Genomic DNA, 288,358 nt, shown 5'->3' on the forward strand with positions numbered 1-288,358 from the left:
GAGTCCCTGTGGCTGAAGCAGAATCCAGTTGGGCTGGATTAAAATTTGTCAGTAGGGTTTTGGTTTTTTGTTTTTTGGGTTTTTTTAATTCATTTTAGCAGGGTGCTATCTCAAGTTTGCAGATCATACTGAGTGGGTAGTTGCTTCCTAGCCCTTGTTCTAACCCTGTGGTAGAGCAGAACACTGCCATATCCAAAGGATTTGGTGAGAGGGGAGCCAATGTTGTCTTTTGAGTAGCAGTGTATTTATTTATTTATGTCTGCATGTGGGGTTTTTGTACTGAGTGAACCCTAGAATGTTTGTTATATAATGCAAGCCATTTTTTTTTTCTTCTGAAGAGGGGAAAAGAGGAGAATAGAAGACATTGCCATCTTTTGTGCGGCTAAGACAAATGTTCTTATTCAGTCTCTTGCAAGCTTCAGTACCTTTAAAAAAAAAATGAGTATCTCATTTCTCCCCTAAACCTATAAATAGGCACCCATATTCATTCTTGAAGAATCCATCAAAAGCCTGAAATTCCAGCCCAACCAAATTAGCCTTTTAATTGATTTATCACTTGTATTAAAAACTGACAAAACTAAAATGTGTCAGCAAGTTGCTGGCCGGCCTGCCTGCCTCATCTCCTGAAAGCACATGCAGCTAACTCCCTTCTGCGTCCTTCATGGTGAGCGTTACCTGTGCCAGGCCTTGGTGTATTGCAGCACCAGACCATCACTGACAGAAACGTTTACTTACGAATGTTCTTAAACCAGTGTGTACTTCAAAAACGTTTCCTTTTGTTTCTGTGTTGTGTTTTTTCCTGTGTACGTGATTTTGCTTAGGCAGGTATATAACTAGCAAAGACTTTTTTTTTAAAGTATTGCACCTTTTGTTTTTTTGTTTTTACTTTTTCTGTACTGTTGCTTTTTAATTTCTGTATTTAAGGAAAGGTTTGGGGGTTTTGTTTTTGATTTTTAGCATCAATGTAGTAGTACTCTGGGCAGGATAGGGATGGCCTATAATCCACAGTGATAGCCAGTGTGTGTGTGCATGTGTGCGCTGGGAACAAAACTTTTAACACTGCTTGTTGTGAAAAGAGTTGTAGCAGACTTGAAGGGACATCCATTTACACAAAGCAGGAAGGTTTTTTTTTTTTTTTTTTTTTTTTTTTTGAGGGGGGCTGGAAGAAGAGTGAAAAGAGATGCCGGTACTTTTTCCCATAAGTGCTAGCACTTCTGTGTAGTGTTGTCTAGCTGTGATACTGTCTAACATAAAGTGCCGACATTCTGTACCAGCAAATACCTATCCATTCCAACCCTCAGTGGGAGCAGTTCTCTGTTTTTATTATCTGTAGGGGAGGGAGGATAGGGGAGTCTCTCTCTTCAGCATCTTCATTGAAGGATACAGTAATGTCTAATACATTTAACTCTAAGCATGGGCTAGGTGGGGAGAAGCGAAGGCAGATTCAATTAATGCAGGGGTGTGCGTGTGTGTGTATGCCTGTGTGTTGGGGTGGGGGGAAGGGCTAGGGAGTTCTGTGGCTTTTTTTAATTCATCTTATCTATGTAAAACCCAATGTCACAAGGAAGACTGACTGAGGGAAATGCTGCATTTACCCATGCCTGTAGATTTGTATGCAAAGTGTTATGTGACAAAAAGTATGAGTAGGTTTGTATTTGTTTAGTAAACTGGAGTGTGCAGCATACTCTGGCTCCTTTTGAATATACTTTTCTATCATGTCTCCCCCTTCATCCCACCATGCACGGTGAAACAAAACGTTCTCTTCCAACTCCTGCTAGTTAGTTCCCCTCCCATGCACACATCCATAAGGCTTTGTTTCCAATAGCCTCTGCTTGAAGACCAGCCAAGCTCCGATATGCAGAGTAGGTTTTAAAAAGTCCTGTGCCAGCAGTACTTCCTAGGGAAGCACCTTTGGCCTGAGTAAGCCAGTATCCGTTCTGTCACATGATTTGCTATACATGCTGGTTCATTGCTGTGTTCCACCCTCACTTCTCTCTCCCAACCTGCCCTAAGGTCCCTTTTCCTGCACTTTGGGTTAGTTGAGTTCATTGCGATACTACGGTGAAAGCCGGGTGCTAGAGCCCCTCTTGTTTACAAGACATAATGAGGGATTTGAAATATTTAAAAAGAAAAGCTAAATTGTTCTTCCATTGTAAGCTTAAAGGGAAAAAAAATTAAAATGTACAAAAAAAAAAAGACCAAAAAGTGCATATATATATTTTAGATGAAGACTAACTCTGGGAGCATTTAACAGTGTTTTTGTTTTAACATTTTATTTTCCTGCTTTAAATTTGCAAGCATTCTCAGGAATTCTAGGGTAGGAAGCCAGTTTTTGAAGATGGTTTATTTAACCTTATCTTATCCTAGATAGATGGCTGTTTCTTGTTGATAAACTTTTACAAGTTCCTGAATCTTCAAAATGTTTGAAAGTTTTTACTTTAAAATAAAAAAGCTAAAAAAATAAATAAAAAGAAAAAAAGAAAAAAATCTCCAAATGTTACTGTCAGACTGGGGATCAAGAATTTTAAAGACTGTATGAATTAAAATACATTAAGAAAACTTCTCAATATCAGTGACAGAAATTCATTGTAATGTTAAACAAGTTGTGGGAGAAGAAGGGTTATCATTTATAGTGCTTTGTTACTTGTGCAGACGTGCAGTTGCATGGAGAAGAGAGAAGTGTGTGAATGGAAATCTATCACTCTGTTCCCTTTCAATTGAAACTAAACTAAAACTTCCAAGCACCTTTTTAAAAGCAAAAGGAAATTGTAAATATAACTAAAATGCAGTTTAGCTGAACTGAATGAGTCCTCAGCTAGGAGGTATAGTGGGAAATACAGGATGGTGCTTTATATGACTTTAAAGTAGTACTAAAGAAAACCAGTGCTAATAGAAAACCCAATAATGAAGTAGTTTTATCCTGTTTTTTTCAGTATAGAAAAAAGAGAATATGGAAAAAACGAAATGTACATTATAAAACAACTTCCATGTTTCCAGCTATTTGGTCAGTTTTATTCCCCACTTGGAGATTTGCTGCTTGCTTTTCTTCATCTTTCACCCCCCACAGGTTTTCCATTTTGTTTTATGAGGGGAATATCTGTTAAGCTCTTATTCTGTTCACCCTGTTGCTGCTGGCTGTCAGGGCTCGTAGCCTTGAACTTCAGAGTTCAGTATTGGGATGGCTAACTTGTCTCCCAGCACTAAGGGATAGGGGCTTACTCTGCCTGAATTTGCTAGGCTAAAACCACAAAAACCGCTTTAGTGCCTTTTTACATGCACCCACATGCCCTACAGTAGGGGGAGGGAGGGAAGATAAGGCAAGGCGAGGCAGTATAGTCACTTGATGGAAATGAATGTACCAATTCTTAAAAAGAGCATGCTGCAAAGGCATGTCATGCAATGAGTTATATAACAGTAGTTGAGATAACTTTTTATTATTTAAAAAACAAAATGCCAAGTTTCTGTCCTTTTTGTATCAGTTGCTCAGTGTTTTCGTGTTGCACTGCATGTATATATGAGCGTATACATGTGTTGAAAACAATGCTAATTTAGGGGGGGGAAAAAATCTTATAATGGGCCAGTAGAGGAGTTTGTTTAGGGAGTTTAGGGTTTGATTTTACATGTTTTAGTTAATTTTAAGATGATTTCTATCAGTGCTTTGCCAGAGGCTGTGTCTTATCAATCAGTAGTGTCCTAAAAAAGAGGAAATAGTACAATTCAGTGAAAAAGAGCCCAAGAACTTTGTAATCACTTGGAAGTTAATTGTGACTGACTGCTGAGAGGTTGGTGGTCTAGAACTTCAGCAGTCTGCTCGGTCCAAACCTGTCTTCATTAAAACACTCTGCTCCTCCTTTCTCTGAGCATGCGGGCCTGTGAATGTAGGGGTTTGTCTCCTCAGTGATAGTTTTCCTAAATTGTTAAAGCAAAGCCACGTTAATCTTACTACTTCCCATTTCAAGTCTGAAAAACAGAATAGTTGATAGTTATCTTGCTCTCCAAAATGTATTTAACTGATCATGGTGTTGCATGGCTGTTGACCTTATTTCATGGTCATGACATTCCTTACCATCGCAAACAATTTCTGAACATTGCACTAACTGTACTCTTATTATCAGGACAACTGTTGCTTGATTTTAATAAATATTCTACTACCGTTTGAGCTCATAACAGCAAAAAGAGAGCAGGAATTCATGTTAGGGTACTTGGGCTTTTAGAAAACTGTTCTTGGGAGGGAATAAGTGGCAGCATCTTGTTTAAACATGATGCCGAAAAGAGACTGGGGAAGACATGTCTTGGAATAGACTATGGACATTTCTTCCCAGATAAAAATCAAACATCACTTCTTTCACTGAAAATTCACTTTTACTTTCTCAAGCCACAAATGCAGGACAGTTTGTCGTAATTCTGTTCTTGATTTTGGTTCTCAAGGTTATGCAGTTTAAATTTATGCATACTTTCCAGTTGTTTTCTGTTTTCCTGTGTTTTTCCTTGATTTTAATCCTTCAATGTTTAATTTGTAACATACTTTTTAACTGTCTTCAGAAGAAATATCCACTTGTTATTGGTCACTTTATCAACCTGCACCCCCACAGTGTGTATCAAGCTGTCTGATTTTTTTTTAATAGGTTTGCTTATTTTTCTGTTCCATTTGAGTAATTAATTTAGCAGTGATAATGAAGAAGTCTGAGAAAAAAATGGGGTCCCCTCCCCTGCAGGACAGAAAACCTATTTTGAGACTTCTGAAATTTACTTTGGAAAGCAGTTTCAGTATCATATACTTTGGAAGACTTGCCATCATTTCACAGTGTTTTTATGCTTGACTGGACACTTGCCCAGCAGTCCCGAAAGGTTTTATTTACAGTCACAAGGTGTCAGGTTTTTCTTACAGGCTTTTTGTATTTTGCTTCATGTTAAGTGGCCTAAAGATTTGTGTAATGAGCAAGAATATTAAGCCAAGCGTGTTTTTCCTCTGCAGTATAAACAGGATGTTTTCAACAAACTTTGGCTGGGATGTTCACCTCAAAGATTAAATGACAATTAAGCCTTCATATAAAGTTGGCTTTTTCTTTTTTTTTTCTTTTCTTTTTTTCTTTTTTTTTCATTTGATTAGTACTCCCATGAATTTTCTAAACATTTTTTCCTTAGAACTCTTGGTCCCCTCCATTCAGGCTGTTTTTTAGTCTTTTTTTTTTTTTTTTTTAATTCAAAACTGGTAAAATTGACTGATACAGTGTTTTCTAAAAGTTAACTTTTCCTTTACTCTTTCCTCCTAAAAATGCTGCCACATCCTCCACTGCTTATGTCTTGGTAATGCATCCAAGCAGTACTGTAGAATATATATTTTTTTCCTTTGCTTCATTCCTTATTACATTTACCTCTTAGATCTCTCACTTTGTTTATGCATATGCATTTCCTGTTGACTTTAATAGGAGTACTGTATGTGTATCTGAGATGGCCAAATTTGGCCAAGTCTGGTCCAAGAAATCAGGAGTAATCCCCACTGACCTTATAAATGAGTGCTGCTCAGGTAAGGGCTCTGTGCAAGGAAACCTTAGCTGGGTTAGGGCCTCAGGTAGTAGCTGAGGAGCTATTGTATTTTCAGTGCAACAAACGGATCTCTGTTGCATATGTCACATTCACTATAAATCATGCAACCTTAGCATCCAGGTTTCTCAAGTGTTCCGAATTGCTGTTTTTGTGGTCGATGGTTAGCATCTCAGGGTACGAGTCCTGATGGAGTAAAAAGTATTTTTTCACCCTCTAAAGAGGTGAGGTTCCCTTACAGCCGAAACAGCTTTCTTAACTGTAAATATGCATGTACATGTGTATGGGCAGGAAAATAATACCAAGAAAACTAAGTTGATGTGAATTCTAAAAAAAACAAATGCTGTTGAAGTGCAGCTTTGGTCCTGAACCCAAAACAAAATATACAGAATCTGTTGCATTGTCTAAATTGATTTTCCACAAAATACCATTTCAGTTCTGTACAGTTTATTTCCTACTATTTTGCAATGCTAGGAACCCTGTTGCCTGATACTGTTAGATCATATGATTCATTCCTGCTGTGATCAAAATACAGAAATCTAAAACCCAAGTTCTCTTTCTCTTCCTTTATCTTCAATACTAGATTTCCCCACGTTGCTGAAAGGTGTTAACAGTAGTGAGGGAAACTTGAAGAGTTTCCCTGATCTAGACAAAGCATGTCTCTGTTGTGCTGAATTTACATCCAAACTTAAAACACAAAGCTTAAGTTATACTGGAGCAGAGTTGCTGGTTGCGCTGAACAGCAGGAGCCTAACTAGAAATTAATTTTTAGCACTCTTTCACTAGGTCATGTCCCTCATGATGTTTTGCATAAGTGTCCCATCACTGTAAATACCAGTGTTGCTGAATTTTTACCAAAGTTTCCCTGCAGTAGATATTAGGAGCCAGTCAGGTCCATTCTGTAGTGATTAGCCAAGCAGAGCTTTGTCTACAGTAGGATTTAAGGGTCTGTCTACACTGCTGTTAAAGCTGAGTCAGGGTCCTGTTTGAAATATAGCTCTATTTTGTGGTATATCTGGGACTTTAAACCATGTGTTGTAATAATTATAGCTTCTAATCCTTATATGAAAGTTGATGGAAGGTTTCACCTGCGCTACAAAAAGTGCCTGCAACTCCTAATGGTTTGGGTTTGAAGCCTATTTTTAAAACTGCAATTCAGGCCAAGATAGATGCAGCTTCATCTGTGGCACACAGCAGACAACATCCCTTTGCATCCATGGTTTGTGTGTATGTTGCTTTTCATCAAGCTATGCAGGAAAGTTTCTCCCCAAAAAATCTCCCAGAATCCTGTGTTATGTAAGCAGGCATCTAGCAAATCAAGTGCCCTCTGCAAAGAGCCATTTTCACCCTGTACGTGTGACAGTTGGGACTGGTGACATTCAGCAGTGTTAGGGCTCCTTTTAACTTTTTGAAGTGAGAAAGGGAATTTTTTGACTTGACTGATAGCCTTTCTGTAAATGAATACAGAGCACTCTGGAAAAAAAGGGAAGAATGCATTGTGCCAGCCAGCATTAAGTATTTTTGCAGCAAACATTCTTGACTGTGGTGGACAGAGGGGAAGAAAAGAGACTGGAGAAGTTTGCATGGATGCACAGTACAAGGAGGCAGTGCTTAGCAAGAAATGTTTCCTTGAGCACCAGGTGCCTCACTTTGGGTATTAGTGTGCATCATTGCATTTGTAGAACTAATTTTCTCACTTTTTTTATGTGTTTTTTAATTGAGACAAAGTGGAAACTTTTCCTTCAGATGAAACACAACCATAAATGAACATATTTCTTCATCATTTACTGTTGAGCAGTAAGAGCAGGTTGCACAGCTTGGTAGCATAGCTATTTTAGTGACATGGTTATGATGATATGTGCTTTCTTTCCCCTCCATCTCCCTGCCAGATTTGGCTAACCCTTTCTATATAAGGCGCTGAGTGTGGGGTTTTTTGCTTTGTTTCGGGGATGTGTTGAGAAGCAAAAATGAAGTGAAAATGCAAGCCAAGGTAGAACAGCCTTATGTTAGGGGGTAGCCTTACAACAGAGCTTTATAGTGAGTGTGCTGTATTCCAAAATATGTAAGCCAAAAACAAAAAAGCATTCATTTATGCAAAAATAATAATAATAAAAATAAAAAGAGGTATTGGAAGACTTCTTTAATATGTACCTTCTAAAGGTATAGAGTAAGGTCTCACCAAGTGATACGTTATTGTGATACTTCTTGCTGGGTCAGTAGGGATGGGTTGGGGTATAAGCGCTTAATGTTTTCCTCCTCCTGTGTTTTTACAAGCAGTAAGTTAAATGTGGTATTTATGAATGTGCCTTTGTGAGTATAGTGACAGTCTACTGGAGGAGACCACTTGGGCTGGAGGGGAGACAATGGTCAATTTATTCTTTCAAGAGGTCAGACATGGAGGTTCCAGCCCACTGGTTCCTTTTGGCAAGCAGCATCTTTGGGCTGGTCTCTACACTGCACAATACGTATTCATATGTGGTAGAGATCAGGGTGGGTGGGTGAGAAGGGATGTCATGTGATGCACAGAAGCTGTTGATAGTTTTAGGGTAGTCTGCAGTTGCAGGTTGAGTTTGTGTACGTATTACGTGGCTTCTCTTTATGTTTGTGTGTGCATGAGTGTGAGTGTGTGTGGCTTTATTTTTTGTAAGCACTGGAGAATTGGAACACAGTGATGTTTGAGACAAATTTATACATGTAGAGAAGATGTTTTGTAGCTTCTGTTATATAGTGGGTGCAGGCACACTTTACCCTCTCTGTCCGTGTCCTGATAAGAGAAACAGGAAAAAAAAATTTTTTCAACCCTTCAACTTCCAGCACACTTAACGTTGCCATTTAAATGAACAGGGTATTACACAAGAAGAAAAAAGTTTTTGAAATGGTGAGGTAGAAGTGTTTAAAAGGAAAAAAAATTCTGAAGTAATCTTTTGTTTCTTCAAAGCTGTTTGTAGCTAAACATGGGAATCTGCAGTGTCTCCTTCCATTTGTTTTTTCTAATAATTCACCTCTTAATTCTACCCAAAACATGAGGTGTACAAGATCAAGAGCTGTTGCTGTAGCCCCTTGTAATTCCCACCCTGAAAAGAAACTCCAAGTGGGATCCCTCAGCTCTATTCAGGAAGACAAAGAGAGGAGAGACTCTGCGGTTTTCTTTGCTTCGCTCTCATTCCTCTCTAATGGCCTTGAAATGTATTATTATGCAAATGTGAATTTTGATACTGAACTTAAGAAGAGGTTGTTTGTTCTTTTTTCAAAAAAAAAAAAAAAAGGTCCCATATGTGGTCAGCATTGCTTCTTTATTTTGTAAGTGAATTGTAAACTATGCATTCTGCAAGGGGGTGTAGGGGATGAAGATAGCTTTGCTAAATTGTTTAGGAGTTTCTGTGTCCATGGTATATCCATTAAGGTCTGGAGAAGTGGAGAGATGATGACTTTGAAGATTCATAGGAACTTCTCTTTTCAGAAGTTTGCCATTTGGTAACTAGGCAGAGTTTTGGAAAACTAAGGTTGACTGCAAAACAAAATCAGCTCTAAAACTTCCACAGGATTGTGAATCCTAAACATGCAGTGTTAACCCAGGGCCCACAGGGTGAATGAGACGCCAATTCTAGCAGGGAAACTGTCTACCACCTCCTGGGTTCAGGCCCCTGTCAAGCTCAGGAAACACAGTGCCATAGGCACTATCTTTTTGGGATTTACTACTCGCTTTCCATTACAGCAGTCTCGCACTCTCTCAGGAGAACTGGAACACAGTAGGTCTTTGATGTCTACAGATTCCTCTCCCTAAAATCTTCAATGCCGCTGTTTCCGACACAGCTCAAATAGTGGCAGCAAAGCTACAGACAAGATGTTGGAGGTGGTACTTACTTTTCTAGTCCTGATCAAAGCATGTCTGTGAGGACTTCAAGTTGTTTCAGCATCAACAACTAACAGTGTTGTGTCCTCTGGTGTTACCACTGATGACTAAGCATTAATGTTGGCAGTGTTTGAAATTTTAGGGAATGAGACTGATGTGTAGACAAGGCTCTCCTTTCAAAAGAAATGGTCCTTATTCGCTATAAAATGGTTGGTACCATAGTGGTCAAGAAAGGATTCATTTCGTCACATCTCCAAAATGCAGTCATTGTGAGTTATGTGTGTTCCTTGGAGCTTGCTGAGCTTCCAGGAGCAGTCTCCTCAAAAATGTAGACTTCAGTGCCCTCTTCATCATCTTAGTAGGGACCCTTTGTTGACTTGACTTTTCCTTTGTCCATGGTGTACCATGGTACCTGCATTATCTTTGGCATTATCTTAGATACAATATCATAAACTGAGATTATCCTGCCTGTATTCAGTGTTTTCATGCAGCAGTTTTATTTTTGTTGATGTTCACAGTACTGTAATAAGTAATAGACTTGATCACTCTCGCATCTGTGCCTGCCTTGCAGATGTGATCTTATCAGGGTTCCACTCTGTCACATTGCCTTTAAAAAAAAAAAAAAGGAAAAAAAAAACTAAAAAAAATCTGAAGTTTAAACTCTCTCACAAAAATACCTCGTGGTACATTTCCCCTTTTGATGTAACCATTTGAATCTTATCTTTTCTTCTAAACTTAATGGGCTTTTGTTTCCATCTACTTTCTTCTTTCTAAAGAGAGGTTTGGACTAGTGATTTCTGAGCACAGGACCAGAAGCCTGGAACTCCTGAGGGTCCCATTGACCCTTGCTCTTCCCTCTCTGGCCTTGGGCAAGTCATTTAACTACTTTGCCTTTGTTTTTTCATCTGTAAAATGGGAGTGATGATAATGCCTACCTCACAGGGGTTTTGTGAGGATCAACTAGTTAATGTTTATAAAGTGCTTTAAAGATGAAAAGCATGATAGAAGTATTATATGAGTTCTTATAGCAAAGTAGCTCATTATTTTTACATTGCTTGCTTGCATGGAGGGAGAGAACCTAGGACTTTTCAGCGATTAAGCCATCATTCAGATCCTAAAGGACATAACAGATGTTGATGGAGACTGTTACTCATACTCATTTCTCTTTATGCCAATTTCCTTCTCTTCCATGTATAGTTATGCCAGTTTTGCTGCAAGTCACGCTTCCCTAGTTACTTTCTGATAAACTTTGAACTTCATTAAGTGGAGTACTTTGAACATGCTGCTTCTTTCACCAGATTGGAATCAGTTTGTACACTTTTCCCTGCTGTTAAATAGATTTTGTTAATGTCATCCTTCAAGTGGACGCATCTTTTCCTGCCATCAGGAAGGAAGGGGAGGTGGTGTTTTGTCATTTCAGGATTGTAATTTGAAGAACCCTGCCACTTTATGCTGCTCCAGGAATGAAGGGCAGTGTAACTTTGTTTCCTTCCCTGAAGTAATTTATGAAAGTGTTTTATCAGTGGCACTTAAGATAAAGTGTCTTTTTGTCCACAGTATACAGAAGCCATCACCTGCCAATAATATGTAGGAACAGAGGGAATGCTAGTAGATGCTGCTTGTGTATATGCCTTACAGCTCTCCCAGAATCTCTGAGAGGGTGGTGGGGGAAGACGTCTTCATTGGGTAAATCCCACAGCTGTCAGGGAACCTCTGCTACATTCTCCTCTCTCCAATCACGTGGTTGCTGTTTCTTCTTTCTTGGATGTGTGTCTCAGGGATGTGCATATGAGCCCATGCCTTTTGGAATTTGGCCTTTGAAATCTTGAGATATGGTTTTCAGTCCTGTATTTGAAACCTCCCTGTCTTGACACGCCCTGGTCCTTTCCGTCCTTCTGTGTTGCTCCCTGTGGCCTTAGGAACATCGCTCCAATATTGCCATATGCCACCCTCTCCACCTCTGTTAGTACCCAAGGTGAAGCATCTACAGTGATTCTGCAGAGAATGAAGCTAAAGTGATGCATGTGCACCTGTAGGATTTGCACACACGTGCACGCACACACAAATATTTCATATACCTTAGATTTCTGCCATACCCTGTCTGAAACATGCAGAATATCTGAGGCACAATGTTGGGTGATTTATTTTTTTTTTCTCATATAGAAAACAGAACAAACAGCAGTATGACTCTGCTGATGTTAACTCTGTAATGTTTACTTTGAATTAAATGTTAGGTATTTTCCCCAAAAGAACCAAAAATTTTCTTTTCTAACAAAAGTAACCAAATGCAATCTTTCTGAGAGGAGGGGAGGAGGAAAAGCAGTGATGGGGAGGGTTCTGATCTATCCTAATCTCCACCAGTTGGCTGGAGATACGAAATGCTGCTTTGAGTTCCACAAACATAAGGGGTTATGTTTACAAAGGTAAATGCCTTCTACCTGTTCAGGAAACTGGCTAATGGTGGGCATCAGACGTTTGGTGAGTTTTTCTTTATTGCTAACAAGTACTGGGAGAAGAGTGTGTCTTGAAGAGGAATGGAGAAATAGGTTAATTTCATCTAATCTTCTTGGTAAAATAATGCCACCTTTCTCCCTTCTTAAAAAAAAAAATAAAGGGAGGAGGTTGCAGAGCAGAAAATCAGTGATGTCCAAAATGGCTGGATTAGAAAAGGCAGCTTTTCTACTTTGCACATAAATAGGTAACAGGAAGGTACAGCTAAAGTCCTCTTGCCTGAAACACTGTCCCCCAGGAGCAGACATTGTAATAATACAAATAGTGGCTGCGTATATTGATGCTATTTGCAAGTTACCTATAAGTGTTTTTTTTCTTATACTTGAAATAGCTTCCTTTACTCAACTTTTATTGTAGTTCTGGTTTCTCCCCTCCTTCTCTAGCGTGCAGTAGAGAAAGCAAATACAGGACAAACGGGAGAATGTAGAGATGATGCAATGTCTTGCATATCCAAGTTTCATCTTAATTTTCATCCCATGCACTCTCAGATGTTTGAACTTACTTCCTTTCCTATGGGTTTTCCATGGACACAGAAACTCGGCACTTTAGAAGGTGCTCTTGTATGGCTGGCTGCCCCCCCTTCTCCTTTTCTATATTTTTATTTTACTTTTAGTATAGTGGTACTTAAAATCACTGGTTCACTTAAAAAGAAAAAAAAAGTTTAAACTCTACTAATGTACAAATAAGCTGAAATGTTGCATTTTATGTGTATTTTTGCCATAGCAGGTACTGTATTTCTCATGCTGGATTTAGAAAAAAAAGAAAAAAAGAAAAAGAAAAAACAAAAGAAAAACAAAAGGGTGATGTTTTATTGGAGTGTGACAAGTTAAGAGTAACAAGGAATTAAGTCGTCGTCATTTCATTGAAACTGAGAGATGGTGTAATACGTATATAAGTTTTCTGAAGGTTTTTTTGGGCTTTTAAACAGCTTTTTGTTTTTTTATTTTTATTTTTTTGAAAGATATGATTGTATTATGTGCAACTCAGTTGCTTACATTATAACTACAAAATATTTTTGGGTTCCTGGAAAAAAGAAAAAGACTAATAAATGTGTTTGGCTGCTAAGCATTTAATACTCTTGGTTTTCGCATGTTTATTCTGCTGCACACAGTCACTGGATCCTCCTAGGGACTAAGTTTTCCATTTTCCACCTCTAGTCCCAGTGCTGCAATCCAACCCTTACTGGTAAGTCCAAGGTCACTTGTATTTGAGAGAAAAAGGACCTCAACTACCTCTTGCTGGTGCTTCTGGAACTGCACTGGGTTTCAGGGTGGCTCTTGGAACAAATCATGGATCTAACCCCTCATCTGACACCATCCGCTCCGCTGCTGGGCTGTCTAGTCATTCGGCAGTGCGTTGCTCTTAAAATACTTTTAAGACCAAAACTCAGTCTCTCTGCTACTGTAATAATCCCATCAACATCAGCAGGAAACTACATGCATTAGAAACAAAACCAGGATTACCCCGTAGCTTAATTTTGCATGTTAAAGATGTAAAACTGAATTTTTTTTTTTCTTTAACCTACTGCATTTTGTGGTGTTCCTGTTCCACAGCTGGGGCTGCGGGGCTGCAGCATTTCGAGGGTGTGCAGGCCTCCCTCCTCTGGGGGTATTAAATACTACCATCCCCCTCCTACATGGAGCTTGCTGCAGGCAATTAAACAACACGTGGGGGGTAGTGAGTCAAAGTGGTGTCAGTGGTGTTCCCCAGTCCCCTGCTCTTGCTCCCCATTGATACAGTGATAGCTGATACTGCGAGCATCCGTGTGTGTATGCACGCACGCGCGTACACACACACACACACACACACACACACACGTATTTAGTCTTGTGCTCTCCTTTTAATTCGGGTCCTTGCACGTGACAAGCTCTTTTCTTCAACGCCGGAGCCGCATTTATTTAGCAGCGTGGGCAGGGCCTTGTCGGAAGAAGGTGGGTTTGTGCCCCAAAGCGGGGGAGAGAGGGGGAAGCTTCTCGTTTAGGGAGGGAACCGCGCTGCCCGCGGCGCAGCCTCCCGCTCGCCAGGGGGCGCGGCGGCGCCGGGCAGACGGGGGCGGGGTCCTGGCAGCAGCGGGGGGGCGGGGCCACCACCGCCCTTTTCCCGGGCTGCCGGCGGCCGCGCGGCCTCTTGGTGGCCGTTACCCGCCGCCGCCATGGCGACCCCCGGCGCGGAAGAGGACATGCTCGCCCGTTACCGCTCGCCGCTCGTGTCGCGCTACGCTAGCGCCGAGATGGCGTTCAACTTCAGCGAGAGGAAGAAGTTCGGCACCTGGCGCCGCCTCTGGCTCTACCTCGCTCAGGCTGAGAAGGTAACGGCCCCGGGGGAGGCCTCGGCGGCGCCGCGGGGGCCCGACCCTGCCTCCCTTCCCCGGCAGAAGGGCGAGGGTGCCTGGCCGGGGGGGGGGGTACGGGAGCTGAACGCGGCCCTCCGCAGGGTGCGGGGTTTGGTACTCGAGCTGTTCGCCGCCCTCACCCCTTGCTCGTTTCGCCTGTGTGATGCTTGCGGGACCGCCTCGCCACGGCCGTCTCTACGCTTTGATGCAACAACCAGCAGCGGTGCTTTCCTGAGGCATCCCAAATTCAAAAGGTTAATTCGAAAAGTTCAAAAATTGGAGGTGAAACAATGGTTTTGGTTTGTCCAGGTTAAGTGGAAGAAAACTAACCTTCAAACCTTAAAAAAAAAAAAAATGGGGGGGGGGATGAAGGCTCAGTTTTACACAATCTTTTGTACGTCACCCTTAATACACCTGTCATCCCCCAGCAAATCAGGTTTTCTTGTTCCATACCCTCCCTCTTGTACTTTTCCCTTCTTTGTGAAATTAGTTTTGTAAAAGCTTTGGTAAGCAACTTTTTGTGGGTGGTAGGGGGGTTTTACCTTCTGAGCAAACACGAATGTCCTTTCTCCAGCAGTGGGCTGTTTACTTTCCAGGAGGTGTGACTGATGTGAAATACTCTATGGTGCAATCAGTTTGCTGTTAATCTGTGCCACACGGACCACCCCAGTCATTCTGCAGCCAATGGTTTCTAGGTAGCCCAAATTTCAGAGATAAGTTTAATCCTGTCCTAAGCGAGCAGAACACTTGTTTGAGAAGTGCTTATCGCATTTCTGAGAGGTAGAGCTGACAGCGCAAAGGATTTGTATCAGTTCGGCCATTAGGAAGGGGAGACTGAGAGTATGTTCGTATTTGCAAGCTGTTGTGTTAGTAGAGTCTATATAGCTAACGTTTTAAGAACATAGTTTAAGTTAAATCATTTTACTTTGAATTTTGTCTTAATTAAAGGTACGTACATGGCAACTATTGCTTCTTAGTTGAGACAGTCACATGTTAAGATGCACTAACTTAATTCCTTGTAATGTTGTTGGCATACCCTGAGAAGGAGAAGATTCATATCAACTTTTGACAGTGAAAACATTGTAATATGTTCCAGGAAGAAAAAACAAAACAAAACAAAAAAAAACAAGCTGCCTTGCCCTCTGACAGGATAACTTTCAAAGATAATCGCTGTCCATTTTTTCTGTGCACAAACCTTCAGTTTCCATTTTCAAAGTGCTTGAATTGATAGGAAGAAATCTAAGCACTAGGTCTAGCTATTATTACCAGAAAGGCAGAGAAGCACCATGCTGGAGAACGAAGGAGCCATTCACGATGTCACTGATGTGTTACTTCTCTGTTTGAGGATTAAACTACTATGGTGGCCTCACCAAACATGATATATTAGAAACTGAGGATGCAAGTATACGGCTGTGTTAAATAGAAGCCTTCTACTAAAATATGAGGTACTGGGTATTGTCACCGTTGAGCTGTTGGAGTGAACAGACTGCAAATCTCTTTTGTGTAGGAAATATTGTATTAAGAATGCATGCATAAGGAGCTTGCATGCTCAAAGCATGGCAATTTACACACTAATTCCCTTGTCACATAATAATTCCAGGAGACAATCATCACCTTTTTCTGTTAGAGAACAAAGTATTTTACATGACGTGCCCAATAGGGAAAAGCAACTTGCTGAAAGAGCCAGTGTGAGATCTCTAGGTTTCCACTCCCAAGCCCTGGACTCAGGGTCCCCTGTGTACCTGTCTCCTGACTCGTTTTCCCTCCCGTTTCCAGTGCCAAAGTTTGGTTACAGAACGTAGCAACAGGTCTTGCAGTTTCTTGAGTGCCACATTTGTAGTGGGAGGAGGGAGGCTACTATTTTTATATGGTGTCCTCGTTCCTGAGGAGTTAGTCTTCTGATGTCAGCTCTGGACTGAATGAGGAGAGCCAGCTACTTTCAGCACCTGTTAGCTCTGTCAGTGGTCAGTTTAAGAGATATGTATAATCACAAGCAGTTTCCTCAGGTTCCTTATGGAAGATGCACAGTAGTTCTCTTTGGGGGCATTGTAAAAAGTAGGTAGTGAGTGAACCATGGGCGATACTTACTCCATTACTTATTCTCACTATCTTTCAAGCCATTTATACGTTGCCTCTCTGATAAGCCTAGAAGCTTCTTTTGCAGTAAATCAGAATAATAGGAACTACAGATTTTCTGAAAGTTGCAGGGAAGAAAAAGAAGGGGCATGAAGGTTAGTGATGAATTTTAGGTGAAGGATGAGGGTCAGGTAAATGGTTTCAATATTGACCATACTTACAGGAGAAATTTAGGAGTAATCCACTTGGAATATGTGAAATGAGAACTGAAAAATTAGTACAGTGGAACCTGGATTAGACAGAAAATCTTTCCAGTTTGTATTTTGTTCCTTATAGCAGGTAATACCAGGAGTTTGACAGAGGAGACTCAGCAAAGCCTGTGATTGCTAAGAGATAGCTTCTTAAACTAATCTTCTCTCAACTCACAGTAGCTAGAGTTTGGATTAAGACCTGAAGTACATAAGTTTATACCCCTTCCAAAACTCTAGTTGTTTTTTTTTTAAACATTAATTCCTTTGTATTATGATATTTAATGCCTCATTCTTTTTTTCTTTTCTTTGAACATTGAGCTCTTGACCTAAATAATACCTTATTCAAAAGATAAACATGCATTTTATGGAGCTCTTCCTTCTGTTAGAATTGGCTTTGACATCCTGCAGCATCACTGAACGTTCTTTTGCTCTTATTTGTAGGAGCCTATAGTAGGTCCCGATTTATTTTTTTGTGCTATTTAAGTTTCAGTATTCTTCTGCAGTATGTTCTTTGTTAGAAGAGCAGGCCAGTGTTCTCATCCTGTTTGTGGGAGATGTCCCATATTATCCATCTGCTTTGCCCTGTCCATTAGGAGTGGGGGTGAATGAACAGTTGTAGCTGTTACAGCATTGCATCAAAGTATTGGGATGACCTCTGAGGAGTGACACCTTAAAAGCAAAAGCCAGAGAGTGCAGTGGGATCACTGCCCTGTAGTACTTTGAAGAAATCCTGTGGTCTCCCTCTAGTAGTTTTTCTACTTAGTTTTCTTAGGTATACAGGTTTGAAGGACATCTGGTTGCTTTCTCCCTGAGGTCCTGTCAGTATTGGTAAAAAGTCATAGGGAAGAGGCTTCGAGTAATGTTTGTGGATGCATGAAAACAGCATTTGCCTTGGCACTGCCCTAGTCGTACATGTATTTCTGTACATGTAAGGTTGACCAGTCATCCCTTTTCTTGGGAATTAATTCTCTCCTCTTTGTGCGGTTGTCAGTGACTACATGCCATGGTCAGCTTTTCAGAATGAATCATGGATGTGTGAACAAGGTAGGAGATTTTAATCCTGGCTCAAGATTGTATTGCCTGCTGAGTGGCCTGAGTTGCTGTTACAACTTTCAGGTAGTTACTATCTGTACCTGTACACCTTGAAGACAGCAATCTGGCACCAGGTGCTTTTCCTCCTTCGTCTGAACAGTCATGATTATGTAACCACCCTTGAAATATGCCATTTTTAAGTTATGTGGGTACTAATTACCTGATGAGGTCCTTGAAGACCCATCTGCTTCCCTTGCTTACTTCTGCAGTTCCAGATTCCACATGTGCAAAACATTTTATTAGTTTTGATTTTATCTTTTGAAGTGCTTTATATCACTAAAGCTTCCTGATTGGTGAATTGCAATTACTAATGTGCAAGATGGTAGCATTTTAATTTAGAAAAGGCAGTAATGTCAAGTTCATTATGAGATTTTTATACTCCTGGTATCACGAAAAAAAACTTGCTCTTGACTTAGTTGACTTGTGCAAGTACAGAACCATGCAAGATTTATACCAGTGCATAATTCTGTAATTTGGTATCTTATTCTGCATTTAAGTTAGCTTGCTGAAAAAGCTTAGCAAGTATCTTTAAACTTGAACTAAGAGCATTTGTCTCCTACATCCACATCAAGCAACTAATTTCCCTAGCTTCCAGTTTTGGACTGAAATGAGGTATTTTAGGAGGACTTTTAAAAAGGTACAGACAACCTTTGGTTTCTGTATGTTCCAAGCCCACTATTTATCCAAAGAGTTCTTCCCAACACAAGCTAGCTCATCATGTGGTAGCTGGATTGTCCTTTACCCAAAGGGTGAATTACATTAAAAGAAGCTGAAACTATATTATTTTTCCATGAGACTAATTTTTAGAGGTGTTGCAAGGATGTTATGTGATTGAGGAAAGTACGAAGCCCAAGAGAAACATCTAAGCATGAACACTATCCTATTGGAAAAGATTGGAGAGCTCTAGAATGAAAACTTTTGCTGTTACAACTCTTGACTGGGGCCTTGCTTGTGCCAAATTGCCATGCTTCCAAGATGTGTCATATGGGAGTAAATTATCTGAACAGCTACTGTCTCAATTTGGATTGTCTCTTAAAGACAAAGGGAAATAGGAAGTTCTTTCTCCTTGCAGTCACTTGGCCTTCCAATCACAGATGAGCAAATACAGGAAATGGAAGCAAATCTGGACAACATAGACTTCAAGATGGCAGCAGAGGAAGAGAAGAAGCTGCGTCATGATGTGATGGCCCATGTTCACACCTTTGCCCACTGCTGTCCAAAAGCTGCAGCCATCATTCACCTTGGAGCCACTTCCTGTTATGTAGGGGATAATACGGTAATATAATATTTTCAGTTTAATGCTTGCAGAGCTGGTTGAAACAAAGCCAGAGCTGCTCACTTGATAGCTTTTTATAAACTTTTCTATTTAAAATAATGCTCAGTAGATTTTTTCAAACATTTTTATTACTTTTGCTGTTGAAGTTAATTTCCCTTTATTCTAGCTACTCTGGGAAAGCAAGCCCCTTTTGCTTGCTTCCTTTTGATATGAAACAAGATTCACCAGCAAACTAACTGTTCCCTAAGCTCTGCTTGCATGTTATATATTCAAGGAGATAAGATATTCATGATCTTGAGAGTTAACAAATGCACACAAAATTTGGCTATGCCAATAGGACAAGAATTCACCAGCTTGCAAAATAAGGCCACCTCTGATATAAGTAGCTCATGAGCTTTCAATTGCTGCTTGGGATCTCTGCATTCATTCAGGATAAATCATTTCAGTAGCCAAGAGAATGGATAAGTTTGTTAAATAAAAAAATACCACCACCATTCTACAGAACTGTAAAGTGTTTGTGAAAAACCTGTATAAAACTGAATACAAACTGAAGCCTAGTTTCCTGTTGTATTGCTGTTTCTGTATGTCAGTCATTGCAACTTCTCATCCTCTTTTGTCCTGCAAGGAGCTGCTGTGTGATTATTTTTACCCTACTCCCTTACAAACATGTTTGGCTTTTAGGTAATATCTACCTTTCTTGTGACACTTGGGACCTAGCTGTACTTGAGTCTCAACAGAACGAGTTAAGAGAACTGCTACCTGAGAGTCTACTTACTATCCTGCTACCTTGAGCATACAGTGCTGGTATTTTCCACCTGGGATGAATGATTTAGTCTCCTGTTCCATGGACATCAGGAGTATCTCAAAACAATAATTTGTTTTGCCCAGTAGTGGAAATGGGTCTTCTACTATCCAATATGATTTTTTTGTGGTTAGTACAGAAGGGACAATGATGGATCCAGCATTTTTGTCATAAGAAGTTCCCTGCCGTATTCTGATTCAAGAAGGGAAACAGAGGCTTCCTTATAAGAGACTTCAGAGCAGGCAGAGCGTTTTAATTATGTGTCCTCTCTATGTTAATAGAGAAGCCATTGTGTCTTGTCCTTCAGATTGAATGAGTGGTGTTGGAGGTGGCCCAAATTTTCTTTCTTCTTCCAGGATTTGATTGTCCTCCGTGATGGGTTTAACCTGCTGCTACCCAAGGTGAGAAGGAGGTTGTGCAGTATTTCAGAAGTGGGCAGCACTGATGGCACGTTAATGGACTGTGTTTAACCTGGATTTTCCTAGGCCCTGCTGGGGAGCTAGGAGGAGCTGCCTGCCTGGGTTATTCTCAAGCAAGTGAACAGTTGTCTTCTCCCCAAGGCATCCTTTTCTTTTTCAAGTCTTTCCCCAAAGCTTTTTTGCTCACCAAGGGAATTATAAGCAACACTTTGCTATTTACTAGCCATTTATCTGTGCCATAGGTACCAGTTTCAGAAAACTGTATTGTTTTCAGGACCAGCTTAGGCATCCCCATACTGTATTTCTAGGAGTGCATAGGCATTCATGAAGCTATATAATACAATTTTCTGAAGTCAAATGTCAGATTGGGGGAGTGTAGTGCAGTATTGCCTAGCTCACCTGAATGTCTTGGCACCCTACTGCCCTGAATTGTAAATGTGTCGATGTTATACCCCAAGCAACTTTATTTCTGATCAGTTCCAGGAAAAAAAGAAAAGGCTTAGGGATAAACCAGCTGCAGGATTGGGTTGGGAATGAGGACTGGGCTGGACTGGGCTAGCCTGAGATGAAGTTCAGCTACTGTATCATTTCCTACTTGAGTTTTGTAGAAAGCAAAAAATTACGTGCATGCCCTCAAAAAATGCAGTGTACCATGTTCTACACTTAGAGGGAGATATTCAAGCATTAAGCACTTGTTTTCCTCCCCCTTTTCTGACAGCATCATTTGTGCTTAAGCATGCCAGCTTCTGCTTTTCCACCCACCCTCATTCTGCCTCTTTTCTATCCTCTCTGCATCCACCAGCTCGCCAGGGTGATCAGCCGGCTGGCCAACTTTGCTGAGAAGTATGCTGACCTGCCTACTTTGGGCTTCACTCACTACCAGTAAGTAGTCAGAAGCTTTTGCTTACATTTTGTTGACTGTGCTTTGGATAAATTGACTGGGTACTGCTCTTTCTTTCTCTCTTCTTTTTCCCATTTATGATCAGTGGCAGCTGGTACTTCTGCACATCATTAAGTCATTGTGTGAAGTTCAGAAAAGGGGCATGTGCCTAACTCCAGTCTTATCTCAGGAAATTGAACTGTTGCTGTGAATAGCTGTCAGCAGTTGTTTTAATACAGTTTCATAAGGAACAACTTACTTGCTAACACAGATGTGTAAATTCTGGGCTGTTTCGGAAGACATGATTGGGAATTGCAGTAAGCCTATCTTCCGGTCACATTTTTGTAATGCTTGTTTTTCTGTCAGTTAAGTCAGCTTCAGCTGCAGCTTAGAAAAACTTGATACTGGCAGGAAAAAACACCTACTCAATCTGTCAATGCAGCTGAAGCTTTCTTCTGAAGCAATGGTTTCAAGAGTTTTCATATATCCATAAATGGATCCCTGGGAAGAATCAGGAAGAATTTCCCCTGTTTGGGGACAACAGTTTTCTGTCTCTTAGGAAACTACACATTTTTTGTGTAGCACAGCTGGCATTGACTGTTTTCAGGCAGACTGCTTTGTCAAGGAACAGCAAGATCTGGATAGGCCTGTTGCTGGGGGAGGTAGGTTAATCTGCTGTTTCAAGGAAGATAGTTGTTTGCTTTTAGAGGCTTTAAACTTTGAGGTAAGCCTGGATTTCCCACTCCTGGTGATGCAGAACATTAGGGCCAGGGCAGTTAAGCACAGATCATGTCAAACTGGATGTTTTACACTTTAGAATGACTCCTGAAGGAGAGAGGGAGCATCAGGTCAGGTCCGGTCCCTGACTGATGATTGAGCTGGCATGGAATATACAGCAACATCAGCTCCAGTCCTATGTCTCTCTTCATCCGCAGGTTGTCAGAGGAGTATTCTCTAGGCTCAATTTTACCTTGACTTTTGGAAGGAGTGCAAAGGAATATTCAAGAAGTGTAGTATTTTTGAAATAGTGTAGCAGTTTTCTTTAGAGTTCATTCTGAAGAATTTGAAATAGTTTAACTTCCAGGCTCATTGTAAGGTCACCATTTTCTCTGCAAAACATTTGCAGTGTGGTTGAAGTTGCAGATATGCATTTCAAGGTGGAAGTCTTACAAAAAATACTGGATAACAAGATTGTTAATTATCACACTTTTGCCCAGAGGCTGAGAAATACATTTTGTAAACAAGGAATAGTCCCTTAGAAGAGCAGTAATCGTTTAAAATCACAATGTGTACATGAATATTTCTGGTTTGAGAAATTCACGTCAGAACTCAGTGAGCTTTACGTTAGCCTGTATGTCCTCTGTCCTTGAATATCAGAATTAGGAGAGCAGGTCTGATATCTTTGCTGTTTCTACCAACCCTCGGGTTTCTGTTGTTTGAGTTTGGTGCCGGTGAGGCGGCGGCACCTGCGGCCGTCGCGGCCGCGGTCCAGCAGGGGGCGCCCTCGGGCCTCAAATAAACCGCGGCTCCTGGGGCCTGAGGCGTGGGGGAAATGTGCGGGACAGAGGGAGATGACGGTTTCCAACAATTCAGTAACTTTTAAAAATAGATCCGATTTTTGGATCAGAGTAATTGTGACTGAAGAGCAGAAATATGGAGACTGGGGAGCAGATCTGTTAAGTCACATTACGTGCACTGACTGAGGCTTTTCCATTTGGCAGAATTCTGGAAAAACACAGTATAACCAGTTTTAGATGCTCTGAGTAATGGGCCTCCAGTCACTTTTTTTTTTAAGAAACTCTAAAAAGCCCAGTATTTAAACAGATGCCTTCAGATATCTATTCTCACTTATTTCTTCCACACATAAACGGAATGGAATTTAATCCCCTTTCTAACATGCACAGAAACTAGAATTACTATTTTCTCTCAGTGTAGCTACATCTAATTCCTGAAAAGAATGATCATATCTTCTAGTATCATTTATTGGAGTTATATATGTGCTGTTACATCTTCTTACTTAAGCCAGGTCTTTTTAATTTCTGCTCTGAGGAGTCTGAGAGAGACAGACCTGCAAGCAAGCTTCAAGAGTAGACTCAGCAGCTAAGAGTAGTCCTTGTGGAGTTGCTGTGCAGATTGTCCATGAGTCGCATTCTGTTCTTGGTTGTTTTTAGACCTGCACAGCTCACCACTGTGGGAAAACGCTGCTGCTTGTGGATTCAGGACTTGTGCATGGATTTGCAGAAACTGGAGCAGGCTCGGGATGACCTGCGCTTTCGGGGTGTAAAAGGCACCACTGGCACTCAAGCCAGTTTCTTGCAGCTCTTTGAGGGAGACCATAGCAAAGTAAGTCAGCCCAACCAAGGGAGTGGACTTCTAGTCTCTCCAGTTCTCCCCCCAGCATGCTGTTGTGGTTAGGGGAATATGGAGATTCTGGCATCAAATTAGCAAGGGCACTGTGATCCCTTGGGGACCCAAACTGTGTGAAAGCAAACAGAATTTGGGGGAGGGGATACTTTCAGGCAAGTATGAGGTTTGTTGGCAGTTAACTGAGAAGAGCAGAGGATCCTTTTTGCTGTTGCTGCCTGTCTTCAGTCATTGCATTTTGAGGTCCCATTTGTTTTGTTTTCTTTCCCCCTGAGGTGGAAGAGCTGGACAGATTAGTGACTGCAAAGGCAGGATTTAAACGGTATGTAACAAGCATGCTTAGTAACCTAAATTTGGTGTTAACAAAGTTTGACTCCTGCTGTCCATCTTGGCCCAGATTCTGCTAACTGCTGAATTGACACCTGTGCTGCTGTTCATTTTATCCTCTTGCAATCTTCCATTCCCAATTGCAGTTTTTTGCAGGACACTCCACTTCCTAAATAGGCCACTTCTACTTGTCTCCCTATCAAAGCGCAGCTGTCCATTTTTCCTCTGCTGCTCTCTTTTCACATGCATGCTGCCCCCAGAAATCAACAGCCTGAATCCAAAGATGTTCCCATCGAGGAAGAATGACAATCTTATCTACTTAAACAGGCATTGTCACTCCTTTCTCAAAGTCTTGCAGTATAGTTGCACGTGCCCAGAGCACTTAATTTATTCTGTGCTTATTTCTAGGGCTTATATAGTCACGGGGCAAACCTATAGTCGCAAGGTGGATATTGAAGTCCTGTCTGTGCTGGCCAGTCTGGGGGCATCTATACACAAGGTGAGCACCATAGTTATATATAGGAGGGAGAAGGGGAGGCATTATGGATCTTGAAGGGAAGGAGCTCATTGTGCAGAATGGTTTCCTCAAAAAACATTAATTGGTGTTTGTTGTTCAGCTGTTCTCTTTGTGATCATGTAAATTCATCGCTAGGTGCGTTCCTACATAGTTACATCGTAGCTACAAGGTCTTAAGACCAGTGGCAGATAAAACAAGTTTACTGAGCAGATGCTAAGATGGGTTAACAAATCCCACACCAGATATTAGTCTAATCTGTGCTAAAATTGATCCAATTAGAGTAAATGTCTTTCCTAGTGGTGTATGAGTTTTTAAAATTCACCATTTGCTTCCAGCTAATTGTTTCTCTGATAATGGTGTTATTCTCTCTGTCCTTGTGGATTCTTTTCATTGATTTATCTCCATTCCCTCCCTCCCCCCTCTTGGGCTAAGTGATCTGTGGTATTTTCTTCTGTCTTAGTTTTGTAGGCTGCCTGGTTCAGTGAACACACATTATCTGTGTTTGTAAATCACTGTGTAATTTTGTTATGCTTTTTCAGTGTTCCCTCCTGGTATCTCTTCCATTCCCTGCAAACATCTGCCCTCTTAGAGTCCTGTTGTATTCTAATATGGTGGGCATCCTTTTTTCCTTATGCTCTCTTTACGTGGGATTTTTAGGCCTAAATTAAGAGAATTTTTAGGCCTAAATTAAGAGTTTCAGTATAATATTCTCTTTTAGAAAATCTGGCCCCTTTTCTTCTACATTGTAAAGCTATGCCAGAAAGCATGATTGCAGTGTCAATTTTTTTGTCAAATTTTTCACTGTCTCCCCAATTTACTTCTTGGACACAGAGGCAAGCAAGTCTTCAAGCACGCTGACAGGAATTCATACTGGCATGTGTTAGTTTGGTTCTGTGTATTAATTTCTTGCTTTTCTTCCTAGATTTGTACTGATATTCGTCTTCTGGCCAACCTGAAGGAAATAGAGGAGCCTTTTGAGAAAGAGCAGATTGGTAAGGGATGGCATTTCTGGCACCAGCTTATGCACTTTTCCACTTATGTTGGTGCAGCCTTTTGAGCAAACTTAGAAATGTCACTGACAGAAATTGCTTTAAGTACACTAGGGTTTGAAGTTACTAATATTTTGAATCCTTTAAAAACAAAAAAAAAGTACTCAAAGATTTCTAGGTATATAATAGGTAATTAAAATCAGACTTCTGTTCTTGCACTTCCTGGATTTTGGGAAAGAGCAGAAGCAGTCAGTACTTCGATCCCATTTGCTACAGAAGGGGGCCTGGGTCTAAGCAGAACTTAGTGTTTTCCACTCTTACTGAAGCTAACTGGAGCTGTAGGTTTTCAGCTTGGCTCAGCATTTTATCTTCATAAACAGACAAATTTGGAATAATAAAATTAGACTGGACCCTTGCTAGAAAAATATCGATGACATGATTCTGATGTGGGTAGAAGGGAAAGAGAAGGTTTTGGATCTGGCTAGAGGAAGTCTCAGGTGCCCTAAATAGCTGCATAGGATTGAGTCAGCAACTTAATCCTTAGCCATATCTGTTACTTCAACCATTCTGCATTTTATGATCAGTTTTGATCTCCATTCACCAGAGCAAAAGGCAGCCAGTATAAGCATCTGACTTTCAAGGGCAGTGTTACTGAGCAGACAGGGTCTCAAACACTGCTGAAGTTGCCATGGGTAGTCTAGAGAGGTGCTGCTAAATACTGCAGACTAAAAATGAAGTCCACTTGTTCTTTTCATGTGGCAGTATTTTATCTGCTTTGCAGAACTGCAGAATGTGTTCAAACTCTTTTTCTCCCCACAGTTGGATGGTCTAATCTGAAGGAGAAGGGTGATGGTATATCATTGTCATTATTCCGTTTTGTCCTTAAAAAAACATCATGTGTTGAGGCTCTAGACAAAAATATGATTCTTGACATAGTTTTCTTCTTGGGGGAAGGGCTTTCATCTTTTTTCCTGAATGCACTTCTTCTATTGCCATTTTCATCACCCTCTCTTCTTACGCAGGTTCAAGCGCTATGCCATACAAGAGAAACCCAATGCGTTCAGAGCGGTGCTGCAGCCTGGCTAGGCACCTGATGACTCTGGTCCTGGATCCTCTCCAAACGGCCTCTGTGCAGTGGTTTGAGCGAACATTGGATGACAGTGCCAACAGGTTTGTTTAAATCATGCAGTGGTTTTAGTTCTTGTGCAAAACGGTGCTTTGATATATTTAGAAAATACTATTTTTAAACTAAAACCATAGTTCTTGAACTTCAAGCTGACAGTTAACCACCTTGGTGAAAAGCAGTGTCAATAGAGACTAGAGACTGTAAACTGATTTCCTCTCTCTTTAAGATCAGATAAAAACTGTTAGTTTTTATACCATCAAGATCTTCTAGAAAGTAAACCAGCAGAAAGAGAGAGTGATGCAGAAGCCATGGGTAATAAACTGCTCTTTTAGTCTTTTCCTGTCTCAACAGCACAATGCTACAGGATATCAGTTCTCACATTTCTCAAATTAGTTTTCCTTCCTGTCTGTTCTGAACCTGGATCTTGTTGGTCCTCCTCACATATTACAGAATAGTTCAGCATTTTATGTACAGTCCCTTCATCCTCCAGTTAGTCTGAAGAAACTTATTTCCATCTCTTTCTAAAATGTTGTTCCTTATTAGAAGTTGTTCAGACCCTAAAGAAAGAGCACAAACCATTATTACTGTAAGTGAAGTTTCATGAGAACCTATGCATGTCTTTTAGATACTACTGAGCAAACCTTGCATTGTTCTGTATTTCTTCGTTATGACTATTTTGAGATGAGCAGTACTTATCTATAATTATTATAAAGTAAATGACAGCAATTAATTTCATTGCTTCCATCTTTGAGTTAGTATTAAATTTGCACAGAGCTCATATTTACCTTTGAAATGTTTTATTATTGAAGTAGTCTTCTGTTACAGAATTTGGTCTCCAAGAATCTTAGAAACCTCAAGATTTCTAAGATGCAGGGCCTGAGGAGCAGTGAATAATAGCAGTTTTGGCTGTAGTCTGGTATTCAGATTACTAATTAGAATGTTATTTCAAAGATGTCTTTGCAAACAAAATTTCTGCATAAAATTTCATGAAAGAATAGAAGATCTTTTCCCCAAAATGGCTTGACTCCACAGCTGCAAATGCTACTTGTTTTCTTAAGAAAAGAGCTGCATGGACAGCAGAAGACAATGCAAAATTTAAGCAATTGGATACTGGATGATCTAGTAGGTTTATTTCCCATAGCTATCAAGTGTTAAGATACGTACTGGAATGTTCAAATTTTATTTCCACCTAACCGAATAAAAAAGTTCATCTGTCCACCTCATAATCCAATTATGAAGTTCTGTGCCTTGGATTTTTCTTGTCAAAGCTAAAGTGTTTTGAAAGGAGAGCAAGTAGGGAAAAAGCAAGCATATAACCTACAAAATAGCAGATAGAGTCCTTCTGAAGACAGTGTGATAGAATTTGGTGCCTTAACTGTAGCACAAGATTCGAACGCTAGTATATTTTAAAATATCCACAGTTTAGAACTGGTGAAGTACTGCTGTCACAGGTGGGTGTTGCTGTAATTGCTGCACAGTGACCCAGAGCCTTTTGACTGTTGCAGCTCGGTCCTACTACTGCTGTCCTTTCCCTCCTTTCTGCTTTGTCAGGAACCTCCTCAGTGACCAGGAGCTGGTCTCTTGGAGGGAGGTGGCAGTCTGCTAGTGACAGAGTGGTCTCTCTTGAGGAAACCAACAAACACGTGGATCACTTTGGAAGCTCCCCACTGAGCACAGCCAGGCACAGCATGAGCATGCAGCAAGCCCTATTTCTGCAGGGTAGGATCAGTAGCCAGGGCAACGTGGAGCGTGGGGGGGAAGAGATTTGCATATGTTTGCTAGTTCTGTAAGTTGCTGCCCTCTTTCCTAGCTGTGTAATCATAGAAATCTCCAACATAATTCATTGTGTGCCTTTACCCTTTCTCTTCCTGTCTTCCCCTCTCTCTACTGACAGAAGGAACAAACACCCCCTCCCTTCTCCCCAGCTCAAGAACTACTGCTATAAGGTGTCCCTTAGCTTTCCTGGTTGTGACCTTTACACAGCAAGAAGCACCTATAGGGAACAGCTTCAGGTTTAGGGCCACAGTAGTGCTATCTAGAGACATCTACAGAAACTTAAGAGCTGGATCTGAGGTAGACTGGATCGTGGCCTTTTATTACTAACTGGGGCCCTGGGTATGTGTGTTTCATAGGCGCGTGTGTCTGGCTGAGGCTTTCCTCACAGCTGACATCATTCTGAGTACACTGCAGAATATCTCCGAGGGACTTGTGGTATATCCAAAGGTAAAGCAGGAGATAACTTGTGCAGTGTTGCATCCTTGTTAATGCTGCAACTATGCCAAAATATGTGAAAATCCTCCCACTCAGAGGATTACATTTTTGTCTACTAGTTCAAAGGGTTTCTGAATTCTGCTCTCCATTCTCACTGTATGCAGTACAGAAATTAAACGGAATTTGTTGAAGCCAAAAGATAGTAAATTCAGAACTTCTCAAAGGGACGTTTTTTCTCTGAACTGCACAAGGGATCTGTAGAACTTACTGCCAAAGTGTACTGTCAAGGCAGATCTCTTGCAGTCCTGTAACTTACCTATACTTAAAGAAAAAAAAAAAAGTACATCTTTTCTGCAGTAACGTTCCTCGTGGGATACAGCTTCTAAGTATCATCAGCTTCAATTCTAGATTTCCAGAGCCAAGTTCAAAAAGAGAAATTATCTTTGCATCATTGAACAGTCTCTAGGATTGAAGGGGAAAGGAAAACTTCACCAAGAGTCTCAGCTTCACCAGTTTTCTGGTTTGTTTGTTTGGGTTTTTTTCAGGTGATTGAGAGGAGGATCCGGCAGGAGCTGCCGTTCATGGCCACAGAGAACATAATCATGGCAATGGTGAAAGCAGGGGGCAATCGTCAGGTACAAAGACAGCTGAGAATACCTGTATTCACTGCCTAGCATTTCACTCTTGAGAAACAAAAGCTATCTGGGCTCTTCTCCTGACTATCCCACCTTTCTGTTCCCAACCTGCTCTCACAGAGTTATTAGTATTACACTGGTGCTGCAAAGCTAGACTGCTCTCTGAGGAGAGAGCAGTTGTGGAGATCCTTATTTACTGTTAGGAACACTGTGTGTGTTGGAGCTAATCTGTCTGGCTATGCTGGAGACAGAGACCTATTTTTATTACAGTAGATACCAGTAGGCTTTTTTTTTTTTTTGGTAATTGTTTGAAGGAACTTGGAACACAGGCTGGACTTCTTTAAATGGAACTTGCTGGTATTTGGATATCTTATAAATTTAAAGAATGAATTGGTGCTGTTAATGACAAAGCAAGTAAGACCGTTCTGAACCATCCATTCTTGTGTTACGTTTCTCTAATTCGGTATAGTGCTTTGTTATTACTAACTTGGTTTATAGGCCTTCAGTCAGTTTTCTGTGTCCAAACCAATTGAAATTAAATGTTTTTCTTAGCAAATAAATCCAGACACAATTAGATTTAGTGCTTTATCCATTAATTTCACAAATCAAATTTTCATCTTAATAAACCAGCTTATTTTCACTTACCTTTTAGATAGTAATTTTTCCTTCTGTGACTGTTTCCACATTAGGGACAGAAGTTAAACTTGCAGTACAGTAACAGTGGATGAGTTTGCTGGAAGCCTTGGGTGGGATATGTGGTTCTAGTTGTCGCAAACACTTCTGACAACTCACCTATGATATTAGTCAAGAAACACTGTTTCTTTTCTGGGTCTCTCTGATGTTCATCACTGGATCAGTCAGTAGGCTTCCTAACTAAACATATTAAGATTCACATCATGTGGATAAGTTTCCATATCTTTTCAGCTGGTTCTCTTTCTGAAGTATCCCTTAATTTTCGAAACAGTCCCCTTTCTCTATTTTGATTCAATTGAAGAGCTAATATTATTTGTTTGTTATTGGCCTACCTTCATTCTGATACTCTTCAATTATAATTCTACACAGTTATAAAACCTATTCTTGTTCCTATTAATATGTTCTGTTATTGTGTGCTGGGAACACAGATACAGCACCTTTTCTAAAGACAAATCTGAGGTTTCCCACCTCGTGGCAGAGAAGGGGAGCTCCTTGCCCTTTCCCACTGCTGAACATCCAAAAGACTGATCTCTTCTTCTGGGGCAGAGAACTGGGCAGGTCAGTGCTGGAGCAAGATGTCCTTTAGATGGAGGAAACAGGGAACAGTAGATCATTTTACCCTGAACTGAAGATTAATCGGGGATAATACGTTTGAGGAGGAGATCCTGACATGGCTATAATTGTGACCACATGGCTGTAGTTTAGGGCCAGCATGGTAGCCTAATCTGATTTTGGAGATGGTTCCTGACTCTGCAGAAAGTCAAATGAGTAGGAAATCTTTTAGGGAAATTATTATAAGGTTTTCACAGTGCTGGTTTCTTGTGAGGATTCCTTGAGAGAGGATGTCTCAGGCCCTCAGGTTTTTGTGCTTTTTTTTTCTTTCCATCCATCTTTATGTAAGCTGTGGTTTACATAGTCTCATTGCTCATTAAGTTGAATAGGTTTTTTTCTTTTTTCTTTTCCAAGCTTGTGCCTGTTTTGCACTGTTATGCTTCAAAGATGTTCCATACAGGGGATGACTAGTGGCGAATAAGTAATTCTTTTACTACAGTTCATAGAATATTTTGGGAACAGTTATTATAGTCTGTCTTTGGAAAAATCATGTAAGCACGGGACAGAACAACTAAAAAAATCCCATAGTGAATCCCAAGAGTATTTAGAGGTTTGAAGAAGTGGAAAGGATTCTACTGTCTTAGTGTTTGGTATAATTGAACAGGGAATGTATTTGTCATTCAGACCTTTAAACTCAAAGGGCAGATGTGGAAGGATGAAGAAAATCTTGTTTTAATATAGTGATATATGACACTGCAGTCCAGGCTGTGTTCCATTTGTATGCTGTCCAGTGCAGTAGGCTTTGATGTTTTCTCCCTCTGACACAAGTTAGCAGGCTGGACATATGCTGTCAGTAACAATGGAATGACTTTTTTCTTTTCTTCTCCCCTCGTCTTTTCTCTGCCCTGCCAGGATTGCCATGAGAAGATTCGTGTTCTTTCCCAGCAAGCAGCTGCTGTTGTGAAACAGGAAGGGGGTGATAATGACCTCATTACCCGTGTCCATGCTGATCCCTACTTCAGCCCCATCCATGGACATCTTGAAAGCCTTTTGGATCCCTCCTCCTTCACTGGACGTGCTCCTCAGCAGGTGAAGTAGTGGAAAGAGGCTAAAAGTGTTACGGGTTGTTATGCGGTGAACTGTCTAATCCTACATCTCCTTGCATGCCAGAGAACATGCATATTTTGTATCTGCCCATACTACCAAGGTGGACACCTTTCTCTTTTCCATTCTCCTTGACTTCCTTGTCTTTCTACTCTGTGGCCTTTGCACTTTTGACCCTGGACATGTTTGACTGCTAGAGGCCTCTATGAGATAGTCTTCAATGAGGCAAGCAAGGTCTGAATGAGGTGGAGAAGGGAATCCTTTCTTTTGCTAATTTTCTCTTTTCCCCTTTTCTTGAACAGGTGGCAAAGTTCCTGAAGGAGGAGGTTCGACCAGCGCTAATGCCATACCAAAGCAAGATGGGTGGGAAAATTGAGCTGGCACTTTAGGCTCATTCTACAAAGGTGTTTGGGTACAGGATGATAATAAAAGCTTTATTGAATGAGGTCTGTTTACTGTGTCATGTTATGTTAGTTGTCTATAGTTCATTTCCTTTTTAACCCCCAGAGCTATAGCCACCTTGATTCCAAATGGGCTTTTCATTCCCTGTCTGCTGTTTAATCAAGCCTCCATGTTTTGTGTGCCGAGTTACTGAGAGACATTTGATTGTGACAAGGTACCTTTATCACGGTACCTTTCATTGGCCCCTTACAGAGCACTGCCAGCTGTTTAAAAGGGCAATGCCAGGTGCTGCCTGGCATTCATATATGACTTGTTGAAGAGCATGGGCTATGGGAACTGAGTCCATTCCTGTTGCCATCTTACTCATCTGTTCTTAAACTTTCTCCACAGATGACTCAAAAGATGATAAAAGGCTGTCCTGGCTTTCAGAGTACTGTGATTTAGGGAGCAAATAGGTCCAAAATATTAGGAATAATGAAGTGGAGAGGCCATGGGACTTAGTGGCTGCATCAAAATGGTGGTCCTCAAGGCTTTATAATGCTCCTTGGCTGTTTTAATACTGTACCTGTGGCTCTGTAGCTTTTGGCAATCATATTTACATATGTAATTTAGGAACCAGCTGTTGCAATTTACTTTTCCAGGTCCTTGGCTGTAGGTGCTTGGTAATGAATGGCAGGTGGACTCTGGCATGTGCAAATCATTCTCTACAGTAAATAAGTTTTGTCTGATAAGGAAAGAGAAAATGAAAGATGGGGGTATTTGTTGGATGCTAGAGAAATTCAAGAAATTCAATTGTTTCTGGCCCTGAATGTTCTTCTATTTATGTCTGTGCTTTACTGGACATTCAGTTCTGGACCAAACTCCTCTGCTTTTGACTTAAACTGGAAAGACTCCCTTACCACTTCTTCCAGTGTCGTTATTGTACAGCCCATTTCTTTTTACTTCAGTGCAATAAAAAGCTCTCTCCTACCTCTGTTATTTATTCAGACTCTCAGAGATGATATGATCAGAATTACTTGATTTTTTTTTTTTTTTTGAAGTGTGATTGCTGGAAGAGAATTAACAAAAGCAGAACTAATTGAAAGAAACTACCTGCTGTCCTTGAGGCCATCATTGTTTAAAGATGATTTCAAAATACAATATCATGTTTTAATGGGACTAGCCTATATTAAGTACTCAAAGAAGTGGGAAGCTTCAGGCCATGAATGCCCCTCACCTCGACTACTCTGTCTACCTTGCCTCTGGACTGTGGCATTCAAAATGTCTCAAACATTTGTGAGTTTGATGGTGTTTAAAATATTTTGCCTGCTTGCCCTATTAAAATTTAATTAGCCATCTGTTTGAAAAGGATAGCTTTAACTGCACACTGGTAATTTTCAGACTGTTGCTCAAATGGATAACCAAGAGAGAAAACAGAGACTTAGAAGTCCTTCTCTTTTTTGGTTTGGTCCTCTTTCCTTCCTCTGGGGAGGGGAGAAAAAGCCCTGTGCAGAGAAAAGGAACAGATGACATATCTTTTCTCATCATCATCTGAAAATGCTTTGTGCTGGATAGAGGCTGCCAGCTGTGAGGCATTGGATTTGTTTTCGTGGAAAGTTTATTAAAAAAAAAAAAGTGACATATGGAAAATGTCACCTTCGTAGGAAATTGCAGCATGATACGTATATGCTTCTGAAGGCCTCACCAAGGTTCTCCCCTCTTACAAAGAGCTTGATTTGAGAACGGGCTTTCTTTTTTCCAATACAATTGGTGGAGGCATATGCCTGTACGGTGTTTGCCGGAGACGTAGTTCCCACCTTCCTCTGTTTGCTGAAGTTGGCCCAAATAAAGTGCTTCATAAGCAGATCTTTTAATAATTTGAAAGGCTAGATCACTCTTCCAATTTATTCTGGTATGTATCCCTTTAGCCCATATCCTTGATAGATGTGACACATAAAGCAGCAGTTTGTTCCCTGTTCAGAATTAAAATTAATCTAGTGCCAAATGATGGAAAAGTACTAAATGGCTCCTGCCGTGTCTTACCAAGCGCAGATTCATTTTCCGGCAACTGGTGGCTTATCCAGTCTAATTACATCTTGAGCAATGGACTTCCGCTGCCTCCTTTGAAGCTGTTACGCAGGCTAATAGCAAGCTGCTGGAGTGTTTGGTCAGATGGCCTGAATTTCAATTCTCGTCACTTCATGCCATCTTTTCCAGTTAAAGGAACTGGAGGATCTGTCAGTATTGGTAAATGCGCGTCATCATCAGTGAGAGAAACTTCTACTTGGTCTCTGTGTTTTCTAAAAAAAATCAATGGAAAGCATGTATATATGTGTATACATGCAAATATATAGTCTATAAGGGTGTGTGTGTATAAAAGCCCTAAACAAACCTTGTTATTCTGGCCAGCTCCCCATTCCAAACTATGCAAACACCTCTTTCCAGTGCAGACTGAATTGGGTGGGGGGAAGGAAGCGAGGCTAGAGCGAAAAGGATTTTTCCAGTGCAAAAGCACCAGCTAATGCCCAAAGTGTAGGTAACATCTTTTGGATGAAAGCTTTTTATTTGAGGCGGAGGAGAAGATGCTGTGCCGTGCCCTCTATCTCCTCCTACTTTTTACAGACATCTGAGTGGAATGGGTACCCAGAACTTTCCGAAGTTTGTTTGGAGGAGGCTGGGTGGGGGACACGGTGCCGCCCCGGCTGCGGGAGGCGGCGGCCCGTGTCGCACCGTGGAAGCGCGGGTGGGAGGGCGGGATGGCCCACCCGCACCGCCCGGGGCGGGCGCGGGCCGCGCCCCCGCCCGCTGCCTACAACCCCCAGCAGGCCCCGCCGCGCCGCCCGGATGCCGCGCATGCGCGCCGCGCCGCGCCTCCGAAGCGGCGTGTGGTGCCGCCGGTCGGGGTCGGGAGGGCGGCTGCGCGGCCGCTGCTGGCCAGGGCAGGTGAGCGCCGGCGGGGACGGCGGGCAGGGCTGCTGGGAAGGTCCTGTCGCTGGGCAGGAGGGGCTCGGCGGGCCGCCTCTCACCGTCCGCGGCTGTCAGCCCTGTTCCCCCCCCCCCCCAGTAGTCTCGCGCTCCCCATAACGGTCTCGCGTCCCCCTCCGCCCCCCCCCCCTCCTTAACGGTCTCGCGCCCCCGTAACGGTCTCTCCCCTCGGGCACCGCTGACGTGTTTCGCCCGCTGAGGGGCCCGTCGGCGGCACCCCCCGGGGTCCCTGCGGAGCGCCTCAGGGTGGGGTGGGTGGCTCCAGCCGCCGGGGCTGTGTCGGGGGTGGGTGTGCGGCCCTGTCGCCGCTGCTCCGACCCCTTCCCGGGGGGGGGCGGGGGGTTTCCTTCCTCCTTCCCCCTTTCCTCCTTCCTCTCGCCAGCTCCTGGGCAGGCTCCAGCTCACCTGCTGCGCTGACGCAGGGTCTGGGCTCTGCTGAGTGACTCATTTTCCGCACAGCTTCATCATTAGACTTGGTTAGGTTTGTTGGGGCATATTCCTTCTGTGGGCGTGCTCTCCCTGCTCCTGTCTTCCATTGCGCTTTGCTCCCCGTCCCCGATCCACCTCTGCTCCCTCCTGCCCCCCAGGGTATACCTCTACTGTAACCTGCCTTTCTGCTTTGCGTGGCTGTGGCTCTCAGGTGGTCTCTTCCATCCCTCCATCCGGCTCTGCAAGCCCTGTTCATCCTCCATGTCTGCCTCTTTTCAGAGGTGTCCCAGAGGAGAGACAGTCTGTCTCCTGTCTGCCTGGGGGGAGGGGGAAAGAGACAGTCATGAAACAGAGATGGAAATATGGCAATGTCCTCTAGGTATTGAGCATAAATAGATATATTGCAGGCCCTCTGATTTTCAGCTCTAATAAATGTGAGAAGGAAGTCAGGAGACAAATGCAATTCCTCGTACCTGATGATGAAAATTCGAGGGAGTGAAGAACCACCATGGTAAGGATTTAAATCTCTTTGCAGGCAGTGACTGTCTGTGGGCTCCAGGACAACTAGTATCTACTTATAGAGCTGGTAAGGCTATGAGAGGAAACATTTCTCCTTTTTATCTGTGTTCCTCCCCTCTGAATTTTTTGGGGGATGTTTGAATTTAAGCAGCTACTTTTCTTTTAAACAGGTAGATTTCAGCAACCATACCTATTTTTTTAAAGGGATGTTATAGCTTTCTACTTCATGATGCCATAGTCTTACTCTGTATGGCTTGCTGTGATGTTTTGGGGGGAAGTCGTGGGAATAAAGTAGTAAAAGTGCCTTGAGGAAATGGAGGATCCTTTAGTGCTAATAGATGAGAGAGAGAAACAAAGTCTTGCTGGATTTAAGAACAGTAGGTGTAAAGTAGTAGCAAGAGATGGGATCTTAAAATCACTCAAGAAAGAACTACTAGCCTAGCCGAAGGAGTGAGGTACTGCTGTGGTTTTGCAGAGGTGTTGATTGGAACACAGCTGCTTGCTGGATAATCAGAATTCTAGGGGAGCTTTTCAGCTGCTACAGTGTCCAGAGGGGTGTGTTGGAAAGAAAGCTTCTGGCAGTAGAAGGAAGATTTATTTCATTATTTATTTCTGGATGCGTACGCTATGTGCAACTTCCCCTATGCTGAAAAGAAGGCCGGATTCCTATGCTGGGGAGTTCACAAAGTAAAAATGGAGGGAGGGAAGGGTGTGAGAAGAGGCATGATACATAACTAAAGACAACTAGTCCTCACCCTGACCTCTTGTTAATATAAAGCTGTGTTAATTATGTATTTAAAAGAATAAAATGCTAGGTGCCAGCTTTCTCCACTGCTGTTTAAGATAATGTTTTGAGAATGTGTCTTGGTAGTCTCAGAGATGTCATTCATACTGACCTTCTCCCCAAAGGAGGGCAAAGGGAATATATGAGGGGCAGGAGACAAAAGGAGCCTGTTGCTGGAGGAAGCTATCTCTGGTAAGGGCATGACAGAGTTAACGGCTAATGAGGAGAGGGAAATAATGCACACATGCTGAGAACTAAACTGCCTCTCCCATTTTGAGGTCTCTGCTAATGTCATTTAGGTTTCTTGTCACTGCTATGTTTTTTACCTGTTGCTTGCTTTGCTGCAAGATAGTGTCTTTTGCACATAACAGTGTTCTAAAGGACAGCGTGATCGTGAAGCTAGACAGTAATCAAAATATTTAGCTTTTTAAATCAGTGTCTCTTATCTGAGGTGGCTTGGTAATAGCAGAGATTGTTAGCTAAGTGATCTGTGTGAAATGAGCTGCTAGTGTCGGTCGCCTTCTTAATGAATTGGTTTGTGTGTTGCAAAACTGCTTACCGCATTTGGTGTTTTTGAGGCTGTTGTAACAAAGAAATCCGGGAGTCTGGCCCTCAAGTGATGTTGCAGTTGAGGTTGTAACTGTTTTGGAAGTGACTGGGATGGTGTTTGTCCTCCTGGCTGTTAATCGGAGACTTCCCACTAAAACATGGGAAGGATAGAAAACTTAAAATCCTAAAGAGTATTGCATCTTCTCTTCAGTGGCAAAGGTATGGCACCCAATATTTTGATGTGTGTGGTCCTACAGCTCTTCTAGCTAAATCACTGGTGATCCTGATCCTGCTCAACTTGATAGGGTACAGAGATTTTGTACCCTGCCTGGAAGCATGTAGAACTGGCAACTGTCAAATAAGGGAAGGAAGACAAGTAGTCCCATTGCATGTAGTGAGTTCTGTGTCCCAAATGCCCAAGAGATGGAGAGGTGTTGGTATTTCAGGTTTGTTTCCTAGCAATACAAGGACTTGTTTTGCTTGTTTTGTTACTCCTTTCTGTGCCACCTTTCATCAGAGCAGCCAGAATTTTAGACTCACATAGCTTATACAGAGCAGGTATCTGGGAACACTGGGGAAAAATGTTAGTTTTTTGTCTCACTTGTGAGACAGCTGTACTGCTGTACTGCTGTTGACTCCAGATAGGGAGAAGGAGGATTTTGTCCTGCCACAGTTGTTTTGTCTCTGAGAAAGTTTTAGCTTTTTCTAAACATGAGTGCAACAAATGATGTTGGAAACAGAGCAATCAGGCTGTTTCTGACTATAAATAAATAAATAAATAAACCCTTAGGGGAGGTGAAAATACAGTTGTCCTATGAGGTAGGAGAACAGAAGACGTGGTATTGGCGTTGTATGACCAAAAGCAGTGTTGTCACTGCCCAGTCAGTGCAGTATTTCTTGTCTGGGTAGTACCTGATGATTAAGAGACAAGGGAAAATGACCATAACTCAGCAGCCCTGTTGTGGGGAAGAAGAATTCTTCCTGATCTCTAGAAAAGTCTTTTTCTTTTTTTTAGTCTTGTTCTGTTACAAATGTTAATGATCATTATATATTTTGCTTTTCTCTCAAGCATGCTCTTGGAGTTACCTGCGCATATAAGTTTCTGCGGGAGCTAGATTTGAGTAGTCTAACATGACATGTATTAGAAAAGAGCTTTGCAAACAGTCTTGAAAGGGTGCTTTGGGTGTTGTTAGCCTCTTCAGAAAGCTGAGTTCTGGACAGACAGAACCCTGAAGGGGAAAGATCTTGAGTGCCATGGGATATACCTCCCTTAAAAAGCCATTTTCTTGAGCCAAATGAAGTGAGATATGCTTAGAGTCCTGCTAGGGGAATCTGACATTGTCATTTGCTCATATTAGTCATGTGTGAATAGCAGAGCTACAGGAGAGTGACCTGAATCTAGCCTTTCTTGTGCATCACCAAGAGAATGACAAACCCCATCAGCTAAAGCTCTGCAGACCCACCAGAGGCCGTGTTAAGGAAGAAGCTCTCCTCAGGCTGTTGATCTTTTATCACTGGTAACAGTAGGATGAGACCAGCTTGAGACTCAAACTTTTTCTTGGGATTACTTGCAGAGATTGCTCTGGATGTGATGAAGAGAGTCTCTGATGACACCACTTGTCACTTCTCAGGATACAAGTGTATTATAAAATATGTAATAATACCGGTCTTTAAGTAACTGTCAATAATAGCTTTCAATCCTTCTTTGATTTGTAGAAGCCTGAAAGAAAGTATTCCTGTTAGAGATGCAAACTTCTGTAAAGCAATGTAACTGACAGCTGCTGTAAGCCCATTACCTTCCACAGACATCTTAGAAGTAGTTTGCAGACTCGCAGGTGTTCATGGACCAGTGGGTGAAAAACATTTCTGGAAAATTTTGGGGAAAGTGAGTTTCTGTAGAGTTCTGCACAAGTGTTTAGGTCCTATATCTATGATTTATTGGCTGAAAGTGTCCTTTTATCATATAGAAATTGACTCTAACAGAAGAGGTGTTTGGGGACACCTTAGACACTAATCAGACACCTTTGGATTATATTTGTGTAGGTGTGTTTAATGCGAGATCACCTTTACAGCCTTTACTCTAGACCTTGAAGGCATAAGCAATTGCAGACCTGCATTTTGGCACATGCCTGGGTTTTCCTCTCTGTGTTTCAAGTGAGGGGAATTTTGCTATGCTGTGAGAGAGAGGAGAGTGGATACCTTGCTAGTTTGTATCCTAGCCTTTTTTCCATCCTTACCCAATGCAGAGTTGTATTTTTTGCTTTTGGGTTTTTTTTTTTTAACTATTGTTCCTGTGCTTGGTCTATTGTAACCCTTGTGTGTGAGATGGAGGGGAGCACTCTATATTCCCATCACAAATCCTCTCACCACCAAAATAATGGGAACACCAGGAAAGGGGAAGCATCTCCTGCTCTGATCACAGGAGTCTTGGCAAACAAGAGGTTCTTCTTCAAAGCAGTGCAGTTCAGCTTAGCAGGAATTAATTGTATATTGTGTGAGGACAGACAATATCTGCTTCCACAGTCAAAAGTATGGCAGCTTGTATTAGCAACCCAGAGAATCAGCAGAACTCTAACTCAGAAGTTTTATTTTTTTTGAGACACATGGCAGAAGCCTCTGCTATCTCCAGATTTAGAAGTAAGTTCTTCAGGCAGACCCTAAAGCCTTTTCAAATTGTGTCCTGCATAAAGGGTCAGCTATCTGCTTTGGAGCCAGATGAAGGAATAAAAGGCAGTTCTCTTCTGAAAAGAAAGTGTGTTGGTATTGTGGGTTTCCATATTTATGATTCTGTAGGAAGTTTGTATTCTGCATAAGTAGGCGTTGCATAGGGGTTTTTTAGAGCCAAGCATGACACGTTGAACTGTGATCAGGAAGTCAAGCTGGGTTCTGTCTGCCTACTGCATAAGCACTAGGAAATGGGATTCTGCTTTTTCACATCCTTATTTTCAAAAGGAGCTGAAAGGTAAATGTCACTTCACCATTGGAAATTATTTGTTCTATCCCTTTTCCACAAACTGGAAATGAATTCAATGCTTTCCGTTCCTGTCAGCTCTCCCTCTCATTACAGCAGACAGACTTGCTGGATACTGATCAGTACGGGGAGCAGATCTGCTACATGGAAATACCTTTTAGGTACATTTCTGCCCACAATTACATTTCCAGTGTGGCCAGGAGTCTACAAGATGCATTACAGTAGGACACACAGAGTTCCAGTTTACTTTTTGTTGGCTCTGTTTCACATCACCCTACTAGTGATACAGCCCTGGTGCAGGTGGGAGGAGGGATTTCTGCCCTGTCACCTGCCTGCCTTCCTGCAGCCAGTATGTGATTGCAGCTGGTGGCTGGGCAGCACTGGAGCCCTGAGTGATTTTCTCTGCAATCGGGGACATAACACTGTCAGCAGCTTGCTGTCCTGAGCTTGCATGCCCACGTGGCTCTGCAAGGGGGTCGTGGCTGTAACCTTTGCTGCTTTCCAGGTCCCTTTCTAGGCCTGCTGTAAACTTTTATTCTCTGACTCAATTCATATGAGAAATGAGGCTGAGGACATTTAAAGTCCCTCAACTTCTTGTCCCAAGTCATGCAGCCACCTGTGACAGAAAGCAAGCATTAGTGCTGCCTCAGCACCTCTGTCTTGCCTTTGTAATGTATCGAGCAGCAGCCAGTGTGAGGCTGGTACTTTGTAAACCTTAAACAGATCGTTCCTGGAAAGATTTCAGTTTACTGATACCATATTGGCTGTTCAACCAGGAGTTGGTATGTACTGTTGTCTATATGGGATTCTGCATCAGTTGTTAAAAAGCCCAGGGTGTCAGGGTGCAAGAGAGAGAAATTATCTGCGTCTTGTCTATGCCTTGATCACACGTATGGCTGTGCTTTGTTCAGCTGCTTACTTATTTGTGGAACCAGAGTTTTCTTCTGACTGTATGAATGCAAAGCAAATATTGACATGTGGAACTAATGGCATTTGCAGTTCCAGGATATGCCTTTACCTAATCTGAAGGAGAAAGCCTTGGGGGAAGGGAAGGCAAAGGGGGATTACTGGATTCCTGCTGAGAGCTCCACTTGTGCATTTCAAAGAGCAAATCAGGATTTTAACTCGGAAAACAAGGCTTTCCGAGGGCAAGAGGACAGAAATGAGCTACCACATTCAGTGCTGCTTTTTTTGGTCTGATTTCTGAAAGAAGGAGAGTGAGTCTAGATGTTAAACTGAATGCAATTGACCTGCAAGTTTAAAAGCTGGACTGAAAGAGGTTTCTAGAACTACACCTAAGTGTGTGGTTTCCTGATGAGTATTGCGGCTTTGCAATCACACTTTCCTTTCTTCTAAAACGTTTTTCTCCTGTCCTATTGCTTTATGAAGGGAGAGTATAGAGAGAAGTGGAAAACAACTGACAGTCCTGAGGAGACAGTGGGATTTACTGCAGGCTGAATGCTGCTTCATGTTTGAATTAAGCTTAATAGAAAGTAGTGTTTTTCCCTGTGCTAACTTACTGTCCGAAGAAGTGATTGTCTACACTGTTTCTATGACAGTGGATGAGAATAATTCTGGAAAGAATTGTTGTGTGTGTTCTGGTCCCTCTGATGATTTCCACTGATCGGTCCCTGCATAGTTACTAGTTGTAATGTTTTCAGCATGCAAAAACATCACTTTGTAAACTGTTCGTCTTCCGTACAGTCCGTCTGCTACAGGTATGCTGCTTTTTTGATGTTTGTTTTTTTGTTTTTTTTTTTTGGGTGCTGGTGATGTTGTCAGGAAACCCTCATCCCAGCTCCCGTGATGCTTTACTGGAGGCAAAGAAGGAGAGGGGAGGAAGCAGGGTAATGAAGAGTTACAGGGCTGCCACAGCAGCCTCAGCGCCATGTCTTGGAGACACATGGCTCCTCGGGCAGTTTCCAGTATGCTGCCTCTTTGCGCTGCAGCGGGAGGCTGCTCTGCTAGCTTGCCTGGGGTGATTCACCCTCCCCACCCTGCCCTTCTGTGCACCCTTGGTGCCAGCAGCTGAGCCTCTGTCTGCCTCTCTGGCCAGGGCCCAGGTGGGTGCTTTCAGGAAGGTTTCCATGGAAACCAGAGGCAGGAAAAACCTGCCCGCCAAGTTCAGCGCTCTAATATCCAACCCTGGTCAGGGAAGGGAGCGCAGGCAGGGCAGTGCTCTCTGGCGAGGTGGAAGCCAGAGGCTGGCATGTGATGATGTGGACAAGAGAAGGTGCTCCCCTCTGCTGCACCTGTGCTTGGCTAAGGTGGGACTTTCAGCCTCAGTTCTCTCCTCCTCTCCTTCCTGAGCACCTGGGTTAGTGCACTAGGTATGGGGGGTTTCTCTTCTACAGCTGTGTCCAGCACACTGGCCTAGCTCCTCCATAACAGGTTGGTTCTGCTGTGATTGTACATAAGATGAAGGTTAATAATGAGGTAGAGGGATTCCTACTCACATGCTCGAGGCACTGAGCACAGATTCAGAGCACAAGTAATGTGAAGCACAGCAGAAGTACGATCTGTTTAAAACACCTTCCTAAAGGAAGACACTGTAAAAAAACCAGCGGTGGAAGCACATTCTGCCTTGCCTTTCCAACTGTGGGCTATATTCTGACCCCTGGTCTACAAATTTTCCACCAGATAACAGCTATGTTCCTTAAAAAAGTCAATGGAAACAGGGAGGACTGGGCTGAGAGAAGTAAGGGGAGGAGGATGTATTCCAGGCCCAAGAATAGAGCAGCTGTGGTAGCAGAACGGACACTTGCTCTTAGCGGTGTGAAAATACATTCAGAATTATTTTGAAAGGGGAATAAGCACTGTCAGCAGACTTACCTGTTTGGTGTGCATGCTCTGTGCACTTACATGTAAAGTGAGTGTGCAAGTGCTCATTTCATAGTTCTTGTTGATGTCTTTAGCTGTTGGGGGAAGACTTGGTGCTGAGCAAGCAAGTGGGACTAGAGCAATAGGCCAGAATTCAGGGCAGGATAGAAGGGCATTTACAGAACTTGTGGGCAGAAACTGGCCACTGTATGGACAAGATAACTTCTCCTCAAAAACAAAAGTTGTGTTGGGGGGGAGGGTTGCTCTAAGAAACTTCAGGGGTATCTGAAGATTGGAGTGTCTGTTGGTCCATACCAGCCTTTCTCATTTAGACAGCTACTTAGATTTGGGAAGAAGAAGCCTTGTTATTTGTGTTCTCAGACACAGATGCTTTTTATGCTTTTGGAGTGTTTCATAGCTACTTACCTTGGAGTGCTGTAGCAAGCCACTCCTAGGATGCCAGTGTTTGCTAGAAAGTTCACTGAGGTGTGAAGGCAGGGAGTGGTAATGTAACCTTGTACTACTAAGCACTGGAAACAGCTCTGAAAAGGCCTGCTGGATGAATCGCTCAGGTTCCTGGTCTCAGTGGTTTGCAGTCTTAGGTAGCTTTACTGAAAAGGGAAAACTGGAAAATCAATCCAAGGCATACAAATGTTAGTTTCTCTCAGGTTCTTTCCCAAGCAGGTATGAGTATCCACTTGGTGGAGGTGGCTCTTGCTATCTCCCAGACACAGAATTATAGTGTTGCTCTTAGAGTCCAAAATATGCATCTCTGATGAGGGAAGGGGAAGAGATCTTTACATTTATTAAAGCCTGAAAAACAAAGAATTGTTATGACTCTTTATTCGATGCAAAATGTTTATTGAACTGCTCCATTGCTGCCCTGGAAACTCCCTATGAAAATCTGCCTCGAAGTGATGGTAGGAAGGTAAGGAGGGGAGCTGTGTGGCCTGTTTCATCACCTCAGCTCAATTATTCAGTTTAGTTCAGAGGAGTTCAGCTCCTAGCTTGTTGCCAAGGTGCTCTACAATATGTTCTCCACTGTCTGGTCCAGTTCATTGCATAAAATCCTCGTCAGAAGCTTCCCCAGTTCCCTCTGGGAGCATACTCCACAGCCTACTACACCTTGTTTCTGCATTTTGTGATGCTACTCCTAAAATGTGTTCTAGGCTATTGCATCTAATGACTTCCTCTTAAATCCTTTTCACTGTTACAGTCCCATCTCCTTGGGCAGCAAATTCAGAGAATCATGCTGTATGGTTATTTTTTAGTGCTCATATTTAAATGAGGGACTTTCAATATGTGATAGAAAAGGTGATGAAAGTTGACTTGATTTTTGACATTCTTTCAATCAGAGATTCTGTTACTGTTGCAAGGTATTTGGTAAATATCATTGTGGTCTTTCTAGCTGATGGTTAGATGCGAAACCTAGAGGGAATTCCAGTCTCTGGAATTTAATTTTCCCCTGGGGAACTTAAATTCTAAGGGATGTAATTTTTCTGTGGGGAATTTGTGTGTGAGGGGGTTATCTCCCACTCTGTTCTCAGGTACTAATTTAATTTTCTCATCATCAGTTCTTATTTTTTTCCTTTCATAACAGGGTAGTGACCCCTCACCTCTGAGAGCAGTGCATCTGGATACCTGCTGACAGCTTCCGCCACTCAGCCTTCAGTAGTGCAATGTCAGGTAAGCAGACAAAAATGGACACAATATCATCTTGGTTGCATGCTCTTTCTTCAGCTGCAGCTTATTAAAAGAAAGTTACTGTTTCAAAGAGCTGCTATTTGCGTTAATGTACTGCTCTGGTCAAATGTGGGGAGAGGAGACTGTCCTGTTTGTGATCCAGCCCTCTTTGTACTCAGGGTGAATTCAGTTCCTTCTTTTAGTCTGCCTCCCACATTTTCCATAAGATTTGCTTGGTTCTGTTTACCTCCCAAGGTGCACCCCAAAGTAGGTCACTTTGCTACAATCAGAGAGAAGGTTTCTTGCTATAAACTGGTAGCTTTAGAGTAGGAAGAAGGCTGAAGAATAACAGGAGTGCAACAGTGAGCAACAGAGACATAGGCTTTCCTGATATTGGGTCTCCTCCAGGATATCTCTCATGCCGTGGCCAGCTCTCCCACCCCATATATTTGTCCAGGCATTCCTTCCTGAGTAAGCTGGTTACTCCAGGGCATACAGCAGCAAGGGAGACCTCAGAGCCAAGCAAACCCTTTTGCTGGTGATGTATGCAGCAGGTGACCTGGGGCGTGCTTATCTTATTTCAAAAGTTTCTGCTTTTATTTCAAGGGAAGCTGTTCAGTGGGACGCTACCTGAGACTTGGAGGGTGCTTACCCTGGATGCAAAAGACAAGATGATAGGCATACTTTCCTTGCTACAGCTCTGCAAGTGGTCTGGCAAGCCTGCAGGGATGATAGCAGTATCCTAGCCCCTCTGTTCTCCTGGAGCTGGCAGCCACTGCAGCAAAGGGAGCAGACAAGCCCTCGCTGAGGGCTCTGATCTCTGTTTGGCATCTGGGTGACAAAGTTTCAGGGAACTGTGGAGTGCTGCTGGTGTTGGGGTCAGTGACTCCGTAGGAGGCATACGCTCCTCCATAATAAATATTCCATAATGGTTCCCTGGCTTGGCACGTTAGAAAGCAGCTTTTCCAAGAAGAGGAAAGATCACACAATGCCATGGAATTATTTTGTTTCCCTGAAAGTCCCTTTCTTCTAGGGAACTCAGTTTGGCCTTTCTGCACCTTTGCTCAGTAATAAGGGACAAAATCTGAAATTATTTGCTTCCTTGATGCAGTGGGAGCTGTCTAAATGTCTAGAGTAGCAGTAATGAGAAACTGCTCAGTGACTGCTTTTCTTGCTGGAACTGTCTGCATTGAGTGTGCATGTGCCAAGGGAGTCCTCATGGCTTTTCACTGTTATATGTCTATCTCTTTGTGTTTAGGGCACCACACTCCCTCTGCTGGGGGTCCCTTCTCAGCGCTCACCCCCAGCATTTGGCCGCAGGAGATCCTCGCAAAGTATACACAGGTACAATGTGGGGTAGGGAGGGTGCATTCTCTGGCTCTGCACATAAATAAAGGGATACTGGTGATTTGTTGGTCTCTGAAAGCTCCAGGCAAAAGAGGAGGATATGCACTCCTCCTCTCCCTATGATTGGATTATGGACGCTTGTTTGCTACTTAAACTTCATATATTTTGTGGCTGCCTTGTGGGTCTTGCAAGAGGATCTTGCAGAGTACAAAGAAACTTGTCTGAGTTATTGCTTTGCTGTTTTGCAACTGTTGCTCCACTGTAAAAGTGTTGACACCCTAGGGGAGTCTCTGTCACCATCAAGCTACTCTGGATGACTTGTGTGTGGCAGGAAATGCTAGCCTCAAGACTTGTCCCCAGGTGGACAGAGCAGGAAGGAAGGAAGCAGCTGTGGAATTTTGTAATCTTACCCACAGTGTTTGCTGAGGACAGCTGAGCCCAATGAAGCAGGTTGAAGCTTGTTTTGGAGCTTTCTAGAAGCATGTTTCTTGGGTACTGCTTGTGTGCAACTCTTGGAGACCCTACAGAAAGGGTGGGTGCAGGGCTTGCAGGAATGGGAGGTATCTGTAGGTTTTCACTCCTGAAATAAACCTCCTGATTGTAATGTGCCCTAGTGCTAGCCACAAGTACAGATGAGGAAAGGTGAGATTTGGGCCATGGAGTTTAATTCCTTTGGCCTGGAATTTGGGCTTGCTATGTAGGTGCAAATCCCAGTTTAGCCTGTTGTCTCCAAAGAAGATCTGAAAGCAACAGGCAAGAAATGGGGCAATGCAGGGAGCTGAATTTACAGTGTGTATGCACTGAGTAACAGAGAGCTAGCCGTGTGTTAGAGAGACAGACAGTAGAGACCATGTTAGCTGGTGTGTTAGGGCTGTGTGCCCCTCTAGGTAGGGACTGTCTGAAGTCCTGGTCTGATGCCACCCTCAACCACGTGTACTAAGCCCTTCTGGAAAAGAAACTGCTGGGAAAATATGTGGATGGGAAAGCAGGGCTTTACGTCTTCCGCAGAGAAGTCAGAATGGGAGTAGTGTGCAATACCTCTCCAACTGGGAAGTGTTGTGGGGAGGCATAGAAAATAAAGGTCTGGAGAGGAGGGAGTCCCCTTGCTCAGAGGGCACAGTGCTGGCAATGGTGGGATTGAATGGGGCAGTGTCCACATGTCTCCGTTCAGTTGTTGAGTTGTTCAGTGCTAGTCTGGTGAAGGTGTGTTCTCCTTCCTCACATCCCCCAGAAAGAAGAATCCATCGAGCAGCAAGAGTTCCACTATGATGAATTTGGCTTCCGAGTTGATAAGGAAGGTAAAGTCAGTCCCATCCCTCTCCCTTCAAATGTAACCCAGTTCCAGCCCTTCCCATGCTCCTGAGTATGGAAAGGTGATTTTGCAACCCTTCTCTGCTAGGTCTTCTCTATTCCCTCATCCATGTTCTTTCCTTGTATTATCATTGTTATCAAGGGCTGTGCATTAGAAGTGTTGGTCCTACAGGCGTCTGGAGCCTAGAATATGTAAGATTCATTTCCATTCTCTGTGCCTGTGCCATGGGTAAGAGAGAGAGGAAAGTATCTCCATTAGCAGCTGTGTGCTGGGGAAAGACAGCCTTCCTAGTTCACAGTGGGGTCCCTGTTGTGGTCAGTAGCACCATAAGCAATGATAGCAGACAGTGACATGTCCTGTCTGTTGAAAAACTTGCATCCACTCATCTTGGCTGCATGTTTTTTCAGTGTGTTTTCTACTCATCCCAGCAGCTTGGGAAAGGATATTTGAGTACCAATATCACACTTTTTCTGCAAGATATATAGGTGGGAGACCAGACAGATAAAGGTCTGGAGAGCTATTGCAACTCGGCCTTGAAATAAAAGAGCTAGCTGCTTTTGCAAAAGAGGAAGAAGAGAAAGGAGTGAGGGGCAGTAGGAAGTCCTTTCTGTGCTCTGAGAGGGGATTGCATTGTATGAGCCCTGGAAAAGTCAGAAGTTGTGTGCATGTGTGCCCTGAGGCACCCTGAGTCATAGAGGAGCCTTCTTGAAGCAGTGACCTAGAGATGAGGACAGGACAGAGAGCAATTTTCCTCAGCCAGAACATTTGATAGACTTGAGCATTATAAAGTCAGCAGAAAGCATTTGGATTGTATTGTTAGGATCTGTTTGTTATACGATGAAGAGGAGAGTGCTTTACGTCAAATCCATGCCTTGTGGTACAATAAAATATATATTTTAGAAAGTCAGCATCAGGTTAAGGCTATCTCTCTTTGTAAATTTACAAGTGTCCCTATTAAAGTTTTTTTTGGTTATTAAATATCCCCGATGTTAACATTTTGTGCCTCATTACTTGCATGAGCGTATAGCTTCTGCTTTCCACCTCTAAGACTTGCTATGCTTTTGTCAGCATGATTTGCAGATCCTTACAAAACCCAGCAGGATGGCTGCTGCCAGAGTGTTGTTTAATTCCAGCCACCTTCTGCTCTGAATCAGCAGACTAGGCCTGCTGACCACATTGAGATTTCAAGGCCCCAGTACCCTTTGCTTATGACCATAACATTTGCTGCATAGAGAAGGCAGTTTGAAACCAAGCTTTGCCTTCCTGTGCTCTGGCTGGAAGATGTGGATGTTCTTATATGCATTCTTTAGATGGCCACCCCCCGCATGCTTTCCTCTGCCTGTTTCCTCTCTCTTTTCTCCATTTCATTCCCTTCCTTTTGCTGATGCAGATGGTGCTGAGCCAAACTCCAGAAAGCTTCTGGGGATCCCACTGACGGAAGAGCCACAGCAGAGGCTCAAGTGGCAAGCTCACCTGGAGTTCACGCACAACCATGACGTGGGTGACCTCACCTGGGACAAAATTGAGGTCACCCTACCACATTCAGACAAGCTGCGCTCGCTGGTGTTAGCTGGCATCCCACACAGCATGAGGCCACAGGTAAGAGTGCTACCTGCTCTGGGCAGACCCTCCTGCCCAGGGTAAGAGATGGTGGAGTGAGAAACCATTTTGAGAAGGTGTCACGTTATGGCTTTCTGCGGCTGTCTTAATGACTCTTCCTATCTCTGTTGACCCTGTCCCATCCCAGCTATGGATGCGTCTGTCTGGGGCCTTGCAGAAGAAGAGAAATTCAGAGATGTCATATCGGGATATTGTGAAAAACAGCTCTAATGATGAAACCATTGCTGCCAAACAGGTGGGAGACACTGCCTACTGCTGGCTGGACGTAGGAGTGTGGGGAGAAGGGCAAGGTTTGCTGCATGAGGAGGAAGGGATGTCTGCCTAATGCCCGCAGTAGGAGCAGTTGAGAGGACAGGTGTGGCTGAATCCTACTGTGTCTTATCCAACTGGGCATAATTCTACTTTGTTTTGTTGGAATGGGAATTGTGGAGCTCCCCTCCATCCTAGGAGGGCAGGGAAGGGTTTTGCTGAATGCTACCTGCAAACTAGAAAACTGTACTGTGGTCACATGCATTCTCTTCTCAGTGGTGAAGCCAGGGACTAAGTTTACGCAAATGTTTCTTGGAAGCCACTAGGTCAATGTCCATGCTGGCCTTCTCCCAGGTGTCAGCGAAGGCTGTTAAGCTGTCTCCAGGTGCTTGGACAGGGCCATCGCCTTTGGTGCTTAAGGACTTAGGAACGGTGTGGGGAAGCAGAGTATGTGGCTAAGGCAGGGGGCCACAGGGAGGTGCAGGGAGCAGAAGGCAACTGTTCAGATGCTGCTAGTTGACCCTTGTGGCTGTCTGACAGATTGAGAAGGACTTGCTCCGCACGATGCCCAGCAACGCCTGCTTCTCCAACATGAACAGTATCGGGGTGCCACGTCTACGCAGGATACTCCGGGGACTTGCCTGGCTCTATCCAGAGATAGGATATTGCCAAGGCACTGGCATGGTAACCTGCTCTCATAGCGTTGTTGCATTAAGGATTGTTCTGTCTGTGATAGCTACATTGAGGCAAGTGATTTGAGGCCAGGCTGCCAGACACTATGTGAACCAAACTACTTGAAGGAAAATCTCTTCCAAATGGAGCTTCTCTCCTAGGGAAGGAAAGGGGGAGTAACACACATGTGCAAAGATGTGGAATGCTTCAGTCTGTCTGGCAGGGAGGGACAGGCATTATGCTGAGGAGAAATTCCTTCGGTGGGAGGCTACAGGAGAGCTGTTGTGGAGGGAGAAGGGTGTTGGCAGCCTAGACTGGAGTGGTCTGGAGGGACAGGGAAGAGTTCTGCTCCTTTTAGAACAGACTTGCTGTGCGATAATTCTTCCTTCAAAATCCCAGGTAGCAGCCTCTCTGCTGCTCTTCTTGGAGGAAGAAGATGCCTTCTGGATGATGTGTGCTATCATTGAGGAACTAGTTCCCGCCTCCTACTTCAGTACTACCCTGATGGGGGTGCAGACAGATCAACGTGTCCTGCGACAGCTCATTGTGCAGTACTTGCCCCGCCTGGACAAGCTGCTCCAGGAGCACGACATCGGTAAAAGTCTGCTTTAGAGACCACAGCTTTTCTGGCCAGGGTGGTTTGCAGGCAAAGATTAATGTTCCTGTTACACAGAGGGAGAACAGCAGGGCCAGGAGCAGACCTCCTGGCCCTGGAGGCCAGTGCAGTGCACAGTCATCTTTAATCTGGGAGGTCAGCACTTAGGAGGGTCCATCTTCACTGGTTGGCTGACTTTTCCTGTTGTGTTTCCTTTCTGTGTCTCCATTCACAGAGCTGTCCCTGATCACCTTGCACTGGTTCCTCACCTCTTTCGCTAGTGTTGTCCACATCAAGCTGCTGCTGCGTATTTGGGACCTGTTCTTCTACCAGGGCTCTCTGGTGCTGTTCCAGCTCACATTAGGCATGCTCAGTATGAAGGTAATTCCTGCCTCCTTAGTGCTCTGGTGTTTAACACTGAGCGCTATGGGTGAGAAAATTTTGCATCCACTTCCTGTGTGTGGTTTGGGAGTGCGCCAGGGAAGAAGACCTGCCTCATGATTAAACCCCCTCAGCTGCCCCCTCTATTCACTCTGGATCCCAACCTGAGGGCCCATCCTACCTGAACCAAGAGAGCTCTTGATTTTGCGTCATCTCGGAGCAGAAATACAAAACCAGGGTTGTGGCCATCTGGGGAGACAGACTTTGTCACCGTTGAATGCTCCAGGAGACTAGCTTCATTGTCTGGACTTTTTTTGATTTGGCTAGTATATATTTGACCAGCCTGGTCTTTTTTCCCTTGTTATGTGAGGAATGATTCTGTGGTTCAGCTTGGCATGTGGAGGGCAAGGGTGGGCCTGCTGGGAGCCAGGGGAAGGTGCAACACTGCGTGGCACGGTAGGTGCTGTATAATGTGTGAGACTGGGCAGCTTTCATTCCCTGTCCCCAGAAAGATCCCTGCTGTGTCCAGTGATGGCGGTGTGTGCAGATTAGCTTCTGTTTTGTCTTTCTTTGGTGATTTGGCTTCATTTCAGTGGTGGATGCTGTGATGTGAAAACATGCCAGATGGTATTTTCGGAGCAGATCTCAGTGCAGTAGAGCAGTGAAAGATGCTGCTTCTCTCCCAAGGGTAGCTTGGACTTTTCCTAACAGTTCTTTATGGAATTGAATACTTGCCCCTGGGTTGTTTCTGGCCCAGGCTGTATGGTGAGCATAAAATTGCATCTAGCAGCCCAAGAGCATAGCTGTCAGGCTCACTGTTCTGTGCGGCATTGTGACTGCATCCCTACAGGAGGATGAGCTAATCCAGTCTGAGAACTCTGCCTCAATCTTCAACACGCTCTCAGACATCCCAAGTCAGATTGAAGATGCCGATGTGCTGCTGCGGGAGGCCATGCGCGTGGCTGGCTCTCTAACAGATGTGGCCGTGGAGACCCAGCGCCGCAAACACTTGGCCTACCTCATTGCCGACCAAGGGCAGCTGCTCAACTCCAGCACCACTGTCAACAGTTTATCCAAGGTAAGTGCACAGTCCAACCTGCCTCACAAGGCAATGGTAGAAACAGAGCAGCTGTGTTCCCTCCCAAATGATGTTTGTGAGCAAGAGGTCCTCCTATCTGAGATGGCTTTGGCTCAAGGATAAATGTGTCATCCCTTGGAGAAAAGGTATTCAGAAGTGAGGGGGAAGGTCTGTACTACAAGAAATGCTGCCAAATGTCTCCTGGCTGCTGAAGCCCCAGGTGAAAGGGATATTGACATTAACTGTTGTCATCATTAGTGAAAATTATGATGGAAAGTGATGCATTTCATTAATGGGAACTAAAAGAAACAATGTATGCTTTTGGCAGAATTTGCTTGGAACTGCTCTGCTCTGTGTGCGCAAGTTAGGAATAGGAATTAATCCATTAGTAAGAAATTGATACACTAAAATAACTCTTCTTGGAAGGCCTATTCAGAAAGCAACAGCAGCCTTTGAGAAGCTCAGTGAAAAATGCAGTTATGTTTAATCTCAGACTACAGTCTACAGTTACAGATGTAACATAAGATTCATTAGTAGCTACTGTTCATCAAGCCTGTTTGGAAGATACGTTCTTGGTGTTTGTCTGCGTGCTAATCACAAGACATTCCTGCTGTTCTAAAACATAATAGGCATCCATTTATCAATTTAAATATAATTACATATGTAGCTGCTTTTGGCAACAGGTGAAAGTAAAATTTATTCACTTGAGTCATGGTTGATTCTTGAATTTCAATTATGCTCTCATCATAATTGAGCTATAAATAACCTGTTGCACATAAACTAGATCAATCAGTAGAGCTGATTCATTGCATTAGAAGTAGAACAACTCTTGTCTAAAATTGCAAAGTCACTTGTCTGCCCCTTGCAGTGGTAGCTGCCAGGACCCCTTGCCCAGAGCTAGCCCACATGGAAGATGCTCTATTTTATTTCTTAAATCTGTCCTCACATGTGCACTTCGTTCTTCTCTTCCCCATCCCTCAGGTTGTGCGGCGCAGGACTCAGCGCAGGAAATCTGGCATCACTTCTCTGCTTTTTGGTGAGGACAAACCTGTGACTTTCACATGCTGTTGACAGAGGTAGTGGCCTGGGAGGGAGGAGGGTAAGGAAAGCAGAGAAAGAGTGGGACAGAGGAAAAGATGAGAAGGGAGCCACAGCTGAAGGATGAGAGGGAAGAAGTGCAGTTTTCCTTGGTCTGAGCTCAGAAAGTAGAATTGAGGTGAGTTGGTGAGCACTTAAAGGCTGACTAGGAGCAGACTGTGGCTCAGCCCAGCTGTAATGCCCTCCGTGCACTGACCGCCAGGTCAAACTCATTTTCTGGCAGGCTGTGTCCAGTCTGTTGTATGTTGTGCTCTGCTGATCTTACTCCTCTCAGTTCAGGAGCATCATCTCCGGAGATTTGAGGCAGGGCAGGATGGTCCAATGTGTCGCCTGTCAAAGCTTATAAATATAAGCATTGCCTGTGCTCCCCCTTACCTACTCTATGAGCTCAGTGTTGTGAACGCTTTTGCATCTTAATTCTCTTTGCTTATGAGCTAAGTCAACTTATGTCCAGAAAGCATGCATCCAGGATAGGTTTTGCATGGGTTTAAAAATAACTTGCTTCTGTAGCTCTGTAATAATAGCCCTTTCTATTGTAAGCCTTGCTGTCATCACCTTCCTTGCGAGTGGTTAGTTTTCTTGAAATTGCCACATCTCACCACAGAAATTGTTTTTCCGGGGGAGGAGAATGTGCTGAATTTATAGGGTTCAAATAATGTTCCTGTTGTGGTTGAAATGGCCTGAATACATCTGGTCTCTCAGAAAAGAGGATTTTTGATGTTCTCCAGGAAGCTGATACATTTGCAAAAGCTTGCTACAAGCTCATACAGCATTGCATATAGAAATGACAGTAGAATACTGATGAAGTTGTAAAGTTAAGCATGCAGAAATGAAGAAATCCAGGAAAGTTGTTTGTGCAACCTAAACTCAGACCTCTTGTACCTAATGTTATCATACAGTCAGTACAGACTGAACGTGCAGGAAACTTAGCTGCAAAAGGCATCTTGCTTGTGTCTCTGATGGAGGTTCCTCTTGGCCAAGTTTGAGTAGCTTTTCTGAGAGTGTTAGTGAGCTATGCTTTGGCATGAAGGCAAATTTTAACTTGAAGCTTCAAAAAATAGCAATGGTAGAACCATATCACTGAGATGTTAATAATGCTTTTTCAAGTTTTTTTTTTTTTTCCCCAGTGACTGGCATGTTTTTACCCTAATGTTATTCTTGATAATTAAAAAGTTGATTAAAATAAAAAAAGTTGTCATCCTGCAGCAGACGACCAGAATGGGAAACTTCAGCCTAAATGAGGGAAGGGAAAGCTTGGTGAGATAAATCCACCATTATATTGGAAAGAGTCAAGCAATCTTAACTGTAAGATCTGCCACCTTTGACGGTTATTTTGTGGAGTTGGTACATAGCCCTCATCTGGGTGAGAAGGAGAATTTACCTAGGATCTAATTCTTCTTCCTTAGAGTGAATGGAGACTTGTATAGTGACTTGGGCGGGAGTGGTAGAATCACAGGAGCACTGTTTGGAAGGGACCTCTGGAGGTCTCTAGCCCAATCTCTCCTCCTCAAAGCTAGACTCTTGCTAGCACTAGATCAGGTCAGCCATGATTTTCTCTAGCTGAGATTCAAGGAGACAGATCAGATTGCTAATGAAGGAATAGAGAGAAGAAACAATAAAAGGTAGTTTGGGGGAGAAAAGATGTACATATTTTCCTTTTTCTGTTGAATGGCCATTGCAACAAGGAAATGTAGGAGAGCTGGCCCTTCTCAGCATGACTGTGCAGCCCGTTGGTCTTTGTAGGTTCAAAACTGAGCCTCCCCACATATGGCTGATCCTGCAATGGTTTCCTGTTTTGGAAACGTGCATGCAGATATGTGGGGTGCGGTGAGATGAATCTGGTGGAATCCCTGGTTGCTTTCCTCTGTAACCTGTGTCTTTTCAGGTGGGAGAGTGCAGAACAGCATCTCTCTTGCTTGTGTCTGGGTGGGATTCAGCTGGATACAGAGGGAGGAGTGCAGTATTTTGGCCAGAAGGGACCAAATTGATGAAAGAAAGAGTCCATGTGCATAAATGAGAGCAGCCCACTGAGCTAGTGTGGCTGCGGTCAAGTAATTTATTCTTTAGTCACATTCTGTTTTTAACACATGAGGTGTCTGAGAACCCCCAACACATGCATGATCAGCTATCAGTTTATAATCTTTGTATCTCTGAATCTGTCATGAGGCTTCTTACATGCTCTATTTCCTACCCCTGGCCATTGAGAAGGTGGTTTTGTTAATTTTCATTGCTTGTACTGGAAGTAAGCATACCTTGCCCTTTTTCTATTGCAGGAGCAAAGTTGGGTTTCCTCTTAAACCTTGGATGACTAAGTCTCATTCATTTATCATTTAATTTAGCAAATAGAAAAAAATTAAAAACATTATTTTAGTCTATTTTTGTGCTTCCAGTTATGTTCTTAAAGTTTTGGTCCTTTTCACTTGTAATTAAAAGTTGTTGTTTCAGTTGTAATTAAAAGATACTGGATGTCACTTTTCATTAAGCAAGATGCTACTCCTCATCCATACATAGCTGTTGCAGTGGCTGTATAGCTCATGCCATACTTTGTTCATATTGATTTCTGCAATGTTGTTAGAAGATAAGCGGTGTACTAATTTGCTAACTGATGTTTTTCTTAGGACATGCTTCAAAGCTGCATTTGTATAAAAACTGGAGTTCAGTGAAAAATGTGGTGTTTTAAGAGTTGACTTTGTCAATCAAGCTACTACCTCTTAAATATATTGTAGATAGAGCAAAAATAAATATATGAAAGTACATCTTGAATTCAAAACAAATCGATTTTTTTAGAAAAGAAGCAAATGGTTCATTGTGTCCAAACATAATTGACCCAGTGATTAAGGCATTCAGATACATTTAACTGCCTAAAGAATCAATCCCACTAGGTGTCATTCTGCGTAGATTAAGAGATGGGCTGTCAAAACTCCTATGGAAATTTATGAAAGCACCTTCCAACTTTCACCACTTTTACTTTGTACTTACAACAGTTTTTATGCACCCAATACCTTTGAATATTGGCTTTTAGAGAGGTTGAGGTCTTAAGAGAGCTGGGCTCTTCTCCCTCATGGCTCTAACTGCTAGACTGATGCAGGAAAGTGGGCTATCTTGGTTTTCACTTTTTTTTTTTTTCCAGGACCCTCAGCCTGTGAGCTATGCAAAAATCAAAAGTAATTCAAACAAAAGCTGTTTCAGTTTCATCAGTTCAAGAGAAGTTTTGAAAGTTTCCTGCTTTTGAGTTGCACCACTCACTCTGTCTCTGCATACTGCATAGACACTTCTCTAATGCAGCTCACAATGCCTTGGTATACTGACTTGCCCAAAAAGATAAAAGATGACATACTCCAGTTCTGTATGTGGTTTGAAATAACTTCCTTAAAGTTTGAGGCAGTCTTGTTGATATATCTTATTTACATTATTAAATAGGTGGCAGTAAATAACTGCCTTAACGTAGGCAGTCTTAATGTCAAGCTTGTTTGATTTCCATAAAAACAGTCATTTCTAATGTCAACAGCAAATAAATACCTTGCACTTATTTTCCTCTCCTCTCCTCTGGCTATGTGGGCTTCCCCAGGGGATGATGACCTGGAGGCACTGAAAGCTAAGAACATCAAGCAGACAGAGCTGGTGGCCGACCTGCGTGAGGCCATTCTCCAGGTGGCACGACACTTCCAGTGTGTGGATCCCAAGAACTGCAGCATTGTGAGTGGGGACAGCTGGATCCATATTGCTGGATGCTCCAGGCATGACTGTTGGGTATCTGCTGCAGGCCAGGGCTGCTCTAATGCTCCTGGAGCTTCTAGGCTGAAGGAAGAACATGCTAGGGGTAATGGGTGGAGGGTGAGGGATGCTCAACCCATGTCTGGTGGAGGAGGACTGTGCTGGGAGGTTGTCTGCCTGCTAGGAGAGGGAGAACAGGTTGAGACAAGGGCATGTCAGCTTTCATAGAGCAGCTCTGAGTCACCTGTTGTTTTCCATTCCTCTTTGCTCTTCATCCGTGTGTGTGCCAGGATCTGACTCCAGATTACAGCATGGAAAGCCACCAGCAGGACCATGAGAACTATGTGGCCTGTTCACGCAACCGCCGGCGTCGAGCAAAGGCACTTCTGGATTTCGAGCGCCATGACGATGACGAGCTGGGCTTCCGCAAGAACGACATCATCACAGTGCGTCAGCCTGTGAAAGAGGGGCCAGGGCAGGACCCTGCAGGCCTGACTTTTTGGGACACTACGCTGCCTTCTCTGCAGGGAAGCAAGGGAGGAGGTTTGGCTCAGAGCCGAGTTAGGAGTCCAGGGGGAGCAGCTGGTGTTTCTGGAGGCTGCATGGGGACAAGACAGTATGTTCCCATGAGTGCTATCTCATGGGTCATCCTCGATGCAGCCACGCAGTCTGTTTTCTGGCTGCCATACAGCTGAGCAAAAGACTGATTTGATCCAACCTAGGTCCAGATTTAACGCTGCGCACGGGGCTGTGGTAAGACTGAAAAGGCATCCATTTGCCTTTTAGCTGTCATCATCCCCTTTGGAATTGCAGAAAATGGGGAATGGCATTGTGTTTGCAGCAGTCTTTTGCCTTTGAAGGCTCTCAGCCGTGTAGGAAGAGGGCGTTGGCATAACAGTTGAGGAAAAAGTAGCTCCTCACTGTACATGCACAGCCAGGCAGCAAAGTGCTCCTGGCACTGTACCCACTCTGCTGTGTAGAATGTGACAATGTGGGAGGTAGAACTAGGCCCTGCCTCCAATCCTCACTGTTCAGAAGTCACTGTCTGACCCTCTCTTCAACCAATGTTTTCCATTCTCTGTTTTTCAGATTGTCTCCCAGAAGGATGAGCACTGTTGGGTGGGGGAGCTGAATGGACTGAGAGGTGAGAACACGAAGGCTCGGACTTGGAGGAGCGGGGCAGGCCCTTCATCCACAGCAACTACTCTAGCACATGTGTTTTATTCATGTCAGCAAAGACTCTGCCAGTCACCCCAGGCATCTGCCAGTGATGAGGGAAATGTTATAGCAGGGCAGGAGAGCACTGGTGCAGCCCCCTGGTTATTTCTTGCAAACACCAAGCCTAGGCTGTGTTCTCCTGGCGCCAGGTGGCTGGATGGGTGCTGTCTCTGCTGCTTGTGGGCAGTGTCATGTAAATGGCTTCCTCTTGCAGCTGCCTTAATTCCTGTAATTTTTTAAGGCTGCTCGCTCCCCTTCTTTAGGGTTGGGCCCTATGAACCCTGTTTCATTCTTGCCCTCCCTGCCACTGGCCTCTGATCTTGTCTGTGTAGGAGTTTATCAGTGTCCATGTCGGGCTCATGTCTTTGTTCACCCTTTGTAGGTTGGTTTCCTGCAAAGTTTGTGGAGATCTTGGATGAGCGGAGCAAAGAGGTAAATTAAAAAAAAAAAAAAAAAGAAAAAAAAAAAGTGAATGCTATGGTTGAAAAACTATAGTTGAAAAGAGCCATGCATTTCTCTCCTTGAGTCTGTTTGCTCTCTCTGGCTCTTTAGTGCTTGGTGGTGCGGTCAGGCAGCTTACGTTCCTGAGCCTGTTTGCTCAACTTCCTGATGCTGGCCATGCACAGAATAGGGGCCGCAAAGGACTCGGGGGAGCTGAGTGCCCTGTCAGGGCTTGCAAGGCCCTCAGAGACCATCTTTGGGAAAGCTGTGAATGAGTTAGGGAGGTACCCAGCAGGATCCAGTGGGCAGTGTTTCTGCCTGCCCCTGGTCCCTGTGCTCATTCACTCTCTCCTTTGGGGCTGTCCCTGTGGGTCCTGCTCATACTTTGTGGTCACCATAGTGGGATTCCCTGAGTAGTGGTGCCTGGGGGACACTCTCTCAGTTCCTTTCACCATCTGCAGTGGTAAGAGAGAGCTAGCTTGCATCCAGCACTTGCCTGGAAATGTTCAGACCTGGCTCTTGCTCCAGTCTTATAGTAGTTGTGGTTTTAGTGCTAAAAGTGAGAGAAGGAAGAGTCCAGCAAACATTTCTGTACATGATACCTCGTTATGGTCCCAAGGCTGGGGTCATGGATAAGGAGACAAAGGTCATCAGCTGTTGGTCTAGGCAGTTTGGAGGGGAAGTGGAGAAGGCCCTGTACTCCCTCTCCTCCCCACCATTCAGAGACTGAGGGAAGACTCAAAGGCTGACCAAGACCTCAAGTGAAGCCCCTAGAGAGATGTTGCTACTGATATTTATCAGTTGCTTTTGTCACTGCCTTCTCGGGGCTGGTTCCTTAGATGCAGGCTGCATACCTCTGGGTGCATAAACACACACCCTGTACTGCTGAACAGTTGTCCTCCCAACTGTGGAAATATGGAGGCTCCCAGTCATCCTAATTTTTGCATGTTACTGTTCAGTCCTTCATGCTAACAGCATGCTGGTGTGATATCTCAGAGTGGTAATCCAGCCAACCTGGGAATTCCCATCTATTCCCATTTGTCTTGACCTTTAGCAGCCGATGGAGTCCCAGAGAGCTGAGAGATCTGGTGTGTATCCCTGTCCTTGCCTTAGCTCAGTCAGCATCACACCAAACCATAGCAGTGCCTACATGCTGAGTGCTGCCAGGATGGTGATGGTGTCACCTGTGTGGTCTCCAGTGCAGCACCCAGGCACAGAGGTCCTGGTGTCCCAGCGAATCCCAGGGACTAAGTGCTGAACATGGTGCCTCATGCAAGAGCCAGTGAGAGCATGAGGAGGTAAGGGAGGGGCTTGATGTGCACCTGAGAGTGGGAAGAGGTGTGTGTGGAAAAGGTTTAGGTGTGTCTTAACACCTCCATGCCCTGCTCCCTCACCAACACACTGAGAGCTGGCTCTTCATGTTCCTCAGTACTCCATCGCTGGAGATGACTCAGTCACAGAAGGGGTGACGGACTTGGTGCGAGGGACACTCTGTCCAGCCTTGAAGTCCATATTTGAACATGGATTGAAGAAGCCGTCTCTGCTGGGGGGGCCCTGCCATCCCTGGCTGTTCATTGAAGAGGTGAGATGTCTCAGTTCCCTTCGTGGGGCAGTGTTGCCAGAGGGCCTGGGTGAGGAGGCTGTGGGGCACTGTGTACTGACTGTCCCTCTGCCCCACTAGGCTGCAAGCCGGGAAGTGGAACGAGACTTTGATTCAGTGTATTCTCGCCTCGTGCTCTGCAAGACTTACAGGTAAAGCCACTTTGTTCACACAAAGCACTTAAGTCTATGCCCTATGCCCTGCTCTTGTGTTCTTGTCAAACTGCTGCTGCCTTCCACCTTGGAAGGGTCATGGCCTGCCTCCACTTCTCATGGGTCTGGTGTCAGTAGACTGCTGTGCCTGTGCTGACTTGGGGCTGGCAGTGGCTCTTGCCCCCTTCCCTGGGCTCCTGTGTTTGCAACTGGGACTGTATCTTGCTCTCTCACAGCTGCAGGATCACAGACAGGCTCAGTGGTAGCAAGGAAGCTGTTGCTGCTGTTGGGATGTGGAGGGGGGAAGGTCTACTTGTGCCTGGGGTGGCTCTGGAGCTAGCTAGCTCTCTGCTGTGATCTTTGCAGGCTCGATGAAGATGGCAAAGTCCTCACTCCAGAGGAGCTGCTTTACCGGGTGAGTGCTGCCCCCAACCCAGCACAGTCCAGCTCTCAGCCTGGGCAAGTTTTCCATGCAGGCTGCTGGAGGGTCACTTGCCCCTCCGGAGAGGTGCTCATGAGCCTCCCAAACCTTCCCACCAGGGAGGAATAAAGATGCCAGGTGCTCAAGGGAAGGCAGAAAGTTGAGCTATCAGGGAGTCTCAGCCCCTTTAGTCCTAGCAGGTGACACCAGGTGAGAGTGGGGGACAGGCAGGGAGCTCTGGGGGGGGACAGCGTTCGGCTGTGTTGCTGAAATACCTGCTCAGCACAGCCTGAGGCTAAGCTGTGTGAGAAGGCAATAACCACATCTTCCCACCCCTCAGGCAGTTCAGGCTGTGAACATGACACATGACGCTGCACACGCACAGATGGATGTGAAGCTTCGTTCCCTCATTTGCGTCGGACTCAAGTGAGTCATCCAGTCCTCAGTGTCACGGGTGCAAGGAGCTTGGGAGGTGGCAGAGCAGGCTCAAGGGCAGCAGTTGTTTCAGTCTCTACCCTAGGCCGTGGGGGTTTTCTTCCCCTCTCACAGCAGCGACCGAGTGGGACCTGCTCCTTTCTTGCTGGGTGTGCTGGCCTGGCTTCTGGCTGGAAGAAGTAGCTCTCATTGCTTAGAGTGGCCTGCACAGGCTTCCTACGGTATCCTGTTTCCATGGGGGACAAGGCTTGGGCTGGAAATAGCCTGACCTAAAGCAATGGGCCCCCTTTCCCTGGTTTTAGCCCTGAAACATGCCTTTGCCCCATCACTGCAGTGAGCAGGTGCTGCATTTGTGGCTGGAGGTGCTGTGCTCGAGCCTGCAGACCGTGGAGAAGTGGTTCCATCCCTGGTCCTTCCTGCGCAGTCCTGGCTGGGTGCAGATCAAGTGTGAGCTGAGGTGAGTTCATCCTTGTGGGCCTCACCGGAGCCTGGGGTGGCTTTTCTTCTCCTGTGAGGGGGTGGGCCTTGCTGCAACTGTTTTTGGACCAGCTCCAGTCAGCAGCGGTGCTTGCTGCCCAGACTTCCCTGCTGCAGAGATTTCTCCCATGTGCTGAGGCAGCAGCAACCGTCTAGACAGTTTAATGGGATGCGCTGTGTCTGCCTGATCAAGAGCAGAGCCTGGCTCCCAGCAAGCTGTGGTGACAAGCAGGCAGTGTCTGCCTGCCAGCAACCTGCTGCTGTGCCCTGAGCCTGCTCTGATGGAAAGACTCTGCCTCTTCCATCCTCCCTGCCCTTGAGGACCTCTGCTTCCATGGCTGGCTAGCATGAGCCCTGCAGGGACTGGGCAGGGAGCTGACAGCACTGCCTGGGAAGGAGTTAGTCACTGGCCAGAGTGTGCGGCTGGTTCAGATGGGGAGAGGTGTCGGGGCTGAAATCTGCTTCTTGTGCCCAAACTTGCACAGAACATGTTGCTGGAAGCCAAGGGCCACATCCCCACCACTTGCCTCTGGCCCTCACGCATTCAGCAAGGCCAGTGCTAGTCCCACGGGGCCACAGAACAAGTCTCTCTCACCACTCCCACCCTGCTGCTGCCACCATCCTGCTGGAACTGGCTTTTGGCTGCAGCACCCAGTTGTTTCCAGCCCCAAAGGCCAGTAGCAGGGAGGGGGCCTGTGTACTTGTATCTGGGGGGGGGTGCCCCATTCTCCTCATGCTGCTGCTGAATGGGAGGAAGGGGTTGCCGTCTACTTCTGAGCTGCGGTGTCCTGGTGACAGCAGCTGCTTTCTTGCAGCACAGAGGCAGCACTCATTCAGCAAAGCTTTGGGATAGTGCCAAGCCAGTGCCAGTGAACCAAGGAGGACTGGTTCTTGGCAGGGCCCAGGCTGGCGGGGAGGAGAACCTAAGGCTTATGCCATATTCCTCCCAGGCTGCTCCCCATGGAGGGCCTTGGCTCTCCCACTGCTGCAGGAGTTTGAGGACCTTCATGCCAACTTTCACCTCGGCCTACAGGGCCACCAAAAACCTGTTGCAAGGCTGAACTCTGCCTCCACATTCTCAGGACAGATGCTGCTCACAGCCTGGGCCGGTGATGGAGCTCCGTGTGCCATCCCAATGGAGCTCTTGTGCACGGAGATCAGGGAGAGAGTTGTGTGCAGAAGCACCAAGGTGCTGCTGGCAGGAGTCTGCTTTTTGGAGAGGAACCTGCAAATCCTCATTGCCAGCTGTGTGCAGTCCTCAGCTGTATGTGTCTGCGGTGTAGCAGAGCAGGGAGGCTGCCTGTGCTTCCCTGCGCTGTTGTGCAAGGCTCTGTAGGGGTTGCACTTGAGTCACATTTTCAAGCTTCTCTTCCCAGCCTGGGTCTGGCAGGATGTGAAGCCCAAAGGGGTGAGGGGAAATGGGGGACAAGTGGCTACTGCTGGCTGCCGCTGCCACTTCAATGCCAAGAAACAAAGATCTCCTTCCTTCTAAGCTCACGGTGTCCATTCCAGGACAAGCTGAGGAGCTGGTGCGTTTGTGTGACTGGGGACAACAGCTGGGCACAGGCTGGGAGTGTGTAGCGTGTGCGCATGAGTAACCATTGTTCTGTTCCACTGCAGAGTCCTCTGCAAATTCGCCTTCAGTCTCTCTCAGGACTGGGAGCTGCCTATAAAGAGGGAGGTGAGTAGTTAGCATCTTATCTTTCCCCTCAGCCAGGGGCTTTGCCTACCCTCCCCCTCTCCTAGACTTTGTGCTCTAGCCCATCCTCTTGAGCCAGTGCCAGAGACCGCAGACCAGGCTGCTTTCCCTGCCGGGACAGGCACGGTGCTGCCTGCGCCTGCCCAGCTGGGGCAGAGGGAAATGTCAGGCGCCTCCCTTCCCCCTCCCTTCGCCGGTGCTCTCCAAACCGCAGGGCCTCTCCCTGGTTCAGCTGTGCTGAGGTGGACGTGCGGGAGGCTGCTCTGTCTGGGCTCCAGGGTCCTCTGCTCCATGTGTTCCAGCTCCGCTCAGGCATGCACCCCTCTTTTCTGGGGGGTGCAGCGACCTGGGTCTCTATGTGTTGTCCTGCAGGAGAAGGAGAAGAAGCCACTGAAGGAAGGGGTGCAGGACATGCTGGTGAAACACCATCTCTTCAGCTGGGACATAGATGGGTGACCCCCAACCCACCCCACCCTGGGGAACCTTCTCAAAGGCGCACGCTCTTTTCCCACCCCCTCCTCCATTTCCCACCCCCCACCTTCCCCCACCCCTCCCACTTGTATCTGTGACAAAATCCCCCTCGGGGGGCGGGGGGCTGCCAGGCCACCTGGGACAAATGGCAGCAGTGCTGAGAGGCCAGGCTGTAGACCCGAAGGAGATGATGGTCAAGGCTGCTGCTGTACAAGGACGAGTGTGCGCTTGCCACAAAAACAAGTGCCCCCTCCCAGCCTTCTCCATCTCTGCCACCCAGATCTGCCTGCTTCTGCCCTGCCTCCCCCTGGTGCCAAGGGAGAGTGGCCTGGCCCACGGCCCCTCCTGCAGTGCCCTGCAGGCCAGCAGCTGTGTGCGTATACAAGTGTTTGAGTGCTGCTGTAGCTGTGGGGAAGAGGCAGCCCTTGTGGGGTGGCTTTGATCTGTGAAAGCTGGTGCTGTGGGCAGGTGACACTGCGGGTGCAAGTGGAATCGGGCAGTACGGAAGCCGGAAGAGCACATCCCCTCCGTGCCAGCCAAGGGCTTGCCCCCATCAGGGAAAGGGAAGGCAAAACCTGAAGCACTTGGACAAGTTCCTCTGTCCTGGGGCTGGGGCAGAGTGGGGGAAACGCCATCAGCCTCATCTCACCTCCCTGGCATGGGTGCGTGGGGTGTTGACAAGAGGTGCCCAAGCGCACCGGCCTGTTACCACTTTAACAGCCTTAGGGGATGGGCCTTGTCAGCTCTTGGAGCAGATAAGAACCAACTCTCCCCTAAACAAGTGTTTCATGTTGTCATTTTAGTCTCTAGATTATTTTTACTGTTAACCAAAAAGCTGTAAATTAACTCTAGGAATATGTGTATATTTTGGCACTGTTGTAGCTCAGGATGGAGTTCAGGTTGGAGCTGGCTCAGGGAGACTAACTCGTCCTCACCCTGCATTGGCAGCAGGGGCACAGGTCAGGAGTGGAGAATTGCTGCTTTGTGGTGGTGGCTCTGGATATGGAGTCTGTGACTTTCTACTGAAAGCGCTTGTCTGTGAGCACAAACTACTCGTGAAATGACACTAGATTCTTACTTTCCTTTATTCCATGGGTTTGTAAATAAACTGCATCTTGGGCGAGTTCTGGATTTTGGCTTTGTTTTTCAATGGGGCCAGGACTAGATTTAATTCATAATTTCTGCCCTATGATAATTAATTATGGCCCTGTTTCTGCCACTGTTCCATGTCCCTGAAGGTGAGCGAGACGGAGCAGCTGCTCTGTGTTGCCCAGTTGCCCCTTGGGCACTGGCAACCGTGGTTGATCCTTGCAGGGGCTGATCATGAGCCTGGACCACAGAGCCAGCAAACAGCAGTGGTGGGTGCAGCTGGGCTGCCAGCAGCAGCAGCCCTGCCTCACCCCTCTGCTGCCAGCCCTCCCCTTTGCAGCAGAGCTCCAGGAAGCCTGGAAAAGCAAGAAATACTCAAAACTAAGGGAGGGCAGGTCCCTGCAGCAGGAGGACCCTTAGCAAAGGGAGAGGGGCTGGTGGAAAGTGGGGCTGAATGGTGGAGAGCCACCACTTAGTAGTGTTTGAGCACTAAGGCATGTGTGGGAGGGCATGTACAGGAGAAAAAGCACAGAAGAAATGGGAGGTGGCACCTCTTCTGCAAACTGGGCCAGTGACTGAACATAAGCCAAGGGAGAACTGTGTTTGGACAGTCCAAGCTCACAGAAGAGTAAAAGTTGCAGTGTATTATTTACTGATGTGAAAATTAGTGGGTTTTCATTCAAAGTAGTTCCAGCAGTGTGGCCTCTAGACAAGGAAGACTACAGCTTCACCTCACCATACAGCTGGTGGCTGGGCTGAACCAGCTTACTAGGCTGTGGGAGGTTTTTAAAAGCTTCTTGCTTCTCTTACCATAAGGCCAACTTCTGGTTGCAGGGTAGGTAATTTCCACACATGCAGGGGATCTCCCTGCAGCTAGGAAGGGATGGGTGACCTCTGGTCAAGCTTCCCCCCCCCCCCCCCCCCACAGGTTTGAAAAAGGCCAAGGGGTCACCCTCACACAGGCCTGGGGCCACTCTGCCTTTTTATCTCCCACCAGCATAGCAGAGAAAACTTTTTAAGCACATGCCTGTTTCAAATTTTTTTAATAAAATGGATTTTTTTCAAATATTTGTAACTGAAAAAATAATTCAATTTAAAGATCCATTCTCTCCCCCCTTAACTTGTCACTCTTGTCCTTTTCCAGTTGAATACTCGTTCTGGATCCATTGCCCCACCGCTGTCCATCTCAGACAGTGCTGATCACCTGTTGCTGTTTGCTGCATAGTGGAAGGGAGAGCGCGTGCTAGTCAAATACACAATACAAACAAGTAGTGGTTACAGCAGAAAGATTCAGGATTACATTCAAGGTAGAGGCAGAACATCAGACTTTTTGTTTTTCCCAATGGGTGCAAAAGTGTATGTCCAGGGGAATACCTCTTCCAACAAAGACCTATTGAACTATTATTCAAACAAATAATAGTAAGAAAGCAGAGAATTGGGCTAGCCTGCTGCTGTGCCAGGATGCTCTGAGCACCTCGGGGGAAGGAGACCATTCTAATTATTCCTGGGCTGAGGCACCACATCCCCCCCTCAGCACATGGCTGTTGCTCTCTCTTAGCAGAAGGCCTTTGTGCAGAGGGGCTCTGGCAGATTAGCTGCTTTCCTAAGGAGATGAGGGTTATGCTTCTGTATTGTCTTGGCTCCCTGAAAGCTCTCAAGCCCATCAGCCAATTTCAGGTGCATTGGGCACATTTAATGTAATCAAATTCCTACAAGTTTAACAAATCAGGATTTTGGGATACAGGAGGGAGGAAGCATCAATGTGATTCTTCATCAGCCCATCTATGGTTGGGGGCGGGGGGGGGGTGCTGCCACAGGGAGGCAAAAAATCTAATTGGCATTTGTGTTTCTCAGCCAACACTGACTCCTGCTCACTGTCGCTGTGTCATGCCAGCGCTCACAGAGCAGCTCCCTTCAGCTAGAGCCAGGCGCTGCAGGATGGGGGTAGAGGAGAGGACTGCACTTGGTGTGCTCCCACCTTCCTGTAGGATATCATTGCACTTGGATGATTTTTATTCTCTATTTACTAGTCGCTACTTTGTAATTATTTATTTGTACAAAAAGGTCACACAGCCATTGTTGTGGGGGGCTGCTGCTCACTCTGGGCTAAAAGAAACTGTTTTTTCTCAAATTTGACAAAAAAAAAAAAAGGTAAAAAAAGGCAGCCTCATTTTTCACACCTCTTCCCGTCATCCCCTTCAGGAGGAAAGGTCCTCCCAACCAAAGGAAGGAAGCTGCCAGCAGGCTCCCCCTGCAAGTGATTAAGAAAGTGGCTCCCCATATAATTAACAACTAACTAGGGCTCAGGAAAGCAGGAGCTGCCAATTTAGTTCCTGATGGAGAGTTAAGTGCAGGGCTGGCAGCTCACCTGCCCCTGCCAGGGAGCAGAGGCCCTGACATGCCTGCAGCACCTCTTCCCTGATGAGGCACACGCTCCAGCCCGGGGGGGGGGGGGGGGGGGGGCATCATCAAGACGACACTAAAAGGATATGGTTGCTCCTTCCATTGCAATCACAGGGCCAGAGCCTTATTCTGCATTAATTCAAAACCCCCTGCTGCCAGCCTTCCCCTTCTGAACTGCCCCCTCCACCCCGCTGTCACCCTGACACCATTCAGGGCCAAAACAGGATAGCTGTGCCAAGAGGAGGCTGCACAGGGCAAAGCTAGGCTATGTCTCACCTGGTAAATATGGAGGTGAGCGACTACCAACAAACACAGAAGGAATTTATAAATGACAGGAGTAACAGCACAAGAGAGGTCCGCAGCCCTGCGTTTACAAAGCAAAAAAACTGCACAGGCAGGAGTATCTTCACATCACTATAGGGGTTTGGGGCACAACCTCCTCCCGCTCAACAGCCAGCAGCTACCCCTGGGCATCAGCTTGGGGAACTTGCATGGCAGCAGCAGCTTATGCAGAGGGTGGCAGCTCAGAGGATGCAGACATTTACTTGCATCTTCTACCGGGGGGAGGGGAGTGCAGAGGTTTCACAGCAGCAAAACCGAGCTTTGCTACCTGTCACTTAGTTTCAGGCTCCAGCAAGGAACCTTCACAGTTCCCTGCTGAGCTAGGCCCTGTGTCATGCCAAACAACGCCCTTCCCCCAATGTGTCTTCCCTTTCCTTGCTCAGGGCAGATTGGGGGTGAGGGGCTCCTTTCCACCAGGACATGTGCTGTACAGGGAGACGCCAGCACAGCTGAAGGCCGGAGACAAATTGCATGTGGCCCCTAATGATATGTTGCTCATTGATAGCTGTGCCCCTCAGCACTCTGCCCAGGGCACGTGGCTGCTTACTTGGCTCTAGCCCTGCAGCAGGCTGGTGGCCTCGCTCAGCCCTGCCCCATGCTGGGCTACTAACAGCCAGGGAGGAGCCTGTCACAAGTGACCTGACTAGGAATGAGCTGGAAACCAAAGGGGAGGATGCCTGAGGCAGCAAAAGACAGATTTAACATATAAGGACCTGGATTTTAGCACCTTAAACTCTGTTCTGCAGCCCAAAGCAAGTGTCACAAGTAGGTGGGCCTCTGCCAAGCTCAGCAATATTTGGGAAAACAGCTCAGAAGTTACCATGGTTGGTGGGGAACCCTGGTTCCCTTTGGCTATGTTGGGACAAGGTGCCTGTTCTTCCTAACGCCTCACTCAGCCCGGCCACAGACCAGACCCTGCCCCTTACAGATGGCACGCGGGGCAGAGAGCAGCCCTTCTGCGCCCTCAGCCCCACAAGCAGCATGCCCTCTTTTACGCACCATTCCGGAGGTAAAATCCCCTTCCACAACCATTAAATCAACTGTCCCAGAACAGCATAATCCCCTTTATTTGCCAATCCCAGCACGGAGCGAGGTACTGCTTCCCGGAGAGGGGGGCACAGGCCCAGTCACACCACGTCATGCTGCGAGGTGTGAGGGAGCTCCGGCCCTCTGGCATCCCACCCCAGGCGCTGGCTCCCTTCTCACCCCAGCTCCCAGCAGGGTCTGGGCTGCAGCGAGAGGGAGGGAGGCCGCCAGCCCCAGAGCTCCTGCAGCCTCTCCCCCCAGCAGCCCTTCTCCCTGCCCAGCCTGCCCGGCTGCCCACTGCCCTGGCAGCAGTGACCCAAGCAGCAGGTTTGCCTTTGCTGCCACTGCTGGCTTCATGCAGGAAGGTCACTGTTGGGGGAGGAGTACAAATACTAGGAGCTCTTTTTTTTTTTTGGTTGACTGGCCTCTTCCCCCCGCCACGTGCCCGTGCCCTCCCACACCCATTCATTCCCTTCAGTCTCTGCTCACAGAGTTACAAGCAAGAATCCCAGTGCAGCTGCAGATCATGTCCATCAAGGAAGTCTGTGGAAAAGAGGCTGGGAGCAGCAGTGCTAAGGGGAGCCAGGCTCATGACAGGCCCCCCCGGCAGCTCCAGCCAGTCCATGCTGTCCAAGTTAGCCTCAGCCAGATCCAGGGCTATGCCCCCGGCCGGCTCGTGAGCAAAGTGCAATTCCGAGGTGTCCATTGGTGAAGGCGGGTGGTCCAGGATGGCCGAGCTGCTCAGCATCTCACTGTGGAGATCGTCAATCAGGGACAAGGGCTCTGGCCCGTCATGGCCTGCCGTCAAGAGGGGGAGGCCGGTGCTGCTCTCCAGGAAGTCCTCCAGCCGGCCCACGGGCACCGGCTGCCCCACGGACACTGGCACCGCCAGCTCTGAGGAATGGTGGCTGCTGGGCGGTGAGGAGGAGGCTGGGGCCACGGGTGGCTCTTTCCCGGCTGGCGACGACTGATCCTTGAAGTCAGCAGAAATCTCTGTACAGGAAACAAGCACACAGGCCAGAGTGAGGAAAAGCTCTGCCAATCACAGTAAAGATCCCTCCTACCCACCATGGCAACGAGGACCCCCCGCACCTGGAGCCATCGCTGACCACAAACTGGCATAAGGAAGGCCTTCAGCATGCTTAGGGGTTTTCAGCTCTCCTCAGTATCACAGAAGAGATGTGCCCAGATCCAGTGCAGCAGAGCCACCAGGAAGCTTTATATTATACTAACGCCTGACTGACATGTCCCTTGATGCCTTAATGACTGCCTATCAATGCCAAAGACACTACAGGAGCAAAGGCCTGGGTCATGATATACATGTTGCACTATCCCCTCAGTGCTCTGCAATCCCCAGTCTCAAAGCCAGACTCATTATGGGTTTTGTCTCCTTACCCCCACTTTCAATGAGAATGTCAAACAGGTCGTCCATCTGCTGGCTGGAACAGCCATTCTCCTGGGAAGAGAGCACAAGATCAGCTTCCTGCTCATCACAGGAACTTCCACCTCCAGCAGCCCCCTTGGCTGCTGGCTCTCCTCCCTCCGCCCAGGGATTGGGCTCTTACCCAGCAAGAATAAACACACAGAGGCATGGCACCAGACTCCTCCATAACCCTCGGCTCTAGGAAGGTATATTTAGCAACTGCTATATTAACACTCATCAGGAAGTGAGTGGTTTGGGATCTCTACCTGTGGTTAGGGATCCTCCCCACACCCTCCAGAAGGAATTCAGATAGGAAGGCTCAGTTAGAAAGGGCCTGTTGGGTTTCCATTTCCTATTACTTGCCCAGACCGGGAGTCTAAGTGGATTTTCAACAGCATCTTTTCACATGCTCTCCAAGGAAGCCAGGGGAAAGAACTGCTCTCACCTCCTGGGCTTTTGGCTGTTGTTTCATTGCCTCTTCATAGCCTGGAGGCTCTTTCATTGGGACCGAGGGAATGGGGAGAGGAGGTGGAGGAGTTCCAAAAAGCGACGGGTGCTGTTGTTGCTCCAGGTCCAGTTGGGATGGGGAAGGGGCAGCAGGAGAGCTGGGCTGTGACGAGGGCTGTTTAGAACAAAGGCAGAAGGAATGAGTGGGGGAAAGCCCACGTCAGCTTCCTGTTTCACAGCTGCTTTGAGAGACCATCGTCCCCTCTCTTGGTGAGTGCTGCTCAGAAGCCTGCACTGCTCTGCTCCCAACAGCCCAGCTTCTTCCATGTATTCTGTGCACTAAGCCCTGGCTGTGGGGCAGCAAGACAGATTTCCCCTCCAAATCACAGCTCGTAATCTTCTGCTGAAACCTTTATTTTTCTAATGCTAAAGCAAACATGCCACAAACCACTGCCAGACTGCTCCTGGATGGGGAGAGCTTTGTCTGTCCAAGTGTGAGATTCCTCTAATACTTTGGAGAGAGAAAGGCATTTCCCACACTGCTTTCAACCTACTCTGCGCAATATAGGCTAGAATCTATCTTTTACCCACCACTCTCTAGTGCCTGCTTTGTGAACAGTCAGGCTTCATTAGCAGCAAATATCACAGCTTAAAGGTGGGCGGGGAGCAGAGCACTCAGAAGCACCAGAGACCTCCAAAGGAAACCCAAAATGTTGCAGGAAGTGGTGCTAGTGACTCAGCTTCACCAGATGAGTCAGCAAGCAACTGCCCATAAGAAATATCAAAACATGGATCAGGCCTTTGCCTCTATAGGGGCTATGAGTGATCCACATTGAAGCTTGCTCCACTGAAGCGATGAATCCTGGAAATTAGCTGAATTCCAGTCCCAACACTTGTACATGTTGCTGCTCCTCCCCGTCCCATTTTCCCTCGAAAACTTTTCATCAGTTCTGTGACCTGAGTGTACAGGAGTGACCCCAGGTCCCTGCAGAGCTGCTCTGGGGTCTGCTCTCTCTACCTAAGAGGGGCTGGAAACTGGCGTTGTGGCACAGGCCACTGGGATTTGCTGGGAGGGTACCTTTTTTGGCACACTGGGTTGGCCGGCTTTGCCAGGAGCACCAGTTTTCAGGGACCCTTTGTGGAAACCGTTGAGGAAGAAGGGCTGCAGATTTGGAGGTGCTGAGAAAGACAATATGGTGTGGGGCAGCTGCCCTGTGACCACCTGCAGGCCTGGCTTCTGACCCTACAGGGAGGCAAAAGGATTAGGAGAGTCACTACAGATGCCTCCACAGCACATGAGCTAAGATCAGGCATGGACTGCCACCAGTCTAAGGAGTCTGAGGGAGAAAGGTGCCATTGTTCACCTTCTGCATTTCATCAGAGGTCTCAAAGTGACCCAAAGCACTGACCCTTTACAAAGTGCCTATCTGACAGGACAAAACATTGTGACTACACTAGAAGTAACTACTGTCTTCACATTTGTTTCAGGATCTGACTCAAAAGTGATCCTCCAAGCTCTAAAAACTCTTCATAATCTTTCTGTGTCTTATCTTGACTACATGTTATAGAGACAGCTATGTCATCCCTGATCTGGGCTAGAATGGGAGAAGAGGCACAAGCAAGATCTCTTTACAGCTGTCATCTGGAAAAGGGGTAAAGCCAGAGGTGCTCTCTTCCTTAAATCTGCATTGCACTTCACAAAGACATAATTAGCAGGTATGCTTGAGGCACAGGAACTGAAATTTCAGCAAGGTTCATCAGGACCGGACATTAAAAGGTCATATCCTTTTGTCCCTCTCAGAGCTCATATTCTACCTTCAATAGCAGACATACTGCCCACGCTATCCTCTGGCAGGCTCTCTCCACACAGTAATCAATCACCTTTAAATTTAAGCAGCAATACTTTAAGAGTAGGGGCACTACTGTGAACCAAGGTTGCCCATTCTGGCCTCTCATCATTTTCAACTGATAGAAAATGCCTGCTTAAAACACCAGCCGGTCTTCTGTCCAGTGTGTGGGACTAAAAGGCAGAAGGCAGTAAATTGCCAGGGTTTAGCCCAGAACTCTTTGCTGTAAAGCCTCCAGATCTCCTTCACAAGTGCCCCTTGGGCAACACCTCATGGATGCTTAGCGCTCCTGAAACCTGAAGACCTGATGGTGAGCGCAGCTAGTTCAGCAGAACACAGAGGAATGGAGATGTTATGCCAGGTACTCCTTCTGCTGCCACATTCAAGCTGAAAACCAAATGCCCCATGCAACTGCAAGCTGTGGCAAAAATGGTTGTGAGATCTCTCTTGCCGTGATGATGGTCTCCGATCTGCATTGTGCATGCATACTCCCTTCCCACCACTACCGCAAACCCTGACAGCAGGCAAAGAAAACAAGGAAGAAATACAGGCAGGTGACAAGCTACCTTTCTGACAGATTGGTTTAGTCCTCTGGGTTGCTGCTGCTGCTGCTGCGTGGGCTGCTGCTGTGTGGGCTGCGGAGGGGTACTTGCAGGTAGCTGACACTGCGGGTGGCTGGAAGTTTTAGAGGGCGATGATTGTACTCTCTGCAAAGAAAAGGATATCAGTGAGAAGCTATTTCCCAGACACGACATGGAGCAAGGCTTAGGTTTCTTAAAGGATTTATGAAATCCTTTTTCCTCACTCTTTATTCTTTAGGAAATTCCATCAGTCATTCTCAGTTTCATCAAGCAGAGAAATCAGACTGGGGTGGGATTCAGTGGCCTAAATGAGGAGGTCGTACCACTCTAAATCCCTAGGCTAACCAAGACAACCCTCTAGGGCTGTCAGATCTGAAACAGGATCTATCATTGACCTGTGCTCTTCGGGAGGAGCAGCTAGAGTTCAGGTAAGATACCCTGGGGTATCAAGGGTGGCACAGGATATCTGTATTTTGACAACTGACTACCATCTCACCTGACACACAGCAAATGCAGCCTGTTCAGTGCCTGATGGTGGACACTGCCAACTGCTTTGCAGAAGGTGCAGGAAATGTGGCAGCAGACAATAAAAATCTCTTCTGATACCACAGAAGATGCTGGGGTTTGACTTATGTGATAAAGTCTGGGCATATTTATCTCTTCCTGGAAGAAACACTCAGAACACTTCTGTTAAGTGCTGAATTCATGCCAGCAGGGAAATAGTAGATCATCTCTTACAAAAGACTCTGCCAACACTTATAGAATGACACACATTAAAATGAAGAGCAGTCAAAAAGCAAAATGGCTGCCCCCATGGTCTGATTTCAGCTCTCAACAGACAAGACAATCTAGCACTCCAACTACAAACTTTCCATTAAAGAACAAGAGGTGAAATACACTTTTGAAAACTAGAGTGAGATGTGGCAGCAAACACTAGTCCACCAAGCACAAGATCCTGCCTGAAAAAAGGCAGAACCATATGTTTGGAAGAATGCTCACAGCCTGTGATGTACAAAGTCAATCATGCATTGCTGTACGGGGTTCACTAGTGTCAAATTCCAGTCTTTTTGCTGAAAATTTGCTTACATTGCTCCGTTTTACAAAGCTACAAAACTATTAGCCACAACAGCAAGCAACCCAGCTTTTTCATTTATTATTTACTGCACTGAATTTCCAAGGTGTGAAGTCATCCTATGGTAACCTGAACCCCTGTATGATGAGTGGGAGGAGGGAGAGAGGAACCCGACTGCCCACAGTGGGGAAATGACCCAACGCTCACCTACCTGCAAGGCTGGGCAGCTACTCCCCGCCTTCCCGTGGGGCGAGAGGCCCTGCCTCTCGGTGCTCTGCTTGGTCACGGTGAGGACGATGTGGGTCCCTGTGGAGTCGGTGATGAGGGTGGGGGGAGGGGTACCCTTGATGAGGTCACTCAGGGCACTCCCTTGCTGGCCAAGGAAAAGCCGCGGGCTGTGGGACTGGCATGGCGGCTCTGCTTCTGCGGCTGGCACCTCCTGCTTCACCATCACAGCTTTCTTTGGCACTGCGCTTGGATCCGAAGTGTCCATTTGGCTAGCGGTTGGTGCAGGGCTGAATTGGTCTGTTTGGCCACTGGATTGCTTTGCAGACTGGCAACTTAAGAAACCGTTTTCGCTCTTGACCTGGATGCCGAATGCCACTGGGTTGGAGGGAAGGGCTGTTCCTTCTCCCGCAGCAGCTGGGGCTGCTAGTGACTGCTGAGAGCGCTTCTCCTGCTCTAGCTGTAGCCTAAGCATCTCAACCAGCTGCTGCTTCTGCTTCAGCATGCGGGTGAGTTCCTCAATCTGCTTGTCCTTCTCCTGCAGCATCTGGTCTTTGTCCCGAACTTCTGCATCTCTGCTGTTACTGGTGCTGCATCGCTCTGACCTGGGTGCTGCATTTACACTGCAGGAGGCAGCCTTGGAGCTTTCTTCCTTCACCACGAACTGCACTGGAGATGCCTGCAAGGTGAGCTGGGTCAGGGGCGAAGTCACCATCTCCCCAAAGGTGTCTCCGGTGGCTGAGTTCTCGTCCCCTGTGCTAATCTGTGAGCGCTCAGAAGGAGTGGGAGAAACAGGGGGAGTTGAGCCTGTGCTGCCAAATTTCATCATGCCACCACTGGTGACTGTGGCCACAACTACTTCTGCTGGTGCGATGCCAGTGGTGACCAGGGCTGGCCCTGTGCTCAGCCTAGCAGCTGGGAAGGCCACCACCACTTCGGCAGCTTTGGGGAGAATGGCTGCTGTGTTGGGTTTGGGATTAGGGGCTGTTTGGCCAGCTGCACCGTTCTGCTCTTGGTAAGCTCGGAGACGCTCAATCAGGTCCGTCTTTGTGCCTGAGACAGGCAAGGCCCTCAGCTTCAACTCTTGCTTCAGCTCTGCCACCTGATCAGGGGAAAAAGAGGCAGTAACATCAAGAGAACACATGCTCTCACCAGTACAACTATTAACAGCTACCAGAATCATGAGGCAAAGGACTAAACTGACCCCTTGCAGGCCAACAGACCAGCATCTCAGGTACGCACTGCAGGATAGCAATGCCAACTGTTATCACAAACTCCTGTCAGTCCACCTCAGCCCTGCTCTGCAGCAGCCACTTCATTCAATCTCCACTGCTCTGCTGACAGTGGCAAAAAGAGGGCTGTGCAGTCCCCCAGTACTGACAGCAGCACCAACATTTACCTTCATCTCATCTAGGTTGGCAGGGAGAGGGCCTGGCTTGCCCACTGCAGCATTACTGTTTTGTCGCATCAGTCCACTGGAACCGGAGGATACTGAAGATGTGGTGCTGATTGTGGCAGAGAGATTGCGTACTGCAGGGGCACTGGTACCACTCTGCTGCTCACCTGGAGGCCTGCAGGGGAAGGAAAAGGACAGGCATCACAACTGAGGTGGAAGGGCATTGGAGGCCTTCAGTGCAGCAGAAGTCGATCAAGGAGATTATATATATATGTCTCCAAGCATGTGCCTGCAGAGAAGCGTGTGTGCCACTGGTGCCACCCCAGACATTAAGACACGCCAATGCCTTTGACTATATCCATTCCCCTTTACTCTGTCAACCAACTCATTTGAGCTGTATTGTTTGATTCACCTGACACCAGTTGTTTTTGAGGCCCACTGTAACCCAACACGATTGAGTGGGTTACACCCAATTCCCACACCTCACGACCAGAACATGATATGTTTGATAACAGGACTGGAGAAGCAAGTCCTTCCTAAGAGTTAGGGCTCTCCCCACTGGCAGAGCTGACATAGTGATGAGGGACCTGCAGCACAACAGGATCCCAAAGCAGAGAGGTGGCATATAGGACCCGTACTTTGGTGGGGCTGGCAGGATGGTCTGATAGTTGTAGTGCTGTTGCTGCTGCTGGTTGAGGATCTGAAGCTGGAGAAAGAGCTGCTGCTGCTGCAGTATTTTGGCATAGGATGAATCCATGGGAGGAGCTCCTTTGTCCTGCTTTTGGTCCGGGGGGATATACTGATGATATTTAAGCTTTTTGACTTTCGGCTTCAATTCCTTGGCTTTTTTACTGCGCTGAGACTTCTCACTAGCAGACTTGGGCTGGCTTTGCTATTCAGAAGAAAAGGAGGAAGCAAATAAGAATGGAAACACTGAAATAACACAGCACTCCATGTAAGCCAGAAAGCAAGCTGGGATTTTTATTTCAAAATTCTCAGGGTCTTTCCATGCTTCTCTAACTTTGGCAATACATCCACAGCAGCTTACATAGCACCAGAATGCAGGTCACAGACAGAAGGCCATTCATCTTTCCCAGTACACCAGACCACTTGTCCATCAAACGTAGACTCATCATCTCTAATTATTGATAATGCTGACTGTTTCAGAAGATTTTGTATTCAGGACCACTTTACAGTAGGTGAATAGATCATGGAACAGAAGAATCTATTAAATACATCACAAATAGTGTCAGAGGAAGACACCAGAGAGTAATAAGCCTGCCTTCCTTAGCATCTGTTAACATAATACTTCCAACCCCAAACCTTCCCTGGAGCACCCATATTAATTTCTTTCAGACTATAGCAATGAAGAAATCAGTCCAAACAGTACCTTAATGAGTGTTGGTGGGGGCCTGGCAGCAGGAAGAGCTGCTCCATTGGTAAGATTAGGAGGCAGAAGAGGAGGAGGTGGCAGAGGTGGGGGTGGCTGTTCAGGTAGGAAAAGCGTTTCATTGGAGTCTGCACTAATCTGCAATTGGGATGTACCCTGCAGGAACAGAAAGGGCATGAGGCATACACTAATGAGGAGAGAAATATTTTAAAAGAGTGGCAAGAAGTGTCCACTTAATGGAAAGCAGCACAGGTTACAAGCCATTAATTAAGATTCCTTCAACCCACTGCTTCAGTTGTCCCTGAGAAGCAGCACAACTACTTAGGACAGAAAACGAATCAAAATTTCACACCTCTGTCTTTCACCTTTGCCTACCAGAATCAGTCACACACTGACACAGGCCATATCACCAGTAACCACTGCCCTCCCCCCTTCCCCACGTCACCACCTCAGGGACTTCTGAACAGAGGGCTTCACCAATACCACACAAAGCTAAGACCCCCTTGTGAAATCTCACAAACTGTTCTCCAGCAGTGACATTTCAAGGATCTCTAGGCCTCACTTTTTAAATCAGCAGTAGTTGCAAAGCTCCAGGGCACCGCAGCAGGCCACTGCATTCTCACCTGAGCTAGTGATGTGCCAGTGGTGTTAGGGAGAGGCTCACAAATCCGGGAGTCCATTGGCGATGGGACAGATCCCTGGGACTCATGGCTGGCTGGCTGTTCTGGGGAGAGGGCATCACTGCTGTCCTCATCAAAAGAGGAATTGTCTGCAACCTTTGGGTAGTTCACTTGTCCAACTGCAAACACAAACACTGGTTGTGGACTTTGAAGTGGAATAAGAAATTATTTCACTTGATGCTAAATGTTTCACGAAGATAATGAAGGCAGGGAGAGAGAAATGTCTGAGTTGTGTTTAAAGCATCAAGTAAAAATGGGAGAACAAAGCCCAGACCGGAGCCATTGTAAATGTTTATATTCATCTCTGCTATCATTGGAATAAAAATAATAAAATGATGCAGACTGGAGTGAAGCATTTCCCTTGCCTCTCAGCAGGAAGGTCAGAAGTACAACACAAGCTATTTAATCCTGCCCAAATTGAGAACTTAAATCTTGCAAGCAACAAGGGCTATGGACTAAGTCAAAAGTGGTGGTCTTGGCTGCTATTAGTATTTCTGTCTATCTACAGGTCCCACAAGCAACAAATTATCTCAAATCCTGGTAAGCAGGAAAATACTATTAAACCCACTTAACACAGGAGTGACAGAAATCCAGAGAGATGTGACGTGCTTTAAGTCAGAAAGATGCCACATCTCTAATGTTCCAGTTCACAAGTTCACTCTTCTTCAACTATTTATTGTGCAATAGTGAAGGCAGGCTCTCCCACATCACTGTCCTCTCCCTTATCCCTGTCCTCTCCCTTTTTCATGAAAAATATGCAGCTTTGCTCACAGTTGTGTCCCATTTGTCTCTAAAGTAGCTGTGTGCATCTGAAGCACAGACTTGCTCAACAAGATGGGAAAGAGCACTGCTCAGGCAGTGGGAAGGCATTCCTTTCAGCCCTTGGAATGGCACTGGCATGAGTTACATCTGTTCTGGTTTATTTTTAAAGGAGTTGAATCCTCTGAAGATTGTTAGTCCACAGACAGCTTTTGTTTCATCACACCTGTTTATATTCTGTCTCCTCCCCCTGCTCTGAGTGTCAGTGGGTTCCCCCGACCAAGGTTGCTGACATGTTATACACAGACAGGGATTTTTAAGGAGAGAATCTAGGGAATGCAATCTACAAGAGTCTTTCAAGTCTTGAGGATCTGGGATTGGTTTCACACTACTCTAGGATGTTCACAGTACTTATAATTTAGTGTCTTTGTACAATTATTTGAGCCAGAAGGAGTTCTGCTTTTCAGATCCTTGGGGCTGAAAGGCTGCGATTCTGAGATAGGAAAACAAGACTGACCATGGGATCATATTCCCTCAAGCAGGCAGGCAAATTAACAGAAAAATCACAGCCACCTATGGGAAATGCCCTCAAAAATCAGTCCTCCTCTGGCCTTACCTATAATGGCTTCCTTCAGGCTGGACTCCACAGGTAAGATGTTCTTCTCCACCAGCTCCATGGGACCCGGCCTCTGCGCTATCTTCTCATTGAGGTCATCAGCCAGTCTGGCTCTCTTCAGCTTCAGCTGCTTAGCCTGCAAGGAGGGTTCAGCTGAGGTCTCTGCTCAGGGAAAGTAAAGAAAATGGCATCAGTCCAGCAACGGTCAACCTATGCACTTCAGTAGTATTTCACTTCTATTCAGAAAGGTAACTGCAGGTAACTGTACAGAAGAAATCCCTGTAGATAACAATAGATAACTATACAATGTAAAAATATTATACATATCTTACAGATATTATGTGCAAGATAACTATAATAGCTCTCATGACTCTAGAATAGGACAAATTCACTGCACTCAAACTGATGTCACTTGATTCTCATTCATCTTTTCCCTTTCAGTTGTGTCCAAAGATGTGGTACTCAGCAGCAGCAGAGTACTTCCTCTCTGAAACTTAGGTGTAGAGACACTGTATCAAATCTTCCTCACTCCCATTTGGATACTTTAGAGTGTCTTCTCTTATCAGAAGACCAGTCCACACTCATTCCATTTTATTGTTGCTAAGCTGCACAAAACTGCACAGTTTGAGTTTATGACAGATTCTTCTGAAAATCAAAAAGACCATGCAAGGAGAGATGAATCCCTCCCAAGAAACCATGCAGCAGACATGACCTTCTGCCCACTCCTAATTAAAAGAAAGATTTAGGGGTGAGAGGCAAAATAGAAAGCTGTTACAAGAAGTAGTTATAACAAAGTTTACTGTTGATGTCTTCCTGTTTAGTGTATGCTATACCTTCCAGAATGTGCATCCTAACCAGCTCTGATCTCTCTGGCCGGGACCGGATTTTCCGTTTCAAATAGTCCTCTGTCTGCAGCAAAAACAGACAAGCAAGAACCAATTTCAGTTGATCAGACACAGGATTGAGGTAATTTTGGGTAGCACAAACAAGAAAAACAACCACTTTTAGTTGTTACTAAGATCTAAATAAACACTGAACAGAGAAGAGAGATATCTTCTGTCCCAGAGCACTCACAGAATGAGTTCATTTTAAAGACGACCTTCTACTGTACATCCCACCAGTATAAGAGTGCACCACTGGCCCTGCAGACCAGAAACAGGAAAGGACTTCTTCAAGAGCTGAAGCCCTCTTTTTCCCATTATGCAGCACCACTAGCTTGTGTCAGGGTGACATTCAAGATTTTTCTCTTTATACTAAAGATAGATGCATTGGTTCCATTATTTAAAGAAATACTTATACATACTGCTGGCATTTGGGGCTGACTTGCGGTTTGGGCCTACTCCTTTATTTGTTTAAAGACATGTTAAGGTAAAAGACCCCATGCACTCCCTGGGCAGACAGAATCTAAACTCTTTCACAAGCACCATTTGGTTTCCAGAGCTGCTTTTAGCTCCATCTTTGGAGAATGCACTACAGAGCAGTGTACAGAGATGATCCTGTCTGAGCTGAGCATGTTACCATTTACTCATCTCAGGAATGGGAATCTGGGAGTAGTGGGTAACTGACTGATAGGTACTAGCCATCAGAATGAACCCTTAGGGAAAATAAATATTAAAGTCTATCAAAAAACATGCCATACTTGCTCAACATTAATTTCATAAGAAGGTTTTAGAAAAAAGAGAAGGAAGAAACAAAAACCTTTGGGACACTGTTCTTTATGCAAAGTGTATTGTTCCAGTCCTTCTGCAGAGTTTAAAGAGCTAACAATGCCTGACAGGTTTCAATTACAGCTGTTATATCTTTAGTTTTATACTGTTTTCATTTTTAAAACAAAACTTAGCCAAACAGCTGTAACAGGTTTTATTTCTCTGTAGGCTGGTCAGAAAACACGCTATCCCCAGAGGCCTTTTGAGGAACAGAAATCATCAAGAAACCCCCTGTTTGAGAAGAAGGTGCAGCATGAAGTACGTTGCCTATTTCAGGCCTGACTTCCTCTTTCTCAAGAGCCAGGAGTCTGTGTGATTTCAGTGTTTCACAAGATTTTGGGATCTTCTCTATTAAATCTTTAATTTCTAGTGCCCTAGATAAACAAGAGCATGTGTATGTAACACAGAAACTATACACTTTGCTCAAAGGTGGAAATCACCCACTTCAATGGCATCCACACAGCAGGAGCATTTAAGAGCAAAACAAACACCATAAAAATGAGCATGCAAAGTATATGAATGGTGGGGAAGAAGAATATCAGTAATCTCCAAAGATGACTCTGGGGAAAATCTAGGCACTGTCTTCAATGGCTTTTAGGTATGACTAGTTCACAGAGATCACCACCGCTGCATATATACTGAAGAAAAACACCCTACTCAGCATATCTCTGGCTGCTTAGCAAGGTATTGCATCCAGAATATGACTGATACCCTTCTGCATCTCACTGGTATCTACAGGATGCCCAACATATAAGAACTACCACTACTGACTTCTTTGAAATCTTAAGGAGCATACTGTATCTTACCCTGGCCCGCTCCAAACTCCTTCTTTGTTCATGAAATGCAGCTGGACTTTTCAGAGCTGTTGAGAGAAAAACATTTAGAGAATGAATAGGAATGATTGAGTTCTTTCACTGCATGTCCTTTCAGGCCAACTAAGTTAACAAATATACTGCAGCAACTGCCTTCTGCATCTTTCAACACCCTGGATCAGATCTCCAGCTGTTATAAAGCAATGTGAATTGACATACTCCATTTTACAGCACAGGAGCTACAGGAGCTGACCCGGACTTTTTGTGGGCTGCTGAAAAGAATAATATGGGCTGCATTTCCAGTTGAACTGACCACTGTTCACAAAATGGGGCCCAAGAACATGAGTCAAAAATAGCCCCCAACAAATGCCTTTTAGAAGCTTCAGCATGGAGTAAAACATCCAGGACCCTTAAGTAAGTGATTGGCACTGAAACACTGAAGAGGTACATGAAATGTCTGGAAGGATGGGAGAGGATCCTAATGAACTGTAAATCTTCTTTAGTACCATGTAATGTCACAGGAAGCTGCAAGCTTTGCATTAATCTGCACCTGTGTTTTGTGTACATGCATGGGCTGGTTACAAATTCAGTAGGTCTGCAGCAGGACATATATATTGCTCCTACATGTAAAAGAGAAACTATCATGAGAACAGGAACACTTGGACAGGAAAGTACATCTGTTTGTTCACAGATAAGCAAGACTTGAGGAATTAACAGCAGCTCTCCATATAACAGACCTCCTCTCCCTCTTCAGCCTAGTATAAAAACAGAACCAAAATGGATCATGTTTTAAGAAACTGATCCTCTGCTGTCCAGGACGGTACTAACCCTGGAGGAATCTCTCACTCTGCCTGGCTCCTGTGGAACACCCAAAGCTCACGTCCCACAGTAAAACTGGAAAAAGAGGTGATATTACTTCTGCCTCAGCAATGAGAACTGTCACTAGTTCCTTGCAGTTTTCCCAAATCCACAAGCAGCTTGTTTTCTAAAATGATCATAGTTTGATTTATATTCACAACTGACCAAAGGGAACATAACTCATCCTCTTTCATATTTCTGAAATACTCATATTTAAAACTGCCTGATGGAGCTTTTAAATTACCATCAGGCTGAACAGCACAGTAAAAAAACTTCAGCTTTACAGACAAGCTGCAAGTCTTCTGAAGTCAGAAATCTCAACTTGTGCAGTCAGTTGAGATTCAGACTACAGAAATAAATGAAGAACAATTTATAGAATAACTAAACTAAATTGAGAAATAACCACAGTGAGTGAGCATACAAATCCCTACCATGATGGGGCAAATAGTTCAGATTAAAGATAGTTTCATATTATCTGGTTTTTGAGAAATCACCAGAGAAAGTTAGGCAAACTGGCAAATGGGAGTGCACTGATTGGGATAAACCAAAATAACTGGTTTCGCAATAACTGAAAAAATAGTATCAAAAAATTTCACGGGCTAGCTGAAACATCCATTTCTGGGTAGTCTGCCCATCACACTTTGATGAATGGCAAGCAGCAAATCATACTGGGAAACACTGTTTTCAAGCCACACAGACTGCTTGTGAGTATGCATGAGCTTGCACTTTAACACGCAGTTCTTTCATTGCGTGCATATCATAGAAAAGTGCAATTAAAGCTTCTTTAAGCTCAGGCACACTTGGGCAAAGGTACCATGCAATATAAAAATCTATATAAAAATCCTCATAGGAGACAAGCAAAGCAGGCCTGATGTTGACTTCTGAAACCTCGCTACCACTAGAATGTGCGGCAATGCAGTAATTCCTTACTCCCCCCTTCCTCCCTACATCTGCTGTCAGGATGAGGCACCACATGAACTTTAAGTGACATTTTCCTGACCATAACAAATGCTAAAAAGTCAACTACAGCAGCTCAGTTGATTTCACAGGTAGTCCAGGAAAAATCTTGAATACAGAGGAACAAAGCAAGAAGAAAAGATTCCCCATGTAAAAAATGAACACCCCTCCCTCTCCCAAAACAAATACACATTGCATAGTAAGCAAGGCAAAACTGCTAGGGGAAGAACCTTGCAAAGAAGTCTCAGACTCTCCTGACTAGTCCGCTGGAAACAAGCACTGGTTTGTAGCTCTCTGGGCTGGCAACATGACAGAGCACGACCTCTGAAAATGTCAAGAGGGCACAAATCCTTCACCTCTTCCCTCAGCAATCTAGGATGGGGCTGACATATCAGAAGCGGGTGTCTACTGTAAAATCGTCCTCCACCCAAACTTAACTAAGCCTTGCACATCTTTCTGGTCTTGAAACAACTACACAGCCCAGAGCTGTGGAACAACTCAGTTAACTTTACTACAGCAAACGGAAAAACCAATATCCAAGGAAGCAAACTGAAGCCGTACGACACAGGCTGCCTGGCCACTGACTGGTTTAGACTCTGAGTTAACTCTACAAGGAGGCCCAGAGTGCAGACCCACACCCTCCACCGGCTCCCGCCACAGGCCTTCCCAGCCGCCTGGTGCTCCTCCCTGCTGAATAATTCCTGGGCAAAATTATCCATACTGACAAAGCTCTACCCTTTTCAGCTGTATCAGGTATTCTGGCTCATTTTGGCTGCATACACAAATGAGAAGCGTAGCTGGTAGACCAGCAGCAGGGGTAACCTCCAGCAGAAGGCATGGAGGTAGGCACAGGGCAGTGGCTTCTACTGCTAACCCAGGATTCATATCCACAGCCCATGGTGCCTACAGCAGCAGTTACAGCAACAGAAAATAGAGATGAAGAGACTCCAAGCAACTAATCCTTTCTGACTCCTCAGACTGGATAAAATATACTAAACTATTCCTGACAGAAGTTTGTCTAACCTGTTCTTGAAGACCTCTAATGAAAAATGTAATATTATGTCCCCAGAGAAATTATCCCAGTGCTCAGATGTCCTTACTATTTGAAAGCCTTTCTGAATGACTAACCTACATTTCCCTTCCTACAGTTTATACTCATTATTCCTTGCCTTACCTGTCGTAAACACAGAAAACAATTTATTCTCTTCTTTGCATCTATCCATACGTATCTGAAACTTTCAGTTTTCCTAATAACCTTCTGCTCTCTAAAATGACCAAATTCACTTATTTCAACCTTTCCTTATAGATAAAGTTTCACAGACCTTTGATCATTTATTGCTTTCTTTTGGACTCCTTCCAATTGATCCACATTTTTCTTGAAGTACAGTGTCTAAAATTGGACACGTAATCCAGCCTAGACTTTATCAGCTTTTAACAGAGCTGAATGATTATTTCATAACACTTCCCAGTTATATGTCTCAGTCTCTCCCAGGTGTTTGCCTTTTTTGTGTGCATAAAACGTGTAACACTCTTCACTTGTGTTTGGCTCACAAACCACAAAAGGCCGATCCTCTTCTGCAGAATTGCTATCTAGCCAGTCATCTTCCATTCATGCCGCTGACTAGCCCTAGCAAAATGCAGAAACTTTGCATTTGCCTGTTTTCTTCCCCATATTCTTTCTCCAGGTTCTCAAGAATATTGTGAGTCCCAATCCTGTCCTCCTGACAACTTAATAAATAGCAAGCTTAAACATATTATTCCCTTATTTAAATCAAATTGCTGAAAATACTGAATAGTATCAGACACAGGCCTTCCAACTCCCCATCCCACCCAGAAGCCCTGCTCAACACATCCTCCCAGTTTGACAGCAAGCCTTTATTCCATATACTGGTCTGCAACCAATTTTGCATCCAGCTTAGAGTTTTCCCAGCTCGCTTATGAAAATGTCAGGTGAGCCAGTGTCAAGCACCTTACTAAACCCAAGAAGTGAAAAAAGGCATTAAACATTCTGACTTCCCAAGGAGATAATTCAACAAGTATTTATTCTGGTGGTAGGTCCAGTTTAGGTTAATGACCTCCCTCCTCCTCCCCCATGTCCCTCTCATTCCTGCCTCTCCATTGATGTTTCAACTGTATTCACAGCACACAGTGAACTGGACCAGAGAACTGTTATTAAAAAAGAACTCCACCTCCTCCCCATCCCTCTTCCCCCTCTGCAAGGAGAGGTGTTATTTAACTCAGTTTGATTTCTTGATTTGGCTCACTGCCTGACTGACAAACAGCTTTGCTACCAAACCTGGGGTGAGCACCTGAGGAGCATGGTGCTGCCAGAGAAAGAAAAGCTTGCCAAATACAACAGTAGCATCAGCTGCTAGCTGCTAGCTTTTGTTTTCCATGATATGCAGAGAAGGCTTTCCTTGGTATTTCTCTGCTACTGAGGTACTCTAAAATGTAAAAGTAACTTATACTATTGTCCCCTTCTAGTTATGCATCACTTTTGCCTGCCTTTCTGATTTTGTTCCTACATGTGCATGTTATTTTCATCCTTAACAGTCTGAGGATACACTTTTTGCCTTCATTCCTGTACCTAGGCCTGGGACAAAGCACGTTAGCCCTCAGTTATGCTGACAAAACAGTTTGTGGGCTCTGATCACATTTGTTTTGAAAGAGTTATTCTAACCTGGATCAGTACGCTGATCTAGTTTACGGCACGGCTCCACAAATAACTGTGTCAGCAAAACTGAGCAAAAACTGCACTGGCAGACAAAGCCAGAAACGAGAGGCTGGGTTTAAAGCCAGCACTGCAGCAGGAGCCCCCATACTGCTAAACTACAGCCTTGGTGTCTGCAGACTGCCCCATCTATCTTAGGAAAACAGCCTGATGTTACAAATGGCTGTCAGCAACATGTCCCACTGAACAAGCATTAAAAATGGTTTAGTGATAGAAGGGATAATACTGTCACTAAAAGTGTTTTGGACAGCACATTCCAGCAGGTGCCCCTCACTGACAGAGCTGTAAATACTTTTGTCCCACTCAGACAACCAAACAGTTATTTGCAGCCTCTACTGCTATGAGGATGGGCTTAATACCCCTCACATTTAGATGGCTGACAGCAAGACATTATTTTCCTACCACAGATGGGTTGGCTAGCAAGGATCTGAGGAAATTCCTACCACATACATTCTAGTTTTTTATCCCCTCTGGATCATTTTGATGCTTCTTCGTAGGAATTCCTGAAGCATTAGTATCTGCTGCCACACCCCTAGCTACCTCGGAGAAATCACCCTCGAGACAAACGATCCAATGGTTTTGTGCCTCCACCCTGCCATCTGACCTCCAAAGTTACGCAGCAGCACAGAGGACATCTATGATGATGCATGTCCTCCCATTCAAAACGCAGAGGTGGAAGCCACTAATCTTCACTTCAAACCAGTGTATTAATTCCTATGAGAAAGGGTCGAAAACTGCAACGTATAACCTCAGTGTTCCCTCAGTCCAAGCCACATTTTGAGGACGGCAGCACGTGAATGATGGGAGACGCTGCTGCTGCAAAGCATCCAACTGCTGCTGCTATCTACATGCTGACTCCGGGCAATCAGGGCCTAGGAATCAAACTCAAATCTCTGATATCACAGAAGAGACAAAAAACTAGGCAAAATAGTTCAAACATTTATGTTCAGGGTCTACCCTGCAACATGCAAAAGCCAACTGTAGCCTCGCAGAGCTTTCAAAGATAGTCATATGAAGATATTCAAGTTCCTGTTACCTAGTGTGAGAAACAACTGGAATCAGAACAAAATCCAGTCACTCTAAGAATGAAACATAGCAGAGGAAGGGACTGACCCAACTGCTGAGAAAGAGAGGTCAAATTATCTCTACACTCTGCACTGGCTTATGCAGCCCACAGAAGACACCAAGACTTACAAGAAGCCAAATAAAGGGAAGAAAGAAAGATAAAAGGCTCTTCACAGACTCCAGCAGCTCAAATATTTAGGGAAGAGGAGAGGCTGCAAAACCTTCTGAAATTGGTAAGATCACCACTGAAGGCTCCTCTCCATGACTGGGTAAAAACAGCAGTTGAAAGATGTTCTCAACTAGTTTCTATCAGACCTGTAGGTAGGCAGAGGAGAGACAAGTGTGCCTTCCTTGGTTATTCTATCTAGTTTATTATAGAGAACAAGGTAATACCTGAACCCAAAATCAGATGGTCAGACAACATCCAATGTTTGTAGAAAGTGATGGATATAGCTAAATTCAAAATACTGCTTCAGGCATTCTACTTTTCAGTTAGATCACCTAGGTTAGAAAAGGTACAATCTTCCTTTGCTATGACAAAAAGGGGCTTGTGTCCCACCCAAAACCAACCTCAGACACGCTGGCTTAATTCAGAAAGGGAGAAGGCCTGCTGCTGTGCCTGTACACTGCTCCTCTCAACAGGATTCTAGTTTCTCTCTCTTGTTTATTATGCTTTCGTAAAAAGATGAGATAAAGCGCTGCAAATATGCTTGATGACTTCCTCTGTCAGTTCAGGGTGGGGCTCCCCAAGTAGCATTTGGTGAGACTCAAATCTCAAACCACAGATCTGGGCAGTCGGCCCTTTCTTTCCCTCAGTCTTCACCCCATTTCCAAATAGCACTTATCATAGCATGGAAGAGAAATTTAGCAGTGTTCAAAAACTGGGCCACATGCACAGAAGGAGCTGTCATATTGCTAGTGGGACAGTATCAGAAATGTATGTTTGCCACTATTAGGGAACGTGCAAAAGCACTGACAAAAAGTGCTAAGATTTTTCAAGGCCCAACTTTGAAGCAATTTGAACTGAGAGATACGTGTAAATTCTCAGAAAGTTCACTCTCTTCAGGAGCAAAATGGAAATTGTCACCCATGGTAACGGTTATCAGATCTATAAGTGACTGTTGCTACAACATTGTCGCAAAGAACATTTACAGCAAAAATACAGATAATGCATAAGCCACTCTGTGCATCCATTAACTCTTTGTATTCAAAGGACATTATTTAAAAGCTGAATTAGAAAAAAACAAAAAAAGATAAAAGGAAGCGGAAAGAGGAAAAGGAAGATAAGGAGTTTCTAATGGACCCCTCTGATTCATCCACTCCTGGATCAGACTTTTTATCCATTCCTTGGATGGATAACTGCCCCTTTGCAAACATTGCTGACAATTCTATGAAGTGCCAAGACTTGGAGAGATACAAGGAAAAAAGAAGAAAAAGGAGAGGCTATTCCCAACTTAAAAGTAAGCAATGAACACAAAAAGCCTGTAGGAAGGTGAAGGAAAAAATCTGTATTACATACAAGCTTTTACTACTCTGAATGATTATGCTTCTCTGGCAAACAACCTGCCAAGTTAAATATCTTTCTTTACTGCTGCAGGGACCGAGGACTAAATGCAGCTTATCAAACCTCGAGCACAGACTTTTCTTACTGTAACTTCAGAAAGGGCAAACAGCACATATTTATTACTGGCACAATGAACTTTCCTACTAAAACCATTATTAATGGCAGATGATATAAACACATGGAAAACAAACACATACAGCTATCTAAAATATAAACAAACCAGACACAGCTCTTAAGCCTCTCGTAATGAGGCACTCAGCTTAAATGGATAGACTCCTTCTGCATACCTGGAGTCAACCTCAAGGCACTGAAACTGTTCTTCAAGAGAGGAGATCAAAGAGTAAAGAAACAGCAAATAACTCCCAAGAGACAAGTTACAGGTAAATGATAGAATTAAAATAAAAACAGTTACAGATTTCTGTGCTCCAAGCCACGGCCCTCTAAAGCTTTATGATACTTACTTGGTGTTATAGTCTTACTCTCAGTACACAACATCAAGCACACCAAAAGTTTCATTACAGCCTCTAGATTTGAGATTCCAGTCTATATACAATGAACCAGGAAATAACAGGGTTTCAGAGATTAAATCGAGTATTTTAAAAGTTATTTTTATACCTTAAAAACTTGAGTTTGGACATTTTATTGAACAAGCCTGGGAGCAACAGTTTCAGTCCATATGTTTGTCTTTAACCCCTTATCCTAACTGAAAGTAAGAAAAAAGGATAAGAAAGAGAAGCAGTCACTAATGGGCAGAATAGCAGACACTAGATGGCTGGGAAGTATAAATTTGTATTTTTGGTAGTACAAAAAATCTTTAAGAAAATACATGGACCCTCGCTTCCAAGACCAGATATGTAAAGTGGTGAGAGAAAGATGAGAGTGCAACACACAGCGCACACATGTAAAACAGGAAGTGCACTCTCAGGACATTAAAGGAATTGATTTATCTGGAATTCAAATATAACAGACAGCAATCTTGAAATGTGTACTGCATAGCCACATGGAAACACTTCTAAAGCAGTAAAACTCCACACAGGAGTAGCAGTTCATCCTATACAACAGCCTTTATGTATAAGACAAAATATTGTTGAGGCATGAAGAATTGCACCTAAGATTATCGACACAACTGCAGAACATTTCCCGCCTCGAAAAATGTTACGCATTTATATAACTGTGTACGTTCGAACTGCTTACTACCTTTCCAGGACCTACATCAAAAGATGCTCCCGTTTCACAGCTAACACAGATAAACAATTAAAACAGCTGTTTTTTGGGGGGGTTGTTTTGTTTTTTCCTGATGACATTTCAGCATGATCCATTGTAGCCACTGTCTGTAGCAGGAATCAAGAGCTGACAATATCCACAAATGACAACTCTGCTTCAACTATTGCCCCACATATTAGATTGAGAAGTTTCATGTTTAAACCTCTCAGCTTAATAAGAAAACATGCACATGAAACAAAATATTAAATACAGATCTACGCAATAAAGTCTGTAGGTGCATAGTTTTCATCAACAAAATTACTTTAAAAAAATTAAGAAAAAAATTGAGCAGTGGTTAGACTGAGGGCAAAGGCTGTAACAGCAGTATTTTTAGCTACTCTTCACAAACACAACTGTGTATGGATGGCCAAATTTTGGAGTTGAAGTGTTAAAGTCTACAGGCATGGTTTAACTTCAGCAACTCATATACGACAAGTTAGCAAGCACAATTACATGCATTTCCCTTACAGATATCAGTACTTCAAAGACCATTGTTGTCTTCTGATGATGATAGCTGTGCTGGATGCAGAAGGCCAGTTACAAGGTTTGCCTAGATGACAATCAACATGGATAGGCCAAGACATAACCTGTCTTCTGCACCCTAAAATCACGTTCTAAGTGTCCCCAGTAAATGGCAATTCCTGTAGTTCCTTTATTCTAAGTTCCATTAATTCTAAGTGATGCCTCACAGCCCAAAGAAAGGGAACACTGTATTTTAATTTTATGATAGATACTAACATTTCTCCACTAACCTTATGGCTAGAAAAAAGGTAGCTAATGACAACAGAGGCCTAATGAGATTGTAGTTGTCATATTGCCTATTGTATTGCACCCATTCCTAATCACATGACATGCTGCAATTGAACTATGACATGACTAGACAGTTGTAGTTGCCATGACAAGCAACATGGAAACATGAGAAATCTGTATTGACCCTAGTGGAGAGAAAGAATTGATGCCAGATGAACTCCTGCACAAACTGCCACAAGAGAGCAAGGACTGGTGAAGAGGGTTCATGGGATAAAAAGACTGAACTGCCAGCAGAAGTTAGAAAGTTTACAAGGACACGGGCTTACTACTGTATGCTGGAGAGGATGGCACTATTTTTTTTTTATGTCTGTCTTCTACATAAATTCTGCATATACTGCATCCTAAAAAACTTAAACACACAGTCAGAGTAGTTGGATCTGGGCACAAAGGCTGGCGAACACCAAATGAAATCAAATCAAATAGTGAAGTGAAAAAGCAGCTCCTAGAAATTCTGTCCCTGTACTGCAGCCACCCTCCTTTCAGCTTTCGATCCAGGTAATGGCCTTTTCCAAGGCCACCCATGTCCCCTTGCAGATATTCACAAAGCAGTGCTCCAGAGCAACACAAAGCTCGCTCTCAGGCAGAACTCACTCCTCCTGCTGCCCTTGGGTGGATCTTTGGGTCACATCCTGAACAAGAGCTTTCCTGCAGGACTGCGCCACATGACAACCTTGCCTGCTTGGCTCTATTTCATGTCTGCAACCAGTAGCCAAAGATCACAATCCAGACTGATAAAACAACGGACACGTGAAGCTTTAAACCTTGCAAAACAGAAAAAGCACAACATATTTTGCAAAGCAAGGTATTGCTACATTGGCTAAATGTCTTTCCCCTAAAAATTCTTGCCGTTTTAGTTGAAGATATTTTCCACGTCTTTCTACTGAGATGTGTATTAGTTACTGTGTTAAACACTCCTTTCAAGGGCAGAAAAACTAGGTGTTTAATATTCGCAAAAAAAACCTACAATAGCTCTAATCTTTAAATTCAACACTGTAAAAACTGACAGTATCTGACTGTTCTTTTACAGCATGCCAGAGTTCAGAGTCGAACACAGACAGCCATTTTTATTTAGCTAGTGTTTCTCGTATTTATATTCTATTATTTAGCTAGTGTATGAGGAGGGGAAGATGAAAATCACTTCTGCACAATTAAAAAAATGCAAATAGCCCAAAAACTTGTTTGCTGGCACTATCTGTCCTCTATTAAGGGCCTCAGAAAATAGGCCAAAACCTGAATAAATATGAAGACTCAATTCTTGTTTCTAGAAGCAGATCACCTAGATCAAATCACAGGTATGTCAGATGCAGATAAAGAATTGCTCATCACCTCTTTTCTATGGGCAATTGAGAATTTTAATCTTCAACTAAGAAATCCCACTCTGGTAAAAGGTTAAGCAAAGTGAAAACAGAAAAACAAGAAGAATTAACGAAGCATACAAATCAGTTATTTGAATCCTCTATCGCTGCTTAAAAATGCTTTAGTTCTTACTACAATATGCTAACTTCACAGTGAAGCATAGCCCTACTGTAGGTGGTTGACAGGCTGGAAAGGGTATTCAAGTGAGATTAAGTGTTCTTGGTAAAAAATGTTGAAACATTTGCCTTTCCTCTCTACAATATAAACAAAATTCCACATGGGAACAAAATAATCAATTCCCGGCTCTGTTCTGAACAAGCAAAGCAGAAGCAATATGATTCTCACCATCACTTTAATGTGAGCATCAACCCCTTTACTAACATATCTTCTCCCACTCCTCAGTTTTACAGAGTCTAAAAAACTTTTGTTAAAGGAAGCCTGAAACACACTTCTTTGTTTAGGGCACCAAGCTGAATCTAAACGTTACCTAAGACTTACGTTGCAATTAGGGGAACCAAAGGTGTCAAAGTGAGCTTGCACAGTGTAAAGCAAAAACTTTTACTCCCTCCATACATGGTTCATAGATTTTTGCAGGTCTGTTCAGCTACAAGATCCAAGAACTGAAGTGTATTAAAGGTTAAATCTAAATGAACAAGTAGGATAGCATAATAGGAGCAAATTTGCAGAGAAGAACAGCTGAGGATGCTGAGGAACTGACATTCACACTCCACATATTTATGGGGGGTGGGGGTGTCTCAGACAAGCTCTAGTCTAGTCCCATGGCCTGAACATTTATTGGCTGAAGGAGAATATTCTTCAGTTTAGTTTCATCCCAATTTAATCCAACCTTTGCACTCTGAGACCATTTCCTGGTGCAAAGCAAAGCCCAGCAGGCAGGAGTAATCAGGAGCTTCATTTCAAAAGCACATTCCTGACCCAAGTTACAATGCTAATGTACATGCAAACTCAACTACCACCATTCTTTCAAGAGTGCCAAGGCTCTTCAGATGGAAAATAAAGGCTAGAAGCCAAACAGCATTTCACAGGGAGAGAGAACACCAGCTCATTTAATTCATCCTCTGGATTCTCTAATTTTTTTTTAAAAGTATGATATGGGGCTTGTCTGTTTCCTGACTAAAGAACTCAGGAGGGAAAAATGGGGTCCAGTATAGCCATCTTTAGTAGCAGAAGGCAGGGGAATACGATTAAGTAACTACATTCTTTCACAGACAGGGTGTGCAGGGAAGAGACACGAAAGAATACAGAGAAACCTGGACATTCCCACTGGCAAGTAAAAACATCTATTCTGAAGTGCTGAAAGTAGAAGCAAAGCTGTCACGGTTCTGAGAAGCCTTCAAGAGGAACATGGCCCTTAGTCATCCTCTGTACTTTTCAGGTTAAAAATGGGACTTTTGCCTGAAGTAGCACAAGTTATCTCACATCTGATCTTCTCATTAAAAATGGCCCAGCCAAATAATGTTTTAAACATATCTCTGTCTGTAGTTATTTCCAATCGGCAGGTATTGGTAAATGATACCATTACTTGAAGGGAACTGGCTTTAAATCATGTTTAGAATAGATCTGCCAAGATGTTTCTCTCTATTTCAGAAAGGACCTTTTATGTGTTGCCAGTATTTTTACATGGACTTTTCACTGAGCATTCTTTTTTAGTCTGTTGTAAAACTCACACATAAGAGATACAAATGAAGCAAGGAAGGGAACTATTCTGCAAAAACTAGTTATTTAGGCTACATTTTAAGCAACTGTAAGACTGACTAATTATTCTGGGTGCCTTGCTTGAATTACTTGAAAGGGCCTCATTTTCAAAGGGCCTGCAAAACAGACCACTCTCAGGAGTCACAGGTTTGGCCAGCCACACTTTGAAGAAAGCCAGTACTGAAAATAATCTAGTACAGTATTCGTATGCATATCTGTCTAAAGAAGGAGACCACAAAAAAGTCAGGAACATTTTCTCCTGGGAAGTATTAGCAAAAGCACCCAGCCACAGGGACATTATACTTTCATCTAAAAGCAAGTAAGCGTATTCGATAGAAGCACCTATATGAGTTCTCCAGGTAAAAATAACGAGAGGCATGATTTAGTATATCCAGTCAGGCCCATCTTTCCTTTTTAATTTGGTAACAGAATTTTAAGAAGGGGGTCCTAGAAACATCTTGGGCATGTCGCTACTTTCCAGTGAGCCACTTCAGCTTACAGAGTGGTGCTGACAGGTCCTCTTCATTCAGAGAGAGAGCGGACAGCCTAACCATCTGACTTTAGCAAAGTCTAAGCCACATCGCTGTGTCATATTACAGCGTGCACCCCAGAAATAGGAGGAGCGAGACACTCCTCATCATTACCTTGTCTTCCAATAAGGCATGTGAGATGGGGGAGGGGGCAGGTTTTTCCAAAGAAGAAAACATTTAGCTGGCCCACTGCCGTTTGCTAAAGCTGGCAAGGGAAATAGAATTGAATTGAAAAATAAAACGCTTGTTCTTTGGTCTTGCCTTGATTTGTTACCTGTATGTCATCTAGTTCAGAGGTATCAAAGCACGGTAAAATTATTTGTCGCAGATCTTTCCATAGGGGCTGGGAGAAACAAAACAAAAAAATCTCGAGCACTAGTCTGGCTGTGAATATATTAAAACTTGGCATTAGGGTACATCCTATGTGTCCACCCAGACAGGTACATTAAAGTTTTTCAGCTCTGCAATTTTTGCCTCCCCTTGCAGCAAGGGGGACTGGCTGATGCCCATAGGGCTCTTCCTAGCTATGTTTCAAGCTGCAAACATAAAGCGTGGCCCCTTGTTGGTAAACAACCCACACAAACTGCCAGATTTGATCAGGTCTGTAGAATAAATACATACAAAGTTACAACTGCCTCAGAGGTCCGGGGAGCTGACAAACAAGAACAGAAACTACAGAGGCAGGAAGCCTGTAAAAAGAGCGATTACCAGCACACGTCAAGTATATAAGACACTTCTAATATAGCATGTTCTCCAGAAGACTGTTCTCCACTGTGATCAAATACAACCACTGTTTTGAAGTGCAGCTAGGCTTGGAGCCATTACACTACTCCTCAGTATCAGAGATGGTCCCATGTCTAGAGTACCAACACTTAAGAAGGAGAAAGTTGAGTGAAATAGGGTGGGGCTCTTAGATATGGTATTTTTCATCCAGAAATGGGGAATTAGATGTTTTAAATCATATGTGAAACCAGTCTCCACTCAAAAATAGGCATAAAAAATAAGAAAAAGAGTTTAAGTGGTACTTACGCGGCATGATCCCTTGGCTCACCAGCTCCTCCCGTGTGCGTCGCTGCTGGAGCTTCAACTGCAGCACTGCACAACAGCAGAGAGAGGGAAGAGAAGGAAACCCATCAGTGTGAGAAACAACGAAAGACACATTTTCAAATGCATTTGGTTTTCTTCTCTGGATGCCAAGACATTAGTGAGCAGCAGAACAAAAAGACCCCCCTCCCACCCTACTCCCCTGCACTTCTGCAATTGCAGAAGTAGCCTTTAGCAGTAAGGTTTCCGTATTCTGCTGCGGGCAACAAGCAGAGGAAGTTGCAAAGGGTCTTGGCAGGGTGATAAAAATCCGCAAAGCCAGGCCTGTTTCTCAATTCTTTCTAGAGCACCACGTTCTTTCCAAACCATTAATATCAAAAAACAAACAAAGAAAAACACAGACTGACTGTACTCCAGTAAAAACAATGTGACACCCAAACTGCAAATGGCTCCAAAGCTCTAATTGCCATGTGCAAATTAAATTGATATGACAAAATTATTGGTCATTAAGATTTCTCTAAATTACAAGGCTGATTTCTTTTCTCAATTCAGAAGTTCTTTTACCTTCTGAAACAACTCATGAAAGTGAAATATCATGATATATCTAGAAGTGTCCTTGTTCCATAGCAAAAGGAATCCTTTATCACAAGAATTTTTCCTATTTATTTTAGTGAAATGGCACAGAAGTAGTATTTTTATGAAATACAATTATTTAATTGTTTCTAATACAAATCTCTGGTACACTCATAATTTCAACATTTAGGTTACAATAGCAGTTTTTATTTAAACTGTATAATCAAAACAGTATTTTGGAAATTGTTCATACGAATAATCAAGGACAGCTCCCATATGAAAGAAACCTTTTAAAACTGAAGAAAAAAAATCACACACGCACGCACAAACACATATCAATTTAGGTCAACCTGAGTGAACATCAATAGATACTGAACCCTGTTACAATCAAAAATTATGTTGGGTACTCAACACAACATATTATAAAATTAATGGCATGGCCTTTTCCCTGTTTTAATTTTAGTTACTCTGTCAAGCTGATGTCTGTTGTATAGATCACAGAAGTCCACACAAATGTAACAGAACCACCAGAGTGCAAAACTACAGTCTAACCATACGATCCTACTATAACCCTCCTACTTCCTTTCTCAAATACCATTTCTGTCCAATAAATTCCTTTCATACATTATATGCAAATTTATACTGTACTTTCCCTAAAGTAGGGATCAAAATACTGAAGGAAAAGATGCCACTTGATCTCCTTACATATATTATCATGTTTTACCTGCTTCTTCAAATCTCCTACTTGCAGTTTGCATTTGACCAAGATGCATCTTCCAGTAAGGCATCTAGTCTTCATGTGAAGCTAATGAGAGATGAAAATCTCGTATCTTCCTTGGTTATTTGCACAGTGGCTAACCACCTTCACTTAAACACACACTTGAATTTTCACTTGGATTTGTCTAGCTTCAACTTCTGTAGGCTCTTGATATATCTTTCTATTAAAGGTTTATGACCATCAGAACGGATTTCCTACCTGTGGAGGTACTTCTGTATACAGTGTGCAATCAGGTTACCTCTCTTCTTTTTCCTAAGCTAAACTAGGATTTCTTAACATATGCATCCTAGGGAGGAAACGACTTATTTTAATAAGGGGAAGGGAGAGGGGGAGTTAGTTAAAGCACTACGCTAATTCTGTGCAGGATCAGCCAAGAGCCAGAGCTGGGAGGAGGGAATGCACAGGGGAAGGAACAGGCCCTTCGTTTGGCTGCGAAACTGCAAACAGAAGTGGTAGTCTCAGACTCCCTCCCACCAAGCCGTGCAATCGCACTCCCACTTTTGGGCTGGCATGAACATTAATATGATCTCACGGCTGGCCTGTTCACAGAGCTCTTTATTTGTTGGATTAGTTTTGAGGTGGGTCAAAGCCTGAACCAGGTGATGACACAGCTACATGAGTGCCAGTGCCAACAGAATGGATGGGACCATGGAGGACAATCTGAGTCAACTTAAGGTGCCATGGAAACACACCTTAGGAGCCTAGTTAGAAGTTAACTGAGTTGATCTCACAGCTTGCTGCCACACAGAGTCAATCCCTCCCTCCCCCCCATCAGTTCTCATGTTCATCTGACTGGTGACTGCACTCAGTAACTTGACAGAAAACACAGCCAACCCAAAAAGTGAATAGTTTTCTGTCAGGTTAGTGCATTGAACAGGACTACTGTATAGTCAGATATTTGCTAAAGCTGACATAAGGTGGGGGGGAGACTTCCCCTCCCAGCAGCAGCATGCCACTAAGTTATTTCAGCTCTGTTAGGTAACTGCACATTAAATCTCTCACTACGTAGCATTTTTTCCACTCTTGAGTCATTTGGGGGGGCTTGTTTCCATGTCCTGAATTAGCATGTCTCACTAAATGTAGACAAACTAGGCACAGAGCTACAGCACCAGTCTCCCCAACTTTACATGCAGATAATCTCATTATTACTCATTTCTTCCCGCTTACACATCTAGCAATGTATTTATTAGCCCTTTTTGCCACAGCACTGTCATATTTACTTGCTAGGACTACTTACCTTTCCAACTATTTCCTACTATACCTACTATTTACCTCGCTAGGGCTACTTACCTTTGCCCTCCCAGGGTCACCGATTTTCAGAGAAAAACTCCCCCACGCAGCTATCACCTGCATTTCCTGGTGTATAACTCTGCACTCAGCTGTATTTGCACACGTTTAGCACAATTGGTCTCAGTTTGCCTAAATGATGTAAACAATTTTTTACAGTCATCACAATTATCTCTGCCTTCCACCCACAACTTCACTAGCAATCATCCTACATTCATTTCCAGACCCACCAGGCTCATCCCAACTAGAAACACTTTACTTTCTTTGCTTACAGTCAGTTCGTAATCCATTTAAGTAGTACTTCGTTGAATTCAGAGATAATTTTTAAATCAAATATACTGCACTAACAAGTTAAAGACCTTATACCAGCCAACACCTCTAGCAACCAAATTTCTAGTATCAAAACAAAAAAACTGCCTTTGAGCAGACCTGTTTTTCAAAAACTGTAAAGCTGAATAGCAGGATTATGCTTCTATTCTTATACCATCTAAATTCTTTATCAAATTTTCCATATTTTCTTCCTGGAACTGATATTGGATTGGCTGCTCTTTACCTCACTCACTTTTTCACTAGTGATGCAAAACGTCACTTCTTTCCCTCTTCTGAGGTCTCCTGACTATTCCTGGATTTATTAGCAATCAGTCTCAGCAACATAACCAGAGATTTCATCAAATGATTTGCAATTCTCTTCCTGACTTCAGCTTCTCTTATTAATTTTCTAAATATAACTTATTTATATAGATCAGCTACCATCTATTACCCTTTTTCTTGACTCATTAAATGTATCTTTTCTTTTCGATCACTATGTCCCTCCATGGCAAGAAATTACCAACTGTCAAGGGGACTAAATTGGGAATAGGAAAAGGTCATTTTCACAATATTTTTAATTAGCACTAAGTAATTCTTGGGATTTATGAACATATATATGTAGATATTAAGTGCAAGTTATTACCAGCACATAATGCACTTTTCCCCCAATACAGTTTATTACAGGCACAGGGAAGAGGGCAAAAAGGTTTAATTCAGTTCACTCCTGAATTCACTTTGGCTTAAATTAAGTACTTGAAGTTCCAAACGCCATTTCATATATTTAGGAGATCACCTGTTTACGTGTGCAAGTGTGTGAATCCTATATATAGATTAACAGATGTCCCAAGAGCCAATCCAAGGTTGTAGTACATGGAGCTCAGCCAAAAGTCTAGAATGACGAGAGAAATTCAAAGTTACTCAAAGACAAACTGGGGCGTAGATCTTTGAATCACAAGCCAACATTTTTTGGTTTCCTTTAAAAGTGTACTTAAATTCTAAATTAATTTTCAATTTAGGGGAAAAAAAACAGGTCATATAAAAGAGGGTATATATCTGCTGCCAAGAAAATAAATTTTATACTAGGACTCTCTTATTCATCTCTTTACTGAACTTGTACCACAATCTGTGAAGCATTTTGTAAGCTCTGAAAGCTTGTCTGATTTTCCCACCACAAAATTGGAATAATCAATTTATTTCACAAGTAGAGAAATTCTGAAATTTAACTAAAGTCTGGACAAAGTTTTTAGATCTCTAATGAACTTTTTCAAGACTTACTAAAACATTCCAGCAAAATCTGGAAGACGGCAGCGAGGACCGCTGGCAGCAGTTTAGACAGGGGCAGAGAAGCACTTGCGTGGGTGTGTGCTAACAGACAAATAACATTGCAGTACAGCTACTATCAACAGAGCTGTCCTGTTAGTGAAACATAGCAAGACAACTATTTTTTGCTCATCTCACCACAGAACTGCTTTAATAGTGAACCCACAGACACACTCAAAGAGCAGAGCTTACTGTCCACCCACTCACAGCTGGTGGGAACTCAGAGCAGCACACGCTTAACAAACTAAGGCTGTGCCCATATGGGCACTTTCAGGACACGCTTCTCCTTACAGCTCCAGCAATAGTACAGGTGCATCAGTAGTAAGCAGTAGCAAAAACAAATGGTTATGGTGAGCTAAGTTGTTTTTTTTGCAGCTTGTCATCTAAACTTACTACAGTGTGTCTCCCCTTACACACACATACCTGAGAGCCCTTCCACTTCTAAGCCACATTTCATGCTTAACAGTGTGATTAGAACTACCACAGAAACTACACTGCAACCCCTGCATCTCAAAGAAAACATGTTAACAGAAAAAAATGCTCTCATCTTGGGAAACATGTCACACACCATGATAGGTTTTTGACAACAACAACAAAAATTCTGTATTTCCTGTTTCATGAGGACACGCACAGAGAAATACACAGTTCTGTTCTGAACTGCTGTTTGTGGTGAGGCCCAACATACGCTGAATACAGACTTATTGCCAAAGCAAATTACACGTTTTTATAAAACCTTTTCTTCTGAGGTGTCACAACAGACACAAGAAGTCACCCAACCAAGGCAATGATTAAGTATAGCCACAGGGTGGATTATACCACTTAAGCACTCGCTGTAGTGCAGAGTAGGAAGTGAGGAAGGCTAACAGAGCCAAACGAAACTCCCCAGAGGAACTGAGGTAGGCAGAACGTACAACCTACGCTGGAATTCAGCCCAGGATGCCAGTGCAAGAAGAGAGAGCGCAAGGGCCATAAACTGTGCATATTAACTAGTAAGGCTATAAGCTCGTGGACACGATTTATTGATTTTGTAAAGGCAGTGAAAGCGCTTTGCCTGATATAAAAACTCATCTTTGCGACCCACTCAATAAACCAGATGACTAGAAAGTGAAACTACCAAAGAACAAGTGAAATTAGCCTAACTTCATTATCTAAGCTGTGGAAAGTGCAAACACAAGTAAAAGCAGTAAAAAGCAAATTATGCACTTTAATATTCATAAAGGTTCATGGTCATTTATTTGTAAGATGCTCAGCACCTCTGCACACCACATTCGAAAGCTCTGTGCTACAGCATCCACTTAGCTCACAAGAAAGCACTAGTACAGTATGAGCTGCAACGGAAACCTGCCCCTCAGTACATCAACACCTCTACCTTTCTGTAGCACCAATGATTTTCTAGGAGAATTTTCACCGCCACCATTGCATTTATCACTCAGACCCCTACAGACATTGTAATTACACTGAGAAGAGTATTTTTTTCCTAATTTCTGACGTATTAAGTAGCCCCATTTGCCAAATCCAGCTTTGGAATATGCAGCACATTTGCCATTGGTTTGAACAGAAGTTGCACCCCCAATTTATAACCAAATTCGATTGCTTGGAGATGTAGTGAGAAAACCTTCCTTTGACTCCAGAAATGGTTTCTGAGCATTTTTCAGCTATGCTGGCTTAAAAACAAATGTTGACTCGTACTAGCGCTTTCATGCTTCAGCAGGAAGCCAGCTTAGATTCGAGTTCATATATCAGCAAGAGCAGCATCTGCTCAGTTCCAATTACAAAATCTTTATATACCAAAGCAGCAAAGGGCAGTTAGAATTACAGATTATTTTGTAGTGTTAACAAGAAGCTACAAAAAAAATTTCAGCTATGATAGTTTTGATCGATGAGCGAGTATACAATGGTCAAAATCAATTCTGAAAATAACTCTCAAATTGCTGAGGTCGACAGGTTTTTTTGCACTTTTCTTGCGCTGTCAACACCACACACCATACCGCATGGAATTTGCTAGAACGGTGGTTAGCAACAAAGAAAAGCCAACTTTCTTGGCCTTTTTTTAAAGGCAACTTTCTGAGCATAACAGCATTTTAATCCACTAACCGCTGATGGGGAATCCACACTGGTTTTGCGTTTAAGCAGACTGTGCAGTTAACAGAGAAGCATTTGAGTGAAGCAGACTGTAAATGACACCCAAGCTGCAGGGATTATATGGCAGTTGGCTACCCAGCGAAGGGAATGCCAAAAATTTGTCCCTTTGTGGGGTGAAGGAGAAGCAGCAGGGTACACTGTTGATCCTCACAATTTGCAAGCATCCGCTGTTGTTGTGATGTGGCTATATTCCTTTGAATGCATTTGAAAGAATGGCTTGGAGTGAGCCTGAGCAAAGGGATAGTTAAGCAGAAGTGTATTTCTTTACCATTTGAGACTATCTCATATTCCACTACCGCTTTTCTCTACTGCAGCAACAAGGACTGCTATTAAAATGCAGACAGTTTCCTCATCTCTTCCTTAGCAACCCTACTAAGGAGAAAAAGGGGTGTGCAGTGGTGAAGAGAAGGAGAATTTGTTTTAGTCTCTTAAATTGTTATAAGAACCTTTCACACTAGAGGCGAACCCCACTTATTTATATTCATGCCGTGCTCTTCTCTTTGTGAGAAGTGGGATTGTGACCAGCCTCCCTACAACCAAAGAGGAGCAAATCCTGAACAGGAAACAAAACCAGGATCAGGAATGGTTCCTTATTACAGATCACATGAATGATGAAAGTGGATTTCTTAGCACTGTAGAAATCCACATGCTCTACTGCAATAGGCTTAGGTGAGCAGGTGTCTCTTATCATTTTAGTGAATATTTATGAACACTGATAACCTCCTTTCCCAGCTCTGCTTATGCAACAGAGAAGGTCATAAACACAAAGCCAAACAGGAGGTTTAACCAAGAAAAGCCATACAGCTGCATCAAAAGGCAGATGTAGTAGAGAGGACTGGAAACTTTTTTTCACAACCACTTTTTCTTTCTTATCCTTTTAGTAACTTCTTGTCAGCATTAAAAATCTGTACAGATGGGAACAGGAGTACAGCTCTGCCTGATGTAGAACTAAAACCTCTCTCAAGAGTTTCTTAAAAAACAAAACAGATCCTTGACTTCCAAAGCAACAACTTTCAAAACATTTCACAGTGGATGTGCTAATAGTAATCCAGGGATGTAATGTGGGTCACATAATACAAGCTTTTTTCCATCCAGCACTTCCAAAAGCCTTCAGGCTCTCAAATGCCCAGAAGCTTTTAAAGGCAGCTGAAAAGTACAGAAAAGGAGTAAGTCTGGCCATCTCAGCTGGACATTTAAGTACACAAAAAGAGGAGGAAGAGAGAAAATAAACTGACTCTCACCCTCAGGAGAAGAGGAGCTTTTTTCTTGATAAAATCACCCTCTTCAAAGTTTCTACAGTTTTCTACAGCCCAAAATGTTCTTGGGCTCCTATAAAATCATTAACGTGACATGCAGCTCACACATGCCTGCTGATATATTAGATGCACTGTCTATATGACTGTGTTTCAAAGGACTAGTTTTGACTACTAGAAGCAAAAAACAGCTACAGGGCAATATTCCCTTTAAGTGTTATCTGTTGGGTGAATACTGTTGAAAGAGAAATATGAAAAAAGAACCAGTTTTTAAAATGTTTTCAAAGGATGCTGAATCACTTACATGTATTATTTTTTAATGAATCAATTTTATGAGACATTAAACAGTGAATTTAGTGGAGACAAACAAATACAGGTTATTTGATAATGTAAATTTAGCAGTATCAAAGATCCTACCCTACAGAAGAAACTGACCCCAAAAGAATATGGAATCAGAAGCAATACAATCAAAAGCAAAGGGGTGTATTTCCATCCTCAGATATTACCACCAGGTAGCTGGCTCACACTGTGAACATAGAGAAACAAGCTACCTGAGCAGGTCATTCTTGAGGCTTCAATACCACGTAATGTTAATTAAAAACTGAATTTAGAAGATATAAAGTCACCATTCACAGTAATTTTACCTTTGTTATAACATAACGTTACAAAGCAAACAAGAACAGTAGCATGGCCAAAGTAGCACAACGTAATTTGATCTAACCTCTAGACAGGACAGAATAATTTCTCCTCTTTGGTGGTTCCCCAAGGCTCCAGTCGGCACTGGGGTTCTAAAGCACACCCAGGCAAAGCAAGACCTAGTCTGCAGTCTTACAAGCTGACGCTCTCAGTCCTCGATTTTGCAAACCATTATACATGCTTATTTCATGGACATTAATCACATACACGAACCTAAATAGATGCAGAACTGTTGATATAACTGGGATCCAAAAGTTATCCTGAATTTTGCGGAGTTCTTTTCATGTTGTTTTAAAACAAACCCTAGCTGTTTTTGTGCATCTTACAGCACTCACCTTTATGTTCCTCCTTCATAATTTAACTCCCATCATTTCCATTTAACATGTAAAATTTAGGGGGTTTAATGCAATTTTAATCATTGCTACTTTTTAATGCAATGTCAGCTTTTTTCTTCTTTAATGTTAATGTTAAACCTCATTTTAAAATCCTTTGCATAAATGTATTACTATTAGTAAGGTTGTCTTTCTATCGATAGACTAGAAGCCCACTTTTATTATAAAATTTTGGTACACATAGTAATCCATTTCAGCACTCATTGGAACTGTTAAAACAGGACTTTTAAGAAACTAATTTGCTATTCGTGTAACCTGGTATATTTAGCAAGATACGTGACATGCAAAAATGTGCAACAAGCTTGTCAACAGGAAAAGTTGGTTTTCTTTCTGTGCAATGTACTGATTCTTATAAAATCATTTAGTCCCAGAAATACTGGTTAGGCAAAAATTAAGAACGTGAATAACTAGGCAGCTATCCATATCTATGCAATCTGGCTACCATGCATGCTCCAACAAGAAGACCTATAACAAAATACTATGTGGAAAAGTCTACGTAAAATTGACACACCAGTATCATGAGAGAGTAAATACTTTCTGCAATCACTGCTTGGTGGTGCCATCTGTATATCCCTTGTTGCTATCTATAGCTCAAGGAGAAACATTGGGGGGAAAAAAGTTTCTGACTTCACAGTGAATTTCCCAACTGTAAGCTCTCCATGTAAACTTGAGTCACGGTCCATACTGATCTATACGTTTCCATGAAACAAAGAACAAGGAGGAACTAAGGTTGCCCTGAACCACCTTGCAAAGAAGACCCTTGAAAGAAATCTTCCAAGCTACCTTAATATGATGTGGCGCACAGGGACAAATAAAGGAAAAAGAAGAAATGGGCAGACATATCCTGGCAATCAGATCTATAGCTGTCTACTCATGTGACAGCCCAATAGGCAAGCTGCACAAGGGAAAAATAAGTTTGCAGCCTTTTCATTTTTTTTCTTGTAAAGATAGATATCTCTCTGCCTGTAAGAAGAAAGAGGTCCAACCTCTTTATTTTCCTTAAAGATCAGACATATGAGTTATTTATATTTTTTCTGAAAAATGATACAGCAGAAAAAAGAAAGAACATGCTGTTTAGAAAAATCAGAATCTGAACAATTTTTCATTTTATTTAAAACTCTGGGTTCAAGAGTTTGCTAGCTTTCTTCTCTTAATGGATAGTATGCTTTTATGTGTTTCCATTAAACACAAAAAAAATTCAAGTCTGGAGTGCCAAGACACATTCATAAAACACAGGATTGATTAGACAAGTTTATAATACTAACATTGATAAGGAAATCTTTCCATGCTTCTTTCGGCTATAAGGAGAGAGACGGTCTAGTATTTTTCCTTTACAGCTCACCTCCCATATGGCAATTTCTGCTACAGCAGACAGCTCCACTATACTAACAACTTCTCAGAACCCAAAACTTCCTCAAACATTTCTCAGAGACAGTATTGGCCCAATGCTTCAGCCTTCCTTCTACCACAGGGCACCCTCTACAGATAAAAGTTAAAAGCTCCCTCCACAAAAATCATCTAATGGTCAAGATACCACAGAATTTCTGTGGCAACAGCACTGATATTTCCACATATGAGCTGTATTATTGGGTTTTCCACTTAAATGTGGAATAATTCTACGTTTCCAAGACTGTTTCAGATTCTTAACCACACATAAAAGTTTGGTTTATTGAAACCAAATGCAGATTAGAGAAAATGTGTTTCTTGCAAGTGGTAGAAGAAAGACTTAGAAGTATGCAAATTTAAATACAAAAACAACAGTTCGTTGGAAGAAGGAATTAGCCCATTATATAGAGGACACAGAAAGCTGGTCATCCTAACTTTAAACTAGCTGGCTAGAGCATCTCTCTCCAAGCTTCAGTTTGATTGACTGTGCTGATAGTTATTCACAGGACATGGAACTAAGGTGGCCAAACACACACATTACAGGCAAAATATAGACTCAGGGCTTTCCCTGTCTGGCCAGCATTCCTGCCACCAACTAATGTCCAAAATGCAGCAGCCTCCTTTAGCAAGAACTGCTGGTGGATGCTACAAGGAATTACCCTACTTTTAAAATTCAAGTTAGTGAGAAGTATCTTTGCTGTTTTCTCAAAGTTTGCAAAGAACACATGCCACAGGCATGACCTTTGAGGTTCAAATAAAGAGCCCTGCCTTTGTATTGCAACAGTCTGCCACCTCTTTACAGTTTAGGTACAAATTCTATTACAATTCTACTTCTACTTGTAAAAAAGTTACAAATTTAAGCTATGGTCATCATATTCCTATACATTAAAAATGAGTTCTCCCACAGCTGATCCCCCAAATTTAAATTACATACAAAAAGCACATCAAATCCCTTGAATTCTTTAAATGGCAATCACACATATCTATCTACTACCTTTTATTTCCTTTCTCTTTGCTTACTCACTTGCTTTCAAAACTAGACTATACATCTCCAAGACACTTATTTTTTTCCAGGAGGGAAGATGTACAGCATTGAAAACAAATGAGGTTTTGATGCTCAACGTGGTCCCTAAGTGCTATCATAGCTATAAATATATAAATAATATTATTCTGTGTAACAGGGTCAATCAGCAAACCAAAAAAAAAACCAGGAGTCCAGAATAGCGGACAAATTCTGCAGATGCTCAAAATGTTGCTGTTGCCTGAATTCTCTGCTGAAGGGCACAGAAAAGACAGCAGGTAGCAGCAGGTGCCCCTGCACTCAATACACAGGGTTGAAGATTCATTCCAGCTGTTAACAGAGGTGGCCTTTTGCTAATACACTGAGCAGAAGCAAGCGAAGAGCAGGCACGTTTCCATTCTCTCCCTCTAGCAAAGAGGCAGTGAGATAGCTAAGTGGTGACAGCGCTTGCAACCCCTGCAGTTAGATTCACTATCACGTGTCAGTCCTGAAGACACAATCCTAGCTCTAAACTGCCTGCAGTCAATGTGACAACTATTATTAGCAGCAGTGAAACAGTCTCTCAGTAAGGCACAAAGGTACTCTTTGCTTAGTGTCTATTTCTAACATGTCATCTTCCACTTCTGAAAAGTGAGAATTTGAGAATGTGGAATAGGTAGAGGCTGCAAGCAGGCTTAGAAGAACATTCATATGTAGGTATAATATAGAGGCCTGTAAGCTTAGGAAAGGGAAAGTCAAGAAAAGGAGCATCAAAAGAGCATCATAAAGAACATTTTTGCAGGAACACCAAAAAAAGGAAGAAAACCCCGAGAGTGTTTACAGGGACAAGTTACATGCTGCCTATAAAACTGAACAAATTATGCAAAAGGAGCATGTACATCTTGGTTTCCAGCACTGCTATGAAATTTGTAGAAATAAGTAACCAAAGAACATGGCTACTACTGCATTCAATTCCTACAAAAAACACTGCTATATTATCCAAGCACTTAACACCAGAGAAACAATTAGCAGCTTGAAGCTGGGGAAACTCCACACAGAGAAAGTTAGAAGTGGATCTCTTCCTCCTGTCAACCAAAACCCATCACCCAGTTCCCCCACAAGAACTCAGCTATGCAACAAAATGTTTGCACCCCAACAACTGTTTCAGTGAGGAAGGTTATTAAAAAGCTATTAAATGTGTCAGCCAGCGGGGTATAGCAGAGAAGTTACAGGAAATATCCTCAGAGCAGTGACAGGCTCTCAGACCACAGTCAGAGTTTCGGCTCCCTGAGCTGCCCATGGGAGTGGAGACCATAGAATGGGGTCTTCCCATGTGTGGCTGCAACATACGAACCCTGTCCATACTACAGGGAGGAAAAAAAAAAAAAACAAACACTGTATTGTAAAACTTTCAAATAGCTGTTTTTGATTTTCTTTACAATTGCTTACATTAGAAAAACTGTATTAAAATGAGAGTGGTCAGAAAGCCTTGATTTCACCAGTTTTCACTGTCAATTTTGGAAGAAATCCATGCCCTGAAGCAGTATAACCTCTTCCTTATTGCTAGCCTTCCTACATGTTCCTTGTTGTCTGAATCAGGATTGGTCTAACTTTAGATGGCAGAACTGCAGACTAGAAAGTTTAAAGCTGTGTTTTCTTGGAGCAATACTTACTATATTATATAAACAATAACCCTTGACAGTAGGTTACCTGCACAGTTCTTTCATCCTTCTCATCACAACATAAAGAAAAATCATGAGTACACTGATCAACAATAACAAAAGAGTGTTGTTTGTATTAGCTACTACCATATTGCAATGTACTGTAGCTACTGCAGGTCTGCTCTTAATTTGTAAGAGATATTACATGTTAGTAAATTTTACATATGTCCAGGACAAAACACTGTGTCCACCTCCACTAGCCCAAGTAACAGAAACAAAATAGGGAGTTCTGCTTCATGTTACGCCATTAGGCAGATTATGCATCCATCAACAGCCCCCCTGCAAGAATAAGGAACAGAATTTGCCCCATGAGGACCCACTGCATCTTTTCGTCTGATAACCTAAACTATGTCAGGGCCATATCCCATTTTCTACTGTAGGCTGCAAAGGTTCTTGCCAAGAAATGTGCTGCTTTAACATTTTGAATTGAAATTTATTGATGCAACAGGTGACAAGATCAGTAATTCAATGCTCAGAAAAGACTGGATAGATGGGAGTTGGGGCATGAAAGGAAAGATCCAAGGAGGCACTTATTTGGTATAAGTGTTCTTTAAGTCATTGATCAATGACTTATAGGTATGACAGAATGCTGAAAAATCTGAGGTGACCACTGACAGATCTTACAGATTATGATAAAGTACCAAGATTAGATTTACACAGGCAGTCTGATGTGGATTTGAAAAACATGAGCAGAGACCACAGCCATAACTGACCCTATCTTCTTTTGGCAGGAGAACTATGGTGACATCTTTCTGGCAAGAACTGTGAACAAGTATGTTAACTACAAAAGTTGTTTCTGGATGCAAAGCAGGCAATCTGAGCTTAAGTATCACAATTTTGTTTTCAGGAAAGCATCTGATTTTGAACAGCTCCCAGAAAGTCTAAGCATAAGTCATTTTCTGTTTAAAAGTACAAACACAGATTTATTTATTTTTAAAGTAAACAACAAATAATCACCAAATAATTAATTAATAACTACAAAGCCACACAAGTTTTTTCCCAAGGCTTATTCACGTGCCTCCCAGTTCCTGGGAACAGCAGTACCCCAGCACCACTGCCGTTGAACACACAGCTCAGTTCAACTGTGAAGAAAATTAAGTCGATAGTGCACGGAAAGTTCTTACTGCAAATTTTACTTGGTAACATTACTAGTTCAAAGCATTGCCTGCATAAATGCTACTGACAGCTGCGCTCACTGCACCGCACCCATTTTCTGTTCTTTTTTTCCTCTGGCTGTCGAGTCCTTTACATCTTCTTGCTCTGCAGGTCTGAGTCTGAAACTCTTTCCTTTTAGCGTTACTTTGAGATAAAGAATTAGAGCAGACATTTTTGAAAAATGAATTAGATCAGAGTGTGGTAAACAAGCTAGCCTGTCCCTCTCCTCCTCCTCCTCCTCCTCCCATTCCCAGCATGAAAATAGCTAGGGCAAATGCAACAGCTGGGGATCATTACACTGACAGGAATAGTTCGGTAAACTCCGAGAGGGGAAAACATGTCATATCCAAAAAAACCAAAAACACATTAGGGCAATAGGACCAAAAAGAATATGTGAATTCAACTTCAAGGATACAATTTCAGCTACTATTCTCCTTCCACTGATCTGACTTATGAAAACACCGGTCACTCACCTTTACCCTTTCCTTCAGCTTCCCACTGAATGTGTTCATGTCACAGAGTTAACAAATACCCTGAAACAGTCAAAGGAGGCACACTGGGAATTAAGGAAAAATAAATTTAAATTGCCATCTTACTGCCAGCTTCAAGCCACCTCCCACTGACATATCATTACCTTATCCTCACTGCACTTCTCAAGCATAGTCACAATCACTGTGGCACAGACATTTGTGAAGAGTAGTTGCAGCACTAGGCTACAGAGTCTAATCACATATGCTGGATGAGCCTCCAAATTTGCCACAAGAAACTCCAGCAGGTTAGCTCCCCATACACTAGGCACATTTTCTATATTCTTGTGTGTCATAGCGCTATTTGCATAAACAGTTCAGAATTTTGGGATGCATCTGGCCATAATTCAAAGATGTGTCTTACATTTTGTGAATCATTTCCAATGTTCCTTATCCATGCATTTGCATGAGGCATCACTTTGACGTCTCCCACAGCCGCTTCAGGTCCATTCTGAACTAGGAAGACACAGATTAACCCTTACAGAAAAACGACATCCTGCATCTCTGAGAGATGCCTTAGAGCTAGGGGCATCCCTCTTGCTGGGGATCTCCGTGGTATTGAGAGCTGCCAAGTCTATTTGTGGAGGTTCTTCTGCCCTCTACTGGATGAGGTATGGGCCACTGACCTGTTTTACCTTTGGTGCCTGAACACATTTGACAATAAGGCCTAGATCACTAGTGAAAAACCCCATATATTAACAAGCACTTGCATGACTTGATCTCTTCAAAGTACTGAACAGATATTAATAGTTTAATCAAAGGCTAAGCTAACTCAAATTACCTCACATTTGCTGTGGACCAAGAATGTGCGCACAGTTACCACAGATCAGATGGCACGCACTAACTTGTTCGTGTGTCTGGGCCCTGAGACACAGATCTTGGAAAAAGACAGGTGATTTTCACTGTCAGACTCGAAGACACATTGAACATTTTTGAAGAAGAACTTGCCAAAAAGCATTTAGCTTGAGCAACCAATGAAAGCTGTTGCACAGAAGTGGAAAAGTTGGCATTTACTTTTGGAAGAATTCACCTTTAAGCTAGAATCACATGAATGCTAATCAGCTTTTGAGTAGCTTTATGAAGTTTTCCAAAACCTGCAATTCCTTTGACTCATCTTTCATTAAGCACTACCATACTGTTTGTGTTAAATGATCTAGGAACGGCAGACTGGGCTCCAGTATGCAAAAGCCAAATCACTCCAAAGCATTCTTGAATGGAAAGCATGTTTATGGATTTCTGAATTCTAGGAATTTTACAAATAACTGCCTCAACACATACTTTGAAAAATATAAGCATATGTTGTTTGACTTCCCCATGTCAAGTACATTTGTGTGTGGAAAAAATTAGCAGTTCACAAACTTCATTATGTCAAGTCCCACGTCAAAAAAAAAAAAAATCAGATTTAGGATACCATCTGTTCTCCAGAGGCAAGAGAACAAGACAAAATCTAATCCAGATAGCTGCTACTCATGAGATACATTAAGTGAATAGGAATGAACACTGGCAACATAATACAGACGCCTCTTACTTGACTAGCTTTATGAAGAGGAGAAAGTAGACTGGCACCCATTCACTTGTTCGTGGTAAAGAGTGAGGAAGAACCGTGCATGAATTTTCTGCCCTTGGTGATAAGAGAACTAAGCTGTCCCACTGTCAGCCAAAACTAAGGCACAACAGCCCTTATAGTTTCAGCTCAATGCTAATTCTTGAACTCCTGAGCTTGCAAAAGGGTTTAGACGTGAGTGCATCTGCTTCTCCACTGACTCTAAGATTTGGCTCTGCAAAATGCAGTGCATGCTACAACCCAAATACAACAGGCATCCTGAGAATGCGGGATGGAGCAGCAGCAAAGCTAAAGGGTTATTCTTTTCTGGTTTTGAAGTCTAAGAAGCAGGCAGCATCTACTTCTCTTTCCTACCTTTCCTGTTTGGTAACCAGTAGAAAGTAGCTTTCCCCATCACATATGATATTAGAATATCATGAATTAGAGATGGAGTAGGCAGCTGAATACTGCTAGTCTTTGCAGAGTCTTCACACCTTTTTAAATTATTAGAATTATACAGGAATTCAGTTATCTTAATTCCTTTCAACTTGAGACAGCAGCAAACATTGTTCTACTGATTAAAGTACTATAGAATTGCATTTTCCTCATTCTGCATCTTATCCCACTCAAGAGCTCGTGATGTTTAGTGATAGGATGAAAGATATATCCTGGCACATCCAAATGCAGAGTGCTCACCCTCTGTAAAATCGATGCCTTGCAAAATACAAGACAAGCTGCAAGTTCTGGCTTTTTGTTTTCCGTTTTTCTTCCAAGATTGATGTGTGCTGCAGTTCTTTGCCTCCAAAGCAGACATAGTAATCTGGAAATACCTCAAATACTAATGGATTGATAACTCCCCAATTTTAATTTGAAGACTGTGACTTTAGTTTTCTTTTCTTTTTCCATATGGAAAGAATATTCCTCCATATGGAAGAATATTCCAGTCTCAAAGAAACAAATAAAAATAAGCAACAAAAATAGTAATAATATTTTTAAAATCTAATTAAAAACTGCATTTTATATCTGACAGAGAGGCTCAGTAGGGGGAGTGGCAGCAGGGAGTAGAAACTTAACAGTTTTGTTTGGCAGCTTCAGCAATCCTAGAGCCTTGTAAGAGAGAAAAATCCTCTAAATACAACTGCTAAAAGCATCTTCCATGCACTGGCCACCTTTTCTTAAAAAACATGGCCTTATTCTATCTGGCTTTTGTCCTAAACTCCTACTGCTCTTTACCTTTCTGTCCAAAATGTGACCGAAAGTCATCTTCCTCTCCTCTCAGATCACATTACACCCTCTTGAAATCAATCATCATCTTACTTCTGAGGCCACTGTGCTCAAGACCCTTGTTCACACCCACAAGTCTCTCTCAAATTTTCACCTGTAGCTAGAGGAGTCCACTATTTCTGATAAAACATAACCCTTTTGTTTTATTCTTCCCTCTGATCTTTTCCCACTGTTTATTGCTATCTATTATGCTGCTCATTATGAATGTACTGTCTGTTCTCATCTTCTCAATCTTTCTTCAAATTCCAAGAAATCCCTCCAGATCCTCTTCTCTTCCCTCCCCGTAGATATCACCTCCTGAAATTTAACCTCTTTGTCTACATAATCTTTCAGAATCATGACTCAAAGGCCATAAAAAAATCACATGTATTTGCAGGAGAATACCATTATCTAAAACAAAATCATATTTAGATATACACATTCCACTCCTTCCACACTCTCCAAATAGCAACACGCTGAAACTTAAAACATGATACTCTATCCCCTTCAAGACAAAGAGCTTCCACTCCAAAACCAGCCCTTACACTGCTATTAAACAGCCTTAAAACTTTGCTCACAAGAGCCCTAGAGGCACAGAGAAGAGGAAGACATTTAAACTTTGAAATTAAAACTTTGAAACACAAGTGAAATCGTCCCAAGATCTAGGCACTGCAAGTCACTGCATACATAGCTCTAACCTAGTTCTGTGATATGCTTACAGGTGTCCTCAGGAACAACAGGTCACAAGAGACAGTGGGAAACCCAAAATCTGGACAACTGCCCAGGTTGGACAGAAAAGAAAAAGCAAGCAGATTCAATATGCAAGGAAAAAACCCACAACCCCAAACCAATTATACAGTGCCTAGAACAAAGAAAGCAGAGCCTGCTAACCTTCTCGCAAGCTGTGGTATGAATCCTGATATGTACTTGAACAGCTCTTCCCTTGCTTTGACACAGTCTGTGCAAGCGGCACAATCCCGACATAGGCAGGCTGGAGTGTCTTGGTTTTATCCAACATATTAGAGGAAATCCCTGGACCTGAAGGCAGATTCTGTAACAGAGGAGGCGTCTCAGGCTAGTGGAAGGGATGCTTAATCCTCACAAGAGACGCGGTCACAATCCCTCTCTACCAGGTTTCTGTCACTGCACCAAGAGGGAGAGGGGAAAAAAGGTAGCTTACTGCTAGATCCCAAAGCTGTGCTTGCATAGGAACAGAGAGATACTTGAGGCAGAGACAAATCCTGAGAGCCACCATCTACAGATTAGAACCAGCGAGTCTCTTGGCAAAACTCTTCTTCCTACTATCTCAAAACTCAGACAGAAACTTCCCTGTTTCAGCAAGCAGGTGTAAGCATTCAGGATCCCAATATGCAGAGCTGTGCTTATCAACAGACGCGTGGACTTCTTCATGGGGCCACTTGCAGTAACAGCCAACCTCATTCACCCAAAATAGTGAACAGTTGGTTTCTCTACTCACACTACGGACACCTGCCAGACAGGCAATATCATGTGATTTAGTACTACTCTCCCTCCCCCTGCACCTCCCAACTGTAAGCATGCTGTGCACAGCTGGGAGAACACACGACTCTGGAAGCAGAAGCCACGCTGCCTTTTTTCCCCTTCTCGTTTAAACTATTAGAGAATGAATTTTCTTTGAGAAGAAAGCTAAATTGAGATTTCTGGAAACAAAGTTCTTCCACATACTGGCTCTGCGACTGCATACAGGCAATTGCAGGCTATTTTGGTACAAGCACACATTCCTGCCTCTTCTTCCCTCAAATCTTAAGCTGGTGGGAACACTTAGCTGAAGATAACCAGCAGACCTCAATCAATAACCCTCTGCTGCAAGCTACTAAAACTTCCGAATCTGTGCTCATTTGGAGGTAATTGTCTCACTAGGAACTTATTTAATGCACATCACAAGTACAGTTGACAATCTTTGGTTACATGGACTACCCAGGCTGGTACTGGAATTGGAACTGGTCAGAGAAAGGCAGGTTACATCCTAGGGACAGCCAGTAGGTGCTCTCGGCAGTACGGCTGAATGATTTGTTGTTTCTTAATCTGACAAAACATGCATCATGAAAGATGCAATGCAGTCTGAGGGAAAAAAAAAGAACAAACCAGAAAGCTGATCAATAAATACACATATCTGACAAAAAGTATTCCAGTATCTTTCCAGAAAGAACTATGAATAGTAATTGGTGTCATCCTACAGATCTGAAGTAAAGACAGTCATGTGGACTTTACAAAAATAAGAAGGTGAATACAAACCATATTGTAACAAAATATTGGAACAATCTCCATTCCATATTCCACTTGCCCCACCCAAATTGAGACAAAAATTTCTCATCTCTGAATAGTTTGAGGGACATCCAACCATTTTACAGAGCAAGGCTGGAGTGAGAACCACAAGGAAAGCAAGTCTCTTGAAAATGAAGTTAAAATCTGAGGAAAGAAGTGCTCAACCAAACTAAAAAAAACCCACCACTTTAATTCTGCCATAAGGGACACGAGAGGGAAAAAAAAAATGTTGCAAAGGGCTACAAAGATGATTAGGGGAGTGGAGCATCTCTCTTATGAGGAAAGGCTGAGAGAGCTGGGCCTGTTTAGCCCGGAGAAGAGAAGATTGAGGGGGGATCTTATCAATGTATACAAATATCTAAACAGGGGGTGTCAAGAGGATGGGGCCAGACTATTTTCAGTGGTGCCCGACAACAGGACAAGAGGCAACGGGCACAAACCGAAACACAAGAAGTTCCATCTGAATATGAGGAAAAACTTCTTTACTGTGAGGGTGACAGAGCACTGGAACAGGTTGCCCAGAGAGGTTGTGGAGTCTCCTCCTCGGAGATATTCAAAACACGCCTGGACTTGGAATGAACCCAGGGGGGCTGGTCTTAGATGATCTCCAGAGGTCCCTTCCAACCTCAAACATTTTGTGATTCTGTGATTCTGTCTTTTTAGGTCTAAGTTGGAGACTAAAAACTAATATACAGAATTTTACATGCTTATTAAATAATGATGCTACATGGCATCAGTTACATTTCTGAGCACCTTCAACAATACACTTCTTACTTGAGATGTTTAACCTTCACTCAGAAAAGAATCCAAACTCTAAAGTTCCTATGGGTAAAAGAATGCCTTTGGTGATAATACAAAGCTCACTAATAGTACTATCCCTGAATTACAAATGCTTACTCTTAGCACAAACCCTCATCTTATATTTCGGATTTTTAAGAGCCTGGTACAGGTTCAGTTTCACAATGAACTTTGGCCAATTTAAGTTCATATTACTGCATAAATGAGTGATCCTGCTCTTGCATGAGCATTAGCAGTCATGAGGCTGCATAGAGCTGCCTCGAGAAGCTGAGCCAGCAGACCACAGGAGCGCTAAAGCCAGCATGAAGGAGGGGAGAAACACACTGTACAGGCCTCCCCTTTCGGCTACAACACAGAACTGCACACAGAGTCAGGCCTGATACTCTGTGCAGACAGGTCCCGTAACTATTGTAATTACTAAAGAACAACTGCCCTGCACCAGACTGAATCCTACTTTGCCTGGCAAGCAATATACTGTCTGGATGGTGGAAACGAAAAGATTCAGCTACAGAGGTCAAAGATTAGTATTACTCTGACAAACAAGGCCTCTGAAATAACAGCTCAGTACAGTGTATAATGCCTGGCAAACGTGACTGCTCTATGCAGCTGACACACAGATTCCCACATATTGCTGAAATAGCCCAAAGATGTTGCCTGAGTTCTGATGAGGCAAACTTTAAGACCTGAAAAAAGAGCTATATGTGAACTATAGCATATTACCAGTTTTGGCAATCTAATGAAATAACCTGTCCTCTACTGCTATAACTGGCAACTCCAACTTGATGTAGATTTGATCCTCTCAGTGTATTACTGCAGAGCTGCAGATATGTCTGCAGCACATATCTTCTTCTCTTCCTATGTAGGAAATAGCTTGGAAAAAAAAAAAACACTGATTGGTTGAATAGTAGTTTCAAATGACCTTGAATAAATTTTCTATTAAATCTCAATAAAATCTTTTCTTCAGAGAGCAAGATTTTCTAAAATTTTGTCCTACAGTGTGAAAACCCTATTTACTGTTCTGGGAGAAGGAACAATTATCCCAAACAGAAAAGCATGAGCTGGAATATTCCAAAAGGGACTTGGATAATGCTCTACAAGCTGTAAGAGGACAAAGACTATGGGCCCAGGCTGGAGGAGAACTTCAACACATGAGTAAACACTTGTGAGGTACCTCCTTGCAAAATACGGATTCTCATACATGAGTAAAGACTAAGAGCAACTTATCTTGTATGAAACGTGGATACTGTTGCCAGATGTTGACAGGCATCAAAAAGTTAAACAAGAGTTTAATTCGTCTTATTGGATCCTGATCTATTGATAAGAGATGAGAGATGACATGGACAGAAATGTCAAAGGTCTGTAAGAACAAGTAAGGCTTGATGAATAACTTAGGCAGTTAGTTTGGAAATTAACAAGATAGGTGGGAAGGTCTGTTTCGTTGCAGAGGCAAGATACCAACAACAGTTTCAGTTGCTTAACCACTCTAGAAAAGAAGCATCAACCCACTCCAATGCATGATTGACATTCAGTGTCTTGCACAACTTCTACTCTGGAACTGGCAACAACACTTTTGGCAGAAAGATCACCTGTATCAATGGGACCTACAGCTAGAACCTAGCATTTTGCCCAAAGATACCTAGCGTATGATGTCTGATTACTAAGATATTTGCCACAGATTTCTGGCTTGGAAAGCATCAGGCACAATTTTCATAATCACTCCAATAAACATCTATTGAGCCTTGCATCCTTTGACTTTCAAGTGTGAAATGTGATACAGACTGTGGGAATGTATTCTTCCTCCAGAGGCTACACTACTATTTATACCCTCACACAGAAGTAAAAAGTATCATCAGGTGCACATATGGCTTGCACAGATACTGCTGTTAGCACTGAGGCCTGGTGGGCATAGAATGCAATACTCATATTTGAATGTCAGTTATCATTACTTATTATTTTGAATGCTTTCATTAACTTTCTCTTCCTTTATTTTTCTACCCTCAAAAGCCAAAACAGCATATAAGCAGCAGCTTATTCAAGTTCACTTTCTGTGATACAAGACAAATATGGAAGAGTTTAACCCTAAGTTTAAATCCTAATCTTGCCATGGATACTTGACCTTCTTTCAATTCCATGAACATACAAAATTTTGCCTGTGCAAAGTTAGCATCAGAACTACAAGGTGAGAGAATTTAAAGCTTGCTACTGCCAAAAAGGTCACTCCCAACCCACCTTCTCCTCCCCTTCTCCCAGCCATCCACTCTCTCTGCATCCTTAAACCAGTTCTGACACTCCTCTGATACCTTAATGAGCCAATTCAGCCCACTAAACAGCCTTACCAACAGGTGAGACAAGCACCAGAGCTGGTGGCTGGTGCATGTGAGAGCACTACCAGTTTTGACAGAGGCTAGACTTTCAATCAGCTTAGGCATAACATGAAACTGCATCCTCAGTTTTATCAAAAAATGAATGAACATATTCTTCAAATTAATGAGCAGATAGAAAATTTGCTGACCAAACCCCACCAAACTTAAAATATGCACCTCTTCCTCCTTTTACCTCCAGGTTTCCCTGCAGCTCAATGCAGGTTCCTTGTCTTCCTTTCCCCACTAATAATATTCTCAAATGACACTTGCATGCATATGATTTAGTGATGAAGTCCCAGCAATGCACCATTAAAAACTGGCAAACAGCTGCAATATATGTCCCCTCAGCCAACATGAAAAAGATTTGAGTCTGGGTCTGAGCCAGATGAGTCCTCTGAAGGAAGTATGAGCCCACTATATTTAAACATTTGTCTCCGATTTTTCTACTAAGCACAGAAAGGCAGAAAAATAATAGAATCCTGAATCTACATCACTATAAAGTTTTGATGTCTTATAACTCATACTTTCATACTTGTAACTATATTCATATTTTATACTTCAAAATAAATACAGACTTCACACTGATACTTGTGCCGCTTACTTCTCAGCTAAGCTTCACATTATTTAATGCGAGTTTGCTTTGGATGTTCCCAGGATCCTGCCTCCCACCAACAGTGACCTTCAGGAAGAAGTAGAAACACCAGGCTGGAAGCACTTTACATTCTTGCTTCTCCAGTTCTCAGGAAGAGCCTGAAGTTTACATACTCTGATCCTTTCAACTAGCTGGTGACAGTTAATGCTGTCAGTTAGTGCTCAGAAGACTCCTAGACGTGACAGGTAGCCAAAGGTAAACCAACTTGCAGATGTAAAAAAAGGCAAGGACAGCAGACATGTCTGGGAATCTGGATCTTTGCCTTAGTTTTTGCATGGCTCTTCAGCCCCTCAGCCCACTCTGGGATATACCACCACCCCCACTTTTGGCAAGCTGGCTGTCATGGAGCTCTAAATACTGTGAGCTGAAAGTGTAAAAATAGCTGCTGCACAGGCTGGAAAACCTATCAGATGATGTCAACACGCATTTTGAGCCCTCCCCTCCCCCCAAACCACTTCCTTTTCTATGTCACTTTCTCATTACCTCACTGTCTCTAATTCTGAAAGTGCTTCTCTCTGCATCTTTCAGCTGCCAAAGTGAACTTTACACAGCAGCGAGAGCCAAATCAACCCCCAGCACATATATAAACTCTGCCACCCACCCCATTCCTTGGGACACATCCAAGATGTCAGTTTGCCTTTCCCTGAAAACATGCACATGAAATCCATAATCCCTATCTGCAAAACACAGGAGCAAGACGAATCAGTTCAGTCCAAGGAATGCAGTGCTCATCTACATTTGATTAACTCTGTAGATAAGTAGTTTCCAACCAGTAAGGCAAATCACTGTTGTAAGCGAGGTGTAGAGTCAGCAGCAATAATGCGCACCCCCCTCTTCCTAACACCAAGTCCCCCAGCACTGCCTCTCTCACAGACTGGGCAGAGCTGAGGAGGCAGGAGAGGAAGCACAACGCAGCCAAAATCTTTGCTTTTCCCACCTCTCCTCTCCCCAACCCAAGAGCTCACAGTGCTGCTGATCAGCGGTGATCTGCAAAGAGACTGTGGCAACACTAGTAGAAGGGCAGAAAAGAGGGGAGGGAGAGAGAGGAAGGGAAAGAAGCAGAAATGTTAGATAATTTATGGTCTATACCTCTCCTCCCTCCCTCCAGGACCTGCTGTGCTTAGGAAGCCGGGGGTTGATAAAGAGAAGGCAACAGTCAAGAAACCTACTATACTCCAGATCATATCCAAACAAAATCCAAACCCTTCTTCAAATACATCAGGAGCAAGAGGAAGACTGGGGAGAATGTGGGCCCTTTGCTGAATGGGGTGGGTGCCCTGGTGACGAAGGATGCAGAGAAGGCAGAGTTACTGAATGCCTTCTTTGCTTCAGTCTTTACTGCTCAGGCCAGCCCTCAGGAACCCCAGACCCTGGAGGCAAGAGGGAAAGTCTGGAGAAAGGAAGACTTTCCCTTGGTGGAGGAGGAGTGGGTTAGAGATCATTTAAGCAAACTTGACACCCACAAATCCATGGGCCCTGATGGGGCCTGACCCACGAGTGCTGAGGGAGCTGGCGGACGTTATTGCTAAGCCACTCTCCATCATCTTTGAAAGGTCATGGAGAACAGGAGAGGTGCCTGAAGATTGGAAGAAAGCCAATGTCACCCCAGTCTTCAAAAAGGGCAAGAAGGAGCACCCAGGGAACTACAGGCCAGTCAGCCTCACCTCCATCCCTGGAAAGGTGATGAAGCAGCTCATCCTAGAGGCCATCTCCAAGCATGTGGAGGAAAAGAAGGTGATCAGGAGTAGTCAGCATGGCTTCACCAAGGGGAAATCATGCCTAACCAATCTGATAGCCTTCTATGATGGAATGACTGGCTGGGTAGATGAGGGGAGAGCAGTGGATGTTGTCTACCTTGACTTCAGCAAGGCTTTTTGACACTGTCTCCCATAACATCCTCATAGACAAGCTCAGGAAGTGTGGGTTAGATGAGTGGTCAGTGAGGTGGATTGAGAACCGGCTGAATGGCAGAGCTCAGAGAGTTGTGATCAGCGGTGCAGAGTCTAGTTGGAGGCCTGTAGCTAGCGGTGTCCCCCAGGGGTCAGTCCTGGCTCCAGTCTTGTTCAACTTCTTCATCAATGACCTGGATGAAGGGACAGAGTGCACCCTCAGCAAGTTTGCCGACGATACAAAACTGGGAGGAGTGGCCGATACACCAGAGGGCTGTGCTGCCATTCAGAGAGACCTGGACAGGCTGGAGAGGTGGGCAGAGAGGAACCTCATGAAGTTCAACAAAGGGAAGTGCAGAGTCCTGCACCTGGGGAGGAATAACCCCCTGCGCCAGTACAGGTTGGGGGTTGACCTGCTGGAAAGCAGCTGTGCAGGGAAGGACCTGGGAGTGCTGGTGGACACCAAGTTAAGCATGAGGCAGCAGTGTGCCCTTGTGGCCAAGAAGGCCAATGGTATCCTGGGGTGCATCAGGAAGAGTGTTGCCAGCAGGTCGAGGGAGGTGATTCTCCCCCTCTACTCAGCCCTGCTGAGGCCACATCTGGAGTACTGTGTCCAGTTCTGGGCTCCCCAGTACAAGAGGGATGTGGCACTACTGGAGCAAGTCCAGCGAAGGGCTACAAAGATGATTAGGGGACTGGAGCATCTCTCTTATGAGGAAAGGCTGAGAGAGCTTGGCCTGTTTAGCCTGGAGAAGAGAAGGCTGAGAGGAGATCTTATCAACGTGTACAAGTATCTGAAGGGAGGGTGTCAAGAGGATGGAGCCAGACTCTTTTCAGTGGTGCCCAGCGACAGGACGTGAGGCAACGGGCGCAAACTGAAACACAGACAATTCCATCTGAACATGAGGAAAAACTTCTTCACGGTGAGGGTGACAGAGCACTGGAACAGGTTGCCCCGAGAGGTTGTGGAGTCTCCTTCTCTGGAGATATTCAAAAGCCGCCTGGACGCGATCCTGTGCAACGTGCTCTAGGTGACCCTGCTTGAGCAGGGGGGTTGGACTAGATGATCTCCAGAGGTCCCTTCCAACCTCAACCATTCTGTGAAAAGCAGTATGCAGCACATTCTCCTAGTATTACTAAATGGAAGTGCTACAACAGCTCAGAACGTGTTGTCTACACACTTAAGGAAATCAATGCAACTTTTAAAGACGAGCCAGTTAAATCCACTTTTTTTTGAGTTGGGTTTTTTTCTTTTGAAAACCACTTGAAAACAGTTCTGTCAATACTGCCCTCCAGAAAGCTGTACATACACTCTTTTACTACAGAACTGTGTTGCCTATGTAGAGATTTCTCTCCAACAGAAACAATCCAACTAGTAGGTGAATTTCTCTGGCTAATTTAGTGGAAGGATTCTGGCCACAGTAGAAAACTTCAGAGTAGAAGGAAGGAGGAAACCAGAGAGGTTAAGAGAGAGACGTTTTATAGCTAGCTTCCAAACAACTGCAATCTGCTGGGCACGTGGGTCCAAAGACAGGCAAATAAATTAAAAACACACATCCAAACACTTTTTATCTGCTCTTTTTACCATTTTGGTTGATAAATTCTGTTTAGATGCAAACACAGTCACATATCTCCTCATAGTTTAAAGTTACTAACCCCTCTTCAAGTTACCACCCACTGCCGAGGCACCGTAACTCATTGTGTGAATGTTCTCACTCTGCTCCAGTGCAAAGTTAGAAAGGTTTACTCAAATCACCTTTGCTAAGGGAACAGACTTCACAGTGAGAGTTCATATATCACGTATAGCATCTCAAGTGTGGGGTACTTGTCTCCAATGAAGGGGCTTAACTTACAGCTGCTCCTACTGGAACTGCAACAGAACGTCCAACATCCCTTAGTTCAGAAATGCGATTATTCATCTTGTTCTGTCTCAGATAGGTTCTTAGGGAACCACTTCCTTTGGACCAAAGAGCAACAGTTTACTTGATCTAAAAGAGTCAACGTTTCCAAGCCAGAGATAGTCACCCAAGACTCGATGCAGTTAAACTTGTTCTCATCAGCCTTCCCACCTACAGTTGGTTCCTCTGATTCACCTATGTGCACCCCAAATACCTTTAACCTCTTCATGGGTGGGTGGGGGAGAGTGCTCACACACACACACACACACAGATGTGTATTTCCCCACTACAACCACAACACTCAAACAGAAACATCCAGAAGTTGTAAGAAGACTGACACATGAAAAGGTATGCACTGTGCCCAGTCAAGAACACTGAGCACAAGAAGCAAGACTCAAAACATTTGCTCTTGCAGATATTCCATGTTTTAATTTAAACCAATATGGACAAGTGAAAACAAACAAGAAAAACCCCACAACATTTGGTATTGTTCCTGACAGCAGAAGAAAAAGTAAGTTCTGGCTGCCAGACCAAAGGGGGTATTGGGCAGGACAGAGAGGAAAAGGAGACAAGGTCCTTGAATTTGTCCTAAAATAGCAATTTCTTTTTAAGAGAGAATAACTGGGAAAGGACAGGAGAAAAATACCCTTCTCTTCATGCTGAGGCATGTCTAAGAGTTTGAGAAGTTATGTCATTAGTTCTTGTGTTTGTTGAACAGAAGATATTCCATACTTCTCCTTCCCACACCCTTTCAGCTTCTGGCAAGAAAAGGTTGGTTTTATATCAACCCCCTCTGCTGCTATACAAAGGGGCTACCTGCAAACACCCGGAAAATGCAGTCTGTTTTTTAAATATCGAAGCAAGAGAGGAAATGGCCAGGCCGCACTTGATGTTTATGCCCTACTCATGAAAGGATCAGCAAACTCTTCATTTGCTTCTCAGTTTGTGTTAGCAGCATAGCTGCTAGGTGAACTCTCTCTCACCAACATGACTGTGACTTTTTCCCTTCTCAGTTACATGGGCAACGACAACATTATTGAGGCCCAGTATGACAGTTATTTTTGTTGAACTGATACAGAATTGCAACCCCAGAATTTAGGGTTTTATTAAAATGTTTATTTACCATTTATTGTTGCAGAAAAATGCTTCAAGACTTGAAACAACCATGCACTAATAGAGGTATAATTCTGAAAAGCACATAAAACATCCCATTTATTTAACATGTTATTAGCCAATGTTAATCATTTTAGATGTGATATTTTGTTTCCACTGTTAACTTTTTCTCTAAAAATGGTCAAAGTGCTTTGTCACAGTGGTAGTAGCGGAAGCTGGGATAAGTTAAAGTGGGGAAGTTTGATTATACTGCTAAGCAAATTCAGTGGTTAGCTGCCACTGAAAGTGGTGGTCCCCTGTTCCCCTGCCACTGGTGCTCATCTGATCCCACAGAAAAATAGCTATTGTCAATATTATTGGAGACGGGGAGTAATTTAGTCCTCAGAATGCAATTCAGTTCTTTTTATGCCAAAGATCTATAAATCACCCCTGTATCAAACACTCACACTCCTCCTTTAGTGCCGAAGCACTCAACTATGTCCTGGAGAGATGCCAATCTCAAGCTTTCATGATGACTTCAACTACTGAACTTATGTTTCCAATATAAAAATGTATAGCACATTCAACTTTTAAACTTTAGCTACAACATAAAATAAGCCAGAATTACTGTCAAAATATCCAACCATTTAACCCTATGGAATGGACTGCATTGGTACAGAACGTAAGGGCTTCCAGGATCTTGTATGGACTCAGCCCCCTCCGCACATGCAGAGATTTCAGACCTTAAGTCTGACATAAAACATGAATCTCAACAGGGAGACAGACTGAGTTTGGATTTAGAGTAAGTTTTACCTGCATCCTACTAGCATTCTGCTTTTGCTTAGGAGAAAAAATATCCTGGTTATGGTAAGATGGAAGTAGACCTTTAATGCCCTCATGGGATTCACTTACCTGTCACTTCAGGAGTTTGCTGTTTTGACAGTACTACCATTCTGCCTCCATAGCCTACTTTTTAAAATAAATCACATTCTGCATTAACAAACTGAAGATTTATTTCTCTTGGAGCTATTAAGGATATAACAGAAGACAGAATCTTGATGTGAAATGTAGAACTTCTCCCATTTCATGTGTCGCCTGCACTTCTCCCCAGTGATTTGGTCACGATATTCAGCCACCAGATCAGAACACTGTATTTTCCCCAAGCAACCTCAAATGACCCAGAATATTCACACACTTAGTAAGAAACTCAGTTTTTCAAGTATTCAAGAACCACCATTTCTGGGTGGAAAAAGCTCACCCAAAAAAATCAAGCTCAATTTCATACAGACAGCCATAAAGACAAGAGCTCCCTTCAGCGAAAAAAAAGGTGAGCTACCTTGCCTTTACTGTTTGGTACCTCAGTGTAAGATCACATGTATAGGGAATTGCCACAAAATGTAATGCTGTAGCTTTATGTCCCAAGCTGAGCCTGCAGAAACTGCTCATGTGCCCGTGTTCCAAATCTCTACCCAAGGACCTTTTCATGTATGTGAAAGGCTACAGTTTCTCAAGCACCAATAATACATAACACCATCGGCAAAAGTTTAATGTAGAGATTTTAGAAATGTAGGGAAAGTATGACAACACACTGCATATAGTCTGATTTATGAGATTAATCCAAAGAAAGGAGGAAAAAAAAAAACAGAGGCACATTTTGTATCAGAGGCATTTTGTAAGGAGCATAATTACTTTTAAAACAACTTAGATTTCAAATCCAACAGTTCTGGAATTCCACTTACGGAAGCAAAGAGAAAAAGCAAGCAACAGGGAGGGAGCATCCTCTTCTGTTGCCCCGCAAGAACTTTCAAGTCTTACGAGTTTTAATCCAAAAGTGGCTTAAAAATATTTGAAGGCACTTAGTCTAAGTGTTTACAACTGTACTGGTAACCATGTCTGGAACTTTGGGTTGTGTTTCTGGCCTCTTGCCTGTTTTGCTTCCCTCCATCTGCACCCATGAGTTCACCTGAAACATGGACCTCAGAGTTCACCTGAAATGCATAGAAGTGTCTTTGGTCACTATCTTTTCTCAACTGTCTGACACCCTTTTATTTTAAGAACTTCTTTTGTCACTTTGGTATGAGTTACCAGAACTCATCAATCAGGACCTCATATTCTATGGATTTCAGACAACTCAATTATATTAAAAACCATCTAGTTTGATAAACTGGGTTAAAACAAGCAGAGAGATTTACATATAACAAAGAGTTTGTGTCAGAAACAGAATTAGAAATCCTAGCATCCTCTTTGGCTACCAAATCTTATTTTATGAATCCAGATACAAGACAGGGATTCTTAAAGTGGGACTTAATAAAAGCAAACCTATTAATGATATAATTGAATAGACAAATGTGCAACTGGAAAAGTTATGTTCTTTACATGACTGCCAGTGCTTATAATCCAAGAGGGCTCTGATGCCCACTCCCAATGCATCTAACAGCTGGCTTAACAGAATTCCCTTATAAATACAAACTTTTTAGAACAAAAAGAATTTTAAGACATTTCCACATGTTTACTTTTGGCAAGCATGCTATAGTAAGTCCGGAATCTATTAGAAACTCACAACTCTCTCCTATCAGAAAATATTTTTGCCCGAGAAAGACACTATCGGGTAAAACTGCATCTTTAAGTTTGAGCTACAATGTGGAAACACGGACAGACAGACTTGTAACCACCCTTCTTACAGCTGCCTGCTCATCCATTCATAGTTACCTAACAATCTCAGAGTAAAAACAAAAGTTCTAACTTGACAAACCTAATACTGGGAAAATGCACATGTTTTCAGTACTCTCCAGTGTGATATGTACTCTTAAAGAACTACCCACTCATAACTTCATAAACGTCTTAATTCTTTGAGTCTATCAGCACCGCGTATTCTTCCCTGCTGCTTGATATTTTCTTACTGCCCAGCCACTGCAACTCTTTACTGGTTCCATGACCTACTGCTCAGTAGTTTTCTCATCCTAGAGATAACTCTATTCCTTCAAAGCAGCTCCCTTCTACCTTATTTAGCTTCACTGTTCAGGACACACAATTTGAGTGATGTTGCACAAGACAGATGAAATAATATAAAATCTTGCTCCCACTTACCATCCTTTCTTTTTGGTGGCTCTAGCTCTCATAAGACAGTTCACTGAGTTAATTCAGCTCACTAACCCAGTAGAAAACACTTATTTTGATGGCTTTGTTTTCTTCAAAAATGAGTTGGACTGCTCATGGAAGAGTCCAGTCAGCATCCAAGCTAGGTCAGGGTAAGTGACAGGTGCACTGAGCTGCAAACAATGAAAAACAGAGGAGGGAAGAAAAGTAGGGCCCTTTCCCTTCCCTTCCATTGGTCATGACAAATCATTAGGTCAGTTCAAACCATTTCCTGTGATTTCCCCCTTGAGTCAAGCTTCTTTATTTTAATTTCAAGCTCTTCACCATAAAGAGGTTGGAGCCCTAGAAACAGGGCTGCCACATTCCTGTTTGGAATATCCTGAAGATAAACACACAAGCCTGTGCTGTGTAGATTGCCAGAGCATGTACAATAAATCCAAAAGTCCGGGAACATGCTAGCATTACTCTTTGCACTACAAGCATGCTATACGCTTAATTTGCAAAAACACAACACTTCCAAGACATTTCAGATTTATTATGATTGTGCTGTAGAAATGTCTGGGATTTCTAAATGTCTTCTGCCCTGTCGGTTACTGGGGTGTAGCTCCCAGCAGGGCAGCCAGACGTCTGGAAATCCTGCACAAGTGTTAGAAGAACCCTCGGGTTCCACATCAGGAAAAAAGAGGACAGGCTGGAAAACTCAGACATATTGTAGTCATACCAAGGTTTATACAGAGAGGTAGTATCTCTTATTAAATCAAACCTCTGGAAATGAGACCACCCACCACAATTTCAGACCCCTAGCTCTCCACAGCCAACTAATACTTCAAGTTTAAGCCTGAAAACTCTTCTACCGTGGTTTGTCAGGCTGTGCTCCTGCTATCAGCATCTTGAAAACATTAACATGCTGTTAAATGAATTAAATACCAGCCTCTTTACACAAATTGGAGAGAACTGTTTAACTAATAGACAATGCCAGAATTATGATCGTAGGATAGTCTTTCCCCACACAGTCCTCTCACATTTTTCTGTCTTCTTCCCCCAACTCTTCTCTCTTCCCCCCACAAAACCACTGGCTCACCATCTTTCACCAAAGAACTAATTTTTCCCTCCTCCTCAGTCTCCAAGTTATTAGCTATTCAAATCCTTAAATCAAGCTCTGCAATCTCCTGTCCTAATTAAATCAAAGGAAAGGGTATTTTGCATAAATAACATTTCCAAGATGTAGTTTTAGCTTCTAGATTTTGTCAGCAAAGTTTCCAGTACTGCTTCAGGGCCAGAAGGTTAAACATTTCTCAATGACGCAGGCTCCCTTAGTGAGAGAGTGACAAGGAAGTAGTCCAAAAAACCTCATTCTTCCCAGACAGTAAATCAACAAGCAGAGCAAACGAGTCAGTGCCTCTCTCTAAGGAAAACCGGGAGGAGTGGAGCAGTATACCACTTATTCTGCCAGCATAAAAAAAAGGCCCAGAACAAGGAGGGGGAAAAAAAAAAAAAAAAACCTAAATCAGAAAGGAGGTTTTGAGTATGGTAAATTTTAATTGATATAGAAATTAAAATTTCAAAAATGAACTTAAGCTTTTGTAGAAAACTGCATTTCTGTTTAAAATTGCTATTCTTCTCTGGTCCATGTTACTTACCAGTAAGTTTCCACCTTAAACTTAAAGATGCTTTGACTTCTAAACGGGTTGGAATTTTCATGCCCAAGAAATCACTTTTCATATACTACCTTACACTGCTCCAGCCATGCTCACACTTTAGTCTCCGGCTTTGCAAGATAAGATTAGCAATAGGGGTTTCTCCACAAAAAGCCTAGTAATCTGGATCTTGCTCTTGCTTGGTTTGAGGTAACACGGGGTCAGCAAAGGTGTACTGCAAAGCATTATCTGTTTATTTCAGCTGTGAGCGGAAGAGCTTCAACGGGTCCAAGCCTTGGAAGAGTTGCAGTAAGTTAAGCACGAGATACTTTCTAGAGAGCTTAATCAAAAGTTCGGGGATTTATGTTTTAAGCGGAGGTACCTCTGTGTCAGATAGCATCTTTAATAAATCAAAGCCACTTGACTTAATTTTGAGTTGACCTTAGTGAAAGCAAAACCCAAATCTCAAATACTGGAAGACAAAAACAAGGAAAAAACAGATTCAATTAGAGAATCTCCAGCAGAAATAGAAGCAATTCTCTCCTCAAAAAGAAGAAAACATTGAGGCCACTTTCTGTTACAGGCTGATTGCAGGCAGCCTCTGTTTCATTGGTAACTGCAACTTCTTTATTTGGAATACACTCCTTTCTGAGAAAAACCATCAGGGCAGTGAAAATGAAAAAGACTACAAAGAACCATAAATACATTTCTCAACCTACTTCTCACACTGGATAATTAAATAGGTTCCTAACCTGCTGGGATTCTAATGCTGAGCATAATGCCTAGGAAGTGTCATTAACACTATTTAGAAACTATGGTTTAAAAAAAAAAAAAGAAAGAAAGAAAGAAAAAGCTTCATAGGAAGATGCAAAACAGTATTCAGACGGTCACAATAACAGACACTACTTTAGCACTTGTCTACACTTAAGGTTATTGAAACTGGGTACAGCTTCTTCTAGCGAAAGCATTTACCCTGCATTAAAGTGTGTATCAGTTTAACTCCACGTGAGTATGTTTAATACTGAAAATTGGAAGATTTTTAACCAAAGAGTGAGATTCTGGGACAGATTCTCAGCATGAGTTGCTGGGGAGTGAGAAATCTAGTAATAATAATAATAAAAAATAAAAAGGATGCTTGATAAAATTATGAAGGAGAATATATGACCTGATCATTTGCAACAATAGAAGACTGGGTTCTGCGACCCTGAAGGTCCCTTCCAGTCCTGTTTCTTTATGACTCCTTACCCACTTTAACTTTTGTGTGGTTTGTTGCATAATTTAGCAGTAGTTTATCACAAAAGGGAGCAGTGCCAATGTAATTAAACTACTTTCCTGTACTGAGTCTATTAGGAAAATTCTCTTGACAAAGAAATCGGGGGGGGGGGGGGGGAACTGAGGGGAATATTTCTTCCATTCAGATTAAAAAAAAAAGAGAGAGAGAGAGAGAGAAAGGGGGAGAGAGAGAGAGAGAGGGAGGGAGGGAGGGAGAGGGAGTTTCACTTCCATAAAACAGGGCTCGTGTTTCTTTAGTCACAAATGAAGAAAGTTAAGACCCTCTCAGGCGGACCAGTTGCAATTTCTCCGTATGAAAAGACAGTTTGAAACAAGTGTCGGTCGGTCCCTGCTTGGAAGAGCCCTGAGGTGAGAACAGCAGAGGGTGCTATAAGGCTGAACTGAGGCGCCTCAGCACTGCAACAAGGAGCATCTCGATGTCACGCGAAGCTGTAGTGCTGGTTTTTGTTTTTTTAAGTGCTCAAGAAGTCATTTAAAATTCGGGAAAGCAGAGACAGTTAAATATTAAAATTTATCTATGTAGATTTCCACATGACATCCAATAACATCAGAGATGTTTCCAAAACCTTTAAGTTTTATATAATCCCTAACCACTGATCTGTACAGCTCTGGGCATACATTAGTGACTGCTTCATACTGAAGCTAAATATTAGAAATTCATATTTTAATGCATATAAGCAAAGCGTAGACTGGACATGCATGCCATCATTAAAGAAAGAAAAAAATCCTGATCTAAACCTTAATCCAAATTTCTGTTATCACACAGGAATGGAAACTTAAGTGCCTTGTTAAACATTAGTCATCTCTTAAATCTGGCAAACACCGGAGAGCAAGGAGTAACCAGCTAACTAGAAGACAGAACGGATGTGTGTCCACACTGTACCCCTTTTATGCAAAGCACACATGGTGCAATCATTGTATCAGTTTGCAGAGGCTTGGCAAAATACATGTTCAGATACTAATCCAGAATCTAAATTAGTGGCAGGCCACAAAGATAACAGTGGTCTGTCTGAGTCAATCTAAAATGTTCATTAAGTAATTTTTATATGATCATGCTTAAAGACACCAAAAAAGGTGGCGATTTAAATTATTCTTTACTACTTCATTTTGCTTGTGCACTTTAGCTATGCTCCTAAAGAAAGGCTGATTTATATTTGTCACATAAGTGAACTGGTAACTTACAGAATATGGTGACAGCAATTACATATGGCCCACAATACATAACACATTCATTTTGCAGCAAGGAAGATTCTGCTTTGATCATTACAGTTACAGCATATGAAATACGTCATGAGTTGACACGCATTTCAAACTTTTATTCAGTGTTTTAATACTGATGCAAAATAATAATACTGATGATGCAAAAAATTACTTTTCCTTACAGATGCAATATGATGAGAATCATAGTATGTAGACTGGAAACTAATTAAAATGCACGTACACCTTAAAGTTATTTCTTGCTAGTTAAATGTTAAAATAAGCTGGAGACATTAGAAAGTTTAGGTGGAAAATGTGTCTTAAATCTAATTCAAACAAATAATATATGTGCCATCAGTGAACGATTGCTTTTTGTCTACCACGCCTTCACTGTTTTCAAGCAAATACTGTAGCCTGTGCTCTTACAGTTCATCTTAAGTCACAGAATGGATAAAGATAAAAAGCTGTCCAGTGTTTTTCTCCTTTGCCCTCAGACTCGACCTGTAGCGTAGCACTCACTGCATAAACGGAATGACAAAAATATTTTCAAAGCACCTAAAGAAAAAATTACTATTTTAACACTTCAGCAAATACCTACTCCAGGTTTTATAAAGGATTTCCACCAGTTTTTGGCTTAAATTTTAAGATCTCAGTAGAAATAGGTACTGCTCAATTAAGCGACTCTTATGTGTGGTCTTTATTGCAGACTGTCACTTATAACTAAAAAAATTTTAAAAGTATCCTTTATATATCTAATTTTAGTACAGTCCTTTAACTCTGATTTGGCTGACAAAACAACACAGTGATTCGATTACTCAATAGTTAATCACAGGGATAAAAGGCAGCAAAAGGTTATGTTCAAACCTTTCATGAATGGAATAACTCAGTAATGTTGCAGCTCACAGTTGTGCACTCCTCACTCCATTTCTTTTAAGAGCCAACAGACCTTCATGCAGTTAGTAGCTCTGGCGTAAAAATTTCCATATTTAAAGCTGACTTCAAGAAAGTCCCATTTGCTACTTCGGAAAGAATTCCCACTGCATGATGACGATGAAGCTCACATAACTTCGTTCAGTCATTGGATCACATGCAGGACTCTGGTTAAAAGCCAGTGAAGAGTCATTTTATCACTACTCAGAATATACACATCTCTGAGAGCCATACCAGCAGCAAGGGAACTCTTTACACTCCCCAGGAACTTGCTACCTAGATACAAAAGGTTACATTTCCAAATGCCATAGATTCCAAATTGTAATCAAAAGTTCTATTTTTAAAGTGGTGATGATGTAAACTATAAAGCCAGGAATGTTTTCCCTCCCTCTCCATCCCAAACCAAAATCCTGATTGCTTTGATTCAAGAACTCATTATAATCTTGCAATTCAAAACGAGAAGTGAATTCAGTATTCTAAGTTCTGCTATTCAAACAAAATGAAATGCCAAAAACAATAGGAAAAAAAGTCACAACTAAAAAGCCCTCTTACTAGTAAGCGAAAACATAACAATAAGGAAAGAAATCAACTAACAGGTGCCTGAAAAAGACAGGATGAAGTTAGAAAGTATTTTAGTACATGAATGAGAGGTTATTCTTATGAATACCAGAAGCCAGCAGTGAATTTCAATTTTAGTTGAAAGGGGGAAAAAGAAAACCAACCACAGAAACTGCAGCACTGACACTTGTCACTGCTGAAAGAGCTGAAGAGGGGGACACCTTCCTCCTATGAACTCCAGACACGCTGTCCCCTTTCTGCCCATTAAAAATGGTTTGGCAGCTGACATCCCTAAAGCAACTCAGCTTACTGCTATAGAGAGGGAAGAGAGAGCCCAGGAGATGCTTTTTGAAAGAAAGAACGGGATCAGCATCAGTTTGGTCTAAACTGAGTTCAATATATCCCTAATCGGCCGAAGTAGCTCAAAAATGCAACTTTTCCCCCACAAATGAATAAAGTTTAACATTCATTCTGGATAACATTAATTTTCAGTTGAAATTACTGTTCTTTTTTCAGAACTGGTTAGATGCATAGCAAATCAAAAATAACTGACAATTATATTGGATAAAACTTAAAAAATTCTCTGGCCTACTCTCATTTATAGCAGTGACTTGAAAATAACACTTCTTTTGTTCGCTAGATATGCATAGAAAAACCCTCTCATTCATTTAAAATCACATTTCTAACAGTTTAGAACAACCTACTTCTGTTTTGCACACCTGGCTCGATCTCTAATCGGTTCTAAGATTTTTCAGAATATCAACAGAACAACATATTGAAATGTGTCATAGATCATTCTATGATGAAGAGTCTTTGCTTTTTTGTATACTCACAGAAAGAGATTAAGATTACACAGAGACAACTATTAATGTGCAATGTATACCAAGGCAGTGAAAACCACAATACAGTGCACAGAAACAAAGCAATGCAGCTACCCAGAACAGTAAATGAAGAAGTTAGTAAGTGCAGAGGAAAATTTAGGGGAAATGGAAGGCATTAACAAAAGAAGGAATTCGGCCACGGGTGGTAGTGCTAATGTGCATTAATTCTGGCAATGCACTGTAAGAATCTGAGTGATCCTAAGGGGCCATAACTCTTATCCATCCATGCAAAATGTGTACAAAAGTGATCTGAAATTCAAATTTTACCTATCTGACTGATTGCACCTCTGAGAGTGTGTACAGCACACACATTTCCATCCAGCCACCTGCTAGAAGTCATAAAAAGAAATTTGTGAACAAAAATAACTAAGAAAAATTAGTATTTGCCATTTAAACATCCTCCTCAGAGGAGTTAAAACAGACAAAATTTGCATATATTAAAAAAGATCTCTAGTTCTGTCAAGAATGCTGAACTTCAAAAAAAAAAAAAAAAAAAAAAAAGAAAGCAGAATTTAGTAATATTATGAACATAAAAATTTAAATCCATCTTCAGTAGATAAGACTTTCTCTGGAAGCACTATTCCAGTATGAGGAGAACTTGAAACGAAACAAACAAGCAAAGAAAACCAGTAATCTCACAGTTCTTCCTTATCACTACGGAAAAAATACTGGAAGCTGCTACTATAATCAGTGCAGTTCAAATACGGAGGCTGTTGCAAGGATATCAGACTACACAGAAACATCAAATATCATGGGTAAAGATGTCAATCCAATGGGAAGTTTCTTTACTGTAAGCTTTCCAGAGAGGCCAGCAGCACATCCAAAGCTACTGAGATTTCTCTAACTTTATGAGTCCTTAGATGACTGTTCAAAAACAGTTTTAGGTGTTACTGGATTGTAGATTGTGTCAAAAAAATATATATTCTTACAGTTCTCTTCCCTCTTTATTAATATATATATTTTGTGTGTATGTGTGTGTGTGTGTAAGTATATATATCTATTTGGTGTGTGTGTGTGTGTGTGTATGTGCGTATATATATATATTCATATATATATTCCTGACTCAGTCTTCCAGGGAGCCAAACAGTCTGTTACAGCACAACAAAGCCAGGTCATGCCAACAGACCATTCAGTGCGTATCTTGACCTGAACAGCGACCAACAGCAAAGGAATTCACAAAATCTCCACACGGGCTAATTAGGTAGTGACATGAATAAAGCAAAGGCTGTTAGGGAACAAGAGAAGAGGGTACATAGGGAGATTGAACTAGATAATGAGAAGGAAACAGCAAGCTTTTGAAATTAGCAAATAAAGAAAACAAATGAGTCAAAGGCTGGGAGATAAAAGGCAGCAGAAAGGACGAAGAGATTCTTAGAGAAAGAGGATAATTAGGGAGCTCCCACTGCCAGGAGCTTGGTACAAACCCGCACATTAGCTTGCATTTTCAACAGAATGAAAACATGCAAACTGGCACGGGTGTGTGTGTGTGTGGGGGGGCTGTGTAAGGGCCTACCAGAATAATTTATTTACCCAGTTTAGTCCATGATTCTCCTACTTCTCCAAGGGATGTTCACAACCAGGTTGCAAGCCAGATGAATTGACTGGGGAAAGTGTTTCCAGCTTCCATCTTTCCCATAGAGCTTCTGGAGATGAACATAGGGGTCAAGAACCATTCAGAAGCTAAGTCCTTCCTCACTAGATGATTTAAACTCTCAACAGAAAGAAAAATCAGTTTCAATCTCTAAAAACTCTCAAGTAATCTGCCCAACAGATAATTTAATTATCTTAATAAGCCTACTAAAAGTAGCAGCCGATAGTAGCTGAAGTCACTAAGGTTTTTTTGTTTTTTTTTTTAAGAAAATTTTTTGGACAGTTTGGTGTCAGCATTGAGTATCTAGAAGCTGGTAACAGACTTCCATTATTCAAGGCTGATCTTTAAAACTTAATATGCACATGCTTCCATCCTGTTTTCATACTTAATTTCAATCAGTAGTTATCTATTGCAATTAAAATCTCATTCAAAGGTTACAGTTCTCCTTAAGACTAAATTTTAGCAAGGACCATGAAAACAAAGTGCATCTGTATGCTCTCATTTGATGTTTTACTCTTTTGCCATTTTTCACACATTTCCCCAACAGTCTTGTTTATATAAACGGATTCCCATTTGCCTGCTTCTTGCTTAATTAATTAATTCTTGCTTAATATTTTTCAACAGTGGTTGATCCAGGAGAGAAAAGAGCTGCCATTGATAGAAGAGGTACAATAAATTTGCATCCCTCATTATGTGACCGAAGTTTGCCAAGGAATTGCCTCAACATTGCAGAATGCCACTGCATAGTCTAGGACTAGGGTTAGCTGACTTAAGCAAAAGCCACATACAAGTAAGTACTCTTTAGTGGGAGAAACTCTCACCCTAAGAATTAAATGCAAGCCTCAGGAATTTTCATCATTTAGAAGAAAAGAGAAAACACAACCACGACTGAAGTTTTGACAAAAATAACACTAATATGAAGGCTGATGCCCTAATTTTAGGAAGTCTTACTTTATTCTATGATTTTCCCAAAATACCATGCACAAATTCAGTTAGAAGAACCCCTGAACTGTTAATTTTGTGGCTTTTCCTTGTATACAAAAGATTAAAGAATTAGAAAACCTATTAGAAACAAAGCACGCTGAGGTGAACATAAACATCATCTGGAAAATAGATGAAGTAACTACAGTGTCTTTTTCAGGCCTTCACATAAAGATTGTCATATGAAGGAAAAAGTTTTTTCACAAAGAGAAAGAGATTAGATATTGTCTTGCCATATGCATCCTGTTCGATACCAAACACCTTACTAAGGTTTAAATCCTACCTCTAGACTTCACAGATTTGAGTATCACCAGAGGAATGATGGACTGTATTGTGTTCATACCACTTTTCTGTAATTTTTTATGAATGAACACAGAAGCTAAGTGCTCCGTATAAGATGCAACCCTGCCAGAACACCTCACTTGCCTTTTCTATCTACATCAGGAGGTAGAAAATACTATTTTGCCTCCACAACAACAGAAAAGAATACAATAATGTCAGAACTATAGAGTAAAGATCATACAGGATCCTTATAGACACACAGAATTTTTGTAGGCATTTTACAAAACATAAGACTGTAAGTTAGGGAAGTCAATGCCACACATTAAAAATTAAAAAAAAAAGAAAGAAAGAAAGAAAAATTTCTGAAACACATATACAAAGCCATGGAGTTATTGTTTTACTTGTCTCTTTCCAAATCACTACTAACTCAGAAAAAAAGGAAAGAAAAAGCATTCAACTTTTAAAAACAAATCTGTCTGACACTTTTGGCATTACATATGTCCTGCTTTTTAGGCAGTGTTCCCGAACAGATTAAGAATAAGCAAATGCCAAACTCCTAGGCTATTACTAATTTACTGTTGGATCTTCCCAAGGTTACAGTCCAGTCTCTGTTCCCATCTATAGAATAGAGGTCATTCACATCTACGTATTTGTTAAGTTTCGTGACTAGAGAATGTCTACAAGCCACAGATAAAAATGCCCTACAGAAGTACACCACACTGTTATTAACAGATAATTCTAACTTTAGCATGTCTTGTTTACATCAGAAATACAACTTTTTACACATCTGACAGAAAAGCGCAATATCACAAAAAGACAAAATATTTGGGACAAAATTATATAAACAATAACATTTTCATTCAAGGAAACAATCTTTTAAGCCATAAAAAAAGTACTGGGAAGCTTCCAAACAGAAGTGTTTTTCTCAAAATGTACCATTTAAAATTCTCCCCAAAGTATCAAGAATGTTTCACTGAATATAATTAACAATAAAACCACCTAAATCAGCCAAAAGCTAAACAGAGGAATTTTCTTTAAAACAAGTCCTAGATTTTCTGACCTTCAAGAGGTAGATTAATTTAACACTGGGGACTGACAAATGAAGAGCAGAAAGATGAAATTGTCTCTGATGAAGCCCTAAAGTGATCAATATTTAACATCCAGCTAGTGTCATCTTCAACTTGCATGTGAAGTCACCAGAATTCTCTCACTTGTCTTTATTCAAAGTCATATACCCTCCTGGCACTCCCCGTGTAGCTCAGCAGCCATGGTTCACTGCCAATATTTAGCCACTGTGATACGTTTGGGATGATACCCGATTGGACTGTTGCCATCAGCGTTTCTGGTTCCAGCAGCATCATGTTGATCCTTTTCTCAATAGTTACAATCCCTTAAAAACTCTCTCTCTAGATAGATAGATAGACAGACAGACAGCTATAGATATGTAAAGAAACCTCTCAACTTCAATCTTGTTCAAAACTTCCAAGAAGTTCTCATCCTTGTATGATGAAAACCTCTGGCTATTGAGAAAACTCAGTCTTTCAGCATGCTGTTCCCAGCTTATTCACTACAGGCAAGTTGGGACAGCCCAGAATCAAATTACTGCTAGGAGAAAAATGAAGAATATTCAAAGGGGAACATAAAATGTATGGTTGCGAAATTAAGGTCTGCCCCTTGATGCTCTGTAAGTGAAGGGGGAGGGGGGAGGAAGGGGTCAGAGACACTAGTACTGGCAGTTTTTTCCCCTTTGGAAAGGGAAGGATGACGTCTTGGGTAGATTTTCATTCCCCTAAGGGGCTCTTCTGACGAGGCCGTTTCATTCCAAGGACAAGGAGACCCAGTGTTAACATAAACACGCAGATTCTCATCTTAGAAACAACAGGGCCAAAAACATGCTATATCCTGACCATAAATCAGTTACATTATTTCAATCTTCACCAGCCTTTTTTCTTACTAATTGCATTGTTTCCCTACCCCATCCACTCCCTTGCTGGCCATTAAGCTTGAAGCACTATAACAGAGGACTGGAACATCTTCCAAATATATGGTAGCATCTGTTTCTTAAAAACAGACAACACACACACTTTCTCCCTCAGACTTTTCCACTGTGGATCATAACCTTCATCCAACATGCCTAGATGTTTGGAAAAAAAAAAGTTTCCCACATGCAGATGATGTAGTTTCATATGATTTAGGAGAGCGGACAGAACTTTTATAATCAACTATTTCTTGAGTAAAAAAAATAAAAATAGAATTAAGTCTTTCCTTACGAGATCATTTTAGTTCCCAACAGAAAGGAAATTCAATTTCAGTCTCTGAAGAGTCTCAAGTAATTTGCTCAACAGATAATTTAATTATCTTAACAAACTAATTCCACCACTTCTGTCCTCAGAGAAGCTTTCCCTTATTCCACATCTTTCCTCAAGGCTCATCATCATTTCTCATTAGGTCATCTGCCAATAAGGAATTGCATATATTTATACAAAGCCCTAAAATATTTTGAGTACTACATCAAAGATACAGACCGATTTTAGACTTAAAATCCTTTTGAGCAAGTCAGAATCCCTATCCTGCCACAACAGTATTCACGAAGATGAGTAATTGGGTGTGCAAAACTACTTTTGCACTGTTTTCTGACCTCTCCAATCTAAAATAACTTCAGGGCTGTTCTAAAGCTCAGATGCACTAACTCCCAACAGGGGCTCAACAGCTGAGAGAAGAGCACACCAGGTTTTAGCAGCGTAGGTTCCCTTCCCCACACAAACACATCTGGGGCTTCAAAGGAGGCAGCAGAAACTCATATGGCAACTTTAAATAATCAAGGAAAATCCCTTACAGTGATGATATTGTAGTATTTATCTGATTTCCAGCCTCCTTACATCAGCAGTGTGTTGTAAAAGGACAGGAATGCAGATCATTTGGGCTTCTGTCATACTCAAGTGCCACCTATGCAGTTCTAGATTCACAGCTAGACTATGTAAAAATTGCAGGTCTAAATGTTAATTCTTGCTGTGCAATCCTTATGGAGAGGAACTGCATTGGGGGACTGGGTCTTAAGAATTTATTAAGAGACTAGTCACAGAAATAAGTCACAACAACCTTAAATACCTATCTTTGATATCCATATTTATCACAAATAAAGGAGCCAGTGATTTTCAGCAGAACATAAACCTATTTATCTTTGTGGTGATATATGGAAATAGAAGGGGAGGCAGTGTGAACAAAGAGGGAACAATACCCTTTCCCCTTGGGAAAATATTTCCACCAGTGTCCAGAAGCATCACTAAAGTTTCATCAATCTGTCTGTCATCGCTGACACTGCATACATAGATACTTCAGGGAATTAAGGCATTAACCAGGACAAACCAAAGTAACACAGCTGCACAGGAAGGAGAAGACATTGAAAAATATAACATAAAAGCAGACATTTTAAAAGTAGGAGAAAAATAAAGAGTGTGGCAAATCTACACTGGAGAGTAAATACGTCACTGTTGGAGTGCAACTAAGTCACTTCTTTGGATCTGATTTAAAATTAGTAGCTTGCCTTGCCACAAAGAAACCCTTTTATTGGTCCAGGAGCTCACATTCCATTAGTGCAATATAGAACACCACAGCAAAGTTACACAGATACTTTAATATTAATAATATTAATAGAATGACAGAGGTTTTTTTAATATTCAGCCTAGAGGTAATAAGCAGCACTGTAAGCCTACATCACTGAATATTGCTTAGTCGACCAGCAAGGAAGATGAAGATTGCCCTACCTGATGTCTTTGGCAAGAGATTCTTTCATTATACTTTGCTGTGATATACTGATTGTGGAGGAGAGCTGCAGAGGTGGCTGATAGTGGCTGATAGTGTCTCCATATCAAAGAATTACAAAGAACTTGAAACTCTTCACAAGGAAAAAGCACACGTTACAGAAACGGGCTATCACCCAAAGCCAGGACTCAGTTTACAGAGTAGTAGCAGGGAGTGTTGCATTGTGAAACAATGCCATCTTTCTTGGGTGAAGTAGCCACTCACTTCTTCAATAAAGCAAAAGGGAGTCTCTTGCAGGATGGCATTCTCCCTTTAAAGGATCTGACTTCCTCTCCCCATTACTACCCTCAATACTTAGAGCAAAAGACCTCACCCACATTAAAAATAAATAAATAAATAAAATAAATAACTGCCCAGTTCTGGGCCTGACTTGTTCTGCAGGCAGTTTAAATTCATGAATATGGAAAAAAAATTTTTTTTAAATAGTTACCAAATTATATGCCTAATATTCATCCATTGGCCCTCAACCTTGAAACCTCAAAGGCGAACTTGAATAAGAGAGAAACTGGAAGGGAGAAACAGAGAGGAGAAAAATATTACAAAACCAGTGGTTGGGGAAGGGCATTATAATGATGTTAATATAATCAACAACAAACAAAAACTGTGTTGAGAGCTAACTTTTTAAGCCACCACATTAAAGCTGTCTTTGGAATTACTCCCTCCAGCTCATCTATTCCCCCATCACTATTTAAATGTTTGGTTTAAGTATTTCAAGAGATTACCACTTCTCAGCTGTTTAGTAACTCCCATCAGTAACAGCCACCCATTTCTATCTCTGAATCTCATAGCTCTATCAGAAATTTTCAGAAAGCATACTAAATTTATAGTCTCCTGGGACACAATGTCTCTTAACACAAATCCATCCAAGATAGACTGGTTGTTTTTATTCTAACAAGCATTCCTCTTACTCACACAACAAAGGACAGCAAGCCTCGTTGGAATGTGTGTGGACAGATCAGAGAAAGCTATATATTTCCTGTCTTGCTTCTTTTGTTCCAATACACACTTAAGTATGTTCTTCACATGTAAGTTCTGGACGAGACAATAACCCTCACTTGGTAATTAAATACAGCTCTGAGTCACGCTACTCTGGAAGTCTTCTATACATCAGAATAAAGAAATTTGAGAAAATAACTTCAGAAGAATCCTGTTTCTTTAAAACCCCTTCTCAGGGTTAAAAACCCAACCATGAGGATAAGCAAATACTTTAAAATGATAATTTATGGCATGATTTTAAGAAAACTTTATCAATGTTTTTGAAGTCACAGTAGCAAAAAGATAAGCTATAAAATCTGCAAGAACACCCTAACAAGTTATATTTGAAAATAACTTCTGAATCTGATTGCATTCAGTCCATGATAGGAAAGGGCAAGAAGGGGAAGGAAACAGGAACATGTAATGCAACAAAAAAAATTATAGGAGCAACCACCAACACAGTTCCTTAAAATAAAATCAGGTGCCCTAATAAACATTTAAAATATTACTCGTCTTTTAACAGTACATGAACATAGGAACATATGCACTACATTAGCTCCTTAGAAACATTTAAAAAGTTCAACGCTGCAATTTGTAAGCGGGTACAATCTCCAACAGCCTGTTTGGCAACAATCCCACGCATTTTGTACAGCACTCCGTCTTTACAGTAATGGGAGTACCTTCTGATACCTAAAGCACATGCCTGCTAAATGACTTCAGGTCGTACTGAAATTCCACACATTCCAGCTAGTCTCTCTCTTCCCAGCGCACACAGTACTTTGTAGAAGGCAAGCATCCCAGGTCAAGTAAAACCAAAAAACTGACAAGCTGCTACAAGTTTTGTCCAAACCTGTAATCACAACATTCTTTCAAATGAACAGTTCCACCTTACCTAATGTTAAACAAGCCTACAGGCAGAAGGACCCAGGACAGCCCTAGACTGCTAACAAAATGTTTTTCATGACCTCTGGACAGAGATAATTATGAAATCTCTTGGGAAGATTGGGCTGAGAAAACATCAATAAACTAGTGGGGTAATTATCATAATTACAAATGAAAGTTAAATACAAAGGACAATTTTGATCAGAACTGATCAGACTGCGCAAGATTTGTATGATCATGTTTTGCTTTTTCTCTGTTTTTGCAACCACATCCATCAAGGCCTTGCTCTCAACCCTGCCCTAAGGGTTGGGGAAAGTTACCTTGGCATCTGAGAAAAAAATCAAGATACATTTTACATGACTCTGTAATGACCTTTTTTTGGCTTGTATGACAAAGAATGAGTCAGTCACAGGTAATCTCTCATGGTTAAAGAAGGTTGTAGGAAGGCCTTGATGGACATGGGTAAAAAAGGAGAAGAAATGGAAATTGAATTTTGGGATAGAAAATTTGCTGTGAAGCAGATTTAAACTAAATAACTACACTTTAAATGCTCCATTAAGTATGATGTCTGAATAGAACCTAAAAAAAATGTGTCAAAATATTTTACTAACGCCTTACCGCATAAAAGTTCCTTCCACTGAAGTGACAAAAAAATGTTTCCTATCCATCCATTTATGTTCCACTACTTCACACATTCCCTTAATAGTTTTTATCTCATTTTAATTTAGCATAATTTAATAACAACTGTCCAGTCAAAAGCTTTAAAGTCTTTACACCCATCTATCTAGAGACCTATAATTTGTAGTTGCAATAAGTAAGAAGAATAGAAAGGGGAACCTGGGTCTGAGGAAAACAAAACCAAACAAAACCAAAACAGAAAAAAATCTCTTGCTGCTCTTCAGTTCTGTAAGAGCAGAAAAAAGGAATCTGCTGTTCTAGGACATATGGTAGCATGTGCATACAGGACTGCACTCCCAGTTCTCCCAACTGATATATAATTCCATGACACTATATTCTGAAGAAATTTGTGTGTCATCTCAGCTGACAGTCTATGTTCCATTCACATTGTCTGAAATAATAAATCTACTGTAACTCCATGTAATATTTTTCTACAGACATCTATAGGTAAAGAAAAAAGCTATATAAAGGGTTAACTTGTTAGAAGTAACACTCAGCCTAAGTAGTTAGTTCAGCTGTGAGTCAGCAACGCCTGTCTAGAACTGCAAACAGGAGACCCTTTCACACAGACAAGCAGCTTCCAGCAAGTCTCTTATTTTATCATTTCCTCCCCTCCCGCCGCCACTCATCTTGAATCTTCCTCATACCTTGAATTTGGCAAATTGTCACAGAAGCAGTTTCACTGCACAAGATATGTTTCTACAACCACTTTGGACTGCTCAAATGTTTAATTAGATTGCCATCTCAACTGACAAACCAACTGTAAACATTCTTGAAAGTGTTTGAAGCCAAAGACACAACAACAAAATATACCATATAAAAAAAAGGAGCTTTAAAGATAGCTCTTAACAGCTGTGCAACTTCTACCCCAGTATAACTAAAAAGTTCCCATATTGGGGAACAATCCGATTAACCAAAATGCATCAGCTATGTTTCTCAACAACTCACTAAGCCAAGTCTCATTCTATGTAGTGATAATTGTAGATAACCATATTTATGCAGCACTTTTCAGTCCTACAGCACTTTAATGAACGCACACACACAGCAACACACTACAGCCTAGCAGAAAACAGCATTGTATACATCTGAAGATAAGGAACATTGAGGTAGTCTAGATTAAGGACTTTGTACTCTATGCCTTGTCTGAAAAGCAGCACCTCCAGCAGTAAAATTCCCACTATTGTACTCAGCACTGATAAAGTATCAGCTCTGAAGAGACCCACCTAATGAGTCATTTCCGGGAATACCCTAATGTTCTTTGGCAAAAGGTATGGGCAGAGGTATTTCAGATAATTTTTAAACCTAACTCTGTCTTACCTGTCCCAATCAAGTAGACTTGCAGCTCACAATAATACAGCTTAAGTCCATAAAAATAACATTATTATGATAGAGGAAAAACACCTATTTCTGTAAAATGCTTCCAAGATACCACTTTTTTTATACCTATCTACACAACTGAATCATATCTAGACTCTTATCTTCCATCTCTGCAACAGAATATCCTTTTCTCTGACCATAACAAACACAGTTCTGTCCTGCTTGCATCCATTCAAACTGCTGCTACAAGGTTCATTTTCCTGAACAGTTATTCCTGTCAATTCCCAACATGGGCAACCCTTTCCCTCTGGCATCAAGCATAAACTGCTTGTTCCCACTTCAGGACCCTTTATCATTTCTTATTCACTAGGAAGAGAGAATCCTGCCTCCAGTAAATTCACACTGTCACCTTCAATTGGCCAGCTGTTAGGTTTTGAAAACAAAAGCTCGTGTGTTTTCCCATGGTGCCTTCAGGCTAGGAAGTCCTCTACCACTTTCAAACTATCATATTTGAATTTCATTACATATCTCTCCTTACCATCATAACTATAAAATATCCAAGTCTGCCTCTTGTTGGAATGTGTCGAGACCAGAGTTCACCATGCTAATACTACAACTTCTTCTTTTATTTTCTGCCACCACCATTTATCTCCATTCACCTGTTGTTTTTTATCTTATACTTAGAGGACTACAGATATTAAGGAATAGGAGCTTTTTGTTCTGTATTTGTACAGTTTCTAGCTTCTCCACTCATAAGGCCTTTAAACATGACAGCAATCACGTAAAGATGGCATAATGTATAAGAACAAGGAAACTTCCCCACTTTCATTCTGTTAAAATAATGTTTTCATTTGAAGTCAATTAATTCTTCCAACTAGTCCAACACTGATTTACTCTTCAGATAAGGGCGTGCTCAGTTTCTGGAGTCAAAGAACCAAGCACATCAAGTGAGGCATCCCTCCGATACAAATTACAATCCTACAGTTAACATGTTCTAAATCACTTTACCATAAACACTGAGTACTGCTTATAAAGTCATTCCAAAGCTCCCCAGCATTTCCAGTATATTGTGCCATGCAACACTATATAATGCATAAGATGCAACATATAATGCCCAGCACTGTAAGACACCCATGAATCAACCACGCTGAAATCCACAGTACCTTGAAGGTAAAGTTGATAGCAGTTCTGACTTTAGCAACTAAATACAAAGACCTTCATACTGCCAACAGCCACCAACGCACACCCCAGAGAGCAGAGTGAAGGGAGATCACCAAGAGGAATTCACAGGCAGAAGCCACCAATTATCAAAGGGTTTCACCAGCCAGTCACAGGATGGGGCTGAATATGCAAAGGATTTCATGGCAGCCTGGTAATCCTGACATTCAAACAGTTCATGCTCTTCCACAACCAGGAATTCTGGTCACCTAGTGACCCCATACTTTGCAACTCCAGTGCCAGTCAATGGACAGTTAGAGGGATTCATATCTTAGTTGTTTGTAAGCTATTTGCAACTCAAGAAACTGACTGGTCAATCTCACTCCAGGATCAGTACACCTAACGAGCTATTTCATTTTTAACTCCAGGACTTCTCTCTGCTTCTAACTAGTTCTGGTCTGACAGAGCTTTTCAGACATTTGCAGTGAGAAAGATTACTCACCCTAGTTAAGCACAGACCAAGATGACATAGAAAAATCTACAGATCCTTGATGGCCCTAGTCTGAAGATGAGCTAATGCCTCTCCTTTGACTCTCTGTCTTGGTTTTGCCCAACTTCTAGTCACCACAAAGCACATGGAAGTTACTTCTGGTATTCATCTAAGACAATAACCCATGAGCATTCATCACTAGAGTTCTCTGAAACTTCCACAGCCAATAACATGAACCCTTCCCATCTAACAATGTAAACCACTTTTGCCAGCCCTGGGTTATTATTTCTTCCTATGAATAAAATACTACAAAGAAGCAGCACTGTCATCAGAACATGTACTATGTCAACACCACAGTAGTTCCTGTACGCTGACCAGTAGGAGCACACCACATGAGACATGAGCGCACTGTACCACTTACCATTCTTCCTTTCACTGAGTGGAGGAAGGTTGGGGTTTCGGCCATGATGGAGGTTCAGGGTCAGCTCGGGCTGCAAGGAGAGCTCCTGCAGCTCATTGGCAACAGCTTCGCTCTGAGGGCTGGGGGCCGCCGAAAGTGACACCAGCACTGGTTCATCCTCATTTTCGCCAGCCCCTCCTCCGTCCAGCCCATTTCCAGCAATGACGGAAGGGGGCAGGCACACCACACCGGAGAAATCCACTTTGGCTTTCGTGATGGCAACCTGCAAGAGGGACCAAAAAAAAGAAAAAAAAAAGTAAATCTTGTACTAGAGAGGCTTAACCTCTATCTCCAGTGCATCATGGTGTCTTCATATTCAAGAGCAACATGTTCTTTATCACCATATTTGCGTTATCATTATCAATTCAAATCCAGCTAGTAATTGAAATTTGCTAAGCTCACCAGTTTATAAACTTGCATAACCCTCCAACACGGTCACCACAGAGACTGCTGATGAAGCTACTGATTATCATTTTCTTTGAAACTTATGAGGACATTCTCAACTTCTGGTACTTTAAAAACCCCAATTTTGAGAAGGCTAGGAGGGTAATCACCATGATTTGAGCTGTTTACCATACTCTATGCTTCCAGTGAAGTCAGCTTATTTAGAATTTTGCTGAACTCTTCATTACTCTCCTTGTCTTATACCAACATGTGGTTTTGAAAGGACAACTATTAATTTAAGATCTAGTCAGTTAAAGCAATCCTACATAATAAACCTTGAAGGACAGCTGAGTGCAGCAGGCGAAGATTTTCAAATTCAAATTTCATTTCAACAAAAAATTCTCTTGCCATGTATCAAGCAAAAGTTTTTTTCAGAGGCTAATCTTCAGCTTCAAAGAGATGCATGTAGACTTAGCTGCAAAAAAGCAAAGTAAAAACCCACAGGATAGCCCTAGTCCAGAAATCATTCAGAATGCATAAATTCAGTGCAAAGTTTTTAATAATATATTTTTTTATTAAGTATTCCCCCACTTAACATCTATATTTAACCTGAATGAGTGTGACAACATTCAACAGATGATAAAGTAGCTCAAATAGTTGTTACCCGTTTCCATTTTGTTTAATAAGGCTCCAATATTTTTGTTCACATTTTCTTTTCTACTTCAGTTAGTTTCTAATGTTTGCTCTGTGCTCTGCAGACCAAAGTTATAAGTGGTAGTACTTTTTTCCTCAAAAACGTGTTCAGTATACATTCAAGGCAACTGGTAATGAATACACACTATTTAATCCATGTTGTCACATTCATTCCCAGGACCCCATGTCACGATCTGAAGAGAAGCAGGGAAAAGAAGGGTGGAGGAAAAGAAAAGAAGATGACAAAAACCACCAACTGAAATTGGTGCTTATTCTAACAAAACAAATGACATTGAGCCAAAGCTTACTGCCATATGAAGTATTTGCTTTTACTTCAGTTACAATTTGGCTAGAACGCGCCTGCCCCCTCCTTGATATTTCCTGTCCAAAACAAACATCGCTCATACCCATTTGAAAGCAAATTTTAACAGTAATATGCAAAGAGAAAAAATTGGGATTGTGCCCTTTCATTTCTTTACAGTGGGTAAAGAAAGCCTGGAAATACACATACACACACTCCCTTGAAGCACAGACTTAGTCTGAGTTTGGTAAGCTATACAATCCTTGCAGAGGCTGGAAAGAGTTAAACTGTGACCAATATAATTGGCCTTCGGCCCTGCACCTGTAGTGATATGAGGCCTGCAGAAGGGGACTAAAAGGAAGAGTAATTGCTCAGTTGCAAGTCTGACTGGTAAGGACTGCTGTCACTCGAGGAGAAACATCCAGCTGAAGCCAAAGCCAATCTGCCTTCCTGAAGGAGGTGTACTGGAGCCGTTACATTTTGTTTAGTACTCGATGGTGGTTAGGTCACATCACATGAGAGTACAAGCGCAGCCAACCTGAATGAACTGACTGATGACAGAGATACCTAACCCCACCAAATAAGGGTTTGGAATGGCAGGAGACTCAACCTACTCTCCTCAATCCATCCTAGAACAGGAAAAAAAAAAAAAAAGAAAAAAAAAAGTTCCTTTCCCCTTTCTCTAAGGAAAAAAGAACTTGAAATATATCATAGACGAAGATCTGCCCAGGCTACGAAGACAGGAAATGTACTTAGAAACTTCTGACACCCTGGATTTTCTTTTAAGCAGGAATTCATAACCACCATAAACTAGGCAAATCACACTTCAAACACCATTTTAACAACGGTGTTTTAAAATGGAATCTATTTTCCTAACCTAGGTACTTTCATATTAGCCAGTCCACTGAAATTATATCCTTTATTTTAAAGCACAGTACCAAGCTACAGCAAAAGCACTCTAGCCTCACCCAGCCACAAAAGAGAGTAGGGCAGGAGGAGATCAGGATTCACACATCAGCTTGCCATGGAACCCAGAGTAACATTATAGCAAGTGGATTAACTAAAAGTGGGATTATAAACCCTGAGTTGCCCTAGTAAATCATCCCGCAGAATTTCAGCACTGTAACAAGGGTTGGATAAGTAAGTACCATAAGTACCAACTCCTTACCATAAGTAAGGAGTTGCACCTTGACTTGCAGGTTTCCTAACTCATGCAATAGATGACACAGATAGAAGGTATCTTCTTCTTAATCCTAGTTGCCATGTTATTCAATGTCTGTCCCACATCAGAAGTAACTCAGCAAACAATACTAGCAAATGCAGAATTGCCAGCGTAAGCAGCCCTTGTCTTCCCTTGCCTGGACATTCATTCTTGCCCTGCCACCATGCCCTCCTTAGTTCCAGTGGAGCCACTTGTACAGCCACACAGCAAACCAGATCAGGAAGCTGATAGAGCTGAAGTACAATCAACTCCTCCATAAAAGCCACAGCTGCACCAGCACAATACAATGGAACAGAGCTGCTTAAGGCAGCTCAAGCAGCTCTGCCACAAAATGCAAAAATCAGTCTGATTCTGTGCAGCTCAAACATCCTGGACAATGACTATATTTCTTCAGGTACAGTTGCAGTTCAAATGAAACTAAACTGGAATGAGCCATTACATCCGCTAAGAAATTTTGCCTCCTCCTTCCCTTGCTTTCCCTATCATTTCAGGCCAGCACAAGCATCTACAATGACACATGATGAACTGATGAGAAAACTGATCCAGGTGTAAAGGCCAGATATTTGGTTCCTTCCAACTAAATCAGGTCCCTGGGGCAGTATGTCTTGCAGCCACATCAACACTTGTGCCAGCACAACACAAGGGCAAAATCTGTTTACACCATTAATACTTCCAAACATCTAGCCACGACCTAAGGGAAAGAGAACTTTTTTTCAGAGCAATGCCAAGTTTTAATATGCAACAAACCTCCACTTAAAAAAATAAAAATAAAATAATCAGTACAGCTTCAAATCACCTCCTAAAAGGAAAGAAAGGAGCAAGTTGTTTATTTAGGCTTTCTGTATAGAACTTGGTACAAGGCTTCAAATGTTTTACAGCGATAGTTCCTAAACTCTGGTCCACAAGACTACAGTAAAGGCTCTAATTGGGTCAATTTAATTTTAGTGTTTTCAATTAAAAGTCTGATGAGGGCACACAGGGTTTTGGAAGAAGCTTTGAGGATTTACAATTATCACTATTTGGAAAACACTGATATCCTGTGAAAGACATGGAGTCCTTTTCTGTAACCAAAAGTAAGGCTGTTTTTAGACTTCCCAGAGAGTTATACCACTCCATAAAGTGTCATTGTAGAATGAATCAGCTATGCACATTAATATTTAGAACCTAATTAAAATTTTAAAATGTTTGTTTGCCTGTCATTTTTAAACATGCCAGAAGCTTTCCCACAGAGAAATGTAGCATAGCATGAAGATATTTAAATGACTCATCCAGAAGCAGACGGACAGTCTTAAGAGCAAGGATTTCTTATAACCAGGAAGGGTTTCAGGGTGAGTGCCCTCAAGGATTTGTAGCTGTTGCCCAACCAGATGAAAGCCTTTATCATGGCATTTTTCTACTTTTGGGCCAGCTGCTTCTGGAACAAGAAAGGCTGTAATCCCACAGATGTTCTACAGCAGCAACAACAGTTTAAGCAGCCCTCATCTTCTCCAATATCCAGTTGCTCATTCCTGTCCCTACATTGCCCCTTCTTCAACCAGCTGAAATGTCTGTGTGCAGTCATGCAATGAATTAGACTAGAGAATCGAGTCAACTGAAAAACAACCATTTTTTTGGGGTTATTAGTCAGCAAAATCAGTTCCCCAACCCAGTCCATTGCCAGCTACACACACAGCTGTGTCACCATAATGCAGGGGCAGGAACAAGCTGTTAGGAGCCAGGAGTGCTTAAATTACACTGCTATAAACAACAAAACCACTGCCTCAACAATACAAGTGTGGATACACCACTAGGGAGAAGATGGAGTTGCTCAAAAGAAACATTAGACATCACTCCTGAATATATAATCTTCTTCCTTTTCTGACCTCTGGATGCTCTGGAGGCATCTGTCAAACTTCAATTTCAGACAGACGAACACAGCAGAGTCAATTTTGAGCAAGCTGTAAGATTAAGAATCATAGCCAATAAGAAATTTTGGAGAAAGTTTTCTTCATCAAACCTGCAAATTACAAAGGTTAAGCTGCTCTACAGCTACTACTGGGTGCATTCTCTTTCATCTCAACACTGTATCACAGTAAATGCAAGGTAAGTCTGATTAGCTTACCCCTTGGTAAAAGGGCATTCTACTACATGACAAAACTACATATATAAACTTCTCAAAGTTGCTCATCCAGAATCCCCCAAGAATAGCTCAAAGCCCTGAGAGATGAAAAGGAAACAAAAGAGGCCGACACGTGCAGTATTAAAACCTGTTTGATCCACAGTAAGCCAGTTTATGGAGCTAAGTGAAAGAAAACTTTTTGTGGGGAGGGAAGGAGAATAAGGGCGGTAGGATTAGCTTTCTGCCAGTTTAGCTCCATTAATCATCCCATCATAAGGCCAGACAAGCACCAAGGCTGGCACTAGGAAGCAAAAGAGGCATGAATCCAGGACTGCCCTTTTTGGCAAGACCTAGCTCTTAGATCAGCTTAGCTGTATCATAAGACCACATCCTCTGGTTAGGCACTAAAGTGACACTGCCAACAAAAGAAACAGTCCAGCTTGCTCATTCCTTGCCTCCTGTGGGCCAGTACAAGCTGAACCAGATCAAGGAGCTGATCCAGATTAAATTTAACCTGGCCACACACACACACACACAAATTGCTACTTTTAATCTGCATCAGTTCCTGATCTGGCTTGCTACCCAGCTACACAAACATTTGGGCTAGCATAAGGGAGAAAGAGGTACAAAGAAACAAGAATTCTGGATGGCTACTTTTGGTAGCAGCGTCAGCTTAAAGTGCTTATGGAACTACAGCCCAGATGTTGTTATAGTTTCCCTACTCAATATTAATGTTGGGCATGGACGCATGCATTAGACTTCCCTTGACTTTAGCAATATTCACATACTCATGGTATAATAAAGATCTTGAAAATGAGTATTTAAATGAGTCAAAGAACAGTACCAGCTTCCCTAACATGAAACCTCAGTAACCAGAGTAAAACTTCCAAAACAAAAGGAGTTAATAAATAAATAATCAGGGAGGCACAGAAAAAGAAAAGAAAAATCCACAGCATAATTCTCAAAGCAAGCAAGAATACCTCTATAAACAGCTTTCCCTGTTCTTCTCTCCTTCAAATCTTGTTTGCATTTTGGGGGCCTAGTTGCCAGGGTAATAGCAATTTCCTACCAATTTAAGAATTGCTAAGCAACCTGCAGCAGCTAACAGCAACAGCATGTGTGTGCAGCTGGGCTATTTTGAGAAGACAGGATTTTTTTATTATTATTTTAAACCTAAGAGCAGCCTTCTGTTAAATGACTATGCCAGCTGGATCATCCAACCAAGAGAAGAGATAGTCTTGGGGCAAAGTGGCTTTAAGTGGATGAATCTTTGAAATTAATGAACAAATGGGAAGAAAATGCCATGTCGTGCCCAAAGGCAACACTACCCCCAGGTCATCACAAAAGAACAACCCAGAAGAAGTGAAGTTTGCAGCAGATGGAAGTAGTAGCATCACAGTAGCTTCAAAGGCTGTAATGATCAGAGTGAAATCACACACACACATTCCTTTTATCTTTAGATACCAAAGTCACCAGTAGGAGCACCTTCAAGTCTATATCAAAGAAAATGGTTTCCTGTCAGTCAGCTGAAGCTAGGCAGGCAAACACTGGCAGAATTACTCCTCCAATTATTTGAGAGTTAAAACTGATGACACTGTCCATAAAGTACATACAATACAGTATGCAACAGCAAAAGCATCAAAGATTTTACTTGGAAAGTGTATCAGCTTGTTTTTGAGGAACTATCTTAGATAAGGAGCCAAATTACTTGGACCATTATTGAGAGATCTTCTCAGATAAGATTTTATTTTAATACACAAACTCACACATGTATTTGTCTTCTGGAAAATGAACCAGTTAGCAACTTCCTTCACTATCACAGTAATTGGAGGTGGCAGAGGGGAAAAGGAGATAACAGTCAAAAAAGTAACAAAACTCACTCTGGATTAGAACCAGTGATTTGAAGATGTTTGTGTGTCTTACAGTGATCGTAAGACACTATCCTCCAAGGCCTCTATTAAAAAACCAAGGTTGCAACACATGTGAACAGAGATGCCAGTAAGTACACAGACAACTTCCTATGACAGTCAAAGAATCTGAATCTGTATGTATGCTGTGCCAGTAACCTTACAGTAAGAGAGGCCATCTTTGAATCATCACCAGAAGTCTCTCCACTACTGCCTCCAGTGAATCTGCCAGTAAAAGATGCAAAAAGACATGCTGGGGCCAGCAAGAAAATAGCAAGAAATCTTATCAGACAAACGGCATAAACAGCTGTCTAGAGATGTTGGGGCTTAAGGGGCAAAAAGATGCAAAGAACATGTCTAATGTAAAGAAATCAACAGCATCATGCTGTTGGTAAGTCACTGCAGACAAATGCAGCCTTCCACATGGTTTTAAAGACTGCTCACCAAGAACCATATTTCTCTTTCAGTAAGCTATTTCCGTCATAAGATAATAGCATTCATTTTATTCCATTCAGCTACAGTAAAAAGTCTTCAAGAGGTCTCAAAAATCATTATTAAATATCCATTTCTTAAGACCACAAATAGCAGGCTGAGAAATGTAGTTTGGCATTCCAAATGTTTTCTAAAAAGTACTTTTCATGATTCAATATATATTTGGAGGAACTTTTTGGCTTTCAAGCTCATGGAACTTTGGGTACACTTAAGAACAGATAATACCAAAACTAGTTTTAAGAATCACAATGAGATTTATTATAAACAATCCTTGATCAAAAAGAATGGACTCCATCCATTTCTTAAGCTCTTATTTAAGTCCAAGTGTGAATGAGTAAGACTTTCTTCTAATTTCAGTGAAGAATATGTTGAGCCTTAAACTGGTGAAGCAGTTTATAGGCACCTAATTCTATGACACCTCACAGCCTAGTTTGTGAGACTAGTTTGTGAGACTAAAGATAACAGCTACTGAATAAATAACAGTTTCCACTGAAGTTCCACAGTAACCACAACCTGAAACACAACTACAAAGAACAAAAAAGAGGCCATGTTTAGTTCATATGTCAATGGATAGACTGGTATACATTAGGCCTCAGTCATGATATAGATCATCTTCATAGCTAAAAGTGGAATCCAGCCTTCTATGGATTCCTGCTGTTTCCCTTTTGTCTAATCTAATGATTGTGCACCCACAGAGTGAGTCAGGTCAGCTGAACCAGCAGAAGATTAAAAACCTGCAAAAAGATTAGAAACCATTTTCTACCGGGTCAGTCAGCTAGATGGACTTGCCCTGCAGCTGCACAATCTCTAGCTCTGAGGCCAAGGGGGAAGCAGGAGCACAGAGCTATGTGGAGGTGAGACCGGCCTTTGCAACAGCAGCTCACTGAAAGATCAACTTAATTATAATGTCAAAGAGCACACTTAAGCATCCAGCAGCAGTGCCAACTTAAGCAGTCTGCTACACATTCCCATTCTCATACCTTCCTCATCGTGAAACTAGCATAAATCTTATGGACACCCCATGTGCTGGACCAGATGAAAATAATCTAGTAAAAAAACCCACTTCATTCCAGGAGGATCTGTTCCCCAGGGTGGCTCACCATAGCCACACAAAGAGCTATGCTAGTAAAACAGAGGGAGCAGCAAAGGGGAACAAGCTGTTTAAGACAGCACCACTGCCAAAGAAACACACAAACTATGGTATGTTCAGAATGGGAACGCTCTATGCCTGTTTTTCACCACCTGCTTTCCTTGCAATTGCTGACTGGTGCATTTTTTTACACTTCTTTCAAGAAGGAGGCAAGGCATCCCCCCCTGCCCCGCAAAGGGGGAAGCAGGGGAATCAATGGATTCAGCCAGCAGCAAAGGCAACATGTACCAGCAATCAACAGAAGTAGGGAAGCTCCAACAAACTCGAAAAGGGAATGCTGAAGATCTGCAGCCAGCTGTGAGCTCTGACTTGGGAATTCATGTCAGGAAAACTGAGTGGCTCAGAAGTACTAAGCAAGCTCATGTTGAGTGTGGATTTAGGGCAGACTGGCAAGGGAGAGGCACTACACAAGAGGAGACTGGAAGTAATGCTTCTTTCCCCAATAGCCCAGTGGTTTTAAACCCAGAAGATTTGAACTCTGGGACAAGAACTGGAGCATCCGGGGCATAATAGAGTGGTGACTTGGGCAAGGAAGAATGGATTTACTGTGGATCCTCATCCATCATGGCCCCTGAGGCAAAGAAATGCTAACCACCAACTCCAGAACTACAGTACAAACTTTTTGGGAATTTCCACAGTATGTATATACACACCCCTTTCATTTCTATTTCTCTTTTTTTCCTGTCTCAGCAGCTTAAGTTGATCTAAGTCCAGCTGCTGTGGTCTTGTTCCTGCCATGCATTTCAATCCCTTTCCTTGTGCTGGCATTGGCATTCATAGAACTGCAAGGTGAGATAGCTCAGGGAACTAATCTAGCTAAAAAATAAAATAAAGGAGAAAAATAAAGGAGAAAAAAATAAAACAGGAAAAGTAATTAGATTTCAGCCAGTTCAGCTCCTTGAATGGTTTCACTGCACAAGCCTTCATGTCAGCACAAGGAAGCAGACAAAACTGCAGAATTTAAGATTATCTTAAGGAATTTATGGTAAAGTTTTTGACAACTTATCTGTGCGTCTAAGGGGATAGTTTTACATTTTACTTAATTCAGTGTGGTCATGGGCTGTGATTGAGAGGGTAGTTCTATACCCTCACCTCAATCTGAAATTCTCACTTTCTCTGTTTCAAAGCTAGTCACTCTTCAGCCACAGAGCAAGTCAATTCAGCTTGCTGGTATGATGGAAAGCTACTCCAAGAAAAATAATTGCTTTCCATCATATTAACAATCTGAACCCTACAAACACAACATCATTAGACCTGATACAAAAAACAAACAAACAAACAAAACAGAAGGAGTAGGGCCAACTGAAAAGTGACAGCTTTCAGTTACCCCATGTAGGTATAGTGTGAAACTAAATCCTGAAACAAAGACTGCACGAAATTTTCTGACCCCAGTCACATTCCTTAGTCATGACAGTATAAGATTATGTCTACAGAAATTAGACCAATCTGAACTGACTTTCCCTCTCCTTCCCATCAATGAATACTAGATGTGGAATACAAATTTCTTTAAATTCACTGGCATCTCCTAATGTAGCTACCTGACATGACATTCATTTAAGTGCAAAGTCCATCAACTGAGACCGAGTTACCAAATCTTCTGTTCCCTTTCTCCACTATAAGATGAGAGCTGACTTTGCACCTCTGGATTTCCCCACCACTGAAAAATAGATAAGAAGTGTCTTCAGTGATTCCTAGAGGTGCAGGTATCAATATTACTGTCCTGTCTAAGCTAACCAGTTCATTGAAAAGAAGTATTAAGTACTCAAGAGGTGCTCCCTGATATGCAAGTCTAATGTATGTGGGCAAAGAATGTGGGGGGGGGAGAATCAGTACTGCTGCTGCTGTTCTTTGCCAATTCAAAGGATTTAACCTCCACTATGGAAAAAACAGACCAACATTTACTTTCTTTGAAGCAACAATACTAAGAGCCAGGGTATGGAGGACATCTAAAATAAGACTTCTGTTCAGACTTCTGTTCTGTACACTAAAGTATTCTCTATTCTTTACTATAAGAGTCAGCCTGGGTAATGTCTGAATGTATCATCCACTCTTTTGGGCACTACTGTATCATGGTACCCTCAGTTACAGTTTGGTAGACATGACGATTATACTGTATAGATACAATTTTCTATCTTTATATACTTGAATAAATCAGTCTTGCTAGCCAAGTATCACTACAAAAAGACTACAAAAAGTGCTAGCAAAATACTGAAAAAGTTTGCCAAACAGCACAAGCTAACTTGTGACAAGTTTGTGACTAATTGCTAGGCAGCAGCAAAAGGAGAACAAGAGTGTATTTATACTCTAAAGTAGTATAGATGGGTCCACTGGGCTTGTCATTGCCGGACGGCTGTCACACCTGATGCTAGTACAAATTCAAGATATTCCATCTTCAACAGACTACTGACTCTCATGTTTAGTGGTCACAAGACTACAGTAATTTTCAGTTCAGTACATAAAAACAGAAGGTACAGATTAAAGGTAGCAAAGAGAACACAATACATACCTTACTCAGAGTTCCCACGGACAAACCCAGCTCACTTCCATGCCAGCAGCTCTCTCCCCAATCACTGAAAGGGAAAACAGGACACGAATACTCAGTGATCTTCAAATAATACAGTCCATTAAGAGTAAGGAGCAGTCCTTCATCTAGTGGGTTTTTTTTTTTACATTATCTTTAATTAATTTGGCATACAGAACAGAAGTTGGACTGAAATACAATCAAAAACTGCCACACTGGTATACACATACTCATGCTACTTTCAGGGTGGAAATTTTACTTTAGGACTGTTGGTTTGTTAATTCTGAAGAATGCATTGTTTGAGATTTACTAAGTCTGAACATTCACCAAATGATAGGCTCAACCTTCCCGTCCTTGTCCTGAAACCATTCTTAAACGTGGGATGGTAAAAGTTGGAGACTGTTATGACTAGTTTATTACACCATGTTATCCATCCAAACAAAAACAGGGAAAGGTAACAAAGTACATTGCAGAGATTTGCCAAGACTGCAGTGGGTATTCCATTTCTGTGGAAGAGGAGGGAACACCTTCCTTAAAAGCACATTAAAGCACATTAAAGTAACACAACCACTTTTATTTGGCGATACAGGTTTAACATACATGTAGGGGCAGTAGCTAACTAGAAAATAGTTACTTCAGAGCCTCTGGAAAACCATTGTCTTAAACAGCAATAAAAAAGGTTTCAAGTTGATTTGCAGTTGCTGTACTTTCAAGTAATTCCTTAGCCCCATTAAAAAATAATAATATGAGTTATCATATGAAGGCTTTGCCACAAAGTTTTTATTCCATTTTCTCCTCTGAGCTTTTCAGACTTCAGGGCTTCCTAGACACCAGTACCACTCTACAGAAGCACAGGACCACAGTTGAGATGATAAAATATTCTGTCAGTGAGAGAAAACAAAAGAGACCAGGCACCTCCCCAATTACAAACTTCAGGCTGAATGGACAAAGGACACTTCAGCATTAACGCAGCAAGTCAATATTTAGAATTACTTACAACCACTTAAATAAGTAATTGATTTAAAGTGGGAACCCACAGCAAGAGACAATTTTTTTTTTTTTAAGAGGCCAAACTGATCCAATTGTAATCAAGATATGATAATGATGAAAGGATACAAAAACAAATATATAATTACATAGTGCCTTTTACAGAACTATGGATCTTAGATTTCCTAAAAAATGCAAGGACTAAAAGGCCTTGGTTCTGAAGCCTCAAGAAGCCAAGGAAAATCTTTCACAAAAACAGTAAACAATTGACCACTGTAGGAGTTTGATATTACAATCCAACAAACAAAATTCCTTACTACATAATAATTTGATAAAATAGTTTTGCTGGAGTGTTCTTCTGACAACATTAAGCTCATAACATCAAAATTTAGTTACAGAATGTCTGCTTTTTTTTTTTTTTAATTACAAATTATAAGTGAATGAAAGTTATCAGCATATTAAATCTTTACTCCAGAAAAAATTTTTGGTGTTGTTTGGTTTGGGTGGGTTTTTACTGATACACAGATCACTCCTGAAACTGCTTTTCACACATGAAAGTTTAGAGAAGCTAATGCCAAATTTTATTTCTGCTCGCCAATCCCTAATTTCCAGTAATCTTGGTTCATTGCATATTCCCTTCTGATTTAAGGTTGCAACAGCACTGATAAAGCTGGATAATCATCACGCTCCTGCATTTCATTTCCAGCACTTAAGATCCATGTTCTCCGGAATCTCATTTGAGTCAAGATGGCTCTAACACTGAGCCTTTTCTTGATTTGCCTGTTCCACCACCTGGCACAGGCCATCTGCTACTCTTCTAGAGAAGTTAGACCCCACAACTGGTCAAAAGTCTTCATATGTCTCAAGATCTTCAGCATTTTTTCCCTGAAATCTTGAGACTGCTGAATATTCCAGGTCTGAAGATCATACCAGGCTATTCCTAATCAGCTGGGAGGGTGAGCCAGGGGAAGAACTATTCTGTACATCCCCCGTTCTACATCCTTTCCAAGGTATCCATTATTAGCAACTGGCCAATGCAAGAAACCAGGCTGGAAGGACATTTGACCTGGTCCAATATGGGAGACCTCAAGTCTTACCTCTTAAAGTATGCATGAGGATAAAAAAAATACATATACATTCAGCGGTTTTTGGAACCTTTACAAAAACTTAGCACTATTTTTCAGAAAAGAAAGTACATATGTGTTTGTGTGTATATACATACATAGATGTATATAAAAAAGTATATATGCCTCTCTATATACATATACACGCACACACAAACTCAGAAAATAGGAAAAATTATTTCAATAACTTCCTTGCCTCGGTTAACTTCCCTGCCTTGGTTTATTTATCCCTCCTGAGTTTCCAGCACTTCTCAGGTGTACAGATCCTTGCTCTCCCACACATAACATCAGCATACATTTATCTTTCTTTTTCTACCAGGAACTAAAATTTTCTTCCAGATTCTCTAAAAGAGCCAATAAAAGGCCAACGTTAAAACTTTCAGTCCTGTTGGTCAAGGAAGTTCCTGCTCAGCCTTCACAGGTGGTTAAAGTATTGTACTGTGTGATTTACTGTTTTAGTCATCTGAACCTCAAGTAGGAGATAAACTGGCTTGCCATAAGCAGTCACCAACTTTTTGTCTAATAGGTGTGCCATACAAATAAGAGATGCTTCAGGTATAATGTACTTCTGTCATTACCCTTATTTAATCATCCCATGGAATTTCAATCCAGCTTGAAGAAAGAACAACAGAAAACACAGACACATGCCACCTTCAAAATTCAACTCCCAATATCAAGTCAAACTTTACAAAAATTTGCCAAAACATCCTTACAGTTCTAGTGAAAGATGATCTCTTTATTGCTCCTTCTGTACTGCAGCCAGTGAGCAAAGATTAATCTGATAACTGAAGTATTTTCTGGCAAAGTTCCACAGTTAAACTGCTTTTATTACTCTTTGCTTATAGCACAATCAAAACATTCCTTCACTCCTTTTTTCTCTGACTATACAGTCACAGCAGGCAGAATTCTACTGTCCTAGATTTTCTGAGGGAAAAAAAAAATAGTGTAATCTCTAAGAAATGCAGAAGTCTCATCTTGCTGATAAACTTCTCCATCCAATGGAAATGTTTATATGTCACTGTTTACATGTTCGAGCCAAATGGCTGCTATTCCAGTGATTACAATGGATTATTGCCTTCACTGGTGACTTGGGAGTTTGAAAGCATCTGAGCAACACAGAAATTTACTAACATGATTCACAAGTCTGACCTGAACATGGTAATGCAGATTTCATATCCTATCTTTCTAACAATCATACTACCTCTCAAATGCAGGCTTTTAAAAGATTTAGATTCAACGTGATCTGTTCCTGTAAAGCATGCAAGATAGGAGGTATGAGAGAGAATTTAGAGACATTGTTAAATTAGGCCTAACATTAACTCAGCCCTACCAATCACTTAGAAAAGCCTTTCATGCAGGTTTGAAAACATCATAAACCAAGTCTATCTTGCACAATGCAGTAGAGATTAAAATACAGACTGTAATCACACTCTGTAGGGAAACTCCCTATTTTATTACAAAAACAAAGTGTGTGGGGGGGAAATTAAAACAAAAAAAAAAAAATCATTCAGGAAGAGTCCTTCAATGCTTCTCCAACACTTTCCTCCTGAAGGAGGAAAAGTTTCTCTGTAATTAACAGAAAGTGAATTCTGTCTCATCCTAACTGAGCTGTACCTTCACACATATAAACAGTTGCAGAAAGAATGAGTTCATCATAACACGGTTGACTGTGTGTAAGAGATGATCTCATTTGAGTAAGGATAAATAAGGTGACAACTGTATGGATCAATTGTGAAGACATATCCTACGTGTCTCTATTAAACCACAGAAAAGGTAGAGCTCAAGGAACCATAGTACACACACACCTCCTCCCTAGCATGGCTAGAACTAGTCGTAATTGCCATACATTACAGGAAGCATTAGTTTGAGGTTATAACAATGTTAGGTAGGCTCCTGTCCCCAAACAAAATTCATTTCACAAGATTAGACATATTACTTTAGTCTCCTGTTCCCCTAAACACGAAGGTACTATGAAGATGTGAAGTCAGCACATTTATTTGCCTCAGTGGAAGATGGGAAAACAGGTTATTTTCTGCACAGCTTTACACCAGAGGCGCCTGTATTGTGGTATATAAACACTTCAACATACACCCATGGCAAGCAGAGATGACAGCAGCAGCAGCTCCTGACCATGCTCAAGGGGAAAGTTTTTACTCAAGTGAATTAGAACTTCCACAGAAGCAGCCCCCTTTGATCAGCTGTTTACAAATAACTTGCTGGTGCATGCAGCTGTGGCTACAAGCTTCTTCCGCTGTGCTTCAACAAAACCCTGCTCTTCTGGATCAGCAGGGCCAAAACAAGCTGAAATAGGGAGCACAAGTTAATTAAGAAGGGTAAGTAGAAGCAGTCAAGATGCTAGTTTGTGGTAGAAGAGCAAAGAAGGATGGATGGATGGCATACAGTTAAGGTCAAAAACAGTCTTGAATTAAGAGCTCTCCTAAGCCTTTAGCTTTCAAGATTTAAAAAGAGCGTGTGTTAAATCTCACATTCTTAGTCGTTAAGAGATCTTATCAACATGGCTATGTGCCTAAATCAAATATTTCTTCACACGGGAATAGTTATGCTGCACACACACATGAAAATGTTGGGGGGGGGGGAGAAGGAGCACTGCACAAGCTTAATTCATTACTTCAGTTTCTGAAATATAAAACAATTAAATTTAAACAATTATAGTACCTTGCTCAGGGATAAATTCTCAAATTTATCTGCCTTGAAAGTAAGTGTCTCAAACCAGAAATAGAGAAGAATCAAAGAAAATGAGCTACTGTTACTGTCATCATTTTTTAATGTCCAAAAACATAGTATCCAATTTATAGAAGGTCCCTGTATAAGCTGCGTGCATCATTTGCCCTCCACAAGGACAACCTGCATTTAAAAATCTCAACACATTGACTGACCACTATGACATACCTAAGCCTGGTAATGTAAACTGTCTTCACTCCAATGCCATTCATTTCCCTTGAAGAAGCCACTTAACAGTGCTTGCACTCCATAAATCACTCAAAGGAGGAAAGGTAAAATATACACATTAACCACACACATCTCCCTAAAGCACAGAACAGAATATTTGACAAAGAAATTAGAGTTTCTGAATTGACACAAACTCATCTATTTCATCTGCTATTTGAAACATGTTCATAAAAGATGACTTATAGGACCAGTTTTAGGCTATGGCTCCAAAAATGTTACTTTTAGCTGTAGAACTTACTAATCAGCTTCTGCTCTCTGTCCCTTCCACTCTAGCTAAGCATTCCTTCTACCCTCCTCCACCTTTTTATTTCGGGGGGTGAGGAGGAGAGGAACAGAACATACATAGATTAAAAGTCAGTTCTCTTATCTGATTCACCATGAAGACATATTATCACTACTGAGGTGATAGCACATGGTGAAAAAAAAAAAAAGGCAGATGGGAATATAAGCTGTTTAAGACAGCCCCACCACTAAAAGAAACGTCTGTGTAACCACATCCTCTGTTTTCAGTCTCAGTTCAGCAGTGTGTCCAGCAGGAAATAATTAGATTTGTCTTTCCCAGAGTAGGTGTTTGATGGTTTCAAACTGCTGAACAGTTGCTTTTTCTGCTTCCTCTTCAACAGTTTCTCAGGAAAAGACGATGATCCTCAGGCCATCTTTGATAAAATTCTTTAAAGGAAGAGTATTGTGCAACTATAATAAGATTTACTAATTATTACATCTTCTTACACAGAGGAAATTAACTGTACTCTTCAAAAGGGATCTTAAGTGTAATACTGAGCTGTCAGAATGAAAAAGATAATGAGACAGCCAGATTGCATCATCTGGAATACAGGAAGTACAGCTGAGTACACAAAATAAAGACAGAAGACTCTTGGAATTACTATAAATTCTGCTTCTTAGGTAAAAAGTATATATGGAGACACATCACATATACTAAGACGACTTATCCATTCCAATTGAGCAAACAATTTCTCTTGATAAGGTTTTAAGGTTTTGACATATGTCCTAAGAATTTATCTGCTTTCTGCTCTACCATCCAAACCTTTTAAGTTTGTTCTGATCCTCCTACTCCTTCCCCCTCTCCTCCCCCAAATACCACACAATAATGTAATCATGGCTCAACAGTGAAGGAAATCTAGTAGGGGTTTTTTTGTTTGTTTGTTTGTTTGTTTGGGTTTTTTTAAGTTTAGGTGTGTTCCGATTGCCTGAACGTATATTTCCCCTGGAGATTCAAGGATAAATGAGTTTGTGCAAAATGCCTCTGCTTACCATGCCAGCAGAAGCAAGTTATAAAAACAGTCACAAGCAAGCACTCCTCTCCAAGACTTTCCTATTATTTCATATTCAAAGGCAGGAAAATTTAACATTCTTTGAAACAGTACTTTTGGACAACTGCCATATTCACCTAGCCCCACGTCAAAACGTCTTCTATACTCCCTTTCTTTGCATTGTATTTAACAATCTGCTTGTTGCCCTAAGACTCTTCGTTTTATTTTCAGAAGTGTTTCTTATTTCCCGCATGATGATAAGTGGCTGGTCTTAGCTAAATAGAAATGAAAGCTATTTCTGTAACTGCTGGAACCAGCAGACACAGTGCTACTTACATTTTACACATAAAAATATGATGCCCAATACGCAATAACTGACAATATTTCACTCTTTGTGAAATCCTATTTGGTATCCACACTATAAATGAGGAAGGACTGAAAAGGACTCAGTTACTACAAAGTGACTGAGAAGGGGTAAATTCTCCCACTTGTGAAAAGCTTATGGCATGTACTTTCAGTTGTGAGCCTCTTTCTCCTTTCAGCAGAAAGCAGGAGTCTAAAGAACAGAAAAAGGAATTCACAGTCAGCTTCAGATCATACACTTATTTTTAAATCTATTATTAGATTGTATTTAATCACAACTATTAGATCACTCATTTAATCACTGCAGCAAACAGGAACAAATGGGTCTCCCTCTCATTTCTCACTCAGCAAAGATTGAAGTATTTTTGGAATGGGATCTTTCCTATCCGAAGCCCCCAAAGGCATCATATTTATAGCACTTCTACAGTATGGATTGTAACAGTGTTTTTACAAAATCTCTTACCCTTACTCATGTGCAAGCAGCAAAATATAGTTTGAAATGAGTGCTGAAATTCATTTGTACAGTTACCTGAAACTAACACCGACTTTCAGAACTACCCTCAGAAAACTACGCTTTTAATAAGTCAGCTACGGCAAGGCTAACTAACCCAGAATGTCAAATGTAAGTTTAAAATAAAGACAGAATTGTATACTGATTTTTCTCAATCCCCATACTGAAATGTTAGGGTAGACCCTCTCAGCCCAGAATAGCTAGTTTATCTTTTCTAAATATTCAGGGCTCTGTCTTCAAATCCTACCAAGTGTGTTTTGAAAGTGTGTTTTGATTACCATGATCCAGTAAAGAAACTACAGACTTAAACAGAAGCATTTTTAATGCCTTGACAATATATGTTCTGTTTAGGGTGGACTAAGATGCAGTTGATGACAGAGGCCCTGACATTGTCTATGCAAATATGATACCAAAAGGAAGTACTACAAACAGCAGCAAATCTGAAAGCCCATATCCAGAACCATGGCAAGAGCATGTTTAACACAAAGTTTGCACGATGCAATATAGTTAGGGTACACAAATGCAGTCATAAAGGTCTCTGGAGGATATTTTGCTGACAAACATGTTTTACAACACTTGTAGGTATTTCCACTTACACATAAGACGAATGCTAACAGTTTTCATCTGTGATCAGTGGGATATATAAAGATATGTTGCTCTCTCATATGGGTTTTTACTGCCAGAGGGAAGAAGGTCCCACTGGACTAGACAGACATCCAGGATAAATGGATGTCTGAGTTATCCTGAATACACATCTCACCATAGTGCAGGCAAGCATCTTTTCAGTGGGAAAATTAAACCTGCACAATACAATCCGGTGCGTGCATAGAGCAGTGGGGATGCCAGGAGACTGCTGCTGCACAAACCCTATTGAACTACTGCCACCAATACCATGCCTGTAAAACGGCAAAGAGAGACCTGAAGAAAACAACATCCGACTTACCAAGAGCCAGGAGCCCGTAACAAGAAGAAAGAGGGGAAACGGTGCGTCGAGCCCTGTCCGGGGGAGAAGGCAAAGAGAGTGCGGCAGAAACGGGCTGGGGGCGAAGGGGAAGCAGGCGCGGGGTCTTCTGCGGGGGCGAAACCGGCCCCCCGCGCGAGGGGGCGGCTGTGTCGCCGTGAGGGGCGGCCCCTCCGGGCGGGCAGGGGCCCCGCGGAGCGGAGCTGTCCAGCCGCGCCGGGCGCCCGCCTCGCCTCGCCCCGCGGCGACCGTTGGAGAGGGTGGGGGAGGGGCACGCGCTCCTCCCCACCCCTCCGCACCAACCGCCGCCGCTGCGGAGGGCTCCGAGCGGCGGCGCGAGACCCAACGTCCCCGCGTCGGGGCGGGTCCCCGGGCGCGCGCCCACCCCCCCACCTTTCCCAGCGGAGGTCGCAGCACAGCTGCCGGCCGAGCTGGCGCTCCGCACTCACCTGGTCACGGCTCCATCTCGCGCCGCCGCCGCCGCCGCCCTCCCTGGCGGAGCCGCCGCCGCCCGCCGAGAACGCGCTTCCCCCAACCGGACGACCCGGCCTCGCCACCGCCGACCGGCGCCTCGCAACCGCGGAAGCTCCCGCCCCGCAGGTCCCTCGCTCGGCGACACGCGTCGGGCTCCGCCAATCAGAGTGGAGAGGGGAGGATGAGTGTCACCAGCACCCGCCAATAGGCCTCGAGCACCTTGGGAAGCTAACGGACCTGAGGCAGAGCGAGCGGGCGCGGGGCGGGCCGGGCGCAGGGTGCCTGACGGGGCGGGCAGCCAATCGGAAAGCAGAGATGATGTCATCGGCGGTGGGCGGGGGTGGGGCGGTGTGTCCCCGGGAATGTGGGGGCGGAGGGAGGGGGCGTGTCTGCGCTCTTAAAAGGACAGGGGTCGCGCTGGGGGCTGTGGTGGGCCTGTGCCTTGTTGTGGGGAGGGTCCTATAGGGCAGGTCAATGGGTGCCTGGCTTGATTTATTTTGTTTTTTAATTTATTCTTAATTTATTATTTTTTTAATTTGTATTTTATGGGGGGCCATTTTCTGAAGGCACTGTGGGCCCTGTGCGCAGTCCCCAACCCAGCCACAGGCCTTGCCAGTGAAGGTGGAAAGGCAAGGGTGAGCGGGTGCCCCTCTCGGCCTGGAGGCCATGAATTTGGGGCGAGGCCCACCGTCAGAGGCTGTTTTGGGGGGTGCAGAGGCCACGGAGGCAAGGACAGTGCTGGCTGTAGGATGGAAACCTGCCCTGCCTCCCCCAGCCCTGGGTGATGTCTGCCCAGAGGGGCCCCCCAGCAGGGGGGGGCAAGCCCGGGTGGGAGCCCAGGGCTGGAGGAGCAGGAGGCCCCACAGGAGATGGCCGGAGACACCTGGTGCCATTTTGCTGCAGCTGTCTGCCCTATGGCTTTTAGCAGCTGAAATTTCCAGCTCGGTCTCATTCACAGCACAGCTACAAAGAAAGGGAAAGTCCAAGTGTGGGGCTGGGACGCAGGGTGTGTTTGCCCATAATTACAGCTGTACTCAGCAGTCATTTTTCCATTCTAAAGGCTATTTTTTTTTTCTTGGAAAAGAGCAATGTTTCTTGATTTCAAATTAATTGACACCAGCTGGGAAAAGACATTGCAAATCAGTGAGCCACCCATAATGAAAACTTAGGGTAACTGGGGAGTGAAGAAAGCCGAGGAACGATACCGTACATGAAGAATAGGATAGAATAGTTGGAATATTGTAGTATCATTATAAATAATTGGTGCATTCTTACCCGCAACACTGTTCTTACTTCTGGTTATTGTATCTCAAAAGGATGTTTCAGACATAAATCACAACAGAGGCTGTAAAAACGCTCGGTGAAGGATTGTTTTACACTGAGAAACTGAAGAAATTAGGATCATCTTTCAAAACAAAGAAGAGGGGGCATGAGGGAGGTATAAAATAATAAATGGTAAAAAGAAGGCGAGATTGGCCTTTCTTTGTTCTCTTCTATAATCAAAGAACTAGGGGACATGATATAACTGCAAATAAATGTATGTGAAGTAGTTAGGAAAAAAATTTTGTGCCATGCACAATTAACCTATGAAACTCATGATAAGAAGCTTGATGATACAAGAATGTTAAGAAGAAGCAGATGGCATAGCCAGTTACTGCCAGACAGCCACTATCTCACCCTAGTTCCCAATCCTGACATTTACAGCTCTTTGCTTTTCATTCCCAAGATCCAGTTCAGCTACGGCTATGCACATAAATCTTGATGTAACATAATTCTTCTCCATGCTCTTTGACAGGGTTAGCCCTCCAGAGGTAGTTTAGTGAAAGAGAAAAGTCAAAAACATGAAATTTTCCCATGGATGATGGTATTTCAGGGAGTTTTAGGTTTAATGACAAGTCAGGAATATTTACCTTCTCCTCCCATGCTTTCTAAAAATAGCACTGTAGGACTCCGAGAGAGTAGCTCCAAACAGATGAGAAAGCAAGGATGTCCTTCTGTCCTACATTGCTGGTCTTAGTAACAATGGTGTATAACTAGTTTTTGAAATCATTTGCTTAGGACACTGGTTAATAGATCCATTTACAGTGGGAGAGAAAAGATGTGTCCAAGGTCATTCAACAATTTGGCAGCAGACCTCACAGCAATACCCAGATTTCCGATTCACAAGCCAGTGTCCTACTCATCAGGCCCTATCCTCCTTCAGACAGATGAACATTTGAGAGATGGAAGTCTTTATCTTTGTTTCTGTGCTTAGATTTCATTGTTTTGCTAAGGTCTCTAATGCAGTTGTAATGTGACAATACTACTGACTGTTTTCAGTATTTATTACTGCATATTTCTAAAGTTCCAAAGATATTTACAGACTTTGATAAGTACACAGGAGAGATAAATAGGAAGAAAGAAATATGCTTGCCCATAAAAGCTTACGGTCTTCAGCAGGCATAATAAAAAGTGAAGAACAGATATTACATATAAACTGTATTTTTTATTTTACTTTTGAAGGCCTCTTTGTTATTTTCAGTAGCTTTGAGTTTCACTAAGATTTAAAACAAATAAATTAAATTCATGTTTTATTAACATGCATAAGAACAGTCTACAGTAATGGTGAAGGCAGCACATTAAGTATGTTACATCTTCCATTTGATTTACTGTTAGATGAAGGTTTATATTCAACAGAGAAAACACCAGTGAGATATACTGGAATAAAGCAAAATTCAACCTAGTTGCAGTGGGACTAATTCTAAGTGCATTTGAATAGTTTTTTCAGAGTTCTGAACACAACTGCATGATTACAAAATCAAGTTGCTTTGGTGTACCTACCATGAGTAACTAAGCTTGGAATCTTGTGCAGAAATACTTAGATTTTCCAGACTTGATGTCTTAGTCATCATTGACTTAGCATTTGCACTTATTTTTGCATTTGGAGTTCCATCTTTTTAAAGAAAGGCAGGAAAAGAGGGGGAAAAAAACACTAAAAGGTGCCCTTAAGAGTGTTTCTAAAGATAAAGTGCTTAAAATGGCTCAGCACTAAGCTCAACCTTAAAGGCTGGATGGCCTTCAGCCATCTGAAGATGACTCTGCTTAAAACCATAAGCTATTAAAGAAACCTTAATGCCCCAACAACTCAGAACATGCCTAATAAAGTTTACTGTCTTGGCTTTTGGTTAATGGATAAATCAAATGAAAAATAACCTGGTGGGCACAGCTAACTATTCCAGTTTGAAACATTAATTTATGTGAAAGTAATGAATTCTGCTAACTAGGCTTCTGACTAGCTATATGCATCTTTGCAGTTCAGTAGTTCCCAGAATTCCCAGTGTTTTGCATGGGCCACAGCAGCTGCTGCTTGTGTGTGTGTGTATGTGCGCATGCACATGTGCCTGTGTGTAGGGGCTTTCCATGGCCCTGGGGAAACTCCTCCCAGAGGCAGCAGTTGAGTTTGGGGTTGCATTGTAGAACTAGGAGGAGATGGTAGGTTCTCGGCCGTGTTTAATCAAGTCATGACAAGCAAGTGTGAGAGACGATCAGGGGAAGCGGCTGACACAGAGGCCAGTTGCTTGCAGATTTTTGACAGAATCAGATTCTTCACATGGATTTGTTCTCATCTTCCATGTCCTGCACATCAGTGTCTGGCTGCTGTCCTGCAATTCCCACAGCACAAGTGCCTCTTGAGAAGGGATTTGAGAGAGGACATAAACATCTTAGAGAGGTGTTTCAGTGGCTGTGTTCAAAGCGTAAGAAACAACTGGTTTTCCTATCTTAGTAAGGATTTTCTCTTTGAAGTTGGTCAGCTGTTTTAGTTTGGTAAACACTAACATTGCTCTGTCAGTGTAAGCTTTGCTGGGCAAGGGATCTACCTTCCCATCTGTCTTTTCAAGAAGAGGATTTTGTCTGCTCACCTAATCAAAGAAATAGCAACATATAGGAAAAGGAGGGCAAAAGCAGTTGAAATCTTAAAAAAAAAAGTTCTTTGGGCAGACACCAAGTGCAAGAATTTCAGATGAAGACATTTTTTGAGGAAATGGTAAGTGCATATAAAAAGTGACTGGACTGGTATCAAAGTTCAGGCTTAATAATCACAGTGTATTCTATCAAAGAATACAGAATCACAGAATCACAGAATCACAGAATCGCTGAGGTTGGAAGGGACCTCTGGAGATCATCTAGTCCAACCCCCCTGCTCAAGCAGGGTCACCTAGAGCACATTGCACAGGATTGCATCCAGGCGCGTTTTGAATATCTCCAGAGAAGGAGACTCCACCACCTCTCGGGGCAACCTGTTCCAGTGCTCTGTCACCCTCACAGTGAAAAAGTTTTTCCTCATGTTCAGATGGAAGTGTCTGTGTTTCAGTTTGTGCCCATTGCCTCGCGTCCTGTCGCTGGGCACCACTGAAAAGAGTCTGGTCCCATCCTCTCGACACCCTCCCTTCACATACTTGTACACATTGATAAGATCTCCTCTCAGCCTTCTCTTCTCCAAGCTAAACAGGCCAAGCTCCCTCAGCCTTTCCTCATAAGAGAGATGCTCCAGTCCCCTAATCATCTTTGTGGCCCTTCGCTGGACTTGCTCCAGTAGTGCCACATCCCTCTTGTACTGGGGAGCCCAGAACTGGACGCAGTACTCCAGATGTGGCCTCAGCAGGGCTGAGTAGAGGGGGAGAATCACCTCCCTCGACCTGCTGGCAACACTCTTCCTGATGCACCCCAGCATACCATTGGCCTTCTTGGCCACAAGGGCACATAATACATAAATTATTAACTTAAGGCTGTGCTTTCCAAATTGTGGGACACATGGGTGGAAAAGTGTTTACCATCTGTCCAAAAGTGCAGTGATAAAGATACATTGTGGTTCATGAAAGAAATTGAAGGGTGGCCATAATCCTTGGGTCTGAAAGGAGCCGAACCGACAGCCCCTCACTGACGAAATTCTGCAGTTATTGTAGTATTTTACTACTTCCCATAGATGGAGCCAAACTCACGTAGTCCAGCTGCATGCGACTCACCAGCAATGCATGCAGCATCCCCAAATTGCGGAGTAAAACTGTAGCAGGAGAGTTTGGGTCATGTAACTCCAAGCCCCATACCCTGCTCCTTCCCCTAAACTGACTTGCTAACACTGTCTCCCTGTCTCCCAGGTTGGTGTCCATGATTCAGTGGCAGCAGGCAATGAGACAAGAAAGCCCTAATCCAACACCAACCTGCTGACACAGCATAAGGGGAAACATTTTTCAGATGTTGTAAATATTACCTTCTGAACTAAATGTTACATCAAGGCTTTGGCTATTGGTCCATTCTTCTGCATAGTTGAATGGATAAGGCATTGGTGAGGGCCTAGGAAATGTGTTTTAGAGATTTCCTGCCACTGCTGCATTGTGATCTTAGGCGAAATCATGATTTACCAGGTCTAATGATTCTGGCCTTTCCCTGTAAAATGTTTGGGATCTGTAGAAGAAATGCAATGACTTGTAATAGAAGATAGGAGCTTAGGAGAACAGAGAGGAGGACTCTACTGTTTCTGCCACTTGTAAAGTGAGAGCTAAATTACATCTATTTGATAAAAAAGGGGTACAAGGAAGACAGGAACAACTATCAATCAGCCAAACAAGGATAAGAGCATTACAGAGTAAGAAGTGAGTAGTTCCAGCCTTTGGACTTAAAAAGTTATCAGTAGCTTTCTGACAACAAATCAAAGCTCTTTGCTCACTTCAAAAGCAAAGGAGGCATCTTACATCTTCTGTCTTCAGAACAGTGCAAAACAACTCATGTCCTAGTAATGGACAAAAGTAAATATTTCCACACTGATTTTCTTGATCTGGCAACAGCTTTCATTACCTTTGACTTGAAAATGTTGTGGAAGTGTCTGAGGCAATTACAGAGTGCCCTTTTGCTCGGCTGACTTTTTACTTTTAGCAAGACATGGACAACAAAGTAGCTAATTTTCCCAAAAGGCCTTCAAATTTAGAGGGCCAGTCTTGTTATCCTACTACTCAGTGTTCATACTGAATCACAAAAGAAGAATTGAAATGCTGAGACTATGTGTCAGCAATATCCTGATGATACAAATATGTGACCACACGGAGAAGAGGTCTGTGTCCAGTTTATATCCCTTTGGTTTCATGCCTCCGGTTGCATTTACAGTAGTCTCTATCCATTTCACAGAGGCGCACAGCGTGCAGCAAAAGCTGGTGGCAATCAAACAGCTGAGGGAGTTGGAAAGGGTTTTCATGTGCCAGACCAGTCTTTTGGATGGAGCCTCCTACCCAGAGGCTTGCTGTGAAGAAAGAAGAGGTGCTGGAGCCTGCTCTGGTTTAGCACATCGTCTAAGGCCTGTTGTTTTTGTTTTTTTCCCAGCCGACATTCTGACTCCAAAGTCTGGTCTTGAAGGAGTTATTTTCTCCAAGCAAGAGAAGCCATTTCCTTGCTAGAAAAGGTGCAGCTGGAGGATTTGGAAAGAGGAGATCTGATGCCGGCGCAACCCTGGGACTCCCCAGAGAGGTGCATAATCAGCTTGGGGAGAGGAAGTGTGTCACTCTCACATGTTTACTTTGTTTAGACGTCTCCGATGCAGCAGTGAGCACAAGAGGCTTTTCAGATTTCTTTTTGCAAAGCCTTTCTTTCTGATCTCAGCTGCGATGTCATCCCAAAAGAGCTGACTCACCCACTAGGGCTGCAGCTCCAGGGAACACATGCAGAAGCTGGGAAAGTTCAGAGTTATTTTCAGAGATCGAGGGAGCTGCACCATGGGGTCTCTCTCACTGGAAGAGGTGCCAGACAGAGAACATGCCGTCCAAGAGCATCTGAGAGGCCCACTTAGAAATTGGGGGGTGCCATGACCCCACAGGCTTCAAAACAAGCAGACTGCGAAGGCAGAAATTAGTGCAGAACAATCACCATCCACTAGGAAAGTCTTTCTTTGGTGTTTTGATCTTGCCTATCACCTTCAGATCACTTTGCTGCATTAAATAGTCCCTGGAGCAGGAATTTGGCAGTGCCCAGACAAATATGCTTCACACAGAAGTACAAGAAACTGTGCAGCACAACTAAGGAATACATTGAGTATGGCAGGGATTCACCAGCTTGACTGCAGGCTCACCTTCTGCCTCAGTTTATCTGTTTACCTAAAATCCAACTACCCTGTCTGGTATTTCCAAAACTCTCCCTAGTCTGGGTAGGGTTTATTAACATAATATTTAGCCCTCTGGCCTTAGTGCCAGGATTTACAATTACGAGAGTAAACATTTTAAACTGTGATTTAAAATATACATTAAAGGCAGTGGAAAGAAAAGCTCTGGAGGGAAATTAGAATATCCTGATTTGTGTCTGAGAAAAGAGAGATGAATCAAATGGTAGGAAAAAAGAAAGAGTGCATAGTAATATCTGGGGAACATAGCAGAGGCTTCTTTCAGACAGACCTGATTTTCCTACAAAATAACAAATACAAAAGCAAGCACCCCAGAAAAAAAAGCAGCACGAACTAAGGAAGTTGGAACAAAATTCCCCTCTAAAAAGAACATAAACCAGCTCTTTCTCTCTGACATATTGGAGCTGCTTTCCACTTTTCTCTGCCCCTACTCAGAGCAACATTGAAACCGAGCAGATGAAGCCATTTGAATTTGTTTCCAAAGAAAGATATCCTTGAGTGGCAGCATTGCCTGTCAGATTCCAAAGACTCTTCCAGCTGCCGGCAACACAGCTGGAGCAGAGAGCACCTGGCCAGGGCTCTCTCGATGGCAGCCCCTGTGAACTGGAGAACCAACCGCCTGTGGGTGGTTAGTTAATACCAGGGACTGTTCAGCATCCTCGATGGTGATGCTCTGCAGCTCCATTTGCTTGTAGGGAGCCATTTCTTAGGGTTAGAGTTAAATGTCAAATTAAAGGACCCAATGGTAAAGGGCTCTCTGCAGAGCTGATTTCTGCAGAAATCTGTTTGGTGCCATTATATAACGTCAGGAGGCAGCTTTGCCTGAAATATCCTGGGGATCTCATTTCAAAAAAGGATACTGGAAAAAGAGAATAGGTTTGGAACTGAATGACAGATATGATTAAAGGAATGGAGAGACTGCTATGCTGAAACCCCCTATGACTCTTGAGTTTACAGGGAGACATGCAGATAAAGGAACATAATAGAAAAGCAGAAAATAATAAAGACTATAAAGATGCTCTACTGGCTGCTGCTTACTCCTGTACAGAATGAGGACTCAGAGGATCTGAAAGGTAACACATTTTACAATGGATAACAGGAGATGTATTTATTACAGAATAATGTTATTTGTGTACAGGAGATATATTTACTACAGAATAATGTTATGTGTGTGAATTTCACAGACTATCATTGAGAACAAGAATTAGCTTAGATCTTAAAGAGGATTAGAATAAAAGAAAAAAATATGTAATTAGAGGCTCTTACTTTTATTATCTCCTTTATGTTTGAGGGATAAAATCCCACTTGCCTCAGGGCACAGAATAACCTTGGAAAGCCCAGGATTAGAAATAACTTCTTTTGTGGGCAAATTATCCTATCCTTTTGAACTTTTCTTGGAGTAATCTTTTGCTGGTTTCCACCATAGGTAGGATAGTAGCCTGCAGAGGTATTTTTTCTGTATTCTTCTTACTACTGAGGCGCATTAGTAGAGGCTTTGACCTATACAGGCCTCATGCCAGTTTTTCCTATCCTTCACCCTTCATCTGGTGCTCATTGTCACTGCCTGCGTGCAGATACACCAAAACATTAAGGCTCCTGTTGCCCCAGCTCAGCTGAGGGTGAAGCGAGCCACACACACTGCGGTTGCTGTATGTCTGATTTTCTTTATCTGCTGGACTATCACTTGCTGTAGCTATCACTTGCTATGGTGGATACCTATACCATCTGACCCTTATCTTCTATTGCACCTAAAAGGTACCCATCATCCTGGACTATACAGCCAGCTGGCTCATCCCCCCATGTAGACTGTGCTTCGTGAGACCTGTCACTAACGCCTGGGTCTCTCAGTCAAGTTAGTGGCCTGAGACTGGCTGGGATTGATCACACTTTTGCAAGGAGGCAGCAAGTCAAAGACTAAAAGTATAAAGAGATATCATGTATTGGGTACAGGTGCCTCAAGTCCAGAGAGACTTTAAAGGTTATTTAATTTTCCTTTGTGAATCCATGCTTTAAAATGTCTAAACTAGTCAAATATATAATTTGGTTGAATGGCAACCATAGAAGAGAATATGATGATTATTCATGAAACTTTGGAGGATATAAATGTCAAGGAAGGAGGATTGTTTGTGATGCTACTAGTATGATAGCTTGGAGGACTCAAGTGTATTTGAGAAAAGGAAAACTTTGGCTCAATACAGGGAACAAAAATATCAGCTAAATAAAGCAACCTAAAATAAGTAACTTTAGAAAGCCTAAGAAACCAAACAAAACCTTTTCTCCAAGTCATTATTTTGAAAAAGTACCAGATACTACATTAAGTTCTCTATGAACTTCACTCTTGTTATGAATTTTTATATGGGAGCCACTCAAAAATTATGGTGATGGTGGCTGCCTAAAATGGAAGGAGCTGACAATAATCTCTGCCTGATTTGAATAATCCCTGAAAGGGAGATGCTGAAACCCCTTAGAAGCAGTAAATGAAAACTGAACAGGAACCTGGCACATATAGTAAATGACGCATATAGTGAATGGCACAATCTTCTGTTGGGCATTGCATGCAGAGGACAAATACATCATGATTTTCCACTTCTAAAATCTGTTGGTCTATAAAAAGTACTTCTTCCAGTTATGGAGACAAATAATTTTGACAACAGTGATTTGTCTTCTTACTGCAGAATTGATCCACTCTTTTTCTCTGTTTGTTTCCTCCTTTCCCTGGTGAGCTTTAAGTGCAGAGAGAAGGTGTCTGATCTGTATAAGAGTTTGGCACAGATGAGGGATCTGAAACTGAGAAAATACCACTGCTTTTCACATCTAGGGCACTCTCTCTTCATTGGAGTGTTTCTGGGTCTTAAAGGCTGTGATAAAGCAGATTTAATCCAAATGGAAGAAATGTTAAAACTTCAGATAAGAAGTCATTAAATACATGCACTGTATTAGAAAAATGTAGCAGTAGCTAAAGAAAATGTTTAAACGACATTTAAAGTGGAAACTTAAAGTCAGCTTAATAGTCAAAAATTATTATTTGAAGGTCAAAGTTGAGCTTCCTAGGCAGACTTTCCTCTTTCCATTTTTTGCTAATGTTTTTTAAATGAAGGTTGGAAATATTTGCATAACTGATTGCTGTGCTTTGGCGGATGGATATGTAAGACAAGGCTTGTCACTGGATCAGCAGGACAGATGCTGTCGAGGGAAGCATCCTCTTCAGCTTTTAAAAAGCGTTGGCTCCTGTGTGAGTGGGGAGGCAAAGAGTTCCTGAGCCATGTTTGCAGTACTTGAACTGCTGGTATTTTCAGTATGTACCAAAACCAAAATCAAATAATTCCACTGTTAGATCATGCTAAAGTGATCTGCTTCTCATTTCTGTGTCACATAAAAGTTACTGGGCATGCTGCAGAGGTGCTGGTGAAACCAAACACCCTGCAATACACAAAAGTTTTAAACTGTATAAACTCCTTGCCTCTTCCGGTCTTAAAACAGGCAAACAGGCAATCAATGAACACTTGTTGCTCTGTATTTAAGCTCTGATGGAAAAGCCTGGCGTTCATTTTGGAAATGACAGATGACAGTTTTAAAACAGCACAGTGCAATAGCTGGCAGTAATCCCTGTACCGCTTCAATATACCTGCTTTGCCCAAGCTCTGTGCTTCTCACCGCTTGCGTGTTTTTGGTACTGAAGCCCAGCTTGCTGAGCCCTAGCCCATGTTTCTCTGCAAGGCTTTGCACTGGACACAGTCAATGGCTGCTGCAGGTCGGCGGTTGCTGGCAGAGAAGGTATGTGATGATAACGCACCACATCAGGGCACTCTGTGTTCCCTTGTGTTTGTGTTTTTTGAGCTTTCAGACATTTTATTTCAAGGCCAGCGTTCTCAGGATGTTTTCATTCAGATGTATTTCCAGATGTAACTGTCTGCCAAATGATGTGCCTTTTTTTATCTGGGAAAATCCTTGGGTCTTTTTATGAGAAGGATGTACGAGGCCTAGGGAACTACCAGCACGTACTAGCATCTGCAAGCTTACTTTGGATAAGACTGTGGGCCCGACACTCACCATCCAGTCTGAGATAGCACAAATCAGGCTCAGAGCTGTGTCTGGGATTTTTTTTTCGCGCAAGAGACTCCCCAGCTGGCCCCAGGCCAGAGCACGCAGCCCTGCCCCGGCCCTGTGCCCTCGGCCCTGTGCCTCGGAGGATTCATAGCTGTGGCGTCCTGCTCATCCTCTGCTTGACAGGACAGCCCTGGGATGACATTGCTGTTGCTGCATTAGCGAAGTCTCTGGACTGCTTCAACATACACAGCACTGAGGAAATGACCTGCAGTGCCCCATGAATCGGCAAAGCACTGAGATGCCGTTAAATCATCTTTCTTGTTGTGCCACTAAGTCCTGCATCTTCCCCTCGCTCCCACACCCCATCTTTCCCTCTCTTCAGATCTTGTTTGTTATCCTCTTCACTCCAAATTTCTACCCCTGATTTTTTTTTCCTGATTTTTGTTTTATCCCCTCTATCCTCCCTCCCACACACCCAGCACCTACACTTGAACACAAACACTGGGAGTCCTGAAGGCACCAGAGGGAGGATCTCTCAACAGAATAATAATTATTACTATCAATATAATATCACCTAATAATTACAATAATTACAATAATATCATATAATATAGGTAATATAATACCAGTAACAGAATCGTGCATCTGGGAGGAGCAATTTCTGGGAAAAGCTCTGCTCAGTCCAAGGATGGCGCACGCTTTGGGGACACTGCCTGCACATGCTGACCGAGATGTAGGCATGGAGGTGCAGGTGCTCTGTGTTCTTCTTTAAAGGCTTATCACCTCAGTGGATGTGGGGCAGAGGACAGTAGGGAGACCAGCCTCAAATCCGAAGTCCCTGCCCCAAAGCACAGCAGTGTTAGAACTTCTTAATAAAAAAGGATGTGGTTTTCTTTTTACACTAGCAAAGCTTATTTTCCTTAGTCAGGTTTGGAGAAATAGCTGGGTTGTTTAGCTGAAACTTTCCACACACAAAACAGGCCACAGACAGATACACAACATGGAAACTTTCTGCCTGAACTACCTGGAAATGTTATCAGCAACTTTAAGCAGGACTTGATAAGGAAAAAGGTCAGGTAAACTCAACCATTATAAGTTTGTTTTATGGCATTGCCTGTGACTCTTATAATTAGACCCAGCCTTTTTGGCTGCCAGATCTGCAGTGATATAGCTAGGCAAGACACTGGAGCCACGTGTACCTTCAGAAAGCTATAATGTATATTTAGCCATCCTTTTAGTTTTGTGGCGGAGGCAGCAATGTAAAAGGACAAAGCTAATTTAAATTGAGATATCCAATCATATAGGATGGTTTGTGGTGTGGAGCAAGGGCACTTATGTCCTCTCTAAACACCGACCTGTGTTACTGCTGCTAGTGCTGGATCTGTAACACTGATGAATTAATTATGGGTTCTGTTCTTGCTGGGGAAAATGCGACCATGGAAGTAGCTGGATGTGGCCTACGTCAGAAGCTTCCTGCACAGCAGAAATAAATGTGCATGCACGTCTTTTCTTGCTGTTTCGACAGGGTACACCTAAGGTATCCAAAGAAAAAACAGGCGCTGAACAAGACAGGCAAAGTGTTCTTACATTTGCTCGTTCAAGAGCTGGTTCACTAGCAATACCAACAGGGAAAGCCCAAATGTCAGCGAGGTCAGGGTGTCCCAACCCATGCTTATTTGTGCTTTGGGATTTGCTGTGAGCCAGGCTACGTGATGCGAGCGCCGGCAGCCTGCTCTCCGTGAGAACATCCACCACGGCTGAGCGGAGGCTGCTAGCACAGCTGCCCACGTGGGAGGCGTTGAGGGGAAGCTTGGCAATGGGGATCATGGGAGGAAAAAGAAGGGTGGCTGTGCTTAAGGTAGGCAGTCGATCAGCTCACTGCATCTGATGCGAGTGCAGATTTGCTCATGCCATCTGTGCTCTGGTGATTAAAAACGCCTGAATGTTACCATATTTCCCAGATAATATCTCTATAAAAATAAATATTTTCTGTCCTGCTCGGTGGTTTTATTTCTGGGTCTGTATGGTAGTGCTCTGGACATAAATCTGAGGCTATTAGCTCCTGATTCAAGGTCCTCAGTAGCAACAACTGGCTTATGGAGTCACTGCTTCCCCCTTTACGCCTCCAACCATTCTTTTTCTCAGCTACATCTCAGCACACTGCCACCTCTGTGGTGCCAGCACAACAGTTTATAGAGCCAAGTGTTGAAGCAGATTAGGGATCTAAAAAAAATAAATAGGCGGAGAGCTGGTGTTGCCACAAAAAGCCCTTAATGAAAATAAAGTCCCAGAGGTTCAAACAGTTCTGCCTGGAAGCAATAGCATAGGGCTCCCATGTTCCTGCCTGCATTTCCCAAACAGAACGAGGTGGGACCCAAGCACAGCACAGTCCATGGCTGTACTGGTGTTTCCAGATGTCCTGAAGCTGGGTCAGGGCTGCAGCTGGAAATCTCAGACAAATGCTCGTAGTCCATCCAGATAACAGTTCGAGGGTGGGGGAGGAAACAAATGCATCAAAAGAAAACCCAGGTGCGTGGTTGTTCTACTGTACATAGAGGGTAATCTTCAATTGGAAAAAAGAAAGGGGGGTGTCCACTTTTTTTGCTACTCAATAAGCAAAAGTGATCAGAAAAGTGCCCTTCCTCACCTTCAGTTTTTTCTCTTATCTTGTCAAGCTGGTTTCCTTGAAAACTTCTGGCGATGGGAGGAAGAACAGTTGTGTGAGAAACCAGCAATAACAACATTCAAAGGAAATTTGAGGAAGGGGAAATGATTTTACCAACATTACTTGAAGACCTATATGCAACTGAGAAGCCTTATGAGCAACTGGAGAAAGAGTCAGTGAAAGATAATATTTCTAAGAGCAAGATAGAAGACAATAACAGGAAAACATTCAACACATGGGATTTCGCTGGTAATTCCACTTTGCAAACACAAAACTCCCAGAAGCGGATGGCATTTACACTGTTACATATTAATAAAACCGCTCTCTCAAATCACAGCCACAGATCCCAACTCTAATTGCAGTTCTGCTTCCTTTTATGGAGCTTTTGGGAATCCCACCACAGACAGAGCTGACAGCTACCCCTGCTTCTCACCCTCCTGCAGCCTGAGCTCTACTTACTGAATCAGTGAAAAGGTTATTGAATGTGGGGGTTTTTTAAAGCATGCCGCCCGCTTAAACCACAGTCCTGAAAGAGCTGCCCACACATGGGCGTGGGCTGAACCCGGGGCAAAAATTGTTGCTAAAATAGCCAATAATAGTAAGAGCTCCCCACACTAGAGTTAAAAAGCAAGGGGCATAGTAAAAGCATGAGTGCAAGCTTTCATGATGAAAAGGAGCAGTAAATTGAGCTTTAAGCACAACATGTTTCTCTTACACTTAATTTAGCACTCATACTGACAGCTCCTGGAGATACAGGCCTTTTATCTGCTGGCTGCAGCCTCTCCCACAGCTGTGACTCAGCTGGCCCTTGTCTGCCTGCCTTGTTTGAGTGGGAACATCTCCAAGAGGCCCTAATAAAGTTTAGCCCCCATGGCCCCAACCATTTCTGACTTCTCTAGGGACAATCGGGTCAAGCAAAGCCCAGTAGGAGGTGGTCTGAGTTACCTGTTGTTTAGGAAGGGGAGATACACTCCTTCCTAACCTCAAGTGAGCTAACCTCACTTGTGGCCAGGAAAGCACCTCCAGGCTGTCATGACTCTGTCCTCTCCATCCCATTCCCACTACCTCTCTCCCAGGCTGGCATTCCATTTGAGGGTCTGCATTTTTTTATTATGTTAATACCACTTGGGGAATTGCATTTGCTAGTACCTTCCTGTTGGATGGGAGAGGCAGGGGAAAACGAAGCCATGAAGGCTTGATGGTGCTGTTGTCCATCATTCTGCAGGTAAAAAGTTTGGTTTGCAGATCAGCATATTAGCTTTTCCACTCATCATTACAGCCTGTCAAACTCTCCCTCTTGGCAGGAGAGCTCTGCCACAGAAAGACAATTCCCTGCACATCTCCTTTCCTGGTCATCACTCCCCTTGTGCCGATGTTGCCACCTGCCTGATCCCACAGTGAACCAGTCTGAGTACTTAGAATATAATAAAACAAAAAAGTTAAGGAAAACTTAAAAAAAAAAAAAAAAAAAAGCTTTCTGCCAGGTCTGTTCCCTGGACTGACTCATTAAAGGCTTCAGTAAGGATCACCCCCAGCTGAAGGGAAGAGCGGTGGTACTGCAGCCAGGCTGTGCAAGTCTGACTAAAGCAGCCCCACTGCCCCCTCCCCTGCCTCCTTGCTCATGGCCTTGCGCCCCCCTTGCCCTGGGCCTGCACAGCCACTCACTGGATTACACAAAGAGATGCAAAATAAATCAGGCAAAATTTGGGGACCAGGACATTGTAAGCTGTTTGACCACACAAACGCTCAGGACAGCTTGAAGGTGGGACCAAATGACTGGGGAAGGGGCATGATGATTAGCTTTGCTCCCCAAGACCTGCCAGCGAAGTTCCTGGAGCCATGTTGGGGGACTTCTTGTGTGCCATAAGACAACAGCACAGCCTGCAAACCTGGGAATGGGCTTGGGGACTCGAAAGCTTGGTTGATCTTTTTTCCTGCAACTCTGTGAGTCAGTCTTATACAAAATATGATGTCTCTCCAAAATCTTGCCTGCGCTCCTCTGCTGCCTAAAGCCATTAATCCCAGCCTGAAGCTCTTCCAGCAGGGAAACGAATGCGATTGTAATGGTTTGGCTGCAGTGCCCTGCCTCCTCCAGCCATTAGCATCTCCTCATACAACTAAAGGACTGTCAGAAAGGAGAGCACCTACAGACTGCGATACCCTTCCAGTATCGTTGTGCCCATGACAGCACTTACTACGTGCGGCGATGGACACAGAGGGAAAAATAAGGACCAGCAGGGCCATAGTAGCACCTAAAGGAGCAGGCTGAAATCTAGTCATCTGCAAACCCAGCAGACTTCCCCACCAGCTGAGACTTCGTGCCGCCGCAGCAGGAGTCAAATATTTCAGTGCGCCTTCCCCGGTGAGTGGCACAAGGGCCCCCGGTTTGGTTTCCATGCTGCAGGCTGCCTCTCCCACCAAGCCCATCTGCACAGCGGGGACAGATGAATTTCGGACTGAAGGCAAATGAGGTAACAGTCTTTAGTGACGATCTGTGCAGCCCTTGCGTAACACTGCTACGCCGGGTCCGGCTCTCCTCGTTTGCAGCCACGGACACGTCCGTATGCAGCTCAGTTCCTGACCTGGCTGGTTTGCTCCAGACAGGAAGCTAAGCAATGTGCTTACTTCTTCCGCAGAAAAAAAACAACAAAAAAAAACCCAAAAAAAACAGACCAAAAGCCTCCCCTTGTCCCCCTGAGATTAAAAGAACGAAAGCCGGGCAACAGGAAAGATGATTTCCAGCGCTGGGAAATGCAGTCGTTATGGCAACTGTCGGAGATCACTCACGGAGGTTATAAATGGGATCGGGCTCAGCAGGGCAGCCCGTGCCAGCAAATCCTTAGGGGAAGGGAAAAGAGCTCGTGGCTGGTTTCATTGGCACGCAAACGCGGATGGCTCCCAAGAGGATCCACCACCGGCGTCACGAGCGGCACCCGCGGGAGACATCTGCATGAATCTGCCATCACGCTCACCCTCGTAGCCAGCAGCTGAAGGAGGAGCGATGCGGGCAGGAACGTGCAGGGCAGAGCACCAGGGCCATGACGCAGCTGGGCACTGGCAGCGGCCAAAATCCCCCCACATGTCAACTGCACAGTTTGCCCTCAGAGGGGAACAAGAGATTACCCAGGAAAACCCTTTGCGTTAACCTTCTCATTTCATACGCCACCAAGCCGACATCCTGTTCAGCCAAGCCTGCGATAGGGTCAAGGAGAAAAAAGGAAGCAAATGAACTGAAATAGGTGAGTGTCATGAAAACCACGGGCTACGGCACTTGCACTGGCTGGTGGTTTCCCTTCACTTGACACAGATGAAGAAAAGCCACCAAGAAACCATGGAGGCCCCTCAAACAGCATCCATGATGACCACTTGCCCGCTGGAGCCGCTACCTCATTGACCTCGGCCAGTGACTGAAGGATAAAAACCCCAGTGGGCAGCTTTGCTCCAAACAAATGTCATAAAAATGCTGGCTGCAACATCTTGGCAGCAAAGAGAATATGTAGATGGGGACCCTGCCCAGGCACAGTGTCAAGAACTGCTGATTTTTGCATCCTAGAGAAGCTGGGAGGATGATTATCTGCCTTAAATTACAATCACTGTTGAAAAATTAACCTTAAATAGTAACACCCTTGCAATAGCTTCACATACACTAGGGGAGACCATGCATGCTTATTTTCAAGGCAGAGAAGCAATGTTTTCAGACAGGTAAACAAAAAGCTTTCACAGATTTCTTAATAAATAGGTTTCTTAATAAAATAAAGAATGAGTTTGTCTGTATTTGGGCTAGTTTGTTGGAAATAGTTATTAAATAGTTAAGAGGTTACAGAGCATCCAGGCTGTGCTAGCTAACCGAGGCTCTGACTGCAGTAGTGAGAATTTAAGGAAGGGCAAGGATTAGCACAGGGACTTCAATGGAAACCCAAGGAGGGGCAGAGCTGTGGCAGCCCTGTGCCTGCCTGACCCACTGCGCACAAACTACGAACATGCCTCTCTGCAGCTTCAGCTGCCCAGTTACATCCGCTGAAGATCGGGCCATCGATCTGCACTGTGCACAACTCACCGGCCCCTCTCCCAACTGCGGAGCTGTGCCATGCCACAAGGTAGCCAAAGACCAAAAGGCTTCAGAGCACCTCCAGAGCTCCAGGCGTGACAGATGGGACTCAAAATACAAACCCTGGGCCTGACCGCTCTCCCGCTTAATTTTATCCGATCTTTTGATTGCTCAGACATCAGACGCGAAGGATTTTCAATGTACTGAAAGTAAATATGCCAATTAGAGTGACTTCAAGGCAGAGTTGGCAGCTTAACTTCTTTGTCATACTCACCAAATGCGGTGGTGATGGTGTGCCTTCAAAATACAGAGACCTGTTATTGTGATATTGTGTCCTTCTGCACATCCCTGTGTTTGTGAGCTTTGCTACATGGTCTCCCCCAGGAGAGCAGGGAAAGGGCGATGCCAGCAGGTGCAGAATTATTTGGCTTCACTGATAGTATATATTTCTATCTTCTGTTATTGAGCTATCATTTTGTTTTCCTACTGCTATTTAAAAATTAATACAAATTAGTTCTGTTTAAAGCAACAGGAATACAGGCATGTGTTAGATCTTGGCCCTTCCCCACCACTTATTTAGGCAGATTAAGTTACTTAGAAAACTGTGCATATAATTAATAACAGCCAAAGGGCATTTTAAGCAAGATCATTTCAGCAAAAATACAAAGGGAAATTTTGTGGGAAATAAGCTTCACTTTTATTGTTGAAAAGACAAATTAAACAAAAGTATTAACTTCATCAGTGATGTCATGGCTAAAATTAACAATAAAAAATGCCAACAAACTCCCTCTGCTATTGTCTAGCCGCCCTGAGGAACTTTTGATATCCTGTCGGCTGTTGCACTGTGACAGCAGTGGTCATCAGAAGAAATTGCTTTAATCTGGCAGATGCCTCAAGCAGCCAGACATGTAATTGCTATTAGAAGAGTCTTGGGCTTGCAACATGGGCAGGCGCAGCGCAGCACACCCACCCAGCACTGAGTGACTAAAATAGAGGGGGAAGAAAAGGAGGGTCAGAGCGCCCTTCCCTCTTTCTGCTGTAGCCACTCCCATGTCATCAGATGGGACTGTGTAGGCCCCTGCACTGAAAAATGGGGTGGGAAAATGAGGAGCCCAGTCCCTTTTTTTCCAAGGGGAAAGTGAAGCCTGCCAAAGAAGAGCAGCTCAGCCCCTAAAGCATCACAGCAATCCCAGCCTCCTATTTGAGGCGGCAGGAATTCATCCCAAAGTCTCCAAGCGCCCCTTGGCTTTATGCAGGCCGCCCCCTCACCATTGCTGAGAGCAGCAGCTACGCCAGCAGCTCTCGAGCTGTTTCGCTCCACACCCCTTTCCCACGGGAGCTCACGCCTCCTCATTCCCACCACGAGGAGCGTGGCCAGCATCAGGAACAGAGGTGCGAAACAGTGTCCTGCTCACACTGTCATCCCCATGTGTCTCACGCTCCCTTCCGACGTTTGGGAGATGCTAAATGAGGTGATCTGCACAGCTTTCTCCTAAGCTGCAGGCAGGAGATCGAAAGGGAAGAGCTGGTGGGACACAAGTTCAGAGTCTGCAGTGGATGCCCTTGGGATGCACCTGGTAAAGCATCTTCAGGAGAAAGAGAATTGCAGGGTTTCTCAGAAACACTCACCCTGGAAACCACCCAAAGAGAAATCGAGATGACGGTACTCCCTTCCTTTAGACTGCAACCATTTGAAACCAAGGCCCACAGGAATTATTTAGAAGGCAGACTGGGCAAAATCTGGAAGGTCAAATGTAAAGACGCTGAAGTCAGTCTCCCATGGAGCAATGGCATAGAAATAGCCTGTGGAGATGAGGAGGTGAAAGTCTCAGCCTCATTGCTGATGCCCCTGGACGAGGCAGCACACACTCCCCAGCCCTGCACTCACCTCCTCCCTTCCCCACCTGCCCCTGAGCTTTTCACTCCCCCTCTCGCTCCGACCTGCTGCTTTGCCCACCCTTTGCTGAGCCACTTCTACCCTTGGTGGGTCTAAATGAGCTCAGCTCTCTCCCCAGCCTGCTGCCCTCATCTAATCGCATTCCCAAGCCTCAAAACAGGCTCCAGCTGCAAAGGCCGCAACCCTCTTCCATGCAGCCTCTACCAAACTGGGAACAGTTCCCTGACGCAGGTCCCTGGCGCAGGAACAACCAGCGTGCCGCGGCACGGGTCTGGCGCTGCTGGGGCAGGTGGCAAGGACAGGAATCCCTCCAGCCACAGCAAACCTCCTGCGTTAAAACGCAGATCCAGTGCCATGCCTCAGTCAGTACCTCTGCATTGTCACCAGGCCGGAGCAGGGACCGCTCCTTCCCCCAATATCAGACAGTGTGTTTCCCAGGCCTGTGACACCTGCTTTTTTTTTTTTTTTTTCCCCTCCCACTGGGCCTTCACTCAGAGTCCCACAAGGACGGCGGTGGCACCCAGCCCCAGGAAGAAGGAGGATTTCAGATATAGTACAGGTCTCATTGCCTTCCACTGTTTGGCTCCGGTTTCTCCACAGTTTGCTATCTGGCATTACCTTCACGGGCACCCTTTTCTAACACAGCATATGAGGGACTCCTCTTTGAGGACCTCTATGTGGCCGCCTGCAACGTCCTGGGGACCCAGGCGCTCCCACCAAGGCGACACGTGAATTAGTCCAAAACAGAGCTTCGGCTGCTACCGATCACCTGCTCCTGGGAGCCAAACTAGCTCACAGAGAGCTGAGTCAGTCCTCTGCTTCTTGCCCAGCTCTAAATCCTTGGCATGACTGGTACTGACCCAACGAAGCAATTTTCCTTCTGAAGGCCTCGGCTGTTTGCCCTCCCCTCTGCCAGAGCCTGTGGATGGCTCTCAGTTTCTAAATCACTGGGAACTGCTGAAGGTCTTTTCTGAAGACCTCTCACATTTAAAATTTGCCTTTACTGAAGTAATAACAGGTCCCAGCAGCTGTTACAGTGCTGGAAAATGACAGGAGCTGTGAGCTCTCAGCGAGAAGTCAAATTTTCTGTTGCTGATAACTGGAAATCACTGGGCAAGCTAATCCTAGAAGAGGAAAAGGGGAAAAACAGCAGGAGAAAAGATCAGTATGTTGCTGTGTCAGCACTAGCAGGCCCTGCTAAACCTGCTAAGCAGCACTCCTGTCAAGAACGGCTGAAATGGCAAAAAAAAAAAAAAAAAAAAAAAAAAGGAGAGAAAATGAGAAAGGGAATGGGAAAACAGAGCAGGGATGAATGGGAAAAGGATGAATGCAACAATTCATGCAGTCAACCCTCAGAACACACCCACTGAAGGACTTGGTAGGCTCTCTCCTGCTTGCCCTCACACACATACTCAAAATTAAAAGCGATATAAAGATATTGTACAAAAACATTACTTCCTTCTTTCCCATCACTCTGAACCTCAGCTAAGTCCAGTCCCCATCACAAAGCTCCTGCACAGCCTGGGCTGCAGCCACTGTTGCAGCATTTTGAATATTACCCCAAGACATGGCAGGCATGTTTGCAGGGATAGCAGGATGCCTCTCAGACTGGAGGGCAGGGAGGCACAGATTTCCCCCTGTGCTTTTGCTCTCTCTTCCCCCAGAGCCATGGCCAGGCATGCCGCTCTGGTGCTTCCCCCTCAGCACAGTCCCTGCACGCTCCAAGCCCCAAAACTCGCAGGTCTGAGTTGAGCCCCAAGGAGACCTTCCACTAACATCTTTGGACTGAGCCCCTAGGAAAGGGAGCCAGAATCAGCCCCGACAAGGGTATACATTAAAGACAAGCTACCCAACCCAGAGTCACCAGTGCCAAAAAGGGGCTGCAGTCACCTCCCGTTAGCGCTACCCGGCTCCCCCCATGCCCTGTGCATGGGATGGAAAGCCGGGCCCTGCTGTTCAAGCCTCCTAGTTGCTTGCTTTGAAATGCCTATGGATCCCTGTTTCCCACCGTGCCATGCTTGTGATCAACAACTCCAACATGACAAGGGAAATAACAGGCAAAGGAAGTCAAAAACCATACAGACAAAGTACCCACCAGCTCTCATCAGCCTTCCCTCCCTCCTCTCTTGCTCTCCTTCCTCCTTAATAATTCAGTGAGCATTTTGCAGTGAGGATGTTCAATACCTGCTGAAACAGAACTGGCCTTTTCTTCAAGCACATCCTTCTTGCCAGTTGAAGGGCTACCGGCACAGTGAGGGAATGAGTCCGCTGATTGCCTGAGTGATAAAAGAGTATCACACTATGAAGCAGAATTAGTGGGTGGGTGGGTTGGGACAGAGGCAGGAGGAAGCAAAGTTGTATAGGTGTGAAATGTAAAGAGCACTCAATGATGGCTATAATAAAAACCCTTCTTCACCCATTATTAAGAATAGATAAAATGGAGAGGATATCTGTCTTTTCAATTCAGAATCCAGAAGAAGGAACTCATCCTTTCGCACCTCTAAATCATCTGTGCTTTCTGAGGCTGCTGGTGGAAGTACATGGCTGCAGTGTCAAATTCCACAATTGAAAATAACTAATGATGACAATACCGATAACATGCCCGTCAGGTTGACACCTCCAGAAAGGCCAAACTCCCCCGGGAAACTGAGCGACAGATGCCACGGGTGAGGGGTGAGAGGTTGTCGAGTAGCAGAGAATTGGGGAATTCATGGCGGTCAAGCAGGCATGAGACAGGCAGAAAGTCAGCTTGGAGAAGGGGAAGGAAGAGAAAGATGCTCACGCACAACCGTTTCTCCTCACTGCTTCGCAACAGCTCCTGGGATCCACCAACGCTTGTTCTTCCGGCATCTGCAAATGTTACAGGAGCAGGAAACCCCACAGTCGTTTAAGCCAGACAGAGGGGCAGGCTGCCCATGAGCCCTGGCCACCCTGCACTACACATTCGGGATGTCGTAGGGCCTTGCTGGGGGGACCACAGGCAGATGGTGTGCCCATACCTGTAGCTGCTGACGCCTTTGCAGCAGGTTCTCATTTTTACCTGGATTTATGTCTGCATGAGAGCCCAGTGGCAGTGCATTTTGAAATGTGCCACAGATCGGTCAAGGTTTTGAGCTCCGCTTGGGATTCTTGCTTGCTTGAAGAACTTCCATTCCTCTTTCTAGAGGTGGCTGCCTGTCTAAGTCAGTGCAAAGAGATAAATATTGACCTTGGGCAGCAACCTAATGGTTGGTTTTAACTTGTGTAGCATTTTGTGGTTTAGGGTCCATTTTCTTTAATTTTTGCAGTATTATATTGTTGCAGTTTCCAAGCACAACAGAGCCAGTAATGCTGGGGGTTCCCTTAAGCTACAAGGGAAGGCTGCCCTAAGAGTGTTCAACAGAAATGGCCCTTGACGGAAAGCCAGGAGCCCCTTCTGGCCCAAAACAACTCAAATATACTGCTTTATGGTGGAAATTATGAAGCTGCTCTAGGAGGAAGGGTTGTTAATGAACCAGGTGCAGCAGAAGGAGAGGTGCAGAGGACTGGGCTTTTGCTGAAAGTTTTATTGTTACATTATGATGCCAGTTGCATTTTAACAGTAGATACTTAGCAATACACTTAGGTGGGTGTCAGAACCATGTGAAAGTCCTTCAAGCCATGCATTGCGCAAATGGAGCGAGTGACAATCCCTGCCTCCGCAGAGCTCCCAGGTTAACAGACAGGACCTGGCAGGTGGAAGGAAGCAGCAGCAGGCAAGGGGTAAGAGTACATAGCAGAAATAACAGGATGTTTTCACACAGATTAGCTGTTTGCTCACATTACAGACAATCAAGAGTAGAACTTGCCTTCTACCTAGCTTCATCTGCTGAGAGCTTTCAGTATGCAGCACATTTGAGGTGAAATTTAAGGATGCAGATTCAGCCTGGCACTATTCCTACAATAAGGAGTGGGTGTAGCTGTCAATTTTCTATAGGTGGCAAATGTGCCCAGAATATTGGTTGGGCACTTTTCTTGGGTAGTGTTTTACAACAAATAGGAACACATACGACAGCCAGCAGCAACAAATTACTGCAGGCAGTGGTGTTTATTTGACTGGCTTGAAAATGGTGCGAGTGTCCACTGCAATGAACCAAGCCTCCTGAGGAGGCCAACACTGCGTATCCAAAAAGGCGGCTTTGGTTACCTTCACTTATTTAGTTTTTACTGCATGTTTGCATGTTTCCAGAGAGCAGGTTTGTGGTTTTTTTTTTGTTTTTTTTTTTTTACAATTGGATAAATGAAGTGTGGGTTATGAAAAGAAAGGGCCTAGAAAAGGCAGAATGTATCACCTCTTTCAGGTAGTGAGAAAATCTGTCTCACCCCACCATGGGGCTGATGGTCTTTGCAGATGTGTCCATCTGCAAAAGTTCACGGGAATTAAAGAATAGTGTGAATTTGAACTAACTGCCCATGTGGGCTCTGCCGTTCCTGAAGTTATGCAGTTACTCAGGAAATTAATTTTCATCAACTGTTCCCAAACAAGTCCCCATGTAAACAAAACCTAAACAGATTTCTTTCCTCTGATATCATTTAGGAATCTCAAAGGGGATGAAACCATAACTTGCAATTCCCTGAAAGTGCTTTATGTAATTGCAGCAACGTAAATGGACCTTTGCGTAAATGGGAACTGGATTCCTACCCCTTTTACGAATTACCTTCCGCCACAGCAACCTCTTGTTTACAGCTCTCCCACTTCCTCAGAGATGGAAAGGGGAAAAGGGCCATGTGTCCATGCACTGGAAGGAACCAGATCCTTCAGGGGATCCCATCCTTGGGCTGGAGAATCAAGCCTATTTCCCACCCACTGAAACCCAAGCTTTCGGATAGCGTGTTCGGCGACGCAAGAGCGTTTGCAGGAATACAGAAGACTGCTTCTTTTGAACATGCTTGTGCACGCCTTGCATGGATATAGTGACAGTTTGCCTGTCTCACATGTGCCGGCTCCATCCACCCAGTATTCCCGACCCAGCACGCCAACACCTGTCTTAGGCATAGATAAGCTTTAACAAACAACCAATATACTCACAAACTAGACTTGTCAATGTTTTGACAAGTGCTTTAAGTTGTGAAAGGGGAGGAAATCGTATGTATGTAACCAGCCAAGAGATTCTGGAGTAATCTTATATTTAAAAAATATTTAAATTACCTGCTGTGATTTTTTTTTTTTAATCAGTTATCTACACATAATATTTAAATAAGAGATTGGCAACTGCTATCTAATTTTAATCCAGAGAACTGGCTGTGAATTGATCCAGAACAAAAAGTAGCTGTTTTAAGATATATTAAAGTTGCACCTAAAAAGACTTGCTCTGGAAACAGATTAAGCTTGGAAGAGTCAGCAGTGACACCACAACTTTGCTCAATCAGCATTACAAATTACATTTGGAGCCATTCAATATTTTCCACTGAAGAGCCCAAATTTCACAAGACCAACTCTCACTCCACATCAGAGTCCCAAACTCTTCTGTGTGATTTAGAACAAGCCACAGATTTGTTTTCCTTTTGCTTTCTGATGTATATATAAAGTTTTAGAAGTCAACCAACAATCCAGTGCTAAGAGTTTTCTGATATTTCTGGCAGGAAGACCTTATCTTTGGGGTAAAGCTTGCCTGACTGCTGTGGAAGGAGGCAGAGAAAGCAGATGGTTCCCATCCCTTCAGCCCCGGAAGCAGCTCGGCTCCTGTCTATAAGCAAATCGCTCAGCTCTAAGAAAGGCTCTGCAATTCCCCTGTGCTGGCTTGGTAGAAAGCCTGAGAGGAAGGCAAAATGGATATAATAAAGAAGTTGGATGTGAAACATTAATAGTGAGTGCAGAGAGGGGGCACATGAAAACTTTTCACACGAGTGTGTGGGAAACAGCGTGAACTTACTAGCTAGCCTGTACTCTGCAGGGTTTTTTTCTTTCCTGTCCTGGGACGTTAAGTCCTCTCTTTGTGCAAAGCAACAGGGGAACACTCCATTCTGGTCAGTCTTAGCCAAATCACCCTTAATGCATCCCAGCTGGTTTATAAAAGATCAGTTTGCAATATTGTGACTCCCCTGAGTGCTGTGATAATCCAGATAAGGAAGACCACAAGAAAAACGCATAAGTATTTTTAGCTCACATCCTATTTTTGCTCTGTCCACTGTGAAAAAGGACAAGGGCAAAGATTACTCAGTAGAAAGCTTTTCTCTCCAGGGGAGAATTAGTTCAGCCAACTGACTCATCCTCACCCCCATTCCCTACACTCTTTAAGAGTGAAAAGTAGAGAGAAAAATTAAACCTCTATTTTGCACAAGTAACTCCAGCCATTGAGAAATAAACTATATATATTTTGTCTCCTTTTCTGCATAGTGCCAATTCTACCAAAGTGACACATGGGGGAAAAAAACAGGAACTTGACATTAACTTCACTTTTGAAAGAGTCTAAAGCTTAAAGTTTCAACTAATTAACATGGTAAAAATGGATATGTACAGTAAGGATAGAAAGAGGAAAGTAGGCCTTTTCTTCCTTTTCTAATAATTTTCTTAAATGAACAATATTAGAGAACAATACTATAAAGTAATGTAGAGTCTGATAGAGCCTGTCATCATTCCTGAAAGATCTTTTCTCAATAGAAGAGCTAGAAAGCAGATCTCAGGCATCAGTCTTCTGCATAATCAGCAACCCAAACCCACCTTTCCAGAGATTAATCATGGGGAGGGATTGTTTTACTGAAAATAGTCATACAGGAGTTCAAACTACTTCCATTTCTTGCATTTATAGATATATCCCATAGTGGTGATCACCGCAACGATGGACAGAAAATATGAACTTACCATAAGAGGCTGCATCACACAAGGCACAGTCACTAGGAGACCAGGAGGAAGGTAGCTTTCACAGTCCCTTTAACTTTTGGCTTCTCTTCCCACACTCCTCGCAAGACAGGGCAGGAATAAATCATTACCAGTTGTAATGGTGGTGGTACAGTGTAGACTCCTGTCCAGAAATGGTCAATTGCATCTAACAACTCAGTTAACACAGGTCATCAAAGCAGCCGTCACAGGGGAGCTCCTTTGGTTATGACCCCTGTGGGCAGAGTTGATGTTGTGGAGGTCTCCTAAAGATCACTCACCAGCTGAGAAGGCTCACCACACTTTCCCAGCCAGAAGTTGCATCATGGCCAAGAGAAGAAAAATGTTAAACTGCCATCCCGAGCTATTCAAAGCTTCTCCTGGTGGTCATGCTGGGCTTTTCTAAACACCTCCACATGTTGTTAGAAAAACAGGAAACATTCAGATCACATCTTTCACTAAATGTATGGTGGACAAGGGGATCTTTTGAAGCTGCATCTAGATTGGAACAAAGAATTAGGAGTGAGTATTAAGCCAAAATTCCTGCTTTGTCTCATCAATAGTACCACCAGCATAGAGAGGATTATGAAAGCATGCCTGTATGTTGTCAGAGACGGACTTAGTTTTCTGTAATTTGCCCTGAACTTGTTTTGGCCACATCTATGCTAGCCAATGGTATTTTATCATCAGTCATTGCTCCAAATATCATTGTTGAACAATCTTACTTTTTGAGCTTGAAAGTAGTTCACGCTCACATGGCATTTGTGTTGACTCCAAAGCACTAAACAATAAAATTTTTTATAAAGTCCCCTTCTCTCAGCAAGTGTGGTCAGATGCTATCCCTACTTTACTAATGATGAGACACACAAAAGGTCCAAATCTGGTTGTGGAATCAAGCACTTGTTCCTTTTTCTACACAAACACAACACTAAGGGATTTGCCAAGAGAGAGTAGAAAAATGGGTAACCCAGAAGATAGCTATGTGGACCGCATGATATCTATATGCCTCTCTGTCTTTGCCACAGAACAGTTCTCCTCCTGAAAATGAACCTGGTTTTTAACAATGTGATTTACTGTATGTTTTTAAAAACTAGACTGGCAAGCATTCCTCACTGCTGCCTAAGCTGAGGCCTTAACCAAAGGCATCTTCTGCTCCCTTCCCCCTCCCAGCACTACTGTTTTTATAGAGTTGTCAGGGCTGTTACTGCAAGTGTCCCTCAATCCACTGAACTTCTGCATACCCAACTGCCTGCCAGCATGAGACACCTGGGAAAGGTTTATGACCTGATCTGAACTGAAATAAAAAGACTGTAGGATAGCAGAGCCCAAGCTGTCAAGCAGGGTAGTCAACATTACCTCCTTAAGGAGACACTCAAGGTCTCTTCACACAGACCGAACCACATTGCATGCCCTGTACGCGGGAGTTTTGTATAATATGGAACAGCCAGTGGGATGTTGGGCAATGCGGGCAGCACTATCACGTGGCCCAGCTTGTACAGGGATGTTGGTCATTTAATGGGACCAGTCATCCTCACACCACAGGTAACAGCTTCACTTCTGGTTATAGACTGGGTAATGAGCTCAGGAAAGAGGGCTGCAGAGAGGAGGCAGTTGAAATTAGTAATTCCTCCAGCCTGTGCCTCAGAGACGCCTAAGAGCGTGGCAGTGAGCAAGCCAAGGGCAGAAGTTGTTCGAGCAGGCCACGATAAGCCCTTTGGCCTGCCAAGAGTGGTCTAAAGTTTTTCCATGCAGCATCATAGAACTGTGCTTCATACTCAGATACCACATCATACATTGCATTAGCCACTCAAGCAGCTAGGAAAGGACTGTCAAGTCCTAACAGTCATTAACGCTGTTTTAACTTTAATTGCATTTGCAGAGCACTGCTGAGAAGAAACCTTTTGACAAGCACATCCTTGGTTGACATATTAACATCCTGGGAGGGTGAGGCTACTTTGTTTTTCCTTCCTTTGCCTACAAGAAATACATAACTGTTTTCAACGTAAAGATCTGTCAGGACAGAATAAAGCAGTTCACAGTCATTGTGCTGTCCAGTTAGCAGATGATTTTGTTTTTTTCACCCCCATTTCTTATAGTGTATACAATAAAAGATAACTATTGTGTAAAAACTAACTAACTTTCCTAAATCCCACTAATTTCTGAAAAGCAAATGGATTGAACTTGAGAGATGCTTGCCTGGGACTGCTCTTGTTGCGAAGAATCAGTTTTCTTAACACAGGGCTTTGAAGACTTCACCTGTTGCCACAAACAAGGGAAGTTTGGGACTATAACGGTTCTACAAACTGCACAGGCTATTACAACTGAAAAAGTGTGTTTCTACAGTTATCAGGCCATATTATTGCATTCAGCTCAGACTTGACTTTTTAATACAACTACAAAGCATATTCCTCAGAAAAAGGAAGTATCCTTAGTCAGGAGGAGAAGAGCTGCAATGAGGTTGCAGAAGGGCAGAGAAGGGATTACTCAGGTCCTGTTCATCTGAAGGGAGTCAGAAAATAATTGCACAAACCAGAAAACAGAAATGACTAGTATTGGTGGCACTGTGAAATTATCTGGCAATATCTTTAAGCCAAGTACATGCCCAAAATACAAACACACAGTCACATGTAGCAACAACATATACTTTTGCCAGCCAGAGTAACTGGGTATGCCTCTTGCAAAATCATGCCAAATCCGTGAAACAAAAATTACACTGAAATGGGCTTACAGGTTTTGGTGGTGGTGGCAGCGATATAAAAATTCCATCCTCACCACATCCCTAGACTCTCCTGAATTCAAACACAACATTTAGCCAGAATTACCTTAGAAATACTTTGTCCTCACAACTTATTTTTTCCATTCCATATAACCCCAGGGTCTCCAATTTTACACTCGCATCAGAAGTGCCATACACTGGAACCCATCACTTAGCTATTTCTTTTTCTCCCCACCAAGCTGTCTCACACTGGAATCAGAATATATATACACACACCTAACTAGAGCATTTTTTCCAGGAGCATTCAATGCAATAGGCAAAATACTCAGTTTGTTTAACATTCTGACATGCATCTAACAGAATTTTGCTCATATTTAAAACAAAGCTTTTAACTTCATCTAGGATTTTAATTCACTGACTGTGCTATAACCACATCATGGAAAAATTTAACCCCACAAGTTTGTACAAGCAGTATATGATGCATAAAGAGTTGTGCAAAAGGAAGTATCCATCCACAGAACTGGCAGATATAGCATTTTATGCAGAATAACATAGATCTTATCCTCATTTTCAGCTCCTGGTGTGTTCTTCCTCCAGGCTAAGGTTCACGGTTCATTAAAATCCTCAGTCAGCACAGTTTCAAGATAGTAATTTGATTTCTTTTTGATTATTTTAAAGTCCCTCTGCATCAACTTTAAGGGGAAGACAACTAGTTATTCTTTTCCCTGGAAACACTGAGCTGCATGACCCAGGCTGGGAAGCAAGGTTTGCTTGCCATCTGGTGGTATGAAAGGCTTTTTCCTCCTATGCACAACACCAAAAAAAAGTTTAACACCACAGGCATTGTCCTTTAGCTCAACAGATCAAGACTCCTCTAAATCAGCAAGAATAAAGATGACTCCTCAAGGAGAACATATGCATGATGTGGTCGCTGAGCTTCAAAAATTAATATATTTTTATAATTTGCTATGAAAGCTGGTGACATGCTACAGGAACAGTTAGTATCTCACAGACAGGAGCTACAAGGTGTCTGCAGTTAGTTTTCATTTTTAAAAGGTAAGTCAAACATACACCTTCTTTAAGGCGAGTCCAACACGCAACTTATTACAAGAGCAAAAGACTTCCATGAATATTTCTTCCTCAGCTTTTGATAAACTGCATATGTATTTGCTACAGAGAAAAGCAATGAGGAAATGAGAGGTTTTTTTTCCTCCCACTTCTTTGTCCTCTTCCCTACTTATGAGGAAAGGAGGAAATTTTCCCACTTTATCATATAAGCTAAATACAAAATTGCAGTTTTATTGGAACATTTATATTTTATTCCTGATAAATATTTTAAGAGTTTTGAAAGCAGCATAAAAAGTCTTCAATTTGTATCATCTGAAGTATAAAGGAAAGAGTAAAATGCAACAGAGAGATAAAAAGCAGTCTTCCATTGTGAAAAATTTAAAGAACCCTGTACATTGCCTGCTGTAATCTGGTGAATTTTAAAACTACAACACATGGTATGAAGATATTTTTTCATGTACAGTCACAATGCAAAACTAGGAGAAATAATTCAGAAGAAAGGAAGATATTTATTTTATATGCAGCAGATCACTCCGAGGCTGAAGACTGTATGGACATTTGCACAAGAAAAGACAATGAGAAAAATCCATCAAATTAGTTTTCTCACATCAGCATTCAGGAAAGAGAGTGCTTTATAAAAACTTCATATTGGCAAGCCACCATAGCTCCTGAAGGATGTTAAAAAAACCCAGCAAACTTCCTAAGAACAAGATAGGCAAGATTTTTTGTCTGGGCCTCTCAAGGTTGCATCACTCATGAGATAATAGGACATGTAACTAGGCCCTATCGCATCTCTCTAATCCACATGGACATACTGAAATCTTCTGACAATCACAGATGAAGATTAGATAGGCCAAGCCAAGAAATTTAAAGCAACAATTTTCAGAAAGGAGCTATAATGAAACATGCCAAAAGACCGGTCAGCATTTGTCTCTTAACTCCAAATAAATTCTATTGAAAAGAAAACTGCATGCTCCATATCTGGATGTAAGCGTACAGAAGAGATTAGCTGTTACCAAAAATAAAAACAACATCCGCAGTGACGACAGCTGGATAACAAGTGCTAATGATCACCACTCTTATAGCGTAAGCCGATCACTGGGCGAGGTCAGAAAAATGTGTTTTCCTGTGATAAATCCGGGCCGATCCCACAACACTGAAACTAACAGGTTTCGATTCCAGGCTCTTTGTGCACAAATGTCTCTAAGTTCAGCATACGTGTATCCAGCTGGCATTCAGCATTATAGATAAATCTACGAATGCAACATTTTGAAAATAGCTCTCTCCATTGTTAAATATCTGTTCATCCAAGATGCTGTTCCCGATATGACTAGCAACTGCGTGCTTTTAAGTCATTTCAAACTCAGTTACACAGCCTAGTGTATCGTTGCCGTTGTGAGACCTTCCAAAGAACTCAATGCAACTTGGGGAGCCAAACTCCAAATGAAAATCCTGGGAATCTAGGCGCACACATTACTTCCTCCAGCTGCTTTGAAAAATCACAGCCGAAACGTATCAAGCAACACTGTAACCAGAAAGCACTAAGTAATGGAGCATTCTGCAAGAAAAAATCCCCATCCAAACCATTCCAGCACCAAAGCAAAAGAATACACAGGCAATTTTTCAGCCAGCGATTGTAAAAATCTTATTAATGAAGGCTCTTGCAGCTGATATGGCTCAGATTATGATGTGAACAGTGCAGTTCTCTACTGCTTTGATAGCATTTCTGTGAGCAGGTTCCCACTGCATAAATGCTATGTATCTTTTAACATGCTGAAGTTGTACATCTGGGAACATCTTGTAAATAGGGCTTGCCCTTGCTATCGCATGTACATCTCCACTGCTGCTAAAATGGTGGCAGACTGTTCTCTCGCTGAGCTTTCTGACCTGGACCACCACCAAATTACAATTCTTCCCTCCTCCTCCAACTGCAATAGTGTACTGGTATCTCCAGGACATGCAAACAAAATCTATCTTTGCACAACCTTCTGCCCCTTACCTTAAAATGACTGCACTGTACTTCCAGCCTTCTTGACAGATTCATTACAGTGTTATGAACAGCAGAGAAAACTGTTGTTAGCCAGATAGGAAGGTGGACACAACTTTTAATAAAATTAATATTTTCCAGAAAGTTCTGGAGCCTGTTTCTTTAAAACACACACCAAAGAACAGAGCCATTAAAAGTAATACTGTAACAGGCAATTTATTACATGGTGCAGCATGAGTTCAAAATGAGTTCTATTTTGCTATTTTTTATTGAATCCTAAAACTAAACCATACTTTTTTATCTAGTGTTATCAAAAAAATGTAAGATATAGATACCATTAAGTAAATGACACCCTAATATCATAACTAGTTAAGTTATACATTGGGTGTATGAACAACCTCATACAGATTATATAGTGCAGCTTTATTGTTGTAACAAATTGACCTGAGCCCTCTCTACATCATGCAAACTCGCCTTGACACTGCCCCTGTAGCCTACGCTATCTGAGCATGCCCTAGAAGTGAGGGAGAGGCTTCTGCTATAGGAGCCAGCAACTGGAAAAGGCAAAGAGAGAGATTCGTTAGGCACAGGCAATCCTCCACAACTTACCGTGAAGCAGCCCTTGTAGGCACAAAATTCAACCTTTCAGATAAGATGATTAAAGCAATTGTAAGAAACCAACTGTTTTAGATATCCCACCTTCCCACCTAACAGTGCAAATCATATTGAAATCACATCTGCTAAAAAAAGAGAGAGAGAGAGAGAGAGAGAGAGAGAGAGAGAGAGAGAGAGAGAGAGAGAGAGAGAGAGAAAACAACAACATGTCTAAGTGTCTCTTAGGAGCTCCATCTCTCCCAAGCTTCTGTACTCTCCTGCCACGTGCTCCTCAGCTGAGGAATGTTTTTCACAAGTCATGGAAAAATAATTACTTTGATGGCAATAACTGAATTTCTCAACAGACTCCTGGGCCAGGACTATCCCCATCTTGAAGATTCACTTGCTTTTCTGTGAATGGATTATATTTCTCTGCCTTCACTACAAAAGGCCTGCAAGGAGCAGGGTCAGCACTCCCCTTTCCTCAGCAGATGAGTAATGAGATACATAATGGAAAAATTAATCTGTACTAGAAGCTTTGCAGTGCAGTGCGCACTATTCCTCTTGGACAGACTGGAGGTAAAACTCATATTCTTTTCCCACAGCTTTCATGTTTTAATAGTTTGGTTTGGTTTAGCCAGCAAAGGCAAACTGCACGGTGGAATGACTCTTTCTTCCAACAAAGTACAAGCAGCTTTGGAACAGATACTACTATTTAGCAGCATTCAGCGATTCAACAACATTATTTAAGACAAAAAGCATATGTTATACCCTCAGCGCTCAACCTCTAATCTGAGGCTTACTACTGGTCCATAGAGAAATGGCCTGTAAGAACTAGCAGGATATGGGGTACTGGTCCTTCCAGGTTGCAACTTTTGAATAATATTAAAGAAGCTAAAATTTATTCAACACAATCCCAATATTATTTACCAGGCAAACAATTAACATACTCATGAGAGGCAAGTTCTAGTATACAAGCAGGAACAAAATTCATCCCCGACATCACAGATTCCATGTAGGAAAGTGGCTCCTCAGGTAAGTGCCTCAGATAGCACTAAGATGACATAGGGGTCTCCTAACTTGAGCCAAAAGGAAGGGAGGACGAGGATGGAGATTAAATTTAAATCTCCTAAACTGAGTCAAGGATAGATCCATGATGGAACTTGGCTAAGACAGAGGACCTCTTCTACTACTTCCTTTGTGGCAATCACTCCCTTTTTCCTCCCCTCAAAAACAGTATAAAAGAAAAAAGTCATTTTTTTCACTTCGAGATTAAAATATCTTCTGTAAGGTTCTCCAACAGTGAATTAACATGATTTTTTGGCTGGAACATGCAGTTATGTACCGGGCACACAATGGAAATGCAGTGCGCTAGCAACAGTAATCCCACAATTGAGGGTTTCATTGCAAGTGCTTGTGGCTAGAGCTTCCTGTGCCACAGTGCTCTGAATGCCAGAACTGCACTGATTAGCAGCCCTACCTGTCAAAACCAATGCTTGAATGTTCTGTGCTGTTTGTCATGTAAATGTTCAACTGTTCTCCTCTAGCTAAATTTTCAGTGAAATGACATAATTACAGAGCCAGATTAGCAGAGCCATGACATTATAATAACAACACCTAAAGTTAGCACATTTGCTTCACAGGTGGGACATCAGGAACTGATATTTTATCTTGGCATTTTATTATGGTTCTACTTCTGGACACTGTATTTTTCTACCATTGGTGACCTGCAACTGTTAAGTACAAAGATTAGAAATACTGCTTTACATATTTTGTTTTCTTTGATAAATTATGCTTTTTTAATCTCAAAGATATTCACATACTCCTTTGAAGTCTGAAATGATTTTAGCAATTCTAATTCTGAATTTCATCATCAATTCAAACCACACATGAGAAAAAGTTCGGTGAAGGTACCACCTGAAACACGAACTTTTGCCTGTTGATTGAACAAATGACTGAACAATTCCTCAACTGTCTTTGATTTTGCTCAGTCATCTGTGGTTAAGCAGCTTTTTAGCTGATTCAGTCTGTCTAAATCAATACTGCAAAAAGCAGAAGCAATGAAGTTTCAAATATCATGTGCACAAGGACGTATCTTGTTTTATATAATGTATTACTAAAGAGTTTATATATACTCCCACCTTCAGTCACTTTTGCCTTCCTCCCATTATGAAACTGTTTAATTAGTACAATTGGTCAGGAGAGCTGAGCAGAGAGTTTAACACAAAATTTCCCTACCCAGTGTCTAAGAATAACAAAGACACAGCAAGGGTCAGCACTCCACTCTGCAGTTTTACTGTATTTGGTTCTTTTGCAAAGATGTCAGGTAATGTTTTATTCCTTTGAAACCACACTGGCTGATAGGAGAGCATTTTTCAGCTAGATAACAAGTATTTACTTTCTTCTTACAGGTATAGCAGCCAGAAAAAAAAAAAATTGCTCCTTCATGCCATACAGACCAAAATATGAGACACTGAATTCAAACATCTAGCAGCCACATAGATTTCAACTAAAATGGCATCAGAACTACTTTGCACTTGAGTAAAGCTAACAGCCTTTCAGCATCTCCATAATGATATTTTAAGCAAGAATTTCCCAGATAACGTACTGAGGTAGTCTATCAGAGCAAGAGGTTATGTTCCTCCTAGCAGCCCAGTATGTGGACTCAAAATTTGCTAGGCAGAGTCAAGAAGGCAGCAAGCCCAGTCACTAGTAACATACATTCTAGCAGTTCAGAAATCTCACCACCAGGTATTTTTGTGGCAGAGAAAGATATCATATCATCCCAAATATATTGGAAGTTAAATGAAAACTATGTCAAGAATCTTGTTGTTTATGAATTATTTTAATGAACCAAAATCAAGTGACATAAACACCTTGCAAGGAGAATTACATGAAACCAAGTCCCTGACAGCTGTTGATTGAAGGTAAACATAGAAGAACAGTTGAGGACAGTTTGAGGGAAAACAAGAAAGTTAAGGATAGTGAGAGGTATCCATTTTTACCAAGAATGTCAACTAAATCATATAGTAGTAAAAATTTCACTTCAAGTGCTTAAATAAGGTTTCCATTTTGCTTCTTAACACAGCAAATCCCCAGAAAAGGAGGGAATGAGCTATCCCCAAAGGGACAGCAACAAGTCCCATAAAATTTACTTCAAATTTCTCCAAATAATGGATGAGATGGGGGTGGCTACAAAAGAAGAGAAATAAAGAGAAAGTGAGGACTCTGTGTTACCCAGACTGGTCTCAGAAATGGAATGTGCCTCTCTAGACCCCATATATTCCTTCCATACTCATTCTTTGGCATAGGTTCCCTTTTCAATGCCTGCGTGAATGCTTTAATCCCATGACTGTGAAGGTTGCAGCAGTCAGTTTCTCATACACTAGAAACATAAGTGCAGCAGTAAGAACTGTCTGCAGGAGCTTTGCTTCAAGGCCTTTGTAGAGTCCCATTAATCCAAAACGCCTAAGAAGAAAACAAAATTGACAAGTGTAAAGAGCTTCCTGCAAGTAAACAAGAACACTAGAAAGAAGTACTCAAATTGATACTTCAGGAACCTAACTCCCCTTTTGTCCTCTGAACATACTCATCAGTACAGCAAACTTCCTGCACACTTTGCCTGACCAAAATATTCTATATTTGGCAGTGAAGAATAGGAGAGACATTGTAACATCCCATTTTTGGTGTCTGTGCAGAAAGTGACAGAAAACAAATTGCAATGCAAACATGAGTTTGTAATAAACTGAGTTGATACTCATTACATAAAAGTTAAACAGCCAGCTCCCTAAAAAAGCAGTGATCTCCATTAACTACTAGTCAACAAACAATTAAAACCAAAAGTTAAACTAATGAGACAATAAAAAGAATCTTACAGCCCTTAGTAATATTACTAAAGAGAAAATTCTGCAGAAGGTAAGTCTTTTGTGCAAGAAACAACTTCTTTTCAAGGTCAGAGGAGAATGAACTGGTATCTGTAGATATCCTTGATACCAATTAGCATACAGATATGAACGAGCAATTACTTGGTTTTGTGTACTTATTCTACAATATAGTACAAAAGACAGGCCGAATCAAATGGTTAATATGGGAGAGAGGGAATGGAGGGCAAAAAGACACAAGAGTTAGATTCAGCAATGTTTTCAATGTATTAATAACACTCAGTCTTTTATATCATGTTAGAAAAAATAAAAAGTTCACCTCACTCTCTGTTGAAGAAGGTACAGAACATTTTTAAGACTACCTAGAGTCCGGTTTTCTGGGTTCAATCTGTGCCGTCCAAACTGAAAAAAGGAAGAAATAGCAATTAGTTGGTACTATTTCCCCATGTTACTACACAGAGACCCCAATATATGGGTGAAATTTGGAGAGCCTATCCTAAACCTATTTTAGTATCTTCCAGGTTGTACTATTCATCAGTGAAGAAGTGCAGTCAAAGCTTACACTACATTTTACTGAACCTTATGCATCAACCATTAAAACATTATTTACTATAAATAATTTGCTTTGGTTTTAAGATGGATTATAAGAAAATGTTACACAGAGCCATGCTTGCTCTCTTTTGGTTGCTCTAGAAGAAAAGTTTTCAGGATTCTCCGACTACCAGACCTGCAGAGTCTTAATAGGGATATAAAATTCAGAACAAGTTTTCTGGCTTGTGCAGCTTTCATTCAACAGAGACTCAAAGCCTCATATATCTGAAAACCATTATTTCTTTGAGATTGCATAGGTGAAACCAAAATTTACCTGCCCAGCAATGGTTTTTGAGGAATATATTTACATGTGAAACTCTTGTGGATGAATCCAAAATTGTTTCATCTACCCAGCTGGCCTAAATCATACTTTCTTTTACTCAGTGCGTTTACATGTCCCCAAACTGTTTTTAAGTAGAGCTGCTGCTCTAATTCTAAGTCTTGGGGTTAAACTAGCAATTTCAGCGATTCCTTTTTTGGCATCCATTGATACTCTTATCTGACACAGGTCAGTAGCACTGTCAGCAAACGGTAAATATAAATTATTAATATGCAAGGTTGCCACACTTGTATTTATAATGACATAGCCAAATAGCTTTTGGAGTCTGTATTATGCTGCTGTGTCAAAAAGAAAGATGAAATCAAGTAACTGCTTGTGGATGAATTTCTCCCAGAATTTATTCAGGCAACTGCTGCTTCTTAGGTTTAAGAAACTACCATTGACAATAGGTAGAATGTGAGAGTAGATTTAGGAAGTCCAAAAATTACAAGAAAACACCAAGATGACACAGGTCACTTTGCTAAATGTCTTAACTCAAATGAAAACAGCAGCAACAGAACACTGTGGCAAAGCTCCCTTCTTTAGGAGAATGCTTGCAATATCACTCTCTAGAAGCTCACAGACCATCAGTTTCCCATCAGTAACGAAGTGATTTGACATTGATAAATCAATAATAGAGATTATTGTCAAAGACTCAGATGCACCCCCAAAAAAATGCTAACTAGGTTCCAAGTTACAATGTCCAGGTTACCCAGAGATTTCCAAACTACACCAGCATCAGGTATTTCCTTCTCTCTTCTCTACCCATCAGACTATTCTGTTGTACTGTGAACAAAGGTTCATCAAAGAAGAAAAGGTTATTTCTCCCTGGGACATCAATACTTCATTGATTAGTGTGGAAGATTTCCCAATGAGCCCAGGATTCTTTACATTAAAGAAAAGAGGCTTGAGTTTTAAAGAGAACTTTTGCTTCCACAAGCACTAAGAACACTAACAGTATTGCCATTTCTCCAGTGGGAGATTCCATTTATTCACTGCTTTCTGACACGTAGGCTAAAGAAGCTGTTTCACTGCAAAATAAATAACTGCAGTGGCATGTATTTTTAATGACCGAAAAGGAGACAGGCATACCAGATGGTATGGCTCGAAGCTGCTTAGCACTATCCATTACACAGGATAACTACTCCTTATATGGAAGCCAGGAAAAGAGCTTTGCTAATAAGTGGCAAACAAAGGTGTAGAGACTTTATTAGGAAGAATCCTAATAACTTTCAAACAAGTTTCTAAGGGTTTAAGGAAAAAAAAGAAAGTCCTTTACTTTGAGGCTACAACTTAATTTTGATATATAAGTTTTCACGAATTGTGCAAAGGTTGTACTGTATTAGTTTGTGAGTAAGGCTGTTAACATTGTTTCAAAAAAACCCAATGACTCTATAAACTGTATGAAGTATACTTTGTACAGAATCTTATTTTTGAAAATACTAAACCTTTATTAACTTTTTTTTTTTGAACATCACAGTGTGAGTGATAAACACTTCATCAAATTTAACAGTGCAAGCTTTAGATCAGAAAATACACCATAACGTAGTGCAAACTTGAACTGGATAGCACAGATATTAGATATGCTGGAAGTCCCACATGCATGTTTGTGCTGTTCTCACCAGAAACTTTCAGGGTTTCTGCTTGTTACTTCTTTTATAGAGCGAAAGGGAAGAAGTAACCCCTAGTAACTGCAGAACTAGAGATAAGGTTCTTGTATACCCCATGACCACAGGGTAGGAAAGGACTGGCACGGAGAAGTAGTGTACCAGGCACAGTTTCACAATGGGCCACTGTGAGAAGAAACCCACCACCACCAGGAGGACACTGATGGTTAGCCTGTGCTCTAACAGAAAGGCAGCCCATTACTGCTTAGGCCAGACAGTAGTGAACTAGATGACTTACACTGAGGTGAGCAGTAAGCAGCAGCAGCTGGAGGAAAAGTTTGTACATCAGATTAGCAGCACAACTTACCAGAGCTGCCTTGCCTTAAGAAATGATACTGTCAGCAAGAGGAATGAAGAATTTTGTTTAAAAGCCAAAGGGGGAAAAAAAAAAAGCAAAAAATGAAGTGATAGTCACAAGATTGGAACTATTTCTGTAGCAACCATGGAAGAAAGTGAGGGTTGGACATATGGATTTTGGCCCACCAGAACTGTACTGCTGTGCAACGCTCAAGTTGAAATAGAGCACTCCACTTTCCTTCTAGTTCATCCTCATATCAGCAGAAAACACATCACAAATTAAAAACAGACTGATGTTACAACTGATCGAAACAATGTAAAATTGCTTAGTATGTGTTTCTGTACCTGTCACTTCAGTAATAAAAGCCTGTATCACCAGTTTAACTGCTGAGACAGGTCCAGGCTGTTAACACAGAATCACATGGGTTAAGACAGGCAATGAGAGGGCACTGGATCAGCTGATAATTGAAAGTTAGGAAAATTTCTGAAAAATAACTGCTGTAAAACTTAATTTCTATAGTGCAGATGTCATTTTCTGCACCAGCAGTGTGGTGAAGTAAAAAGGAACAGAAGTTCCCTCTGCATAAAAGCTGTGCAAAAGTTTTACCAAGCATCTTTCTAGAGTAGTAGCAAACACAGTAATAAAAAATACATTCAATTCCTGTTGGTTTGAAATATAGCACTCAAACTATCTTTTTACAGGCTATGAAAAAAATCAAAATATATTTAATCCACATCCAAATTAGAGGGAAGGAAAACAAAAAGAACTGCAAAATTTGCATGAAAATCAATTTAATCCAGATGAACAACAACAAAAATCCCTATTAGATAAGCCTGCAAATTGATACCTTAGGATGGAGAGCTTGCTGTCTATATATTCAATTAATTCTCCAAATTTACACAAGTTCTAAAACATATATAATGGCTTTACAGTATATGCTCAATTAGAGCTTCTCCTTATTTAGAAAAAATAGCATTATGTTTCATGTGGAAACATTTATTAACGTTTTAATGGTTACTAAATCAACAAGAAACAATCTATAAAAAGTAGATTAAAAAGCACAGTAATTAAGGTCAGGGTTCTTTTCGCCACAGAACCACTTGGTTTTGTTCCAATATTACAACTCTGCTGACACACTGTGTCAATAGCAGCATTACCAAGCATAGGTACAAATTGCAAGTGAGAATAAATGCAAGTGTTTCCATTACCACTACAATTAGTGTACACAGCTGGGCAAGTGGTTGAACACATTATTTATGAGGGAGCTCAGCCTCCCCTGATGAATCACATTCTGGCTACTGATGAGGTCAGGCAGTCATCTGAATAAAACAAAACTTATGAATAGAATTTTTTTGGATTTACCGCAGGTCATCCAGAAACAAACTGGGCTTAGAGGATTTAATTTTCATTTCCCATTTGACACATTCTCCACTTATATTCAAAGAATTGAACCTACATTTTTGCAAGGCCTTAAATAATATGGTGCCATCAGCTTTTGGGAGACACTGTACTGATGCATTATACTGTCAATCCTACAAGCTAATTGATATTAGTTGTGCACGTTTCTTTCAAGTTTAACCACGATCCCTCAGTATGGCATCAGAGGAAAAAGGTGTCCTTGCCCATGACCTGCATTGCTCAAAAGGGCTCCCAAAAAAGAGGGGTTCATTACTTCAAGAAAAACAAGGCATGTGAACAGGCCACGCATTTTACAGAACAAGTCAGATGTAGTTACCTTGATATGGAACGAATACTTACCCGCAGAATCGACTGTACTGTCTGCAGAGGATAAGTGAGTGTGGTGGCAACTGCTTTGGCTATTGCACCAATGACAAAAGCATCCAAAGATGTGAGCTGTTGAGTATAAAATGAAAACATTACTTCCACATAGCACTAAATCAGCCAGTTACCTATATGAGTGTTAGAGTATTCTGTACTAGTACCTGCTACTGGGGTATCGGGTATCTAAGCATCTTCGGCATAAAAATTTTGCAGATTCTCTGGCTCTTCTTTTAAGAGTTAATATTACAGTCCAGCTCTCTAGCTCACTTTACCACAACTAAAGGTTATTTGTAACTTCTGCCTGCTCACAAGCTTTTGCATTTCTCACTTGTTCACTATAACTAGGTTACTGAAACATAGTGAAGATAAAGCTACATAACTACATCAATTTAAAGCACTGCAAGTGGATAAAACAAAAGGGAAATTGCATTAAACATATCATCAGTCCATAAGTATTTCAGATTTTGCAATGTTTAAACTAACAAGTCACATGAAATGCTCTTGCTGGAACCGTTACGTAGACCAAAAAGACTCCTTAAACATCATTCTGTAACCCTGAGATAAAAGCACTATGTTATCCTGCAGAATTTTAGTCTTGACACAGGCTAAAAATCTCATCCTCTATTAGTTAAGCACTCTTGTTAGAACCCCATCTTCACCCCCAAAACCCAAAATGTTCCATGATGCATCAAACAAATTGTAATCAACTTAGGTTATAACACTGTATTTCAGTCTAACAGATAATATGAATTAATCAGTGAAAATTAGTAGATGTCCATATCAAAATACACTCCAAATTCACAAAATACGTCAATTCCAATCAGAAATACACACACACATGCAAGTCTTATGGAGGTCAACCTGCCATACTTGACCATCAGGAGAAAGTTAAATGAGAAGAAAAACAGTGGCCAAAATAAAGCAAGCTATGGAAAGACAGTTGTAAGGGAAAATGTGCTCTCCCCCTCCCCTTCCCATAGATAAAACATACCCCAACTTAAAGTAGTAGCAAGTTATTTAAAAGTAACATAAGAAATGAAATATGGGAATGTGGAATAGTGCCAACAGGCAATTAAAAATGCAGAGATTGAAAAGGGAAGCTAGCCACTCAAAAGATACATTGTCCATAATGTAACTGGATAGATTCATCACACACAAATCGAGTGCTACAGTTGCAGTATTGACTAAAGATGGTAAACAACCCCATCCGTAATCATGATGCAATATCTGATTTAAAAATATTTTTGCTATGTCTTGAAAAAAAACAGGATGGCTTGGTAAAATATTCATAGGACCTCATATTTTAACATAGCCAAATACATCTAAGATCACAAATTAACAACAAAGCATTGCAGCTTAAACATATGTTATTACATTATCCTAAAATGCAACACCACAAATGCTTTTTATTTTGCTAGAACATAAAATGAACATCAGTTCAGGTGAAACGCTTTATCTAATACAGAAAAAAAAAAAGATGAGGAGGAGGGGAAGGGAGGGCAACCACCAAGTGGCAATGGAGAAGTAATTCTACCTCTGTTTTACAGAACTGGGGAAGATCATGACTGCAATGCTATGTTCAATTCTAATGCCCATCCTAGGAAAAAGGATATAGAAAAATTGGGGGTTTCAGGAAAAAGTGTTATTATAACAACAGGGTCTAGAACAAATCCGTGAGACTTCAGAAGCTCAATATACTTGATTTACTGGAGAGAAGGTTAAGAGGTGACCTCAAAACAGTCTGTAAATACCTAGTTATAAAAGAGATTGTTAGAACTGAAATCTCAAATTTAAATCAAGAACTGAAAACTATGGCTAAAGAAATGTGGACTAGATAAGAGGTGCAGATTAATTTTTACAGGAAAAGAAATTCATCACGGGAATAACTTACCTAGGGACACGAAAGATTCGTGCCTCACTTGACATCATGATTACTTATCTTTTAAAAAGATATATCAACTCAAAAATAATCTTCAAAAAATAAACCAAAACCATACTTTTGAATTTGCTGAAGTAACAGATGTCAAAGAACCTGTCTTATAACAGAGGATTGTCCATCATCTGTCCTCAAAACCTACTCACTTGCAGCTGCTTTTTCAAAAGCTTCCGTTTAAAGCCTTCATAAAACATGAACTGTATGGCAGGATTGAAGACCAGCAGCAAGGAGGGGAAAGTACCATTCCATAAAGCTAAGACTCCTTCATCTCGTATTATCTGATGAAAGGCATCTGAGAAGAAAAATGAGAAAAAAAAAACATTAAAGTTTTGAGTAACATTCTGACTACAGAAGATGGGAAAAGTTACATTGTAAAGGCTGATATTCAGAGTGTATAAAAAACACCTTTAGGCTCTGCAGTCTTATGTGATATACACTTTTATCTTCCATTCTAATCAAGAAGTTAATGGAAAAATAGTGACAGAGCAGGTTCCTGTTCACACCACCATTAATGTAACTAAAGTTTATCCCTTGTGCATATGTCGCGCTCTTTTTCATAAAAGCTTAGCTTCAATACTCATCCTCTAAGCCCTCTTCAAAACCACAGGCCAAACTGAAGGCAAATCAAACTCAATACCCTATTCCTCCTTCCTGGGAGCTGACTGAGAACGCTTCTTCTGTCAAGCTCTGCTACCACCAGAATCAAGGGACGAAAGAGACACCTAAACTCTCACTAAGTATGAGTTACTTTCACTTAAATTGTTTTTAAACATTCTATACATTTCTAGTGATACAAGCTTGAAATGTACTTGTCAGGAAGCAAACCACCAGAAAACTTAAGTGATCAATTCATCCCTGTCCCCTAGCATTCAGGATTTTCAGGAGACAGTGATTTTTAGGAGACAGTGATTTTTCAAACAAGAGCACTGCAGCATTTGTTACAGGGACTTTACAAGAGATTGATGTGTTCCCTTTATGGACAGCAGAGATAGCAGCGCCAGCTACCAACTGGAAGCTCCACAAGTATGTCACTAAAGATCTAAGGAATGACGAAGCACAAGTACTCAACAGAAGAAGTGTTCCTATGAATTAGTGTTACATGAAAGCCTCTGCTGGGCTTTTGTTTAAATTAGGAGATTTAAAATCAGAAATCTTGGAATTGCTCCATATGATAAGTATTTTTTTCACCCACTACTAGAGCAAACCTTGAGAAAGGTAACATATATTCTTCCTTCTCCTTTGTAAGATGGGGGACAGACAGGAGAACCACTTTATCAAGTTCTCTGACCTGAAAGCTGATTTCAGAAGTTGCTTTTAAAGAAAGAGTTCTCTAAACTAGCACTGGCCTTACAGGAGGATCACCTGACTCCTAGAGAACTACTCTGCCTGTTTAACAGTGCACAGGTCTAGGAAAAGACTGGGAAATTGCTGAATTCTACAAGAGTAAACTTACCTTAGTTAGTATTCAGTTGCCAGAAGGAAAGCTACAGGATTCCTGAAGAAGAATCAGCTGTCTGATTTAACAAAAAGCCACTGGAGGAATAGACTTGACAGGCTTAACTGTCTATATTGCATGAAAGAATTCATGCAAAAACATCCCTCCCCCAACAAAAAGGGGATTCTGGAATCATTCTTTTGCAATTTCCAAAAGGCAAGTGAGGGCTACAGGACCACACTGTGCCAGGAGAAAGCAGGCTTTGGGATGATGCCTTGGCATAGGTATACGCTAGAATTCTCAAGAGGCATTTAAAAATTGCCTCCCATCTTATACTGCTAGCAGAATATTTACTCTATGATACCCACGGAAGTAAACAACACAGAAACTTTTTTTTTTAATTTAAAAGGAAGACATCTTGAAAGAGTGGGTGGTCAAGAGACTAAAATAAGTAAAGTTTTAATTTGCAAACTGTCAGTCCAAAGTTAGACTTCCAGTTACCACATTCCAGGATTATACTATGCCAGGATTTGTGTGAGTAGACACATGCCTTTGCAAAAGGTCTTTGGGTTACAGGTGTGCATACTACAAACTCTTAATTACTATCAGGGGTGGCAAAATCAGATTTCCTGTCAATCTCAAAAAACAATCGAAGAACTGAACATGTGAAGAGGACAGTACAGCTCCTTTTTCAAAGCATGACTGCAAAGAGACAGGGAAGCATAAAGAATCCAGACTGAAGTCTATTACATGAATAAATCTCTTTGATCTTCAGAGTCATCAAAACGGTATTTCATTTCATGAACTTTTATTTGGCTAAAGACAACAACAGGTGCTTACCTACTATGCCTTTATAATTGGTTGGTACAATGTCTTCATTTCTAAATTTTGCTCCTTGCAGCTTCAGACGTGTGTTCACTACCCACAGAGGAGTGGTCAAGAGTACATTTACTACACCTAATGAAAACACAGCACAAAGAAAAGAAAATCATTAAGATCCACAAGGTTTCAAATGTTTTTGTATCCACTTTTATCATAATCCACACACTACAGAAATTTCTATTAGGAAGAGGGAGAAGAAAAATAACAGCATACAGCAAACGTAAACTGATAATTGGTAATAAGCTACTTCAGGCATCCCCCTACCACCCCAGCATGAACTAGCTGCCAGCAGATTGCATGCAATAGGAAGACATTTCTGCTATTCCTTCCCAAAGCGTTAAAAAAAAATCCACCAAATGTAAACGTGTGGAAAGAATCTTAGGTGAGCTTGTTACTTTGCTGCATTCTACATCATTCTAGAACCAAAGATACTCTACACGCTCATGCCCTACAACTTGTAGCCTGCCTTCTTTCAGAAGAAAACACACAAGAATGATGAGAAGGGTAAAAGGATTATTTTATGAGGATAGATTAAAACAGATAAATGCATGTAGTTTGACTACCAGAACAGATCTCCTACACAGCCAGAAGAATGAAAACACCTAGTCTTTAGAGAGATACTAAGTGACAATTAAGGTGGAAAATACAGTAACCTGCAAATGTTTGAAGTAAGGCTCAAAGACACCTATCTAAAAACAAGCTTCTGATCTTATTCTTGCAGATATTTTTGCATCACAAAAATTAGTAATTGCCATTACACTGGTCCCACCAGTAGAGCGACAGACCGGATTGTTCCATTAGATTGAGATGAACACACTACATCACTATCAAGAATAGTAAAACTGAAAAAGGTGAAATTTCAGATATTACTATCTACATTGTGCCTGTTTAAGTGGGGCAAGGGTGCTCGGAAAAGGAGAAAATAAACTCAACTATATTTCTGTATCCTTCATAAGGATTGTACTCAGCACTCAGAAAAAAGTTTTGAAAAAAATCAAGTACCAGAAAAGGCAAGCCACTAATCTCTTTTGACTAGAATCAAGGTGATAATATTATGGACCAATTCAGCCCACAAGGCTAGAGCACAATCTACTTGTCATCCTTCACTCAGACTCAGTTAAAGGAGAAGTCACACAACTTCATTTTCCAGAATGGAAAAGGGTATTTTTTTGGTATTTATCTAATCTGTCCAGATCAGAAAGCTCAGCAAGAGAACAGTCTTCCACCAGTAGGAGGAATAAGAAATGGGTAAGGAGAAACAGCGAACACCTAGCATGAAATTTTTCAGTTCACACTAGAACTGAATTATTATTCCATGACAAGCATATAAACAACTGATTTAATATCATGTTGAATAAGAGCTAGTCTTTTAACTGACATGCTATTAGCCAAATTCCTGTAGCTTTTGTTCTAGAATACAATTATATAAAAGTTTCCCCCATGATAAAGCCAACTTAAGAAGTCCCTTCTTACTTTCCCCCAACTACTTGCCCATCAATTGAGCCTACACTGAAAGTAAAACAAACAAACAAAAAAAACTAGCTAGAACCAAACAACCCCTCCCAAAATAAACCACAGGCTTTTTTTTAAGGTTTTTTTTTTTAAAGCTCCAATAACCTGGTTTCAGTGTGGCCACACGAGTAATTGTTCCGGCAGAACAGCAGCAGCAAACACAGGCACAAAGTGGTAATTTCTTACATTGAATGTGCTAGAAAAAAACACTAGTATCATTATCCCTTAAGAAGCTGTTGTTGCATCCACAGAAAGGAAGGGATAAAAAAAAAGCAAGCATACTTCCCCCGTACTTGCATACATCTACAAACTTAAAGTGTTACTTTCCAGGTGACCCAAAAAGAAGTCCCAAAACTGGCATTTGAATCCTTACATTAAAAAGTTTGTATATTCCCAAATGAAAATATTTCAGAAGTTGCAGCTCTCCCTCCCTCCCCCTCCTCTTCCCCCCTCAAAAAACTATCACCTCTCCCTGTCACTTTTGTTCAACATCTAAGAGATGATGCCTGGATACCGTGGTAAGAACACATGAGGTTAAGATAAAGTAACCCATTGTAATATTACTGTGTTTTGTGCCAAAATTCACAACAGTTTATATGCAAACATATCATGAGATGATGAGGAGACAGAAAGCAAATCAAAGCTATAATCAGTGAAGAAGGTCTGCATACAGTGGAGGTACAAGCATGACCTCCAGTGGACTTCATAAAGCAAGGAGAACATTATATAGTTAAAAAAAAATCTTAATTTCATTAGAAATATATTTTTAGTATATTCTATTACCTGCAACAACCCCAAGAACCAAGTCTTTTCCAGTGGTTGAATGCTGACCTTTGACCCAGAGAGCTTTAAGACTATTAAAAGTATAAAAATAAACAAAATTGGAGCAGCAAAGACTGGAGATGACAGGGAACCATCCTCGATATGGTGCCAGCCTAATGGAGGGGAAAAAGGCAAGGTAAGGATTAGCAAAGTACCGCATGTGATCTGGCTGACTTTACATGCTGGTGGGGGTCCCCAGAGACTCAATACTATACACTACATACAACACTAAGTAGGCATGTCTTTATCATTAATGGTAACAAACTGTACAAAAATCCTAACTGTATCATAATAGAAGTTAAGTAGTTACAATAATCAGGAATAATTCTATTGAAAAGGAGTCGCAAAAGTACATTACAATATATTTACTTTGAAATGCTTGGGGCTCACTCACCCCAGCGTGGTTACTACCACCATATTTGCTCTCAACCAAGAGCCAGCAACGTCTAGGGGATGAATATATGTATTAAGTATATATGTTAACAGACTGATACGTTCATTTCAAAAGCAGAAATACCATATACTGAAACATACACATTTTATATTCCAAGGAATAGAATCTTGAATATTGAGAAAAGGAATTGCCAGTCAGTCCAAAAAGATAACACCCTAGGAAAGAGAGGCTTGTATCTCTAAGGAAATAAAACAATGCTTAGCATAGCTGGGATAGAATTAAAGACAATTATTCTTTCAATAGGAAACAAAAAACTAGTTTCAGGAAGAGAAATTAAATCTGTCCGGACTACCACGCAAAATTTAAAGATGGAAGACTAGTTACTGGAGTTAATGTACTTCCCCAAAGAGAGTTCTGCAAAGGATGCAACCTGGACCTAAGGCATGCAGGTGGAAGGAATTTCTAATAAATGCCTTGCATTAAAGTTACAGCAAATCAGCTAGTTAGGTGAGAAAAAGACCTTTCCTATTTAAATTTAACTAGATTAATCACAGATGGAAAAAAAAAATTACCCATGCCTAACCTTAGGATTCACAGCTATCTTACCTTTTAGGTGTTGTGAATAATTCTGTTTGCGTATCATCTTAACCTGTCTTGATTTAAGAATGATTTCATAGCACCTGACTAGCAAAGCTTCCTTCTCTAATAGGCTTGATTAATATGTAAAGCAGGGACACCTCAACAACCATCCTATATCCCCAGCATGTTCTACAATATACCCAAAAAGTATAATAATATGCACCTCCACTGAAGCTGCACAGGCTAGATAGAGAGCTTACATCATGTTAGGAGAGGAAGAAATGTCCTCAATGACCAGCAGTAATCATGGAGGCTCTTTAGTATTCATGAAAATATTGGCAATATACAAAATATAAGGGTCCCCAAAGGAGACCATAAAAGATGCAAGGCTGGTAAAAGCCGCATTTGACTCTTCTTACGATGCAAACACTAGGTGTTCTTCTTGGACGCAACAGTGCTTCTCTCTCCCATGTAGCTGGGAATATACCAAGTTATTAGAACAGTTTCTGAAGTTATAGGCTTATTTGCCCACACAGTTACAACTACACATTAACTGACCATATAGTTACACATGAGTAGAAGTAGAATAATTTTATGCATCACCTATCTCTTCTGTGCTGGAAAAGGAAGGGGGAAAACACTCTCTGTGGACCATGTCCTCTAATTGTGTTTGCTGGTTTTGTTTCGGTTATTAAGAACTATTTCTGATGACTTTCATAAGGAACATCCAACTTGCAGCACAAAATGGGAAACTAAGACAAAAAGCGCAAGTTTGTTTTAATGACTCAATTTGTCAGTGTCAGCATCTGAAATCTACATACAAGTACTTCTGTGCACAAATAAAACCTAAGCTTGTATTACAGTCTGCAGCCTTGAGATGAACTCAGTGTACAACAGCGAACACCTTTCCCATCTCCTAAAAGAGGATGAAAGTGCAGGGAGGAGAGAAAAGCTGTTTGACAAAGTATTACAGAAAAGAGAAAGTCCATTAGCTAAACTTCTTTGCTTTGTTTTATATCTAGATGAGAAAAGCAACATTTTTAAACCACTCTCACAACAGTGTAATATGAACAAGACTCTACCAGCTAATGACAACAAGATGTTTATGATCTTACATCACAAGTGTTTTGGGGGGTTTTTGTTGTTGTTCCAGACAGCTCTCTAAAACTAGTATAGTTTGCTCATTCCTTAGCCAGGCCTTCTCTCTACCTTCAGAGGAAACAGCGTTTCCCTCCTGCAAGAAATACTGACTTTTATATTTCACAGTAAAAGCAAGACGACCACTTTTGCAGTCTCTCCACTTCAGTTAGTTTCTTAATTTTTTCTTTTCAAATTGAAGTTTACCTACCACCCTCATGTGAGGTGCATAACACGGAATAGTGAACAAAAGAGAGCACTAACGGACTGAGATGGTCTCATGCATGCAACTGCCAATTGCTCAGGTTCAAGGTGGCAAAATGCTACTGGCCAAGCTAAACTTTTGTGAGCTTTAGTGGCCTGGAAGTTCTAGTCTACTTAAAAGTTCCAGGGATTCACTTAGGAAAATACTTGCCATGAGAACACATGTACACTTGTTTTTTGCCGACCAGCACAGTACAGATTGTCAGGCAAATATTAGAGCATGGCATTGCTGAAAGTTAACCACTATTAGGTAGATCTTGAATCTCATAAGCATATAGTCACTTATTGCTATCTTCCACATGGCTAGGAGAAGAAACTTCCAAATGGAAAGCATGTCCCAACTCTCGTGTTCAAAGTGGCTCAGCTGCCCAAGAGTTTCATCTTAGTTACCAGAAATCGACACACCCAAGAATCCAGGCAGACAAAGCTGGTTTATCAGGTACATGAAGGTATGCTTGTACACGAACCTGTATTTCTGAAAAGACATAGATAGCTACCTCACTAACGGAGGCACAGTTACAGCTAAACAGCTTGACTGCATAAGGTGATCAAGAAAATTAATCCAAATTAACTAAGGATGAACACATAAGATTCATTAGGTCATATCACACTTCCATGGGGACATTTTAATTCAGAGTAAAAATCTGTCCACAGAGAAATTTCATGTGGGCAAAGTATTCCACTTTAAAAGCAAATTCAAATTAGTTTTAGAGCTTGCCTACATGTGAACAAGAGGAAAATTAGTATCTACTCACAAGCCTTCTTCTTTGATTATTTCCAATAGGACTGCTGGTGTTGTCTTAGCCTTCCGCTTCTCATCAACTGGAAAACAGAGGAATCAAGCTTTTAGATTATTCCGATTCTGATCATTTTCAAATTCTTGTCCTTCCTATTTGAACATACTCCAGAACAGTACATTTCATCTTCTTCACACAGGACAGACCTTCCCTAAGACTCCAGCAATTCCAGAAAGCACCTTCTTATTTTCATTTGCTAGGTAAGGCTGCTTGCCTTTTTATTCTTCCCCAAACTAGCAGGTTCTTTTGGTCACCCGGCTATCTGCAGTTACCAATTCCTAACCTTACAGTTGTGTCACGAACTGAAGGTAGGTTCACTTTAGGTAAGAGACTAGAACTGGACCTGCCTCACTCCTCTCAGAATCATTCCTTGGTCTCCAGACTAGCACCACAAGCAAAGCCATCTTTTACAGTTATCTACAAATGGCTAAGCCTTAGCCAAAAGCTGCATTTTCCTGTGTTGAAAGCTGCTGAACAGCAATATAGTGCTAATTTCTCCCCCCCATATTCCTGACGACCTGGCTGATGACCTTATTCTAGTTCTTAAAAATGCTTTAGCCACAGTGTTAAAATGCTTGGTGATTCTGTGACTTCTGTTTAGGAGATACAGCACTAGAACAACAAAGGTTATGCCCAGCCTGAAGTTTGGGAAACATCAGATGTTTCTACTCCCAGTTCTATTCCTGAATTTTCCCCTTAAATCATTCTCAGGAGTAAGTTTTTCATGATAAAACCCCTGTGGTTTGAAGTGTTCTCAGCAGCTGAAAAGAATAACAGCACACAAATGTCATTCTGTGTAATCTCTCACCTTTATATTTCCTTTCAGTCTAAAATGACCATTTAAAAGGCATGACTGGCTGCAGATGACACAGCCTTTTCAGCTAATTAAGAGGTTGCTCAATACTTTCAAAAGGGAGAATTTCTTTCAGCTGGAAAAATGGCATTAGGAATTAATGATTAGTGTTACATGATTAAGATTCTTGATCATGCAGAAGAGGTCCCCCTACAATCACCTGTAAAAGTGCCCAAGCCAAGATGAACAGAAACACCATCATACAAAGAAACTGGAGTTTGACACTTACCCTGAAGTCTAAGCCTAGCTGTATCCAAAGGAAAAAATACAGTCATTGCAGTCATACTGCCCTGAAAAACAAAATAAACTGGCTATATAGTGTATCAATTGCTTTTACAGATGTCTGCCAGACTCCCTGTAACCCTTCATTTCTCACCCTGAGACTAGTGGACTGAGTAAGTTAAAAAGGGGATAAACTCCATTACATACCAATGTCAAGCCAAAGTGTTTTTTTGGTCCCATACCAATAAAGGAGTTTTTTCACTTGCAAATTATTAGATCAAGTTAAAACCATTAGAAGCTTTTCACCCAAAGGGAAAGTTTTTTGAAGTCTGAGAGAAGATAAAGTGAGAATCAAGAGACAAACATATTGCACTGTCACTACCTCACATTAGCCTCAGTATCTCTGGTTTAAAAAAAAAAAAAAAGCTGGGGGGGAGGAATATAACATATACAACTGTTGTGTTATAATAAATTTTTGACTTCAAAAAAAACCCAAACCCCAAACCCCACAACACTTACGTTCAGTAAAAACCCTGATAGTAGGGTTTTCAGGAGTTAATTTAGCATTGTACCAAATTCCAGTTTAGCCAATTATGCACTGCTTACCAAGATCTCCCCCTGGAGCATGAACTACATATAATGAATTAAATCATGGCCTGGATCTTACGAGATTTTTATACTCTTTACTTCTTGCGCAATCCAACCATTAAAGCCTTTAAATGGAAAAGCCAGCATCGCTTTTCCTTTTTCAACAAAACTAAATAAAGGTATTTATAAATACCTTTATCTTCCATACAAGTAGCCATTCCATGTCCTTCCTCCACCACTGAGCTTTATCATCCTTTTGTACTTTAGCATTAATACTGCACAGCTTTGGGAAAAAAAATACCTAACAAAAAAAGAACCTGGCCTGGCTGAAACTTGTTAACACACTACAGTAGTATTAGACTAAGGAAGTGTCTGCTAAAGCTATGGCTCCACCAACAGCTTTCCCAGCAGCAGCAAAGTTGAAGGACTCATCCCTCCACTCCCACCTATCCCCAGGTGTTTCCTCCCACCCCTGTAGCATTCTTCCAATAGTAGCCATACAACCGTTTCAAAGGTGGGAAGAGCCAGGCTATAGAAAGTCACACAAGAACTGAGTTTAAAAGCATACAACACAGTCTGACTTGAGCTTTTCTAAAGCTACAGTCTGACAGGCATTTAAGTGAGCTTTGCCTTTGAAAACGCTCCAACTCCCAAGCAGTCTGCTTGGCCCTATCTTTACCAGCAGCAAAGGAGGATTATTTTTCAGATGGTGCTTCCTCAATAAGACTCTTGCTTGAATTTTGTTGGTGGTGTCTCAACAAGACCTGAGTTTCTCCAGCTTTTGTAACACTGGGTAGCACATGAAAGCAGACACTTGGCCATAATTACCTGATCATTTTAACCCATTTAGTTTGGGCTCTACCCAAAAGGGATGCTTCTGCTCTCCCACCTCCCTATCCTGTATCTGCTCATTCTTGGCATCAACTGTGTACACAGCTGGACAGCAAGTAGAATTAATTTTCATCTGACTGAAAATCTGCAAAAAAAATATGAAAAATTTCAGTCAGAAGGCTAGTACCAGCACAAAAAGAAGGGGCAGGGAGAGCCAAAACATACCTTCCAATGGCAGCTGGATTACAGTGACTCTGAAACCAAACTCAAACCGTCGTTACACTTATGCATGAAGCAGCCACAAGACTGTACAGCCATTAAAAGTTCCAGCCCTCCCCTGCTCCTAGCTTCATTCCCAATCTTCATAACCAAGTGAGGGAACTGACACATGCTCAGTTTACCCTACTTCAATCATCCCAAAGTGAGATTTATGCTGACTCCTGTTCTCAATGCAGTCCACCATGCAGCCACACAAACACTTGAGCTCAAATAAGAAAATGGATCTACCAGATTACTGCCAACAAAAGATAACCTGTGCCTTCTTCCCCTCCATCTGCTAAATGGAAGAAAATAAACTCAGAAAAGCAGAGTCAGTTTTCTCCTGGGTTCATGAACAGAATGACTCAACCACACAGTCAGAAGAGTGCCAGAAGCATCACACAGAAGGGGACAGGATCGCCTGGCTAGGAGTAAGGAAGAGGACAGGGATGAGCAGGATCAGCCCTTTCCCCAGCAACAGAAACTCTTGAGATTGGCTCAGGTGCCTCATCAAACCACACTTAAGACCAGTAGGGAATACAAATTGATATTACTGATTGCAGATATGTAAGAACAAGTACATGAACCCATACAGTTGAAAGGGGGAAACTCCGCTTTCTACCTTCCTACCACCTTCCTATCAGTACTGAAAATGATAGAGCAATTTGAATTGGCAAACTATTAATGAATAATCACCAGAACAGGTAAAAACTGGCTTAAGCAATCTCAGCTCTTGGTCAATCATATTTGCATCTCTGCCTCCTCCTTTCTGGTGGTGTAACTGTTTTGGGCAGCTACATGACGATGCAGACAAGGTAACTAATCTGGCCGAAAAAATAACTTTTTCACTGGCATACTTTTCCAGTCAGATCAGTTCCCTGAACTGGCCCTGAACAGGGCCACACCAACTATTGTGTAGTAATGGAGGGGTGGCAGTAAGTAGCCAGAACAAATGGCTTGAGGTGACTCTACTACCAAGAGGACATCTGTGTGACCACAGCTTACAGTTCAAAAATTTGCTAGTTTTCCAAAAACCAACCAACATTCAGACTCAAACAAAACAGGTTTACTATTACCATCACACTCCTATAGAGTTCTCATGCCTCTAGTATTAGGAAAAGGAAGATTACTTTATAGTTATATGCAGATATTAAATGAATTATGTAAGTATTCTTTAAGTCCATAGGAAATCTAGCACCAATTTTTTGTTGCTCGCAAAACTGCTAATTTCGTTAGTCTCAAACCGTACTAGGTAGCCGAGAAGACGTATGAACTTTTGCCTAATTAGAACAGAAAATTAGGGTGTTGTGATCAGACATGTTCTTTTGACTCATTATCTCAGCACAGTCTTGTAGGCTTTTGTAGGCTTTTTTTTTTAATTTTATTTTAACTCTTGTATCACATCCTCACTCCTCATCAGCATGTTTTATAATAATTTAACAGATGGTGAGACAATATCAAAGCAGTTAGTACCCAGTTCAATAACCTTGCCAGAATCACAGTAGCAAACAGAAGTCTCTATGTGGGCCAGTACTTCTTTATTAAAACAAAAAACTCTCTGCAGTCTCCTGCACGAGACAGTAAAAAAAGAAATCCTCATTTTAGAAAAAAAAAAAAAATCTTGCTCTGGAGCTTTAAATTGTATATGAATATTAGAGACAGGAAGTGGAAGTCATATGGGTACAGAAGGCCAGTAGCTCCAATGTGTTCAGTCTTCCCTAGACGGCAACACCACTGCATCTCAGATATGACCACTTCAAATACAATATGTAATTTCTGTTAACTTACTTAACACTGCTAAGGGAGGTGAGATACCATTTCATTACGCGCCTTAAGTTTATGGCTAGATTTATAAGTTCAGATAGTACTACAAACTTTGATCAGAAGCACAGTCTGATTATAACTATCTGTACACACACAAGAGTGAGAAACTAACATTACAGACTAGAAAGTATTAGTAACTCCTGCACAAGCCAGAAAAACGAGAGCGATCAGCATTTTAATATTGGGGTTACTTGAGAGAGTTCCATTTCTGAAAATTGGAAATAAAATTCCCATTGCTTCAGACACCTAAATAAACAGACTTAAAACACTTTAAAGTGCAGTCAACAATCCTAAATTTATTTGTGATAAAGATAAAATAATCTTAAGAATCTTTTTTACTTTCTATGACAGGCCAATGTAGAATCAGTCTTATCGTTCAAAAACATTAGTGACCTTCATCCTATACAAGACACTACAAAAGTCATTTTAAGGACTCAAATTGGAACAAGAAGTTTTGCCAGAACAGCAGATCAGCTATTGCTCAAATATATATTTTGGTGTTCTAGCCAATCTGGAATAATCCAACAGTAATGTCTTCGATCTGCATCAGCTTGCTTGTAATTCCATATCATCCAGTAGGTTATACTGGACTAAAACTCTTAATTTGCTGGAAGCACAAGACTGATTTGCTATTTAAAGAACTAGCTCTCATTCATTCAAGGGCAGGACATACTAAAAAATCTACACAAACTAAACAAGGCTTCTGAATTTACAAGAATAATCCAAAAAATTTAGTTAGATAACCTATACAAACTTCAGTTAGTTGCACTGCACTTGTTTCATATTTCAATTAATAATTTATACCCATTGCCTAATACCTTCACAACTTCTAAGTATTTGTAAGACGGTCCTTGAAGAACTCTGCTGCTTAGTGTGATTCTTATTTTACATAGCTGAAGTGGTGTCCCTCTACCCTAGCTTCCATAAGGCCTAAGTTTTCATAATTAATGTGATGCCCAGCTTCGGATATTCACATGCTAACTTTCTAAGGGAGAACACCCACAGCTCCTGTTGGCTTTTCAAGAAGCTTCAGCTGCTCAGGATGAGAGCCAGCCTCAAGGTTTATTAAGTCACACATCCAGAATTAGAGGCAAGCAAAACCTGCGTTTTGCAAGCATGCTCCAGCGGGATCAGTGGCAGAGCTGAGACTAAGGTTCGGGAACTCTTCGCTTCAGATCCTTGTGACAGGAAAGGGCTTGGATCAAAACACACAATGAAAGAGTGGTCAGGAGCTAGTTAGGAGGGATCCCTGATGCACCGCAGCTAGGTTACTACTCCCAAGCCCTGCTGGGCCTGACCTGCTGAACTTGCCCACACACCCTACCTTTCTCCCACCACCTCTACGTGCCCACCAAAACCACCCACCAGCCCGATACCGTGCAAACAGGCGCCCTTCAGGCTGCACCCCCGGCAACCTTGCGGACAAAGGCGCAGCGCGACCCGGCGACCTCCTCAGCGTCTCCCCCCAGGCTGCCACGGCGACCCTGCCCGCCTGCCCGCCCCTCGAGCTCTGCCCAGACACCGGCGGCAAACCCCCCGCCCCGTCGCGAGCGCCACGACGCCACGGCCAACGGCCGCGGGGCGCCCCCTTCCCCCCACCGCGCGCGCCGCCCGCAACGGTTCCGCCGCGCGAGCCCACAGCCCTGAGCGGTCGCTCACCACAGCGCCAGACACAGCGTGGACCAGACTCTCGTACGAGGCGATGGAAGACATCGCTCCCGCTCTCGCGGGCTCCGCCGCCAGCTGGACCGGCTGTAAGGCGGCGCCGGCGGCCGCGGAGAGACCGAGACTAGCGGCGGCCGCCCCCACCCGCGCCATGGTGTCCTCCCACCCCCACCCCGCACCTCCACGGAGTCACGTGGGCCTTGGCCCCGCCCCTCCGCCCCGCCCCCGCCGGCCCTCAGCCGGGGTCTGCGCGCGCCATCGCGCCCCAACCGCCAAGCAGAGGAGTGCGCTCCCGCCCCGCCCCGCCTCGGGGTTCGCTCGAACGCTCGCCAACCGCCACGGGGCCGCCCCGGCACCGCCCCTCCCCCGTGCTCGGCCGGGGCGGGGCGCTAACCAGGAGCCGAGGCGCCAGGCGCGCCCGAGGCGGGGTGCGGCCGGCGGGAGCCGCTCTCGCCTCCCTCCCCGCAACGGCCGCGGGGCCGGCGCAGGGCGGGCGAGAGCTCCCTGGAGGCCCCCGCGCGGGTACAACGAGGGCTTCAACTAGAAACGCCCGTGAGCCTCGGGGGGGCTGGAACGGCCGGAGCGCGTCAAGCTGCTCAGTGAAGAAGGAAGGCACATAACGGCCAGGCACCAGTGCTGGCAGCGTAGCAGGGGGCTGCTGACAATAGATACTTGGGGGTTGCAGTGGCGGAAGCCATCCCTCCTTGGAAGTGCTACCGGCATCAACAGAACTATTTATAGTCAAACTAGGCTGCTTGTTAACACAGAAAGGGTGGGGAGACAGCTTGAGAAAGCATTGTGAGGAGAATTTTATCACTTAGAAATAAATAAGAGCAAGCAGGTGAAAAATCCAGTAATGGAAACCCTAAGCACGCAAAAGCAGTCAGATTGGAAAACAGAGCTGATGTGCTTTTTATGTGTCTAGTTTTGTACATCAGAGTTTCTCTGCACCAATTAGAACTGTTTCATGGAAGCTTAAAATAATTGCTGTAACTTTAAGAAAAACTACAGAATTAGAGTAGGTATTGGGAATACTGAGGAAATGCATTGTTCCTTCCTGTGAAACTACAATAATACCTTTTCTCTCCACCACCAGCCTCCCTTTCCAAAACATCTAACATTAGTATTTAATTACTGAAAGACAATATTTCCTTTCACGTTCTTTTCCACTTTGTGGAGCTTCAGACCTTTTCCTTCCTAATTTTCAGGCTATGTCTACAAGTCCAGTATCATCTAAAAGAACATTTTTTCAAGTTAATCATTTCCTTACTCCATGTAAGGAGTCCATGTGGACTGATCATGCTTGCTGCTTTTTTTGTTGTTTGCTCCTTTCCCTTACTCCTAAGCCCTTTCTTCCTTCTGCCCCTCCCTATTTCTGTATTTCATTTCTCAGTTTATGGTTTCTCCACCCTGGAACACTGTCCCTTTTATCCTTCTTTTCCTGATACAACACAGCACTCAAGACTAAAAGCCTGTCCACCACCTACAGAGATTGCAGCCATAGCATATTATTACAGAGCATCTCTAAGCTTGTCACTCACTATGCCGGCTTGGGATGGACAGAGCAATGCTACAAAGACTGGACTAGACACTGACAGCTGGCTAAAGGACAGGGCAGCTTGGGCTCACAGTGTTTAGTAAATGCACACTGTGACAGGACTAAGCTATTGAATATGCAGTTTGGAAAACTGCTAATGAGAATCCCATAGCATCCTCTTTTTATGTAGAAGAGGTTCTGCAGGATAGGGAAGACCAGAGGAAATAAAATGGAGCATGCCACAGTTTGTAAAATCAGTTAGGATGATAACACTGTCTGTTCCCATCCCATTTTTCTCCCCATTCTCATGTCATATAGTGGTTTCCAGATAGCTTCAAGCTTTGCCTATGTCAACAATGCTTCCCCTCTGCTTCAAAAAAATATAACTGAAGATAGGAATGAAAATTATCCTTAGTTTTGTATCGTTACTCCCAGTTTCTTTTTTTCCTCTTCTGTTATTCCATCTTCCTCTTTCATTCTCCCTTTACAAACAGAAAAGAACTTCATAACTTTTTCTCTGTGTTTGCAGTTCTTAGTTCTTCAACCACAACTCTCCAACTGCCCTCTGCTTGAACTGCAAGAGCTCCTAGCACTTACACCTGCAGTAGGAACCACCGTATCACTGTCTAAACAAGGACAGGACAGTTAACGCACGTGCTTCCCAAGAGTTTCAGTACCACACAGCTGGATACGCTGCTTCCATCTTGGAAGACATTCTTTCATCAGGTGGTCTAATAATGTTTCCCTTTTGTGAGGGAAATCCCATGGTCCTCTTGGTGTGGTGGGGTTGGGGGCTATAAAGAAAGAATGTGAGTCTGCCCCAGGCAAATGTTTTAGTTTGAGAAAAACATTCTTCCAGTGAAATGCTCTAACATCCCTGTGCTCAGAAGTCAAGAGATGCTGACACTGGCAAGCTGAGAGGCCACAGCTGTCATTTCTTGTATGCAAGGTTTACACCCCAGGTAGTCCCAATAAAATGATTTTTTTTGTAAGATTTTCCCCCTCCTGCCTCCATGCAAAAGACTCAGACCTTAATTTAGAATTAAGGTGTACACACTTCACTGGCTACCTCCTGTCACAAGAGCTGCCAGGAGCAGCAAGTTCTGCAAACACAGGGCAAAAGTCATGCTAAGTCAGATGCTATGACCACTTAGCACAAGCAAGGTAATTACACACACTTTTAGAAGAAACTGCTCAAGCAGGACATGAGCTCACTTCCATTACTGCTGTTCTTTGTGATTCTGTCCGTAGTTGTGCTGGGGGAAGTTTCCATTAAGAACCAATTTATACTATAGATTGGATATCCATTGTAAATATAAATCCATTCTATAGTATGATTCTATTTAGCAGTATTTTTAATAGAAAACTAGGTCCTGTATTTATTGCAAAACAGAACATCAACAGGTAACCAAATGATTTCACTATTCCAAAACCAACTGAACTCATTTTGGGACATACAGACCTAGTGAATTTATTCAAGGAAAACAATGGACACAGTTCAGATAATTAAAGTTGAACAAGACAAATCAATGTATTCTGTAGGGAACAACTGAAGCCTACCTATGAAAAGTTTCACGAAGACACGTCCTTGGGCTTTCACAGAAACACGGCAAATCCAACCACACTCCAGGCAAACACATAACACACGGAAATGGAGCATAGTGAAGGACAGAAAGACCAAGTTGGCTCCTTTTCCTCATTCAAATTCCTCCATTCTACCAGAAAGCCTAGAAGAAATGAACCAAGTTAAACAACTACAAACACATTCTCTATATGTGAACTGAATCTTAACATTTGCCTAATTCATTCTCCCTTTATCACTGCACACACAATGCCATCCATGTTTGTATTGCTTCTGCATTATCAGATTGCTATACAAGAAGGTAACAGATTTTGAGCATAAATAATAGTTTTAATCTTGACAGATTTTCTTTGGCCTACCCACAGCTCTTTTGGCTTCTGATTCAAGACAAAGAATGAGGACGTTATTAATGACACAGGGTCAAATCTACTGCCTCTGCACCATATCTTACCTTAACAAATAATGGATGAATGCTGAACTTTAAACCTATTTTACCCTGCTACTCTCCTTGTTCTAACACTAAAACAATTTACAAAAAAAATAGAAATGTATGCCTCCTTTTTTGCTCAGAAATTACTGACAATTCATTAGAATGGAAACATGTTAAGAAAGATTTAATTACTTCTTTGAAAAGGACTTTTTGAACCTGTTGCAAAACTTACTTTCAGGAAAGGCTGATGAACTGGATCAAACTGGCAATGCATCATGGATTAAAGCCATTACATCTGAACAAGTGAGACTACAAGTGCTGACAACTGGAATTCATTAGTGTGGTTTGATCATACAAATGTGGCAAGAGCAGGCTTAACTGTAAGGCCATGAGAAGACCAACCTATTCCAGAAGAAAGCACTGTAATAATAAACATATTTAAATGTTCATTTCTTAAAAAAAAACAAAAACAAAAACTTGTTTTGCCTGTTGCATTACTGAACAGATTTTGACTGATCTGGAATGCTGCTGAGTTTTCTCTGCACACTTAATTTAGGCCCAGTGACATATCAGAGAAACTGAAACACTTTTTCAGCTTACATTACTTGCATTTGCCATTATTAAATTATATTTCCCATCATGCTGCTTGTTCAATAGCCATATTACTTCAGCCCCAAAACTCTTAAGCCTTGAGTTTTATGTAGACTAGATAATTGTCAAACACAAATTTTGCTCCCTTGGTGCCTTTCTTTCCCAAACACTTGATAAATGCCCAACATCTGTTCTAATATCCACCTTTGTGGTCTTCTGTTTTTTCTTCCTAAAAGGCCAATAATCTATATTATTTTGATTTCTTCTAGTTTATATTTTTCCTTTATAGCCTCTTGTGGGAAAGTTTCTCAAAATGCTTTCTGAAGACTTATTTTTGTCAAGCATTTTTCCTTTATTTTGGAGTAACACTCAGAAAAGCTAGAAAACATTTTCTTTTAGAAGAATTGTCTTTATTTTTCCTCATAAACTATGTTATCAATAATCCTTTTTTTCCAGTCAGATTTTTTTTTTTCCTATTCTGAAGTAGGAAAGCACAGATCACATTGGGAACTTTTGTTTTTCAGATGAGGACTGGACAATAATGGCTAACTTTCAGTATAAAAATTTTCTCTAATGAGAGGCAGTGCATTTGACAGCAACTCAGCCACTTCACTCTGTTTAATACCCTGATATTTTTCCATCTAGTTCTTGCTCTCTTAATAACTTGTTCCTTTGCCCACTCTAAAAAGTAATTTTATTACTTTAAATACTGCAGTGGTTATAAGCTGACTGCTCTGATTTTCTACCATATTTTTCTGACTGCAAAATGTGAACTAACTCATTTCTAGAAACTCTTATTCTCTCAAGAAAGAACATTATGGTTCAGAAACTACAGGTTTTAATAATGGCATGCTTTTTCCTATTAACTGATGGAGATCTCACCTCCTTGTTATTTACTATACAGTTCACAAATACCATATCTTTTCTTTCTGAATGCATTTGTTCTATGCAAATCATACTTACTATCTGACTACTTCAGCAGCTGTATTTACGGATGAAATTCTAAGATAAACTGCCATCCCCAGTTTTATGATCTCTTTCACGCTTATTTACAGAAATAATTAAGAAATTCATATTCTTGTAGCCACTGAAATGTTTGTATATTAAAAGAACCTAGTGTTTTATTTTTTAATAAGTTAAGGTACTTAAATATGTGCAACCACAATGCTGCCAAAACTGCCATCCACTTATTTAAAAAAGAGTCGTAACACATTATCCAAATATGTTTATTGACAAGCAGATTTCAAGCTCGTCTGAGATCATCCATCTAGAATATACATTTCAAAAGCATGTTTGTACATCAAAGACAAGTACAGTAATAACATTACATTAGCAAGATCATAAGTTAACATCTTGATTTGGTTAGTCCTCAAGATTCAGATTTATAGGAAAGTCCTGGGTACATATTTACATTCAATAGGAGCTCCCGTCAGTGGAGGAGAAGGAAGCTTTGTCTCACATAAGATTTCTGTTTGGGAGGACTATACTAAGAGATTGCAACTTAACCTAAGCTCTGGTTCACAACATGACTCAACTAATCTTAGCCCAAGCAAAGCCACCTGAAGTTTTTCATTGCTCTGTACCATGGATCAAAGAGCCACAATCTGACCTGCTCCCTTTTTTTTTTTTTTAATCACCTCAAAACTGTTATTGCTTCTCCTGTATTTACATTTGCCTGTATCACATTCCTATGACTTGTCCTATAATACTCAATGCATCCAGTCTCTGCATCCAGTTGGAAGTTGCCATTTTTATACTATTTCAGCTCTTTGGTAATCCAGAATCAATTTTTTTGTTATGATATTGCCCTCACTCCCTATGAAGTAAGGTCAAGGCCCACCTCCACAAAGCTGTTTGAGGTCTGAGAGATACCTTTCTCTTGTCATCAGAAGAAAATACTGCTACCATTTTCCTAGTGAATTACCCACCTACTTGAGGATACCAGTTCACTTCTATACTGACACCAGCCACTATCAGACTGCTCTGCAGCCCATGAAAGGAAACCCTATAGCCTCTACCACTACACCAGCACCAGCAACTTGCCATACAACCCTGAAAGCACTCCGATATCCCTCAGCCTAGATACCTAGATAGCCTAGGGATTTCAGACAAGGCTCTAAACACTTCCAATGAGGATCCCCAGGAAAGTACATGCCAAAGCTGACCTGACTCCAACTCAGCCGGCTTAGGTCTGCGACCTCTTGTCCCTTTGTGTCAAGGATTCTGTTCAGACAGCAGCAGCCACAAGCTCCCATAATACTGTTTACTTCTACATCTCACAGGAGAGAGAGACATACAGACATATACAGGACTTGGGTTTGGACAGGCTTTATGCAAAGGTCTTGAAGGTAACATACAAGAAAAATGAAAATAAATGTTTTAAACTGCAGCTTGTTGCAGATGGCCAGTAGTAGCATCTGTTTCTACCACACAGTTTCATCTTTACAGGCTTTCTAACACTCATTTATTGACCCATTCTGCCTCTGGCCTATCATTGCTTAGTCCAGTCTTGTCCCACCAGCCTCCATTTAACTTTGAGACAGTCTGGCTTCTGCCCATCTGTTTATTAGCTTCCAACATAAGACAAACCAAGCCACTTTGATAAATGGCTTTTACTCACAGCCCAGCACTTAAGTAAGAGAAAGTTTAAGTTTCCAAAAAAAATACTAAGTTATGAGACAGGCACCAAGCCTTGAATTCTCCATAGTACAGCTTAGTAGGGCTCACTGTGAAGTAGTACTCTCTGAGAAGTAGCATCTGACCTGACATTTCCTATAATCACTTGGAGCAGCAGTTGAACCAGACAGGAAGATGGCTCACTCAAACTCACACAAAGCAACAGGGCTACCACCCTTTACTACCAGTAAACTTAAGCTGCAGTTGACATTATCATAACCTCTAGCACAACAGGTCACCTCATCTATGGCATAGGATAGGCCAAACAGTGCATTGCATAACCTGCCTCAAATGACAGAAAAGCACATCTGAACATGATGCAGACCCTCAGATGTCACGCTATGTCACCTGAGCCATTCATACACACTGGCAGCTCAAGTGCTTTTGGAGTCAAATCATCAGCTAAATTGATCATTGCCACTGTACTTTTACAGATAATCCCTACTGTGTACTGCAATGGAAGCACATAATCTGAAGGAGCTGCCAGTACATATTTGGAGCAAACACTGAACAGAACAGTAACTTCCTCATAATAGCTACTTATATCCTACATTAGGAACTGTTACCATCTTTGCTGCTCTCCAGTGCAATTATACTTTCCATGCTTGCGCTTCTGTTCAAATCAGTTTAGCTGCTTAGATGTCCACACAGCAGCTTGGAGAAATGAGAGGTCTGAAGATCTCTTCAATTAACTTAATGGATAGCAATAAAAACATGCCCCCCCCCCCCCAAAAAAAAACTACCACACACCAAAAGGAGTCACAGGATGTGCATTCCTGCAGAGTCACAAGAATTCATCTAGATGGCTAAAACTAACACCAAAATTAAGGGAGAATTTTTTTTTTTTTTTTTTTTTGAGTCAGTCAACCCTGAACAAGTGCGACTGATACATATGCAAGCAGGCAGGACACAAAGATGACTATACTAGACAGAGGTAGCTTCCTACTTTTGACCAGTCACATATAGACAGACACTAAGGGCTAAGACGGAGTAACAGGAAAGCATAGGGAATGAATCTATATTAAGGATACTCTAATTTATGCACAGCACATACAGACCAGCCTGAATGAAGCAAAGTGGAGTTTCAACCTATACTGAGGGGTGACCTACTTCAAGTTTAAGCATCTCCTTACAGGAACTGGAGATCAAAATGTGATCAAAAACCAGGTACAAAGCAACACTTGATCATAACTTGAGTTCGTTTTGTCATGAAGACAAGCCCTTAAGCATTTAGTTCTGATTTAAATCACAAGTCTTATATACAGTTTAAAGTATTCCCACATGAATGATTTAGCTTAAACAGAGTAGGTTTTACCAGAAAGTTACACAAACCCAAGAAGTTTTAATTTCAAAACCATACTTTATTTTTAAAGGCTCCTAGAAGTATTCAGAACTATATTTCTTAAGCAAAAAGATTCACATTTCATTCTGCAGGGTTATCAGTATGACAAAAAAGCATTTGGGGATTTATTTTTTGCACTTCTTGAGTTCCTATACCAATCCAGATTGAATTAAGAACAGTAACATCAATTATGGCTTAAGATATAGAATTACAAAAGAATAACACAGAAATGTTGAGACTTAAGTGGTAAACAGCTAATTATAATTTCTCCATAGAAGGGTAACGTTTTAGCTAAGACAAACAGAAGCAACAATTGTCTTTATCGGTAGTCACAAATTCATTGAACATAATCAGCAGACACGCTGTTTCAAGGATACCCATGCTGTTAATTCACAAGAGTTAGAAGTATGTTTGTCTGCTCCCATTACTTCACCTTTTCCTCTGTATCACAATGAATTGAAGTATGAAACCAGGACAACGGCTTTTTTTTTTTTTTTTTTAAAGAAAGGGATACAAAAAAGATGGAAGACTACAGTATGCAGTGAAGGAGGAGTCATCATCTCTAAACAGACAGCAGGATTTAAAAAAAAAAAAAAAGATTTGGCCAAGGAATCTGTAAGCATGTTAAGGACTCAAACCCATTCAGAACCCAGAGCTGCAATTTTGTTGGGCACTCTCCCCTTAACTGCTTTATAACTCTGCATTTACATGTTCTGGATGGCTTGCATTCATCAGGACAGAGGTAGTGATAGGAACAAGATTCCCTTCCCTAAAATTTCCAAATAGATGAAACTTGGTAAGCACAGCCCCAAGGAAAACTGAGTGCAACCAGTTGAGGACCTGTCAACCAAGAAAGGATAAGAGCGCAAATACAGACAGTAAGCTGCTCTTCCATACCCAGCTTGATAAATAAAACGTTACGTAAAGGTGTTGGACAAGAATTGAGCAAGCAACAAAACCTCTGTGGCATCTGCAATATGTATTTCATGCCAGGTTGTGCAAAGGCTAGGACAGCACCTTTGCTGCACAGTTGTGGTAATCAAAATATGAATGATTTGCAGTACTGCCAGAAGTTCCAGTGTATAACTAGCTAGCATGGTTATAGCAATAATTTTTTTTTTAATAGCTATATAAAGTCAGTCACCCATTTAGAAAAATAAGGACTTGTATTTGCAGACAATTCCTTTATCCAGTTAACTCTTCACACTTCTCACCTTTGCTATTTATAACAAGATCAACTATTCTGTCCTAAGTGTGTAAGACAGACTTCATCTGTTAAAGTTCCTTCCTCTTTGCTCACTGAGAATAATAATAAAAAAACAAAAAAACAAAAAACCATAAGAGATTGTATCTTACACCCCAAGAATATTACAATTTCTTACAAGAGTCTTCATTCAAAGGAAACTGTCTTTAATACTTATAATAAGTTTGCAAACTCTTAGGCAAGGAGGGATGGTTGAAAGTGTATGTTATTTGAATATAATTTGAGTGCTATAAACCAATCATTACTAAGTTCAACACATGGGGCTATAGAGCAATTCTCTTTAGAACACCCCACTTCTCTTCTTAAGATGATCAGAGGTAAAATGGTTTGTTTTATTGCAACACTGGTTAGCCAAATCAATCCTTCCCATTCAGATATGATTTTTAAGAACCAGGGATTTTATGGTTTACTGCCAAATTTGGCAGACAATTTACTGATGAGATTCATGACCTTGGGGTTATTCTGGTACTTGGACATATTTGCTGGGTTCTGGGCAACATCTTGGAACGCAACCATAACTTCTGGATCCTGCAGGACAAAAAAAAAAGGGGGGGGGCAAAAAATTAGTGCATTTATAAAGCAAATTTACAAAAGTTAGTGGTCATGTGGTTCCAACATGAGTCTAGTCTTGCTCAGTAGTTAACATGTCAAGACTAGATAAGAGTTTTAGATAAGAGGTCTCTAAAGAAATCCAAAGACATAGTGCATCCTGTTAACACTTTCTCAGCAAACACCTGAGTCACTACCGAACTTGCTATACTAATAGCGCTATGTGTGAGAAGGGGATAGGATGATAATTCTTCTTCCCCAAAACAGCAGCTGAACTTGTCCACACTATTAGATTACTTCTATTCTAGCATCTTTAAATGCATTCTGGGGGAGGAGGCAGGAGCTCTGTGTGCAGCACTCATGACAGGATAGCCCTCCACCAAGCAAGGGCTGCTAATCACCCCTTTCACCCCTTTTGCTTCCAGCAGCAAAAACTTTAATTTGCTGGTCTGTGAGCGGGCGAAGTGGCAATATTTGGCTTTTTAAAAACGCATCTGATTCTCAGGCAACAATTCCCTCTGGGAAAAAATTTCTCCTCTGGGAAATCACAACTCAAAGAGAACCTTGCACCTCTCATTACACTACTGTGCCATGGCTGACAAATACATTCACATAAACACTAAAGACAGTGGTCAAAAGAATATCAGCTTTATCTTCCCTATTTAGTGTGAGAAATAGTAACACTTTCTTCTGTACTGCTAGTACACCTTTGGCCTCCATTGAATTAGAATTGTTGGGGTTTTTTTAAACCCCTTTTACATGATTGTTTTGAATTATGTTTTTTAATAAATAATCTGTATAGACTGGTTGTACATCTCATCCTGTAAAAATGTTTCCATTATAAGCAACTTGTGCATAAAAGATTCAAGCTTTAACTCAGCTAAAATGTAAGCAGCTTAGTATGTCCAGTACAAGTCATCTGGATTAGCTGTAGTTTTTGTTTGCTGTTCCTTCTAGCATATTTAAATAGTTTCACTGGCAGATACAATCTTCCCTAGACTTCTATCCCACCGCTCCCACAGATGCATTCTTTGGAAACATCAAAAACCACCTGGTGTCCTCAGAGCTGTCTGCGCTACAACACCACCCTGTATCTATTCTAGCATCAGACACAGCCAAAAGCTGTTTAACAAGTCTAATCCAAGACTGCGTTTGGTAGGTGTACTCCACTGAAATCACCCTTATGATTTAGTCATGTTATATACATGTTGGGAATGAAAGACTCAAGTCTTATCTTTTGTTAGAAGCATTTACAAGTGGTTTTGCTCCCCCACAAAGGGGAATCTGCAAAGTCTATGAAAATTAGAATGCTGAAGTTCAGAAAGTAGGCACTAGATTTATCTTCGCCACTTTACAGGATTCCTGTGCAAAGAAAAAAGAAAACTTCCACAAATCCAAACCTCTCAAATTTCTGCTTTCAAAACTGGGCCTATAACTATAAAGAGTCATTTTGCTAAATCTGTGTTTCCACCTATACATGAATTCAGAATACAAAGCAGAATAAGCTCAGTCACTGGATCTTAAGTGTCAAAGCACACCTAAATTTAATGTTAAGTCTCCAATTCCATGCTAGATGTTTTACTCCTTATGAATGGACTGCAAGTAAGTTATTCTGTACTTGTGTAACTTTTCCTGAAAGTCCTCAACCGTAAACTTTGTTTATAAAAAATTTAAACTATAACTGATACACATATAATCAAGGTTTCTGACTCATGAACAATACTTTCAGAATAAAATTTGAGATTTTTAAGGCTACCATAACAGTTAATCTACTGAAATATCAACATTTAACAGGGAAATGGGACCATTCTATAAACAGTATTAGTCAAACATTCAGAGTTTTCTAATGCTCTAGTCTTTAGTTGCAAAGGATGAAAAATACTTTTAAGAGAAAATAGTTATCACTATTCTTTTTTCTAATGTATGCATTTCTGTGGAAGCCTGCATCCAACATGTGACTACATGGCAAATAAGTAATCCATATGGTCATCTTATGTGTCACTCCTGTTGAAAAGGATTTATATTTAACCCATGAGTGCTCTCCAAAACACAAATGTCATGTCATATCCAGAGAAAGCAGTTGCACATGCTAGATAAAGTATTACAGAATCCTCCAGACAGCCAGAATAGTGAAATAAGAGAAATATTACCCTCTCCCCCAAAGATACTGATCTCAGCAAATTCTTCTGAGACTAAAACAGTTAGGGAGAGGCTGGCTAAAATAAGATGCATTAGAAGTTATCACAAAAGATTACAGCTACTACTGCTAAGAAGCCTTGAAAAGAAATATACCAACAGGTTTACCACTTTTGAGTCTTTTGCACATAAAAGACTAGCATCAGCCATGATTTGACAAAGAAAAAAATATGTACCCTGAAGATGACAAAATCTTCAGATAATGGAATGAAAAATTTTTGTCAAGAGGAAGCTTTTATACCAGTTTGCAGAGATTCTTATCTATATGCCAATGATAAGCAGCAACTTTTATCAATTTATCCATAGGTAGCCTGCTTCTGCAGGTGACAAGCTAAAGGCAACAGCGAAACCACTTTAATTTAGTCCATGTTCAGGCATGCACAGTTTTAAGGTTTACCAGGTTTGTAACAAACTTGGGCATATTTCAATGTTAGCTCATGGAGAAGCCTCAAAGATGAGCAGACGATAGTCTACTAGCTGACTAGAGACTGGGAAAAAGGCCTTTACTCTCAACATAACTCCAGTTTCAGCAGTAACTCCCTCACTGTGAAGGGACTCCACACAAGTGTCAGTTAAAATAATGCCTTAAGATTAACTATTTGGGAGAGACTTGTGTGAATCGGTGTCTTCACACTTTTCTGTAACACCTCACAGTTAACCTCTGTGCTAACAGCCGCCAGCTACCATTTTCCTTCAATATATTCTGTAGTCGCACAGAGCAGAAGCAAGCCAAGCAGCAACAACTACTAATGCCTTTTAAGGTCAGAGCTTACACTCTGATACAGAATACCAGACTATAGTCAGTTGGACATTTTAGGAAAAGAAGGTAGTGCAAATATAGGTGACATGCTGAATAGATTATGGCTAGGTTTAAAGTTTGGACAAAAAGAGGTCAACAAGAGACCCGAGACTTCATCAAAAGGTTAAGAAAATACCATCACCACATGATCTTGCAACAGAGTACTACAGTATTTTGGTGTACATATCAGCATGCAATGCAGCTCAAAGGCATTTTGCAAGCACTTAACATTTAACTGCACTTCAAAGAACTGTTTTCAGCAACTGTCATTTCAAACTCCTATATTACAGTTTAAGTTAGCCAGGTAATGAATACAAGTTCCCTTTTTTTTTTTTGGATGGTTTGGATTAAAGTGACCATTACAGAATGTAGCAGCCTAAGTAAAGGCGTTATTTCCAAATACCAGCAAACATTAAGAAAAGTCAGGTACTTTTATATGGAAAATGTTGCATTTTTCACAATTTGAGGGCATATCAAGTAATGGTCCCTTGCTACACTTTTATTTAGAAGGGGATCATAACTGTATATGCAACACATCTATTCGATGACCTTGGAATATCACGAAACTAGTTTAACCAGAGGAATCCAGAAAAAGTGACAAGACACTTTTATACTTGACCATATTAGTATGTAAATATAACTACATAGCTCAGATTTTGTCTGGCCCACCTGTCTATAAAACTGATGTTGTCAGATATGCTCCACTGTAAACTGCTGGAATACTGTTCTTGTGTAAAACTAGTTACAACACTGAGCAAATTCAACAATTAATCAAGCCCACCAGGGGAGTGAGCTTTCTGAACATGAATTTTGAAAATACTAAATGTGGAAATAATACAACACTAGTTTGCCTTTGGCAAAAATCAAGCACTCAGTTCTCTAAAGAGAGGCAATTCTCATGTCAACACAATTGTATTATATTGTGCTGCAATAATATTAACTCTCATTCTTCGTTTCTGCCTAATTATCTCACTACAATTTCTGCGCATTCAAAAAGCAGCAAGTCAATTAATACTCTGTAGAAGACACCACCCAACAGACTCAACATGCCAAAAAGCTCAAGGACTCTATTGTATGCAAGTACAGTGTTGGGGGGGAACCTTTAATTAAGGTCCTGTCAATTTGAAAAATAGCTAGCATTGATTTCAGACAGTCTGGTGCCACACACAAGGAGAGAATTTCACAACAGAAATAAGCAAGCACTCTGTTGCTGTCAAAAAGGTCACATCTTCCTTCCTTCCCTTAGCTCATGGGCACCGTTTTTCCCTCATTCTCAACACTTAGCTTTGATTTTATCAAATCCTCACCTGCATGGCCGCAAGGACTTCTGGGTCACTGAGAATCTCACTGAGACCTGGCATACCTGCCATTCCTGGCATACCTCCAGGCATAGCCCCAGGAAATCCACCTGCAAATCCAAGACAGCAAGAATACACAATGGAAAAGGTTTAATTCATCTAACCATGAGCTCATGCAGAGAGAGCAAGACATATGGCTTTAGAGGTGTGATAAAGGAATATCTTCCACAAGGCTACGGCTGCTCCACTAAATGGAAAGCAGGGGTTTCACCTGCTCTTTCAATGAAGGTCTGCATCTCATTTAATCTGTATTTTTAATCTGCGGAGAGGCTTATAACAAGTGTCAGATTCTAGCACTTTGCATAGAGATAGTTATTTTCTGGTTAACTTAACAAACCAGCTGCATGGGGTGAACAACTTGGGGAAAAAGCAGATCAGTAGTATGTCTCAGGCACGTTCCACATTGGGAGGAATTTTAGGTTTGAAAAACGGTACCAAAGGGGGAAACCAAAACAACTCTAAAGCAAAATGCTTAAGGTTCCAGTTTTGAATATTTAATCAGCATATACTCAGGTTGTGCTGAGCAGGGTGAATATAGTTTCTCTCCATTTGCTTCTCTTGACAAACTGATTTTGTTGGAACATGCACCCAGCTTACCCCACCTATGTCTCAGTCTTCAAGAGCACTAGCACTTATTTTTAGGTACAGTAAGTTAGAGAGAATCAAGAATATCATGGAAGGCCTTGCTTTCAATGAAACTGTTCAAGAACAGTTCTCTGAAGAATAGCGGTTACAGCTTTTTTATAGGGTTGACTGCACCACCTCCTTTGAGGAACTATTCTGTTCAACATAGCTTGCTAAACAGCACAGATTTCCTTAACATTCAATCCAAGTTTTCTACTTTAATACTATTGTTCTTAAGCAGAAACAGTTCAAGCCATCCTGGGTAATTTAGAAAACATTTTTATATAAATTTTTCATCATGCATTATTAAGCAAACACTGCATCTTTGTTTTCTCAGACCTGAATCCTTTCATTCCATTGATCATCATTACTGAATTCAGCATGAATCACATTTAAGAGAAAAAAATCCCATCCCACTTCCCGCTACTACGTAAAAAGAGCCACCTGTAGAAAAGCTCTAAGCTTTACACATTTTTCTCTCAGCCTTGTGTATAGATTGTGGTGATAATAAAAAAGGCCAGCTCCTTATGGGAAGACCAGTCACCTCCACCTCAGCTAGCAGTGCTTAAAAATGAAATACCTGGGAAGCCACCTGGGAAACCACCAAACTGAGCTCCTCCTGCCTGTCGTCTTGCTTCTTCCTCCTGTAGACAAAAGCACATCATTCCAGAGAAAGTAACAGAATTGCAGCCTTTTTCCACAGAAAGCAATAGAACTGCAGCCTGTTTTCTACTGTTCAGTTGATTTGGGGAGGAAAAAGATAGCTGAGACTGTTTCAGGCATGTAGGCTAAGGCAATAAACAAGAAGCACTTGACTACATACAAAACTACAGACAACAAACAGACAGTGATATCTGGAAAAAAACATACTAAAATAATAGTAGGTAAGTTGAGCGTGTTTTTACTGAGTATAAACTATTCAATTTGTTCTAGCCTGTTAGCCTTAAAAAATTTAAAGTCAACTCCCACCCCGCCACATAACTTGTAAAAAAGTATCAGTAAAGCATGAAAAAAAGCTAGCAAACAGCGTGTCAGGATGTGAGGAAGAAAAACAAAGGACTACCCCAATTTTAACACCCCACATACACACTCTGAGGGAAACAAGCACTTTAAGTGAAAGCTTTTCTGATACAGTTATAAAATAACTGAATTCTTAAAGTACAGGATTAGTAGAGACCCAGAGTCTATTTTTGTCATAAGAAGCAGAAGCAGTATAAGATCCTCTTCTTCAGATTTCATTATTGGTAAAGTAACCCAGACAGAAATCAACTCTCTAAAATTTAAAGATGTAAAATGAAAATGATTTTCATATGTGCAATTCATTTTAACCAAAATAACTGTGGCACTTTCCAACTGATTAAGAAATATTAAAGTCTAAATATTCACCCTTTGTGCTCTCTCATGCTCTTCTCGCGCCTTCTTCACTCTCTCCATTCTTTCCTTGACTTCCTTTTCTTCACGCTTCCGCTCATATTTTCGGCGATGTTCTGCAATTTTCTGAGCCTGTTACAATATGATATCAGATTTCATGTCCATTTCTAGTATACCACACATAAGCTTAGTTATATTTAATATTGAAATATGTTAACAATCTGTTTTTATCAACTCTTAAAAATAAGATTTATGATTTCACATCTTTAGAACCTCTTTGTTTTAGGAAGCATCTGCAATTTACTCTCTAACCCAATCACAGTCACTTAGGTCTACCAGGCCCTACTTGGGTTCATCAGAAAATGCATTCTAGCATGTTTTTTCTCCCTATAGAGCTCGAGTACTTACACCATAATTAGAACTTAAGCATGTTAAACTTCCACATACCTTCCTGTTTATACATTGAAATACTAATTCCTCCAGGGCTAATACCAGCAACTGCTACTGGAACAGGGAATTTTCACTGGCACAATAACAGGAAAAATAATTTTTCCCCTCCCCTTTTTAGATAGGGTTAGTGTTGTTCCAAATGTGCTGTAGCACATACAGCTAGGCTCAAGCAGACCTAGGAAGAATACCTGAACCAAAGTAAGATAGGGCAGGTGGGGAGAAAGTTTAATTACTACCATTACCTTTTTCTCAAATGTACTGACTCAGCAGCCCCAGTGGAGGAGGCCAGTTAACAGTCATCTCCCTAAGGCTTCTCACTCAGCTCATATCCTTAATAGAATACTAACTGCAGCACTGCTCTCCTGAAACCAGAATATACGCTTATATGGTATTGCAAAAAACAGTTCATGATTTCACAAATTGCTGAGCTCTAATGGACAACATCATAGATGATGGCTACCCTGTTAGTACAAGTCATGGCTAGAAACCTCTCTTACATATGGCTACTCTTCTATCCTTTCAGAATACCCTTTAAAAGAAGTGATTTTTATAAGTAGTAAAGTTTTGATACAACTCATTTTAGCTGGCAGATATTCATTTCATACCACATGATTCTAGAACTTTTCCCAGAGAAAGTAAGTTGCAGACAGTAGAACTGATTGATCCTGAAAACAGTACATGTCATTGGAATCTAACGTTCAAAAAAGCTTCTGGCCATGAAATGGCTCAATAAGAGAGAGATAAGCATTTTTATGAATGAAACTTAAGAGTCTCCGAAGTTTTAACTTTCATAGTATCTAAGTATTTCTCAAAATGAACTAAACATTTATAGAATTTTTAACTTAAGACTTTCAGCTGCAAGTGCTACAGATTAGGGAGTGCTACAAAAGCTGGAAGCAAACAGATTAAGTGAACATATTATTCTCACTTCTATTAAAGATCACCCATGAAACCTCTTTCCCCTCAAGCTGCATACATATATTCCTGCACAGTTGGCAAGTACATATCAATATATAATAGCCATACTCTGCTCCTTCTGTGCACAGGCAGATCAGCTGGGAAACAAGAAGTTCCACTTCAGCCAAGAATCAAGTAAACCTCTTAAAGAAGTTTGAGGCCTATGACCCAATTGGTTTTATCACAGATACAAATTAAGTCTTCCATATTGGAAACTGTTTAAGATGGGTTGAATTATTGTTTTACAGAGAATATCTTCTATAAAGACATGGTAGGAAAACTAAAAGCTAAAGCTATTAGATACAGGAATGTTTATGCAATAGTTGCAAAGTGGTCAGTGAACTGCTTCAATGGAATATGTGAAAGAGCTGGAAAAAAAAACTCTACTATCAACAATCTTAGCCTTTGTTACACAAAAGTTCTTCCTTAGAACAATGCTGGGGTCAAACACTTGAACTGAAAACCAGTTTCACACAGATTATGCTGCCCTCATGTGGTGGGCTACTGAATCACAGTAAAGAACACTTCCTTTGTATATCATGTTTAGGATGAAGCTTTGATACCGATTCAGAAATACTGTGGGGGGAGGAGAGGGGAGTCCATTATCTAAGGGCTCTCTTGCTGTTCTGATGTTTTCAGTCAAGGTTATAAAATGCCAGCCTAACTCCAATCACTTGGGATTTTTCTATTAAGATTTAAAGACTAACATATTATTTAATAATTTAGTTACACATTGAGCCCCAGAGACCCAATTTCTCTACACATAGCCATAAACAGCTGTGATTTAAGACATGAAGTATTTATAAACTCAGTTTGAAGTGTCAGATGACATATGAACAATTTCACATTCCCACAAGACAATGCATACTGGAAGAACTGAAGGCAGCAATGCCTTTCAAACAAACAAGGGACCTGCTTCACCCCTCCCCACTTACCCTTGGTTGCACCTCCTTCAGCATCGCACTAGCATCTTCATCATAATCCAATTTACAAGCCAATGCAAGATCATGTGCAGCCTCCTCCCAGTGACCCAGAAGTCTGGAATTGAGAAGACACCAACATTTAGAAGGGAAGGAGAAAAAAAAAAAAAGGCAAACTGAATTCTTGCTGTTCTTCAAAGTATTTACAACCATGTGGCATGCAATGATATTTTTACCTGCAGCTATATGGGCTTACTTAAGTGCAAGTCTAACCAATAATTATGGCATTTTCTGTAACTTATAGACTATAAAGCCATTAGAGGATACTTGCTTGCTTCATACCTTACAATAACCTTTGCTTGAAGTCAAAAATGAGGAAAAAAAATCCCAAGTCAACTACTGCAATTCTTTGCTATAATGGAGCTGTTAAAAGAGAAGGTACCCTATCCTAAACACATGAAGCAAACTGATAAATACTCTCTGAACCACTTAAAACTGTATTTTAAAAATAGTAATATTCCTCTGCTGAACCCTGTTACATGAACACTTCTTGTACAGAGTGTTCTGTGCGAGTCTAGGCCACTGCTAAACCACGCTTAAGTGGACCCTATTTATTCAGCACTGAAACATCCTAGCTAGCTAGGAATGCATCATGTCTTAGTTGAAGGGGTCCCAAAAGCTACTGTACAGCACTATTTAACTATTCATTTAGACAAACTTGTGATAACTAAAAATTTAAGCAAATGAGGTATTGCCAATGGGTCAATGGGCACCAAGTTAAGCATGAGGCAGCAGTGTGCACTTGTGGCCAAGAAGGCCAATGGTATCCTGGGGTGCATCAGGAAGGGTGTTGCCAGCAGGTCGAGGGAGGTGATTCTCCCCCTCTACTCAGCCCTGCTGAGGCCACATCTGGAGTACTGCGTCCAGTTCTGGGTTCCCCAGTACAAGAGGGATGTGGCACTACTGGAGCAAGTCCAGAGAAGGGCTACAAAGATGATTAGGGGACTGGAGCATCTCTCTTATGAGGAAAGACAGAGAGCTGGGCCTGTTCAGCCTGGAGAAGAGAAGGCTGAGAGGAGATCTTATCAATGTGTACAAGTATCTGAAGGGAGGGTGTCAAGAGGATGGAGCCAGACTCTTTTCAGTGGCGCCGAGCGACAGGACGCGAGGCAACGGGCACAAACTGAAACACAGACACTTCCATCTGAACATGAGGAAAAACTTTTTCACTGTGAGGGTGACAGAGCACTGGAACAGGTTGCCCCGAGAGGTGGTGGAGTCTCCTTCTCTGGAGATATTCAAAACGCTGCCTGGATGCGATCCTGTGCAATGTGCTCTAGGTGACCCTGCTTGAGCAGGGGGGCTGGACTAGATGATCTCCAGAGGTCCCTTCCAACCTCAGCAAAAGTGCTTTGAATCACAGAATCGCTTACAGATAAAGCTGTTAAACCAAACTATGCTCTAGTCTTCTCGCTCTTATGTTCCATGCCATATATTAAAATTGTAGACATTAATAAACTACTCACTGAACACTGCTTAAAGTTTTTTTTTTTTTTTTTTTTTTAAGTTCTATTAACGCTCACTCCTTCCACTTTTACTGTCTGGAAGAAGCATCATCATATTATTTTTGGCTGATTTATTGACATTGTAGAAAAAACTTTAAAGTAAGTAGAGTTGGAGGAGGTACACTGGCCTAATTCCATTTTAGGTAATTACCCTGTTTGCTTACTACTACTCTCCAATTGAAACACATGGTTCCCTAAATACATAGGCAGTTGAATTTACTACTTAAGTGCTCTAGGATTCTATGGAATATGGGCAGCTGAGCAATGTTTAAAATTAGAATAAAAACTAAACTAAAAAACAAAAGATGCCCAAACAAATAAACCCCACAGTCCTAGATCTCATAACCTTTAGCAAACAGTTAGAAGATGCTATACAGAATAGCAATAAGCCTTGAGAAGATGGTTTATGAAAAAAAGGCAGTGACAGAAGGATTATTCCCAAATCATCCTCCTTTCTTTCTTGTAATTCACCAATACATACACTTAATGTTTTCTTGGCTCATGACTATGGCTCTTAGGTAAGAGATAGACAAACCACCTATCACAGAAAAATATAGAAGGACAGAAGGCATAAATAAAATTGTTCCCCACAAGTAAGTGAAGAGGATATGAAGTACAGTTGCAGTTTATCACCTATGTGCTTTTCCCCTCCATTTGTAGGTCTGTGCTGAGTCAGGATTAATCTTGATAGCTCTGTCACAGTCTCTAATGGCAGCATTTGGCTTCTGTAGTTTCACAAAAACACTGTGGGAATGAGAACATTTATTGTATATATTCAAATACCAAGTTACTAACTTAAGCTGGAAATAATTTTAGACGACTAACAAGCAAGCGAGCTACAAAGATGCATTTGAAGAGTTGAATTCAAGAAAATTTTGTTGCAATAAGCAATGCGTTACTGAAATTTACAGTTTTTGCCCATGGTAGGTGACTCATTAGCCAGAAGTCCAGGTGTTCACTGTTATGAGTCAAGCCTCACCAGCAAGAACAACTTTGGTGCATTAGGAGAGGATAAATAAACGCAAAAGAGAGTTCAATTTCATGGTCTATGCAGTCTCTAACAAATAGTGATGAACCAGCTAAACAAAATATAGATAATATTATGCATTCCATATTACAAAGTCTTTAAAACAACTAAAAGGAGAAATCAAGCACGAGTTTTCATACATGCTACAAGGGTCAATGGTTAGAACCATCAGGAACTACAAGAGCATGTCGGTTTTGTCTGTAGAGAACAAGAGCAACTGCTTAATCATCTAGTCCGATAAGCCACAAAACCGAATTTCTCTCTTTAAGCTGCTCACCCTGAAGTCTCATGGCCTATTTAGTGCTTTCCTTCTAATGCTTCTCCCCCACTCACCCCGCCATTCCTTGAACTTCCATGATATCTTTTCCCCCGATCTTGCAGCCTGCTCCTTAAGCTCAATACACAGAAGTCAACATGCATAAATCAAAGATTAGCAATCAAGAAAGAAACTAAAATATAACACAATCGTGCCACTGTATAAATCCACAATGGGCCTCAGCTTGAATACTGTGTGAAATTTTGGTCCTGTCCCATCCCTTCATCTCAAAGAAGGGGGTAGTAGAACTGAGAAGCGTCTCAAGAAAAGCAACAAAACCTCAACTACAGCACAGAACCTGCCCATACAGGGAAACAGGCTAGGACCCTATAGTCTGGAACAGACAATGTATGAAGAAAAAGATACAACTGGAGTCTATAAAGAACCTTTAAAGATTCATGATCAAACAACACAAAAAGCAAGAGAGAGGTATTGAGCACACAAAGGCTTAATTTAGGTTTGAGACTACGAGTAGTCAAACCGGCTTTGCTACTACACATTGTTAGGAAGAGAAGCCACAGCCTATCACAATTTTAAGGGGCTGTTTGTGAACTAATGATTAGCTACAATCTTCATGTTCTATGTAAAGCACTATTTTTGTTCTTAATTGCTGTTTTCAAAAGCAAATGCCTGATAGCAGTCGTGTCATCAAGGTTTACAGAAGGTAGCCCTGTTCCCTTCTCAGTTAAGGGAAGTAATTGCAAGTTTTACAATGTTTGAGCAAATCCAATTAACTATTAGGGAAAAATGCTTAAGATGTTCAGGTATTTGGCACAATCATCACATGCTGAACAAAAACCTCTGCAGGAAACACTAAAAAAACATTCCTGAATTGACAAAGTACTCAAATTTCAAAATCCACAAGATCCAAGATACTCCAAGTTAGAACTTCTGTCCTTCTAAATCCACTTGAAAGAAATTTATCAGCAATTAGACTACCTTTAAGTTATTTCATCATTAAGGCTACTTAAGCAAGCATAAATTCACACCTTTTCTTCTAGAAATAAACAAGGAGAACAACACATCAGGAAGCTGTCCCAGAATTATACCTCACCAATGAGGGATGTTCCAAAGCTGCTGGCTGTCTCAGGACATTAAAAGAATTTTAAATCAAGTCCACCAGGGAGAGGAGGATTACTCTCAGCACTTGATCAGTACTGCTGTTACAATAGACAAGTTGTAAAACCTACAGTGTAGAAATGAGCAAAAATATATAGTATGAAATTGAGACTTTTTTCAACCTCTCCTGATGCTCTTACTTCTCTTTGCTAAAACATCCTGTTCATGAGAACATATAGCACTACGAGAGGTTAAAAACAAACAAACAAAAACACACTATGACAGCCCAAAAAAAGAGTTATTATAAGGTACAGAAAGGGTTACATGCAAAAACTTTGATATGGAAAGGAAAAAAGAGCCAGGCCTGTATCAGTAAGATGTAGTAGAACCAAAGAGTTAACAGATACTAATTAATCCAGTATGATTGAGTACACATGAAACTCAACAAAAGCTCAACATTTCTTTGGATTTTATCTTACTATGGAGAAGATCCACACAGCTATCAAACATGCATGATCAACAGTTTGTTTTGTGTTTGGAAAAAAAAAAAAAAAATCTGCGGGATCTTGGGCTTCAACAGCCCATTGGTTTGTCTACCACTTGCCTGCCTGCTTCAAGAATTAGGGAGATAAATGTTTGTGTATTATGCAGCTAGGGCCACCATACATCAAATCCGACAGTATGTTCCTAAAGCATTATCTGCAGTCTGGTAGCTTTAATCAGCAGTAAGGTGGGTGTTTAATGGGTTGAGAATAGGTATATCCTGTTCCTATGTAAGGCTGTTGAACAGAAACAAGTGTTTCACAGTGAAAATTTATTTAGCATATACAACAGGGAGAGAATTCACATGATCCACAATTAGCTTCTTATCTAGACTGGACATGACTTCAATCATTATCTTAATCCTAGAAGGATCTTTAGGTGTTTCAAGTGTTTATTATTTAGTATCTTTCTAATTCAACACACCAAGAGGCATTAATTATTACAATGTATTTTAGAACATCATTCTATACCTCAACAATTAAGATTCTTAGATGGCTGCTTCAGCAAATCTAGTTCATACAATTCCTTTTATATGTAATTAAGTGCACTTTCCTCTTTCCCTAATCTGATTTAAATGTACAATTTTCTAGTATGTTTTGGCTCTTTATGGGCAATAACAGAGCAGACAGAAACATAAATCACTAGTTTATAATGACTCACCTCGCCCTCTTGGCGTACAGGATGGCCAAACAAGGATTCAGCTTGATGGCTTCGGTGAACAAGTCGACAGCCCTCTGAAGTTCACCTGAACATGCATACCAGTAAAGTTTCAGTTATTACACAGTGAAATTAAATCCTATTGCCAAACCAACCTTGCAGGGTGTTATGCCCTTAGACACTTCTTAAACGGGACATTATCAACATAAGCAAATTCAAATTTTTTCTTCTAAATTATCTATTACTGAAATGCAAACACAAACTCCAAAATTACTGCCTGGAAGAAAACGACTTTTTCTAGTTAAATCTGAGCGTTTGACTTTGCACCCAGTCAAGCAGGAAGCCACCTCTTTACACAGCTTTTTATCGAGTTAAGACAAACCATTAAAAACACCAACCATAATATGTAGAGAAGTCCCATAACGGGCACAGTATTCAAAATTCAAAGAAAAGCTGGTTGGTTTATAATTAAGATGCTGCAATGATTCCCCCTCTACCTTCAACTACAGCCACATCAGGAAGACAGCACTTAAAAAGAGCTTTCATGTTCTAGCTAGCTTTCGCTATCCAACACAACATTGCTAAGCACTTCTTGTTAAACAGCTACCTTTTCTCTGAAATACAACAGAAACATCACATTCTGGTAACAAAAAATTTTTCCTGAGTAGTTAAGAAGTGGGCTTTCTCCTGCTTGAAAGCATTCAAAAAGGTCCAAGATTTTTACTTTAAAAAGAAAAAAAAAAAAGCACAAAACAACATTATGTTCTTTAATATGTACTGGAAAACAATTTACGACCTTCACTCAGTGCATTTATAGCCTCCATCTTCTTCTCATTAGCTTGATCCATCATCTCTTCAGTGACCTAACAAACAAACAAACCCCAAAGCTATAGAGTCCAGGCCAGAAATACCAAGCTGAGACAATGTCAAAGAAGGGAGCTCCAGTTTTCTGACTCCAGAATAATTTTTTAATTTGTATTGAAATTGTAGTTCAGAAAAATGTAATTTTTTGCTTTCACCTTGAAGGCATAAGTCACCACTATTTTGAGCTAAAAAAACCTCAAAAGGTAGTTGAATAATGCCAGATTTCTATACATCTAGTTTTCTCAGATGTTTTGATAATTTTTTGTGGTGTTTTCTGACCTGATTTTTCCCCACGGAACTCTTCAATGGATTCATAAGGAAAAATATCAGTTTTAGGCTAGTAGTTTTTCTATTCAGGAGAAAAAGAGGCAAAGCAATGACTGGCTATCTATCTAGATCATGTAGTCTTACTCCCCCTCTCCTTCCCCCAGCCCCAATTACTATTCTTGACTCGGTTCAAAACCTCTCCCTCTCTTCCCTACTGCCACAGCCACTGAAAGTACTGTGCTTACCTCTACATTTTCATCTCCCATTTCTTGAGGGTCGTCATTGTCTGGTTCAATCACACCCTCGTTGTCAATTTCTAGGGAAAAATGAAAAGCAAAATTAAGCTCCATCTGCAAACAGAGAGAGAACTTTCAGAATCATGTTCAAATTGGTGTACTGCGGTAACAGCATTTATCTTCCACACCTAAGTCACTCTCTTCACTTTCTGGCTCAGGTGATTTAACTGGTTCCTCTGGCTGTTCCTCTGCTTTGCCCTGAAAGAGAAACATATTTGTAAGCATACATTATTTCTGACTGATACTCTATTCCCACCTTTATAAGGCATCAGAAAATCCAACATAAATCTTCAAAGCAGACAATTGCTCTATGCAATCTATTGCTCTAAATAGTTTTATTTAAGACACAAACCTCATTCCCTCCCCCCCAGCTTAAGTCTGTCAAACACGCAAATAATTTAGAGCCCAAACCTTGATGTGTGAACTTCAATTGCTGGTAAAGCCTGTCCTTCAAACTGTGTAATTTAATGACCAAAATAAAATGATCCAAGTAATACCCAATTCAAAACCAGTCTTGTAATGAGTCCTAACTAGCCCTTCTAATCTTCCTACCCTCCCTGACACATTCTCTGCATCAAAAATTCTCTCAGTCTAATACTATTAAGCTAGGGTCCTTTAGCAGTGAGCAATGAGCAGGTCTCAAAGATTACAATATTGTCTCCATTTGTCAAGGCCAGATATCTTGTGCCACTTGCTTAGAATGCTTCTTCAAATGTTTTCCTACCAATTTCTAACCATGTTACCACTCTCCTCTGAATCTCCTCACTTAACACAGCCTCCTTTATCACAAACTGTTTGTCCTTATAGTCAGAGTATAACAATTTATACCCCCTATACACACAATTCCTTAAACAGTTCTTACTAGCCAGTAATTGCAGCATCCACTGTCTTGTTAAACCCCAAACAAGAAATTTTTTCCTTTTTTTCAAAACAATTTCAAGCTTGGGAAAATCTGTCATAAATATCTACAAGCCCATTTTATTATCCTCCTTTAAAAAACAAAAAACATCCAACCCACATTTCAAAAACTATGTTCTCCGCAATACCGGCCTAAAAAGCTAACAGTTAACTGTTCACTTCATTACCTGTCATGCTGGCTAGTATTTCTTGTCGTGCACAGATTATAATTTGAGCTACTAATGACTACAGAAAAGGTGTACATACAGAGAGCAAGTACATAAAAATTAAGACTTTTTCTTCAGCACTTGCATTGCACAGAGCATCAGACATTCAGAATTAGGGAAATGAAGCATGGTAACACTTGAACCACACTAGCAAGCAATCTATAACAAGTCTCCATCCACAACATAAAATGGGCAGGCTTCTGTCTTTGGACTGTCACAATCTAGTACTCACTTACCCTAGCATATTCACCCACCCTATTTGAACGAAAACTGACAGCAATTTTTGTTTCTCTCCTCCCTCTCCAACATTTTTGCATAAAGTCCAAACATTAGTTTTCAATGATAAATTTTCCATGTCTCACCTTACTTGTCTCTTCTGCAGAGGCATTGGCTGGAGCAGGTGGTATTGTGCCTCCCATGCTTTTCAGCAAAATGGGGGGGGGGGGGGGGGGGGAAGAAAAAGATTACCAAAACACGGTCATGTCCTTTAGAAATTCAAATCCTGCTGACAATCTCAGGTTTCTGTTGTGGCAGAAAACATAATGATCCAATTCATTGTAAAAACAGTAACAGAATCACGCATCCACCATGCTTGTCTCAAAGTGACATAATGCACGCTGGGTCTGTTGGCTCTTTCACCTGGAACTCCACTGTAACTTGTGCTCATACACATCTCCCACCCATCCTTTCTCCAAATAAAAGCTGCCTCTTTGGCTGAAATTGATTTTTCCTTTAAAACAGAACTTTTGTTTCAAATCAAAACTAGATGTCATTCTTTTATTTCAATACTAGAAAAAAGCAATTATTTCTCATTAGTTTGGAGCATGTGTCCAATAAATTAAGAGAAACCTAAATGACTAAAAATGGCCAATTATCCTTGTATTTTTCTTGTATAAAACAGTTATACAATTAAAAATAATTGCTGCCTATGAAAACAATTTCATTCCTTTTGTGTATTGCAATATTTATGCCTTTACTTAGCTACAAGTTAAGAAGCATTCTTTGTACAGACAGCATTCCTTCAATACAGGATAAACTTCTGTATTATATGGACTTTGGTCAGCAGCCAGAAATAAGCACAGGCTAAACTCTCTAGCTCCGTTTCATTTAACATCTAATCATATCTAATGGCAGGCTGCCACAAAGATGACCACCCCCATCCATCCTGTGCCCTGCATTCTCATCTACTGGTAGTTTTCAATTGTTTTGCCCATGTAAACTCCACATGGAAAAAAATATATGCATATTTGTTTTTATCAGCTCAGGCTGAACCAACTCATTTGGGGACCACACAACCGGTTAGACATGATGCAGGGGGGAGGAGAAAGAAGTGGGCAAACAGGCAAGAAAACCTGGAGGGGAGCAGGACTACCTGCTTTCAGCAATGCTAGCATTTGTGCAACACGAAACTAAACCCTAAGGAAGAAATCTCATAGCAACTTAAGCCAGGCTGCTGCAGTCCCACTCTCCCCTCTCTTTCCTCTCTCCTGACACCAGCAGCACCTCACAGTCAGGCCCTAAACTGGCTGAAAACTTGTGGCGGGGGGGAGGGGTGGGGGGGTGGCAGGATTGACAGGACCTGGCACCACAAAAGGGGAAAAAGGATGCTGCAACCAAGGGCAGCAGAGCAGCACTACACTACCTTTAATTTACATCAGGATAAGCTGTCAGGGAAACACACCCTAAATAACTTCAGAAGATGCATTTTTTTGTAATTACAAAAATCTACACGTGCCACTGATATGTTGACATTGCTTAATCCATGCTATAGTTTAAGGATAGAACAACTGCATTTTGATTAAATCATTATAGAACTAGGCAAAAAATACAATATAGGTAGTAACTATTTCTCCTAATTTTTTACCCTCGCAGGCTGACAATAGGCATATAATACAGTAATATAAATTCAAGAGTTTTCATTCTAACAAGCAGTTCAAGAAAAGTCAGACGTAACAACTAAACGAATGGCATTACAGGGACAAGAGTAGGTGAACATAGGAACATCTGTTCTTCTGCCCATCCAACAAGAACTGTAATTATTCGAGGATTTTAGAAGCATTAACAGCTATTATTCAGGTTAGCACAATGCTCAGAAATTAAGATACATCTATCCATCTAATGCTCGTTGAAAAATACTGTAACATTCTTTTTAAATAACAAGACTTTTTCAAAGCCTGGCTCACTTACTATGTCTATCAGAAAAAGACTGAGAACCCTCTAATTCAAAAAAGGTCAAAATTTGATTCCTATCTTCCAGCCATGTATTTGAGAACAGCTCAAGCTAAAAATGCAGAATTAAAATTCCAGAGCAATTCCAAATTACTAGTCTCACTATCAGCTGTTTTTAAGCCTGAAACCTTGAAACATCTCAAGGCTGGAACAATTTGATTAGTCTCTTCCGCCCTCTTCGCCTCCCCAAACCGCCCACCTAGGGCTTTATTAAAGTATTGTTAAAACAGTCTATGAGAGGTGTTTAACTAGCATTTATGCACTTCCGAATACGGTATTTCACAAACTGCCAAACTGCACAAACTGCTTTCACAAACACAGTTTTATTCCCAGCCCTTAAAAATATTTTTACTATCCGGTTATCTTCTACTGAATCTAGATTTGCAATTCCAGAACAATCCCAAAGCAAGTTACTCTAAAATCATTCCTTAAAGCAGTATTTGATTACAATGATTAAATGTGCAGCAAGGATGCAATGTATTTAAACTCAATAGCTACACATATAGCATATGAGTTACTCTTGTATGACAACTCAGTTACTGAGCAGTATAAATAACACACAAAAAAGAAACATTTTAAAATAAGCCTTTGTGCTGAAACATGGTGAGAGAGTTGGGCAGTTCAGGTAACTACACCTGAGAATTTGTCAGGACTCCATTGTAATAATGACTCCACACTTCCACTGATCACAGAGATGTGAAGCGCTGCTTTTCTGACTTTTTAGAATTGCAACCATCATTTCTGCATCCATTTTCCTCACTTACAGTGAAATTATCTTTACAGATGAACCGGATTACAGAATCACAGAATCGCTGAGGTTGGAAGGGACCTCTGGAGATCATCTAGTCCAACCCCCCCTGCTCAAGCAGGGTCACCTACAGCACATTGCACAGGATCACATCCAGGCAGCTTTTGAATATCTCCAGAGAAGGAGACTCCACAAGCTCTCTGGGCAACCTGTTCCAGTGCTCTGTCACCCTCACAGTGAAAAAGTATTTCCTCATGTTAAGATGGAATTGTCTGTGTTTCAGTTTGTGCCCGTTGCCTCGCGTCCTGTCGCTCGGCACCACTGAAAAGAGTCTGGTCCCATCCAGAAAATTCAAAAGGTCAAAATCTTTCTGAAAAAAACAATAAAAAAGGCAAAAAAAAAAACAACAAAAAAACTGTTCATGAATTGAGTTTTGTGCCTTACTTTTAAGGACTGCTTTTGTTTTCTTTGCTCAACTGCAGGTTTTTGAAACACAGCCCCTATGACGACTCCTATCATAATGATTCATGTTAAAATATTTATATATTTATGCAGTTATGAAAGAAACAGGCTTGAACAAATGGGACATCAAAACCCTTTCCAAATATAATCATACACTAGTATATTCTTCACAAGTATCTACAGAGAAATGAAATGTATCAGCTATACAGATAGATAACAAATATGTGAAAACATGAAAGAAGACTTCAGATTTCTGACGCAACATTAACGCTGAGTCAGAAATCAAGCACCACACTCAGGCATCCCAAGCAATTAGCATCGTTCTCAGCTTTAAGAAAAGGTCAGATCAACTATTAGAATTTTAGCTGAAAAATTTCATGATGGATTTCAGTATCATTTAGTCATTACTGAGTAATCACTTGCAACATTACCCCCATGACCAAACCTAAATCTTTTAAATTAATACATGTGAGCCTGACAAAGATATGATAAAACCGATCAAGTACATTTCCACTGAACCTGGGCCATTATAAGTTTCAAGTAGTTTCTGAATAATGAGAAAACCTTAAAAAAAAAGCATGTCATTGTCCTACTGCAAACAGCACTATTATGGAAGGGAGCAGGGGAACCCACCAAGCTTCCAGCCAGTTTGACATGAGAAGCAGTCTGGCTACTACTTTGAATATTCAAGTGTAAAATTTACCCAAATATTTAGCTCAAATATGTGAAGGAAACAAGAAGCACTAAGAGAGTTGTATGAGGTTCTATTTTGAGTTAGGTTTTTAATTTCTGAAACAAAAATATCCAACAAAGTTTTTCCATAGAAAAAACGCTCCACACTTCAAAAACCTAAGTTTTACACTAAAAATGAACCTGCAAGTTAGAGCCTTCCACATTAACATGGAGAAAATTAGAAATCAGAGGCTCACCTTTCATTCCCCTAACACTTTTTTCAGCCAAAAGAAGTTAGTGTCTCCCCCTCTCCCCAATAGTCTTTTCATACCTTCAGAATTACACAACAGAACAACAGAAGTAAGTCTGGGTGAGTGGCTGAGGTCTTTTATGCATTAGCAAAGGGACTGAGGACCTGCAGTACGATAAAACACAAGTGCATCTCCTTCCTAAGCATACGTGCAGCTACAATCATCACTGCAAAACCAAGCGAAGTTAAATAGGAGTGTTTCACAATCACATGAGTATTCAGATGTTTAAAAAAGTTTAAACAACAGTTTAAAAAACAGACCCAATAATAGTTTAAAGCAATTTTCATTACACAGGATACTGTTAAGTGCCAGTACTTACTATATATATATTTACTTATATATATTTCATTTTTATATATTTATATAAATATTTATATTTATATTATATATATGGTAGCCCTACTAGTTTTCCAACTAATTACAATAGGACACAAAATACCATTAGAATACTTTCAGATGCATTTTAAAGCAAAATTTTTTTGAGTAAATTCAAATTTAACGCTAAATAAAGACTTCTCCCCTCATAAGAGGTGTATCTGCAAGGATTTCCCTCACTGTTCCGAGTCCCTCAGAGCAGGAGCGATGTGGCTATGAGAGCCAAACAGACTTTCCCTAGCTGAACACACAGGTTCTGTGGGGTCTTTACAAGTAGTAGACTTTAACTCTTCCAACTGGGTGTTTTGGGGAACTTCGGAGAGGTATAGGGATGTTTTCATATTGAGAAACATCTGCCATGACAGGCTTCAAATGCACAAAAAAAGTATCAACAGCCTTAAAAAGCACACATATGAAATGCCTCACAAGGGAGCAAGAGTTCAACTACACGACAGGCGAAACTTTCAGCGATTAAGCAAATTCTGGACGCGAACCATTTCGCACCTTAAGCTGTGAGATATTTAACGCTCTGGGGTACCGGCACGTGAATCAGCGCCACTCACCTCCCCACAAACTCGGCTCCTTTAAAGTCTGGCTAGCCCAACTCTGCTGAATAATGCGAGAATTAGCTCGGTAAGTATTGCTCTGGGACCTTCCAGCCTGGAAAGCTAAGCCACTGAAATGGCCGGGGGGGGGGGGGCAAGATTTGCAATGAGAAGAGCGAACGAGTTTAAAATAAATAAATAAATAAACAAATCTATCTTTCTAATGCACGAGTCGTAACGACTGCGGGGCGGAAGCCCGCCACCTCCCCAACAGCAGCGGCCGCGGGGGACGACGCCCCCCACCTGCCTCCCGACCACGCGGCGGGGCCGCCCGCCGACACGTGCCACCCCCCCCCCCAACGGGTCCCGCCCCTCCCCCACTCCGTCCCGCGCGAGACCACCCCAACCGCCGCCTCAACGTCTCCGCCGCCGCCAAGGCTCGGCCCGGCCGGGCCCGGCCCGTGACCGACCTCTCCACCCACTCGCGCAGGAAGGCCAGCTCCTCCGTGTGCAGCAGGCCCGGGTTCTGCTTGCAGAGCCTGACGAAGGCCCGCAGCTCGCTCAGCTTGCGCGAGTCCATGGCGGAACAGCGGAGAGGCCGCAACTACTGCTCGCCCGCTGCGCGACACTACGCAGCCCACCCGCTTCCCTACCCAACCGCCGCGCGGCGCCGCGGAAGTTTCCAGCCCGCACGACGCCCCGCCCACCACCGTGGCTCCGCCCACCGCCCGCCCGGCGGGCCCCGCCCCACCGCCGCGCAGCAGCCGGAACTTTCTAGAAGCGGAGGTGGCCGTTAAACGGCCGACTGCCGTGAGGCACCAAGCATTACCCTCCTCAGCGGCATCGCCCACCTCCCCCCACCGCTGCAGCCGCGCCGAGGCCGCGGCCACCCCCCCGTGTCCCGCACGAGTGGCGGCGGCGCGGGGCAGGCGGGCGGCGCGGGCACCTAAGGCAGCGCCGCGCCGCTCATTGGCGGCAGTACCGGGCGGGTCGGCGCCGGGCGGTGGCGCCCGCCGGTGACGTCAGGCGCTGGTTGCGTCGCTGCGCGGCGCGGCAGCGGCGGCAGGTCCCGCAATGTGCGCGCCGCGCCGGCGCAGGGGGGGGCTGGTGGGGCGCGGAGCCCCGCGCTAGTGGCCATGTCGCGCTTCCCGGCCCAGAGGCTTGTCCTGGCGGTGAGGGGCTGGCGCGGCTTCTCAGGTCAGAGACTCCTTTCCTCCCACGTCGCTTCATCCCGGCGGCCCGGTGCCGCCGGGCCCTGCCCCCTCGGCCCCGGCCGGGGCTGCCTCTGTACCTAGGGCTCCGGTGACTCCCCTAGGTAGAGCCGGGGACTGCCGTCGCGTTAAGCGTTATCGCCGTTGCGAGCCCGTTCCCGTCCCGCGCTGGCGGCACGGCGGCGGTCAGGGCCGTGCGAGCTGTGGCCTTGCCGTGGGCGAGGGAGGCAGGTGGCGCCGCAGCGAAGTTGTGGCTCCGGTCACGGATAAATCTGAGGAAAGAGTGGCTTCTTATTTGAAAAATAAAGCAACAATCTGGAAAGCTTCCCGCTGTGTTCAAAACATTGCTTTATTTGATGTCTGTTGTGCTCTCTTGTCTCGTTGTGAGATGTCCTGTTTGTCTTCTCTGTAGGTAGGTAGACACAGTGAAAACTGTCTCGGTTCAGACTGCACAAAAAGCAGTAATTATACTTTAATACTTAAATTTCCAGACTGTTATGCCAGTCAGACATCACTTCCTGAAACAGATGGTATGCTTTAAGCTATGATAATCAGTTATCCTGCATAAATAGTCTTCATTTAGTAGATAGTCATATTGGTTCTCTCAGAAAATCCAGTCTATGCATTCTAGTATAAATCTCTGTCTCGGGTTCCTGAAAGGTAGGCAGCTGTTTTGCTTGTGTCCATGTGCTACAGCTTTACACTTGCTTATGCCATCGAAGAACTGATCATCACTTCTACTGAGAATCCAGTACTGTGCCAGAGCAGCATAAATTGATTTTATAGTAGGCACATGGTAAGTGACATAAAAAAGAATCAGTTTCCAAAACAGCAGCTGTTAGATGTTAGGAAACTGATTAGCATCTCTTTTGGTGTGTTTGATAATTTGTATCTAGACACAGGCAATACTTCATTTGCAAGTGTGCCTGAGAAATCCAGAATTGGTAAGGTTTGTGAGGGCCAGCAAACGGAGACATATTTTATGGTATTTAGTTTTATCTTATGTCTTATTGTGCCCTCCCCTAGCTTCCCCAATACACACTCGTGAATTCTCGTGTAAGACTGTCTGCTCTGGCAGTGTAAGTGGTTTGGGGGATTGGAAATGGGATACATAGCTCTGTGTTCCTGAGGAACTGTTTCCAGTTTGGCTAATGTTGCTGCCAAGTAAGCTAGATGTGTAACAAAATGAGGAATCTTGAGTATCATCCCTCCAAAAAAACTTCTACATTGTTGTAAAAGCAATGGTATTTGATGGCTTCTTTGTGGCATTTTTAATTAAAAAAAGAAAAGAAGAAAAAAGGAAAGGCCTTAAACTCTGATTGTTACATAGATGTTTTTTGAGGGTGTAATCAAGACATACTGATATGCAGGTGACCTGGGTGATTGTGGTGCTTCAAGTCTCCCTGCAGTGTCTGAGGGGAGCAAGGGAAGGAGAACACTGAGCCCATCAGGAACCCAAAATGTTGAAAATGAGCATGTGCTAACTGGCCTAGCTTTCTGGGTTTCCTTGCTGGTTTGTCAGTATTAAAGTATGTTGATTTCTTTTAATCTATTTTATGGATATTTGATCATTACTTGAGTTGCATACAATGACAGTTTTATGAGCCAATGTACCTGCAACAAGTTGAAAAATTATGGAGGGATGTTGTGATAGAGGTTGAATAAATGCTATTAAGAGTCAGATGACTGCAGTGTAATTCTGCGGTTTGAGATTTGGAAAGGTCTTTTACCTTGATGTGATACATTTCTTTTCCTCTAGTCTGCAAGTCATGGACTCTCCGGAGATTTTCCCTCCAGCCTGCCCAGCAGAAGAAGATTCCAAACCGGTATTTGGGTCAGCCCAGCCCCTTCACACACCCACACCTTCTCAAACCAGGTTAGGTTTCAGGCCCTGTATGAGCCAATCATTGGTATTCTTTCTTTCCTCTATTTTTCTGAGATGGTGTCTAGGACAGAGTATTGATTTGCAGCATCATACAGGTGTCCGTAATTTCAGCTGGTTATGATTAGCTTCATTAGGTAGTAATTGTATTTTGTAGTTACTTTCCCTGTCTGAGATAATGATTCCAAAAACAGGCTTACATGTTGGCTTTTTACCCTTTTCCCGAGGAGTGTTCTAAGTCACTGATTAAAGTACTGTAGATGTTTTGTGGCAGTGACATCTTGTAAGCTAACTGTCCTGCAAGTACAGTATGATTTATATTAGGGAAGACTCTTTTGCATAAGCTGAGCTACCAGAATGCTTCATATACATCTTGTGAGTCAGAGAGGTGTAATTCAGAAAAAGTTCGGAGAGGTGACAGTGATAAAATCTAAAAATATTGAAAGTAAAAAATATATGCAAGAATTAGTCCAGAAAAATACTCTGTGTTCTTTTTCTGCAGATACACACACACATCTACTCTCTCTATGAATGTATGTATGCACACACACACATATATATATGCATATATATATTCATATATATGTGTGTGTATGTGTGTATATCTATTAAAATCGTGGAATAATTCAGGTTAGAAGGAACCTCAAGAAGTCATCAGATCCACCCCCCTGCTCAAACCTTGGCTAACTTCAATATTAGATCAGGCTGCTCAAGGCCCTGCTTAAAATGTCACAGTAAATGAGACTGATACTTAAAAACTACTCACAACTTAAATAGTGGAGATTAATTAAAGCTGCCTGCAGTAATTTTCCATTTAATAGCCAAGTGTTGTTTTCTTTAAAACAGTAAGGCATTGTCTTACTGCAATTACTGTTTTAAAAAGAAACTGCCCTTAAGGCAAAGAGAGTTTACAGAATCACAGAATAGTTGAGGTTGGAAAGGACCTCTAGAGATCGTCTAAGTCCAACCCTCCTGCTCAAGCAGGGTCACCTAGAGCACATTGCACAGGATCACGTCCAGGCGGCTTTTGAACATCTCCAGAGGAGAAGACTCATGCCTCAGTTTACATGCCTCACAGTTGGAAGGCAAACGGGATTCCCATATTCTGTTCTATTACAACTTCTAAACATCACTGGGCTGTTTGCAGTAGTTAGAAATCTGACTGGAATGCAGTGGAGTGTAGGAAATTTGCAGTGTACTATGGCAGAACCATGGAGTCAGATTGCATTAAAACAATTTCTATGTTCTATGTAATTTCTAGATCTACAGGTTAAAACAAATATGATTTTTAGGCCAAATTGGTCTTGCAGAGGTATGTTGTTGAGTTTAAAGCAAATACAACGATTTTTGCAAAAACAACAATTTTTTGAATTCTCTTTTGTCAGGGAAAAAATTCTGGATAGAACCCCCCCCTCCCATGCAAACATTTTCATTTAGAAAGCAGTTATTTAAAGAATCCACTTACAGTACAAATCAAATTTCAATTTTAATCCTAGAATTGTTGCTGTGTAATACATTAAATAGGAAGAAAAGATTGTGAAAGTAGAAGTTAACAAATGAAAAAGCAGTTATATCAAAATAGGACATTAGCCACAGTAGAAATTAAGGCATTAATTTAGATCATAGTTAAAGGAGTATCATATTTTTTAAAGTACATACTCAGACTGTAGTTGGCTGTTCTCTCAACTTCAGTTTCTGTCAGCTTCTGGATCTCTGTACCTCTTGTTCTTTGTGACTGAAGCAATAGAAAACTTACTTTCATCTAAGAGTATTTTTTTAGTTAGAGTCCTTAGGAAATACAGTATTTAACTTCAGAAAACTCCTAATTGATAGTTATTGAGAGCAGCTAAGTCTGCCCTGGAGAAGATTCCTTTTCTTAATCAGAGAGTGACGGCAGCCTGGAAGTTGTGATGTCTCGCTACCTGGAATCCCATGATTGGTTAGGCTCCGCAAGGACAACCTCTGTGTGTCTGACTGATCTCCCACAGTATCTGTAACACTCAGTCCACCCCTTATGCTTTAGAACTAGCTACTTTATGTGTTGACTTAGTGTCTATTTGAAGAGACATTCCAGCTTTATCTGATGAAATTAATGCTAAACCTGCAGAGGTAATCTTCTGTTCAATGTCCAGATGCCATAAAAAACCCACCAATTTCCATCAGAGTCAAAGTTCAGTTTGCCTAGCCCCTTCCCCCTTTTTTCCATGCCTTTCTGAAATCATACCTGCCCGAATTTTGTTCCCTCAGTGCTTGGGTTGTTTGTTTAAATGTGCCTGGTCAGTTTGTGGTTTCTGCCTTTGCCCAGAAATACAAAGCAGAAAGATTGGATTGATTTAAAGTAGAATTTCTTCCCTTGCATGACAGAGGGAGCAGACTGAGTGAGGATGTATATAGGAGTGGGAGCTAAAGAGGTGCATGAGAGAGCAAAGGTAAAGTTAATGAGGGACCATAGTTAAGCCATGCCTATGAAAGACATCAGGGAGCAGGCAGGAATCAGGCATGAGGTTAGTAAAATATCATGAGTACGCTGAATTTCTCTATCTGGTTTGATTTCCATTCGTAGGGGAGGTAACCCCAGGATTGTCACAGGTGGAATATGCTCTTCGCCGACACAAACTGATGGCGCTGATCCAGAAGGAGGCCCGCGGCCAGGATGGACTGGACCACACAGTGATTCTGCTATCCAACCCTACATACTACATGAGCAATGACATCCCCTACGTTTTCCACCAGGACACGAACTTCCTGTACCTCTGTGGCTTTCAGGAGCCTGACAGCATCCTGGTGCTGCAGAGCCTTCCTGGCAAAGCGCTGCCCTCCCACAAGGCCATCCTTTTTGTGCCCCAGAGAGATCCAAGCCGAGAGCTGTGGGATGGGCCCCGATCAGGCGCAGATGGGGCAGTTGCTCTCACAGGAGTAGATGAAGCTTACGCTATTGAGGAGTTCAGGCACTTGGTAACCAAACTGAAAGGTAATGAAAACTGGAGGGGAGGGAATGAGATGAGACATGGAATGTAGGGTCTGTTAGAGTTTGGAAAGTGGCCTGTGACTCTAGCTCAAACCTGGAAATGAGCCTGGGGAGGTGCCAAGGAGTGGGACAGGAAGTTTTCTCCTTTATGCTGGCTGTTGCTGTTTGGCCTCAGAGATGGATTTTCTTTTCCTCTTCCAAGCACGTTAATGCTCTGGGAAGCAATTTTGCTGCCTAGCTGTAGGTGTCTGGCTTAGGAGCCTCTGCTGATGGTAGCATCAGTGGAGAGAAGGAGGATCTTATTTAGGTGCTCTGAATTGCCCTTATGAGAAGCAACCCATCATTATTGACTGACTGTAGAAAAGATCTAGACTCTTAAGTTAGATGTCTAACTTAGACACCCAAAGCTAGCCAGTAGGAATTCCCCATCTTCTACCCCACACAATGAGAATAATTGTTAGTTTAGAGGTGATCTGTGCAGGTAAGAGGCTTGTTCTGCTGCTCCTGTCTATTCTGTATTTGATCTGTTTGTGGAAAGTTTTGGTTAGTCCAGTGCCTTTCATGTGCATTACATTTACTTTAGAAACCCAATGATGTGATAACAACTATTTCCTTCACAGATTCTGGCTGTTCTACATGACCTATTGTCTAGGTGCTGCATACATCAAATTCTTCTGTGAAAGATCACGTTAAACTATTTTCTCTCTTACCTTTCTCAAAGTAGCCTTGAATATACTGAACACAATTGTGCTTCATCTTTATTAGAAAACCAAATATCGTTAGCTTCAGGAGGGGTACCGATGGAAATATATGTTTGAAATTTATTAGTTTTTTTAGTTACTTTTATCTTTGTCTGTGTCAGCTTTGTTTTGTGTTCCAGATGAGTCAAGCATGATTTGGTATGACTTGACCAAGCCAGTGCATACACAGCTGCACTCTGACTATCTGCAGCCCCTGGCTGAGATAAAAGCTCAGAGCAAAAACCACATCCAGGGCATCCGATGCCTAGTGCAAAACCTTCGGCTGATCAAATCTCCTGCAGAGATTGAAAGGATGAAGATTGCTGGACAGGTGACAGCAGAGGTATGGGGTCATGTGCTCACATAATGAACCAGTGCATTCCCTTAATCAAGGGGATGGGTGTGATAGGGTGAGCTAGGTTGGAGCAGTAACTTTGGTCTAGTGTATTAGTTACTTAACGGCTGGCTGTCAAACATTAGCCAGTCTCAGCTCCCTCCACATTACAAGAAGAAACAGGATGACTGCTTGGACTACCAGGTTCTCTCATTTAGCATAATTCCAGCCAAACCAAGTCAGTAGCTAGTTGACTTTGCTTAAAAACAGTATCCATTCAGGAACAGGGGTGTCCTCTTGTACTCCTTCCCCAGCTTCCCCTCTCCTTTCGTATGCTGTTTTCTTCCCCATTTATCCTGTTGTTTTCAAGGAAACTGGATTTTTGTGAACATGTTGCCTGCACATATCTGTCAATTCCGCTTCTCTCCTCAAGTACCTTTTGAACTCATTGGCCAATTAAAAAAAAAAAAAAGCAAAAAAACCCTGACAAAGTTCTCAAAGGCAATTATGTTTTTTAAATATTAAAATAGATAGCCAAGTAGCAAGGAGAGACACAGCTAGTACTTCTCTGAAGAACAAGCTGCACAGTGTGCTCCTGTTAGACAAAAGAGATTTCACAGGTGAGAGAACTTGTAAAATGCTAATCTGTGGGACCAGCCTCAATCATCTAATCCTTTTTTCAAAAACCAGAGTCAGTTAGCCCCTAAGTACAGTTCCATGGGGTATAGAGCTTTGTTGGTTCTAGTCTTTACAGCACACTGTATTTTCAGCTTTCTCTGATTCTTGTGTTCTGAGCCAGCTGATTTTAGGCATTACTCAAAAGATGAGTTGTTTTTTTTTTTTTTAAAGAGCTCTTTCTCTCAAATTCAGGCTCCTATGCTAACTAAAAGGCTTTTCTTTTTTTTTTTCTTTTTTTTTTCCTTAGGCTTTCATAGAGACAATGTTTGCCAGCAAATCCCCAGTAGATGAAGCCTTTCTTTATGCAAAGGTGAGTATTTTGTGGTTGGAGGTGAGATAGAAGATTTGGATGTTGTTTCTCCTTCCAGAAAGCTAAGAGTGTCAGATGTTCCATAATGTGTCCACCACTGTAGCACATTTTTCCTTCACCCGGTTCTTGTGGTTCCTTGGACATGCCCCTAGCACTCCTCAGCCTGGAACTGCAGCCTTGTTTGGACAACTCCTTTGAATTAAGTCAGTGTTGCAGTAGATTGTTTTGCAGTAAGCTTAGAAATGTCAACAGATCTTAAAGCAAGGACTTCTATTAAAAAAAAAAAAACACTTTTCTACTTCTGGAGTTAAAGGAATGTATCTTCTAACTGGTAGGTGTATTAAACTCTTACTCTCATGTAGGGGCTGGCCACAAAGTTCAGTGTTCTGCCACTGAGGATCAAATGCCTTTCCTGGAGATTTTTGTTTGTTGCCTTTTCCTCCAAGGAGCAATACAGATGAAGCCAAAGGTCCGGGAAGGGTTATTGTGCATTTAAAGGAACATTAAAAAAAGAAAGAGTAACTGAAAAGTAATCCTGTTTTCTAACCCCTCTTTGAGCATGCTGGCCTGATTGTTTCAGAGGACCCTGAGTGTTGCAGCAAGTAATCCCATCAGTGATAGTGGGAAGCTAAGTGAAGACTTGCAATAAGAGAGTATACAACTTAGTTGAAGGAAGTAGAAATCTGGGAGAAAAAGGGAAGAGAGAACTTGGTGGGAGGGGGAGAATGAGGAGGATAGAAGAGAATAAGGGGCAAAAAGAGACAAAAATGGCTAATTTCAGAAATGCTGGAAAGAGAGAAATTTGCTGCATCTGTGTTTGGGTGAGCTGGGAGTGTGCCTCATAGGCAAGATTTTGGTATGCCTTATCTAAGCAGATTGAGAGCTCTGGAGGAGTATCAGCCCACCAAACGGAAAATCCTGAATTGCGTGTAAGCTTTCAGTAGAGGTTTTCTCATTTCCCCCCACCCTGTATGAGAATCCAGGGGGGCAGTGGGTAGTTCTATATTTTTTCCTTCAGTGTTCTTGGAAATCCCCTTGGCTGCTTTCATTTAATGAACCCACTGTCCGTTTTTGCTTTGTGTTGTAAAAATTAAGATGATGGTCATAGGGCATGCATAGTCCCAGAGCAGTATATCACCTGAATCAGCACTCCTCCTCTCTGAATTGGTATTTCAGTTTGAATTCGAGTGCCGGGCTCGTGGTGCTGACATCTTGGCCTACCCTCCTGTTGTTGCTGGTGGCAATAGATCCAACACCTTGCACTATGTGAAGAACAATCAGCTCATCAAGGTAAGCCATATGCTGTCCAGTTACTTAAAAAGCAGCACAGTGACACACTGTCCCCATATGTGTCCCTTAGTGGCTTCCTGTTTTGACCGAACACATTCAAACACTTTAATGGATGCTTTCGTGTGAGCAGGGGGAAGGAATCCTGCCTTGGTAAGCTTCATTGTCAGTGACAGTAACTTGGCAAATTCCAGTCTCTCTCTCTCCTCTTTGCACTTGCTGCTGTGGTTTTCTGAAGAGTGGAAGGGCTTGCAGACAAGCTTGCAGATACTCCATTTAACAAGCATATCTGTCTGCACCATGTGTTTCTGCTGTCCCTGTTGTGCAGCAAGCATGCAGCACTGGATGGGTTGCTAACCTCACAGAAGAGAGGGGCAGCTGCAGCAGGCAGACTGAAGGCACTCTGGGGGCCTTCTGCTGTCACTGGCATTGCTTGGTCTTGCTTTGCAATGAAAGGTGCAGTAATGCATTTCCTCTCTGGCTAAGCTGAAAAGCATTTCAGACTCCATGTAGCCTCACAAAGCAGGGAAGGGGACTAAGGAGGGAAAGGAACAGTATTAATTATTGAGAGAGGCAGATTACATGGTAGGTAAGTTAACATATCTGCCTTATTTTCAGAAGTCTGTATTACTGATTTGAATCCACATCCAGCTTTCCTGACAAAAAATCGCTAGATTCACATAGGTATTTTGAGGAGCAGTGTTACCGCATTGCTATATTCATGATTCACTTTTCAGTGGAGCATGTTTTTCCTCTGCGTTAATGCAGGATGAAGCTTTCCCGCTAGCATTGTCTTTTCTTGAAGCTGGCATGCTAGCAGACCTTGAAATGATCTGCACAGACTCACGTACAAAAGATATGACAGGCTGCTTTTGGCAGAAAGAAGCCTCATTTGTTGTACTGTCGTCCGAGGTCAAGCACGCTCATGTAACTCCAGTTGCTTCCATTAAAGTTGCATTAAATCACTCTTACTAGTTTTTCAGAAACTGGTAGGTAGGAGGTTAAACCCACAAACTTGACTCTTGCTTTTTTTTCCTTTGTGTGCTGCCTCCTACAGATTTTGTTGTCAACTGGCATAACAAAGTATCTAATTTGGAAGGTCTCTCCAAGAGAGAGTTTTCTCTTAAGATTTTCTGCAGCAGTGGGCATGTTGTGATTCTAAATGTGCAGGATATCAAAAGTATTGAGTATTGTCGTGGTAGTAGGGGGTTCAACTCTGCTCGGCCCTGTTGTGGTGCCACATCTTCTCTCAAGAGCTGAAGCAATGCTACCTTCAGGCCTCCTCTACTCTGGTAGAAGAGTACAGGGGTCTCTGGTGTAGCTTGCTGGAATAGGAGATCCAGTTGTGAATGAGGCTAGCATTTCAGAGCCCCTAACAGCTCAAGGGAAATGCCGTGGGTTTTGGGTTTGGGGGGGGTTGATTTTTTTTTTTTTTTTTAATAAAAGTGTTCGAATGTCAGCATATTAGAGTTCCGGCTTTCTAGATAATCATAATAGTCAGAGACTACCTTGCAGAGAAACAATCCAACTGGAGGAGCCTGTTTATAAACAGTAGCACTTGGAGTGATGCTCTGCAAAAGGAATACACGTCTCTGCAGTTTCTTTGCAAAAATAAATACATAATCTTATTCCCTGATCTCAGACAGAGAAGTCAACTTGATAGCTGGACTGACCCACAGGGCAATTTTTCCTGTTCTTCTCCAGGATGGTGAACTGGTCTTGCTAGATGGTGGATGTGAGTCTTCCTGCTATGTTAGTGACATCACACGTACCTGGCCCATCAATGGAAGGTAGGCTGACGCAAGGTGTCCTTGAAGGACCGTGAGAAGCTCTTAAATGATTGATGATTCATAGCAAAACTGTGTGTGTGAATAGTTTTTAATATGTCCCAATCTATGGTTCTTCAGAGTAATCAAATTATATAAACCAATCTTTCAGCATGAGAAGTTATATTCCCTACTGCCTCATTAATTACTGCATGAATATGTGTGATTATTGCTATTTTAAGCTATTAAGGTATGCTTAAAGTGCAGAGAAGGCTCTTGTAGTTCTTCTTTCAGCTGTTGCTAACTCTGGTTGTGTGTAAGAGAACAGGAGTTTAGCTGACCTGTACATGACTGTGGCAGTTGTGAATAAGCTGGTATAGTGTCCTTGTGGTTGTGTGTTTGATTCCAGTGTTTTTGCTCAAGTGCATTCTTTTTCCAGTGATAGGTTTGCCCTGCTCCGCTTCAGGGTTAGGATGTCAGCCAAGTAATCCTACCTCTACCCAGTGTATGGAAGGGCATGTTTCACTGATGACTTGTCTGGCATTTCATATAAGAAGCCAGTTGATTTTTTTTTTCTCTTTTCCTGCTCCAGCGTTGAACTGAGTCTGTCCCCAAAACAGCTTCTGGGTAGAGGAGTTGATTGTGAAGAATGCCCTTTGTTCCTTTTCTTGCTGGTTTTCAGATTCACTGAACCCCAAGCAGAACTATACCAGGCTGTCCTGGATATCCAAAAGTCTTGCCTGAGCCTCTGCTCCCCAGGCATCAGTCTAGAGAATATCTACAACCTCATGCTGAGCCTTATTGGACAGAAACTGAAAGAACTGGGAATCCTAAAGAGCAGCATCACTGAGAACCACTTCTTCAAGGTACTTGAAGTTTTTTTACTCCAGCTTTCCTCACTGGGACTGACTTGCCTCTTTAGGTTACATTAGTGGTTTACTTTGTATCAGGAGTGTGCTCGTAAAGTGAATCTTCTAGTTGTCCCCATTTACTATGCTTTAATTTGTGTTGTGGGCTGGTCTCAGCACAGGAGCTGGATTTCTTTTAGATGAAGCTAAACTGGAAGATATGTTCCAACCCCTAGTGGGCATTCAGTCCAGGAACTGGTCTGAAGTAACCCCCCAAGTCCTATGTGCATGCAGTATGGATGCTGGTCCCTCAGAACCTGCTATTTCACTCTGCAGATCCATTCCCGTTAGCCTGTACTACTTGTTTTTGTAGATACGGTTTTAGAATACAGACAGCCTGAAGGGACCCATAGGGAAACTGCCACTAATGCAAAAGTCCAGGTTCTGACTGCCTGCAGTCAGCCCTAGTTGTGTGATCTATTTAACATGGCATAAATCTGCACTGTCACCAAAAAGTGCGGCCTTGTCTTCTGTCTTTCCACCTGCTGCCTCTTCTGCACTTTTTGCGCCGACATTGGGATTCACAGAGCTCCTTGATGAACAGATTGGGGAAGTGGTCTGCCTCAAAGCTGAACCTGCAATTAAAACAGTGCAGTTAGAGAAGTTGCTCTGGTCCCACTCACTGCAAACTTGCATGATTGCTGATGCCAACACAAGAAGGATGGCAGGAACCAGGTGACAGAACTACCCTTTGGTAGCAGCACAGATTTCTGCCAGATTTAATTGTCCTGCAGCACTGGTACAATAACAGCACATGTCCCCGCTTGCGAACAGAAGCCATTCTAGTTTTTCTCGGCAGGCGGCAGCACAGCCAGATGAGACCAGTATCTGCAGTGTTCAGTCTGCAGTGAATGTGAGGGACATGGGGGCAGAGGGAGGGATTAGCTCTTGTGATCCCTGCAGACAAGGAGCTCCTTTCTGGAGAGAGGGGATTAGGATGGTGCAGGGGAGTCAGTGCCCAGGAGAAGTGGATTCAAGTTCTGCAGCTTCTGAGTAAAATCAACACAGCATCCTCTCTGTAATGCACAAGACACCTCTTGGCCACATCACATAGCAGCTGTGTCAGCTGCTGCTGTTTGTCAGGGACTGCTGATGGGAGCAATGTGGGGCTGGGGTGTTTAAGGGATGGAGAGGATTGAGGCAGCGAAGTTCAGTGCGCCAAAAGCTGAAGCCTTGCCCAGCATGTTGAGAGACTGATGTGCTTGGGCTGTTCTTTTCAGTAAGGGGGAAAGTTAATCTGCAGTCGACTCAGAAGAGGCAGCTGGTATAGTTGGGTTTTGAGGGTCCTCTAGTTCTGGTAAATGGAAGGCAGCCCCTGCTGACCTTCTAGTAATGGCAGTGAGACTGCTAAGCATATTCCTCTTCTGTTTCTTTTGTATTGGAACAACAGGTTGGGCTGTGCTTAACTACCTCAGTGATACTTGTTTTGTCTTCTGCCAGGCTGTTCGAAAGTACTGCCCACATCATGTGGGCCATTACTTGGGCATGGATGTACATGATACCCCAGATATGTCCCGATCACTCCCACTCCAGCCAGGCATGGTGATAACCATTGAACCAGGTAAAAAGATAAGCAGTCAGTGCTGGACTAAAACATGTAACACTAAGGGTAACAGTATCTCTTTGAGTAGTTGGTTGATCCTCAGACCAAAGCATTCAAGTCCTTTATTATGAAATTGAAAATGATTACAGCATTAAAAAGCCTTAAGGTGTCTCCTTCCAAAACTCATTACAGTATTGGAAAACATTATTTCCCACCCAAATACAGCCAAGGTTACAAATTGTGAGAGTGAGCTCTCAAAAGGTGTCTGTATGGCAGAAAGCAGACTGGCATACAGATCTCAAACTGCTAATGCTTGACCTGCAGGAGCACAGGTCAACTGCAGCACACAGAAGCAGAGTACATTCACTTGTGCTGTGACTTGCGTTACTGTGACTAAACTGCTATCAGTCACTGGTAGTGTAAGTCTCTCCTGAGTGCTGCAGTCTGCAATTATAGGCATTAACAACTTCTCTTTGCAAATTTGGCCTTTCACGATGAATCTTTCTTTCTGCTTGTCACTTGCTTTGGAGCTGTCAGCTGGAAACTGATATTTAATGCTTGGATCTTCTCTCCTCCTATTCAGATCATTGTTAAAATCATCTTTGTGAACACAGCATTGAGAGTAAGAAGTGCAGAAAGGCCAGCTGTAGTTAAGCTTTTTATTAACATGCTAGTGTCTGTACACACTGAGAGACTTTCCCTTCTTTGTGCACCAGTTGCCATGACTGTAGGGAAAGAGGGCAGCCTTCCTTATTAAACTTTCTCTGGGTCAATGTCTGTTAGGTTGCTGAAAATCCAGCCCCGCTCTCATGGCTGTGCAGTAAGGGAGAGGTGTTGCCCTAAGAGTGTTGAGAGGGTTTTGGTTTTAATTCCTTCCGTTCTTTCAGGCATTTACATCCCTGAGGATGATGTGAGCGCCCCAGAGAGGTTCCGTGGCATCGGTGTGCGCATTGAGGATGATATTGTGATAACGGAGGATGCACCACTCATCTTGTCTGCCGACTGTCCCAAAGAGATTGACCACATTGAGCAGATCTGTGGCCGCAGCTTGTGATGCCCCTTTTTGCCTCTTGCACCCTTCTCAGGAGACATGGCCCTCCAGGAATGCAGCCCTCTGTAACTGACTGTAGTTGTCAAGTGATGGGTGGTATGGACTGTTGATGGCTGCTTTGAGACTGTGGGACGGGGAGGTAGAATGGGAATGGCTCAGGCAGTGAGGACTGAAAAGCAAAGCAACCTTTTGCGTGTGCTGCTTCTCTCTGATTTGGACAGGGCTGGTGTTGAGCTGTTGTAGAAGGTGGGGGCGATTCGTCGCCCTTCTGTGTGGATCCCCCTGTTTCGGTGCCCTTGGAGGGATGAGTTGTCAGTGCCACCAGCAGAGCTTCTGCCTGGTCACTCTACACATGCATGGGTGCTGCTTCTGAGAGCCAGAGCCCTGTTGTTTACCCTTTAGTAATAGTTTCACAATGGTCAGATTAAAAGTGAAACTTTGAAAAATGCTATTTTGGAGGAATAAGCTGTGTCAGACAGCTTTGGTTTCTATAGAGCCTTGGAAGGAAGAGATTTGACAGTCAGGAAGATTGGTCCTGGGAGGGGGTAGTTTTAACTGAAGTCTGAGTAAAGAAGATTTCTGGCATTCTAAGGGCAAGGATGTGTTTGGGCCTTGTTCAAGCAGATGCCAAATAGGCCAACAGCGGGGGAAAAAAGCCTTATCTGGTCTTTCAGCATATCGGAGGGCTTGGTAATTGTAGAAGGGACTGATAGAACTCAGGAGGGTTGGACATACCTGTTCTCGCTGCCTTCCCCATTCCTTCGGTTTTGTCCCAAATCTCCATTGCAGTCTCCTGTTCTGAGCCCACCTCTATCCTGGGAAGCAGGGCCATGCTGGGCTTCACTGGTGAGCTCCTGGTTGTTGTCCCATAAGGGTAAAACAGTGTCTGGGGCGCTCACAGCACCTTTCTGGTTTTGCTGTAGCTGCCAATAGTTTCAGCAATGCTTTTCTGAAGAGTCTGCAGTATGGTGAGTTGGAGGTCTTTAGAGGGCTTTTGTGGAGTAATTTTCCTTTTCAAAACACTGTGGGCATGATCACAGCTGCCTTTTGGTTTGTGCCAAGTGCAGTCAGTAACTAATGCTCTGTGATAATATTTTTGAGGAAGCTGCAAATATAATTAGTGGCTGGGATGGATTAGGAGTAAAGAGTTGAGTCCTCTCTCAACATCAGCCATACTACCCAAGCCATTGTATGCAGTAGTAAATATACTTACTAGAGGCAAACATGATGTTTGTTATTAACTGAAGGTATTTTGACAATCAACTTTTTATTTAACATATGTGAAAAATGCCTCTAATGAGCGCATGTCTTATTATTTATGCTTGCTTTTGCTTCACATCATTTTTTTTCCTCTCCAATTGTAAGTTCCAGTCTTTTCCTCAGTTATTGCCGGTTTTCCTTCTTATTATCTTGCTATATTGTCTCTTTTTGGCCCACCATAATGTCAGTGCTTCCTAATCCCTGATCTTCTTGCTAACCAGTGTCATTGCCTCTCCCCTGTATGCCCTAGTTACTCACAGTGGATGTTGTGAGAAGCACGTGGGGAAGGTAGTCAGGGTTCCTGAGTTCCACTTCTGGCTCTGGTGCTGTGTAACCTCTAGCAAAATGTGCTTTTTTTTTTTTTTTTTTTTTTTTTTTTTTTTTACTCGGTGTTTCATTTTGCTTAGGGAATGCCAAACAGACTCTGCGCTCTGGGTATCATGCATCTCCCATTGCTTTTAATGGAAGATGGGTGCATGCACCAGGGTGTGAATTTGGCACTTGAAAGGCAGCCAAGACATGCTATTATTTTATTTTTTAAGCATAATAAAAAGTAAACGCTTTTATGGAGTTTGATATATCCGTTTATGCCCAGTTAAGAGAATCTGCTAATTTTTGATAGAAGTCTTTGTTAGATGCTCATGTGTTACAGTACCAAGTACAGTGTAAAATGTTGGAAGGAAGACTCAATAAGTATGAACACACAGGAATGATTATTTTTGATGTTCTTTGGGTCTGTAACACATTGTTTTTTGTTCCAATTACAAGTATTAGAGCTGTATCAACCAGAACAAATTTTGAATTTTGGAACTATGTAAGCAGCTTAAAATAACGTTATCCTGAGAGCTACATGTGTGTGCTGAACTGGGTGTCTGCCTCTGTACCTAATTGCAGAGGAAATGATTGTACTTACTGTAAATAAGCCTTTGAAATACATATGAAAAGTTATTTTTAAAATAAAACAATTTGTAGAAAGTCATTTCTTGGGCCATCAAGTTGCATGTCTGTTGAGTAGATATAAGCACTTCCAGGAAGAGCATTATTTTTCAGGGAGATTTATTAATTATGTGTAATTTATCTTTGACTTGAAATAACATTATCAAATGCAGGCACATACTAATTACTGATCACTCAGGAAAACCCTGCAACATGCAAACACCAATAGATCTTAGGAATGTTGAGGATGAATGTTTCTGTCAGGAGAGAAATATTTGTGATTCTGCTGAGTCTGGAGTAATGGATCTGCTAGGGCTGCTGTGCCCCCCTTACTGTTAAGTGTGTCTGATTTAGGTTTGGAATTGCCCCATATTCTGTATTTCTTCCACAGAGTTTAGCCATTTCTTCAGCATAAACTACTGCTAATGTTTTGTATGAGTTCTTCCATGTAAAGAAGAGTGCATTTTGCAGAGCATATTAAATTTGAGTTTTATCAACTTAAATATTTGAAGGCTTTTTCTTAATTGTTGCAGGTGGATAATCAGAGTACCATCTGGGACCTATATAGATGTGACAGTGTCCCTTGAATATAATCCAATTCATGAATATTTTACATGTCCTTCATCAAGAAAGTGTAAAGAATCCCTTCTCAGGCTGCCCATAGTAGTGACGTACCTCTCTAATCAGCAGTCCTGTACTGCCAGATTTACAGGCTCTCTGCCACTGAAGAGGTACCTTGCTCCAACCACTTGGGTGCAGGAGCGGCTCTCACTGGCCACACAAGTTGTCGGCTGCTTGGGAGGATCCCTGGAAGTGAATCCACTTTCTGATCCTAGCTCTGGAATCCACTTTTTCCCTTTTGTAGGAGCTTGGGTATGTATAACCTTAAGGCATCTCTTCTTGGGGCTTCTTGGTTGAAGGGAAATTGAGGTGTATGCAAGTGCTTTTGAGAAGAGATTTTGCTGGAACTGTGGCACAAGTCTTAAGGGAATCAGAGTATGAGATAAAATTTTCAAATCAAAGCCAGCCGTCCCTACAAAGAAGCTGCTTGGTGTTCAGAGGAAGCCCAGGAGGCTTTTCTTTGCTTTCCCATTTTACAGTCTACCAGGCCACCTGCTCTGTTTGCAGAGGACTTGTTGGTAGTGGAAGTCCTGTTGTTAAAGCACAGTCTGAGCAGAGGTGCTAATTTGTAGATATGCTCTCCATGTCAAAGTTGAGAGAAATCTGGTATTTAACACAATCTGGCATTCAATCTCTGTTATCTGTGAAAAATACAGTATGTCTTTTCTAAAATTGTATCTATTATTTCGTGAAGGAATCTGATGGAGTAGGAAGGATGTGCAAATTGAGGGAGCATTCAGAAAAGAGTGGAGACGAAGAAATTTGGAATGTACAATGCAGTATAGAAGATTCAGGGAAAAGGCACAATTTGGAGCTGTGGGGATGTGTGCAGGTGGATATGAGAGCGAGGAGAGAACAACAGGGTATAAAATGGCTGTTCACTATGTTGTCAGGGCGGTGCAATAGCTATAAAACTAGTTTCACTAGCCAGGAGACCCTGATTGATTTGTCCTACCTCAAGAGGGGAGAACAAAGGAGGCAGATTGTATTGATGAACTTGGTCTTAACAGTTTAATTATTTTTTTTTAAATCAATAGAATTATCATATGAGAAATTTTTTTGCAGTTTTATGTTATTGATCATGTGTCAGATTTTAAATAATGTGAAGGAGAAAAAGTACATTTCTAGACAAAACCTTCATTATGATGGAGGGAGCAAGGCTGAGGTTACATACTCTTATGCTACCCAAATTACTTCTATGGAAATTTAGTAATTACTCCCAAGAAAATTATTATAAAGCAGAAAGAGTTAGGGTTAAACTTAGAAAAAATCCATAAGAGGTAAATGATCAAAATGCTTTAATCATGTTGAGATGCTTAATACTTTGTGTAATTGGATAACAAAACTCTGCACTGCAATAAATTGACATTTTTTTTATTTCTTTTAAACTGAGTTGTCTAGAAGCCTATAGAGGCATCTTTTCATTAGTATGCAGATCTAAGCCTTTAAGTTTATGTTTCTGAGATCATTTCAACATCTCTGTTATGCATGCTACCTACATATATACTTAGCTTCAACTTGATTAGAAATCGTCATTTGGGCACTGTCACAGTGCCTCTGGCTTATAAAATTCATTGTATTTCAGAGGTGTAACAATGTGCAATTTTAAAGCAGGATTTGTAATAGAAATTGATAGCAAGGCATGGCGGGCTCAATGATGTTCAGTTTCTCCCCTCAACTCACTTGACCTTCTCAGAGTTTGTCTTTTTGTCCTCTCTTAACTGGCTGCTGACTGTGAGCCTGTCTCACCTGCAGCAACTGGAGCAATGCCTGTCTTCCAGGGACAAGTCATGCCACAGTGCACCGGGTTGTTTCTCAGAAGCACCACCCAGTATTTTGCTAACCAATAACAGACCCCTCTGAAGACAGGCAGAAAGGAATATGGAAAACCTTCCAGGTCCACGTGTATTACCTCCTTTTACTGACTCATACAACACAGGGCTTTCTTTTAACTATCTTGACAGAACTGTCTATTAACAAAGGCAAAGAAATAATTAATTCCTATCTAGGTAAGCCTGATGCTTGCATTTGAGCAATCAAAAAGTATATAAGGAAGTTGGTGGTAGGCCCAGGACGGAGAATGGTTACTGTAGGGTTCGAAATGTTCTTTTTCTTGGACATCGAGGAAAAAAGGTATTGCAGAAGTGACGTGCAGGCTTGGTTTGGGACCTTCTTGGGAACGCTGGCGTTAGACACACTGTGGTGGGACAGAGCTGACCGACAACAGTTGAAACTCTGTGGTGGTTCTCTGCTCTGAAGACCATGAAGAGCGAAGGGCTTTTTAAAGGAATCACTTTTTTCATGATCCAAGAGAAGAATCACTGCAGCAGAGGTTGGGAATGCTCAGCCTGGAGTTTGATGGTAAGGCTCGAGGTGAAGTTGGGAGTCCAGCAAAAACAGCTTGAAACGCAGTTCCTGCTAGGGCAATAGGCTCATTGCAGCTATGTGAGTGTCTGCTGCAGTTTGTGTCAGTAAACTAGGCCAGTGTGAGGGGGAGGCTCGGGCTCTTTGAGTCCCGGGCAGGACAAGGCTCCTGCCTCTGTGTGTGCTTTTGAGAGAGTAATACAAAATGGGACTGGCCACTGATCCAAGTTCATGTAGTCTTACCCTCCTGGTAGGAAATAGCAGACCTCATGTAACTTCTTATCATGTGAATCCTTTACTCAGAGAGGAGGTGGAAGTTTGGGGATAGTATGCTTTGCTTTTCCAGTCTAACAGGCACACAAAGTGCACACATGAAATCAGTTTTACCCATAGGAGCTGCAACCAATACCTCTATAATTAACAGTATTACATCTCAGCTGTGGGCATGCAGCAGACATTACAGTCATTCAGAAAGGGCATGGCTGTTAATGCTATAGCTAACAGGGATGGGTTTTTAAGCTTTGTCAGTGCATGCCTTATTCCAGACAACAAAAACGGGTGGTTTTGATACTACCGATGAATGCCCCTTCTTACCTCCTCTTGACAGACTGTGGTCATTTCTATTTAGAAGCCTTAATGAAGTTTGTCATTTGTGTTGGCCTCCCTATGTTGTTGTCATAATGTGCCATCAGGATCCCATTTTGATTCAGTAACTACTTTGTACCATTGTCCCCCGGATAGACAAGGTCTGATATTGGTGTATCTGGGATTAGGAGAGTTCCCATCATGGGACCGAAACTGCTGTGGAGTCGAGTCTGGTTGTCTCTTCCTGCACTGTGCATATATTCTCTCAGCCCAGTTGCGCACATCATCTTGTCCATAGAGCTGGAGAGACTCGACCCTACAGACAGCTCAGAAATGTCCAGTCCTTTCATTCCCAGGCAGTTGCGCCCTGTTACGGAGACTTTAAATCTCCAACTGCCCTTCCAACTGTTTCTCCTCCAGACTTGTAAAGATACTAGTCTGCAGCCAAAAAAGCAGTAGCCTTCAGTACGCTTGTCGCGCTTACCTATTACTTGTCAGATTCCATAAGGTACTGCTGAGGTTCCTGTGATGCATTGCAGATATTTGGTATGTATATTGCTTTATAATTTATGCTTTACCCCGTTCTTTTCTCCAGGAGATGAGCTTTTTAACAGCTACATGGGTGTTACTGTGGCGACTGTAACCAGGCAAAAACATACAGTTCATATTGAGGTAGTCTACATTTGTGAACTCAGATATGATTAAAAGATTTTTAAAGGCGCACTATACTTTTTTTCTGCCTTCCCCTGCAGAACAGAGAAAGCTTTCTAATGAACTTTCAGTTATAAAGTGGAAATGTATCATTCATCTTCAAAAGCATGTGTGTGTATGTATATATTATATATATATATAAACACACACATATTATGCACACAAATGTTGTGACTTCTTGCTAGTTAGAGATTTAGAAGAGCTTTTCACCAAGGAAAATTAGGATTTTTTACATGCTTTGTCTCTGCATTTCTTTATACTTTATTTGGATTTTTTGTTAAGCTTAATTTTAACTTTGAATTTCTAGGGCGTATATTCTTGGGATTTTGGATAATTACGCTAACTGTAATATATTTCACTGTGATGTAGCCTTAACTTTGCCTCCATCTTAAGATTTTCCTTCTGCTGTATGTCATTTCCCTGCTGTATGAGGCTTTTGAGGAGACAGTGTTCTGTGAATCTCTCCTTCCCAGTGCCTTTCCGAAAAGGTGAGAATGTGCTATCTGAAAGATGTGATCATTACTCTTGAAACTCTGAAACTGTTTATGGCTTCATGTAACGTGAGTTATGAACCCAAATTTATCATTCTAACTTAACTTCTTTAAAAAAAAAAATAGAACAAGTGTAAGAATTAACTAAAAGGAGGATTGTAGTGCAAATTTAAATACCTAATATAATTATCATGATAATCAACATAATAATCTCAGCTATTAGATATGGAGCTGCTAATTTCTTCCAGTCTGCTACTCAGTGCATGTTAACAATGTATTAGACACCTGATAATTTGTTTCTCTAAGCTCATTTAAGACAAGAAATGCACCAAATGCTACATTTCTTAAGGAATCCATTTTTAATGACTCATAAGCTAATAAAGGCCTGACTTGAAAATCCTCTAGAATATCACCTGTCTTCAGTTAATAGATTCACAGAATTAAAGGGTAGGAGGCACTCTTTGATCATGCAGTTTGAGCACCTTCCTATAACAGCCATTGCATTTTACCTGCCTAATTTAGCACTGAACCCAGTAGCTTGCATGTGACAGCAACAGATCCCCCAGTAAGGCATCAAGCCGTGATCTGAAGACTGGGGGAGGGTGAGGGAAGAGATGGAGAACTGCTTATTTCAGTAATTTGCTCTAGCTGTTAATCACCCCTATTGTTAAAAATCTATGCACCTTCCCGCCCCCCAAATAGGCTTTATAGGGAGGATAAGGAACATTTTTATTTCTGTGATGAAGAGCTTGGATACCTGCTCTGGGTTCAGTTTAGCCTTGATGGTGGAACTGTGATTGTACTTCCATTAAAAAAAAGTCTGCAACCCTGACCTTCATCTCCTCTTTTAATCACTTTTGTTAGATCAGTGCTAAAAGAACAACTGCTTCTAGTGGCTGTTGTTACTTTCACTTAAAAAAAACATCTAATACAAAAAAAGAGCTTTGTTGGTCCACCCTGATGATACAGAAGCAGAATTCCTAGAGCTGCACAACAGGACCGTTCACACTGAAGCAAGGAAGGCAAACCCAGAAGGACAAAGAACCAGGGAGAAAAGGAAGAAAATAAGCAGTGAAGACACATACATATTGCATGACATTCCTCTGGCAGAAAAAATGGCTGCACAAAAACCAAACAACAACAAATCAAGTCTTCCAGTAAACAGTGCCGTCCCCTTTCTATTCTCTTCCCTAGTAATTAATGTAATCTTTGTGTATTTAAAAAATGAAATGTGAACTTGCAGGAGCGGCTGCAAAGTGGCTCTGCTGGAGCTGGATCCATCCAAATTGGGGCCTGCTCCTCTTTTTGCCATCATGAGTTTGTTCCAGTAAAATAGCAAGCAATTGTGCAGGACACAAGCACAGCCCAGGCCTTAGCTGCATCTCCATCTCCCTTAGCAGGGTCCATGGACCCTGCTTTGCAGCTATCTGATTCAGACTACATGTGCCAATGCAAGGTAAAAGAACAAGCCCAAATCCTGAAGTGTAACGAGGAAAAGAACTGAATAAGCCTATGAACTGATGGTGTCTTTTAGGTTGTATTCTGAACTCGGGAACTGCTGGTTCAGAAAAGACCTCTCCTTGAATTGTCTGTGTTTTGTTAAATTAACACTTTAACTTCCTCAACAGCAAAGCTCTTTCCTTGAAATCCACAATATCCATTTGTTATTCTCAGTTCACATTTAATGCCTAAGAGGCCCAATACAAATTTCACCTACCTCCAGCTTCTTTCTGTCCTGCTTGTTAAATTTGTACTGATCCAACTGATACAGCTGGGAGGAATCATACTGTGACAAGAGATGTTTTCATCCTGTTATCTGATTTTTTTCAGCATGTGCCCATTTTCTTTTGGAAAGCTTGCTCAAAGTTGCATGCTGGAAGATATGTATGCTGTTGACTGAGTGTAGTTAAAAGGAGGAATGACCTCTTATAGAGAGTCCCTAACCTGGATTTGCCCTGGAAAAAAGTCTGGGCAGAGCTTGGGGGAGACTGACGCAGGCAGCCGTTCCCGGCCTGGAGCACTGCCTGGGAAGATGTCTTGGTGAGAGCTTTATTCCATACCTGGATGGGAAGGGGTGTGAGCCTGTGCACACCCAGTTGTACACGGCAGTGTGTGCTTTTCTGCAGACTTCCTTTTCAGTTCAAATAGGATGAGGCAGAAACATACCTATTTTCCTCTTTTCAGGAATTAAGAGCAGTGACCATATGGTGCAGCAGTTGCAAGCCGAGCCACGCAGTGGGGGTAAGTCTCTATTGCTGATTTTGGAATCGTTATCATTTCCTGTATCTTTTCAAGTCAGTCATATGGTTATTTTGCTCTTTGGTGTGCCTTACTTCATTATGAGTTTTGCTCTGTTCAGACTCTTCCATTCAATCTCTCATAACTTGCTTGTGCCACAGAGGATTATTTTGTTTTATCTGGAGGTAGCTGGACTGACAATGCACTTAATCTGTTTCAGGAAGTTTTGAGAGGTCAGCAGTGTCAAGGAACAGCAGTTTGCGTGATCTCCTCTATTATATGTATTCTTCAAAAGAACATTATTTAACTTGACACACAGCAAATGGAAGCATTCTTGAAATATATGCTTGTTGCAGATGTCATATCCTCTTCCCCTGACCTCTAAATCACAGAATCACAGAATCACAGAATCACTGAGGTTGGAAGGGACCTCTGGAGATCATCTAGTCCAACCCCCCTGCTCCACCAGGGTCACCTAGAGCACATTGCACAGGATTGCATCCAGGCGGCTTTTGAATATCTCCAGAGAAGGAGACTCCACCACCTCTCGGGGCAACCTGTTCCAGTGCTCTGTCACCCTCACAGTGAAAAAGTTTTTCCTCATGTTAAGATGGAAGTGTCTGTGTTTCAGTTTGTGCCCATTGCCTCGCGTCCTGTCGCTCGGCACCACTGAAAAGAGTCTGGCCCCATCCTCTCGACACCCTCCCTTCAGATACTTATACACATTGATAAGATCTCCTCTCAGCCTTCTCTTCTCCAAGCTAAACAGGCCAAGCTCTCTCAGCCTTTCCTCATAAGAGAGATACCCCAGTCCCCTAATTATCTTTGTGGCCCTTCGCTGGACTTGCTCCAGTAGTGCCACATCCCTCTTGTACTGGGGAGCCCAGAACTGGACGCAGTACTCCAGATGTGGCCTCACCAGGGCTGAGTAGAGGGGGAGAATCACTTCCCTCGACCTGCTGGCAGCACTCTTTCTGATGCAGCCCAGGATACCATTGGCCTTCTTGGCCACAAGTGCACATTGCTGCCTCATACTTAACTTGGTGTCCACCAGCACTCCCAGGTCCTTCTCAGCAGAGCTGCTTTCCAGCAGGTCAACCCCCAACCTGTACTGCTGCATGGGGTTATTCCTCCCCAGGTGCAGGACCCTGCACTTCCCTTTGTTGAATTTCATGAGGTTCCTCTCTGCCCACCTCTCCAGCCTGTCCAAGTCTCTTTGAATGGCAGCACAGCCCTCTGGCGTATCGGCCACTCCTCCCAGTTTTGTATCATCAGCAAACTTGCTGAGTGTGCACTCTGTGCCTTCATCCAGGTCATTGATGAAGAAGTTGAACAAGACTGGACCCAGTACTGACCCCTGGGGGACACCGCTAGCTACAGGCCTCCAACTAGACTCTGTACCACTGATCACAACTCTCTGAGCTCTGCCATTCAGCCAGGTCTCAATCCACCTCACTGTCCACTCATCTAACCCACACTTCCTGAGCTTGTCTATGAGGATGCTATGGGAGACAGTGTCAAAAGCCTTGCTGAAGTCTAGGTAGACAACATCCACTGCTCTCCCCTCATCTACCCAGCCAGTCATTCCATCATAGAAGGCTATCAGATTGGTTAGGCATGATTTCCCCTTGGTGAAGCCATGCTGACTACTCCTGATCACCTTCTTTTCCTCCACATGCGTGGAGATGGCTTCCAGGATGAGCTGCTCCATCACCTTTCCAGGGATGGAGGTGAGGCTGACTGGCCTGTAGTTCCCTGGGTCCTCCTTCTTGCCCTTTTTGAAGACTGGGGTGACATTGGCTTTCTTCCAGTCCTCGGGCACCTCTCCTGTTCTCCATGACCTTTCAAAGATGATGGAGAGTGGCTTAGCAATAACATCCGCCAGCTCCCTCAGCACTCGTGGGTGCATCCCATCAGGGCCCATGGATTTGTGGGTGTCAAGTTTGCTTAAATGATCTCTAACCCACTCCTCCTCCACCAAGGGAAAGTCTTCCTCTCTCCAGACTTTCCCTCTTGCCTCCAGGGTCTGGGGCTCCTGAGGGCTGGCCTGACCAGTAAAGACTGAAGCAAAGAAGGCATTCAGTAACTCTGCCTTCTCTGCATCCTTCGTCACCAGGGCACCCACTCCATTCAGCAAAGGGCCCACATTTTCCCTAGTCTTCCTCTTGCTGCTGATGTATTTGAAGAAGCCCTTCTTGTTGTCCTTGACATCTCTAGCCAGATTTAATTCCAAACAGGCCTTAGCCTTCCTCGTCGCATCCCTGCATACTCTGACAACATTCCTATATTCCTCCCAAGTGGCCTGTCCCCCTTTCCACTTTCTGTATACTTCCTTCTTCTGGCTGAGTTTTGCCAGGAGCTCCTTGCTCATCCATGCAGGTCTCCTACCTCCTTTGCTTGACTTCCTACTCATAGGGATGCACCGCTCTTGAGCCTGGAGGAAGTGATGTTTGAATATTAACCAACTCTCTTGAACACTCCTTCCTTCCAGGGCCCTCACCCATGGGATTCCTCCAAGTAGATCCCTGAAGAGGACAAAGTTTGCTCTCCTGAAGTCCAGGGTTGCGATCCTACTTGGTGCCCTGCTGCCTCCTCGCAGGATCCTGAACTCCACCATCTCATGGTCACTGCAGCCAAGGCAGCCCCCAACCTTCACATCTTCCACCAGTCCTTCTTTGTTTGTTAGTACGAGGTCCAGCAGCACACCTCTCCTTGTTGGCTCCTCCACCACCTGGGTCAAGAAGTTGTCACCAATGCTCTGCAGGAATCTCCAGGACTGTTTGTGCCTAGCTGTGTTGTCTTTCCAGCAGATATCGGGGTGGTTGAAGTCCCCCATGAGAACCAGGGCCTGGGATTGTGAGGCTACTTCCAGCTGTCTGTAGAAGGCCTCATCCACTTCCTCATCCTGATCAGGTGGCCTGTAGTAAACACCCACAACAGTGTCACCTCTGTTAGCCTGCCCTTTGATCCTTACCCATAAGCTCTCGACTTGCTCTTCATCCACCCCTAGGCACAGCTCCATACATTCCAGTTGCTCCCTCACATAAAGAGCAACTCCACCACCTCGCTTTCCTGGCCTGTCTTTCCTAAAAAGTACGTAGCCATCCATGACAGCACTCCAGTCATGCGAGCTATCCCACCATGTCTCTGTAATGGCAATGAGATCATGGCCCTGCGACCGCACACACATCTCTAGTTCTTCCTGTTTGTTCCCCAAGCTGCGTGCATTGGTGTACAGGCATTTCAGGGAGGTGATCGAGCATGCAGGTTTCCCAAGAGGGATACAAGAGGGTCCTCCATAGCCACATCCCATGCGCACTTCCCTGGCTGCATTCACCTGTTGGAGGCATCCTGACTTGAGCAGTCTTTTGCCAACTACCCTGTCACTATAACTCTCCCCTTCCCCCATCTTTCCTAGTTTAAAGCCCTCCTTACCAGGTTGGCCAACCTGTTGGCAAAGACCCGCGTGCCCCGCCTCGTGAGGTGGATCCCATCTCTCGCCATCAGTTGTCGATCTTCAAACAGGGTCCCATGGTCGTAGAAACCAAAACCCTGTTGCCAACACCAGCGGCGCAGCCAGTCGTTAACCTGGAAAGTCCGTCTCCTCCTCCTCTCATCCATCCCCCTCACTGGCAGGATTGAGGAGAAGATGACCTGGGCTCCCAGACCCTTGACCACCATCCCCAGAGCTCTGAAATCCTGCTTGATGGTCTCCAGTTTGCCCTTGGTGTCATTGGCGCCCACATGGAAGAGCAGCAGTGGGTAATAGTCCGAAGAATGGACGAGCCTTGGCAGTCTTTGCATGACATCTCTCACGCGAGCCCCCGGCAGGCCACAAACCTCTCTAGACAAGAGGTCAGGTCGGCAGATAGATGCCTCCGTCCCCTGTAGCAGGGAGTCCCCCACAACAATCACCCGCCGCTTTTTCCGGGTGTTCCGGTAGGGCACAGGGTCTGTTGTCCCGGTTACTTCCCTGGCAGCCATGCCCATCTCCTCCTCATCCTGGAGGGCACTAAACCTGTTCTTCAGCTTCAGGTCTTCAGGAGGAGTAGGAGCCTTTCTCCTCCCACGAGCAGTGACCAGTTTCCAGCCTTCTTCTATGATGTTATGATGTACCGTTTCACACGGCACAGAGCCCTCTGGCAACTCCACTGCTGCAGGGGGTTGGGACTCCTGGAGCTGTACAGTCTCCGAGAATACCCTGTCTATCTCTTGCTCTGCTTCTCGGATGCTGCGCAGCCTACTGACCTCCTCCTGTAACTCCCTTACCTGACGACACAACTCATCAACAGCAGCACACCTCCTGCAGGAGAGCTGGCTGCCAGCCCAGGCCTCCCGGAGAGGCCCCAAGCACTCCCTGCAGCCTGAGACCTGTAGAGCTGCATCTACTGTCAGAGGGCCAGTCTGGGTCCAAGCCTCTGACACAGCAACAGCCGCTGGGGAACGCGCTGTGCGGCGTGTCACGACCATATTGGGGAAGTGTACACCGCAGGGAACAGAAATGAAGGTCCCTTCGCACGTCCCTTCGCACGCCCTTCTGCGCGAACTGCTGCGCAAACTGCTGCGTCTGTTCGCTGCCTCTGTTCGATGCCTCTGTTAGCTGCGCTCTAGGCCTGGCTCTTATATAGGCCTCTCCCTAGCACTGACTCACAGGGTGCTTGACCGCCCAATCAAGGGCCACTGGGATCAAAGGCCCCAACCCCCTCTGGTCAGGGGCAACCCAGAGAGCTCGTTAGCAGCAGCCACTCCTAGCTGGAGCTTTTCCCAGGAGAAGTCAAGGCCTCCTGCAGTTGTCCTTGCCTAGCTTCCCCTTTCCTGTTCACAGCGATCACCTTCTAGGTCCTCGGGGGTCCTCAGAAAGCCCACAACTTCCACAAGATCCTCAAGTTCTAGTCAGAGCCCAACCACTGCTGCGCAAACTGCTGCGTCTGTTCGCTGCCTCTGTTAGCTGCGCTCTAATTGTTACATAATTTAGAAGATGAAAAGCACTTTTGGATTATAAAAATCTGAGCAAGGCTGAAGTTGATTCCTTATTTCTAGCTTTTGTATTCAAGGAATGCATTTATAAAAACAAAATTATAAGTAGGAGATGAACCAATTTAGAAATGTTATCAATAAAAATTGGATTTAATTTTATAACCATTTAACAGATAAAAGTTTTTAAAGTACCCCTTTCAATGGTCCCAGGTGTAATTACTCCTGAGTAAAAAAATTGAGATTAGACTGGTGTTAAAGTAACTGGCATGTTCCAGTCTCTGACTTGAAGTATGATTTCTGTACAGTATGCTATTACATGTCATACCCTCAACTGATCTTCATAAAAAGGCCAACTGATGTATTGCTGAGCTTATGGAAATATGAACAAGTGTTTCCCATGTTATCCTAGCAATGTTTTAGTTGTTAGGATAGGACCTTTGCTTCTATGAATTCCAGTCTTGATGGAAGTGACTGATGTTCTCTGTCATATTCTAATCAGTATGTGAAACACAAAATATTAATGATACATTCAAATTACAGAAAAAAATCCTCTCAGCTGATCTGGCCACTCCTTTACTTGAAGGACCATTCTCCCTGTGGCTGCTACTGTATTAACTAGAGATAGCAAGACTACAAGCTATATGAGCTTACATATGGGGCCAGGAAGAAACTCCCATTCTGTGCGAAGTAGGTTCTTTTCATGCAAATTTTTGTGTTAGCATGAATGGCAGAAGCCACAATTCTCCTTTTAATTAAAATACTTAATTTTATAATAGAAGTCTGTTTTCTTCACTTATTTTGCAATTTTAGTGTGAAAATAAACTAGCACAATGGTTTTAGCCTGATGCATGCATTGTTCATGGAAAAATATTTCATCTACTCATTACTTTGCAGTTTGCATCTCACTGGAAAAAAGGCATGAAAGATTTGACCCTTGACTGCTTTCCAGCAGTTTTCTGTGCATCATAACAACTAAATCAAAAAAATACTTAGTTGCCTCTTTTTCACTGTCTTTCATTGACCATTCAGAGAATGTAAAAAGCCAGCATGCACGTACATGTTACGCCACATGCACCTAGTCTCTTCTGTGTAATTTGAATGAAGCATGAGTATTCAATGTACTCTTACAAGTATCTCTGCAAAAGTAACATAAATACTATTATTCACAGCCAGTCTAAAGCAGCTCTTTAGTCAAAGGCAGGATGGGAGACTATCACACGCAGCCCACTGCATAGCCATAAATGTTTGGAGAATGGAAAGGCAATTGTACCACTCACCTGTGGTCAGGTTGCAGTGACGTGGTTAAACTAAGAGGCATTTTATACCAGGTGGGATGGAGGACTTGCTTTCATCTCGGAGAAACACATCCATCCAAATATGTATGTATAATCTGGTGACATTTAAAAAAAAAAAAAAAGTACAGTCACTGGGAACTTTCTTCTAACATGATTTGAATCAGGAACAGAGAAAAAAAATTAACCTTGTAAATTTATATACAGCTGTTATTCTTGGAAATAGTTTGGTTTTTTTTAATATAGTTTTGGATTTGCAGAGGGATGGTTTCTACAGAATTCCCTGGTGTTAGTTACATTAGCATTTTATAGGCTGCCCATATAAACTCTTGAGCTTTCATGGCTTGCCATATTAGATTTTTAATATAACACAGTTCATATTGGCTTTTATTGCTGTTTAATTTAGGTTGATTTTTTTTATGTGGCTTCTCATCTGCAAGGAATGTGGCCCACACTTGTGTGAAACTTTTCTTGTCTGTGTCTGAAACCACTTCTTTCTTGCATATTGTAACACTTTCTAAGAGGTAAACTTGCCTGTGTTTGCCATACAGATCAATTAGTCTACATAGCAAACACTGATCTCATATTGCAGATGGAAACCAAGAAGTTTTAGGTAGTAACTGGAAGTCTTTTCTACCTTCGTACCATGTTTTGGTTGTACTGTAGATATGGAAATTCATAGATGAACTGTCTAAATAAATCATTCTTAGCAAATAATGCCTTTTATTCAAGGGACACATCCAAACAGTACCCAGCGAAATGTTAGTTATTGGCTTCTCAGTTCATGTGCTCTTTTTTTTTTTTTTTTAACTTAAAAAAGTTATCCCAAAATCAGTCTTTTCTTTTTGGGCATCTGAAATTGTTTAAAGCAACATGTGGTTTCTCACTCCTCCATAAGAAAAAGGGCATTTCTAACTAGGGTGAAGAAAAATATAATTTAAATAAAAGTATATTTTATCTTGGATAGTATATTCATGTTTATTACAGCAGCTTTACTCAATAAAGAGAGAATTTTCTATATAAAAAGATCTTTCTTGATCTTAGTAGCTATTCTAGATAAATTTGTATGGAAAATTCAGTTTAAAAAAGCTGCTGTATAAGATACTGAGAAGTGCAAAGCTTACATTTTCACAAGTCTTGTGAAGAAAGGATATTCTTTCTTGTGCATCAGTGTGTTTCATCAGAATTCCTGGGAAGCTGGCCAGCTATACATAGTAAATATTTCACATACCAATATAGTGATTCCTCTGCAATTCAACCACTCAGCACAAATGAGATTTGATTTATGGTGAGTATCTGCACCTGTTAGTGAAATAAGCTCCTGACATAAGTGATACTTTCATGTAGTTATTTATCCACATTTTAAAAAGCTTCTACCAGATTATAGTCTTTTAAACATTAGAATTTTAAAAATATCCCCAGGTTTGGATTTTCAACTTCCATACTGAAAGGGAACGCATGTGATTTTGAACTAAAATATATGTGGGGCTAAGATAAACACCATCAAGGGAAGGCATAAAATGTGCCTATTACTGAATTAGGTATTTGTTTTGTATACTTAATGATAAAATCAATAAATGGTTCCATCAGAGGAGAGTTCCATCAACCTCTATCTCTCTAGTATTCAATCAAGAGATTGAATTTGCCAGCTTTGAGGGGGAGAAATGTTTCTCCATCTTTTGAAAATCCATATTACACTAATTCAAACAGCTTCTTTACACAGAGCTGCACCAGTTTACTCAAGCGTTGCTTTCAATATCATTTCATTAAATCAATGCAAAAGGTTGTGTTGACCTTTTAAATATATATTTAAATCTGATCAGTGGAGCTTAAATCGATTAGGAACTGATTTTAAGCCAACTCTTATGGCAAATAAGTGTGTCCACACAGGGTTCCTCAGCTGTTCAACGAATTGATGTAAAATCCAATTTAAATTAAGCTGCCTCTAACAAACTATTGTTGTGTTGTACACAAGTCCCAAATGTGCTGGGAAAGTTCTTTGAGAACTTTCTTTTTAACTTCAACAGAAAACTTGAGAAAGGAATTATTAATTGAGTGAAGTCCATTCATCCTGGTCAGGAAAGGAGGAGTCACTACAAACCTCTCAAGGAAACTTTCCAGTAAACTTCCAGCTTTCAACTGAAAGCTGGGTATTTAAACCTTCCGTTTATTGTCAAATGACCAGCCATTTTTCACTTGGCAGCTCTAACTGCAGTGAACAAGACTGATGGCACCAGGAACACCACCACTCACCAGGCTCTGGCAGGAGGAGGCTGGCCTCCAAATCCCAAAGGCTTGGAAGATCTAAAGTGAGTTTAAGAAAACTCCTGTGGGACAGGTAACTGAGTAATCTCACAGCAAAATGATATTATTAAAAAGCAGAGCAGCCCTTTGTTACTCTCTCTCCTTTCCCAGTACAACCAGTTCATGTTTGTTAGGGATGGGGACACCTGAGACTTCCAACCTCTAGCTTGACTTCACAGCAGGTCTGGAGTTTCCACAGAGTAGATTATTCCTCCCCACTAAAACGTCACTAAAGACCTTTGCAGGACTGTTGAGAAGCCCCTTTATCTTCATAACCTGTAAGTCTACAGGAGAATTTCAGACATTTTGGTCTCACACCAAAGAAATGGGAGATACAAAATGAATTGCACTTCATATTGGTTCTTAATGCAGATAAGATGAAATGAAACAAATATGTTTGTAGAAGGGAAAGAATACCTGATAATTTTTGTACACCAACAAACCTGTAACTTGGATTTTAAGCACAGAATTTAAAAATATGGTAAAAAATACAATAAAATACAGTAAAAGAAAGCAAAGGTGAAAGGAGTAAATAGAAGGAAATAGTAAGGTGAAGTGAGGGAAACTGGTTTAGTGTAAACAACTACCTTAATTATTAATCAGATAACATGAGAGTACAAGTTGCACTCGTGCTGTTGGGGGCTAATTGTCCTTCAGCCTCTTCTTCTCCTCTCTTACCCAGATAAATTGTCATCCACTCAATTTTCCTCTGTCCTAGAAACTGGGATAAGAAAGAGGAACTGGATGTTTTTTCTTATGCTGTCCATATTGTTTTAATTAACTGACAGTTTTGCTCAATGGAAGAAGAGTTATAAGGGCTCTTCCTCAGCTTCAGGCCCTTTCTAACCAAAGGCTTTGTTTAGATAGGCATTCACAGAGGGTGTGTTTGCCATCCAACCCCCCAGCAGTAGCAATCAGTGTATGTAAATACAAAGGTAGGTACTTTGTCACACTTTGTATTAACAAAGGAAGGTAAGAGAATGGGGCATTTTTCTTTTTTTTCCCCTCCAGGGAATGAACAGCGTCTGGTAACTGCTGATGGTTTGTATGTGTGTGGAATCGTCAGACCTCTGGCCTCGCTCTTCCCAGCTTTCCTGCTTCCTCAGAACTGCTTATAATATTCCCCATTCAGACTTGTACAACCAGCTTTCTCAAATAATTGCAGACTCACAAAAGAAGGTTATGGGATGTGAGTGAACTTGAACATAAAGATCTTCCATGCAAAACCCTGTACCTTAAGGTAAAGACGTTAACTCCTTGGTAGTTGTAGTAAACTCTCAACCTGTTACAGAACTTCCT

The 288,358-nt window shown here is 42.2% G+C and overlaps 5 protein-coding genes and 1 long non-coding RNA gene across 32 annotated transcripts in view; 3 read left to right on the forward strand and 3 right to left on the reverse strand.

Moving 5' to 3' along the window:
- The first annotated feature begins 13,998 nt into the window (after positions 1 to 13,998).
- On the forward strand, positions 13,999 to 31,999 carry ADSL (adenylosuccinate lyase). Its single transcript, XM_067310299.1, has 13 exons — positions 13,999 to 14,216; positions 18,732 to 18,935; positions 20,094 to 20,138; positions 20,959 to 21,038; positions 23,208 to 23,379; positions 23,676 to 23,722; positions 24,136 to 24,226; positions 25,167 to 25,236; positions 26,256 to 26,403; positions 28,492 to 28,582; positions 29,116 to 29,205; positions 31,363 to 31,539; positions 31,857 to 31,999. Exons 1-13 carry the CDS (start codon positions 14,061 to 14,063, stop codon positions 31,941 to 31,943), a joined length of 1,458 nt encoding a protein of 485 aa, XP_067166400.1. The 5' UTR covers positions 13,999 to 14,060; the 3' UTR covers positions 31,944 to 31,999.
- Positions 32,000 to 34,801: 2,802 nt separating this feature from the next.
- On the forward strand, positions 34,802 to 65,662 carry SGSM3 (small G protein signaling modulator 3). Of its 4 annotated transcripts, XM_067310307.1 has the most exons (23): positions 34,802 to 34,878; positions 35,885 to 35,935; positions 44,593 to 44,678; positions 45,934 to 46,019; positions 47,254 to 47,320; positions 48,725 to 48,933; positions 49,082 to 49,189; positions 49,744 to 49,887; positions 50,275 to 50,470; positions 50,706 to 50,851; positions 51,702 to 51,929; positions 52,911 to 52,965; positions 56,596 to 56,723; positions 57,032 to 57,187; positions 57,831 to 57,885; positions 58,342 to 58,391; positions 59,830 to 59,982; positions 60,082 to 60,152; positions 60,519 to 60,567; positions 60,914 to 60,999; positions 61,343 to 61,465; positions 63,106 to 63,166; positions 63,557 to 65,662. In XM_067310307.1, exons 3-23 carry the CDS (start codon positions 44,672 to 44,674, stop codon positions 63,638 to 63,640), a joined length of 2,262 nt encoding a protein of 753 aa, XP_067166408.1. In that variant the 5' UTR covers positions 34,802 to 34,878; positions 35,885 to 35,935; positions 44,593 to 44,671; the 3' UTR covers positions 63,641 to 65,662. The 4 variants fall into 4 exon arrangements, with proteins under 4 accessions (XP_067166408.1, XP_067166431.1, XP_067166423.1 ...); XM_067310330.1 differs by lacking the exon at positions 49,744 to 49,887; XM_067310322.1 differs by lacking the exon at positions 35,885 to 35,935 and having other exon boundaries at positions 34,833 to 34,878.
- Positions 65,663 to 67,189: 1,527 nt separating this feature from the next.
- Positions 67,190 to 164,900, reverse strand: MRTFA (myocardin related transcription factor A). Of its 4 annotated transcripts, XM_067310333.1 has the most exons (19): positions 164,870 to 164,900; positions 163,565 to 163,608; positions 161,722 to 161,810; positions 156,686 to 156,749; positions 145,894 to 146,155; positions 95,349 to 95,414; positions 81,464 to 81,519; positions 79,785 to 79,860; positions 78,952 to 79,113; positions 77,520 to 77,695; positions 76,897 to 77,052; positions 76,145 to 76,398; positions 75,510 to 75,681; positions 74,097 to 75,212; positions 72,799 to 72,939; positions 71,464 to 71,628; positions 70,384 to 70,560; positions 69,911 to 69,971; positions 67,190 to 69,508 (listed from the first exon to the last, which is right to left on the reverse strand). In XM_067310333.1, the coding sequence occupies exons 3-19, from the start codon at positions 161,763 to 161,765 to the stop codon at positions 69,009 to 69,011; spliced, it is 3,648 nt and encodes a 1,215-aa protein (XP_067166434.1). In that variant the 5' UTR covers positions 161,766 to 161,810; positions 163,565 to 163,608; positions 164,870 to 164,900; the 3' UTR covers positions 67,190 to 69,008. The 4 variants fall into 4 exon arrangements, with proteins under 4 accessions (XP_067166434.1, XP_067166435.1, XP_067166440.1 ...); XM_067310334.1 differs by lacking the exon at positions 71,464 to 71,628; XM_067310339.1 differs by lacking the exons at positions 156,686 to 156,749; positions 161,722 to 161,810; positions 163,565 to 163,608; positions 164,870 to 164,900 and adding exons at positions 131,792 to 132,024; positions 134,827 to 134,939 and having other exon boundaries at positions 145,894 to 145,933.
- Positions 164,901 to 177,924: 13,024 nt separating this feature from the next.
- LOC106488596 (uncharacterized) lies at positions 177,925 to 187,463 on the reverse strand. Its single transcript, XR_001293240.2, has 3 exons — positions 187,344 to 187,463; positions 179,197 to 179,243; positions 177,925 to 178,081 (listed from the first exon to the last, which is right to left on the reverse strand). It is a non-coding gene; the product is annotated as an uncharacterized lncRNA (long non-coding RNA).
- A 13,726-nt stretch (positions 187,464 to 201,189) lies between these two features.
- On the reverse strand, positions 201,190 to 259,592 carry LOC106488590 (ST13 Hsp70 interacting protein). 5 transcript variants are annotated; one of them, XM_067310372.1, is made up of 20 exons: positions 253,629 to 253,762; positions 252,254 to 252,607; positions 249,623 to 249,680; positions 248,265 to 248,334; positions 248,086 to 248,156; positions 247,506 to 247,572; positions 246,713 to 246,797; positions 243,741 to 243,851; positions 241,558 to 241,660; positions 239,231 to 239,347; positions 238,425 to 238,488; positions 237,170 to 237,270; positions 217,738 to 217,798; positions 216,614 to 216,680; positions 213,446 to 213,597; positions 211,109 to 211,225; positions 208,980 to 209,125; positions 206,874 to 206,969; positions 202,560 to 202,642; positions 201,190 to 201,827 (listed from the first exon to the last, which is right to left on the reverse strand). In XM_067310372.1, the coding sequence occupies exons 3-20, from the start codon at positions 249,677 to 249,679 to the stop codon at positions 201,680 to 201,682; spliced, it is 1,716 nt and encodes a 571-aa protein (XP_067166473.1). In that variant the 5' UTR covers position 249,680; positions 252,254 to 252,607; positions 253,629 to 253,762; the 3' UTR covers positions 201,190 to 201,679. The 5 variants fall into 5 exon arrangements, with proteins under 5 accessions (XP_067166473.1, XP_067166485.1, XP_067166468.1 ...); XM_067310384.1 differs by having other exon boundaries at positions 253,703 to 253,750; XM_067310367.1 differs by lacking the exons at positions 252,254 to 252,607; positions 253,629 to 253,762 and adding an exon at positions 259,355 to 259,592.
- XPNPEP3 (X-prolyl aminopeptidase 3) overlaps positions 255,437 to 288,358 on the forward strand; it is a 39,684-nt gene continuing 6,762 nt past the window's right edge. For 3 of the 17 annotated variants that reach the window (XR_010886299.1, XR_010886300.1, XR_010886301.1), the window contains exons 1-11: positions 255,437 to 255,799; positions 257,573 to 257,689; positions 260,259 to 260,666; positions 261,526 to 261,746; positions 262,663 to 262,725; positions 263,902 to 264,015; positions 265,717 to 265,802; positions 266,461 to 266,644; positions 268,127 to 268,247; positions 278,433 to 278,489; positions 288,071 to 288,299. Coding sequence is in view for 10 of the 17 variants with exons in the window: in XM_067310392.1 (XP_067166493.1) it covers positions 255,739 to 255,799; positions 257,573 to 257,689; positions 260,259 to 260,666; positions 261,526 to 261,746; positions 262,663 to 262,725; positions 263,902 to 264,015; positions 265,717 to 265,802; positions 266,461 to 266,644; positions 268,127 to 268,247; positions 278,433 to 278,489; positions 286,959 to 287,064; positions 288,071 to 288,077 (1,545 nt within the window). In the remaining 7 variants the exon portion in view is untranslated. Of the gene's footprint in view, positions 255,800 to 257,572; positions 257,690 to 260,258; positions 260,667 to 261,525; positions 261,747 to 262,662; positions 262,726 to 263,901; positions 264,016 to 265,716; positions 265,803 to 266,460; positions 266,645 to 268,126; positions 268,248 to 269,116; positions 271,980 to 276,126; positions 277,008 to 278,078; positions 278,289 to 278,432; positions 278,490 to 284,003; positions 284,204 to 284,632; positions 285,342 to 286,958; positions 287,065 to 288,070; positions 288,300 to 288,358 lie in introns of those variants that run through there. The other 14 variants (XR_010886303.1, XM_067310392.1, XM_067310415.1 and 11 more) reach the window with 14 other exon arrangements.

Source organism: Apteryx mantelli, chromosome 1 (assembly GCF_036417845.1).
Source record: "Apteryx mantelli isolate bAptMan1 chromosome 1, bAptMan1.hap1, whole genome shotgun sequence".
In the NCBI taxonomy this organism is placed as follows: Eukaryota; Metazoa; Chordata; class Aves; order Apterygiformes; family Apterygidae; genus Apteryx; species Apteryx mantelli.

Coding starts and splice junctions, on each gene's coding strand:
- ADSL (XM_067310299.1), top strand. CDS start 14,061: ATGGCGACCCCCGGCGCGGAAGAGGACATGCTCGCCCGTTACCGCTCG. Junction 20,139..20,958: donor TTAACCTGCTGCTACCCAAG/GTGAGAAGGAGG, acceptor TGCATCCACCAG/CTCGCCAGGGTGATCAGCCG. Junction 26,404..28,491: donor TTGGATGACAGTGCCAACAG/GTTTGTTTAAAT, acceptor TGTGTTTCATAG/GCGCGTGTGTCTGGCTGAGG.
- SGSM3 (XM_067310307.1), top strand. Junction 48,934..49,081: donor CACACAGCATGAGGCCACAG/GTAAGAGTGCTA, acceptor GTCCCATCCCAG/CTATGGATGCGTCTGTCTGG. Junction 50,471..50,705: donor GCTCCAGGAGCACGACATCG/GTAAAAGTCTGC, acceptor CTCCATTCACAG/AGCTGTCCCTGATCACCTTG.
- MRTFA (XM_067310333.1), bottom strand. CDS start 161,765: ATGAATGGCATTGGAGTGAAGACAGTTTACATTACCAGGCTTAG. Junction 146,156..156,685: donor CCGTGGGAACTCTGAGTAAG/GTATGTATTGTG, acceptor TCCCTCTTGCAG/GTTGCCATCACGAAAGCCAA. Junction 71,629..72,798: donor TAAACCAATCTGTCAGAAAG/GTAGCTTGTCAC, acceptor GCCTCCCTGTAG/GGTCAGAAGCCAGGCCTGCA.
- LOC106488590 (XM_067310362.1), bottom strand. CDS start 255,182: ATGGACTCGCGCAAGCTGAGCGAGCTGCGGGCCTTCGTCAGGCTCTGC. Junction 202,643..206,873: donor CAGTACAGTCGATTCTGCGG/GTAAGTATTCGT, acceptor TCCTTTTTTCAG/TTTGGACGGCACAGATTGAA. Junction 201,828..202,559: donor CTTCTTCAACAGAGAGTGAG/GTGAACTTTTTA, acceptor TTTTCTTCTTAG/GCGTTTTGGATTAATGGGAC.